We start from the raw sequence: 288,358 nt of genomic DNA on the forward strand, positions 1-288,358 counted from the left end.
AAACAAGAAAAAGTCTTAATCCATTTAATATTTTATATTATAAAGTGTTGCCCTTGAGGAAGATACGGCAGTGAAAAACAGTCAAAAACTTCACGTATCGTGGTTTCTGTGTTATTTCACATACACAATATATAAATTGGATTTCATTGAGTCCAAACAGGAGTAGTACTTCACTAAAATAGAATTAGAAAATGTTGGAAATACACAGCAGATCTGGCAGCATCTGAAGAGAGTTAGGTGTTGGGATTTTAAATCGCTGTAGGGATGCAAATAGGAGCAGGTGCACTTTAAAAATAATGCTCCCAGACGATGTGTCAATGTCCCGGCGCCACCAGGAAGCGTTGGAATTTTCAAAGCAAGAGCAGTGGTAGATGTGGGTGTGGGTGGGGGATGGTGGTGGAGTCAGGAAACCACCCGCCTCCAACTAATGGCTTGTTAAGCTCCTTGAGGATAAAAACAAAATATTGCGGATGCTGGAAAGCTGAAGTAAAAACAGAAAATGCCGGAAAAACTCAGCAGGTCTGCGGCATTGGTGGAGAGAGAAACCGCGTTAACATTTCTAGTCCATGTGGCTCTTCAGAGCTCCTCGAGGAGCTTGTTAATGGTTTGGGGGGTGGGGTATGGGCACAAGATGATTTTCAATTTGTAAATATTCTGGTGCACGCTAGTGCACAGCTGTCGAGTTCAGTGTGGAGAACGATTAAGTCAGTTTTTTTTATCATGAGAAATTTTTGGTGCTAGGGGATTTTGCACCAGATCGAGCGCAGTACCTTTCTGTTGGCCGTTTTAAAAATTCTTTCACAGGATGTGGGCATCGCTGGCAAGGCCAGTATTTATTGCTTAACTGCCCTTGAGAAGGTGGGGTGTGCTGGCTTTCTGACCTTTCAAATGGTGTAGGTTCACCCAAAGTGCTGTTAGGAAGGGAGTTCCAGGATTTTGACCCAGGGACAGTGAAGGAACGGTGATATATTTCCAAGTTAGGATGGTGTATGGCATGGAGGGAAATTGCAGGTCATGGTGTTCCCATGGGTCTCTTGCCTTTGTCCTTCTAGGTGGCATACAAGGTTACCAACTCTCAGGGGAAGAAATTAAGGGACACTATGTCATGGGGGTCTGTATGACCATAAGACAATAAGACATAGGAGCAGAAATTAGGCCAATCGGCCCATCGAGTCTACTCCTCCATTCAATCATGGCTGATAAGTTTTTCAACCCCATTCTCCCGCCTTCTCTCCGTAACCTTTGATCCCCTTACCAATCAAGAACCTATCTATCTCGGTCTTAAATACACTCAATGACCTGGCCTCCACAGCCTTCTGTGGCAATGAATTCCATAGATTCAACACTCTCTGGCTAAAGAAGTTTCTCCTAAAAGGTCTTCCCTTTACTCTGAGGCTGTGCCCTCGGGTCCTAGTCTCTCTTACTAATGGAAACATCTTCCCCACATCCACTCTATCCAGGCCTTTCAGTATTCTGTGAGTTCCATTCAGATCCCCCTTCATCCTTCTAAACTCCATCGAGTATAGACCCAGAGTCTTCAAACGTTCCTCATATGTTAAGCCTTTCATTCCTGGGATCATTCTCGTGAACCCCCTCTGGACCCTCTCCAGGGCCAGCACATCCTTCCTGAGATACGGGGCCCAAAATTGCTCACAATATTCTAAATGTGGTCTGACCAGAGCCTTATAAAGCCTCAGCAGCACATCCCTGCTTTTATATTCTAGTCCTCTCGAAATAAATGCCAACATTGCATTTGCCTTCCTAACTACTGCGTCAACCTGCAAGTTAACCTTAGGAGAATCCTGGACTAGGACTCCCAAGTCCCTTTGCACTCCAGATTTCTGAATTCTCTCCCCATTTAGAAAATAGTCCATGCCTCTATTCTTCCTACCAAAGTTCATGACCTCACACTTCCCCACGTTGTATTCCATCTGCCACTTCTTTGCCCATTCTCCTAACCTGTCCAAATCCTTCTGCAGCCTCCCCGCCTCCTCAATACGACCTGTCCCTCCACCTATCTTTGTATCATCTGCAAACTTAGCCAGGATGCCCTCAGTTCCTCCATCTAGATCATTAATGTATAAAGTGAAAAGTTGTGGTCCCAACACTGACCCCTGCGGAACTCCACTAGTCATGGGCTGCCATTCTGAGAAGGACCCCCTTATCCCCACTCTCTGCCTCCTGCCAGACAGCCAATCTTCTATCCATGCTAATACCTTGCCTCTAACACTATGGGCTCTTATCTTACTGAGCAGCCTACTGTGTAGCACCTTGTCAAAGGCCTTCTGGAAGTCCAAGTAGATAACATCCATTGGCTCTCCTTCGTCTAACCTATTCGTTACCTCCTCAAACAATTCCAACAGATTTGTCAGGCATAGCCTCCCCTTGATGAAACCATGCTGACTTTGCCCAATTTTGCCACGCACTTCCAAGTATTCTGAAATCTCATCCTTAATAATACTGTAAAATCTTACCAACGACCGAGGTCAGGCTAATCGGCCTGTAATTTGCCGTCTTTTGCCTCACTCCCTTCTTAAACGGGGGTTACATTAGCGATTTTCCAGTCCTCTGGGACCCTCCCTGACTCCAGTGATTCCTGAAAGATCCCCTTGGGAGTGCTGCTGAACCTGTGAGAACAGGGGTGGGGGAGGTGAGACCAAACTGAGGCAGTTGTTGCTGTTGCTCATATCATTGATAATTTCAATAGGGTGAATTTTTCAGCGAGTGGGAACGGGGCCCGCTCACCAACACGTAAAATGTCAGCCCGTGTCATTTACACTTTCAGGTCGGTGGGCACGGAACTGAGTTGGCTGTGCACCCGCCGACCTGTCAATGGCCACTTAAGGCCCTTAAAGAAGTAATTGAAGTAATCAATAGACATGCCCATCCAACCTTAAGGTAGGCGGGCAGGCCGGGAGCCCAGGTGGGCTTCCAAAAAAACATGAAACCTCATCCATGGGCGGGATGAGGTTTTATGAGGGTTTTAAAAATGTTTATGAAATTTATAAATAAAAATCACTGACATGTCCCAGCTCACGTGACAGTGTCACATGAGGGGACATGTCAATAATTTTTTTTTCTCCGTTCAGTTTTTAAAGTTGAAGCGATCTCCCTGAGGCAGCACTTTTGCCTCAGGGAGATCTGTGGGCTCTTTTACGCATGCGTGAAAGAGCGCACAGACCTGCTCAGGGAATACCCCCCCACCCGCACAGGGAATGCACTGCGCTTCAGGGCGGACATTATGCTGGCGATGCACCCCCAATCGGGGACGCCAGTCGGGAACCCGCTCGCTCCTGCACAACCCCCTGATGGGGGAAAGATCCTGCCCAATGAGTTATACATCAGTAAGCTTGCCCTGAATTGTGAAACAGCTTCCATCAGGGGGAGATGGTGATGTAGTGGTAATATTACTGGACTAATAATTCAGAGGCCCAGGCTCATGCTTTGGGGACCTGGGTTCAACTCCCACCATGACAGCTGGGGAAATTTAAATTCAATTAATAAAATCTGGAATTGAAAGCTAGGCTCAGTAATGGCAACTGTGAAACTATCATGAATTGTTTCAAAAACCCATCTGGTTCACTTAAGCCCTTTAGGGAAGGAAATCTGCCATCCTTACCTGGTCTGACCTCCATGTGACTCCGGACCCACAGCAACATGCGGTTGAGTCTTCACTGCCCTCTGAAATGACTGAGGAAGCCACTCGGTTCAAGGGCAATTGGGGATGGGCAACAAATGCTGGCCTTGCCAGTGATGCCTACATCACATGAAAGAATAAATATTAAAAAGTGTGGGTGTTATGCCAGGCCATGAGGTTACAGATTCTAGTTGAATACAATTCTGCTGCTAATTTCCCACAGCACTTCACAGATGCCCAGTTTTGAGTTGCTAGACCTGTTTGAAATCTATCCCATTTAGCATGGCATTTGTGCCACACTACATGATGGAGGTATCCTGAATGTGGAGACAGAACTTTGCCTTCACAAGCGCTGTGTGGTGATCACTCTTACCTATACTGTCATAAACAGATGCCATCTGCAACAGGGAGATTGGTGAGGACAAGGTCTAATAGGTTTTTCCTTCTTGGTGGTTCCCTCACCACCTACTGCAGGCCCAGTCCAGCAGCTATGACCTTTAGAACTCAGGTAGCTTGGTCAGTAGCCAGATGGACATTGAAGTCCACACCCAGAGTACAAGTCCCCTTGCCACCCTCAGTGATTCCTCCAAGTGGTGTTGAACAACACTGTTTCATCAGCTGAGGGAGGGCTGTTGGTGGTATTCAGTAGGCAATTTCCTTGCCCATGTTTGACCAGATGCCATAACACTTCATTGGGTCCAGAGTCAATATTCAGTATCCCAGGGCAACTCCTTCCTGACAGCATACCTCTGTGCCACCATCTCTGCTGGATCTACCTTACCAGTGGGACAAGACATATGGAGGGATGATAATGGTGATGTCTGGGACATTGGTTGTAAGGTATGATTTAGTGAGTATGACTATGTCAGGCTGTTATATGATTAACCTATTGGACAGCAATCCCAATTTTGTCACAAGCCCCCAGATGTTAGGAAGGAGGACTTTGCAGGGTCTAGAGGGCTGGGTGTGCCATTGACGTTTCCGGTGCTTGAGTTGACATCTGGTAGTCCATCTGGTTTTATTTCTTTTTGACTTTTCTGCAGTAGTTTGGTACAGCTCAGTGGCTTTCTAGGTCATTTCAGAAGGCAGTTAAGAACCAACCACATTGCTGTAGGTCACAGTAGGGTAGACCAGGTAAAAATGTCAGATTTCCTTCTGTAAAGGACATTAGTGAACCAGATGGCTTTTAACAACAATCAATGATAGTTTCATGAGACTAGCTTTCAATTCCTTATTTTTTAATTAATCAATTGAATGAATTAATTGAATTTAAAATCCAATAGCTGCTGTGCTGGGATTTGAACACATGTACTCCGAGCATTAGCCTGGGCCTCTGGATTAGTAGTAGTGATATTACCGCTATGCCTACCATCTTCCCTTGACTACCCTACCATCTCTCAATGGACACTTTGTATGTGGTGGCCCTCTGATGTGCTGCCTTCTCTTCTCTCTTCTGCAATGCACTGGCAGGCTCCATCATGGCTGCCGCCTGGCTTTGCAGCTCACACTCTCCAGGCAGCTCCCACCTCCTGGTAATTGGGTGCCAAGCTCACCACTGGTCCAATTAGGGCATTTACATTTGAAGATTGTGTTGTGGGATTGATTATCCAGGTGTCAGATTCCTGTTCCGGATTGAAAATCAAGCCCAACATTGCAGGTTTGTGACCTTCCATCAAAACTGTAAGGTCACAGACCTGAAATGTCATCTCAGTTTCTTTCTCCACAGATGTTGCTAGGTCTGCTGAGTATTTCCAGCATTTTCTGTTTTATTTCAGATTTCCAGCTTCCACAGTATTTTGCTTTTGTACTAGTGCTTTACTAACACTTTTAAAAATATTTTCAATTTCAAGGGCTAGAAATCGTGCTGTAATTATATTGTACAAAGCAAATTCTTCACTTAAAAAAACACAAAAAAAAACTTCCAAAAAGTCATCATCAGAGGAATACCATCCTGATGGCAAGACCTAATCAGACACATTTGTATATGATGATACCAACACAGGGTAGTAGTATAACCAGAATTTTTTTGAAGTGAATGTCATCAACAGAAAGATGTAATGAAACACAATCATACCTTACCCAGGACTGCAAAGCGCATGATTTATTTACTGAATACGGCTCGTCAACATAGAATAAAAATAAAACCAAGTCAGAAGATGGTACTAATTTGCACTGTACCAATATATTTAAGCAGTTTGCCACATCTTTATTAATTTACCTAATGATATAGGGACAGAAAGCTAATATATAAACTTCATCAGTTTATAAAAATAACTGAAAACCCTAGTTTGCTTTTTTTTAACCTCCTCTGCAGTTTGAGAGAGAGAGGAATTTTTCAGGAACTATAAATACCACTGTCAAAACTACATGTTTAATTAATACAAGTAAAAGTGAACAGCCACAATACCCTTGTAAATTATTTTTGATAGCTTTTTAGGTTTTTAAAACAAGCTAACTTTGTGGTCCCTATGTAAAATCTGTTGTTTTTACTTACTTGGGCATGCAAATTTAATTCAGTCACAAAAACAAATCAATAGTCTGACTTGCTGGATCGTTTCTAACACTGAAGGTCTCCAATCCCATGTGCAAATATTTACAGATGTCAACTGCTGAATGTGGCCAGTAAAGTGTTTAGAGGTTTTCAATATATATTAAGGCAGCTGTTCCATAGCAACATACTCCTGCAACAGAGAAATGTTTGATTCTTCTGTGTGTCTCAGAACATTCCTTGAAATAATTTGCTATTACTGAATAGTTAAGGAATAAGTTCTTGGGGGGGGGTAAGGTGTGGGGTGCTGGTGCCGGAGGGGCGAAGTTGAGCTCTTTCTTCCTCTGAAGAAATTTGTTTGCAACTGAGTTATGCTGAATCAAGGCTACATGCAAAATTCCTCAGTCAATTGCAACCATTCCTGGTTTAAAAACAAAAAAACTGCGGATGCTGGAAATCCAAAACAAAAACAAAAACAGAATTACCTGGAAAAACTCAGCAGGTCTGGCAGCATCGGCGGAGAGGAAAAGAGTTGACGTTTCGAGTCCTCATGACCCTTCGACAGAACTTGAGTTCGAGTCCAAGAAAGAGTTGAAATATAAGCTGGTTTAAGGTGTGTGTGTGGGGGGGCGGAGAGAGAGAGAGAGAGAGGTGGAGTGGGGGTGTGGTTGTAGGGACAAACAAGCAGTGATAGAAGCAGATCATCAAAAGATGTCAACAACAATAATACAAAAGAACACATAGGTGTTAAAGTTAAAGTTGGTGATATTATCTAAACGAATGTGCTAATTAAGAATGGATGGTAGGGCACTCAAGGTATAGCTCTAATGGGGGTGGGGAGAGCATAAAAGATGTAAAAAAATAAATAAATAATTTTTTTTTTCTTTTTCTCTTTTTATAATGGAAATAGGTGGGAAAAGGAAAATCTATATAATTTATTGGAAAAAAAAGAAAAGGAAGAGGGAAACAGAAAGGGGGTGGGGATGGGGGAGGGAGCTCACGACCTAAAGTTGTTGAATTCAATATTCAGTCCGGATGGCTGTAAAGTGCCTAGTCGGAAGATGAGGTGTTGTTCCTCCAGTTTCCTGGTTTATATGCCCATTTAACTCATCAATATAGCCTGGTCTCTCTCTCCATGCAACTGACCAAAGTTTGTGGGGTTTCTGCATTTTTGCCACCTCTGAATTGTTGTAAATTTATTTCCCAAAGTTTGTGCACTACGGGACTTCTAAAGGTCACCATTTCTGACACTCTTGGATATTTATAAAAAAAATTCTCCTTACTGAGGTCTGCACTATGTTTTTGAAGGCTTTTTATATATTATCAGAATCTGTCACATTAAATTTGCCACAATTCATAAGGTGCCACATAAGATGTTGTTATGAAGGTACAAAGCTCATGTGATTGGGACTAATATATTAGCATGGATTGAGGATGGTTAACAGACAAAACAAAGAGTAGGAATATATGGGTCATTTTCAAGTTGACAGGTTGGGACTGGGGGTGCACTCCAAGGATCAGTACTTGGGCCTTAGCTATTTCCAGTTTATATCAATGACACAGCTGTTAAGTGTAACCTATCCAAGTTTACTGGTGATACAAAGCAAGGTGGGAAAGTAAGCCATGAGCAGGCTCCAAAGAAATATAGACAGGTGATTGTTTGAGTGTGCATTTGAAGTTAGACATAATCAAATGAGAAATTATCTACATTGGTAGGAAGAATAGAAAAGCAGAATAATTTTACAAAGGTGAGAGACTACTAAATGTTCAATTGCCGGGGCATTTGGATGTCCTTATACATGTACCGTGTCTCAAAACCGGCAACCTTGGGACTGAGTCCCTGCCGTATTGTGGAGTTTTTCGGTTGGGCGGTTTGGGCCTGGGTTGGGTCAAGGGTTGCTTGGACCACTTGTAGTGCAGAAAAAGACCGGCATGCAAAGTCGGCCCGTCACTGTGCCAATGCAGCACCTAACCCATCAAGCCGGTAAGTTACTTTACTTATTTAATAATAATAAAAATTCATGCATGGCAGCTTAAAAAAATGTCCAGATAGCCAGATTTGAGACATTGTCCGTAGATAAATCACAAAGAGTTAGCATGCAACTATGGCAAATAATTAGGAAAGCAAATGGTATGTTCACCTTTATTCTAAGGGGATTGGAGCATAAGAGTGAGGAAGAAATACTACAGTTATATAGGGCTTTAGCGAGACCACACCAGATGTACATTTTTGGTGTCTGTGCGCAAGGAATGATATACATGCCTCTGGGTGGTGGGGGAGTGTCCAAGGAAGGTTCATCCCCCTCCCCGGCTAAAAAGGCAGCTGATGCCCACCTGGGGGTAAGAACAGCTACCTTGCAGTCATTTAACAGCCAATCAGCAGTTAATAGGCTGGAGACGGGGCTTCCACCCTCAGGAACAGGGAGTACCACCTCAAAGAACTGGCAGTCAATCAGAAACTGGTGGCTTTTAATGTATTGAAAGTGTCACTTGGAGGGGGTGACTACTGCTGGTACTGCACTTAGGTGATGAGGATGTGAGCTGCGACGGATCGGAACTTTATAAGTCCATGGAGGCTCATCGGTTAAGTGTCAGTGGCAGTGGGATGAGGCCCACAAGTGGGCATTAATTGCCCACTTAAGAGCCTCAATTGGTCCACTGGTGGGCAGGCCACCCAGTTCCACTCCCTCCACTGGTATAATTGAGGTGAGGGTAGGTGGCAGACAGGCTGCCTGCTGGATTTAACATGCCCGCCCATCTTCAAACACATTGGCAGAGGAGAATTAAATCCAGCCCGTTGGGTAGAATGAGCTGGTATTCTCTGGAATTTAGGAGAACGTGGAGTGATCTCATTGAAACATGTAAGATTCTTAGAGGGCTTGATAGGGTAGATGCCTAAAATTTTCAGCTGGCTGGAAAGAACAGAGTCTTAGAATAAGAAATAATTTATTTAACACTGAGAAGAGGAGAAATATTTTCAACACAGAGGGTTGAAAATCTTTGACATTCCTTACCACAATAACCTGTGGATGCTCACTGATTGAGTATATTCAAGAATAAGATTGATAGATTTTTGGACACCAAGGGAACTAAGGGAATAGAATTGAGGTAGAAGATCAGCCATGACCTGATTGATTAAATACAACTTTAGAGGCTGTATTGCCTACTCCTTCTCCTATTCTATATATTCTTAATTGTATTTTCTTGCATAAGTCTTGGCTTGATGAATATGTTTCTTTTTAATGGCATTAGTAAGATAAAGGGAGACTTTAAGGACGATGATGTGTGTTCTGTGCTTTCCTCAGGAGTCAGTTATTTGCACAGATTATCAGAAAATTTTGGTGTAAGTTGCTGTTGGCAAAATCGCCATAGAAACTGACCATAACATTTCAGCTAAAACTTGGCTGATTTGGTAAATCAAGGGAGTTATCCTTAGTGTCCTGGCCAATATTTATTCCTCAAATCAACATCATTAAAGCAGGTTATTAACATTGCTGTTTGTGGGAGCTCGTTGCAAATTGGCTGCTGTGTTTCTTAAATTAAAACAGTGACTACTCTTCAAAAGCACTTGAACAGTTGCAAAGTACTTGGGGACATCTGGAGGTTGTGCAAGGTGAGATATAAATGCAGGTTTTCCCTTTCTACTTGGGCAAAATCATTATCTCATTTAAAACCCATGGTTTAACAACTGCACTAAAATTGCACAGAAAGAAATTTTATGCACACACATCTAGCAGGAATTGAAACTCGATAGTCCCATTTGGGAATCATTTTAAAAATGAAAGAAGGAATATTTGGTACAGGTGAGAACATTATAGTCAGACACTCACTGATTAATAAATGCCATTACATGTGATTTATTAATCTCAGCATGAATGTGCTGATATTTACCACTTAGATCAATTGATTTGGAGAAATTATATTTAAATTAAAGCAGCACCTTTATGATGCATCATTGGAAAACTCTTGGGTTAGGCCGTCTGCTAAATTTGACCAGGTTACACAGAAATCCCAGGCGTTTTGTTAAAAATGGGTGTCTCACTTTTGTAAATGTGACCAGGTTTCTGTTATATTCAGAACCCATAAGGCCTCCTCCGCAATGTAATAGAACAGTCTGTAAAAACATGTACTTGTATATCAGAATTTGTGATGCCAAACTTTCATTGACTAAAGAAAATCAAGCCTCTGAAAGCTGTACATTGACGATATAAGCTATCCTAAAATACTCCAGGTATCAGGCGGTAAGCCACTGCGTCAGTATAACGGCTCCAGTCTTTGCCATATTTGCTTGAGCAGCGATGTTCATCTCTGATACAACGATGGACCAGCAAGATTGACATGTAAATGATATAGAAATAAGGCAGGAGGTGTCCAAATCCACAGGCCAGGCAGTAGGAAAGCGAACCCATAAGATCTCCAGTGTAGTTAAAATGACGTGCAAGCCCCCAGAACCCACAGATCATCAGCTTACTGTGGTGCCTTTTACCATCACTGGACAAGTAAGAACATTCAATGTACTCGGGCTTCTTGCCCCAAATCTTGCAGTTTCCATCTGTGCGTCTGAAGAGGTCTTTCTGGTGGTTTGTCATTCTGAAGATATAGTAGCCAACCAGCCCCAAGAAAAGGACACTGATTGCATTTGCAGTTGATAGTTGTACAGGATTGTAGACGAGGTATAGACCCTGTGACATTGAAAAGAAAAATAGCTTCCAACTTTGCAATCTTTTTAATCATAACTGCTTTGCAAAGATATTCTATACTATTAGAGCATTAACAAGTGTGAAATATATATTTTCCCCCATCTTTTTTGAGACACTAGCTAGCTTTCCATTCCATGTAAGTGAAGTGTGCACCCTTCCTCATTTGAACAGCTAAACTGTGACCCCATCTTATCAGAAAATTCGAGGCATTTAGTTGGTAGCACTCATGTCTCAGTCAGAAGATTCTGGCTATTAGCTTCACTTAACATTCTAATTCAGCAGTAAGGGTGGTCAAAATTTTGGAGGTGCCACTTTTTTGGAGGAGGTGTTAAATCGAGGTCCCACCAACCTGTTCTAGTGATTCAGGTGGGTGGATGCTAAAGATCAGATAATGCTACTTAAAAAGTAAGAAGCTCCTCAGGGGTGGACAACATGACCTCACCAAAACCTCCAAAAATAGATAAACCGATGATTTATCTTAATGCTGATCCTGTACCAGAATTCAATGCCCATGAAGCAGATGTTCAAAAGATGTGATCAGATGCTATATAAATGTGTCAATTCCCGTCACCCTCTATATATGGGGTTAGGTTCCATGCGAACACTGCTATCTCCCAAATTCTTGTGCAGACCCACAGCTTTAAAAAGACCAGAAAGTCACTTCTCTTGACAGTGTGCCCCTTTGTGACATTGTGCCTTTGGTATAAACCACTGGAAAATGAAGAACAAGACGACCCTTCATTGACATTTTTGAAGGTGTACCGATGCTCAGGTATAACAATATCTTAAGCCTCTGGCTCCTGCTCCCAATCCCTACATAGTCTGTATTCTCCAACTTTGTGAGCTTTGTGAGCTTTTGGTGCATTTCTGGCACTTAAACATTGGATTTTCCATTTCCATAGCCAATGCTACTTGTGTTGTCAGTATATGGGAGCAGAAGATTCCTTCTCGTGCTGGCTTCATTTCTGCTCCACACTTTGGGCTGGATTTAATGGGGTGCCTGATTCCCCGCCCCCCAGCCCCACCCCATTGGTGAAAAGGTCAAGGAACCAGAGCTGGTTGGAGTAAGAGGTAAGTGAGGGGCCTTGTCAGGGTGCAGGTGGGTGCTGAGGTAGATTGGCTGGGGATGGAGGAGGTCACACCATCCCCTTTGCCTGTTACTTGTCTGAGAGCTGTCAGGCTGGACAATTGGTGTAAGCCTCTCATGCTGCTGGTTAAATTGTATCAGCAGCGAGATGAGGCCTTTAATTGGGCATTAACGTACAAACATGAATTAGGAGCAGGAGTAGGCCATTTGGCCCCTCAAGCCTGCTCTGCCATTCAATAAGATCATGGCTGGTCTAATTGTGGCCTTAACTTCCCAATCCGCCTACCCCCCGATAACCTTTGACTCCCTTGTTAGTCAAAAATCTATCTACCTTTGCATTAAAAATATTCATTGACCCTGCCTCCACCGCTCACCGGGGAGGAGAGTTCTAAAGATTCACGACCCTCTGAGAGAAAAAAAATTTCTGTTCATCTCTGTCTTAAATGGGAGACTCCTTATTTTTAAACTGTGTCCCCTAATTCTAGTCTCTCCCAAAATTGGAAACATCCTTTCAGCATCTACCCTATCAAGACCCCTCAGGACTTTGTACATTTCAATAATTTTAACTGGCTGGTAAAGCTGCAGTGGGGGCAGGGACGGGTGAGTTGGCAGTGGGCACGAAGCTCACAGTAATTTACAGGCTCCCCACCTGCAAACCCGCCATCGGGAGCTGTAAAATCCAGACCTATTATTGTGCTTAAGGAATGAAAGTACCTTCATCACTCACCCAACAAAGTGAATGCAAACAAATTTGAAAGTGAAGTAACTATTGATATAACCATTTAAAATGGTTTTACCTGCAGAGTGTAAAGGTATGGCAGCCAGACACAGTCACCCCAACCCAGGTACCAGCCAAAATGGTCATGGCAAATATCGATTGTCTTCAGATACCAAGCTTCATTCCAGAAGAAATCCAGCACATAAATTGCCTAAAAATAATCAGTCACTTTATCGAGGTCACATGAAAAGATAAGAAAAATTTGAAAAGGGAAATTATAAATGTTTCATACAGTTATGACTTGCATTTATGTAGTCTCTTTATAATGTAGTATAAGGCCCCAAGGCGCTTCATAGCAGCGGTTACCAAATAATACATGATTTGGACATAAAGACAGATGACCATATGCTTGGCCAAAGAGGCAGGTTCTAAGGAGCATCTTAAAGGACGAAAGTGAGGTAGGGAGGCAGAGAGGTTTAAGGAGGTAATTCCAGAGCTTAGATCCTAGGCAGCTGAAGGCATGCTGCCAATGTGGAAATTAACTTGTCTTTGAATGATGTTGCTAAGTGGCAACATGTAGATGGCAAATAAGATTTCCCCTGCCTCTTCCTCATGGGCAGGATATTGAGTTCGGGGGTTGGGGACCGCTTGCCGATGTGTAAAATGACGTGGGATGACGTTGTGCGGAACGTCTATTTGAGGCCATTTAAAAACTAATTGAAGTAGTTAAAGGACCTGCCCGTCCAACCTTAAGGTTGGCGGGCAGTCCGGAAGACCTGGCGGGCTTCAGAAAAAGCATGAAACTTCATCCGCGGGCGGAATGAGGTTTCATGTAAGTTTTAAAAAATTTAATAAAAGTTGAATTAAAAGTGATGGACGGACATATTCCAACTCATATGACGATGTCACATGAGGGGACGTCAGGGAAATTTTATTTGTCTATATTTCACATTTTTGAGTTTGGCAGTAATCTCCCTGAGGCAGCACTTAGCCTCAGGGAGATGAGTGTGCTCTTTCATGCGCATGCACAAAAGAGTGCTCTCTCTGCTCAGGGAATCCCCCCCCCCCCCCCCCCCCCCCCCCCCCCGCGTCATAGGGAGCGCATAGTGCTTCCTGGCGGATGTCACGCAGGGTGGGCCTAAATTGGCCCACCCACTTAAAATGGTGGCACCCCCCCCCCCCCAATTGGGGGCGCCGATTGGAGGTGAGCCTGCACGCACCCGCTCCTGCACTTCCCCCCCTAATGGGGAAAAATTCTTCCCCATATCTTTTTCAAATGTTTATCTTCCCTTTTAAAAGCTGTCATGGATTTTGTCCCTCATACAGAGTCTGGTCAGAGGATTCCTACATGACAATAAAAACATAACCTCTCCTTTTGTTCTTTTCATGTCCTCACTCATACCAGACCATTTACGACAATTACTTCCACACATTGGTGCCTGCCAATGTTGTCATCCATTGAAGAGTTTCCCAGACCTTCCCACTAAGTTTGAAAACTATTCTGAGGAAACAAAACATGCAATTACCTGCAGCACATTCACCAAGATCATAGAATTGGTCACTTGACCGTAGAGCTCTTGCTGTTTGGCAGCAAAGGAAAGGTTAATAAGAGTCCATGCCACAATACCAGGCCGACCATTAAAGAATAGCTTGAAGTCAAACCACGTCCCTATCCGTGGGTTAAATTCAATTCCCATCATGTAGTCGTAGAAAAAATTCCCAGTGAATTTGCTAAAGAAATGGAATAAACATGTTAAAACTGTACTTCCCACTTTAATAGACGAGGCAATATAATACTAATAATATTTTTGTACTCTTATTTCCTTCCCTTCTTTATTAGGTGTTCATTGGCAAATTAATTATAGAGAGCTGGATGCATCTACCAGGGTTCCGTTTAAGACCAAGGCCACTTTTGTTGTTTACAACAACAAAAACAGCAACAACATACATTTAAATAGTACCTTTAACATAGAAAAATGCCCAAAGTGCTTCTCAGAAGGACGAAGAAAAATGTAGATGTGTAGACAAAGAGGTGTTAGGGGGAAGGGGCGGGGGAGTTAAAGGTTTGGTTAAAGAAGTGGGCTTTAAGGAGGGTCTTAATGGAACAACGGGAGGTGAGAAAACATAAGGATTTAGGAAATTGGAGCGTGTGCAGACTAGGTGACCGCAGGCACGGCTACCAAAGGTGGGGCAAATGGACAGAACAGTATGTACAAGAGAGCAGAACCAAAGCAGCAAAGAGTACAAAGGGACTATGAGAGCAGGGGGAAGCTGCCATGCTCTAGAATGTTACACACATAGGAAGGGCTGAGGCAATGGACTGATTTCAACATACAGAGGAGGAGTTTCAATTTGAATCACTGGGGGATTAATTAGAGCCAGTGAGGAAAGAGGTGATGGGCGAGCAGCAATATGGGCGGGATAGGATACAGGAGGGTGAAGGATGGGCAGCCAGCCAGGAGATCAATGAAATAGTCAAGTCTGGGGGTGATAAAGGCACAGATGAAGGTTTCAGCAGCAGACAGGCTGAACTGGGAAAGTCAATGCTGTGAAGATGTCCAGAGTATGGGGCCTGAAGCTCAGCTCAGGATTGGATAGAATACCGTGTTGAAAGTCAGGTTCACATTAGGACAGTTCTCAGGGATGAAATCAGTGGTGAGGGTATGGTTGCCAACACTCCAGGATTGCCCTGGAGTCTCCAGGAATTAAAGATGAATTAATCAAGGCAAACCCAAAGGAAAAAAAATCACAGAGCCGTTACAAATAAGTGCATTTTTAATTTGCATTTATTAGTTATAAAAATAATAAAGGCTCTTTAAGTGGGCATGGCAGTTGGAAATCAAATATTGAAACCTCCAGGTATACATCCAACCAGAGTTGGCAACTGCAGGTGAGGGGAGGAAGTTAGTGGTCAGGGCTGAAGACAGTGCTTAGCTGGAGGAACAAAGTAAAAACAAAAATACTGAAGATCCTATCAAGGGATATGAGGATGGTGCAGGAAAATGTGGAGGTACAAGATTAGTCATGGCGTGGTTTAATGGCAGAGTAGCCTTGAGGGGCCAAATGGCCTACTTCTGCTCCTACTTCCTGTGTCCCTAGCTTCTGATGAAAGATCATTGACCTGAAGTGTTAAGCCTACCGTCCTATCTCCCCAGATACTGCTACAAAGACGGAGTCTTTCCAACTATTCCTGTTTTTATTTAAGCTGGAGGGAGCTGTAGCTCATTCAAATTTAAATGTTGGATAAGCAGTCCCAACAATACAGAGGCAATGGAGGGATCACAAGAGATGTTGGAGGTGCAGAGTTAACTGTCATCAGCATGCTAGTGGAAGCTGGTTCAATAGCCACAGATTATGTCACCAAGGGGAAACACACAAACAAGGAAGAGGTGAGGGCCCATAGATAAATCAGGGGTGCAAACAATGTTCCCTCTAATTTTTCTTCATTGTCTGCAGCCAGTTTATTGCACCTGTACAGTACATTCAAGATTGCTGCATGGTCACGCAGCTAAGTGGAAATGTTGGTTGCAAGGAGATGCTTTTGGCAGACATGATCTGCATACGATCAAATGGATTAAGAATGGAACCAAGCTAAGGCATCCCCATTGAGCTGGACAAGGGTGGAATTGCACTGAAGGAGGAAGACTCGTCAAAAGCTGCAGAGGGGAGGAGAACTTGAAGAGGGATAATGGACCACTGTCACAGAGAATATTTTTTGGCTTTTGTTAGGGTTGCTTCAGCTGTGGGAGGGTTGAAAATCATACCAAAGTTCTCAGTTAGAGAAGATGTGGGCACGGATATAGCAACATTGGAGAGGAATGGGAGTCTGGTGATGAGGAAGTGGTTTGGAAAGTCAGAGGGGCTAAATTTGGGTGATAACAGCATCCCATTATTATTTTGTAAACTTCTTCAATAAACCTGCATGTTCAGCTTTTAAATGGAGCATTGGAGGGACAATCAATGATGATTACAGCCTGAGAACAAGATTGTCTTTGAACAATTCTTCAAAACATTTTCACAGATTAAATTCTTACCAGTCTTTTGCATTACTGGGAAAGAAGTATGCCTTTATCATTGCAAGCGTTGCCACAGCGTAGCCCAGGATGTTGGCACACCACAATAGAGGAATCCAATGATCAAACATGATCGTGGGAGAGAACCAATGAAGATAGTTGGCATTGGTAAACCAGAGCACATGGGTAATAATCCACGCCTGTAGTCCATTGACCTCATATTTATTGATCAGACCTGTAGAGTAAATACATTATTTTAGAGCTCTTGATCTTTTGAAAACAATTCTGAAAATATTGCAGTAGCCTTCTTACCTTTTCTCTAACAAATAATAGCGAACAACAACCTGCATTTATTTCATATGTTTAATGTAGCAACAGGTCCACGGAGATTCACAGGAGCATTAACAAGCAAAATCTGATACTGAGTCTTAAAAGGATATACTAGTTCAGATGACCAAAAGCTTGGACAAAGAAGTAGATTTTGAGTATCTTAAAAGGTGGAGAAAGAGGCAGAGTGACTTAGGGAAGGGACTTTCAGAGCGAGGGACCAGGCAGCCGGGTCACTTTGCCATTAACCAATAAGACCTGTTGCCATACAACTTAAGGGGAGGCGGTGACATAGTGGTATTCTCACTGAACTAGTATTCCAGAGGCCCAGGGTAATGGACTGATGGGGATCTGGTTCAGATCCCACCATGGCATTTGGTGAAATTTGAACACAATAAAAATCTGGAATTAAAAATCTGATGATTACAACCATGAAGCCTTTGCCAATTGTAAAAACCCACCTGGTTCACTAATGCCCCTTTAGGGAAAGAAATCTGCCATCCTTCTCTGGTCTGGCCTACATATGACTTCAGACCCACAGCAAGATGGTTGACTCTTAAAAATGCCCTCTGCAAAAGAGCAATAAGTACTAGCCTAGCCACTGATGCTAACATCCCATGAAGGAATTTTAAAAAAACTATTTGTAGTGTGGCTTGGCTTCAGTCCCCACACACAAGTTTTATGAGGGCAGCTAGAAATTCAAATTGGATGATAACTTGTTGAATGAAAAGCAAAAGACTATCACTTGTCACTGGTACACACTTTCAAAAGCCAAGTTTCTTTTTTAAGAACAGACAAAAACGTCAGGAGTACCCTGGACCATTCTTGCAGAGTTCTAAGTTGCCAGTTCAAAAACATTATTAGCAGTAATTTCTGTGCATATCTGCTGCTCAAAAGAAAGAAAGGAGACAGGCATACCTGTATTTATAGTGGCTCTTGTGACCTCAGGATGTTACAGCCAATATAATTTTTGAAGTATAGTTACTGCTGTAATATAGGATATGCAGCAACCAATTTGTACACAGCACACACTCTCAAACAACAATGCAAAAATGACTGGATAATATCTTCCTGTGACATTAGTTGAGGCCTAAATATTGGCCTGGGCACTGACGGGGTGGGGGGGATACAATTCCCATTCTTTGAAATAGTGCCATGAGAACTTTATGTCTCTCTCTGAGAGAGCAGGCAGGGTCTTGGCTTATGGACACAAAGATGGTACCTTGTACAATAAAGCACTCCCTCAGTATTGCACCGGAGTGTCAGCCTAGATTTATGTGCTCAAGTCTTTGGAGTGGGACTTAAACCTACAACCTTTTGACTCCAGAAGCAAGAATGATAGCAGCTGAGCTGTGGCTAATTCTGCATGAGATTAAGGGTTTTACACCAAAAATAAAGAGCTGTTGCATGTCGATGTGTGATCTCAAGGGTCCATTTGGGCCTCACCAAAATAACGCACTGGTGCATGCTGAGCTGTACCACTCAATGGGGTGCAAAAGGAGTGACCATAGGCAAACCTAATTCAAATCAGTCCAATTGGATTTATTTAATTATGAAATGATTCTTGAAATAATCCTGACTTGGGTAGAAAAACAAATATATATTTGCAGCTTGTGCCGGGAAGGCCAAGTCTTGTGCCACTTCTTGAAGGCTCGCTCAACACAGAATTACCCCCAAGATCACAGCGATCCACCCATTGACCAAGAAGGACAATGATCTCAGCCGACATGACCATAACTATGCTGAATGTTTCCCCATCAATCTTCTGCAGGGTTAATTATTCCCCCAAAAACAAGATGAAGCATGCTTCCTTTCATGGTCCTTACTGTGGTACCACATATGAACATACAAATTAGGAGCAGGAGTAGGCCATTCAGCCTCTTGAGCCTGCTCCACCATTTGATAAAATCATGGCTAATCCGATTGTGGCCTCAACTCCACTTCCCAATCTGCCCCCCATAACACTCGAGTCCCTTGTCAATCAAGAACCTATCTAACTCAGCCTTGAATGCATTCAATGACTAAGCCTTCACTGCTTTCTGAGAAAGAAAATTCCATAGAAACCTGGATGTATTGATATACTCCTCATCAACTGCCATGCAATCAAAATGGAGTCAGAGTACATATGGATGCACTTTGCGAATTTGATATATTATGAAAAGGCAAATATCTACTATAGAACACAAGCAGTCACTTTCATGTCCAAATGATTAACAGATCATAGTTTTCCTTGGAGAAGAGAAGGTTGAGAAGAGATTTGATAGAGGTATTCAAAATCATGAGGGGTCCAGACAGAGCAGGCACAAAAAAACTCTTCCTATTGGTAGGAAGGTCGAGAACCAGAGGGCATAGATTTAATATAATTGGCAAAAGAAGCAATGGCGACATGAGGAAAACTTGCTCACGTATCATGTGGTTAGTATCTGGAATGCACTGCCCGAGAATGTGGTGGAGGCGGGTTCAATCGAGGCATTCAGAAAGGAAGAATTTGTAGGGCCACAGGGAGAAGACAGGGGAGTGGCACTAGATAAATTGCTCTTTTGGAGAGCCAGCACACACACACACAATGGGCCGAGTGGCCTCCTTCTGTGCTGTAATCCATTCTGTGACGTTAACAAAACCAAACTTTGTAGCATTAAGTCAAGTGGAATCACACATTTAATGCACTCAGGCCAAAGGCTTTGAATAAAAAGAAATCCTAAAGCATTATTCCTGAACAAGATTCCCACATTTCCACTACAATGGCCATGTCCTCTTATCCTTGTTGCTATCAACAATCTTGCAAAATAATCTGACTTGGATGTCTTTTATTGTAAGACAAAACAAAATGAGAGATGAATCTCACCTGCAGGCGTGCATGCCCCATCTTGCACTCCACCAACATAGCCAGGCAGGAACTTGTGACAAACATCAGGCACAAACATGTACAAAAACACCTAAAAATTCATGCACAGAAAAAAAAAGTCTTAGTAATTGGCAACAAACCAGTTGGAATGGATAATTTAGGACGATTTAACTGCACTGCCTGACAGTCTTCTCAGCAGTGGGCACTGCTGGTGGATGGGAAGGAGAGATATTAACAGAACCTATTCAGAAACAACGAGAATTGTAACTACTATTCTAAGGGTATCAGTGGCCAGCAGCATTGCACATGTGTTCTTGGGAGGAGTGCTGTGCATTCAGGTCATTATACTTTAAAATCTTACCTTGTTGGGCATGTCCTAACAGGTAGGCGGATTCCTTTTAAGCTCGTATAGAAACCTGATTTTCCTGAGTTTACCCTGCACTGGCTTCCTCAGGACAAAGCAATATTGACCTGCGGGCTCAGGTAAGTCATATGGGCCCTCATTTGTACACCTGAAAAGGATCCCTTGCCTATTGCAGGCGTGGCAACTGCACACCAATTTTTTTGGCCTTTACCAAAATGGTTTACACTGCACTTCCATCTTGTAGTGCGTGTATGCTTCATGTCTAACTGATTGGATGGTTAGAAGGCTGCTTAGTGCCCAATAAAATGGGCTCTATGCAGCCCAATATATTGGTCGTTTTCTGCTCAGTGGTTGTGGTAAGCACACTATTAGACTGATCATTGAATCAGAGTCAATCCCACTGCAGTTCTGTCTGATCCAGCAACCTAAAAACCATCTCTCATTCGATAAAGGGTGCCTTTCTAACATGCAGTTAACATATGTCCCCATAACCTGGGCTTCCTTACCAAAATTCTGGTTTATTAAACAGCAAATTTAAAATAAAAGCAAAATACTGCGGATGCTGGAAATCTGAAACAAAAACTGAAATAGCTGGAAAAACTCAGTGGGTCTGACAGCATCTGCAGAGAGGAGTACAGTGTACGTTTTGAGTCCGTATGACTCATCAGAGATAACAAATTTAAAACTTGTCCTGGTCCATCCCATGCTGATGGTGATAAGTAGCTCCCAGACTATATGAGATGGAAGATTTTGCTGGTAAGAACGAGGATCAGCCTTGCAGGGTTCCATGTGAGGCCCAGCATAAGACCACAAAGAAAACAATTATGACTGTTTTATGTGCTTAAATGTGCCGCATCAAAACCTGTGTGAGAGTCTGTTTATGCATTGGATTGTAGTTGAAAAATTGTTTAAATAAAAGATGTATTTTTTTAAAAAGGCAAATGTTATACTTACACACAGAAGTGCAGCAGTTACAGACTACGACTATGTAGATTTAACTGCTGGATCTTCTGAATGCAGCTCATGGAGGGATTTTTGACAAATTAGTTTTTTGATACATTTACACATTTTGAGTTTTTTTTTAACCATAGCATTCCTCTGCGCTTTTGCCTTTTTAAAAATTTAAAGAGTGACAGCAGTATTCTGATTCTGGGTGACTCAGTGTACCCTGTGACTACAAATTAGCAAGTAGTTTTTGACATGGTTGTGGTCATTCGAGCTCTACAAAAGTATGCAGGACTCTCAACGGAGACTTTCAAATGGTCAAAGCAAATTTGCAACCCTCTTATCAATTCTGTCACACCAATGTAAAAGTGAAACAAGATCCATAGTTACAAGCTTGAAGGAGAAGACTAAATAAAAAAGCAAGATTTATTTTGTTATTTCTATCATTTTAAAATATGACGGCAAGTGCTTGTGAGGAAGGAGTTTCTGTGGTCGACCAGCTCAAGCAATACACCACATTGCAAATCACTGTGAAAGAAGCTGTTGCTCAGCAATCTAGTTTAAACATCAGCTGGAGCACAGACAAAAAGAGTGCGTGAGGGTTTGCAGGGATCAAAGCTCCAAGTATAATACAAATACAAGGTAGTGTCTGCAGTCTGGACTAAGTTTGCTAATTTTGAAACAGCTTGCAAGTGAGGATTATTTTAAAAACACATCAAACTATCTTCCACGCTCTTGCTCTTCCTCTTTGTCACATGCACAAAGCTTGCCTCCACTCAGTAGAGACCACAAAGTGCTGCTCTATTGCCTTGTGTTCTTAACCCCACACACAGAACTTATCGTAACAAATAGATGGCTGGTATCTCTTGCTGCCGCAAGAACTGGGAGGGCCTGAAAATTTGGTGGGTTGGCGTTGGGTCTGGTACCCAATGCCTTCCTGGCTCCATTGGAATTAGGTTCTGGGTGGGAAGGCTCATGATCGACCTTCCCAACCTGCCTCCACTTGAGTCCCTTAAGTGGCCAATTAATGACCAGCTCTGGGCCTCTTCCTGCCTCGTTGCAATCTTGCCAATGCCAGCTGGGCTGGCTGATATGCAGCTTGCATGCCGAGTAAAATTGCGGGCTGCATGTCAGCTGGAGTTGTTGGGGGACGGTCCCTTGATTACTAATCCGTGCATGATTGAGGGCATGGACATGGAGTAGGGTGGTGGCTGCTGACAGCCACCCACTTGCCCTTGTTGCTGACCCTCATGCCCCCCCTCTCCCCACGACCCCTATCCCGCAAGACCCTCACCCCATCCAACAGCACTTCACTTTTTCCTGGGTTGCCCCTTGGTCCTGGGACTCTGGTGGAGGTGGGGGGTGTTGTTCCGACCACAGCCACAGCCTCCTTTGTGGTACTGCTGAGTGCAAGAGCTGCTGGCCTCTGATTGGCTGGAAGCTCTTGACGGGCAGTAAGTTGTCTTTCCGGGTCCTCAGTCTAGAGGAAGGCCCACCACTGTCCACTTAACTGCCTAATGGGCAGAAGATATGGCACGCCTTCCTCCTCAGAGTCAGCGCCACTTTTTAGGTAGCAGGCAAGACACCCGCTGAGAAAAGGAGATTTTGCCCGATGTATAAACCTCCTTAAAAAAGGACAATCAAGATGCTTATTCATTGCAACGCCTCTCCCGCAATAGAAAGAGCCTCTCTTAGTAATGTTTTTAAATCAGTCTCAAAATTATATTGGAATAGAGTGATTTGGGGTGGAGAGCCCTCCCAGTCAGGAACACTGTAGCCCGTGGAAAGCTGCTCCCTTTCACCCCGGGAACAATGGCCACCTCCACATCAACCTCCAATCTCATCCTCCTTGTCCTCACCAACCAGCGCACCCACCCTCGCCCCGCCCAACACACTCCTTCACCAGGCATGCCTGGCTGGCCTGGGTGATCTAGGAACCCACTCACCTCATTGTGAAAGTAGGGTCCAAGGATCCACCCTCTCCGCTGGGTGCAACCCCAGCTGGGAAAATTCCAGCTTCCATGACAACACAAATTAAAATACAATTCATGGGGTACATCAGAGGAAAGAAAACTGGCACAAGGGCAAGCCAATCCACTTCCCTGGAATCTTTCTTATCACTATGAATCCACCTACTCATTGGATAAGCTCATTGCATGGACACAGACCCTGGGACATGTTGTTACAGAAGGTTAAGTGTGAGTAGCTTGGATCTGCACAACTTGTTCTGTGGGATGCTAAAAGTTACTCAAAGATAGGCCCACATGCATCCTTTTAGATTCTTTGGATAGGTTGATTGCTGCAGAAGACATGATGAAGGCTAACCTGTTCTGGTCTACATGGGGTCTGCATGTTGTTGAAATGTATCAGATTCAGTTGTGAGATAGACCTTGACTATGTATAATATTGCAAAATGGGCAATAGTGAGTCAGGACCAAGTCAGGATCTGCCCCATGAATTCCTCAGAGGGCTTCATTCAATCTCATGACCCACCAATATGTGCTTTTATTATTGGAGAATAGTTTTCTTAACATTTTTATTGACACATCAGATTATAAGCCATTGTCCATTTAACTAAGTCAATCGGCTTGTTGGTTAATGGGTCCCATCTCCTAACATTGGGCAATTTATGAGCCTTATGCTTGCACCTTAAAGCCAGGTTAGACCCTGTTCAAAGGATTTATTGTTGGTTGGTTTGGACATGTTTGGCTCACCTTCAGGGCCTGGCACAGCCCTTTCACTCCCTAAGTTTTATTTGGGACTCTCTTCCATCCAATCTGTGAATTGTTGAAAGAGTTTTCTCCCTACAGATGCTGCCCAACCCGCTGAGTGTTTACAGTATTTTCTGGTTCTTCCTCAATAGATACAACGAGAAGATTTTATGGTCCCCTGAGGGTGCAGGTGGGTTTACAGGTGGTCAGGGAGGGGTGCCTGTAAAATTCTGCGGATTAATTTACAACTGCCTACCCAACCATCCCTGACCTCGTCATGATTTTACAAGAGGGGGTGGTGCAGTGAGAAAGATTTAGAGCAGCCCACCTGCCTTCACCCTTACTGAGGACCTTAAGTGGCCAATTAATGGCCACTTCCTGCCCTGGCCACAATTTTTCAGCCAGAGGAAGCCTCGGGCGGGAAAGCGGGTAGGCGTGGTGCCCTCTTCATGGGCCCCTCCTCCAAGGTCTCGCCCCCTCCCCTCATCACAGCCCAGGTTTCTCCTCCCCCCACCTAGCCCCCACCGGCCGGCAGATCTCAGAGGCCAGACATCCCCCCCAGGTGACTCCTCTGTGCATTAAATGGCTGCAGGGCAGTTGTCCAGAACAGGGGCAAGTTTCCTGCTGACTTATTTGATGGCGGGATGGGAAACCAATGTTTTTTTCTAGTTCATGCATGGGATGTGGGTGTCACTGGTAAGGCCAGCATTTATTACCTATCCCTAATTGCCCATCAGAACTTGGTGGTGAGCTGCCTTCTTGAACCGCTGCAGTCTCTGTTGTGCTTATTGTGCCTTGCCATAGTAGTTTAGTACAACTGAGTGGATTGCCAGGTAATTTCAAGGGGCAGCTAAGTGTCAACCAGATTGCTTTGGGCCGGTAGTTACATATAGACCAGGCTGGTAACGATGGCACTTGGGGTTTTATGACAATCTGGTCATTTCATGGTCACCATTACTGAGACTAGCTTTTAATTCTAGATATATTTAATTAATTAAATGTAAATTCATGGATGCCATGGTGGGATTTGAGCTCATATCACTGGATTACTAGTTCAGTAATAGAACCACCATGTTACTGTGGCCTTATTTTATAGATTTTCTTTGTTTTTAAAGTAAAGGTTTTTTGAACACCTTTGAATAATTACATGATATCCTGGTAGCAATCTTAACTACAGGATGTTTACGGACACCTATTGGACATGTTTTTGTACAAGCTGTGCTTTACTTCCCTTCATTCCTTCAAAGTAATAGTCTTACTGAGGTTGCCTTGTAACTAAACATTCTTTAAGTCTAACTAAACACATATAATGAACTGTCTTACCCACCCACAGGCGATTCATTCTCCACTGAACAGAATAGCTCAACTTGGTCAGGGCATCAAAAAGAAATTGTGTTTCTTTGCCCGCTGAATCAGCATTGGGCAGAAAACCTAGCCCTAAAAAGGGGAATTGGAATATCTTTTTGGCATCAATCTGTGGAATTATGTCTGTACCACCATTTTGAGACAAGCCTACGAACAGAAACTTACTTGAAAACAGACCCAGATGGTGTAGATTTTAGCAGCTGTCCAGCTGAAGGATGGGGCTCGACTCCAGATGTCACTGACACTCATCTTTCCAGAGTATAAATCAAGGGGCGGACGAGACAGAGCACATTGGTACTGGTCACAGCACATGACAAAGTAGAATACAATTAAGGGAGCACAGAGGAGGAGAAAGATAATGGATACCAGGGAAAACCAATCCACCTCCCTGAAAAAAAGCACAGGCAGCTGTTAGACTTTTTTTCCAAGTTGAAAAGTTAATTTGAGAATCACCATATAAGAGCAAGAAATGGAACAAGTCAGGTGTATGAAATCAATAAAACTCGGAAACGTGAATTCATTGTACACTCTGAAATGCTTGGTACCTATGGATTTTGGAATTTTATGGATTATAGGATGTTACTTTCTCCATGGCAATGCCTCGGCCAATTCGAGTCAACTTGCCAACCAATCAGCACCTTTTATCCTGTGGCGTAATTTGTTGTGATTGTTTGAAATTTGGCATTCTTGTGTTTGTCCTTGTGAGTGCAAGATGAAAATCTTCAAAACATGTCTCTCTTTTCACAAATAATCAAGATTATAGAATGACTTCAGAATACCTAACCACAATTATGTGAATCGGAAAACATTGTAGACACAAATATTTACCTGAAGCATAAACGGTGAGAAAGCAGCAGTAAAAATTATTTTATTTGTCCAAATATTGTATCTTCTATGTTTCTGCTGCCAAAGTAATGTACTAAAATTATGTTGTGAGTTGCTTGGAACTGCTCAAAAAGTTTCTGAACTGGTGTTTCCGAACACTAGATTTCTGGTCTGGGCTTCTGACTACAGTGTACTACATACCTTCTGGTATGTGTTGGAGTTGAGTAATACAAAACATACAACTCCAACTCTGTCAGAATTCCCTGCCCCTAGTTCAGGACACTGAAGGCCTATAATAAAAACCCTACTGCCACCCTATCGGAGGTCAACCAACACAATACAGACTGGCGATTGTATCTGCTTGCTGCCTTTCAGTAACGTACAGCTCAGATAATCACTAATATACTAAGTATGTCATCAGCTGGGAGCTCTCTCATCTGGTTCTTAATTCCCTCTGTTGATAATGTACCTTTCCTTCCACAGTAGTAAGGTTTTCTGTTGACTTGCAAGCCAAATATATGAATTGTTTAGCAAACAGACATGCAAAATGCTGTGCATGTTTTATGCTCCGAACCCTTTATGCTGTGACATGTTGAATGAGGGAGAGGATGCAGGTGGTGGCAACAAATGCATCGGCATCATTTCATCTGCCTTCCTGCTTTTCTGAGGGAATGGCTTTCATGGGACCCAGTTTTACATCGACTACAGCAACAACTGACACTTATATAACACCTTTGTTGTGGAAAAACACCCCAAGACCTCTCAGACAACGATGATCCAAAAATAAAATTAGGCAGGGTGATCAAAAGACTGATGTAAATATTCATATGGTTCAAAAAGACAGGACAAAGTGTGAAAATTTGTGCTTATGCCAATACTTGTGGGTTTGTGTATTTTTCATTGCCACAACAGTTTTTGTTTCTCTTTTGTACAGGTGGATGGAGGAAAAACAGAAAAAAGTAGTGCAAGTTTGGAAGGCAGGGGACCATGTTGAACTGGCAGTAGTAAATTGGACGTGGATCTGACCAGCTTCTCCATAAATGTATGACATTTGTAATTGCTTTATACCCAATGATCCAAATTTGCCTCATTCAGTGGGTCGAATGGAAACTGAATGTCTGAATTTCCTCTGCAGTTAAGCTTCCATTAATCATGCATTATTCACAACGTACAGTTCTCCAGTATTAGGAGGATGATCACAGAAGCACAGAAGGAGGCCACAATAAAGTCTTTGTACCAGTTCTTTGAAAGGGCTATCTAATCAGGCTCACTCCTTTACCTTAATCCTGGGGGGGCAGGGGCCTTCAAATTGGGTAGCAAGTGGAGCCACTGTGTCAATCTGATATTTGCCATTTGGCTATCAGTGAGTGTCCAGTCTGGTTGTCTAAATGAAAAGTTTAGATCTGTAAAGTCTACTTTTTAAAATTTATTTGTTCACACAATGTGGGTGTCACTGGCTAAGCCAGCATTTGTTACCCATCTCTAATTGTCCTTGAGAAGATGGTGATGAGCTGCCATCTTGAAACCGTTGCAGTCCCTGTGCTGTAGGTACCCCCACAGTGCTGTTAGGAAGGGAGTTCCAGGATTTTGACCCAGTGACAGTGAAGGAATGGCGATATAGTTTCAAGTCAGGATGCTGTGTGGCTTGGTGAGGAACTTGCAGGTTCTAGTGTTCCCAATCATCTGCTGCCTTCTAGGTAGTAGAGGTTGTGGGCTTGGAAAGTACTGTAGGAAGAGCCTTGGTGGGTTGCTGCATCTTGTAGATGGTACATCTTGTTGCCGCTGTGTATCATTGGTGGAAGGAGTGCCAATCAAGCAGGCTGCTTTGTCCTGGATGGTGTTAAGTGAAAAAAAAACTATTCTTCTTACCCACAAAACCCCTCCCCACAAGCCCTGCAAAAAATGATTTCACAAGATGCAAAAATATTCAACTACAATGAATGTGTTAAAACAAGAACAGAATCTGACTCCAGGGAGCGGTATCAAAAGTACCATCATCTGGGGAGATGGTGTCACAGTGGTATTGTCACTGGACTAGTAATCCAGAGACCTAGGGATGTAGTTTCTAATCCCATCATGGCAACTGGTGGAATTTTAATTTAAATCTGGAAGCTAGTTCCAGTAATGGTGACCATGAAACTATGATCATTTGTCATAAAAACCCATCTGGTTTACTAATGTCCTTTAGGGAAGGAAATCTGCTGTCCTTACCCAGCCAATCACATGCAGTTAGAGACGCCACATGTGCAGAGACTGCACAGTGCCCATTTTCTACATGGGGAAAAACAACAAGCAGTGTTTTTTATGGCCTCTGAATTCAGGGTTTTTTTTATCCTTTTGGGACCAATATGTGTTTAAGTGAGAAGTTTAACATTTTAAATTGTGGATGAGCGAAGTATTGGGGCCGCGAACTGTGATCGGGTGTACAAACACATCTGCGCGAGTAAACAAATTTGCGATAGAAGGGGCCATGAATGAAGGGGAGTTGGCTTTATACATATATCAGGTTGAGAGAGCAGCTAATAAAGCATATAGTATCCTAGGCTTTATTAATAGGGTCATAAAGTACAAGTGCAAGGAGGTTATGTTGAACTTGTATACGACAATAGTTTGACCTCAGGTAGAGTATTGCATACAGTTCTGGGTGCCGCATTCTAGGAAGGATGTGGAGGCACTGGAGAGTTTGCAGAAGAGGTTTTCGAGAATGGTTCCGAGAGGAGGAACTTCATTTGTGAAGGTAGATTGGAGAAGTTGAGACTGTTTTGCTTGGAGCAAAGAAGACTGGGAGGAGATTTGATAGAGGTATTTAAAATCATGACGGGTTTGGACAGAATAGATAGGGATAAACTGTTTCCACTCATGAAATGATTGAGAACGAGAGGGCACAGATTTAAAGTAATTGGCAAAAGAAGCAAAAGCGATATGAGAAAGAACTTTTTCACAAAGTGAGTGGTTAGGGTCTGGAATGCACTGCCTGAGAATGTGGTGGATGCAGGTTCACTTAAGTATTCAAAAGGGAATTAGATAATTATTTGAAAAGAAACAATCTGCAGGGTTACAGAGAAAAGGCAGGAAAATGGCACTAGGCGAAATGCTCATTTGGAGAGCAGGTGCAGACCTGATGGGCTGATTGGCCTCCTGTGCTGTAAAAGTTCTGTGATTCCATGATATGGATAGATATATTTATATCCACACAGCTCCAAACATACATATATACAATGTGATAGAGTCACAATGACATCGAAGGAGCCCATTCAGCCCACGAAGTCCATCCTGGCTCTCTGTAGAGCAATGTGAACAGTCCCGTTCCTCTGCTTTATCCCCGTAGCCCTGCAAGCTTATTTTCCTCAAATGCCCATCCAGTTTCCTTTTGAAATGATTTATCATCACTGCTTCCATCACTCTGGTAGACAGCAAGTTCCAGCTTTTTCAGTGGAATCAGGTGAAAGCAGCCAGTACAAAATTAAAAGGAAAATTAGGGAATTTTAAACAAAAGTTACATCAAAAAATTGAGTATTCCACGATCATGATGCTTGAAGCTGGCCCCACCCACAAAGTTGGCTACACCCTTAGGTTGAAGTAATGAGACAGTGAGTTTCTGCAGATTGCATCTGTTTGCAGTTGTTTGAGGAGGGTCTTCAAATTGTGCTCATATTTCTTGTGGCACAGGCACTAGCAGACATGCTTTAAAAGTTATTGGCCCAGAGTTTGCAGTCAGCAGTGAAGCAAGGACACTCACCACTGACCTCAAAGAAAGCCGAGCTAGCGATCTCTCTGGTTAGAATTTCATCTCTATCACTGTACAGTGATAACTGCAATGGAACACAAAGTTCTTCGCTGGAGATTCCACAGTGGAGCTGGAGTGATGTTATCAGGTTGCCCAAGCAGATGATAATATTAAAGGATTTTCAGACAACAAAACAGGAAACAAAAGGCAGCAAAATAAAGTAACTTTTAAAAATTGTTACATTGAGCAAATTAAAGATTGGGCATACAGGGTGAAGATAGAAGATGAATATTTTGAAAAAAAACTTTTTTAAAAAATTAAAAATTTAGCTTCAAAAATCTACTAATCAATCATTTAATAATGCTCCATGAATAAAATTATATGTTCACAGCCAGTCCAGTGTAGGACAAATTTAATTAATCACATCACGTTCAAACCCTGTTACACTGGATTGAACAAGGTGTAACTTTTTTTTAAAAGGGATTTCTAAGAACGAGTGGGAAAGTTGAAGTCCTCACTGATTTCAATCATTACTTTCTCCGGGTGGGGGTGGCAGGGAGGGGAGTGGTAGGGGAGCAGGGGTGGGAAGGTGGGGACCACAACATAGATTGTGGTAGTGCACTGAGTGACAGACCACAACTTCAGACTTTTTCATCAAACCAGTGCATCTCAACTTCCAGAAAACGTTGCTGGTTCAGTGATGAATTCGTGTTAGTGATTACACTAATGCCAGGTAAATTTTAGCAGAAACTCGAAACTGTAACCCAACCCGGTCCAATTGCAGGCCCAGTTTGGACCCAATTTCCCAATTATGCCCAAAGCAAAAACTTACTCCTGTATATTTAGAGGGACTGGAAATTAATGTGATGATACCAATTAAAACCACAACACAGTCTGGTAGTAGAACACACTGAGTCTTGTTTATCCATCATCCCGCTGCTTCCTGACCTGGCTCCCAGTCGGCAACATCTGAATTTTAAAACCCTTATCCTTGTTTCCAAATTGCGCTATTGCCTTGCACCTCCCTATGTCTGTAACCTTCTCCAGCCTTCTGGGTTCTCTTCAGTCCTCTAAATCTGGACTTATATGCATCCCTGATTTTCATCACGCCACCTATCCGAATGTCTCCTTACATAGCTCAGTGTCAAATTTTGATAATTCTCCTATTAAGTGCTTGCTTTATATAAAAGTAAGTGGTTGTTTTTTCACAGGATGTGTGTATTGCTGGCAAGGCCAGCATTTGTTGCCCAACCCTAATTGCCCTTGAACTGAGTGGCCTGCAAGGCCATTTCAGAGGGCAGTTAGGAGTCAACCACATTGATGTGGGTCTGGAGTCATGTGTGGACCAGACCGGGTAAAGATAACAGATTTCCTTCCCTAAAGGACATTAGTGAACCAAATGGCTTTTTTTAAAATAACAATCAATCAGTCTTATTTGTCATGGTCACCATTACTGCGACTAGCTTTATATTCCAGATTTTTTATTGATTGATTTTAAATTCCACCAGCTGCCATGGTGGGATTTGAACCCACGCTCCCCGAGCATTAGCCTGGTAATCTGGGTTACTAAATCACCAACATTATTTCTTATTGATGCAAGGAACTTGGGAATATAAGACTTAAATCCCGGTTGCCCTAACTAATTTGAATGTATATGCAGCTTTTACTTCAATTATACATTTTCAAGATTGTTCAGCATGAAAATTTAGAGGAAAATAAATGGATAATTAGAATAAAATTTCACTTACATGGTGCCTTATTGCATTTCTCAAAGCACTTCACCAAGAATGAATTGGTTAGAAATTCAGTTATTGTTTTACACAGGTAAATATACAGTATAAATCCCACACACACCACTAGGCCACAATGCTCTCAAGATAGTCCCCATGTGGTGAAGTCTCTTTGTATGTTTTATATCCATTTTCTTACCAGGCTCTGCCCCATTGCGCCACTTGTTCCTTCTCACTTGAAACAAGGCCATTTGCAGGATTCTTGCTTTGCCTTTTTACAGCTCCCAAGGATTGTGTGGCAGTCATGGCGGTCTGTTACAAAAGGACAGACAACTAGGTTGGTTTACGTGCAAATGAAGGCATAGTTATTATTCACAACAACATTGGCAGCCCTGCAACATAAACAGGTCATTGTGGCTGCCAATTAGATGGTTATCATCTGACAGAGACTTTAGTGCATGACAATCTTCAAGTAACCAGATCAGCAGAGAGTTCTCTATTGAAACCCAAGATTTAGTTTTACTTATGCTACAAATTCTAAAAATCAAAACGTTTCAGCGCTTCCACAATAACTCCGTCAGTATAAATATTGAAGTTATACTATTTTCTAGAAGGATTTTTATGCTGCATTCATGCAGCTACAAGCAGGTAATCTGATGTTCCCTGTGCAGATTTGTGGAATCACACCAATGCTGATTGTGTGACCTGTTCCACCTAAGCCTACCTAGGGTGTTAGTCCGATGGCAAATCTTCATTGTACTGGTTTCTCATTTTAAAATGGAGTCAGCACAACATCCTATAATCCAATACAAATATCATAGTTTGTAGAACCAGGTCAGCCATGGTTCAGGTAGCAGCACTGCTTGTTAGAAAGTGTTGGTTCAAGCCCCACTCCAGCACAAAAATCAAGGCTGCCACGTCACAGCAGTACTGAGGGACAGTTGCACTGTTTGAGGTAATGCCTAATGGAATAGCCATTAAACTGAGGTCCCATCTGCCTGCTCAGAAGGATGGAAAAGATTCCCATGGCGTATTGTCTTGGCCAATATTTATCTCTCAGTCAACATCACAAGAACAGATTATCTGATCGTTACCGCATTTTTGTTTGTGGAAGCTTGTTATGTGCAAAATGACTGTGAAGTTTCCTATGTTACAACAGTGACTACATTTCAAAAGTATTTAGTTGTCTGTAAAGTGCTCAGGGGCATCCTCTGGTCATGAAAGATGTTATATAAATGCATGTCTTTCTTTTCCTAAATATGGCTCTGGGCAGCACAGTGGTTTAAATACTGACCTTTCACCTTGGAATCGAGGTTCAATTATCACCCTTTGGTGCACTTCCTAGGTTTACCACTGACAGAATGTGGTGAATGCTTCTCTAAGGCTGAGGCCGAGGCTGTGTTGAGGGCATTCAGCTCATGGTGGGATTTCAACCCATGTTCCCAGTGCATTAGCCTGGGCCTCTGGATTTCCAGACCAGCAACATTACCACTATGCCACCATCTCCAACTGTTGATGCAAGGATCTTGGGAATATAAGACTCAAATCTTGGTTGCCTAAACTAATTTGAACGGATATGCAGGTTTTCCTTCAATTATACATCTTCCAAAAAAATATTCAGCATGAAAATGAAGAGGAAAATAAATGGATAATTAGGAAAAAAATTGCACAGGTAAATATTGTCAGAGGAAACTACCAAGCCTGGTTGTGAAGACGACACTGAGACTAGGATGCTTTGGTGGAGACAGCTTATAGCCACAGAGCTTACTTCTCCACTCTAACACCAGACACCCGTTGCTAGCTGACTCTTCTTTATAAACACGTCTGAGTATAATTGACTAACCAATATCCAACACCTGTTCACCTTATTACCTTAAACTACTGGGTTTTTAACACCCATCAACAGAACCTATTTGATACTAACAGATTCCCCTCTTTAAATTAAATTGATAGGCACACAAACGCTATCCATAAGAAAAAAATATAAAATGATAATACATGTTATCTTATTTGACAATCTTTAACTTACTCCATATTTCCCCCTTCTTGAAAAAAAAATTAAGGTTACAACATTAAATTTTCCATGTTCCCATAATCCGTTATAATACAAGGCGTCCATCCCTCTTCAAGGATATCCAACAATTTCTTTCCGTAAACAGTTCTTTCTGTGAAACAATTTGACAACTGGTGACTTGCGTCGACCCATTTTACTTTTCCTTCCTTTCCAACATCTCTTATACTCGCAAGACGAGTATACAAAACTCGCAACCTCTTCTCCGTGATACTCTTTGTTGAATGGACATTGTCCCAGAGTGAGCAGTTATCTATATAGCATTCTATAGGCACATTTTCCCCTGTCTGCCCCTTATATAGGAGTTCTTTTTTTCCACTTTAAAGTGACATTACAGAAGGTAAGAGTCTCAACTTTTTTTTTAGGAAAAACGAAATAGTTTTCTACTTGAATTTAAGAACATAGTCTTTTAACTAAAAATAAACAAAAAGCATGGCAAGGGAGCTCAGCTGCATGTGCTGCACAGCCTGCAGCATGTGGGAATTCTTAGACACTCTTTGCAGTCTGGATGACCACATGTGCAGGAAGTGCCACCGGCTTGACCAGCTTGAGTAATGGGTTTCGGAGCTTGAGTGTCAGCTAGAGACACAGCGGTGCATCCGTGAGGCTGAGGGTTACGTGCATAGCACCACTTTTTAGATGTGGTCACCCCGCAGCTTAAGGAAGTGCAGTCAGAGAGGGAATGGGTGACCACCAGTCAGAAGAAAGGAGGCAGGCAGGTAGTCAGGAAAACTGTTGGGCACATCTCACTCAGGAACTGTTTTTCTGTGTTGGAAAGTGGTGAGGGTGAAGGTTCCTCTGGAGAGTGCAGCCAGAGGCAAGTTCATTGTACTGTGGGTGGCTCAGCTGCACAAAGAGGGAGGAGTAAGAGTGCAAGGGCAAGTATGGTAGAATTCATCTTTGCCAGCCTGATTCGATACCTCAAAGCTCTAATTTTTTTCAAAAACCTCCACCTTAATAAATATCCTCCTCCCCGCATACAGTCATTCAAAATGTTCTTCAAAAATGGAACTAATGTGAGTCCCCTCCAAGGCGGGCAGATGGTCCCACATTATTGAAGTATCTTCGGATTCCTGGCATAAACTAATTGATCAGGACTGTGGCCCCCAGCCATCTGAAGCATGTTTTTTGCACACACTGCCCACACAGGAACAGTTGTCAATTTACAATTTGGTTGGTCAGCTAAAATTTTTCGGAGCATTTCGTCAATCACGGCGTGACTTCTCTCACATATCCCATTGCTAAAAAGGACTGTCTGCTGTGTGCATCGCTACAATATTCAAATTTATCATTGGCAAATTCTCCTCCATTGTCCGTTAAGAATTTGGCTGGTGCTCCCAGACCCATTCCTATCCATCTTTCCATTATCTTATTGATAATTACTTTTTTGTCTTTACTATAAATTACTGTTGCTGGACTAAATTTAGTCACTATATCCACAAAATGTAGAAGAAAAATATTTTTTTCTTTACCCCATACTTTGAGGTCCATCTCTACAGTTTCATTTAATCTCGCCAATGAAAGACTTACTACTGATCGTGATGGTGTTCTCCTGTACTTCTTACAGATATCACATTTTTCACTAATATTCTCGACAAGCCTAGTGTATTCCTCATCCAGTACCCTGCATCCTTTCACATAATCTTCAACTTATGAACAGAGAGATGTGCAAATTGTCAATGTAGTTTTGTAACAATTTGCTTCTTTGCCTTTAAATCCCTATCTCCAGCTGCCATTAATACCGCTTTAACATTCTGCTAGTGATGATAGGTCTTAAAGAATACAATAACGTCCAGACTGTGTAACCTGCAAATCTATATTTCCCAAGGACAACCGTTTTATCATACTCCATGTCCAACTTCATTTGGGCCTTTTTCATTGAGGGCTTACTTAATTAACAGTAATGGTATTTCACTCGATACCACATCAGTACTGATAAAGTGATTTACCACTGCTATTTACACAGAATTACTATTCTTTTTAGTGATTTCAACATGTTGTCATAAACCAAACCTGAAACATTCGCACAACATGAGTGTCAGGCAATGACCATCTCCAACAAGAAAGAATCCAACCATTGCCCCATGATGTTCAATGGCATTACCATCACTGAATCCCCCACGATCAACATTCTGGGGGTTACCATTGACCAGAAACTGAACAGGACTAGCCATATAAATACTGTGGCTACAAAAGCAGGTCAGAGGCTAGGAATCCTGCGATGAGTAACCCACCACCTGACTCCCCAAAGCCTGTCCACCATCTACAAGGCACAAGTCAGGAGTGTGAAGGATCACTTGTGTGGATGAGTGCAGCTCCCACAACACGCAAGAAGCTTGACACCGTCTAGGACAAAGCAGCCCGCTTGATTGGCACCACATCGACAAATATTCACTCCTTCCGCCACCAACGCACAGTAACAGCAGTGTGTACCAGCTACAAGATGGACTTCAGGAATTCACCTTCCAAACCCACGATCACTACCATCTACAAGGACAAGGACAGCAGATAGATGGGAACACCACTACTTAGAAGTTCTCCTCCAAGTAACTCACCATCCTGACTTGGAAATATATTACCGTTCCTTCACTGTCACTGGGTCAAAATCCTGGAACTACTTCTCTGACAGCACATGGACTGCAGCGGTTCAAGAAGACAGCTCACCACCACCTTCTCAAGGGCAACTAGGGATGGGCAATAAATGCTGGCCCAGCCAGCGAAGCCCACATCCCATGAATTAATAAAAAAAAAGTAGGACTGTTAAATTTGCTTTGGTTTTCCTTACTTAAAGAATCCATGTAATAGTTTAGCCAGTCCACACTACATACTGTGGATGTACACCCACTATCTAGAACTGCACAATTGAACGAATCTGTGACTAGGATACCCATTACCAGACTGAAGCTTTTGATGACCAATAGATTCCTTCTGATTGGTCAGTATCATCCTCCTCAGCTTCCGTACCTTCCATGTCATGTGTTGTCTCAAAAAACATGTTTTTCATTTTTGGGCAATTCAACGCATAATGATACTCAGAGTCACATCTGCAGCACTTGTTGACCACCGCTTGGTTATTCCTGCATCCTCCTTCCATAATTGTCCAACATCCACCGCCTGTCATGGCTCCCAAAAAGGTCTCTGTACCCGTACTTATTGTTTGTAACTCTTCTTTTGTACAGACGTTTGGGTCCTATATTCAAGTGGTCCTGAAACGCTGCTAGCATTGAATCCTCCATCTTTGGGGCCACTGCTGAGGAGCCCATTTGCTTCATAAAAGCAGCTGGAAATGAATGCTTTCCCAGAAAGTTTTTTTGAGGCTTTGGACATTTGATCCAAAAGTGTTTCTCCCTCTTTGAATCTAGCTCAGGTTGAAACCAAGAGCCTATCTATGTTTGATGTCCTAGCATAGTCCAATAATTTAAAAGCAAGTACTGATTTAGGAATTTCCAAGTGGAATTGCTGCAATCTCATACTTAGTCAGTTAAACTCCATGATGTATTCTTCTATGGAAGAATCATCCATTTTTCTAAATTTATCAAAGTCGACCAAGCCTCATAGGCATTCAGTAAGTCATTTTTCATATAAATTTTATCCATGAATTTTAAGAGAATGTCCAACCCTTCTTCAGTGTCCAGTTCCTGAGCGCCGAGTTCCGAGAACACCTTGCAGCTGATCTTGCTCCTGGCAGGAAGCAAAAGTGCTGGAGCTATCCCTTGCTTTCTTTCTGGTAGAGACATAACCTGTGTGCATGCTTCGACTTTACTTTTCCATTGATCACAAGGTTCCGACTCACAAAACAGTGGTGGAAAATCATATCCTGCCACCTTATACCTGGCTTCAGTCATCCAAAGAGTCTCCAATTACAGTGTTCTCTCAAAAAAAAACTCCAATTCTAACCTTCTGTCTGGAAGTAAATCTCAGACTCCAATCTTCACTTTCAGGTAACCCATCCTCTGCTACAAATTTCAGAGGAAACTCCCAATCCTGATTGTGAAGAAGACCCTGAGACTCGGATGCTTTGGTGGAGACTGTGGAAACTTATTGCTCACCCCAGAGCTTACTTCTCCACTCTTAACGCCAGACAGCCAGTGCTGGCTGATTCTTCTTTATTTACACATCTGAGTATCATTAACTAATCAATAATACCTAATATCCAACACCTGTTCACCTTAAGCTACTGGGTATTTAACATCCATTAACAGAACCTATTAAATACTAACAAATATACGGTATAAATCTCACACACACCACCAGGCCACGATGATCTCAAGATATTTCCCATGTGGTGAAGTCCTGTTGTATGTTGTATATTCATTTTCTTACTAGGCTCTGCTCCATTGCCCCACTTGTTTCTTCTCACATGGACCAATGCCATTTTCTGGATTTTTAATTAATTTTTAGGCAACTTTAATAAAATTTAAACTTTAAAAAGTTGGAGTGAGGGTATCTCAAAATGGAGGCACCCTTCCTCTTGCTTACCTAAAAAAAGGCCGTCTGCTGCTCCTTCCAAGACGGAGGGCCCCCTATTTGGATTTCCAGTTTCAAAAGCCTATCCACGGTCTTTAATTGGACAGCAAGCCTGCCCTCTGGCTATCAATTGGGAGGAATTCACAGCCGGTGACTGTTTCCCCCATAATGAGGGCGTCTGACACCCCCATTGACCCTGATGCCAGGCCCCACATCTGGCTATGCTATCCCTGGCTTGGCACCAAAATCTGTCACACAGATGCACACTACATTTAAAGACAAAATCATGATGTGCATAAGGACTGCCAATAAAAACAGATATTTCTCCAAATAAAACAATAAGATGTCAAAAAGTCAATGTCCTAAATCATAGCTGCTGAACAAGTGCATTTATAGTCTCTCAGTGGCTCAATCGCAAACAAAAGATCAGATCATTCCCTGAAGAAAGGGTGGGAATCCTTACGGGGAATCAAAGGGTGATGCTATGCAACACCCATCAGCTGATTTTGCATCAGCAATGAGGTGGCAAAATACTTGTCAATTAAAAGAAAACTATTGAAATTCAAAGCCTTCTTGCTTTGGTGTAGTTGTCTGTATTTTGTAGTTTCTTGTTCACCCTGTGGTTTATCCCAAGTCATTGAACTGTTTAATTTACTATATTTACTGAGGGTTCAGTTAGCTAAGGCTAGAATGCAAACACTGTAATCATTTGTGGGTTTGGGCCACCTACGGTTCTCTGCTTAGTGCTTTGTGTTTAAACCTTTGTCTTCATTAATCAGGACTGATTAGAAAAGTTAAGTATTTCAAAAGGAAACATCTAGTGAGGACAAAGCATTTATTTAATAGTATACTTGGGGAAATCTCAGGTTTCTTCTGAATATAGCACACCACTTTTTACCACCTATTTAAACTTATATATTATCTTCTTTTGAACAGGAGGCACTCTCCCTGTTGTGACACATGATTCAGAATTTGCCACCTCAAAACAGGGAAGAGGAAAGGAATATGGTAATTTGAACTGCAAAATGGTTTACTATTAAAATGAGGGAACGTTATGTACAAAGAGGCTGTTAATGGGATTAATTTCTTTTGTATTCCATTTTATTCAAACTGACAGCCCAAGGCGTCCTTCATCCTGTTTCAAATACAAAGCTGCACTTTATCATAGCTCATTTGGCGATGCATTTATACGATACTGCCATGAAACAGCAAACAAGGTGTACAAAGTCTATGATACCAAGATGTTACAACAGTGTCTACGCAACAACTTATACTTACTTTGCAGCTTTAATGTAATAAAACATCCCAAGGAGCTACACAGGAGCCTTATAAACCAAAATATTCAAATCCTTCAAAAGTTCTTCATTGGCTGTATCCTTCATTGGGAAGGCGCCATATAAATGCAAAACAAAAACAAGAATACCTGGAAAAACTCAGCAGGTCTGGCAGCATCTGCAGAGAGGAGCACGGTTAACATTTCGAGTCCGAATGACCCTTCAACAGAACTAAGTAAAAATAGAAGAGAGATGAAATATAAGCTGGTTTAAGGGGGGGGGGGAGTGGGACAAATAGAGCTGGATAGAGGGCCAGTGATCGGTGGAGATAACCAAAAGATGTCACAGACAAAAGGACAAAGAGGTGTTGAAGGTGGTGATATTATCTAAGGAATGCAAGTTTGCTCATTTGCAACTGGTACTAAAGTTACTACTAACAGTAGTAGGTAGTGAGGACAGAGAACTAGCTGTTGCAATTTAGTTGTCACATAGTTATCATTTGGCTCAAGTGCCGGCTCAAAAGCAACTTGCACTCAAAAGCCTTTTCCACCCAACTATATTGTCAACACAAAAACAAAAATACCTGGAAAAACTCAGCAGGTCTGGCAACATCTGCAGAGAGGAGCACAGTTAACATTCTGAGTCCAAATGACCCTTCAACTGAACTAAGTAAAAATAGAAGAGGTGAAATATAAGTTGGTTTAAGGGGGGGAGGGGGGGTGGTGGTGGGACAAGTAGAGCTGGATAGAGGGCCAGTGATAGGTGGAGATAACCAAAAGATGTCACAGACAAAAGGACAAAGAGGTGTTGAAGGTGGTGATATTATCTAAGGAATGTGCTAATTAAGGGTAGAAAGCAGGACGAGCAAGGTACAGATAGTCCTAGTGGGTGTGGGGTGGGGTGAAGGAATCGAAAAAGGCTAAAAGGTAGAGATAAAACAATGGACGGAAATACATTTAAAAATAATGGAAATAGGTGGGAAAAGAAAAATCTATATAAATTATTGGAAAAAAAAAATCTTGACTATCTTGACTCCATTCTCTCACCCCTTGTCCAGTCCCTTCCCACCTACATCCGTGATTCTTCTGACACCCTACATCATATCAACAATTTCCAGTTCCTGGCCCCAACCGCTTCCTCTTCACCATGGACATCAATCCCTCTACACCTCCATCCCACACTGGGATGGTCTGATGGCTCTCTGCTTCTTCCTCGAACAGAGGCCCGAGCAAACCCCATCCACCACTACTCTCCTCTGTCTGGCTGAACTTGTTCTCACATTGAACAATTTCTCCTTAAACTCAAAAACAAAAATACCCGGAAAAACTCAACAGGTCTGGCAGCATCTGCGGAGAGGAGCACAGTTAACGTTTCGAGTCCGAATGACCCTTTAACAGAACTGGAGATGACCAAAAGATGTTACAGACAAAAGGACAAAGAAGTGTTGAAGGTGGTGATATTATCTAAGAAATGCAAGTTTGCTGATTTGCAACTGGTCCTAAAGTCACTACTAACAGTAGTAGGTGGTGAGGACAGAGAACTAGCTGTTGCAATATAGTTGTCACATAGTTATCTTTTGGCTCAAGTGCTGGCTCAAAAGCAACTTGCACTCAAAAGCCTTTTCCACCCAACTATATTGTCAACACAAAAACAAAAATACCTGGAAAAACTCAGCAGGTCTGGCAGCATCTGCAGAGAGGAGCACAGTTAACGTTTTGTGTCCAAATGACCCTTCAACTGAACTAAGTAAAAATAGAAGAGGTGAAACATAAGCTGGGGTGGGACAAGTAGAGCTGGATAAAGGACCAGTGATAGGGGGAAATAATCAAAGGATGTCAGAGACAAAAGGACAATGAGGTGTTGAAGGTGGTGATATTATCTAAGGAATGTGCTAATTAAGGGTAGAAAGCAGGACGAGCAAGGTACACATAGCCCTAGTGGGGGTGGGGTGAAGAAATCGAAAAAGGCTAAAAGGTAGAGATAAAACAATGGATGGAAATACATTTAAAAATAATGGAAATAGGTGGGAAAAGAAAAATCTATATAAATTATTGGAAAAAAAATCTTGACTATCTTGACCCCATTCTCTCTCCCCTTGTCCAGTCCCTTCCCACCTACATCCGTGATTCCTCTGACACCCTACATCATATCAACAATTTCCAGTTCCCTGGTCCCAACCGCCACCTCTTCACCACGGACGCCAATCCCTCTACACCTCCATCCCCCACCGCGATGGTCGGATGGCTCTCCGCTTCTTTCTGAACTGTTGAAGGGTCATTCAGACTTGAAACACTAACTGTGCTGCTCTCCGCAGATGCTGCCAGACCTGCTGCGTTTTTCCAGATATTTTTGTTTTTGTTTTGGATTTCCACCATCTGCAGTTTTTTGCTTTTTTCTCCTTAAACTCCTTTCACTTCCTCCAAATAAAAGATGTGGCTATGGATACCCACATGGGCCCCAGCTATGCCTGTCTCTTTATGGGGTATATGGAACATTCCTTGTTCCAGTCCTACTCTGGCCCCCTCCCACAACTTTTTCTCTGGTACATCGATGATTACTTCGGTGCTGCTTCATGCTCTCGTCTGGACCTGGAAAAATTTATTAATTTTGCTTCTAATTTCCACCCCTCCATCATTTTCACATGGTCCATCTCTGACATTTCCCTTCCCTTTCTTGAACTCTCTGTCTCAATTTCTGGTGATAGACTGTCCACCAATATCCATTACAAGCCTACCAACTCCCACAGCTACCTCGACTACAGATCCTCACACCCTGCTTCCTGTAAGGACTCCATCCTATTTTCTCAGTTCCTGCGCCTCCGTTGTTCTGATGATGCCATTTTCAAAAACAGTTCCTCTGACATGTATTCCTTCTTCCTTAACCGAGGTTTTCCACCCACAGAGGTTGACAGGACCCTCAACCGTGTCCGGCCCATCTCCCGCGCATCCGCCCTCACATCTTCCTCTCCCTCCCAGAAACATGATAGGGTCCCTCTTGTCCTCACTTATCACCCCACCAGCCTCCGCATTCAAAGGATCATCCTCTGCCATTTCCGCCAACTCCAGCATGATTCCACCACCAAACACATCTTCACTTCACCCCTCCCAGCGGCATTCCGCAGGGATCGTTCCCTCCGGGATACCCTGATCCACTCCTCCATCACCCCCTACACCTCAACCCCCTCCCACGGCACTTTCCCATGCAACCGCAGAAGGTGTAACACCTGCCCTTCACTTCCCCTCTCCTCACCGTCCAAGGGCCCAAACACCCCTTTCAAGTGAAGCAGCATTTCACTTGCACTTCCTTCAATTTAGTCTACTGCTTCATTGCTCCCAATGCGGTTTCCTCTACATTGGAGAGACCAAATGCAGACTGGGTGACCGCTTTGCAGAACACCTTCAGTCTGTCCGCAAGCATTACCCAGACCTCCCTGTCGCTTGCCATTTCAACACTCTACCCTGCTCTCATGCCCACATGTCCATCCTTGGCTTGCTGCATTGTTCCAGTGAAGCTCAACGCAAACTGGAGGAACAGCACCTCATCTTCCGACTAGGCACTTTACAGCCTTCCGGTCTGAATATTGAATTCAACAACTTTAGATCATAAACTCTCTCCTCCATCCCCACCCCCTTTCTGATTCCGTCCAGCCCTTTTTTTTTCCAATAATTTATATAGATTTTTCTTTTCCCACCTATTTCCATTATTTTTAAATATATTTCCATCCATTGTTTTATCACTACCTTTTAGCCTTTATCGATTCCTTCACCCCATCCCACACCCACTAGGGCTATCTGTACCTTGCTTGTCCTGCTTTCTACCCTTAATTAGCGCATTCCTTAGATAATATCACCACCTTCAACACCTCTTTGTCCTTTTGTCTGTGACATCTTTTGTTTATCTCCACCTATCACTGGCCCTTTATCCAGCTCTACTTGTCCCACCCCCTTAAACCAGCTTATATTTCACCTCTCTTCTATTTTTACTTAGTTCTGTTGAAGGGTCATTCAGACTCGAAATGTTAACTGTGCTCCTCTCTGCAGATGCTGCCAGACCTGCTGAGTTTTTCCAGGTATTTTTGTTTTTGTTTTGGATTTCCAGCATCCGCAGTTCTTTGCTTTCAACTATATTGTCAGCCAGATTATTAATGCATTCCTTCCACTGAACCTGTGCTGTCATCATGCATTCATGCACAAATAATATCCTTATGCATAAAACTGTTGCTAAGCAAGCACCAATTCATACGAAGTGGAAATGTTACAGACAGCACAATACCACTCTTGCCAGCGCATATAATGAATGGAACAAAAACATACAGGACCCGTGTCACTCCACATAGGACTTCACATACATACACAGCTTCACAACAGGCACAAACGTTAGCAGGGGTTGCTTCTAGTGAAAGCCAGCATGCAACTGGGCAGACGAAAATACTTCCAGGCTGCCAAATAACATCACAGGATAAGAGCTGCAGCTAGATCTGCAACAGGGGATTGTAAAATTCAGATCCAATCACCTGTCTCATGTTTATAGACATCAGTGCAGGCAGGAAATCTTTATTTTCTCATGGGATGTGGGTGTCACTGGCTAGGCCAGGATTGAGTGCCCATCCTTAATTGCCCTTGACAAGGTGGTTGTGAGCCGCCTTCTTGAACTGCTGCAGTCCATGTGTTGTGGGAACGCCCACAGTGCTGTTAGGAAGGGAGTGCCATGATTTTGACAGTGAAGGAACGGCAATAAAGTTACAAGTCAGGATGGTGTGCAACTCTAGGGGAACTTGCAAGTGCTGGTGTTTGCATGCACCTGCTGCCCTTGTCTTTCCAGGTGATGCAAATCACTGGTTTGGCTGCTTTTGACACAATCCTAATAAATAACACCATAATTGTCACTCAAAAAATTAGTTTCTAGTACAGCTGCCTTGTAAATCTTATGGACCATTATTCCTCTAATTTATCTTGACTGTGGTAACTTACAAAAGTTGCTCCATTGTGATACCAAGAAATGATTGAAGGCACTGGATGCTGCAAAGGCTATGAGACAATATTCTGGCAATAGTACTGAAGACTTATTCTCCAAAACTTGCCGCATCCCTAGCCAAGCTGTACGGTACAGCTACAACACTGGCATCTACCCAGCTATGTGGAAAATTGCCCAGGTATGTCCTGTACACAAAAAGCAGGACAAATTCAACCCGGCCAATTACTGTGCCATCAGTCTACTCTCGATCATCAGTAAAGTGATGGAGGGGTCATCAACTGTGCTATTAATAGGCACATGTTTAGCAATAACCTGCTCACAGACCCTTAGTTTGGGTTCCGCCAGTTTGGGTCACTAAGCTCCTGACCTCATTACTGCCTCAGTTCAAACATGGACAAAAGAGCTGAACTCCCGAGGTGAGGTGAGAGTGATTGCCCTTGACATTAAGGCAGCATTTGACGGAGTGTGGCATTAAGGAGCCCTAGCAAAACTGGAGTCAGTGCAAATCGGGGGAAAACTCTCTGTTGGTTGGAGTCATATCTAGCACAAAAGAAGATGGTTGTGATTGTTGAAGGTCAATCAACTCAGCTCCTGGACATCACTTCAGGAGTTCCTCGGTATAGTATCCTAGGTCCAACCATCTTCAGCTGCTTCATTCCACCTACCTTCCATCGTAAGGTCAGAAGTGGCAATGTTCGCTGATGATTGCACAATATTCAGCACTATTCGTGATTCCCCAGTTACAGAAGCAGTCCATGTCGAAATGCAGCAAGCCCTGGACAATATTCAGGCTTGGGCTGACAAGTGGCAAGTAACATTCGCACAGCACAAATGTCAGGCATCTCCAACAAGACAGAATCTAAATATTGTCCCTTGCCATTCAAGGGCATTATCATTGCTGAATCCCCCATTATCAACATCCTGGAGATTACCATTAACCAGAAACTGAACTGGACTAGCCTTATAAATACCTTGTCTATAAAGGCAGGTTAGAGGCTAGGAATCCTGTGGCAAGTAACTCACCTCCTGACTCCCCAAAGCCTGTCCACCATCCACAAGGCACAAGTCAGGAGTGTGATGGAATACTCTCCACTTGCCTGGACGAGTGCAGCTCCAACAACACCCAAGAAGCTTGACACCATCCAGGACAAAGCAGCCCACTTGATTGGCACCCCTTTCACAAACATTCACTCACTCCAACACTGATGAAGAATGGCAGCAGTGTGTACCATCTGCAAGACATGCTGCAGAAACTCAACAAGGCACCTTAGGCAGCACATAACAAACCCACATCTAGAAGGGCAAGGGCAGCAGAAACATCGGAATACCGCCATTTGGAAGTTTCCATCCAAGCCACTCACCATTAGAACAATATCACCGTTCCTTCACTGTCGCTGGGTCAAAATCCTGGAACTCCCTTCCTAACTGCACTGTGGGTGTACCAACATCACGTGGACTACAGTGGTTCAAGAAGGCAGCTCACCAGCTCCTTCTCAAGGCCAATTAGGGATGGGCAATAAATACTGGTCTAGCCAGAAATGCCCATATCCTGTAATGAATGAAAAAGGTCTGCTGTGTCTAATGAAAGGAAAAACCAACGGCAGATGAAGCATCAGAGAACTGAAGTGTTGAAAGGAAACATCTCCTGGACCCTCAATAGATAATAAAAGTAAAACTCCAGAATACTTTCACCAACTACTTTCCATAGATATTTTGCCATCATTTTAGTTATGCATAAACCTTCATATTTCATAACGTGATCATTTGTTCAGTATTTTGCTCAGAACTTTCATCCCCATTCTTTAACAAATGATGTTAAATTATACAGCATTAACAGTAACTTGTATTTTTATAACCATTAGCATAAAGTCCCAAGGTGTTTTACAGAAACATTATCAATCAAAATTTGACACCAAGCCCCAAAAGGAAATATTAGGAGGGATGACTAATCACTTTGTCAAAGTAGTAGGTTTTAAGGAATGCCTTAAAGAAGTGCCTTAACTATTTGGGCTAAGAGTCTTTCTCACATACCCATTGCTCTTTAGAGAAGAAAGATTCTTCCAGGCTCTTTTTATGAACCTCTGCTGTCTGTGAATTGATGCTGGCGTTAGTGCATGCTGGCTGTTCAGCAACCACAATCAAAATTAAATAATTAATATACAACCATTCACCAGAACTCCTATTTTTTTAAAAAAACATAAAACTTATCTTTTCTCTCATGAAAGCAAATGTGGTTCTTTGAACATTTCATACCTTACAGCTCTAAATCAGTGTAAAAATCCTTGTCACTCTTCAATCAATATTCCCAAAAGCCTCAATATCCTTTTGATGGTAACATGCTCAAATGCCCTCATATTTCAAATGTGGTCTCACCAATAATAGAAGGCAACTTACTTCAAGTGGGAAGCCCAGGTTTTGCAGTTTTGCAGTAATGGTGACAAAACTGTCAGTGTACAGCATTATTACTCCTCTGAAACTGACAACTTCTGGAGTCCATGCATGCACAGCTAAATGTGGAGATCCAGAAGTTGCAGTCAGTAATTCCATGCCTCCTCAGAGGATGCACTCTTTGAGGTACCCTGAGGACTGTGATCAATTGGAAATTATTGAACTGAAAACTTTCACTCTGTAAAACCCTTGAGGAAGTTACACCTTGTGGAATGAAGTGTAACTGGGTTTTTAATGGTGTTTTTAATTACTGCTAAACAGCCTCATGGGTGTAGGAGGAGTAATTTTATATTTGTTGAATGTGCTAAGAACAATGTATAACTTTCAGTTTAATTTATTTTATATTTGCTTTAAGAAAGATGGAACATGGTTTTAGTTTCATTTAGTTTTTTTGTGAACTTGGTGCCAGGAAGTCTGGAGGGTTCTCCCAACAAAAAGGTCAGGTTTTCTGGATTTGTTTGAATCCACACATTTTAAATGAGGTTTTACAAACCTTGAACTGAAGAGAGGGATTAAAGGGGGGTTAGAAGTTTAATGATTTGGGAAAAAAAGGTAGAAAAAAACTGGTGTTGCTTAGCAACTAGTGTCCAGTGACACACAGCGACATAGTTAAAGATAGAAAAATAAGTTCAGAGCATGTATGTCAGAGAGTGAAGACTGGAGTTCTCTGATAAGAAATACTGCAAGGCTGCTGGGGGCTGAGTTTAGGGAACTCTCATGTTTGCAGTTGAAGTAGTAATGAGTTTAGAGTGCAGTTTTGGGGGTCTCAGGGAGAGACACCAGCTGGGGAAACAGTATCAAATATACTCTCAGAACTCCACCAGAAGAGAACCATTTGCAACTGGGCCAGCCCAAGCAAGAAGCCTTGGTGTTAAGATGGTGATAAATCTTCACTGGGGTTTTGTGTCTGTAAGGGTATTGCTGGGGTCAAAGGAATAGTGTGAGTTTGAACCATTTTCTTGCGTTTGTACTGAGATCCTTCCAACCTTTTTATCTGGTGTAATATAGATCATTTTTTTCCTGTTTAATAAATGTTTTATTCTTTATATTAAAAGTTCATCAGTAAATGCCTGTGATTTTTTTTCAGTAACTTTCTTCCGTGGTTTCTAAAAATAACAGTTAGGATCAATCAAGACATGTTTCACTCAGGATCTGACTTGTCCAGCATTAACATCAGCTGGGATCGTAAATGTCAAATTTCTCCATTATGATGGCAAATTCCAAATATTTTTAATTTTTAAAACAAGGTTATGATATTTTATATTCTACCTTAATCTCACATGTATGTCCCAGTCATTTATTTCATTATCTGTAAAATTAACAAATAAAAGTAAAGGGATTCAGTGATTTCTACTTTGTGATTTGCTGCCTGTGAGAATACTTCAATATGATTAGCTGATTATCCTATTTGATAATATCAATATTGTTGGTTGCCCGGAGAGTCCATTGACTTGATACCAGTTTCAATAGAAACGCAAGAAAATGGTTCAATGATTCAAACTGGCATCAGAAAAGGGGAAGTTTGCACTACAGATATTGCTAGATCTTTAGGAGGAGCTTGCTTCAAGGTCAGCAGCAAGCACTGTTGCTTCACTGCTTACTGCAAAATTTGGACCATAATTAAATCTCCATACCCTTGTGCTTCACTATCTTTGTTGATAATAGCTTCAAACTGACTCTAAACTTTTAGTAGCTTCATATTGACAGTAAACTTCTAGTCACCAATTGTAACCAGATCCTATTCAACTGTTTTAACCTGATGTCCCTTCATTGTGCACACATTTCACAACTCCTCTTCCATTAAGATGACTTCACAATCTACTTAATTTGTCCAGAGCTCTGTTAATGCTTTCGAAATCTGTCCTATTCATTCATTACCTATCTACATAGTTTGGCATCATGACAAATTTTTATTTTGTTGTTAGAAGTACATTTCATGATTGTATGGCAAAGGATTCAGTACAGACTCTTGCATCACAGCTGCCTAACCCAAACAGTTCGTTAAGCATCATCTCCTGCCTTTGCTTGCCAAATGAGTTTTCAATTCAACTGGCTAATTGTAATTAATTTCAAGCTCGTTAGCCTTCTGTGTTGCTTTATCCATCATTTTTTGGAAAAAATTTAGTCATTGGTCAGTTCTTGTCCACTGAATTATCACCTCAGACAAATTCCTCTAGGCTCAACATGACTTCTAATACTGCTTCTGTACAATTTGGGTTGAGTTTAAATTCTAACATTACTCCTGCTGAAGTTATAGCATCAATTTGAAATCAGGGCCCTATATCATTTCAGAACAAGGCTGAGTGTGTCCCCAGACGAACATACGAATTAGGAACAGGAATAGGCCATTTGGTCCCTTGAGCCTGCCCTGTCATTTGATAAGATCATGGCTGATCTGATTGTGGCCTCAGCTCCATTTTCCTGTCTACTCCCGATACCCTTTGACTCCCTTGTCAATCAAGAATCTGTCTAACTCAGCCTTAAAAAATATTCAATGACCCTGCCTCCACTGCTGTCGGGGGAAGAGAATTCCACAGACTAACCACCATCTGAGAGAGAAAAAAAAACTCATCTCTGTCTTAAATGGGAGACTCATTATTTTTAAACGGTGTCCCCTGGTTCCAGTCACTTCCACAAGGGAAACATCCTCTCAGCATCACCCGTATGGAGTGCAACACCACTGTGGTGTCAAACCTTATGTGAAAATGTCCAAGGACCCTCAGAGCCCGCAGGATTTCTTTTAAATCTTTCTGTACTTAATTTAAAGCCTGATGTAGGTGCCTGAACGCTGTTAAAATTGCTGCGCGTTGCAGTTCTGTGTATTTATTTAAGCTTACAAAGGCAGAGAAGGCTCTTTCCCAAGAAACACAATAGAACTTTCAGCCAGGGCAGCATAAACGTGTTAGACCAGAGCTTGGCTGTAACCCAAACTGAACTTCTGGTTTGATGTTAATTTATGTGGCACTGCCTGGTACAGTTTCTGCCTGTTCCGGAGTGATGCAAAACCTGGTTTCCTGGTGCTCAGTGTAAAATTAATCAGTTAAATCAGGAGTCTCAACATCAGTGTGAAATCAAACCAGGGTTGCAGTTCCGGCACACATGCAGCCTTATATAAGCATTCAATGTACCGAATCAAATGTTCTGCCGTCTGTTCCCATCTGTTGATTCACCCGCACACAACAAACATATCCCTTAAGGACCCTACAATACTTATTCATTTTCTTAGCAAGTAATTCACGCGGATCTATTCTGCAAGTCCTACTGTCCTGTTGATTCACTGAACTCTAGACATCCGCTCCTCACCACGTTGGTTCCTTTTCAGAAAACAAAGCAAAATCCGGTTTACATTTGAGGTTAACTCTTGGTAATACTCATATCTGTCACTTGCAGTCTTAGTCTCGGTGCTGAGAATCATAATCTTTGATTTTAAAAAAATGTCTTAATTTAAAACATTAAGCGGAGTAGAGGGAGGACTTCAAGCCCTGGATGGTGATGGAACCTTTAAGCACTGCACATGCAACAGAGCAGCCTTAGCTTTAGCTTGGGCACACATGCAGCTTTATTATAAACATATAACAGCCTTATATAAAGAACCTGGGTCGGGGGCCCCGAGGGAGGAGTGAGTGCATCATCTGTCAAGACAATCCCAGTCCCACAGCGCAGTATAGAAGGAGGAGAAAGTGTCCTTATTCCGCTGCAAACCCCGACCAGTCCGAATAAAGGGTTAAAACGTGCACTGACCTAGCCTAGACCAACATCACTGGCATTGAAACACTTCAGCCCTCACTTTACGGTTCGACCGATGGAGACGCAGCAAGAGGGAAGAACCGTTAAAAAAAAATTGCCAAATTCTTCGGTCTAACCGCAATAAAGCAAAAACGGCTTAAAATTCCAAGCGCGGAATTTTCTTGCTTCCTTACCATGCACTTTTGTTCCCAAGATCTCTTGAGAGGCTGCGCTCTCGGGAAGACACTCGCGGATTTGCTGGGGCTCCCACCGAGAGCTGTCAGCGGCGCCTGTCAATCATCAGCTGGCCGCTTTTATCAATGGCACGCCTTGCACGGTGAAGACTATCCAATGAGGTCCCACCACTCCGCTGATCTCACACAGGGAGGGGCGTGTCTTTGACAGTGATTGGTCCAAGCACCTCAAACCATTCCATAGTTCGATTTGGTGGGGGAGGGCTGGGGTTTGATGGTGGGGGTGGGGGGGTCCAGATGGTAGCCATGACAACTGGGCAGCCTTCACATTCAGTCAAGGGTGAGGAGAACATATGATTGAAGAAGATGTGCAAGCGAAGCTAATTGTAACTGCTTAGCAAGAATACAGGATAGTATTCATTCATTCCCTTTTGAAACGTGCACTGACCTAGCCTAGAAAAAAACCTGATCTTCCTAACAATAACAGATTCAATGGACCAGAAGATACACAGAATATAATGACAATATTTTCAGCATGGACTGGCATGGATATGCCAGGCCATGTTGTTGCGGATTGTGGTTGAATACAATTCTGCTGATGGCCTACAGTGACTCATGGATACCCAGTCCTGAGTTGCGAGAGCTGTTTGAAATCTATCCCATTTAGCACGGTGGTAGTGCCACACAACACAATGGAGGATATCCTCAATGTGAAGACAGAACTTTATCTGCACAAAGACTGAGTGGTGGTCAGTCCTACCAATACTGTCATGGACAGATGCATCTACAGCAGGCAGATTGGTGAGGGTGAGATCAAGTGTGTTTTTCCCTCTTGTTGATTTCCTCACCACCTGCCAGAGGCCCAATCTGTTTCATTGCAACATAGGTTGGGTGTGTCAGTTACTATATTTACAAACGTCCCCAGCCATCAAAGTATCAAATTTTAATTGCATCATTCGCAACCTGATGAATTTTCAATTTCAACTCAGCTCATAGTGCGAGATTCCGTTTGGAGCCAAGCTCCCCATCTTCATCCTCCAGCCCCACAACACTCCGAAATCTCTGTGTTCTTCCAATTCTGGCCTCTTGCACATCCTTGATTTTAATCCTCCACCATTGATGCCCATGCCTTTTGCTGCCCAGGCCCAAAGCTTTGAAATTCCCTACCTGCACCTCTCTGCCTCTCCACCTCTCAGTACTCCTTTGAGGCACTCTTTAAAATCTACCTCTTTGACCTAATATCTCCTGATGTGACCGGCCATCAAACTTTGTTTGATAATAACATGGGTAAAGGTACTATATAAATAAAAGTTGTTGCATAAACAGCATGACATTTCCAGGAAGTTCTTGATTACAAATGAAATCTCCTGAACGAGCTTAAAATTCGTGGACAAAATTGAGCAGTCTGACTTTATTTCTTTTTGCACATTGGCTGAAACTGTGCTCCTAACCATGGACAATCTGTCTGTTTCACGCAAACTGTTGAAACCTGGCTTGTATGGAGATTGTTGTGATGCTTCATTTTTATTCATTTATAGGACGAGGGCAGCACTGGCTAGGTCAGCATTTATTGCCCATTCCTAGTTGTCCTTGAGAAGGTGGTGGTGAACTGCCTTCTTAAAACGCTGCAGTCTATTTGTTGTCGGTACACCCACAATGTTGTTGGGGAGGGAGTTCCAGGATTTTGACCCAGTGACAGTGAAGGAACGGCGATATATTGCCAATTCAGGAAGACGAGTGGCTTGGAGGGGAACTTCCAGATGGTGGTATTCCCATGTGTCTGCTGCCCTTGTCCTTCTAGATGGTAATAGTTGTGAGTTTGGAAGGTGCTGCCTAAGCACCTTTGGTGAGTTCTGCAGTGCATCTTGTAGATGATATACACTGCTGCCACTGTTCACCGGTGGTGGAGGGAATGTATATTTGTGGAAGGGTTGCCAATCAAGTGGGCTGCATTGACCTGAATAGTGTCAAGCTTCTTCAGCCTTGTTGGAGCTGCACTCATCCAGGAAAATGGAAAGTATTCCATCACAGTCCTGACTTGTGCCTTGGAGATGGTGGACAGGCTTTGGAGAGTCAGGAGGTGAGTTACTTGCTGCAGGATTCCTAGCCTCTGACTTGCTCTTGTAGCCACAGTATTTATATGGCTAGTGAAGTACAGTTTCTGGTCAATGGTAGCCCCCAGGATGTTGATATTGGGGGACTCATCAATGGTATTGCCATTAAACGTCAAGGGCAATGGTTAGATTCTCACTTTTTGGAGATGCTCATTGCCTGGCACTTGTTACTTGTCACTTGTCAGCCCAACCTTGGATACTGTCCAAGTCTTGCAGCATTTGGACAAGGACTGCTTTAGTATCTGAGGAGTCGCGAATGGGGCTGAACATTGTGTAACCATGAGGGAATATCCCCACATCAGACCTTATGACGGAAGGAAGGTCATTGATGAAGCAGCTGAAGGTGGTTGGGCCTAGGACAACACCCTGAGGAACTCCTGCAATGTTGTCCCGAAACTGAGATGATTGACCTCCAACAACCACAACCATGTTCCTTTGTTTGTGCTAGGTATGACTCCAACACTTGGAGAGTTTTCCCCCTGATTTCCATTGACTCCAGTTCTGCTAGGGCTCCTTGATGCCACACTCAGTCAAATGTTGCCTTGATGCCAAGGACAGTCACTCTCACCTCACCTTGGGAGTTTAGCTCTTTTGTCCAAGTTTAAACCAAGGCTGTAATGAGGTCAGAAGCTCAGTGGCCCAGGCAGAAATCAAACTGAGCATCAGTAGCAGGTTATTGCTAAGCAAGTGCCGCTTGATGACACAATTGATGACCCCTTCCATCACTTTACTGATGATTGAGACTAAATTGATGGGGCAGTATTTGACCAGGTTGGATTTGTCTTGCTTTTTGTGTACATGGCATACCTGGGCAATTTTCTACATTGCCAGGTAGATGCCAGTGTTGTAGCTGTACTGGAATAGCTTGGCAAGGGGCCTGGCAAGTTCTGGAGCACAAGCCTTCAGTAGCATTGCCGGATTATTGTCAGAGCCCAGAACCTTTGCAGTATCCAGTGCCTTCAGCCATTTCTTAATGTCACATGGAGTGAATCAGATTGGTTGAAGACTGGCATCTGTGATGCTGGGGACCTTCAGAGGAGGCTGAAATGGATCATCCACTCGGCACTTCTGGCTGAAGATTGTTGTGAATGTTTCAGCCTTACCTTTTGCACTGATGTGCTGGGCTCCTCCATCATTAACGATGAGGATATTAATGGAGCCTCCTCCTCCAGTGAGTTGTTTAATTGTCCACCACCATTCACGACTGGATGTGGAAGGACTGCAAAGCTCAGATCTGATACGTTGGTTGTGGATTCGCTTGGCTCTGTCTGTCACTTGTTGCTTATGCTGTTCGGCATGCAAGTTGTCCTGTGTTGTAGTTTCACCGGGTTGAGACCTCATTTTTAGGTATGCCTGGTTCTGCTCCTAACATGCCGTCCTGCACGCTTCATTGAAAAAGGGTTGATCCCCTGACTTGGTGGTAATGGTAGAGTGGGGGATATGCCAGGTCATGATGCTGCGGATTGTGGTTGAATACAATTCTGCTGATGGCCCACAGTGCCTCATGGATACCCAGTCCTGAGTTGCGAGAGCTGTTTGAAATCTATCCCATTTAGCACGGTGGTAGTGCCACACAACACAATGGAGGATATCCTCAATGTGAAGACAGGACTTTGTCTGCACAAAGACTGAGTGGTGGTCAGTCCTACCAATACTGTCATGGACAGATGCATCTACAGCAGGCAGATTGGTGAGGGTGAGATCAAGTGTGTTTTTCCCTCTTGTTGATTTCCTCACCACCTGCCACAGGCCCAATCTGGCAGTCATATCCTTTAGGACTCAGCCAGTTCAGTTTCTGGTGGTGCTACTGAGCCACTCTTGGTGATGGACTTCGAAGTCTCCCACCCAGAGTACATTCTGCACCCTTGCCACCCTCAGTGCTTCCTCCAAGTGGTGTTCACTGTGGAGGAGTACTGATTCATCAGCTGAGGGTGGGGGTAGGGGGTGGGGGTTGTGGTATTGGTGCAGTATGTGGCAATCAGCAGGAGGTTTCCATGCCCATATTTCACCTGATGCCATGAGACTTCATGGGGTCATTACTGCGGATCTGGAGTCACATGTAGGATGGCAGATTTCCCTTCCTAAAGGACATTTTTGAACCAGCTGGGTTTTTATGACAATTGACAATGCTTTCATGGTCATCATTAGACTTTTAATTCCAGATTTTTATTGAAATTCAAATCCCACCAACTGCCATAATGGGATTTGAGCCTGGGGGGTCTCTGAATTACCAGTTCAGTGACAATACCACTATGACCCCAGAGTCAAATAGCCTACCGATAATCATTCTGAAGACTCAGACCTAATACTAGCTATTTGCCTGAGGTATTGGAAAGCAACAGAACAAATTAACAGCACAGGAGTGAACACCTCACGGCAATGTGTCTTGGCCTAACGATTTCATCCGCTTAAGCAGCGTCTTTCTCTCCATCATAATGTCTGGAATGGGTCTTTTCACTGATGATTTCACAGTGTTTAGCTTCACTCGCTACTCTTGTGACAATGAAGCAGTTCAAGCAAGTCTGAGCTGACAAGTGACAAGCAGCCACTTTGTGCCACATGAGTGGCATTTAATGGCCACTTAAAAAGTAGAGAACTCAACCATTTTGTCCTGACCTTTAAAAGCACCACCGTCGCTGCATGTCTACATTGTGGGCCACCACCACCCAGAGGTTTAACATAACTAGCTATATCCCAAAAATAGGTGGGAAGGCAAGTGGTGAGGATGACACAAAGATTCTACAGAGGGATATGGACAGGTTAAGTCAGTGGGCAAAAACGTGGCAGATGGAATATAATGTGGGAAAATGTGAGGTTATGCACTTAGGCAGGAAAATAGAGGAGCTGAATATTATTTAAATGGAGAAAGACTGAGGAAAGCTGCACACAGAGGGATTTGGGGGTCCTCATGCATGAATCCCAAAAAGCTAACATACAAGTTCAACAGGTAATAGGGAAGGGAAATGGAATGTTGGCCTTAATTTCAAAGGGAATGGAGTATAAAACAGGGTAGTCTTGCTAAAACTAAACAAAGCACTAGTTAGACCATACCTAGAATACTGTGAACAATTTTGGTCCCCTTATCCAAGGAAAGATATACTGGCATTGGAGGCAGGTTCATGAGGTTAATTCCTGTTAGGGAGGGATTTTCTTATGATGAGAGGTTGAGTAGGTTTGGGCCTGTACTCTTTGGAGTTTAGAAGAATGAGAGGCGACCTTATTCAAACATATAAGATTCTTAGTGGGCTTGACACGGTAGATGCTGAGAGGTTGTTTCCCCTTGTGGGAGAGTCTAGGACCAGAGGGCATAATCTCAGAGTAAGGGGGCACCCATTTAAAACAGAGATGAGGAGGAATTTCTTCTCTCAGAGGGTAGTCAACCTGTGGAATTCTTTACTGCAGAGGGCTGTAGAGGCTGGGTCGTTAAGTGTATTCAAGGCTGAGATAGACAGATTTTTAATCAGTAAGTGAATCACACATGGTGTGGGGAAAAGGCAGGAAAATGGAGTTAAGGATTATCAGACCAGCCATGATCTCATTGAATGGTGGAGCAGACTTGATGGGCTGATTGGCCTACTTCTGTTCCTATGTCTTATGGTCTTACGGCCTTATGGTCACACTGCCCACAAGGGCAGCAGCTGGATACTCTGTGGTAAGTGACTCACCGCTGATCCCTCAAAATCTCTTCACCATCATTCAACCCAGGAGTATGATGGAATACTCCCCAATTGCCTGGGTGGGTGCAATAACAAACACATTCAAGCAGCTTAATTAGACTCAATATCAATCAGCTCCATTTCTGATGCACTGTGGATACTGCATGTACAATGTTGAGTAGGTACAGCAGCAACTCAGCCAGGTTGCTTCACCAGCACATCTCTCCTTTGCAACATTTATCACAGTGAAGTACAAGAGGAGCAATGTTATGGGAACACCATCACCTCCAAACTCACTCGCAAATCACACACCATCTTGACTTGAAGATACATCACTGTTTCTTCATTGTGTCTGGGTCTGAATCTTGGAATTCCCTTCCTAACACTATAGCAGGAGCACCATCTCCACAAGAGTGGCAGTGGTCAAAGTACAAGGTCAACCATCGCCATTTGTGGGCAACTAGAGTGGGCAATAAACGCCAATATCATGCACTTTCTGAGAACAAACCATAAAAGGACAGAGAAAACATATGGAGGAGAAAATAGAAGAGGAAAAATAACGGATATCAGAAGCTGAGAAAATGATTAAAAATTAAGGGAAAAAATTAAGTATATAAAATATAGAAATGTTTTTGGTTGAAATTTATGAAAAATTGCTGTGGGGGACCGGAACACTACTACACGCTGTGGGTGGGAATTCCTAACTTGTGAAACTACCATGTTAAGTGTATTCAAGGCTGAGATAGACAGATTTTTAATCAGTAAGTGAATCACACATGGTGTGGGGAAAAGGCAGGAAAATGGAGTTAAGGATTATCAGACCAGCCATGATCTCATTGAATGGTGGAGCAGACTTGATGGGCTGAATGGCCTACTTCTGTTCCTGAAAGAGGAAGTTTGAACAAATCAGCAATAATACAAACAGAGAGAACTGCTTGCAGTAACATGTTTAATGATCTGGAAAATTACTAATAAAAGTGAAGGAGAAAAGCGATACAGATTTTATAGGTTGGTGCGGAGGATTCCTTATTATTTTGCTATTATTGAATAGTGTATGTTTTATTACCATTAATTACTTTATTATCCACTACTTGCAAAATCATTGTAGATGATAATGATAAACTCAAGTCATATCCCGACAATAGTTGCGAACTGTTGCTGCGACACAAGTTCATAAAATATTAGCTTCTGCTAATTGCCCTTCTCAAGGCCAATTAGGGATGGGCAATAAATTTTCAATGATGCCCACGTCCCATGAATGAATTAAAAAAAGAATACTCTGTAGCAAGGGAAAGACATTGGGCTTCCCACCGACCACTTCCGCCACCATTTCACAATCCTTCGTACCTCCTAGCCAATCCCGAGGCCTGGTAAAATCCAGCCCACGGTCTTCTCATGGTTTGTTTCTTGCTGTCCTTTGTCTTCTCAGGCGGTAGTTTCTTGTCATCGACTGCAGCCCTGAGGAAGCCAAACTGCCTTCTTCTGATCACCTTTCCCTACATGCTCACTGTGTGAATAATCTTCTTTTCTCCAACCCTTAGTCCTTGGTGACGTGGACAGATTTTGTTGAGGCACTAACCAGAAGGTAGAAAATCATTCAGTGTCTCATGTAGAGTCCAAACGGTTGTGTGATCAAGGCCGTCTGTTTCCACATTCTGTTTTCTGTTATCTGTTTCAGTTAATCCAACGTTCCACCATTTCCTTATCTGAAGATAACCTCATGGCCTGGTTAGTTTCTTACCAATAAACCAGTTCAGAATGCCAAAGTCCTGGCCATTAGTGGCCTTTATGCGTTAGGGCTCCTTCTTTTTACATCAAGCAACTTTTTCCAATAATCCTTGGCTGTTGAATCTGCTTCCACTGCCTTTTCATGCAGTATACACCAGATGACAAAAGCCTGGTATGTAAAACAATTTTGCATCTCCCCACCTGAGATTATTTTTGCAGTGACAATAAATCTGTGCCTTCTGACTGCCTAATCCTCTGCCACTGGAAACAGTTTGGGCGGGGAGGTGGGGCAGATTAGAAAGCCCCTGAAATCTGGCGCAGAGGTCGCCATGCATGATTACCCAGCACCCCATCTAAGCGATACACATGAGATTCGTGCTGCCTACTCATTTCCATGATTGTGTTATACAATCCACCACTGAACACACGTTGAGTAACTGCATGCTGCATTGGAAAATACAAGTTCATGCAAGGAGAACACCACTTAAAGTTAAAAACAAAAACAAAAATACCTGGAAAAACTCCGCAGGTCTGGCAGCATCTACGGAGAGGAGCACAGTTAATGTTTCGAGTCCAAATGACTCTTCAACAGAACTAAGTAAAAGTAGAAGACTGTTGAAGGGTCATTCGGACTCGAAACGTTAACTGTGCTCCTCTCCGTGGATGCTGCCAGATCTGCTGAGTTTTTACAGGTATTTTTGTTTTTGTTTTGGATTTCCAGCATCCGCAGTTTTTTGCTTTTACCACTTAAAGTTAGGCTGCATTGTTTAAAGCCAAACCGCACCTCTGAATGGCAAAGTGCATTCTGGCTGCAGCAGAGGCTAAAATTGCTTTGACAACATTCGAAAACCTTCAGGGAGGAGCCGAAATAGCACAAGAGAGGCAACAGAGCATGTCCCAGGTTTTCAGGTGCTGCACTGGAGTTGCTGATGCAGGAGGTGTCCAGAGGATTGAGGTTTGCTTTCCCTCAGTGGGCCAGGAAGTCCTCCAGACCAGTGCTCAAAGGCAGTGGGAGCAGGTGGCTGTGACAGTCAATGTCAATAGTCTGAAACTGAGGACCAGGATGCATTGTTGCAAGAAGCTAAATGACCTCGCATGAGTGGTCAAGGTCAATGAATGTCAAATCCTACCAATTGCAGCACCAGCCTGACACACTGCTTCATTCAGCACTTGACCATCACCACCAATTTCTATCAACCACGACTCAAACCTCACATTCATATGCCTTATCTCACCCTCAAACACTTAGCATTTCTGTCAGCAGCACCTTTACATCTCACAGCCTGCACATAATGACAGCTCTTCAACTGTGGCAGGCATATAGCCCAAATGTACAGCAACATACTCACTGACAAACCTTCTTCTCTTTTGCAGGACAAGGTGCCACAAAGTGAACAGTAGAATATAGGCAGAGGGCCAGGCAGGGTTGCATGTACCGATCCCCATGGAGGAGATGGTGCTCGGGCTGTTTGGAGTAGCAGTCAAAGAGGCTATGATCAGTGGTGTCACTGAAGCTTTCAAGGATGACAGTTTGCCCCTGCTGAATGCACCTTCTGAAATCCCATGTTACCCTCATCCCACAATCTGGTATGGTGCACAAGCTGCAGATGGTGTAACTGTACAACTCTTCTTTTCACTAACATGTACCCCCACCTCCCCTCCAGCAACCCCTCCCCTCTTGTTGTGCATCTCTGCTTTTAGATACTGAAGAACTGCCATCTGGCCAACCAGTGGAGTGGGTGGATGAAGGCCCAGAGGAAGAACAGACCGAGGAGGAAGACATATCGTCACTCGATCTGACAATTGCAGCCACCAGCTCAGATGCTAGCACTGTGCAGACTTTAGAGGCTTGTACAGAAATGGCATCAGCATGTGGTGAGTCAGTGGGCACAAGAGAGCTGCAGCCGTGGCAGGGGGAAAGGATACCATGGGTGCCAGCTGCCTGGAGGACGAGGTTATATTCTGTTACAGAGGACTCAGATGAAGAGTTTGATGGGATGACATACAAGAAAAGGCTGATGGATAAATGGATATACACAGAAAGATGCATGCTTCACTGGCATACCTACCAGAAAGCCTGTTGTCGTTGTCAAGGAGCGTGGAGGACTCTAGCTCTAACTTGGTACAGGCTTTTGCACATAGCTTGGAACCCATACTTTCCAGTGTAGAAGTGGTGGCCAACTTCATGAAAGCACTTTTGGACCTGTCCATGGTGTAGCATTTGATGGCCGATGTCTCAACTTCCACTGCAGTACAGTATGGGCAGAAGTCAACATTTCAGTGCTGCAGTGGAAGTTCAAACCGAGGTCATGAAATCTCTGCGTGTTGCCATGCAGGCTCAGACTGCTGCCGTCATGGCTGTGGACACCAGTGCTGTAAGGAGTTTGCAGGGCATCACAGCAGTTCAGCAATCTGTACTCCAGCAGGTTACTAGGGTTGCTGGGCTGTTGCCCTAGGGGAGTGGCAGTAATTCCATGGAGCATAAATCTGCTGCTCTTTCTCAGGAAGACAGCACACAAAAGGTTAATAAAAGTTTAGTACACAAGATAAGGCCTGATGGAATTAAAACTGAAAATGCTGGGGAAACTGAGCAGGTCTGGCAGCATCTGTGGAGAGAGAAACAGAGTTAATGTTTTGAGTATGACCCTTCTTCAGGACTGAAGAGAGGTTGATGGAGTCGGGGATGATATACTAGCACGGATAGAGGATTGGTCAATGGACAAGAAACAGAGAGTATGGATAAATAAGGCATTTTCAAGTTGGCAAACTATGACAAGTGGAGTGCCTCATGGAGCATTGCTGGGGCCTCAGCTATTTACAGTCAACATAAATGATTTAGACAAAGAGACAGAGAGTAGTGTATCTAAGTTTGCTGACAGTACAAAGCTAGGTGGGAATGCAAGCTGTGAGGAGGACACAGAGGAGCTACAAAGAAATATAGACAGGTTAAGTGAGTGGGAAACCAGGTGACAGATGGAGTATATTGTGGGGAAGTGTGAGGTTATTCACTTCAATAGTAAGAACAGAAAAGTAGAATATTTTTTAAAAGGTGTGAAACTTATAAATGCTGATGTTCAGAGAGACTTGGGTATACCCGTGCAAGGAGTACAAAAAAAGCTAGCATGCAGGAATAGCAAGCAATTAGGAAAGCAAATTGAATGTTGGCCTTTATTGCAAGGAGATTTGAGTACAAGAATAAAGAAGTATTGCTACAATTGTACAGGGCATTGGTGAGACCTCACATTGATTACTGTGTGCAGTTTTGGTCTCCATATTTATGGAAGGATATACTCACATTGGTGGTGGTACAGCAAAGGTTCATTAGTCCAGGCCCCTAGATTGCTAGCCCAGTAACATTACTATTGTGCTACCATCCCCATAACAGGTACAGGAATAGGCCATTCAGCCCCTTTAGCCATTCTATTACATCATGCTTGATCAGTACCTCAACTCAATTTTCCTTCATTATCTGAAGACAAATATCATGGTCCAGCATGTTACCAAATTATCTACTATCAGCAATGACAATGTGTTGCTGGAGATAGTTATCAAATATTTAGGCTCTACAATCACCAGCAATCTGTCACTTGATGCTGAAATCACACACATTGCAAAAGCTGCAGCTGTTTTGTCCAAGCTGAGTAAGTGAGTGTGGAACAACAACAACCTGACAGAGAACACCAAACTGCGAGTATACCAAGCCTGTGTCCTCAGCTCACTCCTCTACAGTAATAAGATCTGGACAACATATGTTAGGCAGGAGTAAAGGCTGAACAGTTTCCACCTTCACTGTCTCAGATGTATCCTCGCATCTCTTGGCAGGACAAGGTCACCATCTCAGAGGTCCTGGGGTGTGCGAATTCCAACAGCATACACTCACTGCTAAGTCAACGACATCTGTATTGGCTCAACCACATTCATTGGAAGGATAATAAAAGCAAAATACTGCAGATGCTGGAAATCTGAAATAAAAAATGGAAAATGTTGGAAAAACTCAGCCGGTTTAGCAGCATCTGTCGACAGAGATACAGAATCAATGTTTCGAGTCTGTATGACTTTTCTTCAGAGTGCTGAATAAGAGTAATTTTAGACTGGAAACGTTAACTCTGTTTCTCTCTCCACATGTGCTACCAGACCTGCTGAGTTTTTCCAGCATTTTCTGTTTTTATTTCATCGGATGGATGACAATGTATAGCCAAAGACCCTTTTACACGGAACTGACTACTTGAGTCATGACTTGATTGGTTGTCATTCGTACCTTCCGCTACAGGGACACCTGAAAGTGAGATATGAAGATGGTGACATTGACACTGACAACTTTTTTTTTATTCATTCATGGGACATGGGCATTACTGGCTAGGCCCACCCCTCAATGCCCTTGTTCAGAGGGCATTTAAGAGTCAATCACATTGCTGTGGGTCTGGAGTCACGTGTAGGCCAGACCAGGTAAGGACAGCAGATTTCCTTCCTTAGTGAGCCAGATGGGTTTTTATGACAAAAACAGAATTACCTGGAAAAACTCAGCAGGTCTGGCAGCATCGGCGGAGAAGAAAAGAGTTGACGTTTCGAGTCCTCATGACCCTTCAGCAGAACTGGGTGAATCCAAGGAGAGGGGTGAAACATAAGCTGGTTTAACGGGGTGGGGGGTGGGGAGGGCGGTGTTGGGTGGGGAGACAGAAGTGGAGGGGGGTGGTGTGGTTGTAGGGACAAGCAAGCAGTGATAGGAGCAGATAATCAAAAGATGTCACAGACAAAAGAACAAAAGAACACAGGTGTTGAAGTTGGTGATATTATCTAAACGAATGTGCTAATTAAGAATGGTTGGTAGGGCACTCAAGGTATAGCTCTAGTGGGGGTGGGGGGCATAAAAGATTTAAAAATAATGGAAATAGGTGGGAAAAGAAAAATCTATATAAATTATTGGAAAAAACAAAAGGAAGGGGGAAGAAACATAAAGGGGATGGGGATGGAGGAGGGAGGTCAAGATCTAAAGTTGTTGAATTCAATATTCAGTCCGGAAAGCTGTAAAGTGCCTAGTCGGAAGATGAGGTGCTGTTCCTCCAGTTTGCGTTGGGCTTCACTGGAACAATGCATCAAGCCAAGGACAGACATGTGGGCAAGAGATCAGGGTGGAATGTTAAAATGGCAAGCGACAGGGAGGTTTGGGTCATTCCTGCGGACAGACCGCAGGTGTTCTGCAAAGCGGTCACCCAGTTTACGTTTGGTCTCTCCAATGTAGAGGAGACCACATTGGGAGCAACGAATGCAGTAGACTAAGTTGGGGGAAATGCAAGTGAAATGCTGCTTCACTTGAAAGGAGTGTTTGGGCCCTTGGACGGTGCATCTTTTGCGTGGGCATGGGGAAGTGCCATAGGGGATTGAGGAGTGGGGGGTGATGGAGGAGTGGACCACGGTGTCCCGGAAGGAACGATCCCTACGGAATGCTGCCGGGGGGGTGAAGGGAAGATGTGTTTGGTGGTGGCATCATGATGGAGTTGGCGGAAATGCGGAGGATGATCTTTTGAATGCGGACGCTGGTGGGGTGATAAGTGAGGACCCGGGGGACCCTATCATGTTTCTGGGAGGGAGGAGAAGGCATGAGGGCGGATGTGCGGGAGGTGGGCTGGACACGGTTGAGGGCCCTGTCAATGACCGTGGGTGGAAAACCTCGGTTAAGGAAGAGGACATGTCAGAGGAACTGTTTTTGAAGGTAGCATCATCAGAAATTTCACCATCTGCCCTGAGTCTCTGGAATAGTAGTCACTGACAATACCACTATGTCACTGTCCATACTGGAAGAAGGTAGCCATTCATTGTCCCCACTGTAAATCAGACAAAGAGAATATATTGAAAGGAAATTATGAAAAAGAACAGTCTGCAACAGTTTCCATTAGTTAACCTAAATCACTCTTTCGCTCTATACCAGGATTCTAACTCTGGTTGTACGTAATTCTGGAGATTTCATCACAGAGCCTCTTCCCTCCGTCTGACCCACCCCGACACTCACCCCATTGGTTACCTAGCCTGTCCATTCTCACAGCGCAATGTCTTCCCAGGCCAATTGGGAAGCCAACAGACTCATCATTATCTGATTGGAGCCCTGACTATCAATCAAGCTGTCAGTTCCTTCCCAACTCCAACAATGTTATAACAAGTGATCAGTAGTGTTCAAAAACATATTTATTTTCAATGCCCCGATAATTTTTCCCCTGGATTGTTCCCAGAAAATCTTCAATTCCTGGAGACTCCCTGACAATTTTGGACAGTTGGCACCCCTTGCTTCAGGATCCAGTTGCAGTGCAATGTCCATGCAGCAAATGAATCCAACCAGGGATTCAAGGGGGGGAGATTAAGACAGGAGAAGGAAGCAGCAGTAGCTGCAGAGTTTGTGTTTCTGCGCCCATGTACTTCAAGGGAAATATCACACAATTTGCACCCAGATAGTATAAAACTCGCGGTAAAACAGAGTAAAAGAAGCACAAGAGTGTAAACGGTAATGAACCCACGCTTGCAATTGGAAATAACAGAGCTGAAGGCGGTTCTCGACTCCCCCTCTGCACCAGAGAGATGATATTGACCCGGAAGGAAAGTAGAGAGATGATTTTAAATGGAATTGCAGTAACTAATCATACCTTATCATAACATCGACAAAAATTCAGCCTTTTTTGCACAATGCTGGGTCGTAAAGTGACACTGGCGACTTGCGCATTGAATCAATGGGCACTAGATTTTGAAGGAAACCTTCAAAGAATTTTAAAAAGTAAGTTTTTTTTAAAAAGTCTCGATGCATAGTAAGTTAAACGATACGCACCTTGCACTGGTATACGTCAATTAATATATAGTAAATCAGAATCATTTTCGTCACTCTACTTGGAAATAATTTTATTTTTTAGGTTTTAGTTTTGTATTTTCCGCCCCAGGATTGTATTTTCCCAGATTTTAGCAGCCGTCCCATCTCGCAGGATTCGTAATTTTTGTCCAGGGGCTCTATTATATAGGACATGTTGGTACCAAGGACATTGATTGGACTAGAAAGGAGGTTCTGCTGAAAGAATTTGAACAGTTAGAAGCTGAATTAAAAAGCAGAACCTCCAATGTCCTCCAGAACCTCCACCCTTGAAATTGCTACCTGAGCCACAGGCAAAGTGGCATAGGTAAATAAAGCCAAGGAGTTAAATGCGTGGCTCAGAGATTGGCGTGGGAGGAATGGGTTTCAGTTCATGGGGCACTGGCACTAATACTGGGGTAGGAGGGAGCTGTTCTGGTGGGATGGGCTTCACTTGGACTGTGCTGGGACCGGTGTCCTGGTGAATTGAATAACTAGGGCTTTAAACTAAATTTGGGCAGGGGCGTGGGTGGGCCGGGGGGTGTGGCGTGGGGGGGTTGGTGGGGAGGGAGATAGGGTTCTGGAAAGGGGATGTGTAGGCTTACAAAGCAAAAGGATGTGGCAGCTTTGCAGGATAGCTATTTAGGTAATGATACCCAGAGTGTGACAGGAAGGGACAGAGTGTACAAACATAAATAAACAGCAGCAAATAGGGTCAAAGGGGAAAAATGGTTAAATTGTAAAAATTAATGGCCCTTTGCTTTAATGCACGTAATATCCGGAACAAAATGAATGAATTATCGGCACAAATAGAGGTTAATGGGAATGATCTTATGGCTATAAGGGAAACATGGTTACAAGGAGATCAAGGCTGGGAACTAAATATTCAGGGGTATGTGACTTTTTGAAAGTAGAGGCAGGAAGGAAAGGGTGGTGGGGTAACTTGGTTATTATGAGATGGAATAAGTACGATAGCAAGAAATTATCTTGGATTTGAAGATGTAGAATCCATATAGGTGGGGGTAAGAAATAACAAGGGGAAGAAGACACTGGTGGGAGCAGTCTATAGGCCCCCTGACAGCTATACTGTAGGACAGAGAATAAATCAGGAGATAATGAGGGCATGTAAAAAAAAAATACATTAACCATGAGTGACTTTAATCTTCATGTAGAAATGGGAAAATCAAATTGGCAGAGGCAAACACAAGCAAGAATTCATAGAGAGTATTTGGGACAGTTTCTTGGAACAATATGTTGTGAATCCAACCAGGAATCAAGCTATTTTGCGTCTGGTAATATGTAATGAGGTAGGTTTAATAAATGATCTCAGAGTAAAGGATCCCATAGGTACAATGACCATAATATGGTAGAATTTAGCATTCAGTTTGAGAGTGAGAAACTTGGGTCGGAAACAACTGTGCTTAACTTAAATAACGGTAATTACAATGAATGAGGGCAGAGTTGGCTGGAGTGGACTGGGAAAGCAGTTTAGCAGAAAAGACGGTTGATGAACAATGGCACACGTTTAAGAAAATAGTTCATGACTCACAACAAAGATATATCCCAGTGAGGAATAAGGATTCAAGGAAGGGGATAAATCAACAATGGTTAACCAAGGAAGTTAAGGACAGTATCAAATTTGAAAGAAAAAACATACAATGTGGCAAAGATGGTGGTAAGCCAGCGGATTGGGAAAGTTTTAAAAACCATTAAAGATTACCAAAAAAAAAGGGAGAAAATAAAACTTTGAGGGTAAACGAGCCAGTAACATAAAACGGACAGTAATAGCTTCTTTAAATATATAAAAAGGAAGAGAGAGAGAGGCCAAAGTCAATATAGGCCCCTTAGAGAATGAGGCTGGGGAAATAATAATGGGGAACGAGGAAATGGCAGAGGAGCTGAATAAATACTTTGCTTCAGCCTTCACGGTAGAATATACTAATAGCAGTCCAAAAATACTAAATGATCAAGGGGCAAAAGGGGCGGAGGAAATAAATGCAATAACTATCACTAGAGAAAATGTACTAGGGAAACTAATGGGGCTAAAGGTCGATAAGTCCCCTGGACCTGATGGGTTGCATCCTGGGGTATTAAAAGAAATAGCTACAGAGATAGTGGATGCACTTGTAGTAATCTTCCAAGAACCCTTAGATTCTGTAAAAATCCCAGAGGACTGGAGAATGGCCAATGTAACACCCTTACTCAAAAAGGAAGGGAGACAAAAAACAGGTAAGTATAGGCCAGTTAGCTTAACATCTTTCATTGGAAAAATGTTGGAGTCTATTACAAAGGATTTAAAGCAGAGCATTTAGAAAAAATAATCTAATCAAGCAGAGTCAGTATGGCTTCATGAAGGGGAAATCATATGTAACAAATTTATTCGAATCCTTTGAGGAGGTAACAAGCTGGATAGATAAAGGGGGACCAGTAGATGTAATATATTTGGATTTCCAAAAGGCGTTTAATAAGGTACTTCATATAAGGCTGCTTAATAAGATAAGAGCCCATGGTGTTGGGGGTAGCATATTAACATGAATAGAGGATTGGCTAACTAATAGCAGATATAGAGTTGGGATAAGGGGGGCATTTTCGGGATGGCAACCTGTAACTAGTGGAGTGCCACAGGGATCAGTGCTGGGGCCTCAATTATTTACAATATATACAATACAAATTACAATATTAATGACTTAGATGAGGGAAGTGAATGTATTGTCACCAAGTTTGTGGATGATACAAAAATAGGTGGCAAGGCAAGTGGTGAGGATGACACAAGGAGTCTACAGAGGGATATAGACATCTTAAGCGAGTGGGCAAAAACTTAGCAGATGGAATATAACGTGGGAAAATGTGAAGTTATGCACTTTGGCAGGAAGAATAGAGGAGCTGAATATTATTTAAATGGAGAAAGACTGCAGAAAGCTGCTGCACAGAGGGATTTGGGAGTCCTTGTGCATGAATCAGAAAAAGCTAACATACAAGTTCAACAGGTAATAGGGAAGGCAAATGGAATGTTGGCCTTTATTTCAAAGGAAATGGAGTATAAAAATAGGGAAGTCTTGCTAAAACTATACAAGGCACTAGTTACAATATACAAGACCACACCTAGAACACTGTACAATGTTGGTCCCCTTACCTAAGGAAAGATATACTGGCATTGGAGGCAGTCCAGAGAAGGTTCACTAGGTTGATCCTGGGGATGGAGGGATTTTCTTATGAGGAGATTATGATGCTGAGTAGGTTGGGCCTGTACTCATTGGAGTTTAGAAGAATGAGAGGTGACCTTATTGAAACATATAAGATTCTTAGAGGGCTTGACAGGGTAGATGCTGAGAGGTTGTTTCTGCTTGTGGGAGAGTCTAGGACCAGAGGGCATAATCTCAGAGTAAGGGGGCACCCATTTAAAACAGATGAAAAGGAATTTATTTTCTCACCTTTATGGCACTGTCAGCACCTTATCACTACCATTAACACTCACTATATATTTTTGTCCATGACATCTTTGTCAATCTCTCCTTAGCCCCCTGCTCAATCCCCCTTAAACTGTATAAATTTCATCATATTTGTACTCTATAGCTGTGAAGAAGGGTATTATAGACTTGAAATGTTAACTCTGTTTCTTTCTCCACAAATGCTGTCAGACCTGCTGAGCTTTTCCAGCATTTTCTGTTTTTATTTCAGATTTCCAGCATCCGCAGTATTTTGCTTTTATCTGGATGGTTTTCCTGTTTGTGTCTTGTTGTCACGTTCTTCCAACTAACAATAGTGTCGATGTTGGAATGGAAAAGAAAGCTACTATTGGCTCATTCTCGCCTCTGAGTTCGGAGGGCTTGGGGTCAAATCTCATACCAGGGTCTGAGCAGAAACATTTGTGCTGACACTCCAGAGGAGTACTAAGGAACTGCTGCTCTATTGGGGGTGATGCTCAAGGATAAGATGATGAAGCGAGGCCTTGTCTGTCCTTGTGGATAAACAAGATACCAAATGGCACTGTTTCAGAGAAGAGTTGGGGAGATGTTCCAGATATGCTGGCCAATATCAATCAACATTAGAAAAACAGGTTATGTGATCATTATCACCTCACTGTTTTGTGGGAGTTTGCTATTTGCAAATTAACTGCTGCATTTCCTGCATAATAATAGTGATCACACTTCAAAAGTATGTCATTGGCTTTCAAGCACTATAGGGAATCCTACGGTTATATAAGACATTATATAAATGCAAGTTTTTGTTTATCTATTAAAACTGCCCTTCAGTCATCTTTAGTGGTGAGATATTGACATTGCGTTAGAGATGCTTAGACTAAAGGGTTAAATATTTGAATAGTCAAATACTGGTTACGCTTGTACCAGCGTGAACTGGGCCTATTGTCATGGGAAAGAAATGGTACATTCATGTGCCTTGATCCTTGGACTGAAAACTGAATGAAGAGGCCTATTTGCAAAATCATGCACTTGGCTAGTGATTTATGCATCTGAAGAAAAGAGGCAGGAATAACATAATGCAAGTGTAGTTTTGTGGAACTAATTAAAGTCTGGCAAGATAGTGATAGCTTTCAAGGCAGTTCTGTTTAGTTGAGTGACATCTTTGAAAATTACCATGTTTTGGTCACCTGGATTGGTCAGGCCACTTGAAAGTGGGATTGTTCTTGGAAGATTAAAAAAGAAATTGCTCACCTAGAACGGGAGAAAGGAAGACATACATTAATATAGCACTGTTCACAACCTCAGCCACTTCAAAGCCAATTAATTAATTTGAAAGTGCAGTCACCATTGTAACATACTGAAAAGCAGCCATTTCTATATGGCAGGGCCCCACAAATAGCAATGAAATATAATAAGAATGATCAGATGCTTTGTTCCAGTGATGTTGGTTGAAGAATAAATATAGGCCAAAACACTGGGGATAATTCCCTGCTCTTCTTGGGAATAACGCCACGAGATCGCTTAAGTCCACCTGAGTGCTGTATTACGCTTATGCTTTTGAAATCATGCTTGCTAAGCAATATATCTTTTAGGTAGGGCAATGTAGGAAAGTTGGAAGTAAGGTAATTTAGGCAACATATATGAAACTCTGAACACAAAATGTAATTTCTGATCTAACTTTCTGATACTTTGGGTTACAAGAATGTACATTTGGGCCAACTGGTCTATGGCAGTGTTTATGCCCCACACAAGTCTCCTTCCACCCTTCGGGGGGAACGCTGAAGAAATAACTTTTCCGATCAGATCATTGCCAGGAAGGAATTTGTTAATTTTTACAGGGGGGGGTAATGGCCTGGGTTTCCTAAAAATGGGAGGAAATATAAAAAGATCAAGCAGAGAGTCAAATAGCTTACAGAATTGTGAGATATTTTAAATAAAATCTATTTATCTGTATGATTTTAATTTTCCCATTCTCTCTCTGGATTCTGTTTATCCCTTTGAGCTGATCAAGACTTCAGGATTGTGAAGGTCAACTCAAGGTCCATAGCATTGCAGCAAAGACAGAGCTCATCATTGTTTTGGCACATAGTCAAATCATTTGATTACAATGTTTCCTCAAAAATCCATCTATATCTAATGATCTATCTCTCTATCATTCTCTCTATCTCATTCTCTTTTCTTCTCTCTCTCTCTTTTTATCTTTCTCTGTATCTCTTTCATACCCTGGTCTATAACCCATTTATTTTTGTGCTTGTCAAAATCTAAGGGTTTAAACAACCTATAAACAAGTTCTTAATATACTCTTAGTTTTAAAAATATTTTGTTTTTCAAAATATACAGGTATTGAAATAGCAAAATCAAAAGGGGCAAGATACAGACTTGGGCCTGAACTGGAAATCTGGTAAGTAAAGTAAGGAAATATTTTTTTAATTAAAAAAAGGCTCTATATAGCTCCTTCCATGACTTTAGGTGATCCCAAAGTGCTTTACAATCAATGAAGTACTTTGAAGTAAAAATAGAAAGTGTTGGAAAAACTCAGCAGGTCTGGCAGCTTTTGTGGAAAGAGAAACAAAGAGTTAATGGTTCGAGTGCAATATGACTCTTCTTTGGAACCCAAAAGAAGTACTTTTGAAGTGTGGTCACTGGTGTGATGTAGAAAACGCGGTAGCTAATCTGCACACAGCAAATTCTCACAAACAGCAATGTGACGATGACCCTGGAATTATGCATGGAAAGGGGGCTATTTTGATGAACAAAGATTAATAGGAATAAAATTTTATTGGTGAATTTGTTTTTCTAAAAGTTCATTATGGAAATTCAGAATGAATTATACTTGAAGGGTACTTGTTTGCCGTGACATGTGAATCACTCAGCCTGCTTGAACAGTAAACCACTTCAGCTGGTGAACCTTTAATTAGTCTTGTCTCCCACAGCAGACACTAAGTTTAAAATGTTTGGGAGATTCGTGGGTGGCTCAGTATTTAAAGACAACGTGGAGTTGAGTTTGACCAGAAAGGTTCCATGTCCAGTTGCCAGTCTGTGGAGCTACTGGAGCTGTGACAGGGTAGCAGAGAAGAAAAGGAAGCCAACATTCCAACCTCTGGCTACTACCCATAAACCCCTGACCATAATTGCTAGAAAGGCCAAGATTTGTTGCTCATTCCCGGTTGTCATTAAGAATTGCTGCAGTCCATGTGGTAAAGTTGCTCCCGCAGTGATGCTAAGCAGAGAGCTCCGGGATGTTGACCCAGTGACAGTGAAGGAATGGTGATGTTATGTGTCCGAATTGGGATGGCGTGTGACTTGGAGGGGAGCTTGGAGGTGCTGGTGTTCCCTTGCACTTAGACATCCGTTGAAGAGCAGCAGGTGAAGCTTTCACCACTAGTGAGGAGGAGAGAAGCTGAGGATCTGGAAGCAGCTTTGAGGGTTTTTCAGCTCAAGTTATCCTTCAGCTTTTTGCGCTCAAGACTGGTGATGCGTGGGGCCTGCTTTCAGAAAGTACCTGTCATATTCCTTCGATATAGAAGAAGGCAGCCAGCGTATCATCTGCCACGTACCATACTTTAGAAAGGATGTCAAGGCCTTAGAGAGAGTACAGAGGAGGTTTACCAGATATTGCCTTAGAAGTGTGTAGATGTGCTAGGCCAAATGGCATCAATGATTCTAAGGCCTGGAGCTGAGGAGGCAACTGGCACCTCCCTTCACAGGTGAAGAATAGCCACCTTTGCAACAGACTGGAGAATTCCTAGCACCTGTGGAGTGACAACAATTCCAGACTCAGTCTGGAAAGGAGGGGAAAAGAAAGATTGTATGGTTGGAAGGGAAATGAGGTAATATTTCAGAGAACCTATTGGACTTGCAAATCTCAAAATCTCCACCACGTGTCAAAGCTGAGATGCTGCTGAGAAAGTATCCAGGTCTAAAAGGTTGATTTATGGCAGGAGAAATGACTGTTACTTGTCCTGTTTGTTTAGTGGCTGTGCATATATACAGCAGAGGTTTTATCATGGTAGAATCTGTCTGTTACTGGGAGAGCAGTGTGATCAGAGAATATTGCTGATATGATTTCTCCATTTGAGTCAAGATCAATAAGCTTGCTGAGCTTTATCACACCACATTACAGTATGGGTTAATATTGATATTTCACATGTATGGGGGAGTTTTATGGCAACTTGACTACTTAATGCTTAATCTGAAGTTATGTGCTTATATGTGATTGTGGTATTTTCTTGGATTTTTATTGGTGCTATGGAATCATATTCTATTCATTATAAGAAATCTAGATATTGGTGGTTTTCATTTCATTGTTTGGTTACAGACACTTTAAGGTAAATAGGTGCGGCACACTTTCCTTGTTTTCAGTACGGTGATGGTCATTGTTTTTGGATATTTTCATTCTTTCAGCTGCTGCTGAACTTGGTCAGTCGAACAATCGTAGAATCTTTGCACAGAAGGAGGCCATATGGCCCATTTTGCCTGTGCTGGCTCTTTGAGGGGGCTGATGAAAGGTCAATGACCTGAAATGTTATCCCTGTTTCTCTGTGCACAGATGCTGCCTGACCTGCTGATTTTTTCCCCCCAGCATTTTCTGTTTTTATCTTTGAAAGAGGTGTAAAAATTTGTTCCATAACTCACCCATAACCCTGTAAATTAGTCCTAAGTCCTAAGAACATAAGATCGAGCAGTCGACTATACAGCCCATCGAGCCTCCTCCACCATTCATCGCTGATCTTCAGCTTCAACTCCAATTTTCCTGCCCACTCCCCATATTCCTTGATTCTCTGAGAGACCAAAAATCTATGTCAGCCTTAAATGTATTCAGTGATGGAGCATCCACAATCCTCTGGAGTGGAGAATTCCAAAGATTCACAACTCTTTAAGTGAAGACATTTCTCCTCATGTCAGTCCTAAATGATTGGCCCCTTATCCTGAAACTGTGCCCCTGTGTTCTAGGTTCCACAGCCAAGAGAAACAATCTCTCAAGCCCCCTCAGAAACTCTTTCTTTTTCTAATTGTCCATATTGAATCTGCTTCCACCACCCTTTCAAGTAGTGTATTTCAGATTTCCTCTTTGTTTTAAAAAAAATTCTCCTAATTTCCCCTCTAGTTATTCCCCTGCCAATTGTCTTAAATCTATGATCTCTGGTTATCAACTCATTGCCAGGGTAAACCTATTTGCTTTATCAAAGCCCCTCATAACTTTGAATACCTTTGTTAGGTCTCCCTTTAACCTTCTCTGCTCTGAAGAGAATCATCTCAGTTCCTCCAATCTCTCTACAAAGCTGAACTACGTCATCCTTGGCATCATCCTAGCAAACTACCTTTGCATCCTTTCTGAGATATTGACATCCATCCTAAAGTATGGTGCACAAAATTGTACACAATACTCCAGCTGAGGCTGAACCAGTGAACTGCAAACATTTAGCATCCTTGTCTTTGTGATCAAGGGTCATTCACAAAGCCAACTAACCCATACACTTGTTTAACCATCCTGTCACCTTTAAAGGGCTGTGAATATGCATCCCTAGGGGTCTGTCCGCTCTTGCACCCCTCTCCAAATAGTGCTATTTAGAAAATAGATAATACGTAGATTGCTTCTCTATGTTGTTCCTCCTAAAGTGGAGCACTTCACATGCATCCACATTCAACTGCAAATGTATCTGCCCATTTCAGCAGGCTAAATTCTCCAGAAATCTGCTAATATCGTCCTCACTATACACCACGTTGCAAAGTTTTGTATCATCTGCAAACTTTTAAATTGTACTCCCTATACTCAGGTCCAGGCTCTTTCGCTGTCACTGGCTCAAAATCCTGGAACTCCCTTCCTAACAGCACTGTGGGTGTACCTAAACCACATGGCCTGCAGCGGTTAAAGAAGGCAGCTCACCAAGATGACTTTTCAAGGGCATTTGGGGATGGGTAATAAATGCTGGCCTATCTAGCGAAGCCCACACCCTGCGAAAGAATTTTTTAAAAAAGGCCATTTTTATATATAAGGAAAGTAGTGATCCAACTAGTGATTCTTGGGGGACCCCTCTGCATAACTCTCCACTCAGAAAAATGTCCGTTCACTACTACACTCTGCCTCCAATCCCTTAGCCAGTTATGTATCCAAGCTACCAACGTCCATTTGATACCTTGTAGGTCTATTTTCTGAATTGGTCTGTTTTGTGGTTCTTAAATAAATGCCTTTCAAAAATCCATCTATATGGCATTTACTGCACTACCTTTGTTCAGCCATTCTGTTATTTCATCAAAGAACTCAATCAGGTTAGGTAGACATGCTTTGCCTTACCCAAATACATGCTGGCTGTCTCTTCTTAACCCATGCTTTTTCAAGTGAGAATTCATTTTGACTTTGACAATGGTCTCTAGTAGTCTTTGGTGATGAGTTGTGCAAAAGGCTTCAACCTGACAGTAAGACCAACAATTTTGTACAACAAACTTTAAGGAAATGTAGTCTTTTGTTTGCTTAACACTTTGTTTCAACACACATCATTATATTGCACACATATGACAGCATTACAAGGGAAATGACACTGTTATGATTCCTCTCTCCTCAGTGATGAAAATTATGACTCTTCAGATCAACTTTCAAGAGAACTACTTGATGTAGCTATTTGACAATTCTTGGATTTCTTTTTCAGAAAAGTTATTCTGTGTCTTTTCTTTCTCTCAGCGGGTATGGCTGTGCCGATCACTACTTGGAATCTGATACCATTCTTCACTCGTTTCAAATGCTGGCAGAACTTTTGATCTCTCCGGTCACTGAAGACATAATATGTGATGTTGGAATGTGAGTGCATTTAATGCAGAAATGCTGATTAAACAAGCAAATTAAAATGACCTCACTACCATTAAAGCTGGGATTTTAGATTTACGAGGGGTGAAACAATGATCTGTATTTTAATGTTTACTTTGGCTCATACATACTCTTTGTACTATTCTAATACAGCCATTAACCTACTTGAAATGGAAAAGTTAACACATGAATTTAAAAAATGCAGAGTGGAATATTGTGTTGAGAATTATATTATGTTCGTATCAGAGTAATGCTGATTGCCAGACATGTTGGGAAAAATATTACAAAGGTTTGAATAAGGGAATGATTATGATCATGATCAGGAAATCTTGGGCGACTTTAGGGTTTAGCTCCCTGCATTTAATTCTTTTTGTTACATTTCCTGACTCTACTCTCCATGGTAAAATTACTTTAGCCCTATGCTAGCAGGATTATGAGGAAATTACACCGGAGTGATTGTAAGGTGGCAACCTGACGACAAGGTGCAATTATAGCACTATGCATTGGAAAGTGATGTTGATGCTGTTTGAAGTATTTCTTTGAAATCTCTTCGCCTACAACATCTTACAATTCTTTAGTACCTTCAACTCATAAAATACCCAGGGATGCTTTTCAAAGTGGGATAAAGGGATTAAAGAGTGAGTGGCAACGCTGAGCTTATAGTTGTGACTGAAGCTCTAGTCCAAGAGATTGGTTTTCAGGAAGCTTTCAATAATGGTGAGAGGCATAGCAAAACAGAAGGAACAGAGTGGGAGAACTAAAGGGGTTAGGATTAGAACATAGGGCTGGAGGGGATTTATAATGGTAGGCATGGATGGATCAGTAATCAATGGGTTGAAGCACAGGGTGGAGATGGGTGAGACCTGAGGTGATGAGTGGAGAATGCTGACAAAGTTGAGCCGGGTGGTAACATAAGTGTGAATGAAGGTTTCAGCTGTAGTCAGGTGAGGTGGGTAGATTAAGGCAGGTAGGCTTGGTGATACATGCTTTGTGGTTTAATTCAGCAGTCATCAGATCACCGAAGTTGCAGCATGTCAGATTCAGCCTAAGGTAGCAGGCAGGAAGGGAGGCTGAATTGGACAGTTTAACTGGTCTTGGCAATGTTTAACCAGAGGACATTCCACCAAAAAGAAAAGGTGCGCTCACTATGCAGAACACGGACAGTGAGATGAGTTTTTTTTTTGAGAAACATGGGCTTCTGTAGGGATGGGATAACCATTCTCTGCTGGAATGACAGAAAATTGTTCTCCTTCCATAGTGAGTACAGCAGAGTCGGTTGGCCAATAATGGTGATAATTAGTCAGTTCATATAAAGACTCTTAACTCAAGAATCATTATCTCCTGGGCTCCGAGTTTAACATTCTATTCCTGAGTATTGCTGAGAAAAGAGACATGTCAAAACTTTTTGTCTTGCACTCATCAGGACACTTCGCAAGAATACCAATCAGAATCCACTTGCCAACAAATCAGCACTCACTTCACATACAGTATAAATTGGTGTTTTCCCCTTATATTGGTGTTTTTGCGAAGTGTCCTGATGAGTCTCTTTTTTTCAACAATACTCAAGTTCTGCCCCAACAGTACCATTCCTTTAAAGTAACCCTTCAATGCTGATGGCTTATGTAAAACCTATTTTTTGTTTTCCTGCTCTGAATCTGTAGACTGCTGATTTGTTAATTCTGTTTCAGTAGTGATAATAAGTAGTCAACTGATTTCAATCATTATTTTACTTAAAACAATTGTACAGCTATTAGATTTTCAGTGGTATGAAGTTAAAAACAAGCTTCTGGGTTGGAGATTCTTTCTTTTGTTATTAAATTATAAAATTGAAAAATAATTGAAGATTAGTTGAATAAGCTCAGATTCGTTGTGACTGGTTTTAATCCTCCATCTTTTTCCTACAATCTAGGCCAGTCATGCACAAAAATGACCTCTATAACTGTAGAGTGATTTTTCTCAACAAGTAAGTTGCTATTTCATTTGCTGTACTTAGTATATCAAGCTTTTCTTTTACTCTTTTAATGTTACTGATGAGAATTGTATTTAAGTTCTATTTTCCAACAAAAATTGAAGCAATTAACACTTTTCAAAAAACAAACTTTTGATGCACTTTTTTTATGGTTTGCATGATATCATATTCTTTAAGGTCTTGTCACAAATGTGGGGAGATCATGGTGCAGTGATAATGTTGCTAGGCTTGTAGTCCAGAGGCCCAGGCTAACGCTTCGAGAACTTGGGTTCAAATCCCACCACGGCAGCTGGTGGAATTTAAATTCTATTAACTAACAAAGCTGGAATTAAAACTAGTCCCATTAATGATGAACATGAAACTATTGTTGATTGTTGTAAAAACCCATCTGGTTTGCTAATGTCCTGTAGGAAAGAAAATCTTCCACCGTTATCCGGTCTGGCCTACATGACTCTAGATCGACAGCAATGTGGTCGGCTCTTAACTGCCTTCTGCAATGGCCTAGCAAGCCACTCAGTTCAGGGGCAATTAGAGATGGATGACAAATGCTGACCTTGGCAGTGAGGCCCACATCCCATGAAAGAATAAAGAAGAAAATAATTGTTAGTATTCTTCTTTCACTGCCTTCAAAGGCTTTCTGCTGTGCCTAACATGTTCAACAATATAGAAATTTCATAGTTACTTTGGATAGAACGAAAAGTTTTTTTTAAAAAGGACAAAAAGCTGGTCATATATGTCAAGCAATAGGTCAACATTGTAAGTTTTTAGCTGGGGTTACTGTACCAGAAAGCCATTTTATTCACAATCACATGAAGTTTGTTCGAAGTTGGAATTAGTTTTGTGCTGTAAACCCTAGAGATGGAATGAAATTGTCCAAACTGTTAGTACTTTATAAACACAATAGAGAGATCTGAGAGAAGGGCTAATTCATGTCATTGCCGTTTGATACATAGAGTCATTGTAGCAAATAAAGCAGTCACTTGGCGCATCGAGTCAGGAGAATAATTCCAGGGATGAGGAACTTCAGTTATGAAAATAGATTAGAGAAGTCAGGACTGTTTTCCCTGGAGAAGAGAAGATAGCGGTATTCAAAATCATGAGGGCACTGGACAGAGTAGACCGGGTGAAACTGTTTCCACTCATGAAAGGATTGCAAACGAGAAGGCACAGATTTAAAGTAGTTGGCAAAAGAAGCAAAAGAGACATGAGGAAAACCTTTTCATGCAGCGAGTAATTGGGGTTTGGAATGCACTGCCTGAGAATGTGGTGGAGGTAGGTTCAAATGAGGCATTCAGAAGGGAATTAGGAGAAAGTGTAGGGTTATGGGGAGAAGGCGGAGGAATGGTGCTAGGTGAATTGCTCATTTGGAGAGCTGGAGAGCAGACATGATGGGCTGAATGCCTTCTGTGCTGTAACAATTCTGTAATTTCTGTTGTGAGTCCCATTCCCTTGCTCTATCCCTGTAGTGCTACAAATTTATTTCTCTCAAGTGTCCACCCAATTTCGTTTGAAATCATTCATCATCTCTGCTTCCACCATCCTCAAAGGTAGCGAGTTCCTGATCATTACCACTCGCTGCGCAAAATAGTTTATCCTCACATCACCCTTACATCTCCCGCACCTTGCCTTCAAAAAGAACCAAAATCTGTGTCCCTTAGTTCTTATACTATCAGCCAATGGGAAATAGCTTTTCTTTGCCTAAACCTGTCATCATCTTATACACCTCTGTCAAATACCCCCTTGATCTCCTCTACTCCAAGGAGAACAACCCCAGGTTCCGAAGAGGTTTGCTGTATTGGTCACATTGGGCTAGGGTGAATGCCATCGCTATTTTGTTTTCCACCCAGCATCTTAATAGAAATGATCACAGATTTCAACTAGCCCAGAATTTCCCAAATTATCCTGCTTTGAAAACTGCTGCAGACTAATTTCATCCCTGATCGGTGCCAACCTCGGCATAAAATCCATGCCTTGCATCACAAGAACATGGACCCTGAATGAACCTTACCTAAATCATTAGGAAAGTGGTTAAACGACACCTTTGCCAGGATGTAAGTGAAATGGCCTTAAAATTAGGATAAAAACAAAAAAACTGCGGATGCTGGAAATCCAAAACAAAAACAAAAACAGAATTACCTGGAAAAACTCAGCAGGTGTGGCAGCATCGGCGGAGAAGAAAAGAGTTGACGTTTCGAGTCCTCATGTCTGGTTACAGTGCAGTCCTACATTCAGGCAGTAAACGATTTACTGATTTCAGTCTTACTGTTCTTGTTTTCCCTGGTGAATCAAAATGTCGCCCATATAAATGCTATATATATCTTGAGTACAATATCAAATAAAACATTTCAGGTGTTCAATAGCATTGAACATGAGTGGCTCTATTACCCATATCTCCTTAGCTTCTGTTTGTGTTTTTTTTTTGTTTTCATTTTTTTTCTGGAATAAGTTTGAGAATAATTCTATACCTATCTTAAAAATGTGTTTCAGGAAGATTTTGTTAATTAGACCAAAGATGACCATGGCAAATAGTGGCAACTACAGAGAGTTACGCTGGTTTATGCCATGGAATAAACTGAGGTAAGGCAAGTTTTCTTGCATGCTATTGATATTTAAGATTCTAGCCAGCATTCCTGTAACTGAGGATTAAACAGTCACTTTGTGCTGAACATCTGCAGTGCGTGAGCTCACCATTAGTTTCTTTTATACATTTGTCTGTGCTGAGAACTGGAACTTTAGCTCAGTTCTGTCTGTTCCATCCATAGGATGTTTAATATTTGGGGATAATGGGCTGGATTTTCATCCTCGAGGTGCTTAGTGGGAGTTGGCCTGCCTGCCTTGTGAGAAAGTGCCCACAAAGATGGGATTTTCATTGTGTGGAGGCGCAGGGTGTGGGGGGGTGGGGGGAAGGGGGGTGGTTGGGTGCAGGCTGCAGTCAGGCCAACTGACCTGGGAAAGAGTTTGGAGGTAGCTGCAGTGGCAGTGGGGTGCTGAGGCTGTTTAAAAGGCCTACCTTTTGTTGTGTAAAAACAGAAATGTCCTCCAGCCCTCAATCCTCATATCCCCTTACCCTCCAATCATTCCCCATACCCCATCCATGCCACCTTATGTCCCCCTACCCATCCCCCATAGCCCCTCATGCCCCCATGCCAAGTTATTTTAGCACTCCAATGGATGTCTGGGCTCTCGGCAACGAACATGTAATGAGGCTTGGCTGAGAGCCCAGAAATCTATTAACCTTGAGCCCCAGAGAAAACATTGCCTGATTGCCAGCTCTGACTCTCTGACCTATGCTGTCAATTGAGCAATGTTTGTTTACACAAGATTGATAGGTTTTAAGTGCTTGTAGTTTCAGTTGTTGATTCTCATTAACACTTTCATTGGTCTGTAGTAAAAAGGAGATTTTTTTTAAGGAAGTAGAGAGTTATCAAGGTGTGACTTTTTTTTTAAAGCTTTATTTTTACATATCCTATTGTCACTATAGGGTTCATCCGTTCTATACAGTGTATGGGCATGGAAGTGCTATAGCTTGGCATGAGGAACCATAGGGGTGAGTGGGAACCTAACTTTGGCATGGAGTCATGAGGGGCCATGGGCGGGGGGTGGGGGTTGGATGCCGTTCCTTCACATGGGGCACATGAGGTGAACCTTTTGAATTTACTTTTCAAAAGGTTCCGTCAGGCAGAATACAGTTCCTCTCTGAGGTGCCGTGAACCACGACTCTTTGAAAAGCTGGCCCGACTCCATGAAAATTGCGGAGGACTAGGACATGCCTATCCCTGCAATGGAGCCGGCCAGGTTGGGAGTGCTGGGTGCGGGCTAATGACCTTGAACCAGCCCGCACCCTTAAAAGGCCCTGGTGAAAATCAGAAATCCCAGAAATGGGGTTGGGAATCCCAGAATGGAGTCCGGCTACCATTTTTAAAGGCTAGGAAATGTCTCCCAACTCCAGGAAGATCAACCCCAATGTGTGCACTACCATTGGCAGGTTAAAGCATCTACAAGCTCAATTTATTGAGTTTAACTCGAACATCCCCACTAAAGGCTTTCTTGCTGAGTCATTTGAGTAAACAGATTGTTTATTTCTGTGTCAAAGTCCAGGTGGTTGAACCTGGCTTTTCTCATTGTGCAATATGGTGGCTATGGACAATTTTATGCGATTTCTTCTTGTTCCATTTTAAGTCATCATTTCCTTGGGCTTTCTTGCTCGTTGCCTGACTGAGAGTGTAGGGAAGCCATCACATCAGCCTATGCTTTCCAAATTTGATGCTGGGAGAGTCTACCTGACCCATAGTATTGGACTGGGAGGCGGGAAGACTTGCAAAATGGCGAGAAGATATCTGGGGGGGGAATGTGCCTGATTTTTTTTTCCCCCCATAGCCATGCCGTTTTGCCAGCCGTGGGAAAGTTGGCAGATGGGCCACCTGCCGGGAGCCAAATTGAGCCACTTAAGTGGCTGATGCTGGTGGCGCTGCAGAGATCACTGAGCTGCTGGTTCTCTGGGCTGGCAGCACTTGGGTATAGTGGTGGCTACTTAATTAGCCGCTGCTGAGAATATACCTCCCTGGTTTCTGCCACTGGCTGATTTGGGGTCGCTTCCTGTTTTTGGATCTGGCAGCAGGAATTCTGCCAGCTCAAGCTCCAGCCCATTGTCTTATATGCGGCTCTCTATCACCGGGAGATGCTTAATAGAAGTAGTATGAAACAAAGAAAAGCTTTCGAGGAACAGAAAACACTAGAGCCACAATGGCTACAGTCACTTAATTGACAGCCCAGATTTTCTGGTCTGAATCTGGCCGTATGACCCAAGATGTGCATCATTTGGGACCCCATGCAAGTCCCGACACACTAACTCCGTGGGTATTGCCTGGGAAGTTTGAACTTACAATGGGTAATTCCCCCGCTCCCTGGGACCCTCTGGAAAAAGTCTCTGATCCTATGTTAGAATCGGAGGCTTCAAACAGTTCCGACTTACCTGAATATCTACCCAGGAAATGTTAGACAGAAAAATCCTAGTCCAACTCCTGGGTAACCAAACAACTGACCTCCCCTGACTTCCCCCTCGATCTGCTGACCTACCACCTGCTCACCCACTCTGCCCTCCTCACCCTCTTACCACCCTATCCAGCTGCCACCCTACCCACCTGTGACCTGACCCAGTTACCACCCCACCCACTTACTCACCTATCCAGTTGACACCTACATACTCACCCATCCCTTGCCCATTTGCTCGCCCACTCACTCTTACACTTATTCACTTATACACTGAGAAGTTGGGTACCTTTAAACACTTACCAGAATATAGCAGCTGGAGCCGTAAAAAGGGGGCGTGGCTTTTGCGCGGATTTTCTTCATTGCTTTCTCTCTCCCCATGGATCCCTGCCCTGAGGGAGAACTGCACGATCCTCCACTGGAAGTTTGGACAGAAAAGCCGAATGCAGGTAATTGGGTAGTTTTCTGTCTGATCAGTGATGGACACTGGTTCCGATGCTGACCGGAATATTTGGACTGATATTTCCACAGAAGAAAATTACCCTTTTGAATCGGCTCACTTGGAATTACTTTACATTGATTAACATTTGTAATTTTAAAAGGACACTTACTCTTTGGCTGCAGAATAATGTAATGTATTTTGCATGGTAGAATGTTCAAACAGCACGTTGTTTGACCATCAGGAACAATGCCTTAGGAGATTCACTAGTGTTAATAAACTTTAAAATGGTTAAGAGTTTCAGATAATCATGTATATCTCTGGGAGATTATTTCTGTTTATAATAATTCAAGTAAATAGTAATTGTTTTGTGTTTTCACTTTACCTAGGACAGTAGAAGAGTATTCCCTCCCGGATATAATCCAAACGGTGACTGGACAGGTGAGCTGAATAACCGTGCTGAGTAACTGCTGTTACTTTTTCAGGAATCAAAATTGGGCTGAATTTTGTTCCAAATGCCAGCTATTTGTTACACTTTGTTTGACTTTCTATGGGTTTTTGCACTGAAAGTTGCTATCAACCAGTTATCCAAAAAGTGCAGCTCCTGATACAGAGAATCTAAGATTTATATAAAGCGGGCAAAAAAAAAACTGTGCATGCCCTTAACCAATCAGTTTAATGAATGAGTAATGTGCAGTACTGAGTCTGAACCAGGAAACATCAGTTAGAATATTCAATTCAGTGGCAACTCATGTAAGAAAGTGAAATGAAGAGAGGAAGAAATATTGCATTAAGAGAAAGATATAAAAGAGACCAATAAGAAGTAATATAAAAGATTATTTACTTTTTTAAAGAATCTCCAACAATAATTAAAACCTGAAGGTGTGAGTCTCCACATTTATTAACATTAATTTTCTATAGCAGCGAGGTTGTTTGTGAGTAATTAATATTTACCACACCATTAAAAGTGTACTTAGGCTGGACTGGACAAGTCCTCACAATTTTTTTGGTGCATTTAGTCTGTATTTGTGGAGTAGGTAAGCAACTGCACCCTATTCAATGTGTTTGAGTTGTGAGTCTGTAAGTGAGATGCATTTTCGGAAAGCCTTTAGAGAAATGTTGCATCTCGGCGAGCGATTTCTAGATTTTTATGTAACTGCGCATGTGCAGGCACCAGAAGTTGCTGCCTGATTTCCATGTAAATAATGATGAGGGTGTTAGCTTCATCATTATTTCTACAGCAAAATCCAGGCAGTGATTTTGGGTCTGTCTTAATATGTACGAAGCTTATTTTTTAACTGAGAAGTTAAGATTTCGTGCATTTTGAATGTAGAGTTGCAATGTTTCTTCTATGGTGTGTAGCTACCTAGCAACCCAAGAGTTCCTACACAAGTCGACCTTTTGAATGACCGTAGAAAAAAAATTACAGAGATCGTGCACTAAAAAAAATTTGCATCCCAAAAAATATCAGTTGCTGACCAGTATGAAGTACACGTATAGAAACAGTGCAGATTGTTTCTTTATTAGCCAAATAAATCCAAAATGCTGCATTTTGGGAAGGAGCTTGAAGTTTGTTAATCTGGGGGCCAGTTGAGAACTGATTTTGGATCTTTTACAGCGTTAAGCAGAGTCACCATTTTAACTGAACCTTTTTATTTTTGCGCCTGTAAGTAAATTGTAATTTCTATTTAGAATTTGCTGACGCTCATATTTGCTTTGTGTACTCAAAAAGAAGTTAATAGTGGATGCATCAATGCAGTCATCTCTGAGCACTGTGTGATCAAAATGTACAAAGCCAACATAAAATACAAATGTGCACTGAAATATACAATTACTTCATGAAATATATGGCGAGGAATTTCCTCTGAACTGGCCATTACAACTCCTCAGGAAGCGTGGGTAAAATGGATATAAAACAGGGTGCTGGTGAACGTCTGGTAACAGAGCACCAACAGCTCCGAGGAATTCTGGTCCATAAAGGAATATACTACTTTTTGACAATTCAATTTTTTAAAAAAAACAAATTAAAACACAATGCAGGTAGAAGACAATAATGCAGTGCAGGTCTTTTCTTTCAGGAGACAGTCCCATTTGGTGATGCTCTCATAGAAACCAAGGAGACCTGTCTTGGAAGTGAAATCTGTCAGGAACTCTGGGTTCCTAATAGGTACAAACTTTAATCATATTTCTTTCAGCATCTCTAGAGATTCTGTATCTCGTGGTCTGTTAAAGATATAAAACATCATCTGAAATGATACAGGAAAGCATTATTTCCATTTTATCTGGTCTTGTTCCTCACTATTCTCATCTGCTATGCTTTGTGTTTGATCTCTGCTATATTATCAAAATGATTTCTCTTTCCTGCTCTTTATATATACTCTATTTTGCATTGTCTCTGAACTGTTTTATCTGTGTCCACCAGACTTGCCTGTGTTCCTATCTCTCTAAAGCTGACTTCCATGTTCAGTGCATTGCTTGAAATTCGCCTGTGTTTGACTGAGAGCAAGTTTGCTTATCCAGTGTGGAGATGGATGAATAAAAGTTTCATCTGTTTGGTCCATTGTTCGGATGACCTAAGCTTATTCATTTGTTATTGAAGCTCACTTTAAGTGAAAAGCAGAAGGTGACAGTGGGCAATGTAAGAACATAAGAAATAGGAGCAAGAGCAAATAGGACCAAATAGATCATACAGCCCATCAAGCCTGCTCCGCCATTTAATGCAATTGTGGTTGATCTTTGGCTTCAACTCCACTTTGCAGCCTACACCCCATATCCTTTGATTTCCTGAGAGACGAAAAACCTGTCTAGCTGGGCCTTAAATATAGCCAATGATGGAGCATCCACAACTCTCTGGGGTAGAGAATTCCAAAAATTCACAACCCTTTGAAGAAATTTTTCCTCATTTCAGTCCTAAAATATTCACCCTTTATCCTGAGATTTTGCCCCTCATGTTCTAGATTCCCCAGCCAAGGCAAACAGCTTCCAGGTGAATATTTCTGAAAAGAGAGACCATATTGACAAAAATTTTGACTTGTACTCATCAGGACAATTGCAAGAATGCCAAATTTAAAACAGTCACATGAATTTATATTGTAGGAGAAAAGGGTGCTGATTGGTTGGCAAGTTGACGCTGATTGGCCAAAGCATTGCCATGGAGAAAGCAACAAGGGGACTATAAGCTTCCCAGCTCCTGGGTAATTCAAAAAAGGCACAAGGCTTGAACATATTCCTTTGTTTGCAGAGAATGGGTCCCTGCTTATGAATAAAAGCAAAATTCCATGGTTACTGGAAATCTGAAACAAAAACAGAAAATGCTGGAAAAACTCAGTAGGTCCAACAGCATCTGTGAACAGAGTTAACATTTCGAGTCCATATGACTCTTCTTCACAGAGTTAAAGAGAAGCAGAAATGTGATGAAATTTATAATGTTTAAGGGGGGTGGAGCAGGTGAAGCTGGAAAGGCAGCCAGCGATAGGTGGGGGCAAAGGAGAGATTGACAAAGATGTCATGGACAAAGGGATTGTTAATGGTAGTGGTAAGGGCAAAAGGAGGCACTGATGGTGGCATAAAGGTAAGAAAACAGACTGTGATAATGGCAGAACAAGGGTAAGCACTCTGAAAAGAACAACGTGAACAGGTAACAGATGGCCCTTGTGGTGGTGGTGGCGAGGAAAAATGTATTGAAAATGGGATAAAAAGGAGGATAAAACAATGAATGAATAAAAATGAAAATAAATAAAGATAAAAATAAGGGGATAAAAGATAAAAATGAATTTTGAAAGAAGGTATAAAAGAAGGGGGAAGATGGAGGAAAGAGTTCATGGTCTGAAGTTGTTGAACTCAATGTTAAGTCCGGAAGTCTAATCAGAAGATGAGGTGCTGTTCCTCCAGTTTGCATTGGGCTTCACTGGAACGTTGCAGCAGGCCAAGGATGGACATGTGCGAATGAGAGCAGGATGGTGTTTTAAAATGGCAAGCAACAGGAAGGTCTGGGTCATGCTTGCGGACAGACCAAAGGTGTTCCGCAAAGCGGTCACCCAGTCTGCGTTTGGTCTCTCCAAGGTAGAGGTCACTGCATTCGGAGCAGTGAATGTAGTAGACCAAATTGAAGGAGGTGCAAGTGAATTGCTGCTTCACCTGAAATGAGTGTTTGGCCCCTTGGACGTTGAGGAGGGAGGAGGTAAAGGGGCAGGTTTTGCACCTTCTGCGATTGCATGGGAAGGTGTCGTGTGAAGGGGATGAGTTTTTGGGGCTGCTGGAGGAGTGGACCAGGGAATGGTCCCTGCAGAATGCTGATGGATGGTGAAAGGAAGATGTGTTTGGTGGTGGCATTATGATGGAGTTGGCAGAAATGGCATAGGATGATCTTTTGAATACGGAGGTTGGTAGGGAGGGTGAAAAGTGAGGACAAGGGGCACCCTGTCATGGGAGAGAGAGGAAGGTTTGAGGGCAGAGGCGCGGGAGGTGGGTCGGACACGGTTGAGGGCCCTGTCACTCCACACCAGGTGGGAAACCTCGGTTAAGGAAGACATGTCAGTAGCCCTTACCGCTAACATTAACACTCCCTTTGTTCCTTTATTCATGACATCTTTGTCAATCTCTCCTTTGCCCCCACCTATCACTGGCCAGCTTCACCTGCTCCCCATTTAACAGTATAAATTTTATCACATTTCTACTTCTCTTTAGCTCTGAAGAAGAATCATACAGACTCAAAATGGTAACTGTGTTTCTTTCCCTACAGATGATGTTAGACCTACTGAGCTTTTCCAGCATTTTCTGTTTTTGCTCTGCATATGAATGTATGTCGCTTCTAGCCAGGATAAATGAGCCACCACACAAGCTCGACTGATGATTTTAAACTGGTTGCTAGTGTAGCTATTAACGCGTGGTCAAAGAAGTAGCTTTTAAGTAGTGTCTTAAAAGAAGATAGAGAGGCGGAGAGGTTTGGGGAGAAAATTCCAGAGCTTGAGGTTTAGGCAGCTGGAAGCATGACCACCAATGATGGAGTAATTAAAATCGGGAATGCGGAAAGGACCAGAATTAGATGAACACAGATACGAACGGAAGAAATAGGAGCAGGAGTAGGCCATTCGGCCCCTCAAGCCTGCACCACCATTCAAAAAGATCATGGCTGATGTGTTCGCGTTTCGAGTTCCACATTCCCATCAACCCCTGATAACCTTTGATTCCCTTGCCTAACAAGGATCTATCTACCTCTGCCTTAAAAATATTCAATGACCCCGCCTCCACCACCTTCCGAGGCAGAGAGTTGCAAAGTCACACAACCCTCTGAGATAAAAAAAAATTCTCCTTAGCTCTGTCCTATAAGGGCGATTGCTAATATTAAAACAGTGCCCCCTAGGTCTGGACTTACCCCACAAGAGGAAACATCCTTCCCACGTCCATCTTGTCTAGACCATTCAGGATTTTGGAGGATTGCAAGGCCGGAGAAGATTAGCGATGTAGGGAAGGCAAAGTCATGGAGAGATTTGAAAAGAAGGCATTGCCTACCTGGGAGCCACTGTAGATCAGTGGGCATGGGGGTAATGGGTGACTGGAACTTGGTGCGAGTAATGACACAGCAGCATGGTTTTGGATGGCCTCAAGTTTATGGAAAGTAGAACGTGGGAGGTCAGCCAGCAGTGCGTTAGGATAGTCGGGTCTAGAGGTAGCAAAGGCACAAATGAGGGTTACAGTAGCAGAAGGGCTGAGACAGGGCAAAGTTGGATAATATTACAGAGGAGGAAAAAAATAGCAGGCAGAATTGTTCCAGACTTGCACAAAGTGCGGTAGCGGGCGTGACGAAGGATGTTTTAGCTGCTGGCTGCAATGGTGGGTTTGTGCGCTATATCGTCCCAATCCCTGCATGTCCTGCCTTTATGAATAATGCATACGCGGGAAACACACCGGATCGCTGGCGGGGCAGCATCTGATTTTCCTGCCCTGCCGTCGCCTCAGGCCTTCAGTAATCCGGGCGCCATATTTAAAAGGCACCCCTGAACAAAGCTAGCACTCCCTAAGGGATCGGAAGCTGCTGTCATGGCTGTCACAGGGAGGAAACAAGCTGGCCCCGAGTTTAGCAACCTCGAGCGCCTACTGGATGCAGTGGAGGCTGATGTGAAGTCCTCTATCCCCCACTTTGGGTGAAGAACAGCAAGCAGGGTCACCAATCCAGCATGGGGGGGTGGTGGCAGCGCTGGTCAGCGCCAACGCTGTGCGAAAGAGGACAGCCACCCAGTGCCGAAGGAGGATGAATGATCTCCTCTGTTCTGGGGTAAGTCACTCTTCTCACCACTGTCAACTCACACACTCACCAACCCATCACACATCCACAGGGATCTCACTCACTGCCAGTTCAAGGGAAATCACCATTTACTCCCTTATGCACACCTTCATCTGCCCTGCAAACTGTGTCCTCATCCCATCCATGGCACCACACACCACCCACACATGGCAGGCATCTTCTGAGCAGGCGTTCAGCTTACACTTGCTCTATTTGTATTGATATAGACCAAGCTGGCACACAACAAAAGGGAGAGGTTGCAGACTGGTGGAGGAATGCCTGACATCATGGTCCTCACAGGCTTTGAAAACAGAGCCACCCAGCTGCCCGGCGAGGATCTGAACCGTTCCTGTGCTGATGGTGAGGTCGGTGGTGCTCTACCAAGTGAGGATCCAGCAGTGCAACATCCATCAGACAACCATGCCGTGAGTGATGTGTCCTCTTTCAAAGGCCACTGCCATGTACTAATTATCTTCCCTTGCTTTCGCAGGCACATCTGGGAAGCAGCCAAGGGAGTCCCTGAGCCAGGTCCTCGACTCAAGCCCTGAGGACACCTCGGAGGAAGAATCTGATGACGCCCTCATTGAAAACCTGCCACAGTGCTCACCCACACCCTCCACCAGTGTAGAGACATACACTCGGGTGGGACCGAGCTTTACAGTCGCCTTGGGGTCACAATCTGGTGACCCCATCGCATTGTCTGATCCACAGCAGACAGCGGCAGGGACTTCTCAGGTTTCCAACACTCGGAGGACTGCTGGAGGCCAGAAATCTGCTGAGTCCGAGTCAGATGAGGAGCCTCTGGACTCGGTCATACCTCGGTTGCTGGAGCTGCAAAGGCAAACTTGGGAACATCGGGAAGGGATGTCCGCTGCATTCCTAAGATTGCAAGACATGATGGAGGAGTCCGTCCGCCATTAGTCTGAGGTGATGGTGCCAGCATGTCATTGCACTGAGGCCAACACTGGGAGGATGGTGGCCGCCATGGAGACCTTGGTCCATGACACTGGCCCTGCACTGCTGCGTGGGCTGAACTCCATTGCTGACACCATAGTTTGCCTCCAACAGTGTCAACACGAGAGGGGTGTGGAGCACCTCGATCTCACTCCAGCTTCCCCTTCTCCCCAAGGAGTCAGCCAGGGAACCTTGGACACCCATAGGGAGGAGGATCAGCGGGTGCACACCCTGGGGCCATCCACCCAGGTGACTCCGAGAATGTCCTGCCCATCCGAATCCTCTCTTCCTGTGACCTCTGCAGCTCCAGCTCCAAAGGCTGAGGAAGGTGCCACTGCCACACAGCAGGACCCCGAAAGCAGGCCGGGACCTCCCAGGTCTCGGCCCTCCAGAGCACGCCTGCCAAAGTCATCACGGACAGGGCGTAGCAGTAAGCAGGCTGCTTCCACCTCCTCTCTGGATGTTTGGGAGCACCAAGATGGGTTAGGGTTAGATGGGCCGGGTTAGGAAGGGGAAAAAGATGTCATTGCACAGCCTGGGCATGATGTTAATCGCTTGTACGTAATGTCCTCTATTGTAAATAAACTCCCAAGAATGTCTCCTTGTCGATGGCTCCTTGTTGTGATGAGCAGTGTTCGTGTCACTCAGTTGTGACACCTTGGTTCATGCACAAGACGAAGGCAGGTGTCTCAGTCCAGGGCCTCTCCCTGTGCAGTGTGTAACCTTCAGACCAAAGTGATGGTCTGGCTTCACACTTCCTGGACACATTAGTGATCCCTGCACCTTGATGGTGCTTGTCATTGCTGCCAGAATGTCATAGGCAGGCTTCACAGAGTTCCGCCATTCTCTGTGTGCTCTCAGCACTATTGAGGTGGGGCTGGCCCCCCATCTCTTCAGCATGTATGACTGGTGACGCTGTGCTCCTGAAGGGCTCAGGTGCTGAAGGCTGCCAAAGGATCAGGTGCATTTAAAGTTTCACAGCTGCATCTCCATGATATGACCCTGATCACAGAGCGCACGCGAGCTGCCTTCAGCCAAACGAGTCAGACATTCACAGAGGCTATGTGAAGATCTATGAAGTGTCCTCACTGCATGTCATCATCATCCTCTTGGAATCTAGCGACTATTAGGGCCTCCGCTGAGTCTCCATGACATGAGCCTGAGCACTGAGGATATGTGCGTTGTCATCAGCCACACAGGAGTCAAATGTTCACTGATGCAAGGTCAGGACTGCCCTCACTGCATCTCGTCATCTCCACGAACCTTGCAGCTATGGGGGCCCTCCTGAGCACCTGCCTCGCCTGCCAGTGCATTGGCCCCATCGCTGGCATCTTTGCCTTCGAGGACCTTATTATCATCATCCCTTTTGATGTCCCCCTCCTCAGAGGATACGTGCAGCTTCTCCAGCTCCTTCTCAGCCAGGTCGTATCCCTGTTACAGCGCCAGGTTGTGGAGCGCATAGCAAGTGACAACGATGCGCAACACGCCTGGGGACTGTATTGCAGTGCTCCACTGGACCTGTCGAGGCACTGGAACCTCACTTTCAAAATTCCTATAGTTTGCTCCACCAAAGCTTGGGTTGCGGCATGAGCCTCGTTGTACCGTCGCTCTGCTGCAGTCTGAGGCTGCCACACGGGCATCATCAGCCATGTCCTCTGTGGATAGCCCTTGTTCCCGAGGAACCAGCCTGCAGCCTCTCTGGACCCTGGAAGATGTCAGGGATCTGAGACCTGCTAAGGATGTAGGAGTCATGGACGCTCACTGGGAATCATGCGCAGACCTGCAGATTGTGTTTGTGGTGGTTGCAGACCAGCTGAACATTCAGTGAATGGAAGCCCTTGTGGTTGATGTAATTGACTGCTTGTTGCCATGGAGATCTAAGCGTCACGTGAGGGCAGTCGACGGCATCCTGCAGCTGTGGAAAACCTGAGATCTATACAAATCCCAGCGCTCCTGGCTTTCCAGACTACGTGTGAAATGCACAAAGTTCTGTGCCTTTGTGAGGATGGCATCCATAATCTCCTGGATGCACTTGTGCGTGGAGGCTTGTGAGATCCCACACATACTGTGGAGCTCTGGAAGGATCCACTGCCAGTGGATGCCCTCCCTGTCCCCATGGTGTCAAATCCTGCAGTGCCAAATCAGTTCCCTAGATATGGGCAGTCTTTGGCGACACTGGTTCTCGGTCGTTTGCAGGAATGACAGGTGCCGTATATAGACCCTGGGCCTAGCGAGGTGACTACGAGCGACGGCTCGCTGTGGATCTGCAACTGTGCGTACAGCAGACCCTACCACCCCTACATCTTGAGGGAGGTGCTCCTTCCTTTGCTGAGCCAGGTGCCTCCGCTGCTTTCCTCTTCTTCTTCTTCTGTGGTCTCTGCAAGCCTTGAGGCATACCGCTAAATCACCAGGCTCCATAATCCTGATGTTCTCCTTCTGCAGGGTCAAAGAGAGAGAGAGAAAACATGGGTTAGCACGTGTGCCCAAAGAATCTTTCTTGATTAAGTCTGAAGGCCCCTTCACGTATGCAGGAGAGTGCTGACCACCACTTGGATGGCCAGTGTGTAGTGTGCTCATTGGCTGTCCGAAACCCATCTACCTCCGTCCCACTCCACTTGACCGATTGATGGCTGTGATGAAAGTATAATAATTTTCCTAATATTTTGCTGGTTGTTTGTGAAGGAGGTTTATGCGTGTCTAGCTGGGCCTGTCTGTGTGTGATTTAATTACATTTGGAGTGAAGTAGACTGCCAGCTTTAACTAATCAAAAGAAGCTAAGTGCTTGACATGCTAATGAGTAAACATGGATGCTGGCTTAGTATGTATGGTCTGAAGGGAATTTGTATTTTTAGATAGCTGAAGGGAGATTTGGATTTCAAAGGGATTTTAGTCTGTTTACAACTAGCCAGATAAGCAAGGCAAAGTTTTTCTCAAAGGTTACCGCAGTAAATAGTAGCAACATGAACATTTTTATATTGTGAGGAAGATACATTTTCAAAGACATATGAAACAATAGAATTTACATATTTAAAGAGAAAAACATTATTAAAGGAAAATGAGGCTATCTGTCAGGAGAAGGCCCTGTGACATCTAACAGATGTGTGTGAAATAGCCTTAATGAAGCCTCCAGCATTTGTACATAAATCTGCTGTCTACCGAAACTGAAGCTGGAGAGAAGCCATGTGGAATTCCACTGTCCAGGGCATTGTGTTAATTTGCTGGATCTGTTTAAAATCTAAAATCTATTTTTGGACCATTGCCATAAAGGGGTGTAACTGGGAGTCAGGTTAATTAGGTATTTTAGGAGTTATTATATTAGTAATTTGTAGACTTATGTGTGTGCTTGAAATCTTTTCTTTTGTTAATAAATATTTTAATTTTAATTTTTTAAAGCCTCTAGAAGTCTTGGCGGACTTATTACTCCTGAATTCAGTGCACACATCTTGAAATAAATACAAATTGCAAAACCGTTGTGATAGCGCAACCAAGTTTCCCTCTTGGATTTGGTCCACCTGACACACATCATCAGCTGCGTCATAACACGGCTACTTCAGTCACGGTCCTGCATGCTGTGCTCTCAGCTCAGGCGCAGGCATTCTCCCAACCCTCACTGCAAGGCTGCGCTGTTAGCTTGAACCATAATGGATACTGGTCCAAACCGAGATAAAGACATTGCCAAGGGGCTGTGAGCGCCTCCACCAGTGACTGCACCATGGCCCCCTTTCATAAGGGGATTGTACAATTTGGCAGTCGGCCAATTGCTCTGCTGCCCCCTAAGCTGCACATTAATTTGGAGTCTGTGCCCGAGGGGTGAAAATTTCTCGAGTGTTTGGTGGCACTTTCATGCTTTTTCGTTGCCTGAGCGGGCAGAAAAGTTTCAGAGCTGAACGGTCTCAGCTGTAGAAGAATGCTCACTTTTGACGAGCTTCACCAAGTGTGTGGCCACTTCCCTTGGTCCCCCCCCCCCCCCGCCGACCCCTCGGCATGTGCTTGACTATTTCCTTCAGTCTGTGCTGCCTTACCTCCCCCTGCCCCACCCCCGCTCCCCCCAACTCACCTGGCCTGACCCGCAGTGGAGCCCTAGCCCTGGCACTGCACTGAAAACCAGCCAGGACAAAGCCTGTGTCCCCCGCCGGTGAATGCGCGGTGTGTCTTCCTTGATGTCCTATGGGGCACTACTTGTGAGCGCTGTGCAAGGTTGTGTGCACTCGCCTCCAAAGTTCCCCTCGGAGTTCAGGCCGCCATGCGCACACCTTTTAAAGGCAGTCGTGAAGTACACCGCTCTGAAGTCACACCGATGTGGGCGGTAAATTTAATGTTGGAGGATGATTCCGGTGAGCAAGGATTATAATTAGACGCAAATGTATTACATTGATGGTCCCGACATGTGACAGTGGGAAATGTGGCCCGCCGTTAATGGGTAGATTGGACAATCGCAAACTGGTTTCACGACAGTGTAAAACTGATTTTTGGCCTTCTCGTCATATTACTTTAACATGATGACCTAACCTGACATTTTTGCAGTGGGAATGTCACCATTGCTGCTGCCTTTATAAAATATCAAAGGGTTGTAAAAATTAAGATTGATTCTATAATATTTATATTTTTTGTTTGTCACCATTGATTTTTTGTTTTAAAGTATACTCTGTAAACAGTAAATGCTGACGGCATTGCAGGAAACTTGCTTAGAGGAGATCCTACATAAGGACAAATGAACATCCTATCCCAAATTTTCTAGTCTCTGGATCGTTGGAGATTGGACATCCAACTGGAGATGCGCGTCAGGACCTTGTGGAAGTCCCGATGCGCGACCTATGTGGGAATTGCCTGGGAAGTTTCAAGTGCCGATGGACAATTCCCCTGCACCCTGGGACCCTCTGCAAAACTCTCTGACTTTTGAGTTAGAGTTGGAGACCTGGGAGAGTTAATAGTTTCTTACCTAAATAGTTAACCAGGAAATGTTAGACAGAAAATAAACTAGCCTAGCTCCTGGGTAACTCCAGAACTGACACCCCAATTACTCATGCTGACCGTCCAACTACTCCCCCTTAATTGCCCCCAACTATCAGCCCAACCACTCACTACTGCCCTCCCCACCTGCCAGTACCTGTCTACCCATTCACTCATCAATCCACTCTTCCATTCACCCATTGACTAACATTCAAACTGGACCTTCAAACTTAGCATACGGCAGCTCGTGCCCTAGAAAGGGAGCAAGTCCTGTCTTCCCCGCGTCCACCACCCCCCGCCGTCTCGACTGTGTTTCGACCGAGTTCCCCAATGAAAGCTGTGCTGTGCGTTTCTGGTAAAGCCGTGTTCGGAAGACCTGGCGAGAAATGCGGAGCAACATTGAGTCGGGCAAAAGTTTGAGCGGAGCATCAATCCAATGATGATTGCTGATCCTGGGAAGATCCAGGCCCCCTGACTTTAAAAGCGAGAATATGCTGAGTTGAAATCCAATGATTGCTGAAGCATATTATTATTCACTAACTCTTAGAAATGATTAGATGCAAATGACATGGCAACGTTTCAGTTCAAAGGATGTTGAGTAAGTCCAAGAGGACAGAATAGGACAGAAAGGAAGGGATGTATCTCCGTGAATGAGGACTTAACAGTTGTTGAGGAGTATATGCTATTGATCCATATGACATGGTGCTACAGGAATTCAGATGCAGCTGTATTAAGCTCTTTGTCCAAGATTGAAGGTTGATACCTGTTCCAGGCCTCGAGGTCAAGGGGCCTATTAGGACAAGACATTGCAGTCACAAACTGAAGGGGTAATGGAATTATCAAATGTTTTGGGTGATTTTTTTGTTTTCCAGTGGTCCTGTAATGATTCACCAAATATTGCAGAGAGGAAGGATAAGGGATGCAAGATTTGTAGATGTTACAAATGATTCCTGCATAGATAGCATGTAAGAGACGATACTGGTAAAAGTGGTGCAACAGATGTAATTCCCCAGTCGTGATGCTGATAAGGTATCACATCTCCATATGGGGAGCAGAGACCATTAGACATAACTTGATCAGCCAAGATGATGCTGTTGAAAATATGCTAGTGCCAAATTCAGGAAAAATACCAATAATAAGACAGAGTTTTGAAATGGTTACTTTGGGCTGAGTTATATGAGGTGCTGGATTTCTTGCATTCCTCCACTCTTGGCCAAAAAGATGAGGGTGGGGGAGCCTACTGAGGGGAACACCCCCGGCTGCCCTGCAGCTATTTAACCAATTGGCCGCTGATAGGTTGGAGGCGGGATTTCCACTCCTCAGGGATAGGAAGTCCGCCCTCAGAGAACGTGCTGGCTAATCAGATGCTGGCATCTCTCCAGCACTTCGGGTGTGCAGTGTTGGATCGTTTAATAATTTTTGGGATTCTCACCGGGTGCCAATCTAGTACGTCCTGACGAGCGGGGCAAGGGAGGCGACCGGGTTGGGGGACTGGCGTTTTAGAGTGGCAATGGAGGAAGAGTAATCTGTGGATGGGTAAAATCTGGAGGGTGGGGGAGGCCCTCCAATCAACCCAGGGGGCCCAAAAGGGAGGGACCTCCCCCATATATTACCAGCCTGTGCTGGGAAACCCTCTCTTGCCTCCGGCCAAATATGTATCAATACAGGATATTAGTAGGTAGAGGTGGGAATGTGTTTGAGTGGTTATTACTGGCTTAATATAAAATGAAGCACCTTTCAATACTGTAACATAATCACCACTGACATGGTGAACCCATTACTAAATCATATGAGTGGATTATACGTAAGTAAGATTGCCATGTTTTGTTGCAGTTCTGCCATCTGTGAGTCTGTCTAGGCTGTGGACTGCTGCTCAGCAGTGAACTTGTCTAATATATGTTCCAAAAGACTTGATTGTGCATTGTGTTTATGTACCTTTTATACATATGTCATCAGTTCCAATGACAACATATATTTGAGATATTGACTACTCTTGTTCTTTGCTTCTCAGTCCCCACATTGCCATGACGATGGAAGGGGTGGAGATATTTACTAATTCGTCGGGGAGCCATCATGTCCTTCGGAAAAATTACTTGAGGGTCGACCTTATAAAGTCAGCTACTGCAAAGGTACAGGTGTTAAAATGGTCTCCGAATTAAAATGAATTTCCAGGCTTGCTTCACAAACCGAGGAAGGCAAAGTTTGAAAGAATGAACTTGCCTGCTGTTCATTTTGTTCATCAGATTGCAAGCTTATTTTTAAATTTCTGACCAGATAGCTCATCAAGTAGCCGTGAATGTGTATCTGACACAAGAATGTTGAGCCTGGTATTGTACTGATGGCAGTTATGACATAGCCATGTCAATTTTTGTTTCTTGCCTTTATGGCTGAAAACCAAATATTGTGGTATTATATAGCAAGAATTATGCAGAGCCTTTAGCATAGTAAAAGATCCTATGTGCTTTGCAGGAGCATAATCAGGCAACTATTTGACACTGAGCCACATAAGAAAAGATTAGGACAGTTCGCCAAAAGTTTGGTCAAAGAGATAGGTTTTAAGGGGTGCCTTAAATTGGAGTGAGAGGCAGCAAGGTTTAGGGAGGGAATTCCAGAGCTTGGGACCTTGAACGTTAAAGGTATGGCAAGTAATGGTGAGGCGAAGGAAGTTGAGGATTCTTTGGGCTGGCAGTTTGCAGCAGAATTCTCTTGTATGCCTGGGGGTGGTCATAGAGGTAAGGAAAAAAGTTAAATCACAAAACAGACATTACTGTCACCTGCTGCAAGATCTATGTCAGCTAGTAGCATTGAAGAAGCTTCATGGTTACAGAACACAATCATCTGCTAACACCATGGACTGCTTCCCTCAATCAATTGCAAACTTTAATTTTCCTTGTTGGTTTTAAGAAAACTTTTTTCCACATTTATAATTAACCATTATGATCTGAACCTAATATTTGTATGAGATATTGTGTCAGAACAGCTGTTGCATTGAGTGTTGTACTGCAGCCTCACGCTCTCCGTTTCCCACAAAGCCAGCTTTAAATTCCTCCCATTTGAACAGCAGGATCCAAGCATATCCCTTCATGGAGAGGAAAGTTGGATGTGGAGTCATCCTGGGCTTCTCTTGATATACCTTGTTGTTTATTATCTGTGTACCTCAGTCCCTGTATGTGGTTTTCTTGGTTTTGTGTAGTAGGAAGGCAACGCCGGCAACTGAAGTGTAAACTTGTGCATTCTCTCGAGGTGAAGACTTCCAAAGTGGTTTCATTTGCTAAGCTTGCGCTGCTTTTAAAAGAAAAGCAGTGAAACATTCCAGATTATAAAGAGGTGTAAATTGCCACCAGAAATGTATGGAAGCATACAAGATAATATCAAGATCTCTACTGAGGAATTTTCATATCTTTATATGCTCCTTTATATGCCCTGTGCTAAGGTAAACCATAAAACTTGTACCAAACTCTTCTCCACCAGGCCCATCCTTCAAATCGCATAATAATGCAAAGTTAGCTCAGTCCTTGGCTGTGTCTTGAATTTTCTTCTCTTTCACCTCCCCAGAATGGTGGTATTTATCTCCTTGCCAACCAGAAGGGCTGTGATGGTGACCGCCTGTATTATGATGGCTGCGCTATGATTTCTGTTAATGGGCATCTTGTGGCTCAAGGATCCCAGTTTTCTTTGGACGATGTGGTAAGATATGAATAATGTAGGACCTTCTGAGATGGGCTCACTTTACTTTTAATTCGTCTGCAGACTGTTGCACGTTTGTAAGTAAAAAAAAAATTCTATGCTGCCCTGTGCGGTATTGTTCAATGTTCTTGAAGGGATAGCTGGGATCCATCCTTGATTTATTTATCTTTCCTTCTTTTAGGAAGTTGTAACTACCACTCAGGATTTGGAAGATGTAAGAAGCTACAGTGCAGACAGGATATCTGCAAGATTAATGGTTTGTACATGAACTTTCCTCTATGCTGAAGCCAGAGCTTCACTGCCAGTATCCAGTAAATACCGTGGTCACTTCTACTATACTGTAGGATGTGAGCTATATATGTTCCAGTGAGTTACATGCAAGCCAACGAAGTAATGACCATCTTTAAATCAAATTTTAATTATTTTATTATGCTTCTAAAACTGAGGGATGACCACACTGGTGAATAGAGAACTCTTCCATTCTTAACAAATCTGTCAGCATAAAACAATCATAGGTTATATGAAGTAGCCAGATGCAGAACACTATAACAAGATTACACACCTGAAACTTTACCCTGTCTTTTACTTTTCTATTTAAGGTAATTAGCAAAATTTAAGGTGATTTTCAAAAGAACCAGAGGGAAGGTGAGGAGAATTATATTTATGCCAATGAATTGTTATGATCTGGAATGCACTACACTACCTGAAAGGGTGGTGGAAGCAGATCCAATCGTAACTTTCAAAAGGGGCTTGGATTAAAGTTAGAAAAGGAAAGATTTGCAAGCCCACAAGGAAAGAGCAGGAAGTCAGACTAAATGGATAGCTCTCGCAAATAGCCAACACAGACATGATGGGCCGAACAGCCCTCTTTCTGTGCTGTGTGTTCTACGATCATCTTTACATAAGCTGACTAACCTGCTGTGCACTTCCATCTGTATCTGTTTTAGGCTTCCAATACCTGCAGTTTTGATCTTTATTTGCAGAGTAAAGTTCTCTCCACTCTGTCCCAATAATATACCTTACCCCCACACTCCATAGGTCATTCCTTGCTTTGCTAGTTTGTATTTTTCCCCTGAAACTCTATAACTTATGGCTGAGATTCTCAGTTTGGTTTCTACTTTATATCAAATTTCCTGCTCTGGGTCTGTGAATGTTAAGACTTTGGTGAAAACTACCCAAGCTCAATTCAGAGCTGCTGGTTAGAAGGAGATCCGAATCCAGGATATGGAGGTGAAAGGGAAGGCTAGCTAACCTGTTACATTCTCCAACAACAACAACCTGCATTTGTATGGCATCCTAGATGTAGTAAAACGTCCCAAGGCACTTCACAAAGCCATTGTAAGATAAGATATGACACTGAGCTAGAGAAGGAGATATTAATACAGATGACCAAAAGCTTGGTCAAAGAGGTAGGCACTAAGGAACACCTTAACACAGGAGAGGGAAGTAAAGATGTGGATATGTTTAGGAAGGGAATTCCGGAGCTTGGGGCCTAGGTAATCAATCCAAATTCCTTTTCTGATTCCAACTCTATGAGAACCTCTCTCAGGCTGTATGTATTAAGGAAAATGATGAAGCTCTTAAACCCATCTAACTGAGTAGTGGCGTGAGTTCTTAGAAGTACTTTGTGAATTTTTCTTATCGGTCTTGCTACATTATTCCCTTTTTGGGAAGGGTGCAAACATGTTTTTTTTGGTTGAAAGTTTTTCATGGCAAGCTGATCACTAACTTTAATCAAATGACTCACTGACTCCGCTTCCAAAAAAGGTTCGTGAATCTACCATTTGCTTGTTCATTTGTTCATGTTTTCAAATGTCAGAATTAAATCTGTCCTGCAAATGATATCCCAAACAGCTAAATGAAGCAGAGCCGTATCATCGGGTGAAAGTCAACTTCGCACTCTCTTCAGTTGGTGATATATACCTGCCTTCCATTGAACCCATTCGGATCCGGTGCCATACACCAGAAGAAGAAATCAGGTAGGTTAGAACTTTCAAACTGTTCAATAGATCACACAAAGATGACATTTTAACCTGTGTCAAATAGCACAGCTAACATGTTCCTCAGTAAAAACATCCAAGATTCATCAATGGAGAATGAGCAAAAGAACAAGACCAGTTGGAGAGCTATTTTGAATAGCCAGCAGAGGTAGATGGACTGAATAGCCTTCTGTGCTATAAGATTCTAGGGCAGGGCTTTCCCCGCCAACTTCGGCACACTGATGCAAAGGTCAAATGGGTGTCAGAAGCCCGCACCATTTGGAGAATGTTCACTGGGTTGTGGTTCTCCTGAACTGGCCAATTAGTGACCAAAGAGTGGACTTGCTGTCCAATTAAGGACAGCAGCCTGGCTCTTGAAGCTGAAGGACCACTCAGCAGTCACCCAACACTGATGAAGCAGAAGAAGAAGCCTTTCCGGGTAAGAGAGGGAGAAGTTGCCTCAAGATGGAGGTGCCCGCTCTCTCTTCAAATTTTAATAGTTTTGAACAAAAAATAGACTGACATCTGGGCCATCATTGTGGAGGGGAAGGCTCTCCACATGGCAGCTGTGGGTGTGCTGTTTGGGGGGGGGGCGGTGGGGGGGCGGTGGGGGTGGCGGGTCTCCGAGTCAGCTTGAAGCGCTAGCCCCGCAACCTAGGTTTGCTACTGGAAGGCTTCTTGCAGGCAATTGGCCTAGTTCCCAATGGCTCTGGGGGCCTGGAGACCAACTGGGAAATTCCAGCTGACCTCTGACAATAGGCTTTAAATCATATTTATTGGCTCTCTGCTGCTTGCAGGCAGGTGGCTGTGTGCACACACACACACACCACCCCCACTAACCATCCCCCCCTCCCGCCACTTGAAAAATGGCCTCGAGCTGGATGGGGCTGGCATGCTGGCTGGTAGTGAGAGTTTTTATGTACACCCTCTTGCTCACCTCCATGAGGGACTAAGAATTCTGTCCTGCAATTCCAGTTAGTGACACATTCATTTCGCTTTCGTTGTAATATTATTGCAGAAAGTGGCAAGAAAAAGGAACATTATATCTAGGTTTTAAGAGACTTCTAAATGAAAACGCTCCTGTGGACGTGCTGATACTTATCCCAGCATTGGATCCATACGGATACGGGACCTGGTTTAAATATTTCTGAAGATGAGGCTGAAGTACAGGGGAATGTTTTTCCATTTTGTCCATGAGTTCTAATTTCAACGGAGAGCATTATCCTAACATAGGAAACCCCCTCAAGCCTCCATCGTTCAATTGGATCATGTCTGGTCTGTACCTCAACTCTATTTGCTCACTTTTGCTCTACGTCCCTTGACATTCGTTCTTAACAAAAGTCTATTGATCCCAGGAAGGACAATTTTAATTGAACTGGGATCCACAGCCTATTAAGGATAAAATTCCAGATTTCCACTAATCTTTGTAAATAAAATCCACTCTTGAAAGGCCTTTCTCTAATTTTAACATTGTGCCCCCTTGCTCTGGATTTCCTCACCAAAGGAAATAACTTCTACATTTACTCTCAAATCCTTTTAGCATTATAAACATTTCAATTAGATCACCACGCGAACATTCTAAAATCAAGGGAATAAAAGCCAAATTTACAAAACTTGTCTTTGCAATTTAACTCTTTAAGCTCTCATACAATTCTGGTGAATCGGCGATGTACACCCCTCTAAGGCCAGTATATCCTTCTTGAGGCTTGGTGCCCAAAGTTAATGCATTATTTCAGGTAGAGTTTGATCAAGGCTGTTATTGTCACTTTTGTTTTGTCAGCTCTGTGTTCTTCTGATGCAGTATTACACAATGTAACATAAGGTCAATAAGATTCTAGGGCAGGGCTTTCCCCGCCAACTTCAGCACACTGATGCAAGGATCAAATGGGTGTCAGAACCCCGCACCATTTAGGGAATGTTCACCGGTTGTGACAATGGTTGAAGGCCCCATTTTTCAGACAACATTCAGCATCTTTCTGCTTATAAACATCATCGTGTAGGCTGACTTGTCGAGTCTGGGCCTATTTGATTTCTCATTGATCACTCATAGGCATGTATGTCCTTCCTTAGGTAAGGAGACCAAAATCTCTCACAGTATTCCAGGAAGATCAAAACCAAATTCATCCACCATCTTTGCAGCTGCCTCTTTTAAAACACTAGAATGCAAGTTGTCGGGCCCAAGGGGATTCGTAACCACTTAGCCCTTTTAATTTCTCCAATACAGTTTCTTTACTTATACTGATTTCTTTAAGATCCTATTTCTCATTTGATATTTCCCTCACAGCTTTTGAATTTAACCTTTCCTGAATCCATCCACCTGTGCAACCCCTCTTCCACCCTTTTAATAGTGTTAGGCCCTGTCTTCTGCCCTAGTTATTTGATTTGCAAAGACACTGGTCCTAGCCCGGGTGAAGTGGAACCTGCTCCAATGGAGCAGCTCCTTCTTTCCTAAGTACTGGTGCCAGTGACCCATGAAGCAAAACTCTTGCCTCCCACTGCAATTCTTTGAGCCATGCATTTAACCTTTCTAATCTTTTTTTACCTATGTCAATTGGTGCATGGCTCAGCTAACAATCCAGAGATTATTAGCTTTGAGATTCTGCTTTTTAATTTAGACCCTAACTCCTCAAACTCCCTCTTAGCAGTCTATTATTTCTAGCTGTACCTATGTCATTCATTCCTACATGGACCATGACAACTGGATCCTTCTTCGACCTGATGCCCTGCAGTGTCTGCAGTTTGGCCTCCAGCTCAGCAACTCTGAGCCAAAATTCCTCAAGCTGCAGATACGTAACTGCGAATTTGATTGTCGAGTGTTGCAATGCTTTCCACCACGTCTTGCATGTTGAAGTAATGGCATACCATTTGTCCTGCCAAGCCTATTTAACTTAAATTATTTGGTGAGTTAATTGATTCAATTAAAAAAAACTGATTATTTTGTTTTGTTAATGAATTGATTTATCTAGTTTCACTTACTAATTTAAAGTAAAAGCAGCATCTCCTTCCCTTTTGCACCCTGTTAAAGATGTACTCGATTCTGCAACCATTCTGTGCAGTAGGAAAAAACTGTTTACTTATATACAGCTTATGACTTGCATCCAAATTGCTCCCACTAACTCGGCTTCCTGCTAAAATAAAGGACACCGCTATTCAGGCACCCACTTTCAGTGAATTGATGTTAGCTGCCACTGACGGGCAGTTTCTATTAACTAGGTATCTTCACCAGCTTGCAGTTCCTTGCATTTCTGGATTGGGAGTCAATGTGAATTAATGAGCTTGGGTGATGGATGACTGGAACTTGGCATGAGTTAGGAAACTAAAACTGACATAGCCAACAGAAAGGAGGTGCTGCTTTTACTTTAAGTTACAGCAAATGTTCTAATGAGGAAAATGAACCAACAGGAAATGTGTGAATTCATCCACAGAATTCTCAGCATTATTAATTGAGCAGTTTGAACACAGTGAAATTTGATGTAATATGGTGAATTAATTCTCTACCAGCTAGTTTTCCCTCACCTTCACTGATTCATTCCCATCAGCTGAACGTCTTTTTAAGCCCATATAAGAAGATAAAGCGTTGCCTGATAATTGTATGATCTGGTTTTGCTCATTGCCTTCTCTTCATGTTTTATTTAGTCTTGGACCTGCCTGTTGGTTGTGGGATTACCTGCGACGTAGTTCCCAGGTAAGTCAGTGAGATGTACAGTCATATAAGTAGAGGCAAACTTGGTTTTACAATGCTTTATTCTTTCCATATATAACTTACAGGGCGTTTTGTTAAAATATCTGTTTCGTCAAGTGGGATATTTTCATTTACTGAAAAAAAGTCATTCAGGCTCCCTTGTTACATCCCATGCGCCAACACATGATAAGTTATTGTTATCTAACCTGTGCATAACGCCACAGCTCATGGGAGTTACCAGTTCAACTAGTAACTCATTCAATGGCCTGATATGGCGTACGTATGCACCACACTGTGTCTGTAGTTACCCACATGACAAGTCTCTTTATGTTGCTGTGCATCTTTAGTGGAGAGGACATAAAATAATCATTTGAGCAGGTGCAAGAAATTAAATTTCCTGAGTAAATGCACAGCAGTTTATTTGATCTTATGCTGACATTTAGCGATTAGCAGGATTTTTATTATTTTCCCTTGAAAGTACTTTAAAGAAAGGAAGGAGCTCTTGCATTTATAGAGCATCCTATAGTCCTGCAGGACATCCTGAATTAATTTTCAGCCGATTAAGTACATTTTGATATTTGGTCACAGTTGTCATGTTGGAAATGTGGCAGCCATTTTGCATGTAGCAAGCTTTCACATGCAGCTCGGTGGTACTGACCAGAATATCTTGTTAGCGATGTTGGTTGAGGGATAATCATTGCCCAGGAGTCCCCTGTTCTCCTTCAAAGTCATGCCATGGGACTTCCTGCATCCACTGAGAGGGCAGACACACAGCCTTAGTTTAAAGCCTCATCCTCATCCGACAAATGTTGCACTCCCTCGGTACTGCACTGGGATATCATCCTAGATTAAGTGCTCAAGTCCCTGGAATGCGGCCTGAATCTATAGCCTTCTGTCTGGAGGTGAGAGTGCTATCCGCAGAATCACGACTGCCATTATAGGTGAATTGTTTTCATGATATTGTTTTATTGGTCTGCCGTTGTAAACCAATGATAATTTAGAGAAAGGTTTTACCTTTTAACTTTAAACATGGAGGAATATATGGCGAGTCAGTGAAGACTGGGATACATGTTAATTTTAATCGCAATTTTCACTGTTTCCTCTATGAACAGTTACTCACTGTGAGGTCAGACAGGCCACTTGCTCCTGGGCCTGGAATGTTGTTTATTTTAAGCTGACAACTAAGAATTATGCAGGAGCGGCCCAGCATGATTCAACCTTCATTGATCCCCGGTGTTTCAGCTGAGACAGGGCGATGAAAAATTTGTGCTTTTGTCCTTTTACCCTGTAGTTGTGTGTGATGGGACACCAATATGTGGTGCCACAGCACCACCTGTTGTGAGATGTGTTTAATTGTACCCAGTTGATTTATTTAATTCTCAGAAGTCATTGTATCTATATGTGGGTGTATAATATATTGCCATTGATGCATTTGAGTCTGTTTGTTGCTGTTGTTGTTGTCTTCCATTGGTGAATAGTGTGGAACAAAGGAAGGATTTGCAGGTTGATTTACAATCTGATGTGAATGCTGTTTCCATGGCCCTAACCAGTCCTCTAGGGCTAGAGGGTTTTACGGATTCTCACATCTTGTCCAATAACGAATTGGGAGGGTGGGTTACTCACCATGAATATCCCACTTGAGGTCAACTCAACATCCAAAGCCGGCCCTGCGGCCTCCACCTACCCTACACCTTGTGATTAAGGCGAGGTTGCTACAGCCAAGCTAACCAAGCTTAGGTCTGACTCTGCCTTCACTGGGAGCAGTGCAGATCAAGGATGGTGAGGTAGCTTGTTCAATCTTGTTTTCTGTGGACTTGTTGATCCAGCAATATGGGGGCCTTATTTCTAGGTGGCCATGTAGGGTTGTTTGTCCTTTTTCCCTGTTCCTTGGGTGTGTTGTAATGCAGAGGGAGCAGGCACTGTGTGCTGAGGGAGTCTACAAGAACAAGTCCCAAACTGCTTCATATATCTCCAGATTCAAGTAGATGCTGAACACAATCACATATGTCCCATATGTGCTTGAACCACCTTTTTGAGCTGCATTGAGGGCAATGTTGTGTGCAGCAAAGCTCCAGCTTGCCAGAGTCTTGGGTCAATCTAGAAAGCTCTGGAATTGTCAGAGCAATCATGGTCCTTTTGGTCTCCCAGACCACTGGCCAGAATGGCTGTATGTAAGGACATGTATAAGAGGGATTTTGACAATTGCCACTCAGCAGTCATCTGGCATGGAGGGATCACAGATAGGGAGCTTGTGTAGGGTGCTTTATATGTTACATATGATCTTGAGTTGGCCTCATGTGAATCTTGATGCAGATGTTGAGGTCTTACCTCTGTACCTCTCCCTGTTCTTCTACGACTTATTCAGTCAGAAGGTTTGTCCGTTGTCCACGTGCAGCTGTTAATAGGACATGCATCAAAATTGTTCTGGTGCAGTCAACTACCAGTCTGGGTACAGCAGCCAAGACATTCTGGGGTTAATCTGTAATTTGTTTCCCTGCCTCCTGTAGCCAGCATAACTCAAGCACCAAAAAAAAAATCTGCGTCACCCGTCTCATAGCAGAGATGGTCCTGGCCTCCAGTAGGATTCAGTCCTCTGATGTGAAAGCATACAATTGAGAACCTTGCCATTTCTCCACCTAGTCTATTGAATTCCATTTTCGGAACAAAAATCATATCTGCTCCCTTTTGGTTGGGTTTACCAGATGAAAGCAAAATACTGCGGATGCTGGAAATCTAGAAAAAAAACAAAAATACCTGGAAAAACTCAGCAGGTTTGACAGCATCTGCAGAGAGGGATACAGTTGAGGTTTTGAGTCCGAATGACCCTTCATCAGAACTAAGACATATAGAAATCTCATTTCTATTTTTCCTTAGTTCTGATGAAGGGTCATATGGACTTGAAACGTCAACTGTATCCCTCTCTGCAGATGCTGTCAAACCTGCTGAGTTTTTCCAGGTATTTTAGTCTTTGTTTTACCAGATGAAAGTTGTCTGTCCGCTGTTGCTGATGGGGTGGCTGGAAGTGGAGAACCTTATTTCTCTAAACGCTGCAAGAATTTGACAAATGGCCAATTCTAACAAAGACCGAAACTTCTGATCAATTGACCCTTCATAATCAATAGTAATTTATCTCATTAGAAGCAGTTCCTTTTTTATCTTTACACTGAATGATTATTCAGGAGTGAAGTGCACGTGGAAGTATTATTTTACTTTCTGAATTGGACAGGTTCTTGCTTGTTTCTTCTTCTTCTGTAATCCATTGTTTCGTTTGTGTCTGTAGGGTGGTTTTCTTCTACCTCTTAGCGGAGGCATTGATAGCTCAGCTACAGCCTGTATTGTCTATTCCATGTGTCATCAGGTGTGTCTTGCTGCAAGTAATGGAAGTAAGTAGCTATGGAGTTCCGTTTCTTCCGATCACCTCCCCTCCCCCACCCCACTGTTAAGTAAGCACAAGCTTTGGCACCTTCGTTTAACCTTGAGCTATTATAATGGTTGGCATGGAAGTGGTGCTATGGTATGGCATGTTATATTGTTGTATTATGGAGTGGTCGGATGACAGGTCATATTAATGTCTGTGTACCTTTGAGCAGTGGGTTTCATGCCAACTGAATTGCCGACTAAAATCAGCCAACTTGGCACTGATATCAAGTAAATAATCCATGGCTCCTTGTATAGAGAGAGGAGGAAAGAATCCTTGTGAATTGCCTAAGCTGTTCTTAACATCTCTGATTAGTTGGGAACAGAGTAGCATGGCAGAGGCTTACCAATAGGTGACTATGTAATCCAGAGTTAGAGAATAGTGTGTGAAATGGAATATTAAATCATTGGAGACGATGTTTCTTTTTAAATGTTTCTTCATGTGCCTAATACATCGCATTTTTAAAAAAGTAAACCAGTTAGATTCTTGCGCTGTATGAAGTTTGTCTGAATCTATTTGTAAGTTAACTAGGAATATTTTCAAAAGGGTTGAAAATTTTCAACAGTTTCCTGAAATCTCAACCTACTGACAATCATTAGTGTTGAATTTTCTCATACGTTTCCATAAAATCTCTTCAGATCAGCAGGTGATAGAAGATGCCCAGAGGATAGTGAGTGATCCTCATTACATTCCCAAAGATCCACGGGAATTCTGTCGACGCATCTTTATCACTTGCTACATGGCTAGTGAGAACTCCTCACGAGACACTTGCAACCGAGCCAAAGAACTAGCAGAGCAAATAGGCAGGTAAGGAATTAGTGGAAGCAGAGAATGTGTATGTTTAACTTGATAGTTTAAGCATTGGTTTAAGCATTCTCTCCAGAGCTTTGAAACTTATACAGTGATTTCCAAGACTGCAAACAGATACAGTATTCGAATTGAGGCAGTAGATAGCGAGATTATCTCATAGTGCTAACAATTAAAGACCTGTTTTAAGAGAATATGTCAATCCCATTTTAATTCTTATTACTGTTTTTCCATTAACTGTTCAAAAGTTATCCTCGTGCGTGATTTTCCTGACCCATTGTCCTGATTGTTGAATTATTAAATAACATTCTTTTGAAAAGAGATACTGTGGCTTAAGTTTGCTCCAGTCTTGTAATCAGTCTGTTGATTATATTTCCTCCTGTTAAGTCACAGTCGGGTGAGTGGGAAGTACAATCCAAAAGGGAGTTATTCCTTTCATTATCACATCCTTTTCCCAATTAATTGCTGTGGATCTTTCTCTGCTGATTTAGATTTATTTATTTTTAGTTGACCATCTGGTTTTAATGTGCAATCCTGAGCGCATCTTAGACATAACTCTGTTCTCATGTGTAATAAGCAGCTATGTTGCCAGGGGAGCTTTTCCATCCTTGGATTTTTGGTTAAATTATAGATTTTTTAGCAATACAACAATTAGTGCGATCTGTGACCACATAGGAACTATCTTGGGAAGGAGTAGAACAAGAGCAGCCATTTTGAAGAAAGGCAACCTTCTATTGAGAGAGTAGTGTGGAGTTGTGTTGTAGGAGGTAACTGGTACACTAGAACAACTTACAATTGAGAAGAAGGAGGTGTTGGAAAGGCCATCTTTACTTAAAATAGAAAAGGTACCAGATGAGATGCATCCAAGGGTACTGAGGGAAGTGAGAGTGGAAATTGCAGAGGCGCTAGTGATAGACTTTCAGTCTTCCTTACACACAGGGGAGGTGCCAGAGGACTGGAGAATTGTGAACATTCAAAAAAGGGTGCAAGGATAAAGCTGGCAATTCCAGACCAGTCAGTTTGACCTCAGTGGTAGGGAAACTTCCGGAAACTATAGTACAGGATAAAATCAATAGTCACTTCGACAGGCAGGCAGGATAATGAAGGAAAGCCAGCATAGATTGATTAAGGGAATTTCATGCTTAGCTAACTTGCTGGAATTTTTTGAGGAGGTAACAGAGAAGGTTGATAAGGGAAACGTTGCCATTGTGGTGTATATGGATTTTCAAAAGGCATTTGATACAGTGCCACACTTGTGAGCATGGAATAAAAGGGAAAGTAGGCACCTGGATAAGAAATTGGCTGAGTGACAGGAAACAGAGAGTGGTGATAAATGGTTGTTTCTCAGATTAGAGGAAGATTTTGTAGTGGCGTTCCCCTGGGGGGTCACTGTTGGGATCTATGCTCTTATATATAGTAATGACCTATTCTGTGCTCTGCAGGGCATGATTTCAAAATTTGCAGATGATACGAAGATTGTAAATGTTGTCAGCTGTGATGGGATAGTCTTGAACAAAAGGACACAGACATGTTGGTGGATTTGGGAGACAAGTGGTGGATGAAGTCCATTGCAGAGAAGTGTGGCAAACGGAATTTAATCCTGAGAAGTGTGAGGTGATACGTTTTGGGAGGACTAACATGGCAAAGGAATCACAATGAATGGTAGGACCCTCGGAAGTACAGAGGAGCAGAGGGACCTTGGTGTACATGTCCATAGATCCCTGAAAGCAGCAGCACAGGTAGATAAGATGGTTAAGAAGGCACATGGGATACTTGCCTTTATTAGCCGAAGCAGAGACTATAAGAGCAGGGAGGTTATGTTGGAGCTGTAAAAAATGCTAGTTAGGCCACAGCTGGAGTACTGTGTGCAGTTCTGGTCGCCACACTATAGGAAGGATGTGATTGCACGGGATAGGGTGCAGAGGAGATTCACCAGGATGTTGCCTGGGCTGGAACGTTTCAGCTATGAAGAGAGACTGGATGGGCTAGGGTTGTTTTCCTTAGAGCAGAGAAGGCTGGTGGGGGGGACCTGACAGAGGTATACAAAATTATGAGGGACGTATAGATAGGAAGAAACTTTTCCCCTTAGCAGAAGTGTCAATAACCAGGGGGCATCGATTTAAGATAAGGGACGGGAGATTTAGAGGGGATTTGAGAAAAAAGGTTTTTCATCCAGAGTGTCCTTGGAATCTGGAACACACTGCCTGAGGGGGTGGTAGAGGCAGGAACCCTCACAACATTTAAATGAGCACTTGAAGTGCCATAGCATACAGGGCTACGGGCCAAGTGCTGGAAAATGGGATTAGAATAGATAGATGCTTGTTGGCTGGCAAGGAGAAGATGGGCTGAAGGGCCTGTTTCTGTGCTGTATAACTTGATGACTCTATAAATGTGAGGTGGTTCATTTTGACAGGAAAAATATGGTGAAACAGCATAAAGGGAGAGCCTGTAAAGGAGGTGCAGGAACAGAGGAACGTCGGTGTATTCATGCATACGTCATTGAAGAGGGCAGGGCATGTTGAGACAGCAGTTAATAAAGCATATAGTATCTTAGGCTTTATTAATAGGGGCATTGAGTACAAAAGTAAGGAGGTCATGTTGAACTTGTATAAGACATTAGTTAGGCCTTATCTAGAGTACTGTGTCCAGTTCTGGGTGCCATACTTGAGGAAGGATGTGAAAGCATTGAGAGAGTACAGAGGAGATTCACAAGAATGATTCCAGGGATAAAGAACTGTAGCTATGAGGATAGATTGGAGAGGTTGGGACTGTTTTCCTTGGAGAAAAGACTGAGAGGAGACTTGATAGAGGTATTTAAGATCCTGAGGGGTATGGACAGGGTAAATAGTGAGAAACTGTTCCCACTCAAGAGAACATCAAGAACTAGCGGGCACAGAATCAAAATAATTTGCTAAAGGAGTAAATGTGATGTGAGGATAAACTTTTTCACCCAGAGGGTGGTTGGAGTCTGGGACAAACTTCCCAAAAGGGTGGTGGAGGCAGGTTCGATCGAGGTATTCAAAAGGGAATTGGATTGCTACCTGAAAAGAGAGAGTGTGCAAGATTATGGGTATAAGGCAGGGGAGTGGGACTAGGTGAGCACAGGCTGTTCTGACCATTGGGGAACAAAATATCAAGAGAAAAATGATTTACAACTAGTTAAAATGACTGAGATAGCAAGACAAACTTTTGAGAGAAAATGATGAGCGTTGTGTTGCAGGCTGTCGTAGAATCACAGAATTTTAACGGCACAGAAGGAGGCCATTCGGCCCATTGTGTCTGCATCTGCTCTCCAAATGAGCATTATGACCGAGTGCCATTGCCCTGTCTTTTCACCATACCTCTGCACATTGTTTCTATTCAAATAATCATCTGTCCTGATATTTTTATTTTTTTCTTCAGTTACCACATAAACTTGAACATTGATCTGGCAGTGAAGGCTGTGATTGGAATTTTCAATTTGGTAACTGGCAAACTTCCACAGTTCTCAGTGCATGGTGGCTGCAGAAGAGAGAACCTGGCTCTGCAGAATGTGCAGGTACATAGACTTTATGGTTCATTTTAAAAGCTATAGGTATATATGTCAGGTGAAAATAGGGCCAGGCTATAATTGATGTAAATGAAACAATCATGTTGCATATGGGATCATATGCCTCCAGCAGCTGCACTCCCTCCCACCCACCACACTGATCCACATATACCCAATACAATATGTGCGAAATGAAAACGGAAAATGCTGGAAATATTCAGCAGGAAAGGCAGCATCTGTGCAGAGAGAAACAGAGTTAACATTTCAGATCGATGATCTGACTGGCCAGTTCTGATGACAGGTCATTGACCTGAAATGTTAACTCTTTTGTTTTCTCCACCAATGTTGCTGACCGTTTCCAACACTTTCTGTTTTAACTTCACGTTTCCAGTACCAGCGTCTGTTGCTTCCGAGTATGTGGGATTACTGAAATCTGGTTTAAATAGAACTCCTGTCCCTCCCCAAATGTGGTTGAGAGTCATGTAATTATTTTCTGTTGTTGTTTGACTTGCACTGCAATGTACACAATTGAAATGACCAGCTAGTGAGCCATCTGAGTTAATGAATACTGAGTACTGTTCATTCAGCTCTTGTAATATTGGCCTCACTAACCTCTCCCAGCTCATCCCCAGATGGAGACATCATACTCAATGTTCAAATCAGCCTATTTTGGAAATTGACAATAGGTGGAATAGAGGACATCCAAATTAACATCAAGGTGTTTCATGGGATTTTTCTCAGACAATACTCACAGAAGCCGTGCGCTTCAGTGAAAGCACCAACATAACAGCAGTTCACACCATCTAATACCACCCTTGCCACAATGTGGTCTGGTTTTAGAGCAGCTGGTTGGATCTAATTTATTTCATGACTTCCTTTTTTTTTGATGTCTGTATGTATAAGCTCCCAGTCTGCCAAAACGCTAGATTGCAGAATGCTCACGTCGATCTACACGAACGTATACGCTATGTGCAATCAGCTGGTAAAAGCTATTTTCTCACTGGCGTGGCTAACTTCCTTTTCTGATGAAATGTGTTGCATGACTGACTGGCAAGTTAGTATATCGTACAGTTCTAGGGCTGATAGTGTTAACCACTGTCTCAAGAAGGGAGTTTTCTTGTTGCCAAGTTGCCTGCTGCCCTGTAATTCAGAGAGGTCGGGCTTTATACTAAATGGCGCTCCATGTTCCTAAATGTGGGACTTTTAAGTTTTAAATGTCCAGCTGTGCTCTTCGGGAAGAATGTTTCGTGAATGAAGCTCCAGATGCTACAGTTGTCCTTTCTGATATTTGTCTTCTTAAGGCAAGAATCCGCATGGTGGTTGCCTATCTCTTTGCTCAGTTGTGTTTATGGACTTGTGGAAAACCTGGAGGATCATTGGTTCTTGGATCAGCCAATGTGGATGAGAGGTGAGCATCGTTCCTCTGCTTTCGAAAGTCCCATTTTTTATTGCAATCTTTGATTCTGTGGATGTAGCTGACTTTCTGGGGGGGGGTTCATACTTTTTTAACAGACCAGTTCCACGCTATTTCTGGGAGTGAACCCCAGTAGATTTAAGACCGGTCTTGTAAGAGGTCAGCTTTTTCCTCAGTTTGTAAATTGTTGCAGTATATTACAGGTGAAATTACAAGACCATTTATTGATCAAGACTTGCATTTATATAGCACCGTTAACATTGTAAAATGCCTCAAAGCACTTAACAGGAACATTACCAAATGAAATTTGGAGCAAAACTACTTAAGGAGATATAGGGAAGATGACCAGAAGCTTTGTCAAAGAGCTTTATGGAGCGTTTTAAAAAGGTGGGAAGAGGGGCAGAGAACTTTAGGGAGGGAATTACAGAGATTGTATCCGAAGCAGCTGAAGGTATAGCTGCCAGTGGTTGAGTGGTTAAAATCGGGAATGCACAACAGGTCAGAATTAAAGGAACTCGGGTTCTCTGAGAGCTGTAGGCCTGGAGGAGACTAAAGAGATAAAGAGGCTATGGAGCCATATGGATCAGTGATGACAGGGGTGTAATGGGAGAATTGGACTTTGGTACGAGCTAGGATACAACCAGCAGAGTTCTGGATGACCTCAAGTATACAGAGGGTGGAAGGTGAGAATCCAGCCAGGAGACGATTGGACGAATGGAATCTGGAGGTTCCAGCAGCAGTTAGGTTGAGGCGAGGGTGGAGACTGGGGTCTTCCTGTCCACAGAGGGGTGCAAGTCCAACCCTGAGCCTGCCTAGCCCTTTCCCCCAGCATATTATCACTGCGAGGCAGGCTTTTTAAGCATTACTCTGTTTGGGGATGGAGGGGGACACGAGGGCGCGAGCAGTCTGTGCCCCCCCTGTGCAGTCTTGGTGATGAATCAGGGTCACTTAGAGCTGAGGTTGTGAACAAGCTGGTTGACCTTCCCAGTGACCAGGGAGGGTATAGAATTGGTGGTCAGATGGAAAGCACTACCAAAATAAGGAGAACAATGGAGAGCTACCAGTGACCAACTGTTCTCCACACCCCTTTACACAACAGCAGTAACTGAGTGGAAACAAAACTGAGCCCTGTCAGATTCAAATTGAAGGGGCTTCACCTGATTTCAGGATGACAAGCCGGAATTTGCTGCTAACTTTTGCAATCTGCAAAGTTTTGGTTTTTTTGACTTTCACCTTTTGACATTTTGAAAGTCACCTTCAGACAAACGAAGTAATTTAAACCATTTTCATTTTCTGGCAATATAGGAACATAAGAAATAGGAGCAGAAGTAGGCCACTCAGTCCCTTGAGTTTGCTCTGCCATGCCATTAGATCATGGTTGATCATCTACTTAGCGACATTTTCCTGCACTACCCACATATCCCCTGATATCTTTAATATCTAGAAATCTATTGATCTCTATCTTGAACATACACAATGATTGTCGCTCCACAGCCCTCTAGGGTAGAGAATTCCAAAGATTCACCACCCTCCAACTGAAGAAATTCCTCCTCGTTTCAGTCCTAAACAGCCAACCTCTTATTCTGAGATTGTGTCCCCTGGTTCTAGATCCCCTTGCCAGTGGAAGCATCCTTCCTGCATCTATCCTGTTGAGTAAGAATTTAGTATGTTTCAATGAGATCACCTCTCATTCTTTTAAACTCTAAACAACAGATGTGAATGAAAGTAGCCACTTAAACACTAGAAAATTTAATGGGATGATACAAGTAACATCCCAGAAGCAGCTATAAATCAGGAAATGGAAGAAAGAAAGGAACTCAGGAAAATTACAATCACCAGAGAAGTGGTACTGAGTAAACTGTTGGAGCTGCAGGCTGACAAGTGCATGGGTCCTGATACACTTCATTCTCTGGTCTTAAAATAAATAGCTAGTGAGATAGTTGATGCTTGTTTTTAATTTCCCAAAACTCTCTAGGTTCGGGGAAGGTCCCACTAGATTGGAAGATAGCCAATGTAACTCCATTATTGAAAAAGGGAGGGAGACACGAAGCAGGAAATTAGAGGCCAGTTAGCATAACATCTGTCATAGGGAAAATGTTAGAAGCTATTATTAAAGAAGATACAGCAGGGCATTTGGATAAGTTCAAGGTAATCAGGCAGAGTCAACATGGTTTTGTGAAAGGGAAGTCATGTTTAACCAACTTATTGGAGTTCTTTGAGGAAGTAACATGTGCTGTGGTTAAAGGGGAACCAGTGGAAGTACTGTTCCTAGATTTCCAGAAGGCATTTGATAAAGTGCCACATCAAATGTTATTGTGGAAAATAAAAGCTCATGGTATAGGGGATAACATATTGACATGGATAGAAGGTTGGCTGGCTAACAGGAAGCAGAGAGTAAGCATAAATAGGTCTTTATCAAGTTGGCAAGATGTAACGAGTGATGTGCCACAGGGATCAGTGCTGGGATCTCAGCTGTTTACAATTTATATAAATTACTTGGATGAAAGGATGGATGGGATGGTTGTCAAATTTGCTGATGACACAAAGGTAGGTAGGAAAGTATGTTTGTGGCCTCCTTATGTCCTCTTCACAAAAGATATAGATAGGTGAAGTGAGTGGGCAAAGATCTGTCAAATGGAGTATAATGTGGGAAAATGTGAAATTTTGGAAGGAAGAATAGAAGAGAAGCATATTATCTAAATGGCAAGAGGTTGCAGAGCTCTGAAATGCAGAGGGATCTGGGTGTCTTAGCGCATGAATCGCAAAAGTCTAGTGTGCAGGTACAGCAACTAATTAGAAAAGCTAATAGAATGTTACAATTTATTGCGAGGAGAATTGAATACAAAAATAGGGAGGTTATGCTTCAGTTATACAGGGCATTGGTGAGACCACATCTGGAGTACTGTGTACAATATTGGTCACCTTATTTAAGGAAGGTTGTAAATGTGTTGGAAACAGTTCAGGGAAGGTTTACTAGCCTAATAGCTGGAAAGGGCGGGTTGTCTTATGAGGAAAGTTTAGACAGGCTCGGCTTGCATCCACAGGTGTTTAGAAGAATGAGGTGATTTGATTGAAACATATAAGATCCTGAGGAATCTTGACAGGGTGGATGTGGAGAGGATGTTTTCTCTTATGGGAGGGTCTAGAATTAGGAGTCACTGTTTAAAAATAAGGGGTCGCCCATTTAAAACGGAGATGAGGCGAAATCTTTTCTCAGAGGGTCCTGAGCCTTTGGAACTCTTTTCCTGAAAAGGTGGTGGAAGCAGAGTCTTTGAATATTTTTAAGGCAGAGATGGATAGATTCTTGGTAAGCAAGGGGGTGATAGGTTATGGGGGGTGCTGGGATGCAGATTTGAGGTTACTCTCAGATCAGCCATGATCTTATTAAATGGCAGAGCAGGCTCGAGGGGCCAAATGACCTACTCCTGCTCCTTGTTGGCATGTAATCAAATAGAACATTAAGAAATGCAAAGTTACTCAGTTCATTTAAATAGGGATTATTTTTGTGTTTAAAAGTCAAGGTAACTGCAACAGAGTAATATGTATTGGAGAAGTGCCCTATGATACTGGTGTAAAACTGCCCATAATGGGATGATATATGACACAGTAGTTAATGCACATTTGTGGTCATGGGTTGAGTGTCAAAGCTGTTGGAATTAATGACTACATATACTTACAATGAATTTCCTTCTCTGTCACATTACTTGCTGGAGAGCTTTCCCGCAACAAAACATTTCCTGTTGGCATTTGGAGAAAGAATAGTTGGCTCTCTGGGCCACCGTTAAAACAAGCCTTTGTGTTCTGAGTGTTGAACTAACATAGGCACGGAAATCAAGAACTTTTTCAGCTGAGGAATTTTCCTCCCAGTTCAAAAAAAGGCTGCATGGTGGGCAGAGCCCTCGAGGAATTTGCATAGTCTGTGAAGAAATCTTCCTGACTTTGACATTGGTTTGGTGACAGATTTCCTAACCCGGGAAAACTGGTTTGTTTCAGCCTTCGAGGATACATGACCAAATATGATTGCTCCAGTGCAGATATCAATCCGATCGGTGGCATCAGTAAGACTGATTTGAGGAACTTTATACAGTACTGTATTGAAAACTTCCAGCTCACAGCACTCCGAAGGTAAGTCCGTGTTGCAAGGGTATTGTTTCAGTTTACATTTAGAATATGGTTTAGAGCTGCCTCAGGCCCAAGATAGTGAAGTGAGAAATGCTTTTGATTCTTGTACTGTCAATTGACATTGAGAAACTAGTTGTGTTGCTCTGTTGCAGCATTATGTCTGCTCCACCAACTGCTGAGCTGGAGCCGCTTTCAGAAGGACAAACATCTCAAACTGATGAGGTACTTGGTGCTCATTTTTATAGGATAACTTCTGACATGTTGAATAATTTGCTGTTGCTTTAACACTTGCCGTAAAAAGAAAGGGAACATGAATGTTCAGACCAGTGAAAGTGTAAACTGTTCAGGACCTATAGGTTCATAGGATAATACATCACAGAAGGAAGCCATATGGCCCATTGCAATGTGCTGTTCTTTGTGAGAGCTGTCTATTTAGTCCCAATCCCCTCCTCCTTTCCCCATAATCCTACAAATTTTTCCCCTTCACAAAATTATCCAATTCCGTTGAGGAAGTCACAATTGAACCTACTTCCACCAGCCTTCCAGGCAGTGCATTCCAGATCATCGCAACTCGCTGTAGAATCTTTTTATTCGTCCTGCTGGCTCAGATTTTTTTGTCAATTCCTTCAATTTGTCTCCTCTGGTTACTGGTCCTTCCGCCACTGGAAACAGTTTTCCTGTATTTACCCAATCAAAACCCTTCATGATTTTAGCCTATCTCTATCTCTTAGCCTTCTTAATCTTCTCTGCTCTAAGGAGAACAATCGCAGTTTCTTTAGCCTCTCCACATAACTGAAGTCTTTTCATCCTTGTGTCATTCTGATAAATCTCCTCTGCACCTTCTCATAAGGTCTTGAAATTCTTCATAAAGCATGATGCCCAGAACTGGACAGCAGTAACCAGCTGGGGTTAACCAGAGTTTTATAAAGGTTTGACATAACTTCCTTGTCATTGTAGTCTGCATTTATTTATAAAGCCAATAATCTTGTATGCCTTTTTAACAGTTTTCTCAACTTGTCCTATCACCTTCATAGGCTTGTGTATGTACATCTCAGCCTTTAAAATATTAAGCAATGTTACTGTATACATAAGAGCTGCAATGAAGATGCCTATTGAGGTTCCAAGCGGCAGATGGTTTGACCCATTGTATTGCAGTTGTCAGGCAAGGCTTGTCCTGAATTTACAATTCTGGACCAGTTGGACTCCACTTCAACAGAATGCAAATTCTTCAATGTAACTTTCACTTCTGCACAGGCCGATATGGGGATGACATACGCGGAACTGTCTGTCTATGGGAAACTAAGGAAGATTGCAAGGTGTGGCCCTTACAGCATGTTCTGCAAATTAGTCTACATGTGGAAGAGTATCTGTACTCCTAGGCAGGTAATATAACAGTAACTCTACAAGCTTTTTATTAGAGGTAATAGGCACCCAGGAAATGTGTTTAAAAAATGATTGTGTGAAGTCTCCACTACATCCATCAAGAAACGGTATATTTTTTATATTCTTTGATAGTGCTTGCCACTACCAGATCTGCTGTCTTAGATTTAGATAGAACTGGATGGTCTGTGTGTGAAGATGTTTGAAACTATCTTTTAGATTCAATTTCAGAATTAGTTGCATGATTTTTACTTAAATTCTACAATTTTATGATGTCAATCCTGTATGGTAGCCCCAATGAAGATTGTATTGAAGAATAGCAATCTGTAACCTGTATAAGTGAAAGGGTGTCAGATAAATCTTTGACCCTACCCAATTAATATATATACTAAACCTATGTAATATATATATTATATGTAGAGTTAGATTGCAATCATCTAGGATTTTCCTTATATTGGCTTGCTTTTGACTGCTACATAACTAAGCCGAAAATATATTGTTTATTGTTCAAAGTAGTTCAGTCAGCACAGGATTTAATAGAATATGACCAAATGAAAGCACATTTTCTGTACAGTAGAAATCTAGCCACACCTTATTGAACTAAACTGAAACTTGAAAGAGCATTTAAGAGCACGTCACACATTTGAAATGAACTTGCATTTCTAATTTGTTTCAAGGTGGCTGAGAAAGTAAAGCATTTCTTCCGGATGTATTCAATTAACCGGCACAAGATGACTACTTTGACCCCTGCATACCATGCAGAAAATTATAGTCCTGACGACAATCGGTTTGACCTTCGACCATTTCTGTATAACACTACGTGGTCTTGGCAGTTCAAGTGTATTGATAACCAGGTAAGGTTTTGGGATCAATAGGCCTGAGACTCCTCTTGAATAATCCAACTTATTTGCTTCAGCTCTTGAACGATTAGGCATTGGGGAGTTGGTGCAGAATTCCTCTTGCAGCTAACTTTAGTGATAGCGTTTGTGAAGATTTTCTCGAGTGTTCCCAGCTAGAATTTTGCCAGTCAGAGAAAATTTTCAAAAGTAAGTTTCAAAGTAATGTGCAGCGGCATTGCAAATGTATTGAGAGGAATAGTCTCAGTTATGATGCCAGCAAGAAGATCGGTCCTTGGATGTCAGTGGAAAAAGACTGGAAGTAATGAACATAGTTGTTGGAGATAGCGAATACATATGAATTAATCCCAATTCCTCTTTTCCGAAGAGACAGGGAAGCAAGATTGACCAGGAATGGGGATTTCACAGTGCGAAATTTGCTGCTGCGATTATGCCATTATTGTAGGCTTGTGTCCTGGTGGCCATGTGCACCCAGTGGACCAACGCAGGTTAATTTTTCAATTTTTATTTCCCTCTCTCTGGTAATATTTAAGTTGTATTTTTGAGCCAGGGTTCGGGTAGCCAGCTCACTGGGAAGCCCAGGAGCAGGGGGCATAGTCAAAAAATTAGAGCCAGACCTTTCAGGAGGGAAACTAGGAAACACTTCTACACACACACACAGTGGCAAAAGCTTGGAACTTTTTTCCAGAAATCACAGAATCACAAAAATTTATCCCATTTAGCACGGTGGTAGTGCTACACAACACAATGGAGGGTATCCTCAATATGAAGGCAGGGCTTCGTCTCCACAATGACTGTGCGGTGGTCATTCCTGCTGATAATGTCATGGACAGATGCATCTGCAGCAGGGAGATGAGGATTGGTGAGGATAAGGTCAAGTATGTTTTTCCTTCTTGTTGGTTCCCTCACCACCTGCCGCAGACCCAGTCTAGCAGCTATGTCCTTTAGGACTCGGCCAGCTCGGTCAGTAGTGGTGCTACCGAGCCACTCTTGGTGATGGATATTGAAGTCCCCCACCCAGAGTACATTCTGCACCCTTGCCACTCTTGATGCTTCTTCCAAGCGGTGTTCAACATGGAAGAGCACTGATTCATCAGCTGAGGGCAATATGTGGTGATCAGCAGGAGGCTTCCTTGTCCATGTTTGACCTGATGCCATGAGACTTCATGGAGTGTGGAGTCGATGTTGAGGACTCCCATGGCAACTCCCTCCTGACTGCATACCACTGTGCTACTGCCTCTGCTGGGTCTGTCCTGCCGGTGGGACAGGACATACCCAGGGATGGCGATGGTGGTGTCTGGGACACTATCTGTGAGGTATGACAGAATCACAGAAATATTATGGTGCAGAAGGGTGCAATTCGGCCCATCATGTCTGCACCGGCTCTGAACATTTTAACTTCGTGCCAATATCTTACCTTTTCCCTGTAACTCTGCACATTGTTTTTGTTTAAATAATCATCCAATTCCCTCTTGAATGCCTTAATTGAACCTGCCTCCACCACACTTCCAGGCATTGTGTTCCAAACCCTAACTACTCGCTGTGTGAAAAAGTTTTTTTTTTCATTTCGCATTTACTTCTTTTGCAAAACACTTTAAAGTTGTGCCCTCTGGTTCTCGATCTGTTTATGAGTGGGAATAGTTTCTCCCTATCTACTCTGTCCAGACCCCTCATGACTTTGAAAACTTCTGTCAAGTCTCCTCTTAGCCTTCTCCTCTCCAAGGAAAGCAGTCTACTGTGATGCTAGATCAATTGTAAGTTTTACATTTGAGATTGATGGATTTTTGTTAATCAAAAGTATTGAGGGATATGGGGCAAGGATGGGTATATGGAGATAGGTTGCAGATCAGCTGTGATCTCATTGAATAGCGGAACAGACTGAAGGCACTAAATGACCTACTCCTATTTCCATGTTCCTCTGTTCCTACATCAACATGTTCTCAGCTTTGTTGTTGCAAAATGAAATGCAATAAAACAACAGTGCAGGCAAAAGGGAAGCATTGACAGTCCTACTAAAAACAAAAAAATCTTGTAACTTAGCTAATGAAAGAATTTTGGATAGGAAAGGCTGGATGATATAATGGGCTTAGAGCACTTTCTTTCAGATGTCGCAACAATGCTATTACAGAACCGCAGGGTGCTAAGGTGCAGATTTTATCCCTGACATACCTGATTTCCTGTGGTGCATTTTTGACTCTATCTATGTGGAAAGGGGGGGATTGCATGTTGCGGGCCGGCCCGTAGTAGTTGCAAGAAATTGGAATTCAGTCGCTTTGGCTCACACCTCACATTCAACCCAATGCAGAAAGCATTCTCCTGCATCAGGGCCATCTTTAACTTTCTTACACCTGTACCTTTCTGAGTGAGCTGTTTAATCAGTGCTTGATTTTATTCGGTTTTATTGAATCTTCAGTATTCTAGTCCCTTAATGTATCGATTCAACAAGTCAAAGTCAAGATAAAGTTGGTGCACTAATCTTACAGTGCTTTCGGGTGATTTCTTCTGATTTTTTTATTTTAAAAAGCTGTTGTGCACGTGTTTCACCACAATATCTTGGTATCCAAGTGACACATTGGCATTATTATTTTCTCAATGTACATTATCTATGAGAAATATATGACAGTGAATATTTATAGCTGACCTTTGGATGACCTTCGCATTGCAAATATCTTCTCGCTTTTTTTTGCCTATGATATAGAACTGATTTAGTATTTACATCTGGCAAAATATCAGATCCCTCCTCCTCCCACCACAAACCATTTATTGAACTGTTAACCACTTGCATCTCAAGTATAATAGGAATGCTGAATATTTATACAATATGTGGTTAGATCTATCTCTGGTGTACTGCTCAATATTTGCAAAAGAAAATTCTTCAAAGAAAATTGCTTCCCCTGAAGTTGAGGTTCATAACAAATGTGCAATCTCGCCAGCTAGCATACCTCTTGATCATTTAAAACTATATCTTTACAAATGTAATGATTTTGGCATGGATTGTGCATCCCCTATTTTAACCTTATGTATTTAAAATGCTTTTATTTATTAGTTATGAAAGTTCTTCATATGTCATTTCTCCCCTCTTCAAGGTCTCAAAGCTCGAAAGCAATCAAGAAAATCGCATTGATGGTGTTTGCAATGAGCTTGACTGAATGGCACTACCTCAGTGTTGAGCACAGCTGCCTGCAATGGATATAGGCCACTGTGTACCCACAGAATTAAATTTCACAACTTGTCATTGAAACTGTACAGCAACAAAACCAGATGGTTCTGATTAAAATCCTTTCCTTATAATGTAATAATAATTTTCAAAGACATTCACTACAACAATTGTAACTTATACTTAAATAGCATCTTTAACATAGTAAAACATGCCAAAAGGTGCTTTATAGGAGTGTTATAAAACAAATATCGTCACCGAGCAAATGAAGGAGACAATATGGACGATAAATGCTAGTCTAGCCAGCAACCCCCACATCTCAAGAATTAATAAACAAAAAGGACAGGTGAACAAATGTTTGGTTAAAAAGATGGATTTTAAGCCAAGATTAAAAGGAGAGAAGTGGAAAGGCAAAAGCTTTTCAAGGATGGAATTCCATTACTATTAAATCAGCAATTACAATTAGCGATTTTAGATTCACAGCACTGATTTTGGAACAGAATGGTAGCATGCAGTTATAAAGGAACTTAGCCTTAGCCAATGAGAACTCTATGAAATGATCATCTAATAGACATTTAATCTGAAATGTAGGACAATGGGTTTTACTGTGGAATACAAATGATGAATGGAACTTCAAACAAGAAATTTCAGAGCTACTCAGCAAATGAGAGAATGCAACAGGCTTCAGCTGTCTGAGGTTAAATCTGAAAATACTATAAAGAGTGTAAACCTAGTGTTGTCATCAATGCTGTAGGATTGTTACCAAATACAATTTAATTTGTATTCAGGCTGTGAAGAGTAAAGTAGAATTATGTTGCTTTTAAGTCATCAGCCTCATCACTATGAGACATCAGGATCTATATTGCCTTGTCAAAGAACCTGACCATCATTCACAATTAACTTAGAGTTTCTGAAGGGCTCATACACAACTAACATCAGAGGTGAGGGTACAGTGGCATACAGTCAAATGGGTGTGGCATTTGTAGCCATCAACATTGACTCTGCATTCCATAAGGACCCATGGCTGCAGGTTATCACTTATTTCCCTGCTTGTGATAAATCAGTTTTCCTCCATGTTGAACAGAACTTGGAAGAAGCACTGAAGGTAACAAGGGGACAGAATTTATTCTGGGTGCAGGACTTCAGGGTCCATCACCAAGAGAAGCTCACTAAATCACCACTGACTGAACTGGCCAAGTCTCTCTTATTCCTTTATCCAGCCTTCATTGCCCATCCCTAACTCCTCTTGAGAAGGTGGTGGTGAGCTGCCTCCTTGAACCTCCGCACTCTATATGAAGGTCATAGTTGCTAGACTGGCCTTGTGGCAGGAGTTCAGAGAATCAACATGATAGATTATCCTACATGACCTTGTTCTCAGCTATCTAACTGTTACAGATGCATCTGTCCATGCTAGTATTAGGAGGAGTGACCTTGTGGAAGCAAGATCCATGCTTACACTGAGGATTCCCTCCATCATGTCATGTGGCACTAGCACCATGATACAAGGAATAGATTAAGTAGCAGCTCAAAACTGGGCATCCATGGGGTGCTGTGAGCCATGAGCTGTGGTAGAAATGTTTTCAATTACAATCTGTAACCTCATGGCTTGTCATATCCCTCACTCCTCCGTCATCATGGAGCCAGATGACAAACCTTAGTTCAATGACGAGCGTAGAAGAGCTGTAAATGCTGAAAACCTGTGCTCCAGAATTAGCAGCACCTCTATCCAAGCTGTTTCAGTAGAGCTACAATACCTGGCATATACCTAACAACAATTTTCAGCTGCTTACTACCTCTCCGTCCCCTGATCGTGTTGACTCTTTGTTGGGATTTGGTTCCATATGGTACTCGGGCCTTCCACTTTCCTTACACCCTCCCCTTTATTAGCCATTGTGTATGTGCAAGTCTAAATACTAAATGCAGACCCGCTATTCAACTGCGCATGGGCTAGATTGCACCGCAGTCAACATTCACATAAGTGAATGCCTGTGCCAGATTCTAAAAGAACTGCCAGTGAGCCCCAGTCCCAATCTCTTTCATGATAACCCTGTAAACATTTAGGTAGAATTCCACTTGTAAAGTTTGCTGTGAACAATAACATTTTGTTGGCTGTTGGATGGGTTGAAATTGGACTCGTATTTATATGATGCCTTTTATGAACTCAGGACATCCCTGGTAATTTATTGTCAATGAAGTACATTTGAAGTGTGGTCACTGTCGTAATGTAGGAAATGCAACAGCCAATTTGCACACATTCAGCTCCCACAAATAGAAATATGATAATGACCAGATTATCTGTATTGTGATGTTGGTTGAGAAATAGATATTGTCCAGGATACCAGGAGAACCTCCCAGCTCTTCTTCATTTTCAGGTCGACCTAAAAATGCACTGGGGCCCTAGGGCTCAGTTTAACATGTCATATGAATAGGGTACCTCCAATAATGAAAAACTCCCTCAGTACTGTACTGTATCAGCCGAGATTTTGTCCTCTAATCCCTGGAGGGGGATTTGAACCCAAATCTTTTGATTCAAAGAGGAGAGTACTACCATCTACAACTGATAACACTTAATGGCTGAGATCAAACTCGGGGCACTGAGGCTAACTATGGCACCAATACACCTATTATTATGGGACTGTTTCAAAGAAGAGCAGGGAGGTTCTCCTGGTGTTGTCAATACTCAATCTCTCAAGCAACATCATTTAATACAGGTGATCTGCTCATCACCTCACTGCCTTTTGTGGGATCTTGCTGTGTGCAAATTAACATATCAAAGATTGAACCTGGGAACATGCAAGTAGCATAGCTGATCCCAGCCTGTGAGCCACTGGGCTTTGTAACGGTGAGCTTTAATTAGCATGTAAAGACCATAAGACATAGGAGCAGAAATTAGGCCATTCGGCCCATCGAGTCTGCTCCACCATTCAATCATGGCTGATAAGTTTCTCAACCCCATTCTCCCGCCTTCTCCCCGTAACCTTTGATCCCCTTACCAATCAAGAACCTATCTAGGTCTGTCTTAAATACACTCAATGACCTGGCCTCCTTCTGTGGCGATGAATTCCATAGATTCACCACTCTCTGGCTAAAGAAGTTTCTCCTCATCTCTGTTCTAAAAGGTATTCCCTTTACTCTGAGGTTGTGCCCACGGGTCCTAGTCTCTCCTACTAGTGGAAACATCTTCCCCACGTCCACTCTATCCAGGCCTTTCAGTATTCTGTAAGTTTCAATCAGATCCCCCCTCATCCTTCGAAACTCCATCGAGTATAGACCCAGAGTCCTCAAACATTTTTCATATGTTAAGCCTTTCATTCCTGGGATCGTTCTCGTGAACCTCCTCTGGACCCTCTCCAGGGCTGGAACATCCTTCCTGAGATATGGGGCCCAAAATTGCTCACAATATTCTAAATGTGGTCTGACCAGAGCCTTATAAAGCCTCAGCAGCACATCCCTGCTTTTATATTCTAGTCCTCCCGAAATAAATGCCAACATTGCATTTGCCTTCCTAACTACTGACTCAACGTGCAAGTTAACCTTAAGAGAATCCTGGATTAGGACTCCCAAGTCCCTTTGCACTCCAGATTTCTGAATTCTCTCCCCATTTAGAAAATAGTCTATGCCTCTATTCTTCCTACCAAAGTGCATGACCTCACACTTCCCCATGTGTTCCATCTGCCACTTCTTTGCCCATTCTCCTAACCTGTCCAAATCCTTCTGCAGCCTCCCCGCCTCCTCAATACTGCCTGTCCCTCCACCTATCTTTGTATCATCCGCAAACTTAGTCAGGATGCTCTCAGTTCCTTCATCTAGATCATTAATGTATAAAGTGAAAAGGACCCTCCATTTAGTTATAAAAGGCATTTATAAAATGTCATTACAAAAACAGAATTACCTGGAAAAACTCAGCAGGTCTGGCAGCATCGGCGGAGAAGAAAAGAGTTGATGTTTCGAGTCCTCATAACCCTTCAGCAGAACTGCTAATTCTGTTTTTGTTTTGGATTTCCAGCATCCACAGTTTTTTTTGTTTTTATCTTTTTTTTATATCGTTATGTCATTGTTTGAATCTCAGTTGACTGCTAATCATAGCAGTATTTTAATAGAATGGAAATTGCGAATTTGTTTATTTCCTGGCTCCAAAAAGTGTTATTGTTCATTTGAAACTTTACAAATGGGCCTCTGCTTGCAGGTGAAGCATTTACAGGGCTATAAGGAAAGATCAATGTACTGGAGCTAATTGACAGCTCTTTCAGAGAGCTGGTACAGGCATAATGGCCAGAATAGTCTCCATTTGTGCTGTATGATTCAATCCTTAATACAAATAGGAAAATGTGTGTGCCCTTTGTTTTATGTTTGAATGATCAAATAATAAATAAACAGAAACAATCTTCACCGTGAAAGTGCATTGTAATAATTCCGTTGAAAATTATATGTAAAAGGGAAACTAATTAATACCTCAGCTACTCACGATGCATTCACTCAGGATGGGAAATCCAAAGATAATTTTGTTTAAAATTCAGCAGTATTGCTTAGACTGACTATGTAAATGTTCCATTTCTTTATGGAATGTCACCGAAGTGTAAATTGTAAGCGGCAGAAATAAATGCAGTTTTGGTGGCGAAATGATTGAATCTGATTCTGATTGTCTTCTTGCCATTCCATTGGCTTGATAAATGTGTGAGATGATTATATAATTTAGGTGTAATAACACAACCCGATTTGATGCCCCTCGTTCTGAAGAGTAAACGCAGCTCCGTTATTTAGATGAGTTTGCTTTTTGTTTTAACTGATCTGCTTAAATCCTTCATTTCAGTGCATTATGAAAATAACAATTTAGCATGCCTTATACTAATGGAAAAAGGTTGAATATTGATGTGAAAATAGCAACTTTGTGTAACAGCTACCTCCTGTCAGATAAACCAATGTGAAAAAATATATAATTTTTAATGTCATTATGGAATGGTAGGATACTTTTAGTTAATCCCAGCTGCACCATATTCTTCCTCTCGGACAAATTACTCATCTTAAAGAGAGGAAGTAAGTGAAAATTGGAGAAGGCATCCCAGGCTATTCAAGCAGATCATAATGGCCTGTTCCACGGCAACACTGACAGATGGCAGGAACACATTACCACTCATCCTCTTGGTACAAGAAATGTAAACATGGGTTTAAAATTGAAAATATTAATTTTTTCCTTAAAAAGTCATACTGAATTTTTATATGCACAACTTTTTATTTTTTCATGTACTTCACAAAAGTGTTTTGTATTTCTTTTCCTCATTGGCTTACAACTAGTAACCAAAATAGATTACATTATGTGTGAGTCTCAACTTCCTCTTACAATGATTGTGAAACATTTCCTTATTCAGAGAGAGAATCCATTGGTTAATCTTTTCTCTTTCTAAATTACCTTTGATGAGGAAAAGTGAACAAGCAACACCTATGTGGAAAGGATTTACTTCTAAAGTTAAACATTTGAGATATCTTATTCAGATTTAAAGTACAGTAGAACCCTGTTAATACCCGCTTTCCAGGGATGAACTAAACCTTGATTATATAATGACCCAGATTTTGCTGTAGCAGGGCATCGAACAGCATTGATTTGCCTTTGGACATTTAGGTTTAATTTTTTTTTGTGTGGAAAGTTGCTGAGACTGTGAAGTGATAGCATCACTACGAGGGAAATAGGGCATCTGGTTCCCCAGTGAATAGGATAAGTAACCGTGAATCTGCTAAATCAATCAGCTTGAAGGATTGTGAAAGAGTAATGAAAGTGGAGTGTAATTAAAGTGAACGAATTCTTTGTCAAATCAGGTACAAAAAGAAAAATAAGTAGAGGGAAAGAAAGATTGGATTAAAGAAGAGAGAAGAAAAAGACAAAGGAAAAGTTTTCTAAAAATTTAAATGAGCAATTTTCCATATTTCAAATCAACAGTAGCTGCATGTTAGAGACTCCATGCTTGTAACTGTTAATTTTCAGTGCCAGAGAGGTTGATTGGCTATAATTAACTATTGTTAAAAAGGTATGTGGAGTTGAAATGACTAAACTTTCTGTGATGAATTTAGTTTGCATAAACTGTAAAGCAGGCACTGAAATGCTATTTTGTGAAGGTATGGTGGATTGGCACATCTCTGGTAGCAACTTTTGTACTTAACCAAGCAAATTCCCCTTGTCTAAAGTTGCTGTACTATTTGCACATAAATAACAGCATGTTATCTAAGACATTCATAAATATCGTGAATAATTGAAGCACCAGCAATGTACCTTGTGGGAAATTACAAGTCACTTCCTTCAAAGTTGATACATAACTATTGCCCCTATGTAACTTTCCACTGACTGACTAATCTCATAACCAGATCAATAACTTGCCTTTAGTTGCATGAACTTCAACGTTAGTTAACAGTGCCAATGTGGAAGATTATCAAATGCCTTCTGGAAGTCCACATAAACTGACTGACATTCCTCTGTCAACTACTTTAGTTACTTTAGCCATTTGTCTCATTTCAAATTGCAGCCTTTCCAGTCAGTTGAAAATTTAAATCATATTTTAAAAATATAGGGACATAACCTCAGGACAGATGTAAGCAGGTACTTATATAAATCAAAGTCTTTTCCTCCATCAACAACAAAAATATTACTTAAAGGCAAGAAGATATGGAACTGTTGGAAATACACAATTGGCCTGTGAGCAGTTGTCAAGGGAACAAGCATTAGCAGTACACTTTGGGTTTAGATCGCTTTTCATACCCAACACGATGATCTGGATTCACCCTTTACAAATACCAATGGCTGTTCTGTGCACTTTCAGGGTATTCCGCTTTTAATTCAGCTTTCCAACAGTTGGAGTTTCTTTATCCTTGTGAGGACAGGTGTTAATCTTCTGGTTTGGGACATAACAACTCCCCTGACTCCAACTCCGCCTTATTTTTAAGCCTAAGTTTCTTCAAAATGTCATCAAATGGCTCTCTAAACCGTTCCGAAAACTATACAGGCTTTACAAGTCTTGAACCTGACTGCAATTGAGTCAAAGGCTCATGATGAAAATGATCACAGTAAATGTCAGCCTTCAATGCCAACCTCAAGATTGAATCACAGGTGGAAAAACTCGGAAGAAGGTTCATACTGGACTCGAAACCTTAGCTCTGTTTCTCTCTCCATAGATGCTACCGTACCTCCTGAGTTTTTCCAGCACTTTCTGTTGTTATTTCAGAGCTCCAGCATCCGCAGTATTTTGTTTTTAATACATGAATCACTACATTTCTTTAAAGGTAATTAAAACTATGGGTGTGGTGTCTGATATTGCTCATTAGTTTGGGCGGGCCGTCTACAATGCAGTATTTTTATCTGGATTCAGGGAACTATGCTGACTTTGGAGGGGCTGCAATGAGTCATGGACATTGAGCAGCAACATGATTGGTTTGATTTGCTTAAGTTTCCTTCATAAATTTAGACCATAAGACATGGGAGCAGAAATTAGGCCCATCAAATCTGCTCTGCCATTCAATCATGGCTGATAAGTTTCTCAACCCCATTCTCCCGCCTTCTCCCCGGTAAGACCATAAATTTTGGAGTTTATTGTTTCTGACCTATTTAAACTTTGGTTAACTGAGTTTTTTGTTATAATTTATCGATTTACTGTGAGACCCAATACACAGAGAATACAGCAGAAGCCATGAACCGAGAAGAAAATTTGCAATCCAGCCCATATGTACTCAATTTCTTGCATACATTTGGTCCCTTCCATGTGAGCCTAGTCTGCGTTGTAACACAATTCCAGGCTGTACAATGTGCTGCTAATTGGTATTTGGCAAGTGTGCTTTTACCTGGAAACAGGTGATGGTTTGCCTTACCCCCTTCCCACCGCTGGGGGGGGGGGGGGGGGGGGCGCAGGGGCCGCTGGGAGTTGTCGTCCAGCCGGTCGACCCGCGCGTCCCCGTGCAGAGCGAGGAAGGCACGAAGGACTCCAACTCCCAGCAGGCACGCCGCAGGCACGCATGCGCACTGGCACTGGGACGGGCTGTGCGGGTTAAAACGCTGGAAGCCGAGAGCGGAGCCGGACAAGTTTGGTGTTAACTTTTCGCAAGTCTTAACGTCGGAAATTCGAGCTGATTACGAAATTCCGAAGAGGGCGTGAAGGAAAAGGTAGTGGACTTGTTTTCTTTTATTTCCTTGTAAGCTTTCGGGCAGAAAGTGGAATTAGGTTTTTTTTATAAAAGGAAAGAGTTAGTGTGTTTCTTGTGGTTTTTGAGTTGATGATCCTCTCGGGATTAAGCGAATTGTCTTTGTCTTTCAGCAGCGCAAAGTTCACTTTGGATGGAGACTGACCCACTCCTCGGGCGCCGACGCTCATCCTGGTGCAATTTAGGAAGCGGGGAGAGTCGCAGGTCGGATTCCTCGGGACCCCGGAGCAGCAGCAGCCGCAACAACAGTGGCAGCAGCAGCTGTACTACTCAGCTAGGTACAGGGAGCAAGGGGGTCAAACCCAGGCAGCAAAGGGGAGGGAGGGAGACGAGGCACTGGGACAGGGAGGGAGAGGGAGGGGGGAGGTGGGGGGGCGTGGGAGGGGGGCAGACAGCCCCAACGAGCCCTCGCAGAAATGATAATGGGGATTGTCAGATGTTTCTACGCTGTCTGGTGTCACAACTGAGGCAAAGTAAGTCGGTTATGGTCGTTGGACGCCACTCATCTTGGCCCAGAATATTAATGTTCCTCTTAGCTGTTCCTCCCCAACCATCTTCAGCTGCTTGATCAATATCGTCCTTCCGTCGTAAGGTCAGAAGTGGGGATATTTGCTGATGATTGCAATGTTCAGTTCTATTTGTAATTCCTCAGGTAATGAAGCAGTACATGCACCAAAATCTGGACAACTTTCAGGCTTGGTGATCTCCACAGGAGAGTCTAACTATCTTCCCTTGGCATTGACTGAAATTGTTATCGTTGAAACCTCATCATTGGCATCTTGGGAGCACCTTTGGCTAGAAACTTAACAGGACTAGCCATATAAATACAGTTGGTACAAGAGCTGGTCTAAGGCTATGTATTTTGAGGTGAGTAACTCGCCTCGAGTCCCCAAGGCAGAATTCAGCAGAGCGATGGAATATTCTCCACTTGCTCGAAAGAGTACAGTTCCAACAACACTCGAGCAGCTCCATCATCCAGGACAAAGCAGCCTGTTTAATTGGCATCCTGTCAATCACCCTGCACAATGGCTACAATGTGTACCATTTTCTAAATGCACTGTGACAACTCTATTCTTTGACTGTACCTCCAGAGCTGTGACCTTTAATATCGAAAAGGGCAGCAGATGGATGGGAACGGCACCTGCATGTTTCCTTCTCAAGTCCCTTCCACCCTGATTTGAAACTATTTCACTGTTCATCGTTGCTGGGTCAAAAATGCAGGAACCCCCCCCAAAGCAAAGTAGTATCTGCACCACATGGATTGCAGCAATTCAAGAAGGTGGTCGCTACCACCCTCTAGCGCAATTGCCTATGAGCCATAAATGCTTGCCTTGCCAGTGAAACTCACTGCCCATGAATGAATATGTACAGTTGGGGGATTGAAAAGAAGCAGCTCTCTTGAGTGCACTCCACATTGAGCAAGTTGTATTTTTATTTAAATTGATTGCTCCATTTGATTTGAAAACTGCTGAGCAGGATGAACGGGCCTCCGTGTGTCCGGATATCTGTTGGTTGAATGGGAAAGAGGGCATTAGGTGATATTGTATACGTGCACTGAAGTACTTTGCTATTCTAATTGCTTGGTAATTGCGGTAAGGTTTTGACTTTGAAGCTGCTCAATGTGTAAACTCTGTAGGGTTGCCTTTTGCATAGACAATCCAAATCTCTTTGGGAATGATGAGCTACTTTGCATGTTATCTCTGTTGTATGTTGGAAATGTCATATTTGATCTGTCAGGAAAGGACTAATGTTCACGTGCTAGCAATTTTTGTTTCAATTGCAAAAGTAGTATAATTGCTCTTAAAGAAACTTATTTGTCCAAACTATTGTGGTTACATGAGAGGGAACATTAATTACCAGGCAGAAACTGTCATTCCTCAGTGTTTTGGCACAGAAAAGCACTTTGACCTAGCGTGCCTGTGCTAGCTCTTTGACATATTCAGCTTAGTCCCACACCCAGCCTTTCCCATAACACTGAAATGTAGCAATTGCTGCTAAATTTCATATAAAGCAATATCTGATTGGGGATATGGCTATTCTATCTAAGATCTATTGGTTCTAAATATGAAAATAGCCTATTAGACTTGACTCCTGAATTAGGTAACATTGTGGATTTTTCTTGCAGTTGAATGCATACATGCATTTGTTCTTTTAAAAAAAATAAAATGTCTGAGTTTATTTTCCCAGATCTTGAGACCTAGGTAAACTAATATGATTAGTAGTATAAAATAGAGATCAATTTCATGTCTGGTAACTGAGTTAATACACTGAAAGACAGCATTTTTTTAAATTGACAGATGATTTGTATATTCAGCAAGCTGCTGTGTTTATTGAAGATGCAATACAGGTATGTTTTCACTTTTTTAAAAAAAAATGCATGTTTCACTGTGTGAATTAATGGTTCTACAAAAAAATCTGTTCCTTCTGGTTGTATGAAAAATTCAAGAAATCAAGTTTATCTGATGACTTATTTGGCATGTGATAAACTTGATTGTACTGAGGAAATTCTTGAATCTTGTGCGCCATAACTCGCCCGTGAATGTAAAATGTGTATCTTTCACTTAATCAGTTGTGAAATCTTCAGAGGCAAGTTACAAGAAACCTGAATGATGGTTTAGTTTAAATAGATACCACATTTTGCCTGTTAATCATACTAGCGCCAACTTGAGAGAACTCATTTTTTATCATTGCCTTAAAGTTAAATCCTGCAGGTGCAGGGATTTGCCATTTGATTTTAGCTATTGAGTTTGTATGGGCAGTGGAGATTCTGTTAGAGTTTATAAACATTTTGCTTTAACCTTTTTACCCAAATCAGCAAATGTTTGTATTGTAGCAGGGAAAACGACAGTTTGATTATAAATCCAAATGTTTGATTATAAATCCAAAACTTGCCTGTTGCGGTTATTCAATCTCAATGTGTAAGCAGTGTGCATGAAGTGATATGAAAACAAAAAATGCTGGGAAAACTCAGGTCTGGCAGCATCTATGGAGAGAGAAGCAGAGCTAACGTTTCGAGTCCATATGACCACATAAATGTTTACTTAAGTAACTAATCATTTACTGTTTGCTGCAGGATTTTTTTTATCAAAAGGGAAATATGGGCATCAGTAATGCTTTTAAATATCTGTACATTGCACCATAATTTGTTTTGCAGGAACAAGTGATGCATGAAATTTCTGTGCCAGCTTAATACGGGTGGGGAGTGGCAGGAGACCCTGCAAGCAATGTTAGAGCATGAGAGAAAGCAAGCACCCTCTTGCTCTCCCTCCCCTTTGGCAATACCTTTCATCCTTTTGATGTTCCAAATGTTTTCCAACTAAAGGATTAATATTAATAGTTTGGAATGTTTTGTAGATAAATCCACTAATTTGCAAGGTTAAGCAGCAGAAATGTTTTTCGTGATGTTGATTGAAACAAAATTGTTGGCCAGGGTATGGAGGAAACTCCTTCTGAAATAGTGCCTTTGTTAAATACCTTGTCAGAAAGGCAGCATCTCCACTGGCTCATATGGACATGTTGGACCAATTGGACTGTTTCTGTTTTGTAAATTCTATATATCTCAGCACTCCCTCCTCCAGGTCAGCTTAAATGGGCTTCTGACTGAGTGCTACCCATTGACTCATTGACACTTGACATACGTAACTTGTGTAGTCTGTGCAATTCTTAAAACCGTTCCTTCAAACCCAGTTGGTGAGCTGAAGCTTGCAGGGGCAATTGATGACAACTTCAATTATTATGTTAAAAGCATATTTGGCAAGGGATACAACCAAGTGTCTTCAAATTCAGTTGGTCAGGAAAAATAAATGCTCAGTGATTTTGTATATAAAACCTAGTGTTGTAACCAAACGAGAAGATTTCAGATTGCAGAGGATAATTCCTCAATGTGCAACAAACTACCCAGGTTTTGCGCACTTGTGATCATTTGGGATGCTGAATAGAGAAAGGTCAAAGGCTGCGATTAAATTCTGTCAATCCTCATCTGCCAGTTTGTTCTTCGTGCTGTCTATTGTCTGTAAGTTGGTTTTCCCTCCCATTTTGCACACACTACCCCTGTCCTGCAAACCTTCAATTTCCACTGTGAACCAGTTTGGTGCACTTTTTGGGGAGCAGCTTACACCACTGAGATAGTTAAGCCTATTTCCAAGCAGGGAATAGTGCAGATTGCTGATCATGCATTACTGCATTGTTACATACATTTTTGCATTTGTTTAATAAATATTTTTTGTTTTTTGATTATAAAACCAAGTTGTTATACTTCTATTTTTACTAGTCCAAACATATTTTTAGTAACATTTTTGTGACTGTCTTCCCATATAATTACTTTGATTTTCTTCTGGGGCCCCCATTCATTTTGAGGTATTGATTCTTCCATTCTAACTAACTTTTCTTGTCAGGTTTTTTTTTAAAAAAGAGGATATGAATTGTTCAAGTATCTTTTTTGATTTGTTTTAATAAGCTGACTTGAAAGTTGCAGCCACAGTCACTGAATTTGTTCTGTCTGACTTGACCTTTGCTTGCAGTATCGTACCATAAATCATCGAGTAGATTCCCGGTCCTTACGACTTTATCGATGGTACTACTCGGAGGCTTGTCAATGGTAAGACCAGTACTATAGAAACTCTTTCTTTTATCATTTGAACTCTTGACAAAGCTGAATTTTTATTTTTTGCACGTTTTGTGAACTTGCTGTGATTTAATCTTTCTGTTGACTTATTGGATGGTATAGTTTATGTTTTAATTTTGCTTTTTATGCATTAGTTTCACTACCTTGGGGAAAAATGAAGAGAATGCAGCTTATGTAAATATTAAGGTGTTTGCTGAGGTGTCTCTCATGGGTATAGAAGGAAATAGAGCAACATAGATCAAGAAGGTATTTGGCCGTAAATAGTTTGGGCAAATGTGTATTGTATGAATTGGAGAAAAGTTGGAAATAATATACCTCGGAGAATAGTGCTGGGTCAACCTCTACTGTGTAAAAGGTAATTTGGATTTAGGCATAAGGAGCACAATCTCGATCTGCTGACAACGTGAAAGTAATTGTTTGGTAAACACTTGAGACTTTGAAGATGCAAAGGTTATTGAAATGGACCTATGCAATTTAAGGTTGCCTGAATTTTTTGCTTTGTACCTCACGAGCATGTTGGCAAGAGGCTGAATTACTGCTTTGTCTCGCTGCAGATTTTTTGTTTGTGCCATTGTTTCTTTCTTTTCTCAGGGTTTTGAACACTGCTATTTTTGTGATTTTGGCCTTGGCCTTTTTTGAAAAACCTTCATCTTTGAGTGTTACATCTGACCCCCGATTCCGCCATGTACTTTGGGAGCCACCTTGTGGATTGACTGAAGGCATTGAAGCAACTTGTCTTCTCTTATTCATTGTTGATGTAGTGATAAAGGTAAGCTTTTCTTTACCTGTTGTCCATATGCTCACCGAATCCTGAACTATCATGGGCATTTTTTTTTTTTTTTTGAGACAGTAACGTCTGTGGGTTCAGTTGTCTTGCAAGTTTTTTTTTGTTAAATATTTAATGAGAAACTCTAATCTAGATTTTAACTTGGTGTTGAACTTTACTTTTCATGAACAGACGGATGCTGTTGGAATTTAGTGTTTGTGACCGATATCTAAAAATGCTATTCCAAAGCACCGAAAGATAACACAGGACTCACAATTGAAGCTTCAACTGAGTTGAAGCAAATAGCATTTATATTGTGCTGTTAGCATTCACTTCTAAGTCTTAGGCTGTGGTGTTTGCTGCTGGTGAGGGCTGAAATTCCCAGCTTTCCAGAAATGGCTCCAGGGGCATTTCCACTGATGGGACCTGAGAGCATGGAAACTTGGATAATTTTCACGGCACTTGCCCTATTTTCTTTTTTTTTTTCAAACCCTGATTTACTTGGAGTTGTTCCCAAGACTTGGGATTGCAGCCCTTTTAAATCGGTGTCAAAGCACTCCAGCACCACTGGCTCTGCTTACCTACCACCCCGGCTCTCCACCGACTTTGGCCGGACTAAGAAACTGGGAATTCTGGGTGGTGAGCCAGGCTGAGGAAGGAGGGGGCTGAGCAGAGATTTGGGGGCAGTGGGATGTTTTTAAACAGTGCTGGAGTGCAGGGGTTGGGGATAGGATGTGGGGGGGAAAGGGGGGGTGGGGTGAGGCAGGTAAGAAGGGGTGAAAAGCCTGTGGGTGGGGGGCTGGATGGGTGAGGCAGGTAAGGAGGGGTGAAGAGCCTGGGGGCGGGGTGGGTGTGGATGAGGAAGAAGAATGTAGATTTGAAAAAAATAGATGACAACTGCATTGAAAAACATTGTCCTTGTGCTGAAGGCAGACCTCGAGGGGCATGTCTTCAGCTAATGAGGTGACGTGGAGTGTGGCATCTTAGAATGGCACCTTGTGATGAGGGCTTACCTTTCACGCCATTAATGGATCCACATAGCAGCCATGGGATGTTCCAAAGGCTCCATCGCGAAAAAAGGTAAGGCTGCAGCTTTGAACACAGTCAGCACTGCGTGCTCCTGCACTGCCACTGACTGGAAGACCCAGGTGAGAATTTTATTCGCGCTGTCAGTTGCAACATGGGCCTTGTGCAGTTTAGTAATGCACGGTGACACTCTGACCAAATTTGCAGTGTTCAAAAGTACAGCAAACTTGTCCTGTGCAGTTGTTTGGCACTACCAAACTACCTGTGCTAATTGAGGTAGATTTCAAATGGACCTAGCAACTCAAGGTTGGACATCCATGAGGTGCTGTGGGCCGTCAGCAGCAGCAGAATTGTACTCGACCCCAACCTGTAAGCTCCTCATTGTCTGGCATATCCCCACTCTACTATTACCATTAAGCCAGGGGATGAACGCTGGTTCAATGACGGGTGCAGGAGGGCATGCCAGAAGCAGCACCAGGCATACCTAAAAATTAGTTGTCAACCTGTTGAAGCTATAACACAGCATAAGCATCAAGTGATAGACAGAGCTAAGTGATCCCACAACCAATCAGATCTAAGCTCTGCAGTCCTACCACGTCCAGTCATGAATAGTGGTTGAACAACTCACTGGAGGAGGAGACTCCAAAGATATCCCCATCCTCAATGAAGGGGGAGCCGAGCACACCAGTGCAAAAGATAAGGCTGGAACATTTACTACAATGTTTAGCCAGAAGTGCTGAGTGGATGATCCATCTCAGCCTCCTCAGGAGATCCCCAGAATCACAGATGCCCATTTTTAGACAATTCAATTCACCCCATGTGATATCAAGAAATGGCTGAAGGCACTGGATACTGCAAAGGCTCCGGGCTCTGACAATGTTCTGGCAATAGTACTGAAGACTTGTGCTTCAGAACTTGCCACAACTTAGCCAAGCTGTTCCAGTACATCTACAGCACTGGCATCTACCTGGCTATGTGGGGGGGGAAAGGGGGAACATCCTATATATGTCCTGTACACAAAGCAGGACAAATCCAACCCGGCCAAATTTCAGTAAGGTAAGGGAAGGGGTCATCAACAGCGCTATCAAGCTGCACTTGCTTAACAATAACCTGCTCACTGATGCCCAGTTTGGGTTCTGCCAGGGCCTCTCCACTCCTGACTTCATTACAGCTTGGTTCAGACATGGGCAGAAGAGCTGAAACCCCGAGTTGAGGTGAGAGTGACTGCGCTTGACATCAGGCCACATTTGATTGAGTATGGCATCAAGAAGCCCTAGCAAAATTGGATTCAGTGGGAATCAGGGAAAACTCCCTGGTTGGGGTCATACCTAGCACAAAGGAAGATGGTTGTCGTTGTTGGTCAGTCATCACTGCAGGAGTTCCTCAGGGTCATGTCTTAGGCCCAGCCATCTTCAGCTGCTTCATCAGTACCTCCCTTCCATCATAAGGTCAGAAGTTGGGATTGTGCAATCATCAGTGATAATGTTCAGCATCATTTGCACTGCCTCAGATAGTGAAGCAGTCCATGTCCAAATGCAGCAAGACCTGGACAATATCTAGACTTGGGCTGACAAGTGGCAAGTAACATATTTGCGCCACAGAAGTGCCAGGCAATGACCATCTCCAACAAGAGAGTATCTAACCATCTGTGCTTTGATGTTCAATAGCATTACCATCACTGAATCCTCCACTATCCACATCCTGGGGGTTACCATTGATCAGAAACTGAACTGGACTAGCCATATAAATACTGTGGCTACAAGAGCAGGTTAGAAGCTAGGAATCATACAATGAGTAACTCACCTTGTGACTCCCCAAAGCCTGTCCACTATCTACCAAGGCACAAGTCAGGGGTGTGGTGGAATATTCCCCACTTGCCTGGATGAGTGCAGCCCCTACAACACTCAAACTTCACACCGTCCAGGATAAAGCAGCCCACTTGATTGGCACCAAATCCACAAACATTCACTCCCTCCACCACTGACGCACAGTAGCAGCATGTGTATACCATCTACAAGATACACTGCAGGAGTTCACCAAGGCTCCTTTAGACAGCACCTTCCATACCCATGACCACTACCATCCAGAAGGACAAGGGCAGCAGATAGATGGGAGCACCACCACCTGGAAGTTCCCTTCCAAGTCCATCTCCATCCTGGCTTGGAAATATATCGCCGTTCCTTCTCTGTTGCTGGGTCAAAATCCTGGAACTCCCTTCTTAACAGCATTGTGGATGTATCGACACCACATGGACTGCAGCGACTCAAGAAGGCAGCTCACCACCACCTTTTCAAGGGCAATTAGGGATGGGCAATAAATGCTGACCCAGGTAGTGAAGCCCACATCCCATGAATGAATAAAAAATAATGATAGACAGTATTTATCTATAATCCAATATTTAGGTTCAAATAATGTGCATACTCACCTAGCCTTCTTCTAATGTAATTTTTATTCCGGGTGTGACACTTAACGCCTGCTGTGCAATGCACCTTTCTGCTGCATTGCAGTATAGTTGCACAGTATATATGTCCTGATGGTACTTCGTTTTGTAGGAGGCCAGTATAATCTAGTGGGTGTGCTTTGTACATACTTGCATTAACTTTTCATCTGGCTTTGGATCTAATGTTATGCCCTGTATTTGGCACCAAATAGGTTTGTAGACGTTAACTTAGTTGTGGATGTTTTGAGTTTATCACCTTAACTCTGCTTCATCTAAAGTACTATGATGACGAATGTGATGTGTAGATCGAATATTGCTGAAAAGACACGCATGCCAGCCAGTCAGTTGACAAGTCAACAAATCAGCATCCTTTTCTCCAAAGCATTGATTGTTTGAAATTTGGCATTCTTGTTTGTCCTGACGAATACAAGTTGGAAAGCTGTGGCAACGTCTCACTTTTATTTTCCAGCAATATTTCAAGTGTGAGAATTCTTCTATTTTATATTTTTGGGTGGCTCTCTGAACTACTCCCTCCCAGTGTCTGTGTTTTGCAGGTCACTTCTCTCATGCATGATATATTAACTAGCTCTTCAACCTTGAAATGAGTTGACCTCTTGATATTGATTCATAAACACTGCATTTTTATACAGAGCTATTTAATAGGATGGGAAGAATTCCAAAAGTCAAAATGGCTGATTGCCTATACTCTTGTACTTGCTGCTTCCATTGTGGATTGGATTGTGTCTCTATCCTTGCTTTGTGAGGAGGTAAGTAATCAGATACATTATTTTGTTTACAGCTTAATTAGCTTGGTGAGACTAGTGCAGGATAATGCAGATATTGTTCTAGCTACATAACCTGAATCCTCATTGCACATCAGTATATCTCAATGATATAGTGAAATCATGCAATATCGCATTATCCCAGATTTTGACTACTGTTCTTATCCTTAATTTGGGAGTGGGTTTTATGGTGGGCTGGAAGTGTTGCACTTGATGCAGTTACCGTCCATCAAGCAAATGATAGTGTTGTAAGATGATGTGTGTGGTTTGGTGGGTCTCATGAAGCAGTTCTGAATCTTGTATAGTTTAACATTAAGTTAAAAACAAAAAAACTGCGGATGCTGGAAATCCAAAACAAGAACAGAATTACCCGGAAAAACTCAGCAGGTCTGGCAGCATCGGCGGAGAAGGAAAGAGTTGACGTTTCGAGTCCTCATGACCCTTCGACAGTTCTGTCGAAGGGTCACGAGGACTCAAAACGTCAACTCTTCTTCTCCGCCGATGCTGCCAGATCTGCTGAGATTTTCCAGGTAATTCTGTTTTTGTTAACTTTAAGTATTTATTAACTAAATTATATATGTATAAAGTCTAAGTTAGGAGCTGTTCCACACTTACCTCTGCACACATCTCTGTCCATTGCAAATCTGCCTGCTAGGCTCAGGTCATGTGCTCCTTTAATCACACTTTGGGCGGCACTGTACCCAATCCCATGTTAATATTTTCTATGCCAGGCCCTTATGCTGCAGGTAATTTGTAATAGGAATCTGTTACAAACTATATACTCTGTTTCTCTTGTAATGGTTTCCCTGGGATGACTGCTCCTCATTTCACCTTCTTGAGGCCAGCTGACTGTATTGCCCCATTGTCTAAAACATGCAGCACATGTCCATTTTTTTTTTTATTCCTTGCAACATGTTGAAGGGGTTACATAGTAACTATCAGTAGATAGCTCTGGACAGTGCATTGGATATGATTTCATCTGGGTTTGTCTTAAATCATTTTAGTTAAGTTTATACTTTTTTAGCTTTTAAGACACTTTGCAAATTTTTAGCCTGCTCTGTTCTGTGATGCTGCAATGTCTATTATCAAGGTATTTGAATTACACAAAGTTAAAATAAGAGGGCTCCTGTGTTCTAATTATGCTGAAAATAGTTGCTTTTCCTTCTTATTGAAGGAAATAAGAGTTAGAAGAATTTTGCGGCCATTCTTTCTCCTTCAGAACTCATCGCTGATGAAAAAGGCGTTTAAATGCCTCCGACAAACAATACCACAAATCACAAGGTAAAACCTTAAGCAGCTTTTAAGCATACAGTTTTCTCGTGATTTATTATAACATAAACTAAGCTGATAATCAGGCTATGTATGCTTGAAACTTATTACACTCCAGGAAAAGCTCATCTGGCTGAGAGAGTATGCAAACATGGCAGAATGTCACTTTTTAGATCAATGTTGGTTTGCAGTGGTCATTTATGCAACATCACTCATGCTATGAAGTGTTAAATTATTACATTTTCATGAGTGCGTTGAAATATTTGTAGTTCCTGAACTTTTACTTAACAGTGTGAAACTGAGCATTGAATATTTTAATTTTGTGGTCGGTGCAGGATTTTTGAACTTGCAAATAAAGTGTCATTTGGCAGTCGAAGGATTTTCTATGACTACACAAAGATATTGTACATTTGCAATAAGAATTACAAAACAGTCATCCATATAAAACTATTACTAGGGCTGCTTAGGAAACGGACACAGTGAGGAATACAAATGCCATAATTTTATGCTGTTAGGGAGATAAAGATTAAAACTGCGTTACATTTTACTTTCTTTTTGAACAGTGTTATGCTGCTTTTAGTCCTGCACCTGTTGCTGTTCACTATGATTGCCATGCTGCTATTCACTCGAGACCAGGTAAAGCTACTTTCATGATAGTTACTTTGATTATGTGATCTTATTTTAAGTCATTGATATAAAATATTTTTAAAAGTATGAGTAAGGATTTCTATTCTTTGTTCTCATTTTAAGAACAAAGACCAATAGATTCAGCATTTTTAGCCATTTTATCACAAAGGTGCATGTGCCTGATTTTTGAAATTGTGAATGGCCCATGCTGAGTAGTTATTGATATAGAAGAATATCTGAAATGAAATTGTATGGGGCACCTGTTGTACTCCTTTTTATTTTAGCTTCTCTCTTTATAAACTCTCTTCATTTTTCCTTCAGCTGCATCAACTTGCTCTACAGTTTTGCTCTGCCAAACCTAGTGTGCTGCATGCTTAGTTACAGGCCCATTCAGCCTCCTTCTTTTAGCCTTGCCCCAATATTTGAATCATTTTTTATTTGCCCCCTGTTCCCAGGTAGTGCGAGTCTCTCTCTAGTACCTTATACCACGTTTAGTAGTGGAGAACAGCATGAACGGTATAAAGGTATGAGCTATTCTTCAGGGTCAGGCAAATTTGGACGTTCAAATTATTGGTTGTGGTATTTGTTCACCGGTGCACTTGATCCGCTTGATTCTCAGTACCCATGAGAGAGGAGATCATTTCTGTGGCTATCGTGGGCTTTAACCTTAAAAGGGTCGCTGAAGGAGAAGAGAATTTGGCGGGAAAGGGGAGCAAGAAGGTGGAAGCAAAGCTGTCTTAAACAGTGCATTACAGCAAAGAAGTTTATGGAGAGTGTCAAGAAAACTGTTGCAGTCAGAAATATACTGGGAGGGGCTCAAGAACCAATTGACAATTATCTTACTGAGACAAAAGGCTAGGGAACATGAGACTTCACCGAGTGGTACTGTGTGACTATCTAGTGTTTATTCTGCACACCAGTTTGCTTTCATTTGGCCTCTTTGATTTTCATGTCGCCGTAAGCTTTTGTGAAATTTGAGGAATCATATTCAATAGGAAGGAATTAAGCGTAGTTTCTCTCACTGACAATGTGCTTTCCTTCTGAAACATCCTCTAGACTGAAGACGATAATGAATGGAAAACCTATTTTCGGAATTTTCCAGAGTCTTTGACCTCATTACTAGTGCTGCTAACAACAGCCAACAACCCTGATGGTAGGTTTTAGAATCCTCCCTCTCTGACTAATGTGTTTTTGTACCATCAGCACATGATTAAATTCAAGAGAAGTATGTTTAATATCCTGTCTGACAATTTGTACCGATTAATCATAAACCAGGAAATCTTTCATAAGTAGCTTTTGAGTTGCATAAACTCAGCATTTCTGCGGCTGTAATCCATGAATAATAATGAAATACAATTCTGATTATCAGCAACCATAACTTGATCAGTAATTGAAGGAGTTAATATTGGACCAGGAGGGCCATTTAGCCCTTCAAGCCAGTTCTGCTGTTCAATTGAACCATGGTCGATTTGGTGACCAGAGCCTTCTAATTTTTAATATCATTTTGGTTAATGAAAATCTATATTGAAGAGGCATATCAGGATGCATCATGGCATTATCCAGGCTTGACCAAGTGGTGGATTTGAGTCTTAAAAGTGCTTACAAACTAAAATGAATATGGCTTTGAATGAGTCAGTCCATGATAAAGCCAGTGAATGTGGCCTTTGGGTCAGGATAAAGTAAGTTGATGAATAGCCTGAGTTATACTGTAATAAACTGACAAGGTCAAGCTATGCAGATTGGGCAGAGCAGCAAAATATCAGGATAGATAAGCACAGGTTATGTTTGGAATGAATTGTGTGCGCGTCTGTCTGTCTACAGGAACTAACGTTTAATTGCCTTTTCCAGCATTCTGAAAGAGCATTTCCCATTTATGTACCCTTGTACTAAATAACGGCTTAATCTGCCTACACTTGACTCTGTGATGAGTGTCTTTTAGATACTCCACAACAGTATCAATCTCTGATTTCAACATTAACAGTTGACCTAGCATCGACTGGCAATTGTGAAGAGTTCAAAACTTCTGCTGTGTCTGTTTGCTTGCTGCAATGCACTTTGTCTTTTCCCTGTTGACTTGCCAACCCCCACCCCCAAACCCCTTGAAAATGGCAATGTTACTGGGCTTTGGTTTATATGAAAACAAAATTGAAAATTCATTCTTTGAACCTGGAACTTGGGTATCAGCACAGGATGTGAATTGGGGTAAGGAAGGATGGATATTCTTGCGCGGCATTCCAGACAACTCGAGTGGGCAATCACCTAGATGTGATGGAGAAGGGAACTGTGACTGGTTCCTTCCGGTCCAAGGGCATGAAACCCAGTTTCAGCTTGCTTTCCATTAGTTAACACCATGATCGTGGATTTTTTTTTTTGAGGTATTGGCCTTTAGAGTTCAGCACTGTATTATTACACATTGACTCAGGTAAAACAGACAGGATTGCGTATAGTTGTAAACTGAAAGGAAGTGTTTTCCTGAAGGTGCACTGCTGTTGCTGTGGGAGAATCTTGCAATGAATGCTTGTTTGTTTTTTATTCCTTGGATCCCAAAGGTTAAGTAGCATGAGAATTTTAATCCAATACATTTGACTAAAAATAGCATTCTGTCCAAAATACTTCCATGTACTGGATAATGTTTAACAGGTCACCATCACTGGATATTAAAATTTTCTTTTTCTGTATGCTGGTTATCTTACATTCTCTTTCTCCTACAGTGATGATCCCAGCTTATTCAAGAAGTCGAGCCTATTCTCTGTTCTTCATTACCTTTAGTCTGATTGGTAAGGCATCCACTTTGTTTAAAAAAAATTGCTGCATCAGGAGCCTGAACAGAAGCAGCATTGGGCAGGTACAGAAAGAGATTCATCAGTTGACCTGCAGGCCTACTAATTTTAAATTTGTTCATGGATGTGGGTGTCACTGGCTAGGCCAGCATTTATTGCCCAACCCTAATTGCCCTTGGTCCGTACGTTTAAGTCGAACATAGGTCAGATCAGGTAAGGACAGCAGATTTCCTCCCTTAAAGGGAACCAGAAAGATTTTTATAACCATCGTTTCATGGTCATTATCGGATTTGTAATTCCAGAACTTTATTTAATTCAAATGTCTCCATCTGCCATGGTGGGATTCAAACCTGCGTCACTAGAGCCTTACCTTGAAATATTAGTTTAGGGACGATACCACTGTCACTGCCTCCTGTAGCCTATAATACTAAATGGGTGGGTTAACTTCACCGGAAAGTTGTCTAGATTCAAGCCTGTCCTCTGACCCCCTCCCACTCGCTTTGCTCCATTGTTTGTTGACAAAACCATAAGAGCCTTGTTCATTCTCTGGAACTCTTTCTGCCCCCTTTAAACTTTGTACTTCATTTTCTTTTCCCAGCATTCATTTTGAAAGCTCATATCTCTTTAGCTAAGTTGTTTTTGTGAAGCACTTTAGGTTAATATGTTCAAAGAAGCTGTGCCTTCCATCATAAGGTCAGAAGTAGGGTTGTTCGCTGATGATTGCATAATGTTCACCATTCGGTGGTACTCAGAGATACTGGAGCAGCCCATGTCCAAATGCTGCAAGACCTGGACAATATCCAGGCTTGGGTTGACAAGTGGTAAGTAACATTTGCACCACACAAGTATCAGGCAATGACCATCTCCAACAAAAGAGAATCCAACCATTACCCCTTGATATTCAATGGCATTGCCATCTCTGAATCCCCCACTATCAACATCCTGGGGGTTGCCATTGACCAGAAACTGAACTGGACTAGCCATATAAGTATGTGGCCCCAAGAGCAGGTCAGAGACTAGGAATCGTATAACGAATAACTCATCTCCTGACTCCCTAAAGCCTGCCCAACGTCTGTAAGGCATAAGTCAGGAGTGTGATGGAATACTCCCCACTTGCCTGGATGAGTGCAGCTCCTACAACACTGAAGAAGCTGGACACCATCCAGGACAAAGCAGTCTGTTTGATTGGCACCACATCCAACAGCATTCACTGCCTCCAACACCGACGCACAGTTGCAGCAGTGTGTACCATCTACAAGATGCACTGCAGGAATTCAATAAGGCTCCTTAGACAGCACCTTTCAAATTCACGGCCACTCCCACCTAGAAGGACAAGGGCAGCAGGTAGATGGGAACACCACCTGGAAGTTCCCCTCCAAGCCACTCACCATCCTGACTTGGAAATATATCGCCGTTGCTTCATTGTCACTGGGTCAAATCTTGGAACTCCCTAACAGCACTGTGGGTGTACCTACACCTCATGGACTGCAGTGGTCCAAGAAGGCAGCTCACCACCGCCTACTCAAGGGCAACTAGGGATGAGCAATAAATGCTGGCCCAGCCAGCGAAGCCCACATCCTGGGAATTAATTTTTAAAAAAACCCAATACAATTGTTGGATTTAATTCTGTGCATCCAGCTTTTCTAAGCAGTAAAATAACTCCAGCACAATTTAATTTCCCATATCTAAACAGTGGCTTAGAAATATTAACTTTAGAATACTATTTAATTCTTTGGCTACCATTGCAGTTGACTGTAAGTTGTTGTTTTCTAAGGGCCTGGAATCTTGGCAAGATAAATTCATCATAGTGATAATCGCTTGATTGGGCAATTCAAAATCGATTCTGCAGCTTTTAATTGTGAAATGTCCCTGTCATACTAAATATATAAAGCTGCTTTTTTTATTTAAAAAACAGCTACTGATTGCCCACCTAAATTAAAAGTGGGTAGCTTCGAAGTCTTTTTAATCTAGCCTTTCATGTAACTGAATAGCTTCATTTTGTTTCCTTCAGGGACATACTTGTTAATGAATTTAGTGACTGCTATTATATACAACCAATTTCGTGGATATTTACTTGTAAGTAATCCTTTTGTGTGATGCCAGCATTTTAATAATGTGTTTAGTTGAATTTTCACAGGTGTGTCCGCATGCTTGTGTTGACTTATTGTATTCCTGCAGTAAGGTACGAACCCCATAGTTTTATCCACTCTCGCCATTCACTTTTCAACCTTCTGAATGCAGGAACGGCAACAAAAACTGAGGTGTATAGTAAGTGATCCTTCCCCTCTTGGGATTTGTAGGTGGAAGTGGCAGGAGAATAGTTGATTAGATGTTCTTGGTTTTTCTTTAACACTCAATCCCCAATCTTTCGGTTGATAGTCCTGGACTATTTAGCTCTGTATTGACATTAAGGCAGTAAATTGGGTAGAAACCACCAGTATTATATGGTGTTGCCTCTTTAACCATAAAATGCAATGTTGGAGGAGTGATGGGATGACTAAGTGCTTGCAGAAATTGTATTTTTTTAAAAAGGGGGTGAAGGGAACTGCATGCCCATAGTGCTGTTAGGGAGGGAGTTCTAGGATTTTGACCCAGTGACAGTGAAGGAATGGTGATATATTAAGTCAGGATGTTGAGTGGCTTGGAGGGGAACTTCCAGGTGGTGGTGTTCCCATGTGTCTGCTGCCCTTGTCCTTCCAGATGGTGGTGATCGTGCATTTGGAAAGTGCTGCCTAAGGAGCCTTGGCGAGTTTCTGCAGTGCATATTGTAGATGGTACACACTGCTGCCACTGTGCAAGGAGGGATTGAATGTTTGTGGATGTGGTTCCAATCAAGAGGACTGCTTTGTCCTGGATGGTGTCAAGCTTCTTGAGTGTTGTGGGGGCTGCACTGATCCAGGCAAGTGGAGACTTTTCCATCACACTGCTGACTTGTGCCTTGTAGATGGTGGACAGGCTCTGGGTAGTCAGGAGGTGAGTTACTTGCCACAGGATTCCTGTGCTCTAACCTGCTCTTGTAGCCACAGTATTTATATGGCTAGTCCTGTTCAGCTTCTGGTCAATGGTAACCCCAAGGATGTTGATAGTGGGGGATTTGGCGATGGTAATGCCATTGAACAGCAAGGGGTGATAGTTGGATTCTCTCTTGTTGGAGATGGTCATTGCCTGCACTTGTGTGGCATGAATGTTACTTGCCACTTGTCAGCTCAGTCCTGGATATTGTCCAGGTCTTTCTGCATTTGGACATGGACTGCTTCAATGAGGAGTCACAAATGGTGCTGAGCATTTGTGCAATAATCAGCAAGCATCCCCACTCTGACCTTATGATAGAGGGAAGGTCAGTGATGAAGCAGCTGAAGTTGGTTGGGCCTAAGACATTACCCTGAAGAACTCCTAGAGCTGAGATGTCTGATCTCAAACAACCACAACCATCTTCCTTTGTGCTAGTTAGGACTCCAACCAACGGAGAGTTTCCCCCCTGGTTCCCATTGACTCCAGTTTTGCTAGAGCTCCTTGATGCCACACTGGGTCAAATGCTGCCTTGATGTCAAGTGCAGCCACACTCGCCTCACCTCTGGAGCTTATCTCTTTTGGCCATGTTTTGAACCAAGGCTGTAATGAGCTCAGGAGTGGAATGGCCCTGGTGGGACCCAAACTGAGGTTCAGTGAACATGTTATTGCTGAGCAAGTGTTGCTCAATAGCACTGATGACCCCTTCCATTATTTATTGATGATCGAGAGTAGACTTATCGAGTGGCAATTGGCTGGGTTGGATTTGTCCTGCTTTTTGTGTACAGGACATACTTGGGCAATTTTTCACATCGCTTGGTAGATGCCAGTGTTGTAGCTGTACTGGAACAGCTAGGCAAGTTCTGGAGCACAGTACTATTGCTAGATTGTTGTCAGGGCCCATAACCTTTGCACTATCCAGTGCCTTCAGCCATTTCTTGATATCACGTAGGGTGAATGAAATTAGCTGAATGCTGGCATCTGTGATGCTGGGGACCTCCAGAGGAGGTAGAGATAGAACATCCACTTGGCATTTCTGTCAGATGATTGTAACAAGTGTGTCAGCCTTATCTTTTGCACTGACGTGCTGGGTTTCCCCCATCAATGGAGATATTGGTGGAGCCTCATCCAGTGAGTTGTCCAATTGTCTACCATCATTCATGACTGAATGTGGCAGGACTGCAGAGCCTAGACCTGATCTGTTGGTTGTGGAATTGTTTAGCTCTGTCTCATCACTTGCTGCTTATGCTGTTTGGCATGCAAGTAGTCCTGTGTTATAGCATCACCAAGTTGACACCTCCTCCGTTTTTAGATATGCCTGGTGCTGCTCCTTTCATGCCCTTCTGCACTCTTCATTGAATCAGGGTTGACCCTCTGGCTTGATGGCAATAGTAGAGTGGGGTATATACCAGGCCATGAGGTTACAGATTGTGGTTGAGTACAATTCTGCTGCTGATGGCCCACAGCACCTCATGTGCTGCCACCTCTGCTGTTCCCCTGCTGGTGGGACAGGGCATAACCAGGGATGGTGATGGTGGTGTCTGGGATGTTGTCTGTAAGGTGTGATTCCATAAGTATGACTGTCAGGCCGTTGCTTGACTAGTTTGTGAGACAGCTTTCCCAATTTTGGCACTAGCCCCCAGATGTTAATGAGGACTTTGCAGGGTCGACAGGGCCTGAGTTTACAGTTTGTTATTTCCAGCGCCTCGGTTGATGCCAGATGATCCATCCAGTTTCATTCCTTTAAGAACTTTTTAGCAGTTTGATACAAATGAATAGCTTGCTAGGCCATTTTGGAGGGCGTTTAAGAGTCAACCACATGGCAGTTATTTTCACATGTAGACCAGACCAGGTAAGGACTGCAGATTTTGTGAACCCGATGGGTTTTGACGACAATCAACAATGGCTTCATGGTCATTAGACTTTTAATTCCAGATTTTAATTGAATTTAAATTTCAACATCTGCTGTGGTGGTGTTGGAACCCACGTCCCCAGAGCGCATTACCCTGGGCCTCTGGAATACTAGTCCAGTGACAATACTGCTACACTTAGTTCATGAAATGCAAGGAAGGCAAAAGGAATGTTAGTGCTTACTGCAGGGGGAATGGAATATTAAAATAGGGAAGCTTTGCAGTTGTACAGGACCTTGTTGAGACCATATTTGGAGTACTATGTACAGTATTGTTTCCTTTTTTGAAAATGGATATAATTGCATTAGAAGCAGTTCAGAGAAGGTTCACTTGACTCCATCCCCTGGGATGAAGGGCTTGTCTTATGAAGATGGGTTGGGCCTAAACCCATTGGCGTCTACAAGAATGAGAAGTGATCTTGTATCTTTTGATAAGATCCTGAGAGGACTTTGATAGGTAGTATCCTCCACAAGAGGATAGATAGATCTAGGGGATACAGTTTAATAATAAGAGGTATCTGATTTAAGACTGAAAAGTGGAGACTTTTTTTTCTTGAGGGTGGTTAATCTGTGGAATTCTCTTCCCAGGAAAACAGTGGAAATTGAGTCATTGACTTTCTTTGAGGATGAGTTAGATTCTTGATGGGCAAGAAAGTTGAGGGAATTGAGCTCTGATGATGAGTCATATGGACACTAAACATTAATTCTTTCTCCCTCTCTCCACAGATGCTACCAGACTTGAGTTTTTCCAGCATTTACCATTTTTAGTTCAGATTTCCAGCATAGGCAGTATTTTGCTTTTATTCTGTAAGGGAGTTGAGGGTTATGGTGGTGGTTGGCAAGGGGTGGGGGTGGTGCACGCAGACCAAGTGCCAGGAGACCACAACCAGATCAGCCATGATTTTATCGAATGGTGGAGCAGGCTCGAAAGGCAGACTGGCCTGCTCTTACTCTTCTATCTTATGTAGATTTAACTTCTGCAAAATTAAAATCGAGTAGAGGAGCCCAAAGAAAAAGAAATGCAGGCTTTCCCCTCAGTATTTTTGACTCTTAAGTGTACACAGGATATAAAAATAGCATTACTTTTATTTCTTTCGTTCTTTCTTTAGAGTTCAATTCAAACATCAGTCATCCGACGATGCTTGGGAATTCGAGGGGCATTTGAGGTACTTTGCTGTGAGCATCCAACCAAAGCTGGAAGAAGTGATTCCTTGTAAGATTTTGTAAATGCTGTACCTTGCTTTTAAGTGATTATTTGTCTTTAGGGAAAACTCAAAAGCAACATGTTTGAAACATATCCTGTGATTTTTAAAAAACAAAATTTCCATTCTCAAAAGCCTTTAAATTTGGTTTTCCAAATGTCGTTCACTATATATCTCATGACATGGATGTTTATTGAGGGTTACTACAGAATATTAACATTCATTTGATACATTAGAATTGAGAGATCAAGGTCGCTGCATAACCGACACCAGTTTCTGAAAGGGATGTTGGGGAGGAGGACGCTTAGTGATGGGGAGAGTTGAATCCAAGAAAGGATTTTAAACAAAGACGGAAGACTTAAATGTTTGGGTGAACCAGGTGTCTGAAAGCCAAGAAGGACAGAGCTGCTCGGTGAGTGGGCCTTTGTGCAGGATAGTATGTGGACAGCAGTGATTTGAAATGAGATGTTTAGGGAGTGAAGAGTGGGATATATACCGGCAATGTATTGCAGTGTTATTTGCAGTTTTATTTATTATGTATTGAAGTGGTTGAGCCTGGAGGTCATGGCAGACAAGGATGAGCAGTCAGATGAGCTGATGTTAGGACCCAAGTTGGGGACGTTTTAAAATAAGAGTGGAAGTAGATAGTCTTTGTTATGGAAGGAATGTAGGGTTTGAGCCTTTGCATTGAAATACGGCTGTCTGGATGGAAGCAGCAATGTTGATTGCTACAATGAAATGATTTTAAAATGGTTCTTTTTTTTTTAAAAATCAGTCGAGTGACTGTAAGTACCAACACAGTGCTGCAAGTCCTGCTGAAAGTAAAAATGTCTTCAGCGCACAAGCAAGGAATAATTAAGGTGAATAAAAAAATCTACTGTTCGTAGAACTGAATTTTTTGACTGTTAGAATAAGGGAAAACTTGGTTATCTAAAATTGCAGTGTTTATTTCCACATGTATGCTGCTGATACCCATCACTACCTCACTCCCAATGTCTCTAAATTATCAGGTTGATTTTATGACATCTGTACTGGATGTACTTTCCTTCCAACCAAATATTGTCACAACTGTTGCCTTTGGTCCCAACTACAAACTGTTTGCTTGCCATCAACTCCAGCCCTCTCCCTGCCAGCCTGAGGCTGAACCAGATTGATTGCAACATGGTGTTGATTTGACCCCTAATTGAGCTTCTGATGCACATCTACGCCATCACGAAGGCTGCCTACTTCCACCTCTGAACTGTACCCTCGCCTCGGCTCATTTGCTGCTGGAACCCTCATCCATGCCATTGTGATCTTCATTAAACTTGACAAATTCCAATGCATTCCTGGCCGGTGTCTTGTGCTTTACTCTCCATAAACCCTGGCGTCATCCAAAACTCCGCTCCAAGCCCTGGCTTGCACCGAGTTCTGTTCACCCATCGACCATCTGCCTGCTGGCTCATTTGTTCAGTCAAGCAAGGCCTAGGTTTGGTTTATAGAATTCTCATCCTTGTTTTTGAACCCCTTCACGGTCTCTCTCCGCCCTATCTCTCTTTTTTAATCCTTTGCTATCTGCACTCCAATTCTAGCCTCTAGTGCATCCCTCATTTTTAACTGCATCACCGTTGGGGGGTGGGCAAGCCTTCAGTTGTCAAAGCTTTAGAATTCCATCCCTAAAACATCCTTGCCACCAACTCTTGTCCTTTTTTAATATTGTCCTTCAAATCAATCTTTAGCTTCTGCTGTAATATCTCCTTATATGGCTCAGTCAAATTTTGTTTGTGCTTCCCTGAAGGGCCTAGGGATGTTTTACTAAATAAAAGTTCTTTAATAAAGTTCTTTGTAATGAAGAGAAGCATTAAAGTGATGTGAAAGATTATCTAAACATTCGCCCGGAGAAGTGTAACTGAAATTTAAATCTCAATTTCCATTGCTGCCCCCGTTGTTCCATAACTAGGAACTAGGAAAATCAGGAGTAAATTCAATTGGCAATCATGGTATTTCAGTTGTGGTAAAACATAGACTGGAAGGCCTCTGACTGAATTTGTCTTCTACATTAGCTGATCTTGAGGAGAGCTTTAAGGTACAAAAATTGGCCTTGGCAGTCCTGTTCCTGAAGAGTATTAGCTCTTGCTCGTGCACTGATAACTACCGAAAATGTGCATGTTGGGTGAGGGCATTGTGGAACAGAAGAGGGTGTCTTCAACCACAAACTGAGCAACTCCTAATGTTTGCCTGAGAATTAATGAGACTTGCTGTGAAAGAAATGACTAGCATGCTGTAGTAATAGCAGCTGTCAATGACTACGAAAGTACTGTACCTTTCACTACAGGTGTTCAAAAGTTTTAAAATAATTCTGCTCTTTAAAATCTCTTGCAACACATTCCAATTGACTCTTCCAGGTTTACAAACAATAGTGTTTGGTTTTGATTTTTTAAACACTTCTTTTGCTTCTTGCAGCAAGCAAAGGCATTTACTCATGACTGTGTTACTGCAGAGCAATTTCGAGCCCTCTTTGATGAACTGCACAAGGAGGTGGTGAAGGAGGTATGAGGAAAAAATGGAGTTTAGCTAATTTTGGATACATATTTAGGTCAAGGCTGGCACCCATGTCTGGGCTAGAAATCCCAATCTAATTTTTTTTTTCCTGCGTTTGTGTTTAAATGTTATCTTTCCTGATGGTGGCCAAGATGCATTACTATAAAATGTTGGCAGCGCTTGGTGTTGTACTAATTCCCTAGAATGCCTTTTTTAGTTTTGAGCAATCTTCATTTTCTATTTCTATTTGCTGCTATTAGAAAATAGCTGACAACTACCATTTGCATGTTTTGGTAGCTTTGAGGTAGGGCAATGTATTTTTGGCTCATTAACTTCCCGAACCTGCTTAGGAGTTTCCTCTTTTTTGATTCGCGTTAGTGCTGAATTTGCTCAACCGCTTTCCATCCCATTGCTGCTGATTGCTTGGCACGTAATTAACGAAAGAATTGTCTTTTGCCCTGGACTTGCAGTCTGCAGCAAAGGGATAGCACCATCACTGACCTCGCAAAGAAAAAGCTAGCTGCAAATAGTTAGCGGGCTCTAGAATGTAGACGACTTCCTATTACAACCTCAGCTTCCCTCTAGAAGCTGTGGCATCCAGAAACAAGACAGGCAAGCTGTCAGTCAGATTGAAAAATCCTCAGACAGCAAAGCAGGAATATAAATCACATTTTAATCATTGTACAGAAAGCAAAATAAAATTGGGACATTGACAGGAGGCTGAAGTTAAAATGTGAATATCAGAGCAATTTAGAAATTTGTTTTGAATTTGAGCTTCCAAACTTTGAAAATTTAGCTTTTCTGGGCTGATGAGGTTGTTCAGCAAGAACTTAGTAAGACTTTTTTTTAAAAAAAAGTTATGCTTGATTGAGCAAGGCTTAACTTTATTCTTGCTGTAAAAATTAATAATGTGTAAATAGTTGAAGTGCATGGAAAATCAGTGACATCTAAATGATTTGATCTGTAAAGACTACAAAGTGCAGCTTCTGGAGAAGTTGGGCAATACTGACAGCAACACATGTGATTGTGTGCATGGTTGCTATCAGTTTTGCATAATAATGGTGTGCATTGACAGCTTCACTGTTTTATGACTACTGATATATCAAGTCATTGTTTCAGTTCGAAAATAAAAAAAGGCACTGGGCAGGATATTGCCGTCGGCGTGCGGGGCAGGCCCCACAAGCTGACGCTTAAAATGACGCAAGATGTGTCGGGCGTGCGTCCCGACGTCATCACGCGTCATTTCGATATTTTGTTCGGCAGGCAAGCTCCGGAAGCGGCTGCGCGCCTGCTGAACTGTCAACGGCCTATTAAAGCCATTTTAAAATAAGTAATTAACTTATTAAAAATGCTGCACGTCCAACCTTAAGGTTGGCGGGCAGGCAAAGAGCCCAAGCAGCCTTCACGTTTTTCAGGAAATCTCATCCACGGGCGGGATGCGGTTTCCTGAAGGTTTTATAAAATAATTTAATGAATTTTGCTACATTCACAAACATGTCCCAGCTCATGTGACACTGGGACACGTTTAAATAATTTTTTACTTTAAGTTGATAAAGTTGTTATATATAATCTCCCTGTGGCAGCTCCGTGCTTTGGGGAAATTGCTGCGCTCTTTGGCGCGCATGTGTGAAAGAGCGCAGTGCCTGACTCTCCCTTCTCCCTCCTGCCCGCACAGGGAGCACTGAGCGCAGCCGGCAGTGCATTACGCTTTGTGGGCCTTAATTGGCTCACCCGCGTAAAATGGCGACATGCAACTGATCGCAGGCGCAAATCGGCTCCACGCCTGCTCCCGATCAGCCCGATCGCCAACTGAAAAATTCACCCCACTGTCCTTGCCCATTCTGATCTGTGACTCCGGTCCCACGGCAATGTGATTTGACTATTAAGCTATTAAGATTGCTCAGTTCAAAATGACCCAACAGCTTCTCGAGCCCTGCTGCTCTTGTCAGCAATACCCTCACCCTGACAGGCTTTTGGGATCTATACATGAGCGTGTCATCATTGACCAAAATAATCCCGTATTATATTTGATGCATCAGTTGACGTCCTGTAAGTGTGGCTTTACTCTAACATTCTTATTACCTAGTGCGTGATTTCATCAGTCTTTCAATGATGTCTGAAAATATATCTTATTGAGTGTAATGAAATTAAAATTTCAAGTGCTTTAATTTTTTGAGAATAAGATTTTTATAATCAGGGTTATGAAATAAGAAAATTATCTGAAGTTTAAAAAGAACTTCATGCGATAGTAGAAATGAAGAACCAAGGACTATGTAAAATGTGTTTCGTTTCAGTACCCACCAAAACCAGCATACCGATCATTATTCTTGCAAAAGCTCCAGACTGTCTTCAGCCATCGCTTTGCAGATTATGTCGGGAACCTAATGGTTGCAGTGCACTTGATTTGCATTTTTGTAAGTAGCCAATTTTTATTGACTTTAAGACCATAAGACGTAGGAGCAGAAGTAGGCCATTCAGCCCATCGAGTCTGCTCCGCCATTCAATGAGCTCATGGCTGATCAGATAATCCTCAGCTCCACTTTCCTGCCTTTTCCCCATAACCCTTGATTCCCTTTTGTCTAGCTCCGCCTTGATCCAGACTCTGTGGTAAAGAATTCCACAGATTGACTACCCTATGAGAGAAGAAATTCCTCCTCCTTTCTGTTTTAAATGGCTGCCCCCTTACTCTGAGATTATGTCCTCTTGCTTCTAGATTCTCCCACAAGGGGAAACAACCTCTCAGCATCTACCCTGTCAAGCCCCCTAACAATCTTATGTGTTTCAATAAGGTCGCTTCTCATTCTTCTAAACTCCAGTGAGTACAGGCCCAACCTACTCAACCTTTCCTCATAAGAAAATCCCTCCATACCCAGAATCAACCTAGTGAACCTTCTCTGGACTGCCTCCAATGCCAGTATATCTTTCCTTAGATAAGGGGACCAAAACTGTTCACAGTATTCTAGGTGTGGTTCAACGAGTGCCTTGTATAGTTTTAGCAAGGCTTCCCTATTTTCACACTCCAGTCCCTTTGATATAAAGGGCCAACATTCCACTTGCCTTACCTATTACCTGTTGAACTTGTATGTTAGCTTTTTGTGATTCATGCACTAGAACTCCCAAATACCTCTATGCTGCAGCCTTCTGCAGTCTTTCTCAACTTAAATAATATTCAGCTCCTCTATTCTTCCTACCAAAGTGCATAACCTCACATTTTTCCACGTTATATTCCATCTGCCAAGTTTTTTCCCACTCACTTTTTAACTGTCCTTATCCCTCTATAGACTCCCTTGTGTCATCCTCACCACTTGCCTTCCCATCTATTTTTGTGTCATCCACAAACTTGGAGATAGCACATTCACTTCCCTTATCAAAGTCATTAATATATATTGTAAATAATTGAGGCCCCAGCACTGGCACTCCACTAGTTACAAGTCGCCATCCCGAAAATGCCTCCTTTATCCCAACTCTGTCTTCTATTAGGTAGCCAATCCCCTATCCATGCTAATATACTAGTCCCAACACCATGGGCTCTTAACTTATTAAATAGCCTTATGTGCGGGAGCTTATCAAGTGCCTTTTGGAAATCCTAAGACATTACACCTACTGGTTTCCCTTTACCTATCCTGCTTGTTACCTCAAAGAATTCTAATAGATTTGTTAGGCATGATTTCCCCTTCATGAAACCATGCTGACTCTGCTTGATTAGATTATGTATTTCCAAATACTCTGCTAATACAACCTTTATAATAGACTCCAACATTTTCCCAATGACAGATGTTAAGTTGACTGGCCTATGGATGTGTTTTTTTTTGTCTCCCTCTATTTTTGAATAAGGGTGTTACATTGGCAGTTTTCCAATCTTCTGGGACTTTTCCAGGATCTATGGATTCTTGGAAGATTACTACCAATGCCTCCATTATCTCTCCATAGCTACTTCCTTTAATATCCTAGGGATGCAACTCATCAGGTCCAGGGGACTTATTGGCCTTTAGCCCCATTAGTTTTCCTAGTACTTTTTCTCTAGTGATAGTTATTGTATTTATTCACTCCTCCCACCCCCTGCTTTTGCTTCTTGATCATTTAGTATTTTTGGAATGCTATTAGTATCTTGTTCCCCATTATTATTTCCCCAGCCTCATTCTCGAAGGGGCCTGTATTAATCTTGGCGCCTCTTTTTTTTATATATTTAAAGAAGCTCTTACTGTCTGTTTTTATATTACTTGCTAGTTTACCCTCAAAGTTTATTTTCTCCCTCTTTTTATGGGTTATAATTTGTTGGTTTTTAAAACTTTCCCAATCCTCCAACTTACCAATAATCTTTGCCATGTTGTATGTTTTTTCTTTCACTTTAATATTGTCCTTAACTTCCCTGGTTGACCATGGTTGATCTATCCCCTTCCTTGAATCCTTCTGCCTCACTGTTGAGAGCCATGAACTATTTTCTTAAATGTGTGCCATTGTTCGTCAACCGTCTTTTCTGCTAAACTGCTTCCCCAGTCCACTCCAGCCAACTCTGCTGTCATTCCATTATAATTACCCGTATTTAAGTTAAGCGCAGTTGTTTCTGACCCAAGTTTCTCACACTCAAACCAAATGCTAAATTCTTCCATATTATGATCACTGTTTACTAGGGGATCCTTTACTCTGAGATCATTTATTAAACCTGCCTCGTTACATATTATCAGATCCAAAATAGCTTGATCCCTGGTTGGATTCACAACATGTTGTTCCAAGAAGCTGCCCCGATTACACTCTGAATTCTTGCTTGTGTTTACTTCTGCCAATTTGATTTTCCCTATCTACATGAAGATTAAAGTCACCCATGATTAATGTACTGCCTTTTTTACATGCTCTCATTATCTCCTGATTTATTCTCCGTCCTACAGTATAGCTGCTGTCAGGGGACCTGTAGACTGCTCCCACCAGTATTTTCTTCCCCTTGTTATTTCTTACCTTCACTCATATGGATTCTACATCTTCTGATCCAAGATCTTTTCTTGCTATCGTACTTATTCCATCTCATACTAACAAAGCTACCCCATCACTCTTTCCCTCCTGCCTGCCCTTTTGAAAAGTCACATACCCCTGAATATTTAGTTCCCAGCTTTGATCTCCTTGTAACCATGTCTCTATAAGATCATATGCATTAACCTCTATTTGTGCCATTAATTCATTTATTTTCTGAGTATTACATGCATTTAGGTAAAGGGCCATTAATTTTGCCTTTTTACCATTCTTTTGACCCTATTTGCTGCTGTTTTTTAATGTTTGTGTACACTGTCCCTTCCTGTCACACTCTGGGTATAATTACCTAAATAGCTGCCCTGCAAGGCTGCCATGTCCTTTTGCTTTGTAAGCCTACGTATCCCCTTTCCAGAACATTCCCCCCTCTATTTAAGTTTAAAGCTCTCTACAGCCCTAGTTATTCAGTTTACCAGGGCACTAGTCCCAGCATGGTTCCACTGGAATAGGTCCCTTCTACCCCAGTACTGGTGCCAGTGCCCCATGAACTGAAACCCATTCCACCCACACCAATCTCTGAGCCACACATTTAACTCCTTGACTTTATTTACCTTATGCCAGTTTGCCTGTGGCTCAGGTAGCAATCCTGAGATTATTACCATGGAGGTTCTGCTTTTCACTTTAGCTCTTAACTGTTCAAATTCTTTTAGCAGAACCTCCTTTCTTGTCCTATCAATATCATTGGTACCAACATGGACAACAACAACTGGATCCCTCCCCTTCCACTCCAAGTTTCTCTCCAGTCCTGAGGAGATGTCCTTAACCTGGCACCGGGTGGGCAACACAACCTTCGGGACTCACGCTCACAGCTGCAGAGACCAGTATCTATCTCCTAATTATACTGTCCGCGACCACTACTACGTTCTCATTTCCTCCCTCCACTTGAATGGCTCCTTATACCATGGTGCTGTGGTCAGTTAGCTCATCCTCCCTGCAGTCCCCACTCTCATTCAAACAGCTTGCAAGGACCTTGTAACTGTTGGACAGTTGGAAGGGCTGAATGCTATCCCGTGGGTCTCCAAACTGCTTCACCTGCAGTCACTGTCCCTCCTGTCCCTAATCACAGACCAAATTTAAATTACCTAGCCTGAGGAGTGTAACTGCCTCCTGGAGCAAAAGTGTCCACGTAGGGTCGTCGTCCCCCCCCCCGCCGATGTGGCGCAATGTCTGCAGCTCTGACTCCGGCACCTTAATTCTGATCCGAAGTTCTTTGAGCTGCAAACACTTGGTACAGATGTGCTCGCTCTGGGTCACCTTGGAGACCCCACATGTTGCAGCAGCAACACATCACCCATCCTGCCATTGCTATTGTATTATTCAATTTATTATCTACTCTAGTGTCCCTTCTCTTTATACGTTATTATAATTTTTTTTATACACGTCGGTATCGATCTTATACTTAACAGGCTATCTTTAAGAAAAACAGGAAAAAAAAGACAAGAGATCTAAACGCAAGCTAGGACATGAGAAATTCTTGATTCTAGGCTATCTGTAATGGAAAGTGTGTTGGGCATCATAAAGAAATATCATTAACCAGCATTGCCACGCTGGTGTCCTCAACTGCTTGCAGCACCTCGCCTTGTTGGTTTTAAAAAAAAACAGATGTGTAAAACAGAAATTGTAGTTCTGAGATCCCAAGCCTGTGTCCAAAATCAGATTATTTTAACTTGTGTGAAGAAAGTCTGATGATCTTTGCCAGTCAATGTAAAATGTGGGAGATTTGTATACGTCCTAGAAGCTAGGAAGGAAAATTGGCTCCCAGTGTGATCAAACAGGCTCATTAGATTTTTCAATTTCCACTCATTTGCGTAAATCTTTGAGCCTAAATAAAAGTCATCCCTAACAGCTAAAATGTATGACGTTGAAAAACTTGTCCACGTGCAACTGCATGAGAGATTTAGAAATCTAGAGACCCGAGGTAATACTTTGGGGATAAAAGCATAAAACTGCGGATGCTGGAAATCTAAAACAAAACTAAAAATACCTGGAAAAACTCAGCAGCTCTGGCAGCATCTGCGGAGAGGAACACAGTTAACGTTTCGAGTCTGTATGACTCTTCAACAGAACTAAGGAAAAATAGAAGAGAGGTGAAATATAAGCTGGTTTAAGGGGGGCTGGAACAGGAAGAGCTGGATAGAGGATCAGTGATAGGTGGAGATAGCCAAAAGATGTCACAGACAAAAGGACAAAGAGGTGTTGAAGGTGGTGATATTATCTAAGGAATGTGCTAATTAAGGGTAGAAAGCAGGCCAAGCAAGGTACAGAAAGCCAGCATCCACAGTTTTTTGCTTTCATCTTAGTGTTTAATTGACTGCCACTTCTCTTCAAGGAATGCCTACCTTGAAGAAGTATTGCTCTTCTCTCCGACAGGATTTCCGTATCTCTCTTTTGCCTTGTTCACCGTCATTGCTTTCCATTTCTCCCCTGGTGTTTGACAAGGTGTTTACTAAAACCCACTTTCATAGCTATATTTCCTTCCTCACTGACTGTCTCCGTCTCCGACTTACCCCACGTGGATTTCAATTTAAGTTCCATACCTCATGTTTCCAACCCACCCAGGATTACAAGTATCTCCGGGACATACAACGCTCCTCGGACTGCTGTTCTTGTCGCATTCTGTGATCCACACTCAGTGCCATGCACCGCCATGTGAACACACTCGACCTCTCCCTCCAGCAGCACCGCCGCACCCTTTTTCAAAACTGCGCGTGCCCCCAGTTTCATTTCATTCTTCGTCGCATCTGACACCTCAACAAGAAACTTTGTCTCTTTCTTTCAGGTGCAAAGGAAAGCAAGCTCCAACAACTCATTGACACCTACACCCATCTAGGACCCTCCACCCCTGCCCGTCCCTCTATCCCCATCCCGTCTTCCAATCCCAGCCACGGCCGTGTATTCACTATACCCCAGACCTTCCCCTCTCTGATGCTGAACGTTCAGTGCTCAGCAAAGGACTTAGTTTCATACCCTTACGCCCTCATCTCAATGAATTTCGGGCTCGGCACGATGCTGAACTCTTCTTCCGCCGCCTTCGTCTCCCTGATCACTTCTTTGGGCAGGACTCTCTTCCCGTTCAACGGATCCTTTTACCCACTTCCAATATTCTCCCTCCACCTGGACCCCTCCCTCTGGATTCTTACCTTCTCTTGATCTTTTCATTGAGAACTGTAGGCGTGACATTAGTCGTCTCAATTTCTCTGCTCCTCTCACCACTCTAGCCTGTCTCTCTCTGAATTTGCTACACTCCGTTCTCTCAGGTCCAGCCCTGACATTGTCATCAAACCTGCTGACAAGGGTGGTGGTGGTGTTGTCTGGCGCACTGACCTCTACCTCGCGGAGGCTGAGTGTCAACTCACAGATATTTCCTCCTACCTCTCCCTGGACCATGACCCCACCACTGAACATCAAGCCATTGTTTCCAGGACTGTTACCGACCTCATCTCCTCTGCAGATCTTCCTTCCACAGCTTCCAACCTGATAGTCTGCCAGCCTCAGACGGCCCACTTCTGCCTCCTACCCAAAATCCACAAACAGATCGTGTCAGCCTGTTCCTGCCCCACGGAACTCATTTCTTGCTATTTTGACTCCATTCTCTCTCCCCTTGTCTAGTCCCTTCCCACCTACATCCGTGAATCCTCTGACACCCTACATCATATCACCAATTTCCAGTTCCCTGGCCCCAACTGCTTCCTCTTCACCATGGACGTCCAATCCCTCTACACTTCCGTCCCCCACCGGAATGGTCTGATGGCTCTCCGCTTCTTCCTCGAACAGAAGCCCAAACAATCCGCATCCACCACTACTCCTCCATCTGGCTGAACTTGTTCTCACACTGAACAATTTCTCCTTCAACTCCTCTCACTTCCTCCAAATAAAAGGTGTGGCTATGGGTACCCGCATGGGACCCAGTTATGCCTGTCTCTTTATGGGGTATGTGGAACATTCCTTGTTCCAGTCCTACTCCGGCCCCCTCCCACAACTCTTTCTCCGGTACATTGATGATTGCTTCGGTGCTGCTTCATGCTCTTGTCGGGACTTGGAAAAATTTATTAATTTTGCTTCCAATTTCCACCCCTCCATCATTTTCACGTGGTCCATCTCTGACACTTCCCTTCTCTTCCTTGACCTCTCTGTCTCAATCTCTGGTGATAGACTGTCCACCAATATCCATTACAAGCCTACCGACACCCACAGCTACCTCGACTACGGCTCCTCACACCCCGCTTCCTGTAAGGACTCCATTCCGCTCTCCCAGTTCCTTCACCTCCGTTGCATCTGTTCTGATGATGCTGCTTTCAAAAGCAGTTCCTCTGACATGTCATCCATCTTCCTTAACCGAGACAAAAACAGAATTACCTGGAAAAACTCAGCAGGTCTGGCAGCATCGGCGGAGAAGAAAAGAGTTGACGTTTCGAGTCCTCATGACCCTTCGACAAGTCTGTCGAAGGGTCATGAGGACTCGAAACGTCAACTCTTTTCTTCTCCGCCGATGCTGCCAGACCTGCTGAGTTTTTCCAGGTAATTCTGTTTTTGTTTTGGATTTCCAGCATCCGCAGTTTTTTTGTTTTTATTCCTTAACCGAGGTTTTCCACCCACGGTGGTTGACAGGGCCCTCAACTGTGTCTGGCCCATCTTCCGCGCATCCGCCCTCACACCTTCCTCCCCCTCCCAGAAACATGATAGGGTCCCCCTTGTCCTCACTTATCACCACAAGCCTCTGCATTCAAAGGATCATCCTCCGCCATTTCCGCCAACTCCAGCATGATGCCACCACCAAACACATCTTCCCTTCACCCCCCCGGGCAGCATTCCGCAGGGATCGTTCTCTCCGGGACACCCTGGTCCACTCCTCCATCACTCCCTACACCTCAACCCCCTTCCACGGCACCTTCCCATGCAATCGCAGAAGGTGCAAGACCTGCCCCTTTACTGCCCCTCTCCTCACCATCCAAGGGCCCAAACAGTCCTTTCAAGTGAAGCAGCATTTCACTTGCACTTCCCTCAATTTAGTCAACTGTATTCGTTGCTCCCAATGCGGTTTCCTCTACATTGGAGAGACCAAACGCAGACTGGGTGACTGCTGTGCAGAACACCTTCAGTCTGTCTGCAAGCATGACCCAGACCTTCCTGTCACTTGCCATTTCAACACTCTACCCTGCTCTCATGCCCACATGTCTGTCCTTGGCCTGCTGCATTGTTCCAGTGAAGCTCAACGCAAACTGGAGGAACAGCACCTCATCTTCCGACTAGGCACTTTACAGCTTGCCGGTCTGAATATTGAATTCAAGAACTTTAGATCATGAACTCTCTCCTCCATCCCCACCCCCTTTCCGATCTCTTCCCCCACCCCGTTTTTTTCCGAATAATTTATATAGATTTTTGTTTTCCCACTTATTTCCATTATCTTTAAATGTATTTCCATCCATTGTTTTACCTCTACCTTTTAGCCTATTTCAATTGATTCACCCCACCCCCACTAGGGCTATCCGTACCTTGCTTGTCCTGCTTTCTACCCTTAATTAGCACATTCCTTAGATAATATCACCACCTTCAACACCTCTTTGTCCTTTTGTCTATGACATCTTTTGGCTATCTCCACCTATCACTGGCTCTCTATCCAGCTCTACCTGTCCCACACCCCTTTAAACCAGCTTATATTTCACCTCTCTTCTATTTTTCCTTAGTTCTGTTGAAGAGTCATATGGACTCAAAACGTTAACTGTGTTCCTCTCTGCAGATGCTACCAGACCTGCTGAGTTTTTCCAGGTATTTTTATTTTTGCTTTAATACTCTGGGGACCTGGGTTTGAATCCCACCACGGCAGATGGTGGAATTTGAATTCAATTTTTAAAAAAAAATCTGGAATTTATAAGTCTAATCACCATGAAGCTACTGTCGTTTTATTGTAAAACCCCATCCGGTTCACTAATTTCCTTTAGGGAAGGAAATCTGTTGTCCTTACCTGGTCTGGCCTGCATATGACTCCAGACCCACAGCAAATTGGTTGACTCTTAGATTCCCTCTGAAATGGCCTAGCAAGTCACTCAGTTACAAATTCTCAAAGGAATGAAACCGGACGAACCACCCGGTATCAACCCTGGCACCAGAAACGACAATGGCAATCTCGGCCCTGTCAACCCTGCAGAGTCCTCCTTACTAACATCTGGGGGCTAGTGCTAAAATTGGGAGAGCTGTCTCACAGACTAGTCAAGCAACAGCCTGACATAGTCATCCTCACGGAATCATATCTTACAGATAATGTCCCAGACACCACCATCACCATCCCTGGGTATGCCCTGTCCCACCAATAGCACAGACCCAGCAGAGCTGACGGCACAGTGGTATACAGTCAGGAGGGAGTTGCCCTTGGAGCCCTCAACATTGACTCCGGACCCCATGAAGTCTCATGGCATCAGGTCAAACACGGGCAAGGAAACCTCCTGCTGATTACCATGTACTGCTCTACCTCAGCTGATGAATTAGTGCTCCTCCATGTTGAGCACCACTTGGAGGAAGCACTGAGGCTGGCAAGGGCACAGAATGTACTTTGGGTGGGGGACTTCATTGTCCATCACTAAGAGTGGCTCGGTAGCACCATTAGTGACCGAGCTGGTGGGGTCCTAAAGGACACAACTGTTAGACTGGGTCTGCGGCAGGTGGTGGAGGAACCAAAAGTAGGGCAAAATGTACTTGACCTCATCCTCTCCAGCCTGCCTGCTGCAGACGTATCTGTCCATGACAGAATTGGTATGAGTGACCACTGCACAGTTGTTGTGGAGACCAAGTCTCGCCTTTACACTGAGGATACCCTTCATCGTGTTGTTTGGCACCACCACCACGCTAAATCGGATAGATTTTGAACAGTATAGCAACATGAGACTGGGCATCCATGAGGCGCAGTGGGCCATCAGCAGCATCAGAATTGTACTTGAAAACAATCTGTAAACTCATGGCCAGGCATATTCCCCACCCTACCACTACCACCAAGCCAGGGGATCAGTCCTGGTTCGATGAAGAGTGCAAGAGCGCATGCCAGGAGCAGCACCAGTATCAATCTGGTGAAGCTATAACACAGGACTAGCATGCCAAACAGCACAAGCAGCAAGTGATAGACAGAGCTAAGCAACCTCACAACCAACGGGTCAGATTTAGGCTCTGCAGTCCTGCCACATCCACTCGTGAATGGTGGTGGACAATTAAACAACTCCACTGGAGGTGGAGGCTTCACAAATATCCCCATCCTCAATGATGGGGGAGCCCAGCACATCAGTGCAAAAGATAAGGCTGAAGCACTTGCTGCAATCTTCAGCCAGAATGCCAAGTGGATGATCCATCTTGGCTTCCTCTGGAGGTCCCCAGCATCATAGATGCCAGCCTTCAGCCAAATCAATTCACTCCATGTGATATCAAGAAATGGCTGAAAGCACTGGATGGTGCAAAGGCTATGGGCCCTGACAATATTCCAGTAATAAAACTGAAGACCTGTGCTCCAGAACTTGCTGTGCCCTGAGCCAAGCTGTTCCAGTATAGCTACAACACTGGCATCTGCCCAGCAATGTGAAAAATTGCCCAGGTATGTCCTATACACAAAAAGCAGGACAAGTCCAACCAGGCCAATTACTACCCCAAGAGTCTACTCTCGATCATTGGTAAAGTAATGGAAGGGGTCAGTACTATGCAGTGGCACTTACTTAGTAATAACCTCATTGATTCCCAGTTTGGGTTCCACCAGGGCCACTCAGCTCCTGACCTCCATTATAGCCTTGGTTCAAACATGGGCGAAAGAGCTGAGCGACCAAGGTGGAATGAGAGTGACTGCCCTTGACATCAAGGCCGCATTTGACTGAGTATGTCATTGCAGAGCCGTAACAAATCTGGAATCGTTGGGAATTGGGGGGGAAAACTGTCTGCTGGTTGGAGTCAGACCTAGCACAAAGGTCTTGTTCCTCTCCACAGATGCTGCCAGACCTGCTGAGTTTTTCCAGGTATTTTTGTTTTAGTTCTAGCACAAAGGAAGATGGTTGTAGTTGTTGAGGTCAATCATCTCAGCTCCAGGACATCACTTCAGGAATTCCTCAGGCTAGTGTTCTTGGCCCAACCATCTCTAGCTATTTCATCAATGACCTTGCTTCCATCGTAAGGTCAGAAGTGGGGAAGTTCACTCATAATCGCACAATGTTCAGCACCATTTACGGCGACTCATACTGAAACAGTCCATGTCCGAATGCACCAAGACCTGGACAGTATCCAGACTTGGGCCGAGAAGTAACATTTGTGCCAGGCAATGACCATCTCCAACAAAGGAGAATCCAACCATTGCCCCTTGATGCTCAATGGGATTACCATTGCTGAATCCCCCACTATCAATATCCTGGGAGCTGACATTGACCAGAAACTGAACTGGACTAGCTATATGAATACTGCGGCTACAAGAGCAGGTCAGAGGCTCGGAACCCTGCAACAAGTAACTCGCCTCCTAACTCCCTAAATCCTGTCCACCATCTACAAGGCACAAGTCAGGAGTGTGATGGAATACTCCCCACTTGGCTGGATGAGTGCAGCTGCCAGAACACTCAAGAAGTTTGACACTATCCAGGACAAAGCAGCCTACTAAATTGGCACCACATCCACAAACATTCACTCAGTCTACCACCAATGCACAGTAGCTGCAGTGTGTACCATTGACAAGATGCACTGCAGGAACACCAAGGCTCCTTAGACAGCACCTTCTAACTGGCAGTGGTTGTAGGTTTGGAAGGATAAGAGCAACACATAGATGGGAACACCACCACTGGGAAGTTCCCCTCCAAGTCACTCACCACCCTGACTTGGAAATATATTGCTATTTCTACACTGTTGCTGGGTCAAAACCCTGGAACTCCCTTCCTAACAGCACTGTGGGTGTACCCACACCACATGGACTGCAGTGGTTCAAGAAGGCAGCTCACCACTACCACCTCAAAGGCATCGAGGGATGGGCAATAAATACTGGCTTGGGCAAGTCCACATCTTATGAATGTTTTTTTTAAATTCAATAAAGACCAACTAAAGCAGATAAGAGGGCATTGGTGGGAGTTATTTGAAAAAGGCATGCAAAGGTAATTAAGTCCCTGTGTTCGTCATGCATTTAGTTCTTAATCTTGCATTTATGTTAGAAAATCATGTGCTTGCACTTATAATGGAAACTGTATGTAAGTTTGTCACGCTGTACTTTTGCCTCCTGCCACTAATGCTGCATTGCCTTCACTGGGTGATGGCTGTGATTTACAGTACAAGTCTTGTATCACGTGTTCTCAACCTGGGGGTTCTGTCATAAATAAGTGTTTTTTAAAAAAAATACATTTAAAACAAATTCAATCCAAAAGTGGGATCAAGCTAAACAAACTAGCATCTCTGGCCCCAACTCACCTCTGTTTTCCCCAACCCCCAACCCTTAAATGTTTTGTGTGATGAGGAAGAAGAGCAGACAGCATATGTCAACATTAGGAAAGTATTTGGATTGACCCTTACTACTAACCAAACGTACGCACAAAAGTTGATGAGCCTTGTGTATAAAATGTGGGTTCAGGAATTTATACTGAAAGATGGTGTATGTATGGGTAATGCAAGAGTTTCATGTTAATGTAGTTAACTTGATTTTTTAAAAAATAGGTTGCTTTGGTACATGATGCAGAGACGCCCATTTCTAAACGTGATGGGTTCTTTTCTGGGGTAAGTCTAGCTTTTGCTTTTGAAGAGCTTTTAATTTTAAAAGGCATCTGCTATCTTTTGGGAAACTAGTAGTTCTTGTTTTCATTTGTTTAATGACCATGTTGATGGGGAACATTTTTTAAAATCTTTGTTTGGTTTTGCAGGTTGTAAATGGTTTCTTTGTCTTATACTACCTATTGGAAATGGCATTGAAAATCTTTGCTTTAGGCATTAAAGGCTATTTTTCATATAAAAGCAACTTATTTGATGGACTTCTAACTCTAATATTACTGGTAAGCTTACTGATTTTCGTACTCGAAATGTATTCATTTGTTCTGTCCCTTGTCTGGCTGTCAATGGGTATAAGTCTCAAATGAATGACGAGAAACAAGTTTGACAGATTAAGTTGATAGGGAAACTTGACCTTTCACTAAGATTGAGTATATATTTTGAGCACTGCTTTGGTCAAGATGTTTTGCTGAATTTTTTCCCAAGGAGAAAAGTAAATTAAATTGTTGTAACAGTTTACTGAACATCATGAAGGCCAAGAAATACTGTATCTACTAATGATACAGTGATGGATCACTTGCAATGTTAGACATTGCTGATTTACTTGAATACTACTTTGCAATACTTGATGCTGGATTAATTTGGTTGGTCACTGATCTCTCAAGTCTTCCTCATCCCAAAAATGCGCTTTCTCTAGATGGATTAAAGAACTAAACTAGCTCTTTGAAGTTGTGCTACTAAGTTTGCTATTCAGAATCTCACAAAAAGGGCCAGATGTGACTAGCCAAACTGGAAGTATAATTCCTTAATGTTGTATTGAAGAAACTGATGAAATGTTTTTTTTTCAGATTCTGCAACTATCATCACTTATACAGTATGGCCTGCCTCACCCAGGATGGTATGTTTTTGATCCTGGTCCTTTCACCTAGTTATAAATTCATAATATCCTTTCTGAATAAATAAAATCAAGCAACAGTGTTTTAGAAATGTATATAACTTACAATCTCTGCTTTCAGAATTTCTTGGGCATTAGGTGCCTGTAACAGACTGAGCACCTCTTCTAAAAACGGAGTGATTGATGGTTTTATTGCACTTGTCAAATCTGAATATCTTCTCCAGGAGATTAAGGATCTTCTTTCTTATTAGCTGTCATATGAAAAATCACTTCTTCCATTTTAATAGTAATACCTTCCTGTTCTAATTGTATTAGCGATGTTTATGAAGCAGCTGAGTATAATATTTTGAATTTGAATTGTAGAATGTTTATTATGTTTACCTTCTTAAAAATAGTTTGTCTTTAAGTTTTAAAAATGTTGCTTTTTTAAAAAAAAGTTACTAAATTTCACCTCCTGAATGTATCATCATTGATAAATATTTTTTAGCCATCATCTACATAGAAATAAGAACATAGAGCTTAGTAGTCTTCTAGAATGCTGAAAGAAAATCACGTGTTGCCAAAAAAACTAATTTAGCAACTTGGGTGACATAGATTGGTACCAGTAGAGCAGGTTTACTGCTAGGATTATTGAAATGTGAAGTCTGGAGCCTGTTTTTAATGTTCCTTAATTTGTTCGCTCAGGTGATCACTGAGGAACAAGTGGCCTAAATCTATCTTAGACTGATTGGTGTTAGGGGTTGAATATTCTTGATGTTTTGATGCAACACTTCCATGGCAATCTTTGTATTGGCACTTTCCCTATTGCAAGATGGATAGGGATCATTGGTCACATTTTTGTTCATTATTTTAACTGATTTATCACCTGTGTGTTCTTGAGACAGCAGAAAAGCAAAATCTCTCACTTTTGAACTGGGTTCTGTTTTGAGATTGGAAGGATTTGGAGAGCAGGGCGGCAGCAATTGTTAACATTCTGCCTGTTGCCCATTCAGACCATTTTGGTCTTGCCTCCGGATGAAAACCCGGCTACAGCAAAAAGTTCCTTGGATGAGATGGCACTTTTGGATTATCATTTTCCAAGGAAACTTTAGTTGCTGCATCACAGGATTATTATAGGAGTCATTGGGTAAATGTGCTAAACACACGTGTCTGTCAAAAACTGCAAGCCAAAACCAACAGCAAAGTTTGTCAGAAGTAAATTCAATCTATTTTGAAATTCTTTCATCATATTTGACCTTCCCCACAGGAATCCAGAATTACATGGATTACTCTCCGTTTGGGAAACCGTTCGGCTGGCAAATATTCTCGTTGTTTTCCGATTCCTTCGGATAATTCCTAACATTAAGGTGATTTGGATCAAAATATTTTTGAGTGACTCTTGTGAATTATAAACAGAGACTTGATTTTCTAATTCTGGAACATTAATCAGCTTTGCAAACTAATAAGATTGGAGCAAGTGGCCTCATCATGATCTGGAGGAGGGGGGAAATCACCTGACCTTTTTGAGCTTGCCTCAGTTCCCAGAGACATTGCAGCTCACATGGCTTTAGGTGATCATGATCATAAACATGCTCTCTCCCTCCATGGAACAGCTTCTGTCTCCCCTTGCTGAAGGAGATTATATTGCTCTGAATAAATTCTCGTGACATGGTGTCTCCAATTGATTACATATAGGGCCCAGCATTGCTTACTGCCATAGGTGGTAATGTTCACAAGGTTGGTTAACATGTGTTGGTGCCTGGATGCTTCCTGGTGCCTGGATAAAATCTCCTTTGGATGCATTTGTGTTAAATACACATGCTATATGGGGTGGGGGTGGGAGGCAGAATTGTAGCCTATATTCAATTAGAAAACTTGGTCGCTGGTAAGCTGCTGTTTTCGTGTATTGTAAATTAGTAGCTCTGCAACTTAAAGAATTTGCAGGAAAATAATTTGAATAAGATTGGTTCCTGAAATATTGTAGACTTTGTATTTCTAACAATAGTCAGTATTGCACAATATGTACTATATTTCATGTATTTTCTGTTTGTATTTTTCAGTTGATGGCTTTAGTTGCTAGTGGCCTATTTGATCTAATTAAGAATTTGCGAGCTTTTGCTGGAATCCTTGTGGTAAGTGGAAGACATTTCTCTTTTTTAAAAAAAAAGTTGCCATTCACTTGTTTAGCCCAGTGTCTGGTTAAAAAATCAAACTAGAAAAGGCACTAACTAGAAGTCAGATTATGGAGTATGGTTTTCACTTTGAGACTCTTCTTTTGAGGTTTAATCCTGATCAAGCCTAGATGCATGCTTGTGGCATGAATCAGTTTGTTATGGAGATGCAAGACAATTGCTGGTACCAGATTTGACTTCTTTCAGGGTTACCATGGAATAGAGGTAAAAGAATTGTCTCTGCGCCTCTTGCAGGCTTCAAAATTCCTTTTTTTTTTGGCTCCTTTTTTAAACTGATATTCATCCGTAATGTTCTTTTTGTTTTTTAATAATACTTTGTACATTTCTTGACTGACCACTTCACTTTTGATTCATCTCTGAGTTTGTGCCTGTTTCTAATTGATGGCATTAATACACTTACCCAGACCCAAGAGGCTAAATTGTGTATTCTCAACTGGACCCAGATGAGAAATTTCTTCACCCTGAGGGCTGTGAATCTTTGGAATTCTCTATCCCAGAGGGAAGAGAAGCTCAGTCATTGTGTTTAAGGCAGAGATTGGTATTTAGAGATCTGTCAGTGATAGGGAAAGGCATTGAAGTAGATGATCAGCCATGATCGTGTGGAATGGTGGAGCAGGCTCAATGGGCTGAATGGCCTATTCCTATGTTCCTAAATGCTGTTTGACCTGTTGAATACTTCCACACATTCATTTTTGTTTGATTTCCAACAGCTTAAGTTTTTTTTTGCCTCCAGTCAGCTTGGTTCAGTAGGTAGTTTTTGAGGCAGCAGGTTGTGGGTTCAAGCCTAACTCCAGGATCCCGCTAGGTTAATGAGCTTCTAACTGGATGACACGAATATTCAAAGAACTCCATCCCATTCCCACTGCACTTGATTTAAAGGCGATTGTATTGTCCAGTAAATGATAACTTCTCTATTTCCACAACCCCAAAAGAAAATTCTGAAATTGTTCCACCCTCCATTTTGGAGTGAGTCATGTAGGACTGGAAGTTTATACGACTGTTGTTGAGATAAATAACTCCAATGTAACCAAGAGAATATAACTAGAATTAACTTTTGTTATTGGAAAAATTGTAATTTGGAAAATGACTATACTAGCCTGATTTGGTTTAATGCTTATTCTACTGACACTGTACTATTTTGTTTTCCCCCCCCCATCCCCCCCATTATAGGTGGCATACTATGTTTTTGCAATCGTTGGCGTAGTATTGTTTAAAGACAAAATTCCAGCTCCCCAGGACTCAACAAATGCAAGGCAGGTTTCACTCTTTGTGCAAATACGACCATTTTCTTGTGGTTATTTTTAAACTGCTGGAGTTTTATAGTACAAATAAAAATGCACCATTTTTCTTCCCTTCCTCCAATCCATCTTTCTTGAAACCATTGCACCATATGGCACTGACTTTCTTCTAAGCTTCCACAAGTACCCATTAAAAGTGTGCCTAACTTGACTGGCCTAGCTTCATCCACCAGTCATCCAAATGTACTTGTGGCTGATGTCATAGAATATTGATCAGGAATGGGAACTGCTTCTAATTTTCATTCAGCGATCTAGAATGTTAAGGCTAATTGTGATGCTGTTGACTTGGTCAACTTAACACAGACCTAGGAAATACGCCTGAGATTTTCCTGGCTTGTATAGCTCTGCTACCTTTGGGCCATTTAGTAAGCTTACTCGCTCTAGACGTGGTTGAATCTTGGAGCTGTGAAAACTATTGTAGCTGAACACTTAAATTTCATGTTTCAGCGAGGAAGAATATGGGCTACAATTAGATTTTTTGATAATTTAAAAAAAATCAGACATCAGTTTTATCACACTTGAGAAACCAAATGGAGTCTTAATTTGTGTTTGCTTGCAGGTCCTTGTGACCTACAAGAAGTTAATTGTAACATCTGCATGGCTTATTTTAAAACAGACTGTTGCTAAAATTGTTTTCTCCCTGCCCACTTCCCTACTTGTTTTTGCGATGCTTTTGTTTCCTTATCCTCCTGCGTGGCACATAGTAGTGATGCACAATATTGTGATGAGTTATACTGTGCATTTAAAATTTGAAGATGATAGTATGTGTGCTTTTGCTTTTACAGTCTGAATGCAAGCATTTCACTAGAGAATAAAACACTTCAGTGTGGTACCTATGAACAGCTGGGTTATTGGCCCAACAACTTTAATGACTTTGCTGTAAGTTGTTGAATTCTATGCTAGAAATTGATCCAGAAATACATGCAACAATGCTTTTACAATGCAATTTAAATGGCAGCCTTGAGACATTGTAAGACTTTGAATCTGGGGGCCACAGATACCTAAGATAGGCAGTCAACTATTCAGTAACTTTAAGAGTTTATTAAGAACTGACTGTTTAGATACGGTACGAGACAAAGTATATGATCCATAACAGTTGAGAGCAGTTTACCCAGAGGATGAATGGATGACTGCCACAGTCTGTTGATCTCAGTAGCTTGTGATAGTTGGAAGTTGAAAGTGTTAGAGAATTCCTCCCTCAGTATTCCTTTTCCTCATCCTCCTCTGGTCCATCTTCCATCTGAAGAAGGCAATTGCCTTATGAGCATTGCCCCCTGCCCCTGAGCACTGTTAATCTACCTTTTTTCTGGGGGCTAGTAGCTGATCGAGTGTCAATCACCTATTGAAACCTTTCTGACCAATGGACACAGGGCAGGTAACCTAGATATGAGGGTGGTCACCCTGCTCAAGGTCAGCTTTTTAGTTTATTTTGCTGGGGGTCATTTCCCCTGGCCATTTCTAATCACTTGCATCTATAAGGGGGTACATAAGCCATTCTACCAATTTAGGAATGTCGACATGGAAACCTGAACCAAGTGATCCTGATGCTCCCAGGAACTGTTTAGAAATTCCTCCTTTCTTTAGAAAAGCAATCAATGCTGTGTTAGGTAATCTCATAAGAGCTCTATAATATGTGGAAAATACCAGTTTATTAAAGGCCCTAATTTGTTACAGCATTCAAATGGGAATAATGAAGTAAAGTCTTTTTTGAAACGTGCACATCTTGTACAATATGAATACTTGGGAGGCTGATTATAATATCTTAAAAGGTTTTTTTTTGTGATAGGCTGCTTTGGTCACTCTTTGGGATCTAATGGTGGTAAACAACTGGCAGGTTTTCCTGGACGCCTTTTCAAGATATGTAAGCCCGTGAGTAGAGGTTTAACTGTTTAATTAGTTGTGTTGGAGAAGAGTTTTTATCAATAGCTCTGTCTATTGGAGTATTAACTGTTTTTGGAGTGCTACCTCATCTTAAATCTTTGTTTGTACTGAGTTGCAATCGGCCTTGAGGAAATTAGTTCCCTTTTGTTAACTCCACTAGTTTCTCTACCCTATGTCTGTTTCTGATTTTTATTATTTTTCTGCCTGTGTAACGCTTGAAGAGATCAGCACTGTGCTACATGAATGCAAGTTTTGGAGCACGTTGGGAAGCTGTTTTACCTAGTCCAGACTCAATTTGCCCATTTTGCTCCATAATCCCCTATTGCCTACAAAATGACCAGTTTTGTTCTTTGAAAGCTCAAAATTGTCTCTGCCTTTAGTTGGGGGGGGGGGGGGGGGGATGTTCCAGATTTCTGCAGCTTTTTTGAAAATGTTTCCCTTTTTTTTTTCTTAAATGACCTGGCTCTGACTTTAAGATCATCCTTTTTTGATTTTCCCCCACAACAAGAAATGGTTTCTGTTAACTGCTCATTAAACTCTTTTTTTTAACTGCACCCTCTTATCAAGTGACCCCTTAACCTCTCGGAGAGTTCAGGAAATAGAAGCTATCTTTATGCATTCTGTCGTTCTGACTTAACCCTTTTTATTTATGGCTAAGGAAGCATTTATAGTTCATTGTTGAGGTTAGCAATCCATCCGACAGCTTCAGCTGATGCAATGTGAATGGTTATGATGCCACCAGAAATGACTCTCTCCAGGCAGAAGTTCAGTATGTGGGTGATGGTCTGACTTGGATGGCCACCCTTACAAGTTGAGCTGTTCCTCATGTTCCACTTGAGAAGCCAGTGACCACATCTTCCCCCAGCCCCTCCCAGTGGTTGAGTGTTACCCAGATTTTCTATGGAAGGTTGAAACCTGGGACTTCACCACTCGGGTCAGTTGCCAGGTTGCATGTGGTGAGGATTGCAGCCAACAAGAAGGTGCGCCAATGAGAGATGGGGCTGTCATCGTTGTCTATGACACAAGAACTAGGAGGAGGAGTAGGCCATTCAGCCCCTCGAGCCTGTTCCGCCATTCAGTCAAATCATGCCTGACCTGTGGTGTAATCTCCACAATAACTTTTGACTCCCTTGTCAGTCAAAAATCTATCTCACTCAACCTTGAAAAAATTCAATAACCTGGCATCTGCTGCTCTCTGGGGAAGGGAATTCCACAGACTAACAACCCTCAAAGATTCTCTTTTTAAATCTCCATCTTAAATGGGAGACCCCTAATTTTTAAACTGTCCTTTCATTCTAGACTCCCCCACAAAGGGAAGCATCCTCTCAACATCCACCCTGTCAAATTCCCTCAGGATCTTGTGTTTCAATAAGATCACTTCTCATTCTTCTAAACCCCAATGAATACAGGCCCAGCTTGTTCAACCTTTCCTCATAAGATAACCCTTTTATCCCAGGAATCAGCCAAGTGAACCATCTCTGAATTGATTCTTTTATGTCCTTTCTTAAAGAGAGTAAGGAGACAAAATCTGTACACAGTACTCTAGATGTGGCCCCATTAAGGCCCTGTACAGCTGCAATAAAATTTCCCTTCTTTTATACTCAATTCACTTTGCAATTAACACCATCCCATTTGCCTTCCAAATCACTTTTTTTGCATTTGCATGCTAACATTTTGTGATTGCACCCAGGACAACCAGATCGCTCTGTATGTCTCTCCATTTAAATAATACACTGCTTTTTAAATTCTTTCTGCCAAAGTGGATAAGCTCACATTCTCCCGCATTATACCCCATTTGCCAAATTTTTCCCCACTTGCTAAAACTATCTAAATCCTTTTGTAGACTCTTCATATCCTCTTAATTTACTTTCTTACCTATGTTTGCCATCAGCAAATTTTGGCTACCATACATTTGGTCCCTTCATCTAAGTCATTGATGTGGATTGTAAATAGATGAGACACCATCTCATCTGTGGCACTCCTTTTACAGCTTGCCAACCTAAAAATGACTTATTTAATCCGACTCTGCTTCCTGTTAGCTAATTAATCCTCTATCCATGATAATATGTCACCTCCTTACACCATGTGCTCTTATCTTGTGTGTAGTGACCTTTTGAAGTGGCAACTTTATCGAATGCCTTTTGGAAGCCCAAACACGCCAACCACATCTACAGGTTCTCCTTTTACCCACCTTGCTTGTTACTTTCCCAAAGAAATATAGAAACATAGAAAATAGGAGCAGGAGTAGTTCATTTGGCCCTTTTGAGCCTGCTCCACCGTTCAATATAGTCATGGCTGATCCTCTATCTCAACGCCATACTCCTGCTCTCTCCCCATATCCCTTGATGCCTTTAGAGTCTAGAAAAATATCTGTTTCCTCCTAAAATATATTCAGTGACTTGGCCTCCACAGCCTTCTGTGGTAGAGAATCCCACAGGTCCACCACCCTCTGAGTGAAGAAGTTTCTCCTCATCTCACGGCCTACCCCGTATCATGAGATTGTGACCCCTTTTCTAGACATCCCTCCCAGCCAGAGGAAACATCGCCCATGCATCCAGTCTGTCCATCCCTGTCAGAATTTTGTACGTTTCAATGAGATCCCATCTCATTCTTCTAAACTCCAGTGAATACAGGCCTAGTTGGCCTAATCTCTGCTCATACGACAATCCTGCCATCCCAGGAATCAGCCTGGTGAACTTTTGCTGCACTCTCTCTATATGGCTAGTATATCCTTCAAGTAAGAGCGCTAATAAATTACTCAAACACTATTTTCCTTTCACAAAACCATGTTGACTTTGTCTGATTGCATTGTGATTCTCTAACTATTATCTCCTTAGTAGTTTAGCATTTTCCCCATGACAGATGTTAGGCTAACTGGCCCATAGTTTCCTGCTTTGACCCCCTCCTTTCTTGATTGGAGGTGTCACATTTAGTTTTTTTTTTCCAATCTAATGGGATCTGGAAACTTGGGAATTTTGGAAAATCACAACCAATACATCCGCTATCTTTGCAGCCACTTCCTTTAAGACCCCAGATTGAAAGCTTAGCTCCTGGGTACTTGTCAGCTTTTAGTTCTAATAATTTTTTCAGCACCCTCTCCTTGGCGGTTGTAATTAAGTTCCTCTCTCCATTTCACCTCTTGAATGATTATTTCTTGGATGTTATTTGTGTCTTCTATAGTGAAGGCAGACACACTATCTGTTCCATACTTCTGCCATTTCTTTCTTTCCTGTTATTAATTCTCTGGCCCCACCTTCAAAGGGACCAATGCTCACTTAGTTATGCATTTCCCTTTTAAATATTTGTAGGAATGCTTGCTATTTATTTTTATATTTCTAGAAGGCTTTCTTCTATACTATAACTTCTCCCTCTTTTTTTGGTCATTCTTTGCTGGTTTCTGAAATCTGTCCAATCTTCTTTTCCTTCAGTTTGATATTATCCCTAATCTCTAGTTAGCCACGGATGGTGTATCCTTTTTCATAGGTGGTCTTTCTCAACGGAGTATGGTTCCAGTAGAGGCTACAGGATTTCAGATGAGTTTTTTTTTTTCCTGAGGGCCTCTAACAGTGGGCGTACTTGGTTAGCTGTGAGTTAATGGTGTTATTTTGAGGACGATATTTCCCAGAGGACATTGGGAGCTTCAATATGTGCTAGCACCAGAAGCCACTCAAGCTGTGTTGGTTTCAACTTCCCAGAAATAATCCTCATGGCATCCCAGAGGTGGACAACTACCATGTTTGTGTGGTGGCTCCTGAGCCAGGTTGAGCAATAATACTCTGCTGTTGGGTGAAGCCGTGCATGGTGTGTTGGCTCTGCTGTGCCAGGTGGTCCCTATCAATCTCCATCTGAGATGACTCTCCTCTTGACTTTGGCTCCTTTTATTTTGGGGATGTTGCTGTTATGTCAGTGTACTGTCAACAGTGATGCCAAGCTATTTTGGCATTGGGTCATGGGTGAGTGGTCAGCCACTGATCTGAACATGATGGTCTTCCCTAGCTTTGAGTTGTTCAGGTGAAAGGCTGAAACAAGAGTCTTAAGTGTTTAGTCAAAGTCTCCATTTTCTGAAGTAGGCTTCCATAAAATATAGATCATCAGTGAATATTTTCTCAATGTCCTTAAGTTCTTTTGGCCCTTGCTTTCCAGACTAAATCATCAGTGTATGCGAAGAACCGTGACTGGGAGTGAGGTCATACAAACCAGGTGCAGGAGTAGGCCATTGAGCCCCTCAAGCCTTCTTTGGCATTTAATAAGATCATGGCTGATCTGATCATAACCTCAAATCTGCATCCCACCTACCCCTGATAACCCATCACCACCTTGCTTACCAAGAACCTATCCACCACTGCCTTTAAAAATATTCAAAAACTCTCTTCCTGAGAAGTTGGTGGAAGTAGAGTTCCAAAGACTTAGGACCCTCTGAGTGAAAAAAATTCGCCTCAACTCAGTTTTAAGTGGGTGGCCCCTTAGTTTTAAATAATGACCTCTAGTTCCGGTCACTAGTGTGTATGTTGAGAGCTGGTGCAAGGACTGATCCCTATGGGAGCCTGTTGTTGGCTATGCATTTGATTTTCAAGGTGCACACGGAACTGTCAGTTGCTGATCGTGGAGTTAATTAATTGTAGGGTTTTCATCCAGCAGATGCTTTTGGAGAGGTTCAGCAGCATGCCTGTGCACCACACTGTGTCATAGGCACAGGATGGGTCAACAAAGGTGGCCCCTGTCTTCAGGCATTTCTGGAAACCGGCTTCAATATAAATGAGGTCAGTGTCAGGTCCTGATTGGAGCTGTTGTGGCCTTTGTGAAAACCTGTCTGTTGGGGGAGTCCCGCGGGTGGGACTTGGTCTGTTTAGCAGGAGGCATTCCAGAACCTTTATATTTTTATAGAGAGAAGGGTGATGGGGCAGTAGCTGTGTGGGTTTAGCTGTGGTGGCAATAGTCACCATCTTGTATTGGTGCCAGATGTTTGGAATGGTGCCTGTGCTGTGGATTTAACCCTTTAAGCCCTGGTGTCATATGGTCCCTGGGTAGGAAGCAGTGATTTAATTTGAGAAAACGGTTGCTTTTGGATCCACCAACATTCTGTTTCATTCAAATGGAATTTATGCAATCAGATTAACCAGACTTCACCCAGAAATTTCTGGGTTTGAAGGGCAATATTTGAAACCAAGGGAAGTGGTGCAAAGAGAATGTATCATTACCACGAGTTGAGTGTATATTTTTCTGAATGTTGCCATCATTATAACATGGCTAGCTGATTATTTGTGTGGCTTGATAAATGTTTTTTTTTTACTTACATAAAAACAAAAAACTGCGGATGCTGGGAATCCAAAACAAAAACAGAATTACCTGGAAAAACTCAGCAGGTCTGGCAGCATCGGCGGAGAAGAAAAGAGTTGATGTTTCGAGTCCTCATGACCCTTCGACAGAACAGAAGGGTCTGTCTATCTGTTGAAGGGTCATGAGGACTGGAAACGTCAACTCTTTTCTTCTCCGCCGATGCTGCCAGACCTGCTGAGTTTTTCCACGTAATTCTGTTTTTGTTTTTTTTTACTTAAATGTTTTGCCATTGGGACTGATGTACATTAATTGGTATTGATTGTATTTTGCTTCCTTTGTCAGATAGGAATGTTGGACAACCTAGAGCAACACTGTTGGATATAGACCTTGCTTTCCCCTTCTCTTGCTGGACAATGTTGAATGTTGCATTATCAGGAAACACCACCTTGTGACCAAATTGAGAACTGAAAGCAAACAATCAAACTTTGCAATGTTACTCAATACGGTTAAATAAATTGACTTCCGCTAAGCTCTTTTTGGTCAAACCAAAACTTTGAAAGAGACACCGTATGGGTCCATTTTTCTGTCCGAGCCCTACCTAAGGAATTTACATTTTAGTTCCAATTAAGTTGTCTTGGAGAAGTTATGCTGAAGTCTTTTAACATAGCAATAACGTACTAATGATACATATGGAGAAGCTCATGAATAAAATGAGTGTTGGTTTGTCTGATTTATGTTTCTGGGCAGCTGTTGTTGCTGCTATGTGCTTTGTTTTCATTACAGCGTAAAATGCTGGAAATACTCAGGTTTACAGCTTCTGTGGAAAGAGAAACCTAGTTAATGTTTCAAGTCTAGTATGACTCCTCTCCAGAACTGCTTAATGCTGCACCTCCTACACGATATTTACTAATGTCATTTGGTTTTCTTGCATGATACTATCCTTTTTAAAATTGTGGAGGTTCAATAGGAAAAATAACCTTATTGAATTAATAACCAAAGATGAACTTCAGATTTGTATAACATAGTTGGGATCTGAACTAGAAGATTTTCTATTCACGTGCTCAGGGAGGAGTTATTGGGTTGCCTAATCCTTTTACCACAAGCAGCTGTCGTAGCTAAGTCCATCATGATATTTAAGAGGGAACTGTATTTAAAAGCTTGATTGAAGATGCTGTATACTTAAAGGGCCTGGGAAAAGCGTAGCGAAATTAGACTCTCCAGTGGAGAGCTAGCAGAGTCGAATGGCCACCTTTATCAATTTTTGTGGAATTCCACATACCTCCAACCGCCTCATTGCCAAGAGCAGGTTGCTATAAAGTGAAGAAACCTAATTTACCGGTTCCTGTTTCAACTTGTAATGTGAATGTTTTCTTTGTTCCTGTACAAATTGTTGCCTTTTAAGAATCGCTTTTAGTTTTGCAAGCCATGGTTAATAATGGATGGCGTCGTATTTTAATTCCTAAAGTGAGTCTTTTGATCTTTCAGGTGGTCCAAACTCTATTTTGTAGCTTGGTGGCTGGTGTCCTCTGTCATTTGGGTTAACCTCTTTGTGGCTTTCATTCTTGAGGTAAGTATGGGGGGGGGGGTCTTTAGCAATTCCTGAGTAAACACGAAAAAGCTGCTTACTGCATAAACTTTTTACTTGTTCACAAAGTGCCTCTTGAATCAGATTTATTTTAGCTCCAGATTTACAATTTAAAAACTAATTCTGTCCTCGAGTGCATGTCTTGGAATAAAAGAACTATCTTCACAATCGTTCTTTGTTGTAGCCTGAGATTTTTCTGCGCGTACAGTCGGTCTTGCTCTCCTTTTTCTCCCCCTCTCTTGCACTTCCCCTTTTTGTGCTCTCCCACTGTCTGCACGTGTCGTTTGTTTACTGTTAATTGTCCTTTTCCCACTCTCCTATCATCCCCTCTGCGTCCACCAGTACCAGAAAACTGAGATGGTTCCAGGCATTTGGTTAATACAGCTACAAGCTGGTTGCTGGGAGAATGAAGTGTAGCCGATGATGGCTGTTTTCTCCTGGTACTCATGAGCAAGGAGGTCTGAAATTAGCAGAGTGTGGCACCAAACCCACATTGTATCCCTATGTACTGAATGTGGTGCACTGATCTGGTGGTGTAGAATTTACTGTGTGTTTTTGATTTTTATTATAAATAATTGCAGAACTTTATTCACAAATGGGATCGCAGCTACCATCCATCCTTCTCTGATCAGGAGTCAGAGTATCAGATGAGCGTGCAGGATATGTTCAGGTGAGTGCTGATTCACTAACTTGTATAATGCACTGTGGTGACAATATCTATCCATACAAGTATGTGAGAGACCATTTGTTTTTGTATTAGAAGTAATGTTAAAAATAAAACTGGAACTCTTCCACTTTGGTCTTGGTGGACTAATCACTATTTTAAAACTGTCACCTTGCCCTTGCATATTAAAAAGGCTTCATTGATTTTTTGCAAACTGTAGTGAACAAATTATTTTAATATGAAAATATTGAACCATTTTGGGCTCCTTGATCTAGTTCTTAGTAGCCATATTATGACATTGGATCTTCATGTAACTCTTTCGAGTACAAACACATTTCCATCTGTTCCTATTCAGATGAAGTTACATTGTTTTCATAGTTTGTCATTGTGAGATTTGAACTCTTGATCTTGGGATTACAAGCCCAGTACCATAACCACTTGGCTATTTAGGCCAAGCCTTGGATCTTCATGTAGGTGAACAGCTAGAGACATTGGCCATTATGTTAGATTGGAAGTCTATCGTATGATATTGACCACCATATTTGTGGTACTGACACATTCATTTTAAAGGACTCTGACTGAAGTCATGTCTCGGACCGAAAACAACCAAAGCAAAATGTTTAATTAGTCACCTCTTAGACAGCTGAAGTAAATGTTTTAACGGGGGTGTTAAGTGCTTGAATAAACTTGGATGTCTGATTCTGCTGAGCACAACAATATTTGATTAAATGGACAATGGAGAAAAGGGCGTCTGGCAGTGATGAGGTTTTTTTTTAGCTAGGGGGACTGTTGGGGCCATTTAAGGAATGCATTATGGTTTTATGAAGAGTAAATCATGTTTGACTAATTTGCTAGAGTTCTTTGAAGATGTGACAAGCAAAGTGGATAATGGGGATCCTGTAGATGTAGTATATCTGGACTTCCAGAAGGCCTTTGATAAGGTGCTGCACAAAAGATTAATACACGAGATAAGATCACACAGAGTTAAGGGTAATATATTAGCTTGGCTAGAGGATTGGCTAACCAACAGAAAGCAGAGAGTCGGGATAAATGGGTCTTTTTCTGGATGGCAAGCTGTAACTAGTGGGGTGCCACAGGGTTCAGTCCTTGGGCCCCAACTATTTACAATCTATATTAATGACTTGGATTCAGGGATAGAAGGTACTATAGCTAAATTTGCAGGTGACACCAAAATGGGTGGGAAAGTAAGTTGCAATGAAGAAATAAGACATTTACAAATGGATATAGACAGGTTAGGTGAATGGGCCAAAATTTGACAGATGGAGTTTAACGTGGATAAGTGTGAGGTTATCCATTTTGGCTGGAAGAATAACAAGATGACTTATTATTGAAATGGAGAGAAACTTCAGAATGCTTCAGTGCAGAGGGATCTGGGTGTCCTCGTGCATGAATTGCTGAAAGCTAGTATGCAGGTACAGCAAGTAATAAGGAAGGCAAATGGAATTTTGGCATTTATTGCTAAAGGCATAGAGTATAAAAATAGGGAAGTGTTGTTGCAACTGTACAAGGCATTGGTGAGACCGCACCTGGAGTACTGTGCACAGTTTTGGTCCCCTTTGTTGAAGAATTGCACTGGAGGCAGTTCAGAGGAGGTTCACTGGATTGATTCCAGAGATGCAGGGCTTGTCTTATGAGGAGAGATTGAGCAGTTTAGGCCTTTACTCACTAGAGTTTAGAAGAATGAGAGGAGATCTAATTGAGGTTTATAAGATGCTAAAGGTGATAGACAAAGTAGATGTGGAACAGATGTTTCCCCTTTTGGGGCATTCTAGAATGAGAGGCCATAGTTTTAGACTAAGGGGTGGTAGATTTAAATCAGAGATGAGGAGGAATTACTTTTCTCAAAGGGTCATAAATCTGTGGAATTCACTACCTCAGAGTGCAGTGGATGCCAGGATGCTGAATAAATTTGAGGAGATAGATTTTTAATTAGTAATGGGTTGAAAGGTTATGGGGAGAGGGCAGGAAATTGGAGTTGAGGCTGAAATGAGATCAGCCATGATCGTGTTGAATGGCAGGGCAGGCTCGAGGCTGAATTGCCTACTCCTCCTAGTTCTTATTAGGGACTGAGGGAATCTGCAGGGAATATTTGGTTGAACCCCAATATATGGCTGAGATTTTAAATGCCTACTTTGCACCTGGCCCCTTTTGAAGATGCTGAGTTGCCAGCAATACAGCATAGTGTTGGTCAAATTGACTGTGCAGATGTGGGATGGTCCTTCCTAGAATTTGAACTTTTGATGTTGGTACGATTTCCATAGAGACTGACAACTTTTTAAAAGAAATTTGAATTCCCAGTGACCTATTGGAATTGCATGACAAGATTTCATGTTTTAAAACATTTTACTGTAAAACAAACTAAAAGCAACATTGGCTAAACACACTTTCAGTAGGCAACTAATACTCAAAACTCCGAAAAAGATCCCCCATTTAACATTTAACACAACCGCAAATCTCCCTCCACATTATACTTCACTCTTTCCCTTAAGTAGACGCTTCATTCTCACAGAACCAGTGCAAAGTGATTATTTTTGTTTCGGATTTCCAGTATCCGCAGTATTTTGCTTTTTATCAAAATGATTCTTGGCTCTCTAACTTCCTTTCTTAGCTGGGTAACTCCCACTCCCTGAACTGGCTTTTTAACCTTGGAGATTTCTCCCTCGATCCAAAGCTAGGTGAATTGTCCAGTGTTGTTTAAATCTGCTCTCCAATTGAGTGTGAGCTCCCACCTGCATTCTTGCTTGGTGTTTCTCTCCGCACTAGCTCGTGCTCTCTTTTTTTTTCTCTCTCTCTCTCTTCTCTTTTTTTTCTTTTTCTCTTTTTCTTTCTCTTTCTTTTGCTCTCCCTCCCTCGTTCCCGATCCCTTTGTAACTTCATATTCCATCGTGAAACTAAGTGGACAGTTTAAAGTGTAATGCCTTCCTGAGAATTTTGAGACCAACAGTTTGTCCACCACACATGCTTTGGCCACTGCTTACCCATGTGAGCACCTTGCACCTCCTCAGTAAAACAACCTGGGATCTTTTTTAGCAGGCACACCACCCAGGCTTGGCAGCAGAATGCTGAACAGGTCACATGACCCCTAAGTTAAAGACATGGTCCTGAGACATAATTATCTTTTAAAACTGCATTTGTAATAAAGCACATTATCTGATGGTGTGCTTAGAGAAATTGATGCTCTGGTATGTGAGCCGTTTGGAATTTTCTGCGAGTTGAAGTTAAATTTCTTTCCACAACAAAAACAGAATTACCTGGAAAAACTCAGCAGGTCTGGCAGCATCGGCAGAGAAGAAAAGAGTTGACGTTTCGAGTCCTCGTGACCCTTCCACAGAACTGAGTGAATATAAGGAGAGGGGTGAAATATAAGCTGGTTTAAGGTTGGGGGGCGGGGGGGGGGTGGAAGAGAGAAGTGGGGGGGGGGCGTTGGTGTGGTTGTAGGGACAAGCAAGCAGTGATCGGAGCAGATAATCAAAAGATGTCACAGACAAAAGAACACAGATGTGTTGAAGGTAGTGATATTATCTAAACAAATGTGCTAATTAAGAATGGATGGATTTTTCTGGTTGTCAGTAAAGTATTGTGACTCATGCAATTTGGTTTTATCGGTGCATCTAATTGTGCTTTGTGACCGAGGTTTCACCCTGGATGTTCTCATTTTTATTTCTTGTTTTACATTGTCATTTTTCTTTGAACACTTTTATGATGAGCAACGCATCACTTTTTTTTAAACTGCAGCATTCAAAAGACAACTTATTTTGCAACAGAATAATATCTCTCGGCTAATTCTATTTTTAAAATTTTAACAGAGGTGACCTAGAGGAACCAACTGAAGAAGATTTGTTGGAGAGACTGCGACAGCATCCACACCTTCATCTACCCAAAGGGCCCGTTTAGTTACGTCTGTGTAGAACACAAATGTTTTGGTGACACGTGACTCCTCATCCGGGTCATGCAATGTGAGGGTGCCTCAGTGGGTTTGAACGTTCTCCTTGAAACAAAACAGTTTGCTGACCTTTAGCAATTATTTTGTCTCAAGATACGCAAGAACAGGAAATAAATTGAAGCTGCCAATGAGCACTTAGTAATGGACCAGAAATTTCTTTGCCATGTACACCTGCATTGTGTATACATACACTGTTTAACTGGGATTTATTTTAAATTTTACTGTTTTCCACTCCAACTTTTAATACTGACATTCCTTTTTCAGATGTTTTGGAAAAGTACTTAAATCTTTTGAACAAAGTTGGGAAAATCATAGCACATATTTACAAACTTGAACATTCACTTAGAGCATTGAATTCAAACTGTCCACATTTTATTACATATGCTTCACTTTTACAGATCCAGTTGTTTTTTTTGGATGCTTACTAGTTAAGAAACAAGTTACAAACTACAGCACTGAAGTTGGTGAGATTATTCCTGTAATCATTAATGAATACATTCTGCACAATCCCAGGAACCTGTTTGTTAGCTTCTACCCTATAGATAATCTTTATGAAAGTGCATTATTTGAAGTTGCTTGATGTTTGTTTTTTTTTTTTAAAGCTTGGTCAGTGGAAAAATAAATAAATTATTTTGTATGATGTGAATTAAAGGCTATTATTTTTTCTAAATACAGTTGTAAAGGTGTTTGATTTTGAAATGGTGATAACTTAGGAAAATTACATATGCATAGCTTCACATCCCATGAGCAATAGAAGGTAATAGTGTCTGCTTGGAAAGCTGAGCAAGAGTCCTTCATCTATGACTTAATTTTTTTGAAGCTTGTCAAAATTGGCCTTTTTATCACTCCCTTTACATTGAAGCAGTCACAAGCCACGAAACATATATGCAAATTTCTTCCATTTGCAGTTTCAAACAAATGGCTGTAAAATGAAACAGCTAAGCATTTTTAGACTGTTTTAATGCTTAACACCTTCACAGGCCTTGGCTGACTTGATAAAAGCTCCCAAATGAGTCCGTTCAAATGGTCAAGAACCAGTATTTGGAACAGATAGTGGCGGGGTGGGAAAACTGGTGACAAATGGAGATATCTTTAACATGCTTTCCAAATGTGTGTGCCAGATTGGAGCAGGATATCAGTGCCACATATATCTGCTCAGTTTAAGGGGCTCATCCTTTCTGCGGATGGTCAGGGCATATGATGAGACCTATGCAATCCTTGGCTTTATTAAATGGGGGAAAATAGAGTACAAAAGCTGTAAAACTGGTTAGGCCTCAGCTTGTTCAATTCAGACATTACATTTCAGGAAGGAAGTGTTCAGAGGAGATTCCCCAGGATGATACTGTGGCGCTCAAGTGACGAGATTGGAGGAGACGAGTTGTTCTCCTGGGATCAGAGAAGCTTAAAGGGAGAATTGATCAAGGTGTTCAAAACTGAACTGTGTTGGTAGAGTAAATAAGGAGAAACTATTTCCGATAGCAGAAGGGTTGGTAACCAGACGATGCAGATTTAAGGTGATTGTTGAAGAGCCAGAGGTAGTATGTGGGAAAAGTAATTACATTCCAGATTGTAACTCTCAGATTATGTGTTTCCTGATGGGATGCTAGAAGCCAATCAATAGTAATTATCAGAGGAGAATTGTATATAGTAGTTATGTTAATAGACTAGTAATACAAAGAAATGAGTTAAAATGCACCGTGGCAATTGTGGAATTTAAATTCAGTTCACTGAATTTTTAAAAAGCTACCATAAATCATGGTAATTTTGAAACTGAGGCATTCATTTTTTTTTCAAAAAAGCATGTCTCTTAGGGAAGAAAAAAAATCTGCTGCCCTTCTGCCTGGCCTATATGTGACTCCACACCAAGAAATGTGATTGCAGAGGGCAATTAAGATAGCAACAGTCTAGCAAGTTATACCAAGCTGTTATAGGAAAAAAAAAAGTTGAAGTGGGGAAAAAAATTACTGGAATTGATGGGGGGTGGGGGGTGGTGGCACGTGGAAAAGAGTGGGGGACTAATATTAATTGGCAAGCTCAAAGAGCTGGGTTGAATGGCTGGCTTCCTTTTTTGTGTGGATCATTTTGAGGGTCTGATGACTGAACTCAGGAAAGCGTTTGTATTGATTTTGCATGATAAAAGCTAACTTTTTCAAAGATAAATTTGCCCAATTTTAGGTGAAAGGCAGCATTTGCTACACTGTCATATCTCCAGTCCAGAAATCTATTATTCAGCAACACTTGAGTGGAACCTCAGTCATTGGCATATTTTAGTACAGTACTTTGGGAGTGGGAGCATAGAAGATACAGTATTTGGATAAGTAAAACCATTTTAGTACTGCTTTATCATCTTTCTTGTTTCTGGCAAATATTTGTATCTATGATATTTTCCTGTTCTCACTTGTCTTTCCATAATCTGGAAACATCTCATTCAGAAATTACTTGGTCCCACACAGACTGGAGGGTTACATATTGAATAAACTTGGCACTGCCTTAACTGTTTTTTAAAATGTCTTTTTTAATGTCACAATGTAAAAATAAGTAGAATTTTAAAGAAGTAATTTGTGGCCATATGGGGTTAAGTTAAGAACTCTAAATGTTTCCTTGTGATGGGGTTTGGGACAGGTACTACACATACTTTCGTATCTGGATTATTAACATCTCCCTGTGAACTGGCCACAGGTGAGGTGCCAGAGGACTGTTAACATTGTCCCATTTTAAAAAAAGAGAGGAAGGGATAGACTTGGAAATGACAGACCAGTCAGTCTAACCTTGGTGGTGGGGAAGTTATTAGAAAGAATTCTGAGGGACAATATATCTGCATTTGGAGAGGCATGGATTAATCAATGATAGTCAGCGTGGATTTGTTGAGGGAAGGTCGTGTTTGACAAATTTGATTGAATTTTTTGAGGAGGTAAATGGGAGTGTTGATCAGGGTAATGCATTTCGATGTGGGCTACATGGACTTTAGCAAGGCTTTTGATTAAGGTCCCTCATGGCAGACTGGTCAAGAAAGTAAGAGCCTATGGGATCCAAGGCAAAGTGGCATGTTGGACCCAAAATTGGCTGAGAGGTAGGAAGCAAAGGGTGATGGTAGAGGGATGTTTCTGTGACTGAAAGTCTGTTTCCCGTGGGGTTCCACAGGGCTCGGTGCTAGGCCTTTGCTGTTTGTGGTGTACATAAATGATTTGGGTTTAAATGTAGGGAGTATGATCAAGATATTCGTGGATGACGCCAATATTGGGTAGGGTGGTAAATAGGAGGATAGCCGTAAGCTGCAGGAGGATATCAATAGATGGTCTGGTGGGCAGAGCAGTGGCAAATGGAATTCAACATGGATAAGTGTGAGGTAATGCACTTGGGGAGGGCTAACAAGGCAAGGGATTACTCTATGAATGGTAGGACCCTGGAAAGTACAGAAGATCAGAGGGACCTTGGTGTGCATTCCCGTAGATTCCTGAAGGTAGCAGGGCAGGAAGATAAGATGGGAAGGTGGCATATGGGATACTTGCCTTTATTAGCTGAGGCATAGAATACAAGAGCTGGGAAGTTATGCTGGAACTATATAAAACGCTAGTTGGGCCACAGTTAGAGTACTGCGTGCAGTTCTGGTCACTGCATTATAGGAAGGATGTGATTGCACTGGAAAGGGTGCAGAGGAGATTTATCAGGATGCTGCCTTGGCTGGAGGGTCTGAGCTTTGAGGAAAGATTGGATAGGCTGTGGCTGGTTTCCTTGAAGCAGCGAAGGTTGAGAGGGGACCTGATAGATGTATAAAATTGAAGGACATGGAAAGGGTGCCTTCCCATCCACCCTTTCTATTAATGGAGGGGTCAATAACTAGGGGCATACTCTTAAGGTAAGAGTGGAAGGCTAAGAAGTGGGTTGAGGAGAAATATTTTCACCCAGAGGGTAGTGGGAGCCTGGTACTCAGGGCCTGAAAGGGTGGTTGAGTCAGAAATTCTCGTAACATTTAAGTATTCAGATATTCACTTGTGTTGCCATAACCTTTAGGACTATGGGCCAAGTGCTGGAAAATGGCATTAGTATAGTCAGATCTTTGACCAGTGTGGACATGATGGGCTGAATGGCCTCCTGTGCTGTAAATGTCGAAGTCTGAGAACTGACCTAACACAACCTTTTGCCTGATGCAAATTCCTCAACTGTCTGAAGCCTCCTCTGTTTGTGCAGTAATTCCTGACTCTCCTTTGATTGGTATCCAATCACTTTTGTCGACTATTGAACTCCAGTGGGGTCAGCTGAAAGTTGTGTCCAAGTTACATTTTACTGCCTATAGTTTATCATGTTATATCAAATTTAATATGCAGTTTCAATTATTAATGTACTTAATACAGTCCATGATGGAGCAATGCTTGCCAATCATGTACAGTCGAAATAAACTCAAGAGTTTTGGAAAAAACTATTGTGTAACTTGGCTGCTGGCTGCTTCCAGATGTTGTCATTGTTATCGGGTCAGTCAATGCAAGCTGATGGAGCTGATATCTGTGCTTTTTAATCATGCCACAATTGGCAATGGTGCCTTCAGCTGCTGAGGCCCTATGCTCTGGAATTCCCCCTCCAAACCTCTGTCTCCTTGTTTTGAAAATATCTCTGACTAAGCTTTTTGTTATCTGCTCTAATAACTCCTCCTGTGGCTCGGTGTCAAACTTTTTTTTAGCACTCCTGTGAAGTATCTTGGAATGCATTCTTATGCTAAAGGCACTGTATAATTGCAACTTGTATCTAATTCTGTATTGATCAGCTTTTGATTTGTTTTCCCAAGCCCACTATGCTAGCATTCCGTTACTTAAATATGGCTGTACTGGTATATGTACAGAGTATAATAAAATCCTGATGAGGGGACCCTCCCACAAATTTGTGTTAAGCAGAGCTTCATGATGGCTGAGGAGGCCCCATTCCCACATGAATGCGTCTCTATGTAACCCGATATGCCTATAAACATGGTCCATGTCAAACACAACAGATTCAAATGCCAAATGAAAACATAGTAAAGCAGTAAATGTGTGGGAAAAATCTATTCATTTTGTTCACACCTTACAGTGACCTGATCTTAAAAGACCAGAGATTTGCATTGAAAAATGTTGGGAGCTGGCTTCGGGTGGTGTGGGGGATCTCTTTTTTTTTCTGCTCATGTGAACGGGTGGGCTTCATCTGATTCCTCGGGGTCATCTGGGTCCTCAGTTGAAGAATGTACTGCATCTACGATTGCATCATCAGTCAGCCGCATTTTGCAATGTATGGCATTGTCCAACTCCACATAGGTTTCCATGGTTGTCTCTGCCGGAGTTTCCATGCTGACCACCTCCTGCAGGTGAGCAAAAAGTGCCTCCTCGTTGGGTTGATTGGCCTCCTGCTGCTCATTAGAAGAACCATAGAAAAATTGCAGCGCAGACAGAGGCCACTCAGCCCATGTCATGCTGGCCAGAAAAAGATGAAAGAGAAACTAGTCACTCATTTTAATGCCACTTTCCAGCACCTAGCCTTGCAGGTTACAGCACCAAAGATGCAGATCTAAGTACCTTTTTAAATGAGTTGAGCATTTCAGCCACAACCACTGATTTAGGCAGTGAATTCTAGACACTCTCCATCATCTGGGTGAAGAAGTTTTTCCCCATGTCACCTCTAATCTTTTTACCAAGCACCTTAAATCTACGCCCCTGATAAATGACTCCTCAGCTAGGTGAAACAAATCTTTCCTGTCTACTCTTTCTAGACCCCTCATAATTTCGTACACCTCAATTAGGTCACCCTTCAGCCTGCTCTGTTGTAAGGAAAGCTATCCTAGCCTATCCAATCGTTCCTTTTAGCTGCAATTTTCAAGCCCTGGCAACATTCTCGTAAATCTGCTCTGTACTCTCTCCAGAGCAATTATGTCCTTCCTATAATGTAGCGACCAGAACTGTACGCAAAATTCCATCTGAGACCTAACCAGAATTTTAAACAGTTCAAGTATTACACCCCTGTTATTGTATTCAATATCTCATCCAATAAAGGAAAGCATTCCATATGCTTTCTTCGCCATCTTACCCATCTGCCCTGCCACCTTCAGGGACCTGTGGACATGCACTCCCAAGGTCTTTCACATCCTCTACCCTTCTCCATTTCCTCCTGTTTATTGTGTATTCCTTGCTTTGTTTGCCCTCCCCAAATGCATTACCTCACGCTTTTCCGGATTAAATTCCGTTTGTCACTTTTCTGCCCACTCAACCAAACCATTGCTATCACTGGAGACAACAGTTATCATCCTCACTATCAACGACATGGACAAATTTTGTGTCATCTGCAAATTTCCCAAACATACCTTTCACATTTATGTCCAAATTATTAATTTATATAACAAACAGCAAGGGCCCCAACACTAAGCCCCGTGGAACACCACTGGAAATAGTTTTCCATTTGCAAAAACATCCATCGCCCATTACCCTTTTGTTTCCTGTCGCTGAGCCAATTTTGGATCCAACTTGCCATCTTCCCTTGTATCCCATGGGATCTCACCTTCCTGACCAGTCTGCCATGTGGGACCTTGTCAAATGCCTTACTGAAATCTGTGTAGACAACATCTGCTGCGCTGCCCTCATCAATCCTTGCTACTTCCTCAAAAAATTCTACTAAGCTAGTAAGACATGATTTTCTCCCAACAAAGCAAAACCATGCTGACTCCCTGATCAACCCATGCCTTTCTAAGTGACAATTTATCAGAATTTCTCAGAATTGATTCCAATAATTTACCCATCGCTTAAATTCAGACTGACTGGCCTATAACTTCCTGGCTTATCCCTTGCACCCTTTTAAAATAATGCTACAACATTTGCAGACCTCCAGTTCTCTGGTACCTCACCTGTATCTAGTGAGGATTGGAAAATGATCCTCTGAGCATCTACTATTCCTTCCCTGGTTTCCTTTCAACAGCCTGGGATACAATCCATCTGGCCCTGGTGATTTATCCACCTTCAAGGATGCCAGTTCCTCCAGTGCTTCCTTTCCCACTGTGCTTATTGTATCTAATATTTCACACTCCTCTTTAACTAGAATATCTGCATCATCCCTCTCCTTAGTGAAGACAGAGACAAAGTACACATTGAGAACCCTGCTCACACCTTCTGCCTCAACCCACAACTTACCATGTACATCTTTGATAGGCCCTATCCTTTCCTTAGTTATTCTCTTGCTCTTAATGTACTGGTAAAACATCTTAGGATTTTCTTTGATTTTACCTGCCAATATTTTTTTCATGTCCTCTTTGTTTTCCTAATTTCCATTTTTACTTCACCCCTGTACTTTGTATTTTCCTCTAGGCTTTCTATGGTATTAAGTCTTTTGTGACTGTCATAAGCTTCCTTTTTCCGCTTTACCTCAGCCTTCAGGATAACCAGGGGGCTCTAGATTTGGCAGTACCACCCTTTTTCTTTGTGGGCACATGTCTACACTGCCTGTAGAATCTGGACTTTGGATGTCTCCCATTGATTTGACATGGTCTTTCCTTCTAATAGTTGTATCCAGTCCACTCGAGATAAAAACAAAAAACTGCAGATGCTGGAAATCCAAAACAAAACAAAAACAGAATTACCTGGAAAAACTCAGCAGGTCTGGCAGCATCGGCGGAGAAGAAAAGAGTTGATCAGTTCTGCTGAAAGGTCATGAGGACTCGAAACGTCAACTCTTTTCTTCTCCGCCGATGCTGCCAGACCTGCTGAGTTTTTCCACGTAATTCTGTTTTTGTTTTGTTCCAGTCCCCTCTTGCCAGCTCACCTCTGAGCTTCATAAAATTTGTCTTCCCCCAATTTAGAACATTTACTCCTGTTCTATCTTTGTCCTTTTCCATAATGATGCTAAATCTAACTATATTATGATCACTATCTCCAAAATGGTCCCCTACCACTACTTCATCCATTTGCCCAGATTTACTTCCTAAGACTAAATCTAGAGTTGCACCCTCTCTCGGGTGTGTTATGTGCTGGGTAAAAAAGTTCTCTTGAATATAGTTCAAGAATTTTGCGCCCCCTGTGCCACTCACATTTCGTATCCCCATTGATATTGGGGCAGTTGAAGTCCCCAGCAATTACTGCCCTATTGTTTTGTACTCATAAATCTGTCTACATATTTGCTCTTCTAACTCTCTTCCACTATTTGGGGGTCTATAATACACTCCTAGCAATGTGGCTGCCCCTTTTTTATTTCTGAGCTCAACCCATATGGCCTCATTTGATGCCTCATTTAGTATATCATTCCTCTTCACAACTGTAATTGATTCCTTAACCAATAATGCAACACCCCCACTTTTTTATCCCCCTCCCTATCCTCTCTGAAAACTCTTTATCCAGGGATGTTGAGCTGCCATTTTTGCCCCTCTTTAAGCCAAGTTTCCGTTATAGCAATGATGATATGTTGCTGTGTGTCTGTGTGCCCTCAGCTCATCGGCTTTATTTGCTATACTACTTGCATTTACATATATATCTTTTAACACTGCCAAATTTCTATGCTGTGCACTTTTTAACCTGAGCTGCTTCTGTCTTTCAGAATCACTCTCACTAATTCTCCAATTCCAGTTCCCTGCTCTGACTTTGCCCTCTGGTTCCCACCCCCCTGCCAATCTAGTCCTCCCCCCCCACCCCACCCCACCACCCAAACAGCACTAGCAAATCTCCCTATGAGGATATTCATCCCAGTCCTGTTCAGGTGTAGACTGTCCAGCTTGTACAGGTCCCACCCTCCCCAGAACCGCTCCTAATGCCCCAGAAATATGATGCCCTCCCTCCTACACCAGTTTTCCAGCCATGTGTTTAATCGCTCAATTCTCCTATTTCTATATTGACTTGCACGTGGGACTGGGAGTAATCCTGAGATTACTGTTTTAGAGGTCCTGCTTTTCCACCTCCTTCCTAGCTCCTGAAAGTCTGCTTTCAGGACTTCATCTGCTTTCCTACCAAAGTCATTGGTACCCCCAACGTGGGCCATGACATCTGGCTGATCACTGTCCCCCAGAAGAATGTCCTGCAGCCACTCCATGACATCCTTAACCCTGGCACCGGGGAGGCAACATACCATCCTGGAGTCATGTCTACAACCACAGAAACAGCTGTATGTTCCCCTAACTAATGAATCCCTACCACTTTAGCTCTTCCTTCCTTTCTTCTTCCCCTCCAGTACAGCTGAGCTGCTCATGGTACCACAAACTTGGCTTTGACTGCACCCCTCTGAGATGCCAGCACCCTCACCAGCTTCCAAAATGGAAAACCGATTTGTGAGTGGGACTCCTGCACTACCTGCCTAATTTCCTTGGACTGCCTGGTCACCCATTCCCTTTCTTCCTCCAGGCTCCTAAGCTGCGGTGTGACCACCTCTCTGAACATGCTATCCACATAGCACTCAGCCTCACAGATGCCACCGCTCGAGCTCTAAAACCCGGAGCTGGTGACACTTCCCGCACACGTGGTCATCTAGGACATCGGGAGTGTCCACGATTTCTCACATATTACAGGACACGCATTCCACATGACCAAGCTGTCCTGTCATGGCTCAATTTATTATCTTTACATTTACTTCATTTTACTTTAGTTTACTTCTATTAACTTTTATGTTACTTGGCCCTACTTAATAATCCTTACCAAAAGTACAGCTCTTACTCCATTTTAAACCTGAGGAATAAAATAAACCTTAAACGCATACTGGATGCTCATCAAACATCTGCCTGCTTCTCCAAACAATCAAATTGCTTATTTCCTGTGATGTCACAATTTGTTTTGTTTCACTCTCCTTTCAAACTCTGCAAGGGCCAGCTCTGAGCAGCTGACAGGTCCGCCTCTCTGACTGCTCTGCCCAAAGGTGAATGATATAGGCCAAGCTCCCCGGGCTGTATTTGTTCTCTCCCCGTTCCGTGCAGCTCTCCAACTGCTCTTCTTGAAGGTGTCTTGTGCAGTTGTAACCTGTCAGAACACAATCTTTGCCCCAGGGAACTGAGATCAGTTATAGGCCCTTCCTCACCCAGCACAAATCAGTTATTGATCCAGAGAAGTTAATGTGCTGGATTAAGTGAACCATTGTCTGGTACAGAGCATCCTTCAAATGAAAATAGCCAAGAACTGACTTTTGGTGCTGCTTTCTGCTTTGCATTTCTATATTTCTTCAAATTTAGCTTTAATAGTCCATAAACTGCACTCTTGTATGTTTCATAATATAATGTTCAAAATTTTTTGCACTTACTGAACACTTTTGGAGTAGTTAGGTGCAATGTCTAATTTATACTTTTTGAATTGAATTGGCTTGTATTAAAATCTTCCATGTTCTCCTGAAACTGTGTAGTTTCTATCTCTTACAAACACCATAACTGTGTAGATTCTCTTCCCTCAAGTACCATGCCCTAAGAGGGTGAAGGCAACCATGGACTTCCATTGGCTTGGTCCATGGTTATGTTTGGCAAAGTACTGCAGTGATTTGCCATTGCTTTCTGCAGTATGGTTGACCAGGGAACTCTCCCGCTCTTAACCACCTGCCATCAGGCATGTTGGAAGGACCTTCAACGTAGGTTTAACATTTCAAATTTCAGAACACACTCTTGCATATGAACTCATATATCTACACAACTATGAAATAGGCTTATTTCTCTAGTTGCACTATCTTGCCACTAGATGGGAGTGTTCACGTACATTGCTGAACAGGGATAAATGACGTGATGCAGAATTAAGCAGGGTTATAATGTGTATTTATTTCAAGAAGGCATGTTTGAAGATATGCTAAAGAAAAACCATGCAGCAATATTTACTCTAGATTCCTGCTGGTACTTCTAAGGGTGTCATTTCGATAAACATCAAGCACAATGGCCTGATGAATGATTACAGTGATCATAAAGTATGCACTGTGGTAACCAGCTGGATTAGAATGGTAGTGGTTTGTAGCTTTGGGTTTAAATTCATATTTGTGTTTGAGGATGGTTTTGATTTATGAACATCTATAGAGTTTCTGGGAGCTTTATTTGCAGTCATTTATTTTTCTGTTGCTACAGTTTTTATTTACACGCTTGCCTTTCCTAAAGATTGTCAGCACAATCAGTGTAATGAATATGGAGAAGGTATTGTAGAAAGAGATGAATAGGAAGAAGTTTTTGTTCCCTGGCTAAATTATGCTACCTGGAGCATGTCACAAATTTTGATCAAGTAGGAGTGTGTCTCGACTGAGTAGAGTTATAGCTAGCACAGGGAGTATGGTTGTTGGAGGTTGCCAATCTAGGCCCCAGGGCACTTTTGCAAGATTTCCTCAGGGCAGCGTTCTTGACCCAACTATATTCAGCTGTTTCATCAATAACCTTTCCTCCATCGTAAATTGGAATTGGGACTGTTGTTGATGCTAAGCAGTCAACTCCATTCTCAATCCCTTTGATAATGAAGCAGTTTCTGGCCATGCGACCAGCACTGCGTTTGAATAGTGAAGTATGGAGCTGACTATGATGTGAACTGAGTGTTTCAGTGGTGTTTGTCTGAGGGAGGGGTGAATTTGGGTAATGTTGCAGAAATAGGCAGTATTTACGATGGACAGAATATGGGGTTGAGAGTTCACCATAAGATGGTGGCCATGGTGAATTGGGATGGTTGGCAAGGGTGCAGTATTTGACAGGAATTTAAGACTATGGCTTCACTCTTCGCAATGTTTCGCTGAAGGAGTTTGAGCTAAGGTGGCTGAACAATCTGACAGCAAAGGCAGTAGAGAGACTGAGAAGGTAGAGTTGGGTGTTTTCAGCATACTTGTGGAAGTTAACTCTGTGTATGCAGATGATGTTTTTAAGGATCTGCTGGTAGATGAAAGGAAGGGTCCATGGGTAGATAGGACCCCAGCATTAATGTTGCAGAGAAACCTTTACTGAAGATGCTCAGGCTACAATCTGGCTCCCTCTGAGAGTGAGGAATTCTCTTGGGTTTTTTGACTGTCTCCAGGGTTTGGGTGTCTCCGATAAGAAGTGAATGTAGTTCTCAAGGGTGGTTTGAACAGTGCACTCTAATTTTGATCATGACTGCCTGATTCAACATTGTATTTTCTCTGGGTGCAGCTCTGCAAGAATTGAGCATGTTGCATATTGTATGTGGCAATCCTCAAACCTACTTTTTGATTTCCCCTTAAATATTTAATTGCCATTCATGGAATACTTGTGGTGCTTTTTTTTCTTCCTATTTACAGTACTTCTTAAAATTTTTGGTATTAAATTTTGACTGACATTGCTTACTTTATTGTCCCAACTCATTTCAATAGTTCCTGGCCTGCCGCCTCTAATTTAACTAGCTGATGTCCTCTAATGAATTCGCCCAGTTTGCATTGAGCTTCTGAACCCATATCAGTTAAAGGATATTAAGGTTTCATTACCAATCCACACATGCTTATCCCAACATCCTGACCTGACTTGTCTAATAACTACCTGTTGCTTCCTACCCTTCAGCTAATTGATTATTCCATTCCCATATTTTGTCTGAAATTCCTGCTCCAGGGCATTTCACTTTTTTATTGAAGTTGAGTTGCATCATGTGGTGCAGATTCCATGTTCTGCTTGGGGCATTACATCCTGAAAGTCTAGGTGGTTGTGATGCCAAACCTGGCAGCTGTTGACTATGAGAATTTTTTTTTTCTTTTCTATTATGGGATGTGGGTGTCACTGGCAAGGCCAGCATTTGTTGCCCATCCCTAATTGTCTTTGAACCGAATGGCCATTTCAGAGGGCACTTAAGAGCCAACCACATTGCTGTGGATCTGGAGTCACATGTAGTTCAGACCGGGTAAGAATGGCAGATTTTCTTCAATAAAGGACATTCGTGAATCAGATCGATTTTTAACGACAATTGGTGATCATGGGCACCTTAACTGAAAAATTCCATCTTTATTATTTGAATTTAAATTCCACCAGTTGCCATGGGCATTGATCCCATTTCCCCAGAGCATTAACTTGAGTCTCTGGATTATGAGTCCAGTGACATTTTTGTTTTAACAGTTTCATGGTCACTAGCTTTAGTTCCAAATTTCATGAATTGAATTTATGTTCCACAAGCTGCCATGGTGGGATATAACCTCACGTCCCCACAGTATGAGCCCGCGTCTCTGGATTTCTAGTTCAGTGATGTTAATACACTGCCTTGTCTCCCCATTTTATTATTGATGTGAAACTAATGGGGGTGCAGTTCTTGGGTCTGTTTTTACTCTCTGGAAACAGCCTGTCTCCAATCTTTAAGTCCTGCGATGAAGAGCAGTTCTGTCATAATGCAAATCAAAGTCTTTACATAACTTTGTCTATTTTGAGGTGTTACTTGCTATGTTGAATTTTCATTAGTGCTAAGCCTTGTGAGGGTATATCTTCACTGATATGCAAAATGCTACTTCAGAGGCACTATCCCAATTCCAATATCTTTTGTTTGTTACTAAGTAGTGGGTATCAGTTAACACAAGCTGCTTTCTTTGTCCCAAATCGACTAAAGTAAAATACTGTCTCGTGTGTAAATGGGCAGGGATCTGTACTGTTAATTTGAGAAACATGTTTTAACTATAGACCTTTTTTTGTTTTCTTTGCTGTATGTTTGGTTTTTGACTTCAAACATTGTATGTAAAGTGCTTTGGAACATTGAGGTTAGGGGAGATACTATATAAATGCAAACTTTTTTTTTCAAAGGCACTGACCGTCTATCCCTCATAATGTGCTCCTGGCCCATCAACACCAATTGTACACCAATGTAGCAGTCTGCTGGTCTGTACAGCAGTCTGGATGTCCAAGAGCCAATGAAGATGCCTATTGTATTATGTCTAAGGGATAGCAGCATGCTATCACTAGAAGGGAAGTGTGCCATGTGATCCAGTCACAGTTTCACTTTGGCCTGTGAGCAGAACACAGTACACACAGTTCTTCTGCTGATGCCTTTAAGCTTTCTAATTTTGTATATATATTCTCATGTGCCTTGTCTCAATAAATGAGCCCACAATGTCTTTGCCCAATTCCTAATGAGTGGTTCCTTTATATCATTGTAAAAACACAGCAATGCCCACATTTAACTGCTACCAAATGAGATTTGAGTGTTTCCATACATTCAAATCCTCCCTGTTCCAGAATGCCAAGGCAGAACCAGAGGACCAAAAACAAATCACAAGTCCTTCGAGTGTAGAATCTCTCGATACAAGTTTGACATGAGGACCTATGTCTTAATTTGATTTCTATTTAACAATTGACCCGTTCGACTTAAACTGGCTCTTGAGCTTGTAAGCTCATTTTTATCAGTCTAATATATGAAATACTCATATCAGATGCTACAGCTTAAAACGCCAAGTATATACATATTGTATTCAAGTGGAGGGACTTTAATGTTTGGATGGTTGAAATGGCATCCTTGTTAAGGCACAGTGCCTTGTTTTAATTTGCAACAAAGGAAATGGTTGTCACTCGTTTGGCCACTGCTATCACTATCAAAATTGTTGCTGCTATTTTCGAAGTAATATAATTTCAAAAGCTGTGCACTATTTTGAAAGGCTCTGGAATCCTTTTTGCTGCAAGTATATTTTTTATTAACAGAATTACAAGATGGAAACAGCAACCGTTGGCTCAGCCAGCCAATGTTGGTGTTGCATCCTCTATGAACAGGGATCCCATCTGCCCACCCTGTTAATGCAACTTTTTGTTTATTCCACTCCCCCCATCCTTTGATTGAACCCCTTACCTGCTGTCTGCTTCAGTCACTAACTTTGCATTCCATAGCCTCACATCAGCATTGGAGCAAAGGAAGTGAATTGGCCATAACACTAAACAAGTCTCCATGTGTAGAACGGTCACTATGTAAGAGGACTCTCAAGAAACTGAACATCCTCCATTTCAAACAACTACAGCTGTGGAAAAGCCTATGGAAACTTTGCTGGGAATTGGGTAACTATACTATTGGAGGGCCCATCTTTCAGATGAGACATTAAAGAGAAGCTGTGTTTGCCCTTGCAGGCAAATGTAAAAGATTGCAGAGTGTTATTTCAATGAAGAGCAGGGGCATTCTCCTCTGTGTCCTGGCCAATATTTATCCCTCAACCAGTATCACAAAATCTGATAATCTGGTGATTATAACGTTTACTTTTGGTGGGAGCTTGCTGTGCATAAAATTGGCTACTGTGTTTCCTATATTACAACAGTGACTGCGTCTCAAAAAGTAATTCAATGGCTGTAAAGTGCTCTGGGATATCTGAGGTCTATGTCTTTGTTATATCAAGATTTGATGAGCCCAGCACACTCTGGCCAGCCTCCCACTTTCCAACTCCAAATTTCTGCTGTTCATGTCCTAACCTGTTGTTACAATTAAGAGATATATAAGATTGGTATGTTTTGGAATAGTGTCTTTGTTTTATCTTAAATTAGAGGGGGTCATGTAGCCTGTTCTGAAGTCTGTTTGACAACAAGCCCAAGAGGTTAAAGATCAAAGGGAGGCCCAGGTTGTGTTATTGGGGCGATGGTGTAAAATGTTTGTGGTTGGAGACAAAGGCAGCACTCTCTGGGTTCACAATGGGTAAAGTGAGCCTTCCAAGGTCCCAGAAAGGTGGTGTTGGTATCAGGTTGTAAACAGTTGTGCTGTAGACTGCCCATTTGCGAAGGTGAAAGTAAGTTGGGGTCAAGAATAGTGAATCAGCGTTTCTACATTTTACATTAGCAAGGCTAATGTGTTTAAAGTTGTCAGGGGAAAGAGTGCAGACAAGGCATTTTTGAGATCAGGTTACAGGTTTTCCTACAAATCAATGACCACAGCAGTTTTGTGTGGTCAGAAGAGGGAAGAGGCTTTTCGGCTTTGTGAACTACCACAGCCAGATGTGGGAAAGAGATGGTCTCTAGTTGAAGAGATGCATTCCATGGCCATCTAAGGATTCTGGGAGATTTATCATGGCCAGAGGGCAAGGATCATTGAGACAGGCTTTATTGCTAGCAGTGGATTTGGGAGACTCTCAATAAACTTCAGGAAGTGCCTGGAGGCGGTCACACGAAGGTACTACCCAACAGAAGAGGGAATGGAAACCCAATGGATGCTTGGAATGATTGGATTGTTTGGGAGCAATTGTGGACTGCTTGCCTTAAGGACTGTAATTCTGGAGAGTGTGACGTGTGGTGAGTATAAAAGGAGCATGTTCCTTTCTATAGTTTAAAGTATAAGCTGCCTATTAAAATAAAATCTGGTTTAGTCAATAGTGTTTTTTTAAAGTCATTTGTTACAGTAAATGTTTTCAAACGTGAAAAGTTGTCATTCTTTCAGCTTTTAACTGGAAGTTCAAAATTTTTTTCAGTGATCGGTCTCGATTGAGATTATAATACCCAGACCAAATCATATTCACCCAATTGCCCTTGTGCTCACTGATCTATATTGTCTCCTGGTCCAGCATGACCACAATTTAAAAAGTTCTCATCCTTGTTTTCGACTCTCACCATAGCCTTCCCTCCCCAACATCTGTAAACTCCTCCAACCCTAATGCTCCCAGAATTTTAAGCTGCTCCAATTCTGTCCTCCTGGACCCTGTCAATTTTAATCGCTCCACCGCAGGTGGCTGTAAGCTCTGCATTTCACTCCTTTTTGCCTCTGTCTCTCTGTCCTCCTTTAAGACAATCCTTAAAACCTACCTCCATGACCAACCTTTCAGTCATCTGCCCTAATGTCTCATTATATGGCTTGGTGTCAAATTTTGTTTGCTGCATGAACTACATTGTCAGCCTATCTTGTCTCACAGCAAACAATGTTTTACTACGTTGCAGACACTATGCAAATGCAAGTTGTTACTGTGAAAGGTGTTATAGAAATGCAAGTTATTTTCTGGTGCTGTGAAGAACACACCAGATGTTTGAACCTGGTGACCTGCGTGTTTGCAGACTTGATGAGCTGAATGGCCTCCTTCTGCACTGTAAAGATACTGTGATACTGCGCTTCATCTGCCACTCTGCTCCGTTTGAAGGTTCGTTCATTAATCAACGTGGGCTAACCTTAATGAAGGACACCAGAGGGAAGTTTCATGATCCAAGCTGTTATAAGTTGGTGCTGACATTTAGTTAGCACACCTAAATTGCTCCAGTGAATGAAGAAATCTGCATCAGTCTGAATTTTTGGATCAAGTGATGGCTGCAGTTCCATGTTTTTGATTATTGACAAGATCTGGTGTTTTGGTTTCTTTTTTAGGTTGGTGTGAATGTTCAGTTTATGATGGAGCGGGGGGTGGGGTGCAGTGGTTGTTGCCCTCTCGAACTCTGTAGGCCTTCACTAACTAATCATCCCTAGAACGTTCTAGGTGAGTCGCTTTTACTTCAGAGTTAACATTTTGTTGACCCAGAAAATGATTTTTTGCAATATTAACTATTCATGGTGCAAGATAAAATGATTAACCTTTTCGTCTGGAGTCTGTTTAGATTTCACTTGGCCATTTTCAGGATTCAAAATGGCCTCCAAACTGGGGTTACCCAGCTAACTCTTCAAGAGAACTAAATGTTTGCTTAATACAGCCTGTTATTTGAGCACACTGTTAATTTATAACCTGGTGAATAGTTAAGGTGAAACTAATGTGTTTTGAAACAAACTGTTTCTTTTAGAAGTGTAAGTTTGTTTAAAAATGGTATATTCAGTGGTTGGAATTAATAGAGCATTAAAGAATTTATAACTTTTAATACAGCATGCTAAAAGTAACCTTTTGAAGGTTTAGTACCAGTGTAAATAAAAACATTTACTGCACTCATTTCCTAAAATAGCGGAGTGGACTTTACTGCTGGAACAGTCGGCCTATCTTGTCACCTGCCAGTACCAGTGGACCTGCTTAAGACTGCAGCTGTGCATACTCCAGCGTCTACCACATGATAAAAACTCTGCTGTCCAGTCTTATCAACCATAGCAAACAATGTACATTCCACCTTTCTAACTTTTTTTTTGCTGTTATACCAGGAACACTTTCCAAACACATATACATTTGTGATTGCATGACACTGTTGTTGATCAGCACTTGGGGCTGGAGGAAAGGCTTGGCATATAATTTGCAATGAAATCTAAAATACTGGCTGAAGGAAGGTGAGCTGTAAGACTACAGGGGATAAATTTGAGGTGCCGAACTAGTAATTTCAAGACCATATGGACTCTCTACATCCGTTTAGCGATCTGAGCAACAATACAAAGGCCAGGTATGAATTTGATAAATGAATGAATTCAATTTGCCACGTCAACAGCATTTGGCTTCTTATGGAGAAATAAAATGAGCATTTGAACATGATTTGTTTTGTAGCCTGCTTAATTGACACCGTCAGATTGTGGAGTTCGTATCAAAAATAATTCGAAACCACTTCCCTTTCTGCTGAGCAGAGAGAAGCTCTAAGCTTATTTGAGTAAAGCTGCTGATCACAAACAATGAAAGTTAGATCAAAGTGACTAACAGAAGGTTATATATATAAAAAAAGTTGAATTGTCCTTTAGACGGTACCACCTTGTGCAGGAAGCAATCTTGCCCTGCTCTAATCATGTTTCACTTAATGAAACCTCCCTTTGTCATCTGAAGTTCATTCAGTGCTCCTGGTTTGTTCGGTAAGAAAGCACCTGCCCCAGTGTTGGTTTGTGCAGCCGGCCTTGATAACAGCTGTTAATCCATAACTTGGTCATGTGGCTTCAGTACACCTGCTATCCAGGTGTGTTTATAGCTTCAACGGGGGCCAGTGCTTTTAGCTGAATTGTGCAGAATCATTCCCTGCAATAAACTGTTGTTCTTTTTTTTCCCTTATTGTGGGCATCACTGGTAAGGCCAGCATTTACGGCCCATCCCTAATTGCCCATAAGAAGGTGGTGGTGAGCCACCTTCTTGAACCACTGTAGACCATATGGTGTAGGTACATCCACCGTGCTATTAGGGAGGGAGTTCCAGGATTTTGACCCAGTGACAGTGAAGGAACACCTTTCTAAGTCAGGATAGTGTGCGGTTTGAAGGGGGACTTGCAAATGCTGGTGTTCCCATGCACCTGCTGTCCATGTTCTTCTTGGAGGTGGACGTTGTAGTTTGGAAGGCGCTGTTGAAGGGAACTTAGTGAGTTGCTGCAATGCATCTTGTTTAGGGAATACACTCTTGCCATTGTGTGCCTGTAATGGAGACAGGGGTGCTGATCAAGTGGGCTGTTTTGTCCTGGATTGTGTAAAGCCCCCTGAGTGTAGTTGGAGCTGCATGCACCCAGGCAAGTGAAGGGTATTGCATCATACACCTGGCTTGTGCCTTGCCTCAGGTGGACAGGCTTTGAGGCGCCAGAAGGTGAGTTACTTGTTGCAAAATCCCTAGCCTCTGACCTGCTTTTGTAGCCACTGTATTTATATGACTGGTCCAGATAAGTTTCTGGTCAATGGTAACCTCCAGGATGTTGTTGATGAGATATTCAGTGATGGTAATGCCTCTAAGTGTCGGGGGGAAATAGTTAGATATTGTCTTGTTTTAAGATAGATGTTGCCTGGCACTTGTGTGTTGTGACTGTTATTTGCCACTTAGCAGAATGTTTTCCAGATCCTGCTGCATGTACACATGGAGTGCTTAATTATCTGAGTAATTAAGAGTGGAACTGGACACTGCAGTCATCAGTGAATGAGGCCACTTCTGATCTTATGACAAAGGGAAAGTCATTGATGAAGCAACTGAAAAGATAACTCTGTCTTTCTCTCCTCAGATGCTGTCAGACCTGCTGAGTTTTTCAGCATTTTTTGTTTTTGTAACTGATAAGGTAGTTGGGCTGAGGATAATCCCCTAAGGAACTTCTGCAGCGATGTCCTTGTGCTGAGCTGATTAACTTACGACAGCTGTAATTGTCTTCCACTGTGCTAGACATGTCTCAAAGAGGTGAAGAGTTTTCCCCCTGATGGCCATTAACATCACTTTTACTCGGGCTTCTTGATGCCAAACTCAGTCAAATACCGTGTCGATGATAAGGGCGGTCACTCTTGCCTCACCTCTGGAATTCAGCTCTTTGTTCCATGTTTGGACCAAAGCTGTAATGAGGTCTGAAGGTGAATGGTCCTGGAAGAACCCAAACTGAGCATCTGGCTGTTGGTGAGTAAGTACCACTTGCTGGGACTGTTAACGAAACCTTCCATTACATTGATAATTGAGAGTAGGCTGATGATGATAATTTATCAGATCGGATTTATCCTGCTTTTTGTGGGCAGGAAGTTCCTGGGCAATTTTCCACATTGTCGTGTGGATGCCAGTGTTGTGGATGTGCTGGAACTGCTTCGAAAGGGACACAACTGGTTCTGGAGTACGAGTCTTCAACTTTGCACGATCCTCCAGATTTGGTGGTAAGAAAGGCGGCCTGACGGCAACCTGCTCCCCAAAGTCAACATTCTCAGCATTGAGATGCTAATCACTCAAAATCAGCTCGGTGGGGCATATCGTTTGTATGCCTGACGCCAGAATCCTGAAGCAACTGAAATCTACTTGGAACTCGATCGCAGCAGGAGGACAGCGGGAATACTTTAGGGATGTCCCGTAAGCATCCTTGAAGAGATCAAACGTACCTGCTGACTCATGGGAGGCCCTGGCTTGCGACTGACCAAAACGGAAAAGACTTGTTCGGGAAGACACCGAACATAGTCAAGAGGCTTCGGGAGTGTGCAGAAGCAAAGTAAAGATGTCAGAGAGTGCACAAACCTCCCAACAACTCATCTAACTAATCCTTCAAGTATCACCTACCTCGATTCTGGCAAAGTCTGCAGATGGCGCGTTGGGACTTAACGGCCACCTCGGAACCCATTGAATTGGAATGGGAGGAAGGCATCCTTGACCCCCAGGATCTGCCTAAGAAGAAGACAAGTCTTTGGCACTACAGCCAGGATGTGGTTGCTAACACTTCAGTCTTATCTTTCACACTGACATGCTGGGCTCTGACATCACGGGGGATGTGGAGCCGCCACCTCTGGTAATTTGTTCAATTGTGCATCACCATTCGCCACTGGATCTGGCAGGACTGTGAAACTTTGATCTGATAAATTGGTTGTGGCATTGCTTGGCTCTGTCTATATATGATACTTCTGATTAGCATGCATGTCAGCCTGTGTTGTAACTTCACCAGATTGGCACCTCATTTTTAGGTATGTCTGGTGCTGCTTCTGGCATGATCTCCTGCACTCCTCATTGAATCAGCATTGATCCCCTGGCTTGATGGTAATGGTAGAGTGGGGATATGCCAGGTCTTGAGGTTATGGACTGTAGTTCAATTTAATGCTGCTGCTGCTGTTGGCCCACTCCCTCATGGATGCCCAGTTTTGAGCTGCTAGATCTGTTCTGAATCTATCCCATTTAGCACGGTTGTAGTGCCACACAGTGATGGAGTGTGTCCTCAGTGTGAAGATGGGACTTTGTCCACAAGGATTGTGCAGAGGTCACTTGTACCTATACTATAAAGGACAGGTGCATCTTTGGATAAATTGGTTAGGAATAGGTCAAGAAGGCTTTTTCCCCTCTTGTTCATTCCTTGGCCACCTGCCACAGGTAGATATGTCCTTCAGGACTCAGCCAGCTCAGTCAGTATTTGTGCCGCTGAGCTACAGTTGGTGATGGATATTGAAGTCCCCAAACAGAGAACATTCCATTCCCTTGCTACCCTCAACACCTCTCTGTTGTAGGAAACATTGACGCATGTGCTTGAAATGTTGCATCTAAAATGGTGTTACAAGGACATAGAACCAGGAGCTGACCATGTTGCCCCTCAAGTTTGTTCCATCATTCAATGAGAGCATGGCTGATCTGTGATCTACCTCCATATACTCACTCTTGTCCAATATCCTTTTTGGTTAGCGAAAGTCTATCAATTTCAGATTTAAAAATAAGAATTGATCTAGCATCAATTGCCACTTGTAGAAGAGAGTTCCAAACTTCTACCACTCTTCTTGTGCAGATGTTTCCTAATTTCCTGCTGAAAGATCTAGTTCTGATTTTTACACTGCCCCTAGTTCTAGGTTCCCCAAACACTGGAAATAGTTTCTCTCTATCCATCCTGTCTGTTCCCCTTAATACCTTGAACACTTTGAACGAATCACCCCTTAACCTTCAAAATTCCAAGAGATACAACCCTAGTTTGTGTAATCTCTCCTCATAATTTAAACCCTTAGTGTCCAGGTACCATTCTGGTAAACCTGCGCTATGCTCCTTCCAAGGGCAATACATCTATCCTCAAGCATGGTGGCCAGAACTGTGGCAGAACTACTCGAGGTGTGGTCTAAACAGAACTTCGTGTAACTGAAGCATGACTTCAATCCCTTTCTGTTCTAATCCTCTAGATGTGAAGGCCAACATTCCATTAGCCTTATTTTTATTATGTTCTGTACCTTTCACTTTAATTTAATGATCTTTGTACCTGCACCCTTAAGTCTTTATGGACCATCATTGTTTTTAGCTTTTCACCATTTAATAAGTGCCCAGTTTAATCCTCTTTAGATCCAAAGTGGATGACCTCACATTTGTCCATGTTGAAGTCCATTTGTGACAGTTTTGCCCATTCACCTAATCTACCAATGTCTCTTTTTAACGTTATCTTCTATTTAGACTGTTTCAATGCTGCTTTCCTTTGTGTCATTGGCAAATTTATATTTGTGGTTTTCTATCCCATCATCTAGGTCATTAATAAATAACATGAATATTTGAGGGCCCAACACAGATCCTCGCAGGACACCACTGGTTATATTCTGCCAATTAAGAGTACCTGCCCATTATCTCTACTCTCTGTTTCCTTCAATTAATCAATTTTCTAACCAGGTCAATAATTTGCCTTCAATTCCATGAGTTCAGTCTTAGCAAACAGTCTCTTAAGAGGGACTTAACAAAAATGCCTTCTTGAAGTCCATATAAATAGCATCCATAGACATTCCCCTATCCACTACTTTATATAGCGCCTTTCACAACCTCAGCATATTCCAGGACAATTTACAGGCAATGAAGTACTTCTGAAGTGTAGTCAATGTTGTAATGTAGGAAACGTGACAGTCAGTTTGGGACAGCAAGCTCCCATAAATACTTAAATGATAATGATGTTGGTTGAGGAATAAATATTGGCCAGGACAACAGGGAGAGCTCCCCTATCTTCATGCTTGCAAGTATATGCAGGTCTGACTGACAGGCAGTTTTATGAAAACATAGACAATGATGCACACAATGCACCAGTCAGCACTTGTGCAAAAACAGCTAAATTTCAGGTGCAGACCCTACTCCATTAGTAGAAGATTATCGTCCCTTCAAACAACATATCCTGCAGTGCTCTTTAAATTTTACTATTCCACAGAAATATTTATTGTTGGGGAGAAGCTGTGTAATTCACAAAATGATCTTTGTGGAGGACTGCTGCTTGATAGAATTGTTGAATGGTGATGCCATTACTTAGAGCCGTGTTGAAGTTGTTGTGGGAAGCTGGCTGGTCTTCCCATTGTTGGCGCGAAAACAAACAAGCAAGAACTTCCCTTGACAACCACAAACCTAAAGAAATGGGAGGACTATGGTAATTAACTTGAAAAAGTTCAAAAAGCAATGGAGGACGAGCTGGTGGTCAGTGTGCAACCCTCATGTAGCAGGTGATGCATCACAAAATATGGAAATCAGAAAAGTGTTGGTTTCGGACATAATCCCCAGCGAATAAACTATTAATACTCGGTCCCCATAACTTATAGCAACCAAAGGGTCACTCATGCCAGAAGCTGCAAGGCAATTGTGTTTAAACTGAATGCTCATATCAGCTTTAAAAAAAATACAAGGAAAGACTTACCCCTGAGTGCTAACTTTCAGCTTTTCATTAGGAAACCTTGTGTGCTCAACTTGTTAACAGCAGACTGCCGGCAAAAAATAAAGCCCCTACTTGAAAAAAACTTGTCAAACGTTTATATTTTAATATATTGCATTTGTCCAGCATTATTGGTCTGTATCTTTGTATTCCATACCCCTCACTGCTTTTATGATAAAAAAAGCTTTGGGATGATTTTTGAAATACTGCTTCCTGGATGAATTATTAGAATAGTCAACATTTGCGTGACATTGAAGTTTATGTCCTTGAAGCACATAAACTATATGATGTATCCTGCTTGTGTACTGGCTGCCTTTCTCATTACTTGTAAAAATGTGTTCTCTTGAAAGTTTGTAAGTGTGTTACATAAAAATATTACACACAGGAAAATTGCAAGCCTTGATAGAAGTATTCAGTGTTTGAGCATACCATTTGACTTTCTCAGCTCCCTTGTCTCCCCACTTCAAGAGGTGGTAACAGCATGAGAACAAGGAAAGGTCATTCAATTTCACTGATCCGTGATTTCCGCCACCTAGATGGTCATGAGCTACAGGTTCATAATACTGTCGCAATAGCTGAAATAATTCTGCAACTCCTGAATCTTTATACCTGTACCTAGATCTAAAGAAAGAACAATTCCACATTGATTCACTAGGGGTGTGAGATCCATTCACAGGCACTGGACCCAAGAAGAATATATAACTTAAAAGCCCAAACCATAGCTACACAGATTTTGGGGGCGCTTAACAATGCATCGATGAGGGTTAAGATTAATAGACATTTTGAAGATATTAGTTGAAGTTTTGTCCACCAGGGAAGGTAAGAGTGGCAAGAATTTGGAGTTTGCCACCAGAGGGAGTGATTGAGGCAAATAGCATAGATACAACCAAGGGGAAGCTGGAGAAGTACATGAGGGAGAAAGAAATCAAAGGATAAGTTAACAGGGTGGGGTAAATAGGTGGGAGGAGGGTCATGAGACACACAAACACCAGCATAGGGCAGTTGGACTGAATGGCTTCCTGTACTGTAAAATTCTGGGTAATTCTCTTCATTCTGTGGCCATTTCAAATTCTCTGTTCTCACGATCTCACGTAATTCAACTGGCCTCTGATGCATCTCTTCAATGTATGGTGGGTTTTACTACACAGCATCTTTCCCACACACACTGTAACTTAAGTCTAAGTGCAGTTCTATTATCTGATTTAAGCCGCAGTACTTTTCAATATATTTTTAAATTCCGCTCCTGCATTATCTTGTCTACCCCTCCTTCTGTGGTTTATCAAATGTATTGTTCTTAAATACTACAATCTAAATGCATTATGCTGTTATGGGTTAGCCGGTGTGAGTTAGCAATTGGCACTCCAGCTACAGTTCGAATTAGCAATCCAGTTCAGACTCTCCGTGACTAATGAAACTGAACCGTCAGATTTTGTAGGAAGCATTACCACAAATGGTTATGAATATTTGTCCTGATGGATTTTTTTTTGTTGTGCTTAAGGGTGTTTTTTCCCTCCCTAAAACGCCTGTCCGACAGGCTTGCTTGCTACAAAGCAAACCTGCAATCCTTATGCCAAGACTGAAGAAAAAGATTCCTTTTGCAAAGCTTGGCTTGAAGATTTCAAGTAAAAATTAACCCAGAGCAAGTACAATAAGTGTTTTGTTACCGGAATAATGATAAGGTACTGCAATCTTTTACCCAGTTTGGCAGGCAGATAAAAGCAATCGCGGCTGTATTTGCATTCAGGTGAGCCAAGTGTGGTATGTAGCAGAGTTCAGGTCATTGCAGGTATGCCAAGCAGTTTCAACTGCTTTGGTATCTTGTAATTTACCTGATGAATGAGAGTCCTTGACCAAAAGGAACAAAGGGGAATTTGCAGTACTGACAATTATCACTGGATGGCAGCAGAGTCACGCTGCAAAATGTTGGCGAACAAAACCTCAAGTCAGATGACCAGAGGGGAGAGCAAGTGCTTGGGTAACATTATTATTCATTACATAATGCCACAATTCAGCAACCTTGCAAATAAAAGTGAGTGCCAATCTCGCCAAGTGTGAATAGTAATGAGCTGCTGTATTCCTTATCCCTGGCTTCTTATAAACCTCAATTAAAATGTATGACAAGTATATTGGTCCTTTTGAAGTTTTATTGCAGTAATCTATGCGTTAGAGCTCATGTTTCTCAATGAACATAAGTACACTGAGGCCATTTTTGAGGAGCAGTGCATAAAACAGCAGTTATTTGAGTTGGTTAGTTATCAAGTTTACCTTTTTTATTTTACCTCGCAACCCCTTCTGCATTCTTAACATGTTACACATCATCGTTTGGTGCTGCTTGCAGGCTGGTGCTCTTGTCCTGTTTCTCTGCCAAAGCTACCCTGTAACTGTACTCTGAGTTCTGACAAAGCGTTCAACCTAAAACATTAACCCCACTTTTATCTTTACAGATGCAGACTGACCTGTGTAATTCCAGCATTTTTGGCTTTTGTTTCAAATTTCTAACATCTCCACATTTTCTCTCTCCTTCTAGCCTGTAGCTGGCTGCCAGGAGCAGATGGCACAGTTTTGCTTTCCGCTTCTTCCTCACTATTTTTTCTACAGGACAGGGAGCGTATTTCTTTTTTGCCCTTAACCACATGGTATTGTGAAGCTACCCAGACTGGGATTCATGGCTGCAAAGTGTCTCTCCCCTTGACATAACTCGGTACCTTGGCCTGTAGATGTGCTGGGAGGCTGTGCCTGAGGGAGCACTATTGATCACGAGTTCTTTTGCTTTGTAAATTCTGGCTTTATTATTAACAATGCTTTATCCTAGAATCATTCAACAGAGAAGGAGGCCATTCGCTCCATTACGTCTGTGCTGGCTATTTGAAAGATCTACCTGATTAGTCCCACTCTCCTGCTCTTTTCCCAAAGCCCTTAAAAATTTCTTTTTTTTTCAAATATCTATCCAATTCCCCTTTGAAAGTTCATAAGAGTGTAAGAAATAGGAGTAGGGGAAGGCTATTTGGCCCATCAAGCCTGCTCCCCCATTCATTACAATCATGACTGATCTGATTATGGCCTTAACCCCACTTTCCTGCCTGCCCCCCGCTTAACCCGTGATTCCCTTGTCGATCAAAAGTTTGTCTGACTGAACCCTGAATATATCCAAAGACCCAGACAGTACTCATTTCAGTGGAAGAGAACTCCAAAGATTAACGAAAAAATCCCTCTGAGAGAAGAAATCCCTCCTCATCCCCTTGCATAGGAGACCCCTTATTTTTACACTTGTGCCTCCTAGTTTTAGACTCCACAAGAGGGACCTTTTCAAGCCTTCCATCCTTTTGAGCAGTGCATTCCAGATCGTAACGACTGTGTTAAAAAGATTTCTCTTCATTTCCACTCCCTAGCCCCTCAATTATCTGAAATCTTTGTTCTCTGGTTACCGACCCTCCTGCCAGTGGAAATAGTTTCTCCTACCTAAAAATAAAACCCAGAATAAGACTATTTTGTTAAACCAAATTTATTCATTGCTGGTGACAATTGAATTGTGGGCCAATACAGTGGGGGTTTTGTTTTAATGTGGTGCTACGAGTCATTGTAAACAGTGGCAATGATTAGAAATCTAGGATGTGAGAGTTTTTGAGCAGTACTTTACTGAGCGATAAGACATTCTCATTGTTTTCAAGAGGTTAAACACAGACTGCGTGCATTCTAATTAGTGGCCAGGTCCTGTTTTGGACAGTGTGAATTATTTCATGCTATATGCTGTTGTGTCTGACCACCTTGGCCCAATTCCATCTCGACATAGTACAGACGGCTTATTGTTTAAGAGGGGTAGGACACTTTGCTAATTACACGATTATCATTTGGTTCGTACAATTGATTGCTGTCTGTGCAGCTCTGACCCCAGTATATTTACTGCTTTAGTTTCACTTTCTATATTATATCTGAGCCACAAAGTGAGAAACGTTTGATTATTTGCCATTCTGAGGTACGCTTTTCAATGATTTCTCCCTTCATCTCAATGCAAGAATGCTAAACGTTCCTAAAGTGCAGGAGAGAATCGAGAAGGTACCCTCTCAAAACTTAACCAAATCCCCAAGGCTTGAAGTTTTTCTACAAATCAAAATCTTTGATTTTTTGAGTAGCTTTGTTAGTGATTGAAAAATATATCCTCAAGAGCGGAGTTGCCTTGGAAGCTGGCTCTTAGAGTTGGCAATGTGGATTTTTTTGGGTGTGTAAGCAATAAAAAGTTTAATAGATTCTTCTTGTACAGAAAAAAAAGTTAGCCATCAGAATAATGATTTATCGCAAAATGTGTGCTATATCCTGCTATTGTAATGGTCCTTGCAACAAGCTATATTCCCACTCTTCTGGTCCAATGATGTCATCCATTCCGTTCCTGAGATCACAAATGGTGATTTTCGGATAATGTGTTATATGGTACAATGCAGTATTATTAATGCAGAGAAATGTCTAGAATACTGATTATTTGAAACAACAACAACAACAACAACTGAAGGTGAGAAACTGGTAATGTGTGGTTGGAGAGGCTTATTTGTACAACTTGCTTCAAAACCTTTTTTAACTACATTATAAGGGTTTGCAACAGGCCCTTCAAGCCTAGGCCTCACCGCCCGGGAGAAATTGTGACATTGAATGCATTAAAATAACATTTCAACTGTAGTGCTGGAAACGTGTGCTCCATTAATAGCCATACCCTTAGCCAAGCTGTTCCAGTACAGTGTGCAACACTGGCATCTACCCGACAAAGTGAAAAATTGCCCAGCTATGCCCTGTCCACAAAAAGCAGAACAAATCCATTCCAGCCAATTACTGCCCCTCAGTCTGCTCTTGGTCATCAGCTGGTTGCAGTCATGCCTAGCACGAAGGAAGGTTGTGGCTGTTGGAGGTCAATCATCTCAGTCCTGGGACATCACTGCAGGAGTTCCTCAGGGTAGTGTCCTAGGCCTAACCATCTGCAGCTGCTTCATCAATGACCTTCCTTCCAATTTAAGGTCATAAATGGGGATGTTTGCTGATGATTGCACAATGTTCAATAACAGTTGCAACTCCTCAGATATTGAAGCAGTCCATGCCCACATGCAGCAAGAATTGGACAACATTCAGGCTTGTACTGATAAGTGGCAAGCAATGTTCGCATGGCACAAGTGCCAGGCCATGACCATAATAATAATATTTTATTCAAGAAACATTTCACAGTGCAAAGCACTGTGACTTAACGTTGGAAAACTCAGACTAAGTAACCAGGTTAAAAATGTATAATAATCATGTGGTAACAGAAGTAGACAAACAAGTTCAGCAGGTAACAGGGAAGTGGTAGGTGAGATATTAAAGGAAGGGTAATGGTGAATTAAAATGACACACCAATACACCATTCCTACATTACAGGTGCTGAAGAACAGATACATTTCCCTCTCCAACAAGAGAGAATCTAACCATCTCCCTCTGACATTCAGCAGCATTACCATTGTTGAAAGTCCTACCATCAACATCCTGCAGGTTATCATTGACCAGAAACTTAACTGGACCAGCCACCTATTACTGTGGTTGCATGATCATGTTAGAAGCTGGGAATTACAGGTAACTCAACTCCCGGCTCCCCAAAGCCTTTCCATCATCTACACAACACAAGTCAGGAGTGTGATGGGATACTCTCCACTTTCCTGGATGAGTGCAGCTCCAACAACACTCAAAATGCTCAACACCATCCAAGATAAAACAGATAGAACATTTGATCATCATCCATGCACCAGTTTAAGAATTCACTCCTTACACCACCAGTGTACAGTGGTAGCAGTGTACTTTTTACAAGATGCACTTCAGTAACTCATCAATGATCCTTCAACACCACCTTCGAAATCCATGACCTCTGCCACCTAGAACAGTAAGGGCAGCCGACTCATGGGAACACCACCATCTGCAAGTTTCCTTCCCAAGTCACATGCCATCCTGCCTTGAAGCTATACTGTTGCTGGGTCAAACTCTTGGAACTCCCTGCCTAACAGCTGTGTAGGTTACCTGCATCACATGGACTACAGCGGTTCAAGAAGGCAGCTTACTGCCATCTCCTTGAGGGCAATTAGGGATGGCAAATAAATGCTGGCCTTGCCAGCGATGCCATGAACGAATAAATAAAAAATAAGTTCATCCACAGAGAAATTTTAAGATTTGAAAAGGTCAACTGTTTTAAAGAGAAGCTTTTTTTAAAACGTTTTTTTTGAATGGAGAGGGTTGTCTTCAGTTCGATTGGAGGTGATGACTAGATTTTTTGTGCAGAAATGCCCGGCTTCCTTGGCATTGGAATAATTTTTGACCTTATGCAAAAAAGTGACTGTTTGTAAGAAATGACTTATGAAATTAGACAAACTTTGAGGAATGCGTCCATATAAAACAAAGGGGCTATTGATGTAGTAGTTTGGCACATTGCCCTTTTACCTCTGTATCCTGCATTTGAGTTCTAGTTGGGCTGTTGGGGTTGAAATGGCCTTTCTGCTGCCTGCAAGAGTTCCATGTAAAATAATGATGGGACACCCTTAACCTAATTACGTTGTGTTATCTAAATTGATGATTGCACTCAAAAGCAACCAATAACTGGAACTGAATATGGAAATACATTAGTTCTTTAAGGGGTGCCTTTTTGTGGCTGTGGTCAAGGCACATTGCTCAGATATAGCCGAAGGAACTTTGATCAGTAGCTGACTTACTGTTTGATCGTACCACATAGTATAAAGAGTGGATAAGTGCTCCTTTCCCCAGCATTGTTAAAAAAGGACTTAATCAAAAAGAAAAAAAAGTGCTTAAAAGAAGGTTCAAAATTGATTTTTTCTGGGAGTGTCTACCTCAATCCCAACACTCAGAACTGCATATGCTGTGCAAAATCATTCTGGATCTAGCTCGTGAATTAAGTTCCTCAAGAGCAATTCAAACAATCATTGCAAATGTTGATTTCTAAACAAGTGATATTTTATTTTTGTGACTATTGAACTGAGGAACAACATTGATAAAGAACAGAACACTTTTCCACTTTTACCAGCATTCGATGCTCCTTAACGTCCAAATAGCTTCTTTCACTCCTCCTACAAGGTCATTAAACTTCAGCTTACAACAACAACAATTTACATTTTTACCGTTCCTTTAACCTAGTAAAACTTCCCAAATCACTCAGGTGTGTCCTGAAACAAAATTTGATACCAAGCCACATGAAGAGATATTAGGCAGGGAACCAAAAGCGTGGTCACAAATGTAGGTCTTAAGGAGGAGCGATCAATAGAGAGGACATGGTTTAGCAGGGGAATTCCAGAGTTAGGGCCTTAGCAAATGAAGGCACAGCTTCCACTGGCAGAGTGATTAAAATCAGGGATGCATACGAGGACAGAATTGGGAGAGTACGGGGATTTCATTATGACAACCACACCAATGACATTTATATGGTGCTTGTAACAATGGGAAACCTTACAGAAGATTTGGTGTCAGCAGTGGCTTGGTGGGTAGCATTCTCACCTCTGGTGTCAGAAAGTTTTCGGTTCAAATCCCACTCGGAATTTTCAGCTCAGGGACTGACTGACAGCACCGTTGGAGCCGTTGTGTTTCAGATAAGACATTAACCAAAAGCCCTACCTGGATGTAAAAGATCCCACAGCATTGTTTGAAGAAGAGCAGCGGACCTCTCTCCAGTAATCTTACCATTATTTATCCCACAACCAATATTGCTAAAATCAGGTATCTGATCACCAGCACATCGCTATTTGTGGGACCTTGCAAACTGTTTATAACAGTGACTACAATTCAAAAATACAGGTCGCGTATTGGTTGTCCAAAATCCTCGGGGCCAATTGCGTTTTGGATTTTAGATAATTTCGGTTTTTGGATATTGAATGTAGGACTAAGCCTACCTGCACTTAGTTGCAGACAAACAACTAGACTTCCTGCGCTAGAGGTTGGCAATGTTCGTGTCGGCTCGGGTCAGGGGTTTCCTGCGCTAAAGGTCGGGTGCAGTCGGTGAGGTTCTTGTTGACTCTGGTCATGTTGGTTCAGGTCAGGGACTTCCCAATGTTATGGACAGGGGGTGAATTAATTTAAACGGCCCTGATTTCTCCACTCACTACCCATCTGTAAATAGGAAGGTGTTTTTGATTTTTGATTTCCCCTTTATAAGTGGTGGTGTATTTTCCCCAACTCTTCAGTTTTGAGTATCCAATCCTCTATTGATAACCCCACAGCAAACTCGAGATAAGATAACTTAAGAGGGTAGGTTTATTTTTACACAGACAAAATGTAGGAAGGGGTTTCGCAATGTCAATCCCTGTTTGCACTCGTACAATAAAAAGGGATAAGGGAAAGAAAGGGTTTCAGGGCAAGACCACAATAAAAATAAAAATCATGGTTTCACGTGAGAATCAAAAGTCCAGTGGTGTATTCCTTCAGAGGGCAGCAGGCTGACTGTTGCAGGGTGATCTGTCTTTAGCAGAAGTGAAGACTTCCACGGTGGGAGAAGCATGTAGAGATGAATTAGTCTTGAAGGCACAGATACAGAAGTCTCAATGTTCCAGTAGTTCACAGTGTAGATGAGGGCCAGGCAATTGACCTGGACAGAGCGTTGACCAGAGCTTTGCATTAGAAATGTAAAAAGGGTTGGTGCATTTTGTTGGAATTTGTTTGTTGGCAGTCACAGAGGTCATTAGCACCCCTTTAAAGATAACAAGGCCCCTGCTGGTTTCTGAAGGTTAGAAATTCCTTTGGTATGAGTCACGGCTAGTCGGGGTAAAGCCTAAAATAAAAATAATAAGTTTAAAATGTATTTTCATTCCTATCTTCTGGCTGGGACAACACACTAAGGATCAATGAGATTCAAAAAAAAAGTGTGGTTTTTGGTTGTGTTGGGTTTTTGGATTTACAGATAAAGGATACTCGACCTGTATTTCATTGACTGTAAAGTGCTTTGGATGTTCAGAGGTTGTGAAAAGAGCTACATAAATGGGAGTTGCTTCTTTTCTTTTACTTCAAGTTGAAGTAAAGAATCTGAATCCCAGAAATGGAGAAAGAAGAATTAGAAGTGAATGAAGATTGAGAAATTAATTTTAAGGAGGCTTTTGAAGGAGAATGCAAAGTAGATTTCGGAAGGTGTTGGTGTTGCACTGCAAAAACTGGAGGCTGTGTAACTGAGTATGGAACAAAGAGAACTGGGGGCAAATGAAGAAGGCCAGACCCAGAGGAGACCCACAGGAGTGGAGGACACATAAAGTAACACAAATTCTACCAGTGTCAAATTTCCAGTTCTCACTAGAGTCATCAATGGCGTGAGAATGTTTAATCTCTAGTGCTGAGTGTGGGACAATTCTCTATGGTGGATTTAAGTCTTCCTCGCCCAATTTTGTGTGCGTGAATTTCATCCATTGGTTTGGGTTGAAAATAAATCCATGACCAAGAGTGTAAGGAAAATCGTGGAGATTTTCTGCTTCGGTGCTTCTGGTCCAGAACCATGCGCCCTAGGGGCACGTGTTTGGAAACTCGGCACTCCGGGCCTATGATTTTTCATCCATTATTGTTATCAGTTTATTCTTAATTTTCCATCCCCTTTTGTTTCTCGCCTGGGGAACTAAATCAAGCTATAATTTAATTTCCGTTTCTCATTTGCTTTTGGATTTGATGTAATATTTTTAATTACACCTCTTTATTTCCACAACAAATCATTCTTTATGCTTCGGGATGATGTGTCACGCCGTCTCGTTCACTGTGCCAATTTGCGAGACAACTGAGGAGAGGGATATCATCGTACTGCATTCCTGAACACCTACATGTTCAATCTTCACCTTTCAAGACACTACATTTAAAAGAGGTGTCTGTCTTTGCTGTAATAATTACCTGAACGAGAAAGGGCATGTTTGAAAAGATCACTGTGTGTTGAAATCATATTGTTGCTGGCGATTGCAACATCCTCCTTAACTAAAAGTGAAAGTCCCTGTGTCCAGCCCTTATGTGGTGCCAGCTGTGGCTCAGGGGGCAGTGCTCTTGCTCTTACCTCTATCTTATAACGTTGTGGGTTCAAGACCCACAGTAGAGATTTGAGCTACAAAATTTAGGCTGGAAGATCCCAGGACACAGTTTCAAAGAAGGGTAGGGGCATTTCCCCCAACTGCCTTGCCAGTATTTAACCCTCAACCAACTCCAATAAGAAATAGATTATCTGGTCACTATCACATTGCTATTTGTGGGAACTCACTCTGCTCTAATTGGCTGCTGAGTATTCCGACATTTCAAAGCACTTCTTGGTTGTAAAGTGCTTGAGGTTGTAAGAAATATTACAGAAATGTGTACACGACCAGCAGTATGTATTGACGCTGCATTATACAACCCTTAACATAATGTGGTCTCAAGTAGTGCAACATTTTACCTTTATTTAAATTCCCCCAAGATACTTCACAAAAGATAGTGTGAATGCTGAACTGTGTTAGAAGAGTTAGTGTAAATGACTAAAAGAATGGTTGTTTGGGAGGTTTTGGTGAATCGTTGAGAGAATTAGCAAGGCAATGATTTAGGGAGGGAATTCAAGAAGGTAGAGTTTCTAACAGTGGATGAACAGAGTGAGAAAAGGATGCAGAGGAGGCCAGAATCAGAAGCATAAAGGATATGGACTGGGTTGTGGGTTGGGGACTGAGGTCATGGGTCTCATGTACAAGAATGAAGATCTTGAATTCCATGTGCTTGAGGTCAGGGCGTTTAAGAAAGCACAGGAAAAAATGGGGAATTGGAACTTAATATGGGACAGGATGTATGGATGGAGTTTTAGAAAAGTTTGGTATTGTGTAGGGTGGAGTTTGGGATGCCAGAGTGGAGAAATCATGTCTTGAGGGACTGAAGTCTACTTCAAGTCTGCTCCGCCAGTCAAAGGATCATGGCTGATTGGATTGTGGCCCTAACTCCACTTTCCTGCCTGTCCCCTGTAATCCTTTGACTGCTTTGTAGATCAAAAATCTGTTTAACTCAGCCTTGAATGTATTTGATGAACCAGCCTCCACTGCTCGCTGGGGAAGAGAATTCCAAGGATTAACAACCCTTTGAGAGAAGAAATTCCTCCTCATCTCCATCTGAATTTGGAGACCCCTTATTTTTAAACTGCGTCTCCTAGCTCTAGGTTCCTCCCTGAGGGGAAACAACCTCTCCACACCCACCCAGTCAAGCACCCTCAGAATCGTATATGTTTCAATAAGGTCACCACTTGTTCTTCTAAAAACCAAAGAGTACAGGCCAAATCTGCTCCACCTTTCCTTCATCCCAGGAACCAGCCAAGTGTTCCTTCTCTGCACAGCTTCCAAATGTAGCAGGCTATATGAAGCTCAGGATGCCAATGTTGCTCACTGTCTTGTTCAGCCTGAGTGAACATCCGAGGAGAAGGATTGGTAACACGGATGTAAACCTTTTGGTGGCAACCAAATAAACTGGAGAAAATTTTGGCCTATCCACAATTAGCCTGACAGTACAAAGGTGGTTGTGGAGTCAAGGATGCATTGCATTAACTGTGATCCTGGATCAAGGTGACTGACGTTTGCACTCCCAGGTTAGTGAACTGTTTACCGCTTTTCCAAATTTTAGAAAAGCCAGTCCAGGTGGAGTGTCTCAAATCCAGCTACCTGAAAACTGGCAGTGTCCAAAACCCGGAAATTTTTTTCCCACCCTCCGAGTGGCTTAGGGAATGTTGACGCCACCTGACCCAGTTTGGAGAAGTTGGTGGAGTTGCTGCATCGGTTCAGCGACATGCCGAGTATTGATGGGTTTTGCACGCCTGACGTTTAATTTTTACTTACACCAACAGGCTATTTTCAGCATCATTTCAGTTTGATTGATCTTTTACATTTTAAACCGGGAAGTGGGGGAAGTATGAAAGAGTTATTAAATCCAATGCGTGAAAGTGAATTAATATCAGCAGCAACATGGCCATTAACATAAAATGCTTTGCAATCATATCAGTGGGTTTTCCTGTGTCCCCTATTCACTGAATTTAGGGGTTCTGATTTTTCTCCCCCCAAAAACCAGCATGTTCCAAAATTTGGCCCAGACTCAGTTCTGGGTTGAGGTACTGATTTGAAGTACTCTACCTGCATGAGAATAGCTAAGTGGCAATTTTAGTAGATCATAGACCAAACACAGTCCTTGGTGTTTATTTAACTTTGTCAATGTAGCAAAACATCTTTTCCATAGTTGGAGCAAAGAGGTGACCAAAGTTGCTGTCAAAGGTTTTTAAAGAGGTTTTTGAAGGTGGAGAGAACTTTAGTAAATGAAGGGGTTCAGTTAAAAGTTCCAGTCTTGGGGAGGGTAGCAATGGGAGAAGATAGCTGAAGACTGTCAATGAGCAGGGAGCCTCTGGAATAAATTGTCACTCGTGTGGACGGTGCTGACTCTCTGCATTGTCTTCACGAAGGAGCTGAGCTGTTCCTGACTGGGACAGAATCATATAGAAGTTAAGTGTCCATATAAATAACACACAGCCCATGAGATCTTAGGGACTGGTTTTGATTGCTTGAGGGGATTGGAGAGGGAATTTTCTAAAGTGTTTTCCCTTACTAGGTCTCTTTCTGTCTGTTATTTTTGCCTCTCTTGGGAGATCACATAGCTGTGTGTTTATGTGTGAGTGTGTGTGTGAGGGGTGGCGTGGATGGGAAGGGAGGAGGGAGGATGAAAGTATTATTAATGCTTTGGCTGTTATAGTATGGGGTTAAAACTCATATGTTTGTAATAAATACTTTTATTGACACTTTATGACTTCCCAGAACTTCTGATCAATTTCTTTCAGTTGTTAACTCCTCCGAAAAGTGATTCAACGCATTTTGAACATGGCAACAGCAAACAGAAAAATAAACTGCTTGGAGGCTGAGGGAGGGAATGAAATGGTTTGGGATCACAATGAATGCGCAGGCGCCGATTTTGGGAAATAAGTGTGCTGGCGTGGGATCTTCCATCTGACTCCTATCGGAAATGCTTTGAACAATTTGTGAAGCAATGTAGATCTACAGGGCAGTGGAGGAGGGGAGGGCGGAGGAGAGCAGACATTTTTATGACCAGTCAGTCCCAGGTTGATTTGATATGGATAATAGTGCTTAGAACCCTTCCAGCTGTCAAGGGAAAGACTTTGAACATCGACACGTACCTATGGGTAAACACATCACATTTCCAGCCACTTACCTATAATGTTTCCTTTCTTCAATATCTACAAGCTTAGAAATTAATCCTTGGTAAAAATGTACCACATGAGCACAGCCCATTCACGGAGTGTCATAGTGATCCATTGTTCTGACAGGTGTGCTTTCATTTTTCTGTCTTATTTTGTGGACGGGCAGTTTCATTTTCAGCCACCATCCTAGAGACAAGAAGGAGTACAAAGTGATTGGGAATTTAGTTTTGTTTATTTTTTTAAAAAGCTGTGTATTCTTGTCTTAAAGTCTAACTTTCAACAGATAACATTAAGGTGTACACATGCCTGACCATTGGTGTGCATGAAGGGTAGAGATGAAGATATTTGCGTGGCTGCACCAGTAAGGGTAATGGACTGTGAGATACTGCACTTTATTCATAATCTTGTGTCAAATATTTTCCCACACCTTATGGCATTGGAAGACAATACAACCACTATCTGTAAGGCTTCTGCTGCATCTGTGTTTGACATGAGAACATCTTTGCTCCTTTCATCTGCCTGATACAGCTTTTGGCTGGAGTCCAGCACACCTTGGTTGTTGGTTGTTATGGATGGTTATCTATGACAATCAATCATATTGATGCTTCCTGGATTTAATCAGGTGCTGAGCAGTTTCTGTGTCTTCATCTGTCTGAAGTTACTTTTATTTTCTCCCAAAATCTGAAGTAATAACTCCACTGATGTTGGTTTTAAAAAAAAATCAATCTAAAGAACCCATGCAGTCTTTTCGAGCTGTAAACAAAAGTGAACAGACTGTGGTTCACAAAGTGCCTGTGTAAAGCCAGCTTCCATATTTGTCGTCCTTTCAGTTTGCCATCCGTCATAAGATGCCCAGGTGGCATGGTCCAGGGTTTGAAAAGAGCTCACATGATTGACAGTTTGTGCGCAGGATTCAGGTTAAATACAAGACCAGTTGCCTGAAATGTGGCGACTGCCAAGTGTCCCTGGGGTGTAACTTTAGGCAGAGTCACTCACACTGCCACGCTAATCATCTAAAAGAGCTCTCCCACCGTGCTCTTCAGTTTTTGTTGTGTTGCAGTGACGCAAAGCCCCTTTTAATTGTCCTCACTCCTTGCAGTACAAGTTACTGAGTAGCTGTCTCGGAAACAAAAATGATGCCAAGTTCGGAGGCTTTTCAATTCTTTTTAGAGTTTCAGTGATCAGCACTCTCGCCTCTAAGCCAGAAAGCTCTGGGTTCAAACCCCATTACAGAGACTTGAGCACAAAATTTGGGCTGACACTCCAGGTGTGTTTACTGAAGGAGTGCTGCACTGTTGGAGGTACCATCAATTGAATGAGATATTGAACTGTGCTCTGTCTTCCCTCTCAGGTGGATGTAAAAGAGGCACTATTTCAAAGAAAAACAGAGGGGATCTTCCTCAGTGTTCCAGTGGCCAATACGCATTCCTCAACCAACATCACAAAAACACTTTGTTAGTTTCATTATCACATTGCTGCTTGTGGGACTTACTGCATGCAATTGGCTGGTGCATTTCCTACATTACACAAAGAGCTTGACTTAAAAAAAGATGTACTTTATTGGTTGCCAAGCCCTTTGGGAAATCCTGAGGTTGTGAAAGGCACTAGATAAATGCTGGCCCTCTTTTTCTTGGTGACTCAGCCTATTGAACCTTTAAGTTGGATCCAGTATTGATTTTTATTTGTGTAATTGTCTTCTTCCCTCTTCCTGAAGGCACTGACCCAGCTGGATTGGAATATGGTTCCATACCTTTCAGTACATCACCAAATAATTATTGCCATGTGTAAGCTTAAACAGTGAACAACACCAGCTTATTTGACCATTTAGGGTCTTAAAGGCAAGTACAAACCCTTTTATAAGCATTCAGGTATGCAATGGGTTACTACATTCGCAATCAGGAGGTTTTTTTTTTACCTTTTCCTTAACCCATGGACAACAAAGCCAACTGTAGAGCTTCAACTAACATTTATTAACTTGGCACAGACTAGGTTTAAACCTTTTGGTCTGTATGATTCAGTGCTACCCTAGAGGTAGCCTTCAGCCACTAAGACACGAGAGCAGTGAGAATCCCACAGCGGTTCAGAGAATTATGCTAATATTTCAGGAAAGCCATTTTCTCAACTGGTTTCCCATTATTTTCAGTAGAACTGTGCCTCTCTTGTCATTACCATGGATGAGAACATTGAACACAGTTTATTGGTCTATGTACAACTATCCAACTGTAAATGAGAATCTGATCACCCACCTTGAAGGAGGTGCGGAAGGGCATATAGCACTAATGCCATCCAGGCCAATGGCCTTGTTCACATTGATCTAGCCTACAAAATGTTTAAATTGTTACCCACCATCAGAATATTGTCAAAGTAGATTGCTGTGCTTTGCTTCGTGTGAAACCCAATGTGTGAACTGAGTTTATCAACTCTAATCTTAAAATAAATCTTTAATCTTAAAAAAATGAATTTCTATGTTCTGTTGCTTATGAATGTACTAACAGAACCATGAAATAACGATTAAGAAGTGGAGATTTACAATGATTTCTAAACAGGTTTTCTTTAAAATGCAACATCAAATCAGTGATATAATTAAGATTTAAACATGGTTATTAGCCAAGTAGGACATACAGGGATTGGTTCCTGTACTACATAATTTATCAAAGTGAGATATCAGAGCACTGATCATAGAAGACAGGCTCTCAGCTTCCTGTAGAAGGGCAGATTCATATAAATGGGAGTGGGGAAGATAAGGGTTACATCAATCATGAACTAGCAACACAGCCAACTGAAAAACTTCATTTGAGCACCATTACCTACTTTTAGCAATTAAAAAGTATACAGATTCAGGCAACTTCAAATTCAAATAACTGTAACTTGCAGTTACATAAACACCTTATACAGGAGAGAATGTGTCAAGGTGCTGCAAAAGGAAATGGGCATCAAATATCATGGGAGTCAAGGGAGATGACCAAAAACATGGCTAAAAAAAGTGTTGGTCATGAGGAGCCTTTTGAAGGTGGTAAAAGAAGTAGCAAGTTGGAGGAAATTAAACTGAAAGTTTCAGAAAGTTGCACTGAGATGACGACTGCATTATCATTGGTAGTGAAGTGAGGGGGGAATGCACAAAGCAGAAAGCAAACTCATAGATTAAGTTAAGAGTTTGCCAATCTTTTTTGTTATTTTTGATCAGCTAGGTGTCAGACATGCATTGAATTCATTACCATGCTTAAAATTCTTCTAACCAAACTACTGAGGAATCCAGAAAGGCAGAATTTTTGGGGATTTTTATTGCACAGTGAGTGGGCAGCCTCTCCCTGCAGGTACATGTGACAAAACTCAACCATTTTTGTTTAGGGTGTGTCATAGGATTTGGTTTTCTTTCTTTTTGTCATGATTCAAGGATGCTTCAAAAGCAGGTTCACACACAGGAAATGGTCTAGCTTGTTTTGATATGCAAGAGAACCAGAATATAAAGGCTTTGTTTAGGCAGCTATCTGACAGAGGCTAAATCATTCAAATCAATTGTAGGCATCTTGTGAGTTCTTTGTGTACTTGCTTGACTGGCCCCCTTTTTTGAATTTGTGGTACATATTTGAATTGTTTCTTCTTTATCCAATAGTCATTCTTTTTTTTTTGAAAATATTTCTCAATGAAAGTTTAATGGAATGTTTATTCTACATCTGTCCGAAGTTTGAGATTATAAGGGCATGTGATATAACCAGTAGGCCAAAATACAGTGACTAAGATTTTTTGTTGGACGGGTTTGCCTACAGGAGTGGTCTGAGAAGCTGAACCTGAGCAAATATCTCAAGTAAAAAACTAAGAATGTTAGAAACACACTCAATTACCTAAATCCATAGAGTTTAGTTCAATCTCCCAAGTCTGTGACTTCCATCCCCTAGAAGGGTGAGGGCTGAATGTGCATGGGAACACGATCTCATTCAAATACCTTCCAAATCACACACTGACTTGACTTGGACTTATAAACATCACTGTTCCTTCATCGTCACTAGGTAAAGATTGTGGGACTAACAGTGTTGAAGAAAATTCTTCTCATGAGGAGAGCAGAGCTTCAAGAAGAACACCCACTGCCAATGGGAAATCAGGGATGGGCAATAAATGCTGTGAGAGTATATTAAAATCTAGGATCATTAGCAAAAGCTTACAGGCCCTTTAAATGAGTGCAGGTCACTGCTAGCATTTAATCATCATTAGCTGTCCCTGCAACTTGTTCAGCCAGGACCCCATCATTGTCTAGGCAATGAGCTGCAGGATTTATCTGATGTTAAGTGAGATGAATCATCATGGTAACTGAAGGTTTGCTTGAAAAATGGACCATTGCAGGATGAACGCACCAGTATAGCCTGTAGAGCGGGCATATACCAGAATGATGTGCTGGACATGGTCACACACCAACAGCACATGAGTGGTAGCCTTTGCAGTTTTCGGAAAAGTTCTCTTGTTTGGCGTACAGAGCCTCTGAGTCCTCCCAGTTGCAGTGATGGATGGCAAACTATGAAATGGTCACCTGTTCTTTCCTGGAAGGTTCTGCTCGTGAAAAAATTTCAGGGCCACATTCATCAGGGCATCTTCATCCTGTTCTGAGGCTGCGGGCTTAGTTTCAAGAGGTGGCACAGTTCTCTGACCACCTCTTTGGTGATTTGCTGTCAGTGAAGAGGTAGGGGAAATGCCCCTGGAAGACCCTTGGTGAGTAAAGCCTCCAGCTGAGAGTCTTTCTCCTACTCTTCATCCACCTTTGCTGCCTCTGCTCCATCTCCCTCTGATGCTACAGAATGAGGGGAATCGGTACTTCAGCCCTAAGAGACAGGAGAAAGGGATGATCCCCGATTTCAGTAGCAGCCAATGCCATCCATGAGCAGCATCACCCCTGCAGATTTTACCAACTGTCATAAACCACTTATAAAGAAAGAGGCAGAAAGGGTAAACAACTAACCTGCAAGTTGCTGATGAAGTTTTTAATAGCATTGGTGGGGTGTCCCTTGTGCTGCTCAATGCATGTTCAGCTGGGTGCATTAACTAGAGTGGCAAGATTGCAGTTTCTATGGCCTGGGCACTTACACTTAGAGGTGTGCAGTTCTGGAGTGATGTCAGGGAATACCTCTTTATACAAAGGGTAATGGAAATTCACTCCCCCAAGAAGTTGTTAATTCTCCTTCTCCCTGGCAACACTAAAATAACCTGTTCGCAACCTTGGTGTTGTATTTGCTCCGAGATGAGCTTCCGACAACTTATTTGCGCATCTCTAGGACTGCCTATTTCCACTTTTGTAACATGATCCATCTTTGTCCCATCTCCGCTTATCTGCTTCTGAAACCCTTTATTACCTCCAGTCTTGACTGGTCCAATACATTCCTGGCTGGTCTCCCACATTCTACCCTCAGTAAGCTTGAGGTCATCCAAAACTCTGCTGTCCATGTCTTAACTTGCACCAGGTCCTGTTTCCCTATCACTCATGTGCTCGTGGACCTACATTAGCTCCTGGTCAAACAATGTCTTGATTTTAAATTTCTCATCCTTATTTTCAAATCTTTTCATGGCCTCGCTCCCCCTCTATCTCTGTAACTTCCTCCAGCCCTACAACCCTCTGAGACATCTGTGCTCATCTAATTCCGGCCCCTTGAACATCCCCAATTTTAATCACCCCACCATTGGTGGCCGTGCCTTCAGTTGCCTAGGCCCCAAACACCTAAAATTCTCTGCCTACATCTCTCTGCCACTCTACCTCACTTTCCTCTTTTAAGACACTCCTTAAAGCCTACCTCTTTGATCAAGCTTTTGGTCATTTGAGCTAGTATCTCCTTGTGTGGCTCAGTATCACATGTTGTTTTATAACTCTTCTGTGAAATGTCTTGGGATGTTTTATTACATTAAAGGTGCTATGTAAGTATAAGCTCTCGTTGTTGTTAATGCCAATTCAAAACTGAGATTGTTAGATTTTTGTTTGCCAAGGTGTTATGGGTTACTGAACAAATGCAGACAAATGGAGTTAATACAGAGCAGCCATGACCTAATGAATGGCAGAACAATCTCCAGGGACCCTTCCCATGTTCCTACAATGAGAGTGCTTGTTTTCATTAGGGGATACCATGAATCAAGAAACTAAGTAAGATTTTCTGTCTGTTTAAGTGAAGCTTTCATGATTACAGCAAAATTAATGTTGTAAGGGTTGATATATAGGCTGGAGCATGTTCCAAGAGTGACAATATTTTCTTCTTTTGGGGCTGGGCCTCCCTGTCTAAGATGATTCTATGATTTTTGTGATTCATACTGAAATATTTTTTCAGTTATGTCACAGATAACTGGCATAATTTATAATTAACTGGCATAGTTTATAACATTTGACACCATGGTGAAACATTAAAAGTGTGAAAATAGTCCTTATTTAGTAATTTATGTAGATGCATGCATATAGAAATCTTTGTTTATTAGCTCACGGAATGTGAACGTCATTGGCAAGGTCAGCATTTATTGCCCATCCCTAATTGCTCTTGAGAAGGTGGTGGTGAGCTGCCTTCTTGAAACGCTGCAGCCCATGTGGTGTAGTTACACCTACAGTGCTGTTAGGGAGGGAGTGCCAGGATTTTGACCCAGCGACAGGGAAATAACGGCAACATAGATCCAAGTCAGGATGGTGTTTGACTTTGAGGGAAATTGGCAGGTGGTGATGTTCCCATGCACTTGCTGCCCTTATTCTTCTAGGTGGTGGAGGTCAGGGATTTCAAAGGTGCTAGTGGAGGACCTTTGGCAAGTTGCAGTCTGTGATGTTTTTTAAGAGCATCTGGTAGATTGGGTGATGTGGACAAGGTGCCATTGAAGCTGGGTATCATGTGATCACTTTATTTCTGTTACAGTTCCCATTTGTTAGCGGGGTATTTGAAATCTAACACAAGTATTTCTATGTTTTTCTAAGCATACCATGCAAATTGCTAGATGCTAAAAGGGAAACCTTTCACCCTAAGTTATTGCATTGCTCAAATAAAAATGCTTTCCACCTATGCCAACCTCACAATAGCTCATTTCAGCCTCCTATACAAAAGGTAGGCTATGGTATACAGTAAGGCAGACATGTTTCAAAGAAAGAAAATTGGACCATTTCTTCTTCGAGAAAACTCTAAGGGCGATAGTGGTAGGTGTTAGCTGTGTGGTAGAACTCTTGCCTCTGGGTCAGCCCCAATCCAAGACTTGTGCAAGTAATCTAAACTGACACTTCAGTGCAGCATTGAGGGAGCACTGCACTGTCAGAGGTGCCCTCCTTCAGATGAGATGTTAAACCACAGATCCATTTGCTCTCTCAGGAAGATGTAAACTAAGCCATGGCTGTTACATCCTGGCTAATGTTTATCCCTTAACCAACGTCACTAAAACAGTTTAATTCATTATGTATCTCATTGCTGATTGTTAGAACTTGCCATGTGTAAATTGACTCCTGCATTTCCCTACATTACAACAATGGCCATGGTTCATCATGTAAGGAGATCTGGGGATTTCTGAAGTTGTGAAAGGTGCTGAATAAATGCAAGCTCATTTTTTAGTAAACAATTTCTCAATAGTAGTTGCTCTATTGTGTTTCTAGAATGCAGAGCCCTGAATTGGAATGGTGGATAAATTGCTTAATATAATGTTACAGGAGAAACTTCCATTCTCGCTGTTTAAAAAGCTTGCTGCATCCAAAGCCAATAAGATAGCAATAATAAAAATCAGCAGTCGTGAGACTCCAGGAGTCAGTGTTGAAAGGAGAGGAGACATATTTAGCAAAGGGCTACAGAAAAATGCTAATCACAATAAGGTTGGTTTAAGTTGCGGATCAGTCATGATCTCATTGAAAGGCAGAACAGGCTCAAGAGGCTAAATGGCCAACTCTTGTTCCTAGTCAGTATTATTAACTGACATAAATAACAGTTTTGTTGATTCAGTAATTTGGCTAGTATTTTTGTCACACTTTTACAAACACATTCAGTTTTTCAGCAGGTTGATTGTAAATCGGACCTCATGCTTGCCTAACGTGGAGTTGTATAATCATGGTGAGGACATTGTAAATGGGCTGATATAAGTTTGACACACTCTGACAGTGAGCAAAATGAGCTACACCAATCATCCATTCGTCATTGGCTGACCCTTGATTTGAGGACGATGTCTACTTAGGGTCGCGAGCTTCTGACATGGGACTTCACGCGATCACACAGACCGATTTTCGGTCCACAGGCCTTTGGGCACATGGGGCAGGAGGTCCCATGAGGTAGTGGGATCCGAAGTGCAGGGTTTTCTTTTCTTTCTTTTGCTGCAGGTTCTCTGCTTCGTCATTAAAACATTGTGACTCAAAGCTTGATGGACAATTTGTTTCCATTCTGAACGATTGGTAGCAAGCTCCTCCCAGTCGTTAATGTCAATTCAGCCACACTTCAAGGAGAGCTTCAGGCTGTCTTTGAAGTGTTTTCTTTGTCCTCCCCTGGAACGTTGGCCTACTTCTTGGTTGGTGAAGACTGAGGAAATCCTCCCAGGGGCACAGGGTGGGATTTTCCCATTCAGCCCACAGTGGGTTTCATGGAGGGTGGGAGCGGAGAATCCAGCGCCAGGCAAAAAGTCGGAAATCTGACGGTGTAAAAACAGTTCGTAATTCTCCCGGTGGCGGGTTTACGGCAGGTCGGTTATCTCACTGACTGGTGGTGGTGAACGCAATTTTCATTCATTAACATCTCATGAATGCTCATTAAAACAGCTGCTCGCTGGAATCTTGCCACGCCTTCCGATCTTGCGTCACGCCAGCGGGAAATTACGTTGGCCTCAAATCCATTTGAAAAGGGGCGGCGAGCACAAGTTGGACCTCAGTTCATTGGTAACTGTGAGGTGAGGGGAACATACATAGCCCACCTGCCATAGCGCTGAGCCAGTCCTGTTGCGATGAACGCCGCATTGCTGGGACTGTAGGGTTGGTCTGCTCCTGCTCTTTGCCCACATTGTCCCAAGGAACATCACTGTGCTGTGGTACTCATGCGGGCTGGTGACTAGTGCTGCAACCGGATTTGGGGAGTGCAGGGGTCTTCTTTATCTGGCGGCTGAGACCATTATCCACGAGGGCACCACTGTGCAGTTGTAGTCAGGCCAAACTCCACTTTTGGAAACTAGCACTTCAACCAACGGTGGGCTGTGAGGTAAGGGTGGGGTTGATGAACACAAGGTGGGCAATGGAGAAGGAAGGCTGTGGAATGGCAGTGAGCGGGAAGGGCGAACACGAGGGGGACCTTTCTGGTGTCGCCCTCTAACTACTTGTTGCTGCAGGAGTGAGCAGGATTTAGAAAGAAAGGAGGAAGACCTCCTTGCGATGAAAGCCACTGAAAGCCAATGGCTTCATTAGAACTTTTAAAGGGCTACTCAGAACACAGTGGCTTCACGTCATTGTCGCTGCATCTCAAGAGTAACACAGATGAATGTAGAATTTGGGAATGTAGGTAATAGTGAGGGAGACACGGCTGTACCATATACGGCATTCCATCAATGAAGGCCTGTCACGTGTTCATCAGATGTGACATTCCTAATGGGCCAAAGAGCATCCACTCATTAGCCATGAACAACTGATTGGTCACTAATATGCCACATCAGAGATTGGTGAACAGAGCTAGGTTGGGTCTCTCATCTCAGTTAAAACTTAGCATCCAACGCAGGTCTCAAGATGTTACATATCTGCAATGCCATTTTGGTCATCCCGATGTGTATGCTAGTGTCTCAGGGACAAGCCAGCATCAGCCACCATACAAGTGGGGCAAGAAAAACTATGGACCCATACAGTTTCCATGCATTTCATCTTCTGAGCTTCACTTTTTTGCCCTTGAATCATTAATGTCTTCAATGTTTCCTTTCAGAGAAAAGGCAAAAGCAGATATGGATCCAGGGCTCAATGCTGCCCTTGTCAGGGTCCTAATGCAAGGGGTGAAAGTGAAGTAGGAAGAGGCAATTATATGCCCACCCCCAGCGGGAGGGACATGGTCAAGTGGAGCCATGAACAGGAGAGTCAGGAGGAGAGACCCAGACAATGGGGGCGACTTGCTAGACCTAGTGGTTTATCGTAGAAGAGTCTCCTATTTACAAATGAGTGAGAGGCAATGCTGTGCATGTCTGCACTTGTCTTGAGCTCTGGTACATCATGTTTACCATGTTCTTTGTGAAGACTTGACGCCACATGGAGTTGGAGGGTATCCCCTGCCAGTGGCTTTGAAGATGACCGCAGCGCTCAATTTCTTTGCCTCTGGTTCTTTCCAGGGATCAACAGGTGACCTGTGTGGCATCTCTCAGTCCGCAACACATCGATGCATAAAGGAGGTCACAGATGTCACTGAGGAACAAGAGCGATGCGAGAGAAGACTTGTAGCCTCCGTCACCATCTAATGATGCAAACACTGCTGCGACTGAGATGAGGACGTGGCTCGGGATCTCCTCCTCCCATCCATGTCTTGTCTTCTGCCACTGCCACTGAGCAGGCACAATGCCGCTAGAATACCAATGCTGACGAGCTGCCCTCACTCAATGAGGAAGAAGGGTTAGAAATGCTTACATCGCACACTTTCAGTAAAGATTTAGACACGTCTCCCTGACATCACACAAGTCTGCGGAGACTATTCAACTGAGGTTGACATCACAGGAATGTTAATCTCACAATCGGACACTATTACTGAGTGGGAGGAAGACTAAACCTCGAAATAAGAGGATTCCAATGTACAAAATCAAAACGCCTTCAGTTGCCCAAAATATTCACATAACCATCAAATGTATTCACAATTTCCTTACATGTCTAGCGCACCAGTGACCCAAAAGTGACACCATGATTTCTTAACTTTCCTAACTCTACCGCTGTGTCTGGGTGCAGCCCTGACATCTGCAGCAGACGTGAAGGCAGCCTGCTGACTGCTACATCCTGACCTCTGCAATGACCTTGGCAGATGTCCTCTGGTGGCCTGAGGCCTGGAGGGCTCTGGCCTGATAAGGATCTCCTGCTCAGGGGCAGACATGCCCTCGGTGACCTGGGCAGCTGGAGTGGATGGGGTCACGGGCAGAGGGGGCTGTGAGCGGCTGCACACCCTTGGAGTGTCCTGAGATGAGGCTCTCAGGATCTCCGGATGATGCTCACCCTCGGTGAGGCTCTCTGGGTTGTGCTCCAAAGATTTGGGTGTCCTAGAAATTTCATCACAATTCTGCAATTGCTTCATGATGATATGACTGTAACCATCTTGAGTGGGAGATCTGAAACAGATGCCTTCAAAATCTGAACCGTGATCAAGCAAGGCTGTGTGATAAACCCCATTCTATTTACATTCATTCATTGCCATAAAATTCTAAGTTTTGTTTTTATGGATTTAGTCTTGCCAACCATGCTATTCTGTGTGTGCATCAAGGTAGGTTTTAAACCAGCTATGTCTTTGAGCAACAAAACCCATCTGCTTCTCTAATGTCCTTTAGGGAAGGAAATCTGCTGTCCTTACATGTGACTCCAGACCAACAACAACGTGGTTGGCTCTTAAATGCCCTCTGAAATGGCCCAGTAAGCCACTCAGATCTCAAGGGCAATTAGAGATGGCCAATAAATGCTGGCCTAGCCAGCAATGGCCCATCCCATAAATGAATGAAAAAGAAAACAACTTGTATTTATAAAATAAGTCTAACACAGTAAATCATTCCAAGGTGCTAAACAGGTGCATTTATCAAACAAAATTTGACACTGCTCCACGTAAGGAGGCGTTAGGGCAGGTGCTTGGGGAGAGAGTGATGCCAGCAATGTCCTCGAACAAATTTGATGAAGTCTAAATAAATTTTATGAAAGAAAATGCACTTCCATACTTCCATCCCTGCCTCTCGACATTCAACAGCCATATTTTAGTGATTTAGATATTTTAAACCATTCCAACCAGTTCACGTAGGGTCCAAGGTTTATCTAACTCTGTTAGTTTAAAAAAATGAAACAGTTTAGATCCAAAGTTGTTGATGTAACATACCTGGATGGCAGAAAATAGGCATGTATGAGCGACACTGGAGGCATCGAGTCCTTTAATTAGACGTGTGGGGTTTGATGGCTTGCCTCTGTGGTTTGAGAGCTGCTTCTCACATGGTAATTATTGCTTTTGATTGGCCAAACTGATGTTGCATTGTGGAAGAGACTAGGAAACCATTCGCAATATAACTTTATGGTTCTGCACAATGTGTTGGTGATTTCTTATAGGCTCTCCGTTTGTATCAATTTAAAAAATCTGGGCACAATTATTTTTCTTAGTTTAGTTGCACTGCAAATATGCCTTACATTGAACCATGAGCTTGATAGATGTGGTCAGTGTCAACGACTGAATTTCCAATAGGAATGTTATGGTCCTGTTAAACAGGTGTTTGCGATGAGTAGATTTACAACTTAACCCCTTGTGCTATGCTGTTGCAGGGCCTGTCATTGTTAAATGACAGATGACACAAAAGTCTTTAAGATATTTTTCTCTGTTTACGTTTAGTTGGCTTATCAGCTGCAGAAGAAAGGGTTTCATGAGGCTTCTTGCTTACTGAGGGAATGACCTAAAAAACGAGTATGCAAAACTGTTTGTTCCTGTCCTTTGGGCACTTGGAGTACCTTTTCTACCTCCGTATTGCATTCACGACACACGCACAGAGTTTTAGAGTGAGCATGGCTGAACATATTGGTGAGAGTGTTAGCACTCATGCAATGAACTGCTGCGGGAAGTATGCAGTACATGCCAAGCAGCGTGCAATGCTGATTTGAGGCCAGCACTGCCATTTTGGAAATCAATGCTCCACATAATGCCATCTCTTCACTTCCCTCAACTCAACGCACGTTCCGTAGCAGGAACCTCTGCCAGTGATATTTAATGGGGCTGTCAATTTCCAGAGTAGTTGTTTGTTGATCCCTTCTGGCTGCTGCTTTGACTTTGCAAATGTCTGGTGCTTTCTCTAGTTGTTTCTAGCTGCCAAGATCTATATTAAGTGGTAGGTGACGAAGGAGTTTTTGTCGACTTCAAGACTTCGACTAAAACCAGTTGCTCCCAAATATGGCTGCGCTAGTAACCATTCCCCTTGGAATAAAGCACGTCAGGGACAATGAACAGAGGTTATGCAGAACAGGACAAATGGCTGGAAGAAGAAGGAGGAGAGATAGGGTGGTGAGGGGGAGAAAGGGCTCTCAGCAAGAGACCAAATCTACTCAAGGTGTTCAGGGAGCAATTACCCTACCTCAACTTCAGTGAGGATCAGCGTGTGAAATGTCTGTGCCTCAGTAAAAACATCAATAGATGGATAGTCAGAAGCTTTTTCCCAGGGTGGAATAGTCATTTACAAGGGGACATAGATTTAAAGTGAGAGGAGAAAACTATAGAGGAGATGTGCGGGGCAAGTTTTTTACGCAGAGAGTAGTAAGTGTCTGGAATTCGCTGTCAGAGGAGGTGGTGGAAGCAGGTACGATAGTGGTGTTTAAGAGGCAGCTTGACAAATACATGAATAGGATGGGAATAGAGGGATACGGACCCCGGAAGTGCAAAATGTTTTAGTTGACGGGCAATATGATAGGTGCAGGCTTGGAGAGCCGAAGGGTCTGTTCCTGTGCTGTACTTTTCTTTGTTCTTTGTTCTTATCCTTACTGAAATCTGTAATTGCAGCCTCAGAGCAGGGCAAGGACCACATTGCCAGCTTTTTAAAAATTCATTCATGGGATGTGGGCATCACTGGCTAGGCCAATATTTATTACCCATCCCTAATTGCCCTTGTTCAAAGGGCATTTAAGAGTCAATCACATTCCTGTGGGTCTGGAGTCACATGTAGACCAGACCAGGTAAGGATAGCAGATTTCCTTCCCCAAAGGGTATTAGCAAACCAGATGGGCTTTTACAACAATCAACATCATTAAACTTTTAATTCCAGGTTTTTATCAAATTCAAATTCCACTCTCTGCCATGGCAGGATTTGAACCTGGGTCCCCAGAGTACTATCCTAGGTCACTGGATTACTAGTCCAGCAACAATACCACTACTCCATCACATCTCCTGCATGAAAGAGGGAAGCAGGCTGAGTGACCATGTGGCTTTTCTCAGACTGCAGGTTTGCCCATGCTACAGGAAGCCATTGCTTGCCCACACAAGTCTTCGTAGGAGCCCCATTTCAGCTCTACCCTAACTGGACACAAAATGGATTCCACTCCCTCAAAGTCCACCAGTTGTTTGGCCAGATGCAGAGAAACATACAGGCCAATACTCAATATCCTGGCAGCAGTCATGATGCCTTCATTCTGTGGCAGTCCACTGTTCCAACTGCATTTGAGCCACCATAGCAAACCAATGTGCCCACTGGGTGATGGGCTATCCACGGATGACTTTGCTGGCAACTCTGGCCTGCAACTCACGCACACGTGTATAACTACAGAAGATGTGACAGGCCAGACCACTGGTGTGCTAAAACAATATGTCTACTGCCTTGACTGTTTAGAGGAGCCCTGTTGTACTTGGCAGCGTGGGTGTCAAAATTCCTAATGGTCTGCCTTGTGCTGTATTACCTCACCATCATGAGGAGCTAGACTTGCCTCCAGCTACATAGTAAGCCCTTGAGGAACAAGAGCATGAGGAGAAGGAGGAAGGGCAAGAGGAAGGAAGGAGGTAACCTAGACAGCCACTTTATGGTCAGGATTTCTGAACTGTCCGGGAGGAAGTCATCTGAGTGCAATTCTAGTAACAACAACCACTTCAATTCCCCATTCACCAACCGTCCCTGTGTATACAAATAGTCATTTAGTAGTACAGAACTTGGGTATTGCTGAAAAAAGAGATGTGTCCAAGCTTTTCGTCATGCACTCAGCAGGACACTCGCCAGATTACCAATATAAGGGGAAGACAACAATTTATGCTGTATGTGAAGAAAGTGCTGACTGGTTAACAAGTGACATTGTCATGAAGAATGCACCACTGATGGTGACTCAGTTAACTGCCAAGCATTGTTTGAAATTTAAACCTGGCAGCTTGGAGGAATGAGTCAGCGAATGGCTGTCACTTACTTTGTTTAGCTGAAACAGGCACAATGTGTGTACATGTTCCTTTTGTCTGAAAATAACAGGGCCCTGTGTATTAATGTATGTAATTTCCAGTACACGTAGATGCGCCTGCAAGAGAAAGGGAAGTGTGCCAGTGAGTGTTGTGCAACCTGTTTGGGTAATCTGGCTGGCATAGTTGAATAATGTGTACAATCTGTGAAATGTGGGTGTGAGGGTTGCGGCAGTGTTAAGTGTGTGAGGCTGTGGTGGAGCATTTAAATGTCAGGTATGAGCCCTGGCTGATAAAGATTGTTGGTTGGTGAGTGATGGAGGGGTGTGGCGGATTTTGCAGTTGGCAGGATATGAAGATGCATTCACTGACATTGATCACTCGTGTGCGGCACTGCATTCAGGTCCTTGGGGCTTGACTCTTGTCATTGACCTCCAATGCAATCTGCTCCACTGCTTTCTGAGTGTGTGTGGCACTCTCTGGTCACAGGTGTAGTGGGGTCTCCAGCAGCAGGTGGTGATGTTGGGGTAGAGCACCGAGCTGAGGACCCTGTGGGCCCCTCCCTGCGTGTGGTGTTATTGGCAAGCTGAGGAGCAGAACCAGATGCTATGAAGCGAGGGAGAAAGCAGCAAGGACAAGTCCAGGATTTGTGAGTGGCACTGAGGCAGGAGCTTAGGGCAGCTTGCATTCCCTGAGAGAGGCTAAGGAGCCAGGAAGTGAATTGGAAACCTAGTTAGGCTGATTGGCAGCACTTCTGAGTCTGAGAAGCGTCATGAGAGAGAGAGAGTGAGAGAGCACAACTGCAGCCAGGAGCTGGACAGCAGAACAAGCCTGAACAGTTCTGATGAGTGACAGTGGTGAGGAACCGAGGCCTTGACTAGGACAGAGATCTGGGGCACCGGCAGTGAGTATTCTGTGTAAAGATTGCTTCTTAGAGTTACGCTTCCCCTTGAGGATTTGATACCAGTGGAATAAATGAACCTTTTTTAATAAACTTTGTGCAGTCTGTGCACTTAAATCACGTTACACAGGTACCAGGACCAGATGAGATGCATCCAAGAGTACGGAGGGAAGTGAGAGTGGAAATTGCAGAGACACTAGTGATAATCTTCTAGTCTTCCTGAGGCACAGGGGTGGTGCCAGAAGACTAGAGAATTTCGAATGTTACTCCCTTGTTCAAAAAGGGGTGCAAGGACAAAGCCGGCAGCTGCAGACCAGTCAGTTTTCTCTTCAGTGGTAGGGAAACTTCTGGAGAGCCAGTGCAGACTCGATGGGCCAAATGGAGTCCTGCACTGTCAGAATCTCTCGTCTTTTGCACCTCCTCAAACAAGGCCACATTCAAACACCTTGGAGCCCACGCTCTCCCATGTTGTGTCACATGTCAAATTTACTTTCAACACAACTCCCAACAGCTTCTCCGGACACAGTGTGTCTTCGGCAGTGAATATTCTGTGTAAAGGCTGCTTCTTAGAGTTATACTTCCCCTTGAGGACTGATACAGCTTTGACGCCAGTGGAATAAATGAACCTTTTTTTATAAACTTTGTGCAGTCTATGTACTGGTTAAAAGATGCTGGTTAGCTTGAAGGGGTGTAGGCTGACTTTAACTGGTGGCAGTCACTCACAGTATTGACCTCCTGCTAAGGTGTGGAGCTAATCATCAGCGGAGTTAGCACTGGCTGTAATCATTGAAGTGAACAGCCAGCAAGAAGCTGGCGTATTGCCTGCGTCACAATTAGCGGGTGTGGGTTAATTGCAATGTCATGATCCCTGTGCCCTTAATTAGGAGCGATCGAGTTTAGTCCCCCCGGGTGTTATAGTGTGGGATTCGTATGTTCATACCTATAACTTTTATTGGATGAAAAAGTGCATTCATTTAATTCGGTTCCAGAAGGATCAAAACGCATAGATCAAGGGCAAATGGAAAAAGATTTATGGCTTATTAGCTTTACACTGCTTGAGTCAGCTGAAGGCACATGTTGCAGTGGAATGAACAAGTTGCATGTGATTTTGGAAGTTCACACTCTTTTAATATCCTGTAGCCACTATTAGCAATGACTGATTTACCCAGCTGGTTAATGTTATAATCCATGATGGCGGTGCAGTGGTAGTGTCAGTAATAATCCAGAGACCCAGCCTAATGCCTTGGGGGTACAGGTTCAAATCCCAGCACAGCAAGTGGAGGAATTTAAATTCAATTGATTAATATAAAGAAATCTGGAACTGGGAGCTAGTCTTAGATAAAACTAACATTGACTGTCATTAAAAACCTATTCTTTTAATTTATTCACAGGATGTGGACGTTACTGACTGTGCCAGCATTTATTACTCATCCCTAATTGCCCTTGAGAAGGCGGTGGTGAGTCTCCTTCTTGAACCGCTGTAGCCCACATGCTGTTAGGGATGGAGTTCCAGGATTTTGACCCAGTGACAGTGAAGAAACAGCGATATATTTCCAAGTCAGGATGGTGAGTGGCTTGAAGGGCAACTTGCAGTTGGTGATGTTCCCATGCATCCACTGTTGTTGTTCTTCGAGGTGGTAGAGATCGCGAGTTTGGAAGATCCTGTTGAAGGACCATTGGCGAATTGCTGCAGTGCATCTTGTAGACGGTATACACAGTGCTACCACTGTGATCCGTGGTGGAGGGAGTGAATGTTTAAGGTGGCGGATGGGGTGCCAATGAAATGGGCTACTTTGCCCTGGATGGTGTGGAGCTTTTTGAATTTGTTGGAGCTGCGCTGATCCAAATAAGTGGAGAGTATTCCATCACACTCCTGATTTGTGCCTTGTAGATGATGGAGTCTTTGGGAGTCAGGGGGCTGAGTTACACGCAACAGAATTCCCAGCCTCTGACCTGCTCTTATAGGCACAGTATTTATATGGCTGGTACAGTTCAATTTCTGATCAATGGTAAACCCAAAGATGGGGCATTCAGTGATGATAATGCTCTTGAATGTCAAGGGGAGATGGTTCAATTCTCTCTTGTGGAGATGGCCATTGCCTGACACTTGTGTGGCGCAAATGTTACTTGCTACTTATCGGTCCAAGCCTGAATATTGTCCAGGTCTTGTTGCATATGGGCATAGACTGCTTCAGTATCTGAGGAGTCGCAAGTGCTGCTGAACGTTGTGCAATCATCAGCGAACATCCCCACTTCTGATCTTATGATGGAAGGAAGGCCATTTATGAAGCAGCTAAAGATGGTTGGGCTTAGGATACTACCCTGAGGAACTCCTGCAGTGATATCCTGGAAATGAGCTGATTGATCTCCAATAACCACAACCACCTTCCTTTGTGCTAGCATAAAAACAAAAAATGCTGGAAAAACACAGCAGGTCTGACAGCATCTGTGGAGAGACAAATGGAGTTAATGTTTCGAATCTGTATGACCCTTCATCAGAGCTAAAGAGAATCTATCTGTTTAGCTCTGAAGGAAGGTCATACAGACTCAATGTTAACTCCATTTCTCTCTCCACAGATGCTGTCAGACCTGCTGTGTTTTTCCAGCATTTTTGATTTTTATTTCAGGTTTCTAGCATCTGCAGTATTTTGCTTTTTTTCCCTTTATGCTGGGTATGACTCCAACCAGTGAAGAGTTTTCCCCCTGATTCCCATTGACATCAGTTTCGCTAGGGGTCCTTGATGCCATGTTTGGTCAATCTGCCCTGATATGAAGGGCAATCATTCTCACTTCACCTTTTGAGTTCAGCTCTTTTGTCCATGTTTGGAACAAGGCTGTAATGAGGTCAGAAGCTGAGTGGCCATGGTGGAACTGAAACTGGGCGTTAGCAGGCTATTGCTAAGCAAGTGCCACTTGATAGCATTGTTGATGACCCCTTCCATTACTTTACTGATGATCTAGAGTAGACTGATGGGTTGGTAATTGGCCGGGTTGGATTTGTCCTGCTTTTTGTGTACAGGACATACCTGGGCATTTTTCTACATAGCCAGGTAAATGCCAGTGTTGTAGCTGTACAGTAACAGCTTGGCTAGGGGTGTGGCAAGTTCTGGAGCACAAGTATTCAGTACTATTGCCGGAATATTGTCAGGGCCCATAACCTTTGCACTATCCAGTGCCTTCAGCCATGTCTTGATATAATGTGGAGTGAATCGAATTGGCTGAAGACTGGCATCTATGATGCTGGGGACCTCTGGAGGAGACCAAGATAGATCATCCACTCAGCATTTCTGGCTGAAGATTGTAGCAAATGCTCCAGTCTTATCTTTTGTATTGATGTGCTGGGCTCCCCGAGGATGGGGATATTTGTGGAGCCCCCTCCACCAGTGAGTTATTTAATTGTCCACCACCATTCACAACTGGATATGGCAGGACTGCAGAGCTTAGCTCTGATCCGTTGGTTGTGGGGTCACTTAGCTCTGTCTATCACTTGCTGCTTATGTTGCTCGGCACATAAATAGTCCTGAGTTATAGCTTCACCAGGTTGACACCTCATTTTTAGGTATACCTGGTGCTGCTTCTGGCATGCCTACCTGCATTTTTCATTGAAGTAGGGTTGATCCCTGGTCATGAGGTTTTCAAATTGTGTTCGAGTACAATTCTGCTGCTGATGGCCTAAAGTGCCACATGGATGCCCAGTCTTGAATTGCTAGATCTGTTCGAAATCTATCCCACTTAGCACAGTGGAGTGTATCCTCAAAGTGAAGGCAGGACTTTGTCTCCATAACGACTGGGTGGTTGCCCCTACCGATACTGTCATGCACAGATGCATCTGCAGCAGGCAGGTTGGTGAGGATGATGTCAAGTATGTTTCTGCCTCTTGTTGGTTCCCTCACCACCTGCCACAGACTCAGTCTAACAGTTATATCATTTAGGACTCTGCCAGCTCGGTCAGTAGTGGTGCTACTGAGCAACTCGTAGTGATGGACATTGAAGTCTCCCACCCAGAGTACCTACTGCACACTTGCAACCCTCAGTGCTTCCTCCAAGTGGTGTTCAGCATGGAGGAGCACTGATTCATCAGCTGAGGGAGGGTGGTATGTGGTAATCAGCAGGAGGTTTCCTTGCCCATGTTTGGCCTGATCCCACGAGACATCGTGGACTCCCACGCCAATTCCCTCCTGACTGTATACCAATGTGCCGCCTCCTCTGCTGGGTCTGACCTGCTGGTGGGACAGGACATAGCCCAGGGATGGTGATGGTGGTGTCTGGGACATTATCTGTAAGACATGATTCCGTGAGGATGACTGTCAGGTCTAGTCTATCATTGACTAGTCTGTGAGACAGGTCTCCCAATTTTGGCACTAGCCCCAATATGTTAGTAAGGAGGACTTTGCAGGGTCGACAGGGCTGAGTTTGCCATTGCTGTTTCCAGTGCCTAGGTTGATGCTGGGTGGTCCTGGCTTTGTAGTAGTTTGATACAACTGAGTGGCTTGCTAAGCCATTTCCAGAGGGCACTTAAGAGTCAACGACCGTGGATCTGGAGTCACATGTTGGCCAGAACAGGTAAGGACGGCAGATTTCCTTCCCAGGAGGAAGAAGTGAACTGGATGGGTTTTTACACCAATGAATTCATGTCATCATTAGACTTTTAATTCCAGACTGTTATTGAATTCAAATTCCTCCAACTTCCGTGGAGGGATTCAAACCCAGGTTCCCAGAGCATTACCCAGGGTATCTGGATTACTAGGCCAGCGAGAATACCACTATGCCATTGCCTCCCCAGTCCACTATTCTCCATGGCTCCAAACATAATTTGCAGACTAACCACACAACTCACTTTCTTAGGTGCTTAGCTAGACTCTGTGCACTAGCAAAAGCATCTGCATGTAATATTTCACCAGAGTTAAGATGCAAATCCAGATGTTACAGGCTCAAACAAACGACTTGAGTTCTGCCTGCCATGCAGTGTTAACCAGGAAAGCTTTATAGTGAATAGTTCAAGCTAGTCTTTTGTGAAAATTTCAAGAATTTTATCAGTATCAAAAGGAGTGAGATAGGAAAAAGCTGTGTGGTTCTGCTACTTTTTGAACTTTGATGGAGTCTCTGGCACATGCAAACCAAGTTTCCAGCAATATACTTTGACATATCGGGAATTTTGACACTATTCTGCGTGGCAACTGGTGTGCTTGAGTAAGGTCCCAGTTTTATAGACATTGCCTATTATTAATTTCTGACTTCATGCTTCCAGAACGTTTTCCATGGGAATCTCATTGTACATTTGGGCACTGCTGCTGGGAGACAAAAAGGTTTTATTCAGGACAGACAACAACACAGCAGTTGCTATCCTGAACAAACAATCCAACTCCTCCCTCCTTACCATAGTCCTTGTCAGGAAACTTGCATGAACTTGACTGCAGGATAACATTGTTTTTCAGACTGGAAATATTCCAACTGTCGTGAACTCCATGGCTGATTCCAACTCTCATTTTCAGTTGAACAAGATGGGCTTAAAAACAAAGGGAGTATTTGCGATAGGACGAAGAGAGACCTTGAGCACATCAGGCGGCAATTGTTGAACACAACCTTTGTTTTCCTGAATAGTTTCTCAGCCGGGTGGTGGAAAGAATGTACCAGGAGTCACCACCTAGCCAATTCCAAGAAGTTAAGCAACTATGAAGTCTGGGCCCAAAGTTCCTGTTTCATTAATTATAGAGGGAAAAAGTAGATGTGAGTCAATAGTGACATTCAGATTTTGAGACTTAATGAACCAGCTTGCCAGTGTTAACTGAAGGGAATTGTTACTAAAATATTCACTTTACATACGCCATTCTCATGGCTACCTTTTCATTAAAATTAGTGAGGAGAAGAAATTCAGCCATGCATTGGAATCACTTTGTAAAATTGAGGTCTTCAGTGTCCTCCACTCTCTGTGCAGCATTAATTCTTGGTTTAACATCAAATATTAATGTACCGTATTTTCCTACCCAGTCAATGCCCTTTCACTGCCCCATGTTTTCCCTTGTTGTTCTTCATGTCATTCCAGAGGCAGGTCTATCATTAGCTCTCACAGAGGATGGAGGAGCCATTAAGTTTGATGCCAGGGAAGTTGAGAATAGAAGGGAGGAGAGGAAAAGTGTGTGTGTGTGTGGTGGGGGGGGGGGGATGGGGGTGGATGGGGGGAGGGGGGGCAATGTTTGCTTGGGCTTCCCTTTGTGGGCGGCCATCATTCTTACCTACTCTGCTCCCGCTTTTTTGGCATGATCCTTACCAGCACAGCAGGAGGTTAGCATCTGAATTCGCAGAGAATGATAGACAAGCTCTTTTGGCACTGGTCTGGGTTCGAGCCATTGTTTGCTGCATACAGCCCCTGAAGGCAGGCAAGCACACTGATGGCTTGCAGCTGGACTGCCCTGCTGAGTATCAGTGCCTCCTGCATATCTGAACCTCTTGCTTATCCTCGTCCTCTTCTCATCCTACCCTGAGCACTGCTTTCCCCCCAAAGCTTTCCCTATTCTATCACCTCTTTTAAGGCAAGTAAGTAATGATATAATTGAACCCAATAGGTCAAGTAGTTGTGTGTCATATTTTTTTTCTCTGAGTAAACCCTTTTGTGTTTTTTTTCAGCGCTACGCCAGTGATGATATGCCCTGACCAGCCATTAGTTTGTAATATTTTACATGCATCGCTGTCATATTGCATTATAGATGTAGTCCTGACAGCTACCCTTTATGCTGAGAGAATGACATTGATTGTAAAAAAAGGAACAGTTTCTCAGGGTGAAATGAGACCTTTGACCACCTCAAGCAGCTATTATCTACCATAACCTTGTCTCTGACTGAATGGAGCTAGTGTTTGTTTATTATATGTGGAAATTTCTATAAAGAATACTTTTCCTAACAAATAAAATTGAGCGTACCTTTATGACTAGTATTAATACCTAGTATATAATCTTTTGTATCTGGTAATTTCTCTAAGTGTGGTAATTACTGTTTAATCTCTTTTTTTTTCTGCAGTGAAAACTTTTAATTTAAAAAAATATTGAATTACTTCCTACCTGATACAAGGTACTGCAAATAATTTCTTAACTCTGTCCCTTTTAAAAAAATTTATGTGCCGTATAGCATCTTCTCAAGTTTCCTCCCTTGGAGACTGCCTGAGAAATAATTCTGTGACTCTTGTATATTACAAACTGGAATGATAAACATTCCATATTTACAGTATTTTGAGAAGCCAAGTAGGGTAAACACAGCCTTATTGCTGCAGCCTTCCAATGATTATTAATTATTGACGTTTCTATATAGCTTATTTCCTGTTGAAACATTTTTAAAATAAACTTTGCAGAGTGTGAGTTAGGCTAGTTTATGAACAATCACTTCAAAGAGGGCCATTGAGGGATATTGTGCCTTGAAAAAAATAGTGGCGTCTCTCCGCACTGATATTCCTTTTTGTATAGATATCCTATTTTCAGTTGTTCCTGTGTGAAAAAGTTCATTCATAACCCATCTCATGCTAAACGGCTCCATTCCCTCCGTCACCCACCCCCACCCCCCCAACATTCAAAACCTCACACAGTTGCCATTGCTAACAACAACCTGTCAACCATTTTTTCTGCACTGTGTTATGTGGCCTTTGTTTTCCCACCCAGCAAGCCTTGCAGCTGTCGTCAGGCTGAAGAATAACCACTGCACTAACAGCCTGTGATCACTGAGCTGGAAAATTCACACCGAAGAACTTTGTATTCACAGCTATAATCAGGCCAGCAGAGTGTTTCCTCCTCTCTTGCAGTAAATCTTTATCAGTTGTGTTCTGCTCATCAACCAGTGGCGCCAACTCTTTGGGTCACATTGAGTCCTTGTTTCATTTCCCATACTCATACACATTCTACATTATAAAAGCTGGTTTTGTTAAGGGTTTAGTGTAGAAAGGGATTCATTAACTCTTTTTTTTTATTGAAGGTCGGGGGGGGCGGGGGTTGGCGGGGGAGGTGGTGGAGTGAGGTAGGGGTGGGTGATGGTGCTAATTTAGAAAATTGCAGCCAGAATGCAATTAATCATTTACCACAACACTTAAGTACAACCTACAGCTGGCCTTTAATATTATGTCAGATAAGACACATGCCCGGTTGAAGAGCTGCTAACCGACACATGCCTGGCACAACTCAAGTCATATAATATCTGCCAATATTTTAAATAGAAGAGAGAAAAAGAATGGGGCTTCAGTCACAAAGTGAAGTGACTTGGGGGCAATGGGGGGAAAGCAGTGCAACAGACACACTCTATCTCTCTGACAGGCTGCCTCGTGTCGCCGGCTCGCTTCTCTGCATTCATCGATCTTTTCCTCCAGTCAAAAGTTGCCCTCCACACAAGTGCAAGCTCTGCTTAATTCCACAATTTTCTACTTCCCATGCACTGCATTGCAAAGTAATATCTTGTCTGCATTGTAAATACTGGCTGGCCAATCATTTTATTTGAAAATGTGCTCTATTAAGACTGAATCTAGAAAAGAAACATTCTTACTCCTTTTGAAGGATACTTTCTGTGCGACATTTCTATTTTAAAGTAAGATCTCGCTTCTCCCCTGACGCAGTCAGACAGACATGTAAGGGATAGCCCACTGGAAGTTAGGAGGCAGGTATAGTTATTTGACTCTGACCAAATCACCTGATCTTTGATGCAGTTGGATTTAAAATCTTGTATATTTATTGTATAGTATGCGAAGTAACTGTTGATGTTACATAGGTGCTGTGTTCTGCTGAACTTTATCTTGGGAAACTTTATTTTTATCAAACTTACCGTTTTCACAGTCTATGTTGACAGCAATTTGTTTTTAATAGTTCAGGAGTGACATGAAGCATGTTGGTTTAAATAATATATATTTGTATATCTTAAACCTATAAAATCAAGATGTAAAGTAGAAAGAAAGGCTTGAGAAGGATATTATTCCCTTTCAAAGACTGATTATTGTTGGCTTTTAACGTTAAATTGTAGATATTTTGGAATTGCCCTCTTTACACCATTAGGTGGTGCATTACCCTCAGTTCTACCATGACTAGTCTCTCTCGGCTCCTCCAGCTACAACACTGTCCTGTTCATAGATCAAGTCCGTTGCCCTCGATCACCGCCTGTTTTTATGCTGACCTTGGCTTCTTTTCTTTCCCCTAAAGATTCCTGGTTTCTAGCTTGTTTGGGAAGTCCCTCAGATTTAATTTTCATCATTAACTGCCTCAAGCTATCAGCCTATCTCATAATGTTGCGTTCACTTAGACATGCTTGTTGAATTTACCTTCTGCCCTGGGAGTTTGTTTATTTTTTGTCCTCCCTTTTCACTCTCACAAGCGCCCTTACTTATTTTAAGTTAAACCTGTCCACTATAGTCTTTTCAGGTTCTCTTGTTTTGAAGAGTAACCAGTCCACCGGTTGGAATGGGGTATAACTGCTCCCTTGTACGTTCTCAGCTTGATTTCGAATTCCACATCTGTCCTTGCCTATCGCTTACAATGTGTGGAATACCGCTGCTAGCCTTTCCTAATCTTTTCCTCATTTTCCTCATTCCGGATAGTTGGGAGGAGAGAAACATAAAACCAAAAGCTCTGTTTCTAAATTAAAACAAAATTCCTGAGTCACTGTGGCAGTGGCTCCCCACCACATCTTGGATTCTTTGCGAGTAGTCTGTAATAATCTCTGGGACTTTTTTCTGATAGATTGAACAATTCAACTGTAATTGAAAACTTGGTTCAGTGGAAAGCATTTAGAATAAAAGTTGACCAGATACATGGTTTTAGTTAACACTTGACTGCCTCTGGAAGTATCTTTAGTGGGAGCTCATTCATAGATTTTCGTGGTGATATTAAGCAATGTATTGTGTAATATAATTGTTACTGGGGATTATTATTATCCTGCTGTTTACCAAAATATTAGCACTACGAATCTTAACACTAATCATTAGGGAATGATGGTATTGGGACTCAGGTTTCCTCCTCCAATCATATTTAGCTCTTTGTTCATAGAGATTTGTTGTTTACCTATAATCCTCCTTAGGAGGCTAGAAGAGACTGATAAGTGGTTTTGCTAATCGTGCACCTTTCTAATTAGTCGTTGGTGGCTACAATCCAGGGAGAAACAGAATTTACATTTATATAGCACTTTTCACTACCTCAAAACATCCCAAAGCGCTTTACAGCCAATGAAGTGCATTTCAAATGAAGTCACTATTAAAACAGAAACAAACACAGCAGCCAGTTTGTGCTCAGCCATCTCCCACAAACGGCAATGAGATAATAACCAAATAATCTGCTTTCAGGAATGTTGGTTGAGGGATAAATTTGGCCAGGATGCCAGGCAGAACTCCCCTGCTCTTCAAATAGCAACATTTGATCTACTACACTCACCTGAGAGAGCAGATATGTGGATGGTGGGTCTCAAATCTCTGGACCTATTCCCACAACATTCCCACTCTTGACGTGAGGATGCTACCCACTGAACCTTGAGTCGAAAATAGCCCCAGTGTTCTTTGTCTTTATCGTCTGTCTTCTGATAGAAAGTCTTCAGGTGCTCCTTCATGTGGTCCAGTTGACAACAACTCAAAATTATCAAATGAAGACAAATGCATTGGGGTGAGATGCAACATAGGACTTGATGTCAAATATTCTGACTTGGAACGCAGCCCTCTTAACAAGCTTTTTCATAGTTTGGGGACTTTACAGGGTAAGCTCTTCGTCATAAGTGTGATGAATTGAAGTTGTGACCTTCTATTTACCATTGGGTTAGCACACAAAAGATTGAGGTTACTGAAGTTCACCCTTATACGTGGTTAGCTTTCCTCACATTAGGACAATATTTTGGGTCTCAACCACAAGTCTGCAATATTTTAAGAGAGAGTTTCCTTACGGCTTCCTTTAGCAGTGTTTCCAGATAACTTTTTTTTCTCTGTTTCTGGCTTGGCAAAAACAGTCCTTAAACCTTCTGTCTGTACATTCCAAGAAGGAATTTGATTAACATGTCTTGCATGTTAGATTAATAGTGTAACATAGCAATGATATTGTATATTTTGTGCAATATCTCATTTTTATTTATGTATTATGTCATCATTCCTACTTGAGGCAGCAGTAATATTTGTTGGTGAATTGGCACTCCTTCAGATTTGTATGTGGGGCCCTAATGATTCCAGTCCATCTAGCTCAACCTGGGTCTGACACCACAGTCAGGCAATGCTCTTAATCCTGAAGAGCACTATGTTGCTCTATAAACAACCAGGAGAAGGGTTATTTATTTACTCTCCTTCCCCCTCTCAATAAAAGATGTATTAAGCTAAGATCAGTGCCCAAGCTCATGTAAGGATCAGGATTTTGATTTAGCTCAAACTATTTCAATGTACTCGATTATTAAGACAGATTTTTAAGACTTTGAGAACCACATCTAGCGCAAAAATATGCCCCTCCTCTGCCACTGCACCACATGGCAAAGCATAACTAGCCATTGCATATTTACTATGCATTCTTTAGACGGGGGTTTTAATTCTCCCCCATTGGGCTGTTGTGGGGGGGGCGGGGTTGCGGGGGGTAGCAGTTAAAGTGGAGAGCCTCCGTTTCCTGCTGCTCTGTGGTTTTAATGCAGCTGGTTCTGTCAGTGTTGTTCTTTCATTGCTGGTGTGCAGCTTTCCTCCCAATACGCTCACGAGCCAGTTGCCAATTAGAAGTGGGCAAGTCGCTGATGTAAATGAACCCAGCCTGTTAAAATCCACTAGGCCTCCCCCCTTTCACTGAAAGATTTCTCCTGGTGTCCTGTCTCATGTTTATTCCTCAATCAACATCATTAAACCTGATTATCTGGTCACTTATCTCATTGCTGTTTGTGGCATCTTGCTATATGCAGATTGGCTGCTGTGTTTCCTACATTACAGCAATGGCTATACTTCAAAAATACTTAGATGAAAGCAAAAAACTGCGGATGCTGGAAATCCAAAACAAAAACAAAAATACTTGGAAAAACTCAGCAGGCCTGGCAGCATCTGCGGAGAGCAGCACAGTTAACATTTCGAGTCCGAATGACCCTTCAACAGAACTAAGTAAAAATAGAAGAGAGGTTTCTATTTTTACTTAGTTCTGTTGAAGGGTCATTTGGACACAAAATGTTAACTGTGTTCCTCTCCGCAGATGCTGCCTGACCTGCAGAGTTTTTCCAGGTATTTTTGTTTTTGCTTCTAAGTACTTCATTGGTTGTAAAGCACTTTGGGACATTCTGAGGTTGTGAAATTTATTTTATAAAATCAAGCCTTTCTTTCATTCCTTTTTTCTCTCACTTTTGCCTGGAGTTAAACTTGATATTTTGTTACTACGGACACAGTTTCGAGTTGAGTCTCACCTGAGCTCCGATGTCCACAGAACAGAAGTGACAGCTCTTTAAGTAACAAAGTTAAAATGTAACCCTTTGGGATGTTCTGAGCATGTGATAAGGAAATTGTTCGTTTACCATGATTTTATACACCAATGAAAATACAATCTCAAGTACGTGACTGAGAGATTTTTGTTCCTTTGAAACAGTCATGGTAAGCTAATGCAGCCCTAGTTTTAACAAACTTTGTCCAAGTATTGAAACTGAGCCAAGTTTACACATCACTGATCCCTACATGGTACCTTTCCAGATATCTCCATTTGAGATTGGGAAGTGATATTTGGAGAACGTCAACAAGTGGGGCTAATTTTAACTTGAGCTGCTCACAGAATTGGATCAAATGCTAGTTTTACACCTATCAGAGTTTACTTTCTAATAACCATAATATTGGATGGGGAGTGAAATCAATGTTCGACCCGATCCGGTTAATTTGTCACCAGGTGGGCTGAGTTAAGATTATCCCATGTGTGTGTGCATCTGACTGTGTGTACTTGTGTTCGTGTGTGTATATACTAAACAATTGCAGCAATGGGTCACTTCAGTCATACATTCTTAAACAGCATTTAATTGATATATGCCACTGTTCTATTATCTGAGGACAATAAGAATAAGATGAGAGATTACAGAAGAAACTTGTCTCTTGAGTACTCAGGGAGGGAGATTAGCAAGCTTCAGTCTATAACTGACCTTACGGTATCTTTATTTAAATGAGAAAAGTTTTATGTGGTTATATTGTAAATTTCTCAGCACTCAAAAGGTTCATAACAGACTGGCACTGGCACTAGTTAGTTCTGTGTCAGAGAATACACATGCCCTAAGGTCACCTTCACAGCAGAACATCGTGGGAGAATTGGTAGGGCAAATATCACCTCCGTCTAAGCAGATTTGTTTGGCACAAACCAACACAAATAAAAATTCTTAAAGCACCCTATAGCCAAAGACATATTGTCTACTTCAAATAAGGTACATGCACTGTGCTGTTAGGAAGGGATTGCCGGGATATTGACCTAGTGACAGTGAATGAACCATTGTAATGTAGGAAGCATAGCAGCTAATTGCCCTTGGCAAGTCCCCACAAACAACAATGAAATAAATGACCAGATAACCTGCAGTAGGTGTTGGTTTAGGGATGAACGTTGGCCAGGGTATTGGGTAAAACTCTCCTGCCCTCCTATGAAGTGTGCAATAGGATATTTCACATCTTGAGAGGGCAGATAGTTTAACGTCTCCTCTGAAAGCTTGCCGGATTTTTCTGTTGCAATGCTGAGCAAACCAGTGTTGGGTGGCTGAAAGTGGAGGTGTGGATGACCATAAATTTAAATTTCCCAGCTGATTCACGCCAGCCACCATTTTGAATGGTATGGGAAATGTGACGAGTTGCACCCTGACATGCACACAAAGTGACGTCAGGTTTAGCCTTTTAAATATTTGCCTCAATTTCGGATTTCACCTGAGTTTGAGATTTTCAGCAAGGTGGGTGGGTTTCTGAAACAGATTGGGCTAGTCAATTTATGAACCGGGGGAGGCCTGTTGTGAAATTAGTAACCTTTTTTCAAGTGAGTTTGAAAGGTGTTGCCAACTTCAAATGTCAGAATTAGAAGCTATATGATACGTTAAGTATATTTTTAATGCAGTGATTATTCATAGGACTCTATTCTTTAAACATAAGTGACCATAATTGACCCACTAAATTGGCCAGCATTGTATAAATGTTCAGATGTATTAGATTACTTTCTCCAGTGATAAAGGGCTCTAATGCATTCAACAGTATTGAGAATCAGATATTAATGTGTCAGATGGAACCTGTGCTTTGATTTTTACATTGATTTAAAGCCCTGCCTTTGAAAAAAGCTGAACAGATGCCTGACTTCTTTGATTGAAAGTCCATTTTTTGAGCCTTTGAAAAAAAACTGACCAGATGGCTAGCCATCTCTTCATTCAACTTCAAATGTTCTATTGTTTTTATTTTTGCAGGGTTTGTTTATACATTAGTGCAATGGAATCTAATAATCAATGTTTGGCTGAGCTCCAGACCTCATTAATGGATTTAGCTCAGCAGGGGTTGTTTACGTAGCTGTTAAAGTATCTGTGAGGTTTGTTTGATTGACCATTTTATGACCATTTAATAGGATTACGTTACTTTAAAGTTGTTTTTGAATAGCTCTTTGTTATTTTGACAGATTTATGAGCACTAAAGAGGAACTTTTTTTCAAGTGGAGTTGAATAGATCATTGTTTATTTTTACAGTTTCATGAGCATTTAAAAGACTTCCTAATGTTATTTATAGGGCTCATGAGTTCTGTCTATAGTGGATTCTGAGTGAGCAGTTTGGAGGATGCATGGAGGTATGGAAGGGTCATGGGGGCATGGGGGTATAAGAAGGGGTGGGGGGGTTGAAGGAATGTGATGGGTGAGGGCCAAAGGGTCTAACAGTCATGAATAGAATTGGGTTGATGTTCCAGTGAACAGACATGGGCCTTCTGACCTGCATTCGCTCACCTTCTGCCTCCGCATTCACTCATCTTCATTCCTACCTGAGGGCCTGCTGGGCTTTAATCTCCCCATCCATACCTGAACCTGCCACTTTTTGGCAGTTAAAATTCTGCTCATAATGTCTAGGTATAAACATGAAGAATGTGCACGGTGAGCAGGACTACCAGTGGCTGCATAGCTGCTGCTCAGCAAGGTTTCTAGGAACAAAGGGAAATGAATAGGCCATTCAGCCCATCAAGCCTGATCTGTCATTCATTTCGATCATGGTGATCTATATTTTAACTTCACTTACTTGCCACGAGTCCCTAACCCTTAATGTTGCAGCCACCAGACTGCAGTGATTTCATCACCACCTGCATTGCTGCTATTTTAATTTTCAGGAAATCTAGTGATGAGCTCACATTATTTAGTGCCAAATACTGTAAAATATGTGGGTGGCAACTCATTTAGACAGTCATCTAATAGACCCATACTTTATGTTGCTAGCAGATTCCAGTGTCCTTTAGGGTGAAATTCCTTTTATACCTAAAATGGCCAAGTTGGTGAAACAATTAGGAACACAGGAACAGAAGTAGGTCATTCAGCCTCTTGAGACTGTTCCATCATTCATAACTCCATGTACCCCCACCTTGGTTTCATGTCCTTTGCGTGACAAAAATCTACCAATCTCAGTTTCAAAATTTTCAATTGACTCCCAGCCTCAACATCTTTTTGGGGGGAGGAATTCCAGGTTTCCAGAAACCTCTGTGTGCAGAAGTGCATCCTGGCAAAATTCCTGAATGGTCAAGCTCCATTTTCAAGGTTATACCCTCTTGTTCTGGACTCTCCCATCAGAAGAAATAGTTTCTCTCTATCTACCCTATCAAATCCTTTAATTGTCTTAAACACTTCAATTAGATCACACCTTAGTCTTCTATACCTAGGGTCAGTCACCCTCTTGGAGGAGAGATGAAAAGAAGAGACACGCAACTGACTTGCTATTCCATCTTTAATGTTTGTTAGTTGATTTTGATAATTGGAAAACTCAACGACAGTAGGAGACTGATAATCAGTGTTGTGTGTTGAGTGTGGCTGTATGGAATACAGCCTTCTCCCGCTCAACACTATCAAAATGGAAGGTATGTAACAACAGCAGCCCACTTGCCTTGCTGTTAAAAATTTGATTAACACCAAGTCAGTTGATACAGTTACAAATCGGGCATTAAAGAAAGACTTGCATTTACATAACACCTTTCACAACTGCAGAATGCCCCAAGGCAATGAAGCACTTTGGATGTGTTTAGTCACTGATGTAACGTAGGAAATGCGCCACCTGAGAGGGCGAACAGGCCCGTCTCATCTGAAAGACTGTACCCTTGACATTAGTTCATTAATTAAGGATGAAATCAGATTTGAGCTAATAACATGATAGCTTTCCAAAGCTGTGCTAGGCAATTTATCTTACAGACAGCTAACCTCATTCGCCAACATTTTACCCAGAAACATGTTTCTCTGTTCCTAAAGAAAAGAAATTCCGAAAAGAAATGACTAATCATGACATGAAATGCGACTTGAGAAGTTGATGTGACGTCCTCTTTGTCTTATGTCTGTGTTACTCCCTATTGTAGGAAGTAAATCGTTTGACCTTTTACTGTGTTTGTTTTAATTGCTGAAAGTTGTTCCCCCCAGAGCCGTTTCCTCTGATCTGGCTGACTGACTTTATCAGGTCATTGGTTCTTTCAGGAAAGTTCTTGTTCTGTTTATTTGCCCTGAATCCCTTGCATTTTGGCTTCTGTGAATTATGGCCCATCCCTTCCTCAGAACCCACTCGGAGAATGCCGCACATTTTCTGTGCTCAGGTTACCCAGACAAAACAATGAAGCAGCAAGCACACAAGCTGGCTCCCATGACCATCAGAGTCTTGCCAAGTTGAATTCTGCCTATATATAGTGGTACTCCTACAGCCCATTTTAAATAGTAGTATTACATTTCATCAAAGAATTCTTGTGTCAAGTTGTAGTACAGCATTCTATATTGAAGGCCATGTCTACATCTTTTAAGAGGAATCGGTTACACAGGAAGTTGAGAACTTAAGAAAATAAGGATTTGGAGCAGGCAGTTTGCCTCCTGGTTTTCTCCTGTGATGTAGACCCCTTCACCGTTTCACTTCTCATATATTTTTACCTTGTTCTGTAATTCTACCTCCTTTATGCATTTATTCTGTATTATCAGAGTCTGGGCTCGTAAATGTTTAATCCCTCATGTAACCTATGAAACTCATTAAACTTGTTTTTATCGGATCAATTGCTAATTTCTTTTATTTTGTTTTCAGCATGTGGGTGATGCTGGCGAAGCTGTGCTGATCTCTAGAAAGATATACAACTTGCATTTATATAGCACCTTTCACAACCTCAGGGCATCCCAAAGCGTTTCACAGCCAAATAATTGCTTTTTGAAGTGTAGTCATTGTTGCAATGTCAGGAAACGCGACAGGCAATGTATGTACAGCAATATGACAGGACCAGCAATGTGATAATTGGCAGATAATCTGTTTTAGTGATGTTGGTTGAAGGATAAATATTAGTCAAGAATTGCCCTGCTTTTCTTTGTGTAGCACCATGGGGTCTTTTACATCCTCCTGAGAGGACAGATGGGGTCTTAGTTTATTGTCTTATCCAAAAGCCAACTGTTAAAGTCTCTACTGCAAGTATAAATAAATAAAGTTGATCCTGTGGAAGAGGACAATGTTAAAATGTAACAGTTAAACTTCTCAAATACAAATAGAAACCCATGCCTGTGCTTCTTGTTGTGCTATCCAGCAAAAAAATAGCATGAGAGTAGAAGCTAACTGCAGCAATTAAATAAAGTTCAGCACCACAATAGTAAGAAGACCATTTAAGATAATTGGCAAAATAGCAGGAGGAGCGGAACTAACTGGATAGCATTTTCAAAGGGTGACACAGGCATGTGGGGCCAAATGGCCTCTTCTCATGCTGTAACACTCAGAGAATGTGGTGAAAGGACCAAATGAGGTCAATGAGCTTGAAGTGAGGACGGTCACAACATGGCAAATATGCTGAGTAAGTTTCTTTCATTCACCAGAACAATGTATGGTTCCAAACTGCCTTTAACATAGAAAGATGTCCCAAGGCACTTCGCATTAGTATATCCAGACTAAAATTGATGCCGGGTCGGTGTTGGGGGTGGGGGGGGGGGTGGGGGGTGACTAAAATCTCGGTCAAAGAGGTGGATTTTAAGGTGGGCTTAAAAGGAGGGGAGGGAGGTTTTGGGGAGGGAATTCCAGAGCTTAGGTCTGAAGGTGCAGTCACCAATGCTGGGACAAAAAGGAGTGACGAACGGAGAAGAGACCACACATGGAGAAACGCAGAGTTCTTGGAGTGTTGTAGGGCTGGAGTTAAAACGAGGGGTGAGGCCATCTAAAGATTTGAAAACAAGGATGAGGATTTAAAATTTGAGCTGTTAAGGGACTGGGAGTCAATATAGGTCAGTGAGCACAGGGGTGAGTGGGACCTCCTACAGGGCAGGATAAAGGCAGCAGAGGTTTTCGAAGAGCTGAAGTTTGTAGAGGTTGGGGGATGGGATGCTGGCTAGGAGACCATTTTAGTCTGGAGGTAAGAAGGGTATAGTTGAGGGTCTTGGCAGCGAATGGGCAAAACAAGGCTGGGGAGGAGTGATGTTACATAAGAAGATGTGAACGACAAGACTTCTATAAGTATAAGTGGGGGACAAATTTCCTCTGAGGTTCTAAGCCTTGGTTTTGTCAAAAAAAAAACCTGAAACAGATGGTGCACATATCCGTCTCCAGTCATACATCTGAAAAGAAGAAATTGCATTCTGATTTACGTCCTGATTCAATAATGGTTCAGTGCAAGAGCTTGCAGTGTTTGATGAGAAAATACAACACAACTTATTAAGAATGCTGATCGAAGAGGCTGAATAAATTTGTTCCCTTTGTAAGTCCTAATCCTTTTCACTATTGACTTCCTGGATGTGAATTTTTTTTTCTTTGAAACTTAGTTTCACTCCTGTCGGCTTTCCAGTGCAGCAGTTTGATTGCCCAGAGTGTGGCTACATACCTACTTCAAATGCTGTAAACTTGGTCCAAACAATACCATCACCACAGGGCACTTGTGCATTGCATTAAAGTATCTTCAGCAAATATTTCATTTTTTTTTATATCTAGACTATACTGGTGCAATATGTGAAGTTCTAACTGCTGCCTGGTCCAGCAATGCCTGAATCTAAAAATTCTCACCCTTGTTTTCAAATCCTCCCATAGCCTTGTCCCTCCCTTAGGCTGTAAATGTCTACAGCCCTATTACCTTTCCTGATCTCTATGCTCCTCTAATTATAACCTCTTAGGCATCATCGCTCCACCATTAGCACCCTGCCTAGGCCCCAAACTCTATGTTCCCTCCCTAAACCACTTGGCTTCTCCACCTCGCTCTCCTCCTTTAAGTTATTCCTTCAATATCTCTTTGCCCGAATGTGTCTCGATGTCAAATTTTGTTTGAAGTGCTTCGGCACATTTTACTGCATTAAAGGTGTGAGTTGTTGCTCAATCACACTGACGAGCTTTTCAGGACTGCTCAAATGTACTCATCTGTGACAGCAAGGTCTGTCTGTAATGGTACGCCTTATAAGTGTGTCTCTATACTGCAGCTATTGATTGGTCTTAGACTCTCTGAGGAGCATTTTGAAAATGAGAGTAACTGTATCTAAATCTTCTAAATGCTTAAACTCAGCCCTTAAAATGTGCTTAAGAGGCCCAGTGACTACTTTGAACACTTTTAAAATAGCTTTGATATTGTTATACTCGATATAGATTGTGCGTTTGATCCCACTCTAGAAACTTGGGTCTTAATTTTCTCTCCCGAGTTGGGTGGGAGCGATGAATTGGGAAAATTCCTGACTTCACAAACCTGACTCAGGAGACAGTGCCCTGGATGTTCCGATTTTTTGCCCAGGGGGTCAGGCGAGGGCTAACAAGAGTCAAGGCCCTGTACCCTGGAAGTAGTAGATAGGTGGAGGCAGGCTGCATGGGTTGGGCGACTGGGTTGTGGATAAAAACCAGGCCAATAAGGAGGCTGCCCTCCCCTGGAGGAAACATTATCTGTCGAAGGGTCATGAGGACTCGAAACGTCAACTCTTTTCTTCTCCGCCGATGCTGCCAGACCTGCTGAGTTTTTCCAGGTAATTCTGTTTTTGAACTGTAATAGTTGTCCAACTGGTCGCTGACATTGGAACAGATGGCCCATCATAAGTTTTCCATAGGAAAATATAGTCATGCTGCTGCATGCCTATTCATATTGTAATGAAGGATTATAAGCAACCAATTAAAGGCTGGAAAAGCATCACAAGCTGCAGCCATGGAGATGACAGCATCTTGGCACCATCAGCTGCTCATGGTATTCTGCATTGCCTCAGGTTAGTGTTATGCCTCAGGGAATGACTGGTACACACCCAGAACGAAACAATAGTGCAAACTGGGAATTAAGGATACTGGAAATCCAAAACAAAAACAGAATTACCTGGAAAAACTCAGCAGGTCTGGCAGCATCGGTGGGGAAGAAAAGAGTTGACGTTTCGAGTCCTCATGACCCTTCGACAGAACTGGTCCAACTGGTCTTGTATACCTTAACATAGAACACCAGTAAAAACTGGGAATTAAGAGTACTGGTCCAAACTGTTTTTTTCCTATTGGGCACCACATTTGCTATGACGCTTTACCCTTCCATCCACCCTCTTTCCACCCTCAGGGTGCACCATTCAATTGACTCTTGACCAGGACCCTCACAGCTGCACAATCTCATGGCACAATAGTGTGAGTCAGAGGGAGAAGGCCAGCCGGGTAGTTAGTGGTCGGGAGCACAGCATGGCATCTGGGAGTGATAGGAACAAAATCCAGGCTACTCTGCGTTTGTCCTGATGAATTTCACCACCGCCCGCCCCACTAACTTTAGGCACTGATGTGTTAGAGAACATGTTTGTGTTTGTAAACAGACAAATGTGCGTGAGACCATTCAAAGCTGCATGCCTCACACACCTTTTCTGTTTACATTTCCCGTGCCGGAATGCTCACTAAAGAGAGAGTGGGGAAGAAATGGGAGGGCCTGTGCCCTGCTTCAGTGACCAGGATTTCCAGATTCTGGTGAAAGAGGTCCAGACATGGCACACAATGTTATGTCCACTTGGCTGCTGGAAACCACCAACAACAACAAATAGGGTGTAGCAAGAGAGACCCTCTTCCATGAGCACAGCAGGTAACCATTGAAGAACATGGATCCAATGTTTGAAGAGGTTCCATGGCCATCTGCACTCCAGCAAGGTGAGTTTTTCAGCAGAAGTGTGTAGTGGTCCAAGTTCACACTTGAATGTTGCACCTATGGAGGGAGACCTGCCACATATGTCTCCTATAGAATGGAGGCTTGAATGTCAAGCTGTTTCTGTAGGTGCACACAATAGAGATGTTAATGGCCATTGTGGTACACTGACACATTCAAGAGATTTCTCCCTGGCGTCACTATATATTAGGCTAATCTTAACTCTTTTCATGTTGTATTTGCAGGACAAAAGGGCCCACAATGCCAGGGAGCTAAGCCAGACTGGGGGTGGGGCCGTGATTTTACAGGTGATTAGGAATGTGAAAGAGACATCAATGGAGGTGGCCAGGTTGTCTTCCCGGACATGGAGGATTGCGCATAGCAGGTGCTAAAGGTGGTAGTAAAGGCGCTTCGGAAAATGTTGGTAATGGTGAAGGTGACGCAGTTAGTTCACTGAGCAGAAAGGGACATTGGCATGAGAGGGACTGAGCAAGTTGGGTTGAGTTATAAGGCAGCAAAATTATGGTTAAAGGCAATGGTTACATCAGAGCATGCTCTCACAATGTAAAGGGCAATATCTCATTAACTCCTCTTGTGTCTCACACAGGTCCCAGTGCCGCTCGCTCATCGACACCAAACCACCCCCACCCCCGTGCACACCCTCATTCTTTGGGCTTCAGGAGGAGGAAGAGATGTCTGAGGAGGCAGTATCACATCTTAATAGCTCACACTCCGTCCAAACAGATACTAGCACATCAGCCTGTGAAGACTCAGGAGCATGGGGTGAAAGGCACCACACCATAGGGCAGGAGGAGGTGTAAGAGTCAGAGTTATCTGTGCACAGTCCCCCTCTGAGGAGGGAGGAAAGTCACAAGGATTCTCCAATGAGCAGGAGTGTGGAGCCACAGGAGTCACCTTTTGGGGCACAGTATTTGGACTATCAGCAGCAGATGCGAGGACATCTGGCAGAGTTCCCTGAGGCAATACAAGCTCATTCACTCCAAATGGAGGAGTCCATCACTATCATGAGCTCTATATTGTCTCGGGGGCTTGACAGATTAGCCCCAACCATGAGAGAACGGCCAATCTTATGGAGAGACACATGCAGCATCACTCAGAGTGGATGCAAGAGCAGTGCAACTGCCTGCAAAGGCTCAGCTGCCCGGAGCAGTCCACTCAAAGTATGAGCACTGACATCCATGGACTACATGAACATCTGTGTTCTCCTAACAGGACAGTCACACTGTTGGCACAGGGGTTGTTGGAATGGATGACTGCTGTCCACTAGCAGCTAGTCCCATGGAAAGCCAACCTTGGGCTGTGGAGCTTAGAAAGGAGGGTGGAGGTACTGTGAGCACCTCAGCATCCTCATCATCTTCCAACTTCCCATCGCCTCTGCCAAAGTCCTTATCTACTCCACATGTGCCAATGACAACGGCTGTCCCTGCAGAAATGCAGAGGCCACAGTCTGAAGTAGGACCCCGATGGGTCTCTGCACAGCGAGGGCAGCCACCACACCCCTCAATGCTATATTGGATGAGAGGTGAACAGTCTGCCTCCAGCTCCTCTGAATCAACAAGCAGGGGATCTTCGCAGGGTCATTTGTAAGCTCGGGGCGCCATCTCATTTCAATCACTAATGGGATCACTGTGGTAACACAATCACTTTGTCCTATCAAAATGATTCACTTTTTCTAATCCCTCTCACTATACTGAAACATGTCTTGGTCTGCTTTTGTACACTAAAACCCAAAAAGAATGTTAACAGAGTGGAAGAGGTCCTTATCATTGATACTGAAGACTGAATGCTGAACTCTAGCTCTCACTGATACCATCAGGAGCATGAGTATGCCCATGCATGGCCAGCAGTTTCCTTCTCCAGACGTTCAGATAAGGTAGCATAGTACAGCAAGGGTTGTGGATTAAGATGCTTCTCACAGCATCTCTTATCCATCAATGATTGACTTTAAGGGAGATCAGATGGAGTTTATCAGGTGCACATCAAGCAGACTTTTTAAAAATTTATTCATGGGATGTGGGCTTCGCTGGTTGGGTCAGCATTTATTGCCCATCTCTAGTTGCCCTTGAGAAGGTGGGGCGTGAGCTGCCTTCTTGAATCGCTGCAGTCCATGTGGTGTAGGTACACCCACAGTGCTGCTAGGCAGGGAGTTCCAGGATTTTGACCCAGTGACAGTGAAGGAATGGCGATATATTTCCAAGTCAGGATGGTGAGTGACTTGGAGGGGAACTTCCAGGTGGTGGTGTTCCCATCTATCTGCTGCCCTTGTCCTTCTAGATGGTAGTGGGTTTGGAAGGTACTGTTGAAGGAGCCTTGGTGAATTCCTGGAGTGCATCTTGTAGATGGGACACACTGCTGCTACTGTGTGTTGGTGGTGGGGGGAGTGAATGTTTGTGGATGTGGTGCCAATCAAGTGGGATGCATTGCCCTGGACAGTGTCAAGCTTCTTGTGTGTTGTGGGAGCTGCACTCATCCAGGCAAGTGGGGAGTATTCCTCACACTCCTGACTTGTACCTTGTAGATGTGGACAGGCTTTGGGGAGTCAGGAGCTGAGTTACTCGTCGCATGATTCCTAGCTTCTGACCTGCTCTTGGAGCCACAGCCCAGTTCAGTTTCTGGTCAATGCTAACCCCCAGGATGTTGATAGTGGGGGATTCAGTGATGGTAATGCCATTGAACATCACGGGGCGATGGTTGGGTTCTCTCTTGTTGAAGATGGTCATAGGCTGACACTTGTGTGGCGCGAATGTTACTTGTCACTTGTCAGCCCAAGCCTGGATATTGTCCAGGTCTTGCTGCATTTGGACATGGACTACTTCAGTATCTGAGTGCTGTGTCAAAGCAGTCATAGAGGTGTGTGTTACACAGTCACCTAAGTGGATGCTCCGCATGTCAAGGTGCTATGTATACTCCAGGGAAGCATTCTTGTATGGTCTCCCCATCACGTTGGAAGACTTAGTCTTCCAGGTTTACCACCTGCTAGGGGAGCTGAGATTTCTGGCAGGGTTGTGTGTTGCAGATGTCATACACTCCTGAAGCTGGACTCTGGTCGTGCATGGATAGGGTGGAAGGTAATTAAAGGAGTTATTCCAACACAGTTGTGGCCTCACCCTGCACAATGTGCATTAGCTACATTAGCACATAGAATCATATTTGTACATTGAGGATGTAAAGTCCTGCTTCCTGCAGCACTCTTAGCATAGTGGTTATGGTTTGAGCAGGCACAGAATGGCATTTTGACCAACTCACTGGTAGCCACTAACAGATATGTGGAGGGTCCAGGTTATGAAGGACTTCTCAAGGTGTGTCTGTGGAGGCCAAGTGTTATGATGGCCTTGGTTTCAGCCATGTTTATGGCACTGACTTTAATGATGTGCTGTTGGTTTTCTCTTTTATTGAGTATGGGCATTTCCCTGAGGAGGTGTCACTTCCACATTAAAGGTTTATTTCGTGGAAGCTGCTCACCATTGGCTGATCTAATTGTGAGCTTTTAAGAGCCTAGGTGAATCTACTCTGCGTCAGCACGTTTCTGATGATGTCCCCATCCTGCAAAGAATCAGCCAAGGCTACATGGGCCTGCTCCTCAGCTGGTCTGCCGTTGCCACCCTCTTCCTCCTCCTCAGTGCGAGATCCGTGATCTAGACAGGGGTCGCCTTCTCCAGTTCCCCATCCTCCCCATCCCCCTCCTCCTCAGATGATGATGTAGCTATGGGCCCAGCTTCTGCCCCCTCTATTTCTAGGCTGCTTCGCAGCACCGTATTATATAGCATGTAGCCCACCATTACTTTTTAGGATACTCTTGCAGGGGAATACTGTAGAGCTCCTCCTGAATGGTCATGAGACCTGAAGTGCATTTTGAGAATGCCGATAGCCTGCTCTATTGTACTGTGGGTCAAGACACGGCTATTGTTAAAGTGCCATTCGGGCTCCATTTGTGGTTGCCTAACGTCATCAACCACCTCCTTAAGGGGCACCCTTTGTCCTCCAGAAGCCAACCACAGACCTGTTTCAGTGTTTGAAGAAGCTGAGGCAGTTGGGAATTCCTCAGGATGAATGAGTCATGGCAGCTTCCAGGGCACTGCGCACAGACGTGCAGGAAAGCCTTGGTAAGGTCGATAGCCCCCTGCACCTGAGGGTGGCCTGCTAACTCTGCAAGCCCCTGACCCTCTGTTTCTGAGACACCGTATCCACAGGGTAGTTGCTGTTCTCCCTCACCCGAGCAAAGGGGACATCAGTGACCGCAGCTGCGTGCGGTTGACTGAAAGATTCCACAGCGGTCTTCTGCTGAGCCCACAAAGGGCCGGCTGCATAAAAATTCAGAGCCATGGTGACCTCGAGAGCCACGGGCAGTGCACGAGGATCGGTAGACTGTGGTTTGACATGTTGTTAGACCATGGCACATATGTTGGTGACCAATTCCCGGTTTAACCTGAGCTGCCTTCTGCATTGGTTCTCAGTCGTATTGAGAAATGACCTCCGCGGTTGGTAGGCCTTCACCTAAGGGTAAAACCTGGTTGTCGTACTCCTCCTCCCTGGTGTGGGCGGCACTGACTCCTGGCCTGGTCCCCTCCCCCTGGCCTCATGTTGATCACGCTCACATACCTCTAGGCCGCAAATATGTGGAGGTTCCATTCCGTTCCCATTTTGCAGCTTCTTTGCCACAATGTGCACTGTCACCATCTCTGACACACCTTTCCTGGGTGCCCGAGTCATGCGGGCAAAAAATACCTGTCTTTCCAAGGTCACAGGCCCCACCTACCAACTCCCTTGGGTGTCAGCCACATACATGTGTGATTGAATTTGTTGAAGTTCTGTGGCGCTTGATGAAACTTTTTAAAGTTTTCCCAAAGGGTACCCTACCTCTCCAAAGAACTCCAGTAAGTTTAGACCTCCTAAAAAGGGGAATGCCCACGAGTAATGTTTCAGAAACCTGGATGATGAAAATAGCATCCAACTGAAGGCAGCTACACTTTTAAATGTGTAGTTCCCGGCGAATATATGAGGTGCCGGATTCTGGGGTGGGACTTCCAGGATTGGGGCTCTGGTGCCATTTTGTCTAAGATGCAGACCCTTTCCATCATTGCCGGAATTTGGGCTTTGAGCACAAAATCAAGGCTGACGCTTTTTTGTGTAGTACTGAAGGCTAGTGCTACACTGTCAGAGGTGCTGTCTTTCACATGGGATGTACATGCAAGCACGTGAGATTGCCTCTCCCAGTGACTCCCTGGGTTTCAGATTGGGACCTGACTCTGGTGATATACTACATTTTAGCACTCCTACATCCTGAAAATTGCTTTCAGCAATACTGAAGTTGCAGAATAAATGCAGCCATGACTCTGCAAAGGCAATTTAGTGGGGTTGCAATAAATATTTACAGCACAGGATAAAGTCCCTGATTCACATTCCCTCCAAACATAACCCCCATCCACACTATCCCCACCCCTCCCCCACTTAGCATGCAAGCACATTGAGTCTCCCCTCTTACAGTTAGTAATGATACTGTGTTGTACAACTGAATTATCCAGGTTTGGTCAATGCCAGCAGTACCATGGACACTTTTAATATTCTTAACATCTTAAGTAATTGTAGTTGTTTTGTATTTTAGTTGACAGTTTCCCATTTGCTTTGAAGTTGAAGGATGTTCCAACAAAAACAAACGAACGGACCTCTACTTAGGAACAACTTTCATCTCAGGTCATCTAAGGTTGTTAAGACTTGTTGAGTCTTTCAAGTCCATTTTGATCATTTCCTTTTAAAGAATCATTGTTTTGAAATAAATTGCATAAATAAATATGTACGTTGTTATGGAAAACACACCCAGCTAGCTCGGACACAGCTTCTTTTGAGTTGTCTTCTTGTAGATATAGTGCTTTGTGGTTGAGAGATCTGAAATGGTAAGACATTGACAGAGGAGTCCATCCATGTTCTGTCTGATGCCTTGTCTCTGGTATGCAAACACATTGAAGTCTCCATTGGAAGGATGGCAGATGTTTTGGAGACCCAGGTCCAGCTGTTTCTGCCGGATTTGTGCTCAGACCTGCATACCATCGCTCTAGCAGTGGATAGCAAAAGGGGGATGGGGATCCTCACTTCCCTCCAGGTGCCCTTTCTCCTCAAGGAGTCAGGGAGGGGCCCTCGGCCCCCAAAGGGAGGAGATGCACCATCCAGACATCCCGGGGCATCCACCCAGGACACTCCAAGGGTGTCCTGCCGCACCAAATACCCTCTGCCCGTGATCCCATCAACTCCAGCAGGTCAGGTTGAGGAGGGTGCACCTGCCCCAGAGCAGGAGAACCTTAGCATGCCGGGGCCACCCAGGCCTCCAGAACACGCCTGCCAAAGTCCTCGCAGACCACAGGGCATAGCAGTCAGCAGGCTGCCCCCACCACTGTCGCAGTTGTCGGGACTACAACTAGGTGTAGTGGTAGACTTCGGAAAATTAAGAAGTTTTGATTGCACAAAGGTGGAATGAGTGTTCATTCACTGTATATAATCTGCCCTATTGTAAATATATTTTGCAGTTACTCCTCTTGGAGAAGGTATTGACATGCTAATCGATATGATGCAAAGTCCCATGTTCGTTCAAGGGTACAAAATGAACCCTCCTCTCACCCCGCCCCCCCACCCCACCCCCCCCCCCCCCCCCCCCCCCCCCCAACCACACACACCAAATTATCTCCCTCTCTTTCATGAACTCTCACTCAATCTCATCCCAGTGAATCAACGCCATGTACAGAGGCACTTGCTATATGAAAATGATGACTGGACAATACACATCTAACTCTTGCATCTTAGGTAGACATTATTTGGCCTCATGAGAATTGTTCATTAAGGTTAGTGGTTATCCTGATCCTGCCATACTGAAGTCTGTAGTTTGTGAATGTTATAAGTTTTTGTCACGACCATTGTTGGAGACTTTGCACCCTAATGATCTTTGCAATGGCATTTATTTTATGACTGTAATGTTTTGGTGAAAGTAATATTCATCATCGAGCACCATAGCCTTTCATGCTGCTCTGCAGCATAACCTTGTCTCCGCGTTTAAGGCTGAAGCTTATTCCTTTATCAGTTCCCACTCTCCCCATGCATGACACTGCGCAATGGAATTTGGTTTCACTTGGTGACATTTAAAATGTCTGCTGGACAGGAATGAGTGTGTGCTGTCAGAGGTGTGTACTCATCCTGGTAAACCCATTTACTTATCTGTGGTGATCATTGTTTGCTCCTGAACGGCTGCCTAGCGGTGCTTCACAGAATCCTTCTGAGGTCACAGGCCTCCTTCTGTGCTGTAAACGCCTGAGTCTGAGTCTGAGCTCCTACATGGAGGAGCTTCAGATGTTAATACCAATTCTTTCGATGGGTCGTAGTGTACCAATAAACATGACGAATGCATCAGTTTCTCTACATTCACAAAGGCTTTTTCCTGTTGTGAATTGCACAACCAATGTAATTCTTTTTTAGCTGTTAGTGTAATGGTGCTAACACTGTTGATAAATTTGGCAAGAAGTGGTTATAGCAGTTGATCATACCCAGGAAACACTTAAGTTTGGTTACATTGGACAGTGAGGGCGCATCTTTGATTGCCCTAACTTTCTCTTCTACCAGACGCAAACCCATGGTGTCCACCCTGTGACCCAGGTAGGTAACTTCCGACGCTTGAAGCGCGCATTTTTCCTTCTTTAACTATACTCCAGCTTCCATGAACCTTCTTAGCACCTCCCCCACGTTGGCCAAGTGTTTGGTCTCAGTTGACCTTGTGGTCAGAACATCATCTATGTATACTACCACTCGGGGAAGTCCTTGCAAAAGACTCTCCATTGTTCTCTGGAAGATAGCGCATGCAGACGATACTCCAAAGGGTAGGCGAGTGTAAGACCCTTATTTGTGTTGATATTTATGTATCCTCTAGACATGTTATCCAGTTCTAATTGTTGGTAAGCATGGCTCATATCCAATTTTATATAAGATTTGCCTTCAGCTAGGTTTGCATATAGGTCATCTATCCTTGGAATGGGGTACTTATCTAGTTTGGCTGCCTTGTTTACGGTCAATATATAGTCCCCACAAATGTGTATGGTTTGGTCAGGCTTAACCACTGGAACTATGGCTGCTGCCCATTTGAGAATTGGACAGGTTGGATGATGCTCAGCTTTTCTAACCTGCACCGTTCTGCATCCACCTTCTCCTTCAATGCATAAGGCACAGGCCCGGCCTTGAAGAACCATGGTATCGCCTGAGGATCCACATATATTTTTGCTTGCAAGCCTTTTAAATTCTCTAATTCATCCCGAAATACACTGTATTTCCCTTATCCAAAACCTGAATTTCCTTAACTGTTCAGGAACTCATCCTGTTCTCAGGTGAAACATTGCAGACCAATGAAGCATTTTTTTGTAACTAGTCTTGGCCCCAGAAAACTAGGTCCTTCTCCTGTCACTATTATGCTATCTATTGCCTATAAGACACTGGTACTGTGGTGATGCCTTTTACCCTGTATAGATTCTCCAGTGTATGTCTTCAATTTAGTGGTTGTCTGCTCCAGAATCAATACCTGGGTACCTTCTGCCTCACAATACCATGACTCGACATGACAAAACCATGACCCTTGGGTGACTGATTATGCCCTGCAGACCATACTGTGAATCTGCCCAGAGAAGTCTTCTCCCGCCCAAGATTGGGACCAAGACGTGTGTGCATTGCAGAGCCCTCTAAGATGGTCCGCACAGCCCAAGGACAGTCTTTTCAAAATGCCCCTGACAGCATGGTCACAGCCCCAGGACAGTCTCGGACTCTCCCTTTGCAGTCTTATAACTTTTTCCCCAGGGTAGTCTTTCACTACTCTACTCTGTTTCTTGACCACCCCCACTGCCCTGCCTCTGTCCCCTGCCCTCTTGTGTTCCACAACCCAGTCCTGCCTTGGTCTTTCCCTTCTCCTCCCATGTTCTGCAACTATCCCTCAGTCCTACCTCCATCTCCCTCCTCTCCTCCTGTGTTCCACAACCCCCATAAGACCATTAGGCATAGGAGCAGAAGTCGGCCATTCGGCTCATTTTGAGCCTGCCCTGCCACTCAATGAGATCATGGCTGATCTGATAATCCTCAACCCCACTTTCCTGTATATTCTCCATAGCCCTTGATTTCATTACTAATTAAAAATCTGTCTATCTCAGCCTTGAATATACTTAATGACCCAGCCTCTACAGCCCTCTGTGGTAAAGAATTCCACAGATTCACTGCCCTCTGAGAGAAGAAATTCCTCCTCATCTCTGTTTTAAATGGGTGGCCCCTTACCCTGAGATTATGTCCTCTGGTCCTAGACTCTCCCACAAGGGGAAACAACCTCTCAGCATCTACCCTGTCAAGCCCCCTAACAATCTTATGTGTTTCAATAAGGTTGCCTCCATTTTTCTAAACTCCAATGAGTACAGGCCCAAACTACTCAACCTCTCCTCATAAGAAAATCCCTCCATCCCCGGGATCAACCAAGTGAACCTTCTCTGGGCTGCCTCCAATGCTAGTATATCTTTCCTTAGAAAAGGGGACCAAAACTGTTCACAGTATTCTAGGTATGGTCTAACTATAGACCATACCTTGTATAGTTTTAGCAAGGCTTCCCTATTTTTATACTCCATTCCCTTTGAAATAAAGGCCAACATTCCATTTGCCTTCCCTATTACCTGCTGAACTTGTATGTTAGCTTTTTGGGATTCATGCACGAGGCCACCCAAATCCCTCTGTGCGCAGCTTTCCTCAGTCTTTCTCCATTTAAGTAATATTCAGCTCCTCTATTTCTCCTGCCCAAGTGCATAACCTCACATTTTCCCACATCATTTTCCATCTGCTAAGTTTTTGCCCACTGACTTAACCTGTCTATGTCCCTCTGTAGACTCTTTGTGTCACCCTCACCACTTGCCTTCCCACCTACTTTTGTGTCATCCGCAAATTTGACGATAGTACATTCACTTCCCTTACCCAAATCATGAATATATATTGTAAATAATTGTAGCCCCAGCACTGATCCCTGTGGCACTCCACTAGTTACAGGTTGCCAAAATGAAAATGTCCCCCCTCCTGCCCCCATATCCCAACTCTCTGTCTTCTCTTAGTTAGCCAGTCCTCTAACCACGCCAATATACTACCCCCACCACCATGGGCTCATCTCATTAAGTAACCTTATGTGTGGTATCTTATCGAACACTTTTTGGAAATCCAAATATATTACATCTACTGGTTCCCCTTTATTTGTCCTACTTGTTATCTCCTCAAAGAATTCTAATAAATTTGTTAGGCATGATTTCCCCTTCATGAAGCCATGCTGACTCTGCTTGATTAGATTATGCATTTCTAAATGCTTTGCTATTACATCCTTTATAATAGACTCCAACATTTTCCCAGTGACAGATGTTAAGCTAACTGGCCTATAGTTACCTGTTTTTTGTCTCCCTCTTTTTAAATAAGGGAGTTACATTGGCAGTTTTTCAATCCTCTGGGACTTTTCAGAATCTAAGGATTCTTGGAAGATCACTACTGGTGTATCCACTATCTCTGCTGCTATTTTCTTTAATATCCTCAGATGCAACCCATCAGGTTCAGGTGACTTATCAGCCTTTAGTCCCATTAGTTTCTGTTTAGTGATAGTTATTGTATTTATTTCCTCCCCTTGCTTTTGCCCCATAATTATTTAGTATTTTTGGTACGCTATTAATGTATTCTACCCTGAAGGCTGAAGCAAAGTATTTATTCAACTCCTCTGCTATTTCCTGGTCCCCCAATATTATTTCCCCAGCATCATTCTCGAAGGGGCCTACGTTGACTCTGGCCTCTCTCTTCCTTTTTAAACATTTAAAGAAGCTCTTACTGGCCATTTTTATATTACTTGCTAGTTTACCTTCAAAGTTTATTTTCTCCTTCTTATAATCATCTTCTGTTGGTTTTAAAAATTTTTCCCAATTCTCTGGGTTACCATTAATCTTTGCCACATTGTATGTTTTTTCTTTCACTTTGATACTATCCTTAACTTCCTTGGTTAACCATAGTTGGTATATCCCCTTCCTTCAATCCTTCTTCCTCACTGGGATATACCTTTGTTGTGAGTCATGAACTATTTTCTTAAACGTCTGCCATTGTTCATCAACCGTTTTTTCTGCTAAACTCCTTTCCCAGACCACTCCAGCCAACTCTACTCTCATTCCTTTATAATTACCCTTAGCACAGTTGTTTCAGAACCAAGTTTCTTACTCTCAAACTGAATGCCAAATTACACCATGTTATGGTCACTTTCCTAGGGGATCTTTTACTCTGAGATCATTTATTAAACCTGCCTCATTACACATTACCAGATCGAAAATAGCATGATCCCAGGTTGGATCCACAACATATTGTTCTAGGAAACTGTCCTGAATACACTCTATGAATTCTTGCTCATGACTACCTCTGTCAATTTGATTTTCCCAATGTACATGGAGATTAATTCACCCATGATTTAATATACTGCCTTTTTTTACATGCCCTCATTATTTCCTGATTTATTCTTTATCTGATAGCATAGCTACTTTTAGAGGACCTATAGACTACTCCCACCAGTGTCTTCTTCCCCTTGTTATTTCTTACCTCTACCCATATGGATTCCACATCTTCTGATCCAAGGTCATTTCTTGCTATCATATTTATTCCATCTTGTACTAACAAAGCTACCCACCACCCTTTCCTTCCTGCCTGTCCTTTCAAAAAGTGACATACCTCTGAATATTTAGTTCCCAGCTTTGATGATCTTGTAACCATGTCTCCGTAATGGCTATAAGATCATACCCATTAACCTCTGTCTGTGCCTTTAATTCATTTATTTTGTGCCAAATACTACATGCATTTCCGCCCCCCGCCCCCCCACCGCCCCCCCACCGCCCCCCACCCCACCCCCCACCCCGGCCAGTCCTGCGTCCATCTCTCCCCTTCCCACTGGTATTGCCTCCCATGCCCAGCCTTGGCACAGCTTGTGATACAGGCACTGCAAATCTCTCAACAATGCCCTTAAGGGTGGAAGAAATGTCTATGTACCTCGAAGTTGTTGAACTGAAGCTCGCCAGGTGCACGCCACTTATATACGGTTGGGATACATACCATTTGAATTATCTGCTGGTGGGGCACTTAATTTGGAGGGAGGTGGGGCCCTTGAATGTTGCCAAAATGAAACTCATATATTAACCCATAACTGGGGCAGGATTTTCTACCCCCGCCTGCCACCGAGATTGTCCAGTCCCACCGAAAGTCAAAGGACTTTTGGCTGGGTCACCAAATCTCCCGCAGTGGGTCCCGCCACAAGGGGGCCAGAAAATCCTGGCCCTGGTGATCCAAATATTCCATCTCCCATGTATGTTGAAGGAGAGACTCTGCAATATGTTGAGCACGTCCCATACCTTGGCAGCCACCTCTCTCAAAAGGCCACCAGCGACAAAGGGAAAGCAACATTGTCCATGTTTGCAAATGACACCAAAATCAAGATGCCAAATTTTAATTAATCTAATCGGATCCAGCCGGCCTGATGCAACTCAATGCGGATACATGCAACATTGTCAGATTAGGTAGAAGGAGGAGTGTGGAAATCATGGCAAATGAGAACTCGCTTGAGGTGTCAAGAGCAGAATTAAATCTGTGGATTTGGTAGATGTCATTCCACTTGCTTAAGTATTTACAGGATGTCAACAAAGCATCTATGGTGTGATTTATAAATTAAAGATACTGAGGTAGTATTTGGCCTTTGTAAGCCTTCTTATCGTTTCAAGTGTATGGCCAGTTGGCAGCCTCCTACCCTTTTTGAAAGCACAATTTCTCTGTGCTGAAAATAATGCGACAATGTCACAAGACTGGAAAATAGAAATAAACCGATAGTTGAGAAGCTAAACAGAACAAAAGGCAGTAGGTTGATTCCCTCTTCTGTGCTGCCTTACTTCAAAGAGGGGTTAATTGGGTGGTCAAAATTGTACTCAACATTACATGGAGGTGCTTGATGCTGCAGTGGGTTAGCCCTTTCACCTCTAGAGTTTGGGGTCATGTTGATGGGATAATAGTTTCCTGTCTTTTTCTTAGCTGCATGGAGTAACAGGAAATTAGTTTGGACAGCTTCAGCCTTTTTCAGGGAGTAAGGCTTTCCAGGACTAACTGCCTAAAGTATGGCAAAAAAAAAAGGACGTTAGATTTTGATTTCAGACTGACCACTAGGATGGCTGGTGTGGACAAACAAAGAAATGGGGTGGTCTTTAAAGGTTGCTTAAGGTAGGTTAGCAATATACTCCACACCTCACCCATGTTATATTTCCTCATTTGTTAAGCACATAAATTCATTATTATTGGAAAGCTGCACATTTTAGGTCGTAAGGGAATTTTTGCGTTGATAATCTTATGGGCATTTTTAATAGATTAACTCCTAGTGTGATATATATACATTCTTACGACTTGGAATGCTTTCAGGTCTCCCAAGGGTACCCTGCATGTTGTAGCCATCAGACTGCAGTGATTTCATCATCTTCTGCGTTGCTGCTATTTTGTTCTACAGGAAATCTAGTGATGAGCTCATGTTATTTTGTGCCAAATACTGTAAAATATCTGGGTGGCAAGTCATTTAAACACTAATCATCCTATAGATCTAAGCTATACATTGCCAGTAAGTTCCAAATTCCATAGGGGGGAAATTCTTCTTACACCTAAAATGACCAAGGTGGGGGGACCAATTAGGAACAGAAGCAGGTCATTTAGCTGCGTGAGTGATGAAAGTGGAGGCGATCAGTTGTTTCAAAAGGAAATTGAGATGGCCACTGGAGAGATGGGAGGTTAGATAGGTAGGTAGGGTAGGTTACATCACATGGACTGCAGAGGTTCAAGAAGGCACCTTCTCAAGGGCAACTAAGGATGGGCAATAAATGCTGACCCAGCCAGCGAAGCCCACATCTTGTGGATGAATAAATAAAAATAAACTTGCAGGACTACAGGGATAGAGCGGCGGAATGGGACTGATGGGATTGCTCTATGGTGAGTTGACCTGGACAGGATGGGACAAACTGTCTCCTCCTTTCCCATAATCACCTTGGGAATCTCTAGAAGTTGGGTACATCATTTAATCAGATCATGACTGATCTGTACATCAACTCCTTGTACCCAACTAGGTTCTGTAACATTTACTACCCTTGCCTAACAAAATTTATCAATCTCAATGCAACTTTCAATTGGCCCCCATCCTCAAAGGTTTTTTGGAGGAAGAGGGAGTTCCAGGTTTCCTTTGTATAATGAAGTACTTCCTGGCATCACCCACCCAATGGTCTAGCCCTGATTTCAAAGTTATTCCCCTTGTTCTGGACCGCACCCTGCTACCCCGCCCCCCCCCCCCCCCCCCCCCCCACCCCCCCCACCGCCCCCACCACCCCCCCACCACCAAAGCAAATGGTTTCCCTCTATCTCCCCACTCAAATCCTTTAGTCTTGTGAAACATCTAAACTTGATCACCCGTTAAATCTTCGTTACTCAAGGTATACAAGCTTTGTCCTCTCAATTTAACCCATCTAATATTACTCTGGTGCAAGCATGTTCTCTCCCTCTACAACCAGTGTAGGACCCTATTTTGCACTATAAAACAACTATATGTCTGATTCAGGCAAGTGAGGTGCTTACCTAAGGGGAGGCGATGGCGTAGCGGTATTGTTGCTGGACTAGTAGTCCAGAGACCCAGAGTTTGAATCCTGCCGGTGGTGGAATTTGAATTCAATAAAAATTTGGAAGTAAAAGTCTGATGATGACCATGGAACCATTGTTGATTGTTGTAAAAACCCATCTGGTTCACTAATGTCCTTCAGGAAAGGAAATCTGTCGCTCTTACCTGGACTGGCCTACATGTGACTCCAAACGCACAGCAATGTGGTTGACTCTTAAATACCCTCTGAAATGGCCTAGCAAGCCACTCAGTTGTAACAAACCATTACAAAGTCACAAAAAAAGGAATGAAACCGGACGGACCACCTGGCATTGACCTAGGCATCGGAAATGACAATGGCAAACTCAGCCCTTGTTGCCCTTGCAAAGCCCTCCCTACTAACATCTGGGGGCTAGTGCCAGAATTTGGAGAGCTGTTTGGAGAGACTAATCAGCAACAGCCTGACATAGTCATCTTCACGGAATTATACCTGACAGACCTAGCAGAGGTGGTAGCACAGTGGTATACAGTTGGGAGGGAGTTGCCCTGGAGTCCTCAACATCGACTGCAGAACCCATGAAGTCTTGTGGCATCAGGTCAAATATGGGCAAGGAAGCATCCTGCTGATTACCATGTACTTACCTCCCTCAGCTGATGAATCAGTGCTCCTTCATGTTCAACATGGACTTGGAGGAAGCACTGAGGGTGGTAAGGGTGTAGAAAGTACTTTGGGTGGGAGACTTCAATGTCCACCACTAAGAGTGGCTCGGTAACAAGCTGGCTGAGTCCTAAATGATATAGCTGCTAGACTGGGTCTGTGGCAGGTGGTGAAGAAACCAACAAGAGGCAAAAACATACTTGATCTCATCCTCACTAACCTGCCTGCTGCAGGTGCATGACAGTATCAGTAGGGCGACCACCACACAGTCATTGCGAAGACGAAGTCCCACCTTCCATCCATCTATACCCTCCATCATGTTGTGTGGCGTTACCACTGTGAGAAATGGAATAGATTTTGAACAGATCTAGCAAGTCAAGACTGGGCATCCATGAGGCGCTGTGGGCCATCAGCAGCAGAATTGTACTCGAACACAATTTGTAACCTCATGGCCGAGCATATCCCTCACTCTACCATTATGATGACGTCAGGACACCAACCCTGGTTCAATGAAGAATGCGAGAGGGCATGCCAGGAGCAACACCAGGCATACCTAAAAATGAGATGTCAACCTGGCTATAACACAGGAAAACATGCATGCCAGACAGCATAAGCAGCAAGTGATAGACAGAGCTAAGTGATTCCACAATCAATGGATCGAATCTAAGCTCTGCAGTCTTGCCACACCCAGTTGTGATTGGTGGTGGACAATTAAATAACTTACTGGAGGAGGAGGCTCCGCAAATATCCCCATCCTCAATGATGGGGGAGCCCAGCACAACAGTGCAAAAGATAAGACTGAAGCATTTTCTACAATCTTCAGCCAGAAGTGCCAAGTGGATGTTCCATCTTGGCCTCCTTTGGAGTTCCCCAGCATCACAGATGCCAGTATTCAGGCAGTTCAATTCATTCCACATGATATCAAGAAACAACTGAAGGCACTGGCTAGTGCAAAGGCTATGGGCCCTGACAATATTCCGGCAATAGTACTGAAGACTTGTGCTCCAAAACTTGCCACACCCCTAGCCAAGCTGATCTAGTATAGCTACAACACTGGCATCTACCCGGCTATGTGGAAAATTGCCCAGGTATGTTCTGTACACCAAAAGCAGGACAGATCCAACCCAGCCAATCACCACCCTATCAATCTACTCTCCATCTTCAGTAAAGTAATGGAAGGGGTTATCAATAGTGCTATCAAGCTGCACTTGCTTAGCAATAACCTACTCACTGATACCCAGTTTGGGTTTTGCCAGGACCACTCAGCTCCTGACCTCAGTACAGCCTTGATTCAAACAGGGACAAAAGAGCTGAACTCCAGAGGTGAGGTGAGAGTGACTGCCCTTGACATCAAGGCTGCATTTGATTAAGTGTGGTATCAAGGAGCCCTAGCAAAACTGGAGTTAAAACTCTCTGCTGGTTGGAGTCATACCCAGCACAAAGGAAGATGGTTGTGGTTGTTGGAGGTCAGTCATCTCAGCTCCAGGGCATCACCACAGGAGTTCCTTAGGGTAGTGTCCTCAGCCCAACCATCTTTAGCTGCTTCATCAATGACCCTCCTTCCATCATAAGGTCAGAAGTGAGGAGGTTTGCTGATGATTGCACAATGTTCAGCACCATTTGTGACTTCTCAGGTGCAGAAGCAGTCCATGTCCAAATGCAACAAGGCGTGGACAACATTCAGACTTGGTCTGACAAGTGGCAAGTAACATTCGCTCCACACAAGTGTCAGGCAATGACCACCTCCAACAAGAGAGAATCCAGCCATCACCCCTGGATGTTCAATGGCATTACCATCACTGAATCCCCCACTATTAACATCTGGGAGTTACAATTGACCAGAAACTAGCCATATAAATACAATGGCTACAAGAGCAGATCAGGGGCTAGGAATAGTGCGACAAGTAGCCCACCTCCTGACTCCCCAAAGCCTGTCCACCATTTACAAGGCACAAGTTAGGAGTGTGATGGAATACTCTCCACTTGCCTGGATGAGTGCAGCTCCCACAACACTCAAGAAGCTGGTCACCATCCAGGACAAAGCAGCCCACTTTATTGGCACCACATCCACAAACATTCACTCCCTCCACCACTGACATACAGTAGCAGCAGTGTGTACCATCTACAAGATGCACTACAGGCATTTACCAAGGCTCCTTACGCAGCACCTTCCAAACCCACGACCACTACCACCTAGAAGGATAAGGGCAGAAGCTAGTTGGGACTACCACCACCTGGAATTTTCCCTCCAAGTCACTCACCATCCTGACTTGGAAATATATCGCTGTTCCTTCACTGTCACTGGGTCAAAATCCTGGAACTCCCTTCCTAACAGCACTGTGGCTGCACCTACACCACATGGACTGCAGCAGTTCAAGAAGGCAGCTCACCACCACCTTCTCAAGGGGAATTAGGGATGGGCAATAAATGCTGGCCCAGCCAGCAACGCCTACGTCCCATGAATGAATAGTAAAGAAAAACCCATTTCCAGTTCCATCTGAACTTGGCATCACAAAAACCTTAGGCATCATGGCCCCCCCAACCCCTGTTTTTGAACACCTGACTGCCTTTTTTCAGGCATAAAATGGTCAATTGTGAGTTGACTTTCCTTCCTCTTATGTCCCCTTGGGCTCATCATTTGTGTTCACTGTGAATTTGAAGAAAACCAATACAGGTCAATAAACATTGTAATATAAAACTTTAAATTAACATAATCAATGCATAAAGCTCAATTTTACATTAGAATAATACATTTTAAATGTTTGCTATGCTTTCCCTCTCCTTGACTTTACACCCTGTTTTGTATCTTGCTTTTTTCTCTTTTTCTGAAGAATATGTTTGTCTTTTTCCCATACAGTTTACAATTTAATAATTTTTTCCAGCTGCAGCCACTAAATTACAGATTTGAATATTGCTAAAAAAGGAGACTTATTGCTGAAGTTTTTCGTCTTGCACTCATCAGGACAAATGCAAGAATGCCAAATTTCAAATGATCACAACAATTTATACTACTGGAGAAAAGAATGCTGTTTGGTTGGCAAGTCAACTCTGATTGGCCAAGGTGTTGCCATTGTTATGGCCGGGTGAGAAGGAATAAATTGGCTTTTCTCTATTCAACCACCTCGGTTGACCACAGCAAAGGATTAAGTTTCTTTTTCATGAGGATGTGCCTTTTCCAAAGCAGAATATGTTAAACTATTTAAGCAGTGAGCAATAAGAAACAAACAAGGTTTTCTTCAGTTAAAGAAAGAGCAAATTTATTAACCACTAAACCTGAGGAAAAAAAAATAAATAAAAATGCAAATTCACATAAGAACTTAAGAATATAAGAAATAGAAGTAGGTCATTCAGCCCTTCAAGCCGTTCCGCCATTCAATGAGATCAGGGTTGTTCTTCTACCCCAACACCATTTCCTGTACGTTCCCTGTATCCCTTGACATTTTTTATATGTAGAAATCTATCAATCTGTCTTGAGCATACTCATTGAGCCACCACAGTCCTCTGGGGCAGAGAATTCCATAGATTCACCACCCTCTGAGTGAAAAAAATTCCTCCTTATCTCAGTCCTAAATGGCCTGCTCCTTATTCTGAGACTGTGTTCCCTGGTGCTAGATCTCCCAGCCAAGGCATATACCCTGTTGAGCCCTGTAGGATATTGTACATTTGAATGAGATCGCCTCTCATTCTTTTAAGCTCCAAAGAATAGAGGCCCAGTCTATTTACTCTTTCCTCATGGGACAATCCCTCCAGCCCAGCAATTAATTTAGAGAACATTTGTTGCATTTCCTCTATGGCCAGTATATATTTCCTTAGGTAAAGAGACCAAAACTGCACACAATACTCCAGATGTGGTCTCACCAAGGCTCCATATAATTGTAGTAAAACATCTTTACTCCTATAATCAAATCCTCTTGTAATAAAAGCCAACAAACCATTTGTCTTAATTGCTTGCTGTACCTGCATGTTAGTTTTCTCGCGAACAAGGACACCCAAGAACCTTTACTGTGCTCTAATTTTGTCTACTAACCTCTTGTGTGGAACCTTATCAAAAGCTCTCTGAAAATCTAAATATATCACATCTACCCAGTTCTCCTTTATCTATTCTGCTAATTACATCTTCGAAAAACTCCAGCAGGTTTGTTAAACATGATTTTCCTTCCATAAGTCCATGTTGACTCTGCTCATTATTTTCTAAGTGTCCTGTTATCACAGCCTTTACTATAGATTCTAGCATTTTCCCTACTACTGTTGTCAGGATAATAGGCCTGTAGTTCCTCATTTTCTCTCTCCTTCACTCTTAAATAGTGGGGCTACATTTGGCACCTTCCAATCTGCAGAAACCACTCCAAAGTCTATATCTCTAGTATCTCTGCAGCCACCTCTTTCAACACTCTGGATGCAGGTCATCAAGTACAGGGGATTTACTTTCAAGTCCCATTAATTTGTCTAGTACTTTTTTAAACTAATATTAATACCTCACAGTTCCTCATTTACACTAGTCCCCTGATTCTCAATTATTTCTGGGAGCTTTTTAAATATTTTCCTCTGTGACACACACGGTTATCAGAAATAAGGGAAATTAAAGTCCAATAAAAGAATTTAAAAAAATGAATGGTTGTGTCCTTTGATTGTCCTTGAGATGTAGATTTTTAAATGTTGCAGCTGATTTTGATTAGTTGGATTCATGGATACGGTCAGATGTAGACTATATTGCAATTATTATGAGATCTCAGTTCGCTGATAGATTTCTAGTAAAGTTGGCTTCTGAGCCAGGTAATACACTTGTTCCAAAAAAGACAGAGAGGGAGCGAGAGTTCAGCATTCAGCCTGTCTCTTCTGCTGAAGTCTTTCTTGCAATTTCTCTGCAGTGTCTGCAGCCGTCACCCATTGAGGGAGAGAGAGAGTGAATGAGGGGGAGAGAGGGGGATAGAGAGAGTGAGGGGGGGAGGGTGGGAGAGAATGAGTGAGTGAGGAGGAGAGAGAGAGAGTGAGTGAAGGGGAGAGAGAGAGCGAGTGAGGTGGAGAGAGAGAAAGAGAGTGAGTGAGGGGGAGTGAGAGGGAAAGAGAGAGTGAGTGAGGGGGAAAGAGAGAGAGAGCGAGGAGAGAGAGCATGAGTGAGGGGAAGAGAGAGAGTGAGGGGGAGAGAGAGTGAGGGGGAGAGAGAGAGTGAGTGAGTGAGGGGGAGAGAAAGTGAGCGAGGGGGAAAGAAAGAGAGAGTGATGGGGAGAGAGAGAGAGTAAGGGGAGGAGAGAGAGAGAGTGAGGGGAAGAGAGTGAGAAAGTGATGGGGAGAGAGGGAGAGGGTGAAGGAGAGAGAGAAAGAGAGAGAGAAAAAGTGAGTGAGAGAGAGAAAGTGAGTGAGACTCAGCTGACTGTGTTATAGTTAACTGTCAATCAACTGAATCCTGAATAGGTATTGATTATTATTTGAAGCTTAACTAGTGTGAGTCATCTCAGCTCACCTCAGCTCTATTTAAGAAAGGGGCTATTAGAAGTACACTATCAGTATGCTTGCACATGAGCAGGGGAGAGACCTCATCCTGAGTGAGACATAGCCAGAGTGAATGTGGATATTGGCAATTTGGTGCACAATGGGAATTCGGTGCAGAGGGGAAGAGGTGGTCTTTGCATTTTTTTCTCTGCGATCCAACTTCTTAAATCTTCAGAGAGTGGTCTTGCCCTGCTGCAGCAGTAGAGGCTACAAGAGAGAGGAATGACTGGTAAGTAGTGGATAAGGTCTGGTAAGTATTTACTACTTTTATTGCTTATAGTTTAAGGTCTTTTTGTGGTTTATAGTTTGCATATTCTGTAGTAATGACGATCAGGAAAGTAGGGCTCTAGAGTAATTGATTTAAAATGTTTAGTTTAGAGGGATAAGTCATGGCAGGAGAACTCAAAGCCGTGGTGTGCTCCTTGTGCTCTATGTGGGAATCTGGGAACATTTCCAGTGCCCGGGACCAGCATGCGTGCAGGAAGTGTGTCCAGCTACAGCTCCTGGAAGCTCAGGTTTCAGAGCTGGAACGGCAGCTGGGGACACTGTAGAGTATCCGCGAGTCTGAGAGCATTGTGGATAGCATGTTTAGAGAGGTGGTCACATCGCAGATGAAGGGACTCAAGGAAGGAAGGGAATAGGTGGCCACCAGGCAGTCCAAGAGAAACAGGCAGGTAGTTCAGGAGTCCCCTGGGGTCCCACTCACAAATCGGTATTCCATTTTGGAGGCTGATGAGGGCACTGGTTCCCCCAGGGAGTGCAGACAGAGCCAAGTTTCTGGCACCACAAGCAGCCTGTCTGTACAGGAGGGGAGGAAGAGAGGAAGAGCAATAGTAATAGGGGATTCTATAGTCAGGGGAACAGATAGGAACCACTGTGGACGTCAACATGACTCCAGGATGGTGTATTGCCTCCCTGGTGCCAGGGTCTGGGATGTCACTGAATGGCTGCAGGGTATCCTGAAGGGGGAGGATGATAAGGCAGAGGTCATGGTACATGTTGGTACCAATGACATAGCTAGAAAGAGGGATGAGGTCTTGTATCAAGAATTCAGGGAGTTAGGCAGTAGACTAAAAAGCACGATCTCTCGGGTTGTAATCTCTGGATTACTCCCAATGCCACATGCTAGCAAGCACAGAAATAGGAGAATAGCGCAGATGAATATGTGGCTTAAGAGTTGGTGCAGGAGGGAGGGTTTTAGATTCCTGGATCACTGAGACCATTTCTGGGGAAGGTGGGATCTGTACAAGTGGGATGGTCTACATTTGAACCAGAGCGGGACTAACTTCCTTGCGGGCGGGTTTGCTAGTGCTGTTGGGAGGAGTTTAAACTAATTCGGCAGGGGGAGGGGACACAGAATGTTAGTAGAATAGGAACACATCATTATACAGTAAAACAATCAAGTCAGAGGGAGTACAGCTGCATTAAGTTTCAAGGGAGTAAGGCAAGGCTGGATGGCCTCTACTATTACAAGTAAAATGGATGAGTTAAAGGTGAGGATTGACACGTGGAATTGTGATATAGTAGCCATCACAGAGACTTGGTTGAGGGAGGGGCAGGATTGGCAACTCAACACTCCGGGATATAGAATCTTCAGGCGAGACAGGGGAGGGGGGGTAAAAGAGGAGGAGGCATTGCATTATTAGTTAAGGAGTCAGTTACTGCAGTAAGGGGAGATGATACCTTGGAGGGGGCATCGAATGAAGCTTTGTAGGTAGAGCTTAGGAATAAAAAAGGTGCAGCCACACTGTTAGGTGTTTATTATAGACCTGTAGATAGTCAGTGGAAAGTTGAGAAGCAAATATGTGCACAATTTGTGGAGGTGCGTAAAAACAATAACAATAGGGTCAATATATTAGGTGATTTCAACTTTCCCAACATTAATTGGGATAGACATAGTGTTTATGGCTTGGATGGAGTGGATTTCTTGAAATGTGTACAGGAGAACTTTTTAGGTCAATAAGTAGAGGGTCCAACAAGGGACAGTGCAGTGCTGGACCTAATTCTGGGGAATGAAGCCGGACAGGTGGCTGAGGCAGTGGTGGGGGAGCATTTTAGTGATAGCAACCACAACATGGTACAGTTTAAGCTTGTTATGGACAAAGAAATAGACAAGTTACAAAAAAAATGTTTTGGATTGGGGAAAGCAGATTTTAGTAAAATAAGGCAGGATCTGGCCAAGGTAGACTGGGAACAGCTACTTGTGGGGAAATCTACAGTAGATCAGTGGTGGGCGCGTTCAAAAAGGAAATAGGGAGGGTTCAGGCTCAACATGTTCCCTCTAGGGTGATAGGAAGGAATAACAAGCCCAGAGAACCATGGATGACCAGAGATATTCAGGTTACGATGAGATGGAAAAGAGAGGTTTTTAGCAGGTACAAGGGGATCAAACCAGCAGAGGCATTAGTGGAGTACAGAAAGTGCAGGGTGGAGCTTAAGGAAGTGATTAGGAGAACAAAGATGAGATATGAGAAAGCCCTGGATGGTAAAAGTAGGGAAAATCCCAAGATATTCTACAAGTATATCAATGGGAAGAGGATAACCAGGGAAAGAGTGGGGCCCATTAGGGACCAAGGGGGCAATCTATGGGTGGAGCCAGAGGACATCGCTGGAGTGTTGAATGAATACTTCACATCCGTCTTCACCCAAGAGAATGAGGATGAAGGTATAGAACTCGGAGAGAGAGACTGCAAGGTTCTTGAGCAAATTGATATTGGGAGTGACAAGGTATTGGAGGTGTTGGCAGACTTAAAAGTGGACAAATCTCCAGGTCCGGATGATTTGTGTCCCAGACTGCTGAAGGAGGCAAGGGAGGAGATCGCAGGGGCTCTGACCCAAATTTTTTAATTCCTGTCTGGCCACGGGGGAGGTGCTAGAGGACTGGAGAACAGCTAATGTGGTTCCGCTATTTAAGAAGGGTTATAGAGATAAGCCAGAGAATTACAGACCAGTGAGTCTCATGTCACTGGCGGGGAAACTATTGGAGAAAATTCTGAAGGAGAGAATCTATCTCCACTTGGAGAGGCAAGGTTTGATCAGGGATAGTCAGCATGGCTTTGTCAGAGGGAGGTCACGCCTAACAAATTTGATTGAATTTTTTGAGGAGGTGACCAGGTGTGTAGATGAGGGTAGTGCAGTTGATGTAGTTTATATGGATTTTAGCAAAGCCTTTGACAATGTCCCACGTGGGAGACTTATAAAGAAGGCAAATGCACATGGGATACAGGGTAATTTGATAAGGTGGATTCAAAATTGGCTTAGTTGTATGAGACAGAGGGTGATGACAGAAGGCTGCTTTAGTGACTGGAAGCCAGTGTCCAGTGGCGTACCACAGGGATCTGTGCTGGGTCCCCTATTATTCGTCATTTATATAAACGTCATAGATGTCTATGTGGGGGGTAGGATTAGTAAATTTGTGGATGACACAAAGATTGGCTGGGTGGTTAACAATGAGGTTGAGTGTCTTGGGCTACAGGAAGATATAGACAGGATGGTCAAATGGGCAGATAAGTGGCAGATGGAATTTAGCTCTGAAAAGTGTGTGGTGATACACTTTGGAAGGAGTAATTTGACAATGACGTATTTAATGAAAAGCATGACACTAGGAAGTTCTGAGGAACAAAGGGACCTTGGCATGTGCGTCCATAGATCTCTGAAGGCGGAGGGGCGTGTTAGTGGGGTGGTGAAAAAGGCACACGGGACACTTGCCTTTATCAATCGAGGCATCGATTACAAAAGTAGGGAGGTCATGTTGGAGTTGTATAGAACCTTGGTGAGGCCACAGCTGGAATACTGTGTGCAGTTCTTGTCGCCACATTTTAGGAAGGATGTGATTGAGAGAGAGTGACGGGGAGAGAGAGAACGAGGGTGAGGGGGAAAGAGAGAGAGAGTGTGGGGGGGGGGAAGAGAGAGAGTGACGGGGAGGGAGAGAGAGAGGGAGGGAGAGAGTAATGGGCAGAGAGAGAAAGAGGGAGAAAGTGAGAGGGTAGAGAGAGAAAGATAAAGAGAGTGAGGGGTAGAGAGAAAAATAGAGAGAGCGTGTAAGTGAGGGGGAGAGAGAGAGAGGGAGGGAGGGAGGGAGAGATGGAGAGAGAGGGTGAGGATCTCAATTCGTTGATTCTTGCCAGTACCTTTGTTATTCATTTCGGTGATATGAGTCGGGACCACTTTGCTGGGCATGAACGCCCAGGCATGAAAGCCTCACTGGATTGTTTCCTGTTCCCCATTTTATTTGCATACTGACCAGCCAGTTGTTTTGGCTATCATGACATAAAGTTTACTTTATCATAAAATATGGTTTCTCATGTACAACTTAGGAGTGGGTAGTGAGCTATGGCACATTTTGATGTGTAACTCTCAGCTCCTTTAGGAATTTATCTCCTTTTACCACCTTCTGAAATGGAACTGTCTTCATCTCATTCCTTCCTCATTGGTGCATAATGATTTCTGTCTGAGTCTGTTCATTATTTATTGCTGGTGGTGGTATTATGGTTCACTCACGGAATCCAAGTTGCTGTGGTAACATGCAATTTTACATGAATGTTGTAGTCTGGAGCTATGGATAGTGATGGTAGAGGCTTCAATGTTCTTTCCATCACATCTCTCCTGCGCTTGGTGTGTGTTGGAAGGATTTGCAGATTAATACTCAACCTTTTCAACCATGTTGTGAACACACCTTCCTTGCCCAACAAGTCCTGGGGTGGTCTTGAACCTACAGCTTCTGGCTCAGAGGCAGGGATGCTACTCACTGTGCCACAAGACTTCTCATTATTTACTTATTGCTACTAAGTTGTTGCTGTTTGACTTGCTCTGCATTCACTGAGAAATGAGTAATCGTCCTTCCTGACTCTGTAACAAAAACAGCATCTTGTAGACATGATTAATTCGCTGCCCTCACAATCGCATATAAAGATCAAAAATATGTAAAACACAATGAGGATCAGAAAGGCTTCTTTCAAACGCTGCTACAAAGTTGACCTTGTATCTTTAGCTTTTCTGAATCAGATGGAACTATTTTAATCACTGAAGATAAGAAATCATCCTGCTTTTCACTGCAGTCCATTAATACTTCTTTTGCCCCATTGAAATCCAATGTCATGCCAAAGACAATGAGATAAACCTACCTGTGTCACCTTTACTGCTGGGGGAATCTGAGATAAGATACTGTAGGCCTATATCACGATGCCCTGATTGGTGTGCAGGAAAGGTATTTTTTTTTACCAGTTTCACAGTTGAACTCAGTTGGAGTAGGTTCAGCAACAAAGAGGCGTAAGTACCCAAAACTGTGCTTCAGATGTTTCCTAATGTTGTTTTTAAATAATTCATCAGCAGCAAAATGAAACCATTGTGCTGTTTTAAAACTAACAAGAGGTTGTATAGCAGTTGGTTTCAGGATGGAATTTTAAAAGAGTTTTGAAGGAAAGGAAAAGACCAGAAGAATTGCTAATATGCGTTTTTCTTCCAGTGGAGAAGTAATACTAGAATTTCCAGAGTATAATCAGAATGGAATGAATTTTCTTTTAACCTACCAGTGGACAATCATCCAAAGTTATAATTATCCTCCCACCACCCCCCACCCCGCCCCCACCTCCTTGATGTTCAACTGTTATAGTTTTGGTGACTGATAGTCAGCTTCTAGAGGAATCTTCCAATCAGTACTGCAAGTTCCTTCAACTGATGAAAGTTTTTTATACATCAAGTGGGGAACCATCCAATGCCAAATACCCTGCTGCCCTTCCAGTCAGTCATTTCCAGAGGACGGATAGTGTAATGGTGCTGTTTACGGCTGCCTGCACCGCTTTCAAGTTCACTCCAGTGTGAAGTTCTGCAGGTTGATGTAACCTTCGACAAAAGTAAGGCTTTTGGGGAAGGTCTGAATCTGCCTTTTGGCTCCTCACTGCACCTTATACATTTTGAATTTTATGCAGTGAATGGATCTATGGCCACAAGACACTGTTTTTGTCATGAAGATAATGGAGGGAATGTCCTCATTTACCTTGTCTGAAGTATTATTAAGAGGTTTTACCTGAGCCTTGCCTTTCTAGCAAAGTCTTGGGAAAACACATTTGTTTGCAGAAGAATGGTACGATTATGTAATTTTGTGTCACGATGCACCATTTTGTCACATCTGTGAAATACTCGGGGGTGAGACCAGCTCACAGATATTTCCTTCACTTGTCTGAGCAAACAACCCCATTTTGTTAAACATTTTATTATGAAGGAGAGAAACTATATGTAAGTTTCTGATTCAACATCTTGTGATTGCATTGATCCTTCAATCTCCAATCGCAGAGCTATATCAATTTGGCAGCTCAGTATTAACTCCTGAGAGCTGAGAATTAGTTATTTCTGGGAATCTTTAACCCTACTTTCTTTCTCTCAAATTAAATAAAGTTGTTTTCATTATTTTAATGGATGATTGTGAAGGGACTAATGAAGCACATACTAGGCATAGAATTTCTCAACTGTAAATAATTTCACAACAAATTTGCATTAGTGTAGTGCAAATGTCACTGCCCATTTACAAAGGGAGCACAATGTGTTTGTGTTGGGAGTGACAGTTACTCTCATCACGCCAATGAACCAGACGCAACAGAACTAGCCTATAAATTAAAAGGACACATAATAAAAACAGAGATATGCAAGATTGTATCTTGCGTCCATCCTGGGAACCTTTATATAAGTTAATTCCTGCTCGATTTTTCTTACAGTATGCTCTTCAAAATTATTTAAAATTGATGGCCCTGAACTTCCTCAAAGCTTCTTCCGATCTCCTGCTGGAACTTTGGCAGGAGATCAACAGAGCCCACCCACCCTGCTCCTGTTCCACTCTGCCCTACGAAAAGCAGCACTTTGTGAATGGACATTTTCAGCTGTTTACACTGCTTCTTCGAGGTTTTGGCTGATTGTCCTCCGAAGTCACGGCAGGAGATCAGGACGACTCTGATTGTATAGGTTTTACATAATAATGTCCACACGTTCCCCACTCTTAGCTCGTGAGCTTCACTCCATTTGTTGTCATGATTAATGTGAAAGAATTGTGGTTCTGTTAACAGTTGCT

At 42.7% G+C, this 288,358-nt stretch overlaps 3 protein-coding genes across 11 annotated transcripts; 2 read left to right on the top strand and 1 right to left on the bottom strand.

The window, feature by feature from the left end:
• Nucleotides 1-9,879: 9,879 nt before the first annotated feature.
• Nucleotides 9,880-50,765, bottom strand: dhcr7 (7-dehydrocholesterol reductase). Of its 2 annotated transcripts, none has more exons than XM_041197824.1 (8): nucleotides 50,637-50,765; nucleotides 31,682-31,794; nucleotides 25,366-25,588; nucleotides 19,816-19,906; nucleotides 16,665-16,878; nucleotides 14,157-14,361; nucleotides 12,710-12,841; nucleotides 9,880-10,807 (listed from the first exon to the last, which is right to left on the bottom strand). In XM_041197824.1, exons 1-8 carry the CDS (start codon nucleotides 50,637-50,639, stop codon nucleotides 10,343-10,345), a joined length of 1,446 nt encoding a protein of 481 aa, XP_041053758.1. In that variant the 5' UTR covers nucleotides 50,640-50,765; the 3' UTR covers nucleotides 9,880-10,342. The 2 variants fall into 2 exon arrangements, with proteins under 2 accessions (XP_041053758.1, XP_041053759.1); XM_041197825.1 differs by lacking the exon at nucleotides 50,637-50,765 and adding an exon at nucleotides 50,458-50,563.
• A 13,962-nt stretch (nucleotides 50,766-64,727) lies between these two features.
• On the top strand, nucleotides 64,728-125,784 carry nadsyn1 (NAD synthetase 1). 4 transcript variants are annotated; one of them, XM_041196562.1, is made up of 21 exons: nucleotides 64,728-64,894; nucleotides 70,723-70,783; nucleotides 75,062-75,178; nucleotides 77,094-77,147; nucleotides 79,641-79,730; nucleotides 82,971-83,022; nucleotides 84,660-84,748; nucleotides 96,780-96,897; nucleotides 98,324-98,455; nucleotides 98,637-98,711; nucleotides 100,310-100,434; nucleotides 104,071-104,119; nucleotides 107,397-107,499; nucleotides 108,173-108,341; nucleotides 111,744-111,879; nucleotides 113,172-113,278; nucleotides 117,278-117,409; nucleotides 117,559-117,628; nucleotides 118,661-118,789; nucleotides 119,464-119,640; nucleotides 122,730-125,784. In XM_041196562.1, exons 1-21 carry the CDS (start codon nucleotides 64,807-64,809, stop codon nucleotides 122,790-122,792), a joined length of 2,136 nt encoding a protein of 711 aa, XP_041052496.1. In that variant the 5' UTR covers nucleotides 64,728-64,806; the 3' UTR covers nucleotides 122,793-125,784. The 4 variants fall into 4 exon arrangements, 3 of the variants coding, with proteins under 3 accessions (XP_041052496.1, XP_041052497.1, XP_041052498.1); XM_041196563.1 differs by lacking the exon at nucleotides 122,730-125,784 and having other exon boundaries at nucleotides 118,661-118,722; nucleotides 119,464-119,620; XR_005944139.1 differs by lacking the exons at nucleotides 117,559-117,628; nucleotides 122,730-125,784 and having other exon boundaries at nucleotides 119,464-119,599.
• Nucleotides 125,785-130,808: 5,024 nt separating this feature from the next.
• Nucleotides 130,809-187,058, top strand: tpcn2 (two pore segment channel 2). Of its 5 annotated transcripts, none has more exons than XM_041198427.1 (26): nucleotides 130,809-130,940; nucleotides 131,095-131,256; nucleotides 133,276-133,325; nucleotides 135,499-135,575; nucleotides 136,194-136,371; nucleotides 140,485-140,601; nucleotides 141,791-141,897; nucleotides 142,449-142,521; nucleotides 143,569-143,665; nucleotides 145,224-145,289; nucleotides 147,304-147,368; nucleotides 151,320-151,423; nucleotides 152,188-152,272; nucleotides 153,855-153,941; nucleotides 156,227-156,346; nucleotides 168,606-168,665; nucleotides 168,809-168,937; nucleotides 169,502-169,551; nucleotides 170,795-170,894; nucleotides 171,588-171,659; nucleotides 172,890-172,972; nucleotides 173,803-173,896; nucleotides 174,804-174,886; nucleotides 181,661-181,742; nucleotides 182,342-182,430; nucleotides 186,252-187,058. In XM_041198427.1, the coding sequence occupies exons 2-26, from the start codon at nucleotides 131,112-131,114 to the stop codon at nucleotides 186,337-186,339; spliced, it is 2,301 nt and encodes a 766-aa protein (XP_041054361.1). In that variant the 5' UTR covers nucleotides 130,809-130,940; nucleotides 131,095-131,111; the 3' UTR covers nucleotides 186,340-187,058. The 5 variants fall into 5 exon arrangements, 3 of the variants coding, with proteins under 3 accessions (XP_041054361.1, XP_041054360.1, XP_041054362.1); XM_041198426.1 differs by having other exon boundaries at nucleotides 130,821-130,940; nucleotides 131,092-131,256; XR_005944299.1 differs by having other exon boundaries at nucleotides 130,828-130,940; nucleotides 131,092-131,256; nucleotides 174,804-174,878.
• Nucleotides 187,059-288,358: the final 101,300 nt, after the last annotated feature.

This window comes from Carcharodon carcharias, chromosome 10 (genome assembly GCF_017639515.1).
Source record: "Carcharodon carcharias isolate sCarCar2 chromosome 10, sCarCar2.pri, whole genome shotgun sequence".
Lineage (NCBI taxonomy): Eukaryota > Metazoa > Chordata > Chondrichthyes > Lamniformes > Lamnidae > Carcharodon > Carcharodon carcharias.

Excerpts from the sequence above, each read along its gene's own strand:
- nadsyn1 (XM_041196562.1), top strand. The coding sequence starts at position 64,807 with ATGCTGGGTCGTAAAGTGACACTGGCGACTTGCGCATTGAATCAATGG. Across the intron at positions 70,784-75,061 it reads GGGCCTGAACTGGAAATCTG|CGGGTATGGCTGTGCCGATC; the intron begins GTAAGTAAAGTA and ends TCTTTCTCTCAG. Across the intron at positions 118,790-119,463 it reads GTATCTGTACTCCTAGGCAG|GTGGCTGAGAAAGTAAAGCA; the intron begins GTAATATAACAG and ends ATTTGTTTCAAG.
- tpcn2 (XM_041198427.1), top strand. The coding sequence starts at position 131,112 with ATGGAGACTGACCCACTCCTCGGGCGCCGACGCTCATCCTGGTGCAAT. Across the intron at positions 147,369-151,319 it reads AATTTCGTGGATATTTACTT|AGTTCAATTCAAACATCAGT; the intron begins GTAAGTAATCCT and ends TTCTTTCTTTAG. Across the intron at positions 181,743-182,341 it reads TTGTGGCTTTCATTCTTGAG|AACTTTATTCACAAATGGGA; the intron begins GTAAGTATGGGG and ends AAATAATTGCAG.
- dhcr7 (XM_041197824.1), bottom strand. Across the intron at positions 19,907-25,365 it reads CCATCTGGGTCTGTTTTCAA|GTGTTTTTGTACATGTTTGT; the intron begins GTAAGTTTCTGT and ends ATGAATTTTTAG. Across the intron at positions 14,362-16,664 it reads CCCAGTAATGCAAAAGACTG|CAAATTCACTGGGAATTTTT; the intron begins GTAAGAATTTAA and ends CCATTTCTTTAG.